This window comes from Pinus tabuliformis, chromosome 3_1, assembly GCF_031772625.1.
Source record: "Pinus tabuliformis cultivar Carrire ecotype Pingquan chromosome 3_1, CPIR1, whole genome shotgun sequence".
NCBI classification, from domain to species: Eukaryota; Viridiplantae; Streptophyta; class Pinopsida; order Pinales; family Pinaceae; genus Pinus; species Pinus tabuliformis.
In genome coordinates, this window is record NC_142301.1 from 681,692,990 (window position 1) to 681,981,347 (window position 288,358).

Below are 288,358 nucleotides of genomic sequence, written 5' to 3' on the forward strand. Positions count from 1 at the left end.
TAATACAGCTCCTCGGCGACAATAACTATATGTGCTCTTATATGTGCTCTTATGTGTGTTCTTGTAAAGCATTTCACCCCTCTCCACCTCTCGGACTTCATGCTTTAGGGGGCATCTGTTACACAGTAATTTGTCACCATCCCTGTTACTCCTCTTGTCGTACCTTGGAGGACTCATTCCGGGAGTTATAAGAAGTGACAAAGTCTAAAAACACTTGCATTATGTCCCCCTGAGTATGTACTCCATGTTCCCTAAAGACACCTTCTGCAGATCATCCCTAAAAAGTGCTCTTTTTCCATTGGCGCAAGTCCACAGTATCCTACCCGCGCCAATGATGGAGATCCTCAAAAGAGGGCGCGACCATTGGCGCTCTGTCTTAGAGCAACAGTCGCGCCAACCAAATTTAGTCGTGCTTTTTGCCTTAATGCACGTCCGACTGTTGTTTCCTTCATTACATGGAGCTTTTCTAAGGATAAAAAATCAGTCTTTTGTCGAGCTTTATCCATCTTTATGGCTTTTGCTAATCCGCAAAAGGTGTCCCGGTTCATCGCATCCTCCTCCCTTCTCCATCTATATAAGCTTGTCATTATGCATTGGACAAGCTAGTGTTGGTGTTAGTGTTAGTGCTAGTGATTTGGTGATTGAGTGATAGTAGTGATGATTATTGGTCATGGAGTGTTAGATGTTGAGTTCTTGGAGGAATGCTAGTGAGTGCTAGAGAGGTTATGCTGCCGGAGAGGAGATGCATGTCAAGACACATATAGTTATTCGCCCAGCCAGGAGAAGGGTCGACGTCAGAACCATGGTTGTAACTTTTCCTGTTTATTAATTGATGAGCGACTGCTATTATAGTTCCAATCTCATTATCTATCATGGTGATATGTTGATTTATTTCCTTTCTGACTGAAATATAGTTGTGCCTTGGTAGTTTTTATGTTGGTATCTGTCTCTTCCTTTGCATGTGCAGGTGTTCGTTTATGATCTGTTGGAGCAAGGGAGCGAGGATATCAACTCTGCTTCAATCATAGCGTTGGACTCCAGGTTAGTCTTCTTGATTCACCTTTGATGCATAACTAGGAACTTGCGTAGCAGCGTGGTTTGTTTGTGGCTAGTTCTGTGATAGGCTAGTGGGATCGCCTCTGTCCGCAGAGGGGATTTACCTTACCAACAATGGGTGCAACATGTTGCAACTCGGTGAGGTGCAACATTGTGCAACTCAGTGAGGTGCAACATGATGATGAGATGCAGCACAATGATAAGTGAAGGAGTCACCTTGGAGAATCAGTTGAAGCAGCATGTTTTCAACTGATCTCATGTATCATCTTCTTAGAGATGATCTATGATCTTATCTAGATAAGTCAAAGTGTTGACTTCTGTTATAAATGTACTCTCTCTCTCTCTCTGCTGAACTATTGAAGAACATATAAGAAGAATTGATCAATGGTTTCCCCACATTGGGGTTTGTCCCTGGCTAGCACCACATCTTGTGTCCTCTTGTCTTGGCTTGTCTTCTGTGATTTATGTTTATGTTCTATCTGCAGTTTACTTTAATGCTGATTTGATTGCTAATCTCGAAAAGATATTGAGCTAACTATGAAAATTGAAATAAATTTCTCTAAGCATAGAACATGCCTAAGATTAACATGGTATCAGAGGTTAGGTGAAGACAAAGCCCAAGCAAGAGTGAAAGAGCAATCACCGAAGACAGTTGGGAAAGGACAAAAGGATCAATGGATTCCTCATCCCTCTTCAAATTCACCAAGGGTGAAGTCGAAGCAGAGTACATTATCAAAATGGCACAGTGGAAGCCTCTGATGGCCTACCTAAAGATCACTTCATTGGGAAGCCCATATCTAAGGGTGGAAGGAAAGGCAGATGCCTTGGTTGTAATAAGTCTTGCCATTATGTGAAGGAGTGTCCGAATGGTAGGGACACATCTCTTGATCAAGATAACAATCATTTCAGGGACATCTTCAATGATCGAAGGAATGACAGGTAATGCAGGTCATCAAGGAAACCACTGACTCTTCAAAGAAAGCAAGGAACCCCAGGTATGAAGAATCAAATTTTGTTTCTGATAAGATAAAGAAGCGTTATCTTGTATTGGCCCTCTCCTTCAGATTCTGTGGGAATCTGGCTTATTGATTGTAGTGCTTCAAGGCACTTCATCGGATAGAAGGGTGCTCTCTCTAATTTGATAGAGATGGAAACAATCGTGGGATTATACTTGGAGCCAATGCCACCTATCTTGGAAAGGGTGTAGGGAATGTTACCCCTCAATTGAATGAGGGTAACTCGATTCATTTACAAGAATCTCTTTATGTACCTGATCGCAAGAAGAACCTAGTGTCCATTTCGACAATGGAAGTCAAAGGTTTCAAGGTGGCATTCATCGATGGAAAGGTACGTGTTTGAAAATAGAATTTTCAAAGATGATTTTACTCATGGGTTCAGGGTTGAAAATTTGTATCAAGTTGCAAGATGGTCCATTGGGGACCATGTCAGTCGACACATCTCATCTATAGCACCGGAGGTCTACTTATTATGGGGCCCTACCCAATGTGAGTCAAATGGTGACAGGGATGCCTGAATTCAAGAAGAGAATGAAGGTACATGTCTGAGATGTACCGAAGGAAAATCTTACAAGGGGACCATTCCCCTCATGTAGCACGTCCACAGATTTGGAACAACCTGAGGGGTTTGAGATTCATGATCGAGAATCTCATGTATGCAGATGGAAGAAAGCCCTCTATGGTTTGAAGCAAAACACCCCGGGCGTAGTATGAGATGATTGATAGCTGTCTGATGAAGCTAAGATTCACTAGGAGTGAAGCCGATCCAAACCATTGCTTGAAGGTTGTGGATGATAGACCTCTCATACCGGTACATTGTAAGGATGACCTATTTCTGACAGGTGTAGACCCTCTCATTTGCAGAAGTAAGAGGGAGTTGGATTCTGAATGTGAAATGGTAAACTGCAAGCCCGTGACTACCTCGAGGATCTTAACTTTTAGAAGTTATATGGTAGTGATGCCGGACCAGATTTGGGAAATGCCTCTGAGTTCCTCATTCCTATTGATGTTCTTGGTGAACTTTCATCCAGATATATGTTTTGTAGTTAGCAAGGTGAGTTCATATTTGGTTGAGCCTCACTGGATTGATGCCAAGAATCACTTGAGATGTCTTCAGGGCACAATCTCTCATGGATTGAGATACATCGCTGGAAATGTGAAGTCGCATGATTATTCAAACGCTGACTGGGCAGGCAGTGTGGAGGATCGCAAGAGCACTTCTGAGTGTTGGTTCTCTTTGGGTTTTGCTCAATATCCTGGATGAGCAGGAAGCAGAAGATGGTTGCTTTGAGCACCATTGAGACTGAATACATAGCTACGAGTATGACCTCGTGTGAAGCTGCCTGGTTGCAAGAGCTCTTTAGTGAATTGTTTGTACACATGATGTATACCATCGTGATCTTCTGTGTCAACCAAGGGGGGATTCGATTGTTGAGGAATCTCGTATTCTATGATTGCTCCAATATATAGACATCAAATACTACCTTATCTGGGATATGGTATGTCGATGAGCGAGGAAGCTCTATCGCATTGAGACTACTGATGTACAGGTTGCAGACATTATGTCAAAGCCCTCGGGAAAGGTCAAATCTGTGACTTTCCCGAACGACTTGGAGTCGTTGAGAAACCTTCTTATGAGGGTCCTGCATGTTGCATGCATTGAGCTTTGGGAGCTCTTGGGGACTTGGGGTACTTACTAGAGCAACACGCGACCATAGGGCGACTCACCCTCCCTTAATGGTGCGTTGTATACAGGGTGAATGGCTCAACCTTCCCCTGTGATACCATGTGGTGACTTAGGGACAGGATGAGTGGTTCTCCTATCGAGGCATCCTACCCATGCAGTCAGGTACCCATGGGAAGTAGCTCTCATCTGGCCAATGAGCAGGGAAATGGGGTTAGGGACCATATTAGTACTATCAATGGATGCATCATTGTATCTACCGTACTCCCTATGCTAGGATGACCATTGATCTGGGATCAATGATACTGATCTGGGATCAATATGAGTGGTTTGAGACACTCTCTTGTGATATTGATCTGGGATCAATGAAACTGACTTCGGGTCAGTAAGAGTGGTATGACACACTCTCTTCATATGGAACTGACTTCGGGTCAGTAGAGAATGGTATGAGACATTCTCGATCAATTCTTCTTCTTCATGGTTCAATAAAGCAGAACAGAGCAGCGCAGAGCTTAACAGAACAGAGCAGAGAAAATCTCAACAAAGCAGAGCAATGCAGGGCACTGATGGTAGAGATAGTATAGTCGGACATATGGATCAGCGGATGGAGTTCTCCCTAGTTGAGAGGGAGTGTTAAAATTGGCAACTAGGGCCAAACTCCATGTGGGTCATCTTATTTATAGCAGCTGTTTTTTTTCTTGGATCCCTCTCATCGAGAGGTGTAAGATTGATCTAAAGATCATCAGATTCCGATAAGTATTCATGGAGTTATGAATTTATTTGTGTTATAAGACAATTCGTCAAGGTCGGCCAACAACCAAATAAACCCCACATGTGTTCAACGTTTTAGTATAAAAGGAGATGACTTGAGAGCCATTCTACACACACTTCTATCTTGATTTCTCTCCACTTGTCTTGGGTTTTAGTGGAAGAGAAATCTAGGAGTGGAAGCCCTAGATGTTGGAGGAAAAGAGGTTGCCCTAGCCGCAACAAAGAAGACAGGCCAGCGTAGCTATGGAAGGGTTCTATACGCTACCTAAAGGAGTCTAGTCGCAGTCCATGGATGGAGAAATATCACGTTGGAGGAGGCCAAGATAGCGAGGAAGGCAGGGACCGTTTTAAGGGCTACAACAAGGCAAGCAGCCAGGCCGAGTAGAATAGGAGCTATGCGCTGCTGTGGGCATCATTTTGCGGAGGCAGCAACTACAAGATTGTTGTTGTACTTGGTCACAGGCCTAAGCACACAACTGTGATTGCGTTGGGGGTGTTAATCCCTGATGCACATCCTAAGGAGGCAACATTGTTAGGGAAGAAGCTTGCCAAGGTGGCTCGTAGTCCTTAAGGGGTTGTTTATGGACTGATAGTTGGGTGTGTAAGGGCTGCCAGATGCCCTAACCAATCACCATATAAGAAGTAGTGAAGGCAGCACTGGAACAATAATGTTGTGGACAACAGTGCTAGTAAATGGGACAACTAGGCAATGGAGCTTAGTGGAGCCAAGATGCATGGGAAAACAAGGTGACATAGTGCTGCAAAGATGCATGGGAGAACAAGGTGACATAGTGCTACAAAGATGCATGGGACAACTGGGCTACATAGTGCTGCTAAGATGCATGGGACAACAAGGCTACATGGTGTTGCAAAGACACATGGGACAACAACAAGCATGTACAACATGGTGCAACATGGAAAGCATGGATAACATGGATAACAGTGGCAAGCATGGTGCTGCTAGCACATGAGACATGTTGCATGAGAACATGGTTCAACAATGACACATGGGACCACAATACAACACAAGGTGCAACAGTATGATGCATCGACATGAGGTCCAACGTTATGATGATGGGTGCAGCATGGTGCAACATGATGAAAAGATGCAGCACAATGATAGGTGAAGGAGTTACCTTGGAGAATCAGTTGAAGCAGCATGTCTTCAACTGATCTCATGTGTCATCTTCTTAGAGATGATCTATGCTCTTATCTAAATAAGTCAAAGTGTTGACTTCTGTTATAAATGTACTATCTCTCTCTCTCTCTGTGTTGAACTATTGAAGAACATATAACAAGATTTGATCAAGGGTTTCCCCACATTAGGGTTTGTCCCTGGCTAGCGCCACATCTTGTGTCCTCTTGTCTTGGCTTGTCTTCTGCGATTTATGTTTATGTTCTATCTGCAATTTACTTTAATGTTAATGTGATTGCTAATCTGGAAAAGATCTTGAGCTAACTGTGAAAATTGAAATAAATTGCTCTAAGCATAGAACACACCTAAAATTAACAATTCTTGAGGAAGGGAGTGTTGCGAGACAAAGGACACTAGCAATAGTAAGTTGATTGAGGGCTCGAAGGTATACCTGCACAACAACAAACACAAATAATTTCGATTTTTGGGTGTGTTACGTTGGGTTATATTGTTTGGGTTTATTCCAGTTTTAGGTTTGTATGTAGTTAGGGTGTTAGCGCATAATCTTTCTAGGTTTCATATATTTTCATAGCATTTTTTTTTTTATTTTTATTTATTTTATATAAACTTCCATTTTGGTAGTCAGGTCCGACGGAAGTATCTGAACCATAGAATTCACCTAACGGGTGGCATTTTTCATATAGTATTAGGACCCATCCTCAAGCCGAAGGAGTTAACCCAAACTAGAATACTTTCAAAAATGAAGCACCTTCTTCCTAATGCCTCCTTATTTCTCGTGGCTGAAATCAAGTCCAAGGTGGGGGAAATCCACTACCACGCGGGTATCAAAAGAACTAATCCCCCTGGCCCAAAGGCACTTTATTAGAAACTGCATGGAGCCTTCCCTAAATTGAAAGAGGGACAACTCTACCAGATATCCAGATACCTGGAATGGACTCGGCACCGCAGCTGGATGGTGTACAAATACCCACCATACCTAACCAGGGAAGGAGAGGGAGAGGGCAAAATTCCCCACAAAGGGTGAGATTGAGAGGGTAAAGCTCCACGGCGGGGCAGAAAGGCAGTCCTTTTTATTTTTGGTTTTGGTTATTTTATTTTTGACTTTGATTTTATTGAATCATTAAAAAAAAAAAAAAAAAAAAAAACTTGTAAAAAATCAAAAAATTTAAAACATTAAAATAATTCTTAAATTCTTAAATTTTTTGGTGACTTGAGAATTAAAATTGAAATGAATCAAGGGGTTTTCGCTTAAACGTTAAATTTTTTTAATGTGGCCTGTGGCCCATCAAAAATTTTGATTTTTTTTAACCCTTCGATTAATTTAAATTGCTAAGGAATAATTAAAAAAAATTGACCTAAAGTTCCTTAGTGTCATTTGGTCATTAAGTGCAATTTTTTATGATTTTCCTATGGTCAAGGTGCGATAATTTTTTTTAATCATATTTGGTTTTTGAAGAAAATTTATTAAATCTAGATCTGGGCAGTCAGCGAAAATCATTTAAAATCTAGAATATTTTGCGTGATCTAGTGTTGGGCATTTATATGGATTATCGTCACTTTCTGTCACATATTTAAAATCGTTCTGGGTAACTTGGTTTATTGATGGTTAATTCAAATATCGAAGGCACTGGTCTATAATTGTTTCTATCTTGTGGTCGTGTTTGGTTTACGTTGGCGTTTAATCTATCAATCTATTTTAATCGTCTAGATTCATCAAGTTGTCCATCTTTAAAATCTCCTAGAGCCCGTGATCCACAGGCTTTCTCATCCATTTACCTAGGGACTACCCCCCTTGACTTGTCTAGGAGAGAGTCTAAACAGAGTAAGGATTTTAGAGTGACAACGCTTACTCTGAGCGTTGTCGCACTGCCTAGACACTTTGCGCAACAACATTTTTGGCGCCGCTGCCGGGGACCGATTTATTGGGCTTTGGCTTTACGACATTCATCATTCATCATTCATCTTTCTATCATTCATTTGAGTCTGCAATGACAACATTTTTGGCGCCGTTGCCGGGGATAGAGTTTTTCTGTCCTTGGTCCTCACGACATTCATCTTTCATCATTTCAATTATCTCATCTTTTCTGCCATTCATTAGCCTGTCAAACGACCAACATTTCCTGGCGTCATTTGATCTTTTCATCACCCTATCTTTCGTCATCTCGTTAATCATTTCATCTGCACCTTTAGCACCTATGCATCTCAGTTCGTTTCTTGTTTGGGTGGCGACTCCATTCATTTATTTTTTCTCAGACAGGAAGCCCTCCCTTATATCCGATTGTTTGTTGCCTTTTGGATCCTAGAGTTAGATTCATGTTCAAGTGGAAACTCCACTTCTTTCATTCCTACAAGAATTTTTATTCGAAGCTCTCTTCTTGTAGATCTCTTGATTTTCTTGAGCAGAGGTCTCTCTCTATCATCCATTTGGTCCCTCATTATTCATCATGGATTATTCGTTTAGCCCGTGTCATTTTTCTGATGTTCTCCATGATATTCCGGAAGTGGCCATTCACAAATTGTCTTTGTTCTCGGGTGGTGATTCAGACGTTGTTAGAAAGCATTTATGCAGGTTTACTCATATAATGCTCATATATTGTAATTCTCCCCAGTATGATCATGAAGATGTCAAAATGCATCTATTTTCCTTTTCTTTAGAGGATGATGCTTTGAATTGGTTTAATAATTGTCCTGAAGATTCTTTCGCTTCTTTACAAGACATCGTCAATGCTTTTAAAGATAGATATGGTGCCCCTGAAATTATGCAACAGAATGAAAGTGATTTTGTGAAGGATTCAACTGTCGATGAAAGATTTCAAGACAATTCTCCATATCAAAATGTGCCATCCACCTGTACCGTTGTAGATCAAATCCATGATAGTGGAAAAGCGAGAACAAGTTATCAAATCAATGTCGACAATGAAAGGGAAAATCATAAGAAAATTATAGAAGAACTAATGCGGCTGGTAAAAAATATGGAGCTTAATCAAGAAAAAATTGTAACTGATTACGTCAAGGATATGAGAACTTTATACACCCACCTGGAAAAGCGAGATAAGGAGATGGAAACCATGAAAGCTAATCATGACAAGGAAATTAATTCTATGCAAAACAAGTTATTAACTATGGATATAGAAATGACCATCATGACATTCGATTATAATAATCAGTTGGCTACCATGCAAGCAAATCATAAGAAAGAGATAAACCATATGCAAAATTGTTTCATGGGCATGAAAACAAAGAATGACAAAGCAATAAAAGATATGGAAGCTAGTTAGATATGTCTTCAGAATAAGTTGTTGAGCATGGAGGAAGACCATGCTAAGGAAGTCAATGGTATGAAGGTTGAACACTCTAGCTAGATGGATGCCATAACAATACAGGTAAATTTCAACAGTGGTCAGAGGATGAAAGAAACAAGGATATGTCGACAGATCAGAAGCCTCCTTATCTGCTGCAACAAGCTCCATCTTATTATGAGGAGATCATTTGTTCCATTGAAAAGTGGTTAATTGAAGATGACCTGGATAAAATTGAAAATGATAAAAATCAGATGCAAAATGAAGAAAGACATGTCACGCATATCTTACATCATCTGAGAGTTTTGAAGCGGAATGTTGCACGTCATCAGCGATACAGCCTGCCACAAAGAAAAGACACAAGAGAAAGAGAATGAAAAAGCAATTTGATGCATCAGATGGTCGTAAGCAGCTTGATTTTTGGATAGGAAAAAATCCTACTGTATGCAGGATTAGACATGGCACATCCGAGAAACAGTGGACAGATTTGCCTGAAAGCAGGCAAATGCTCAGTATGCGCTATATTGAACGCATATGATGCCATGGGGCATCTTTGTATTGTATTTCTAACCTTATGCCTTGTTATTTCAGTGTTTCATTTTGTAGTTAGATTTGGTTTTTCATGTTGTTAGACTAGTTAATAAATGAAGAGCTTATATCTTTCATGTGCTTAACATTATATGATGATTTTTAGATGGACGCTACTTATGTTTTGTTGCGTGTTGCTTGGATGTAGATTCTGGATTCTCACATTCCTCTAGTGCAACAACGTGTCCCCAAGTAGAGCCAGATGTTGACCACTACGTGTCAATGACCCATAGCAGTATACTCCCTTATTTGCAAAAGGGATAGCGCTTGATTGACGTGTTCCTGCCATCTAGCTATCATTGTCAGCCTGAGGACCATCTTATAATGAAAACCTAGTCTGCATGTGTATAATGTAAATAATCTCAGCAAATCCGTGTCGTGTATGTAATCAGCTAGGTAAACCTAGTTTTCTGGTAATGATCTACATTTTGGGAGGTTTTTTGTCTCACCGATCCATTCTCGAATGGTCGACAAAGTTTTCCTTCAGCCTACCCCAAAGCCGGAATGGATTTTGTCACTGGAATCTTAGGGGAGTCCTAGTGTTCTAGATCGAGTTTATGTAAAAGTGATTTGGGAATAATCCTAACTATTTGGTTAAGTTATTTTATTATAAATTGCTTGATCTGCTAGATTATATTTGTGTCGCAGAACTAGGTAGTCTGTGAGGGTCTTTTGCAAATGGGTTTCCCCCTTGAGATGTAAAAATGTGAAAATCATTATGTAAATTGTCTCGAGGGTTAGAAAAATAATTTATCCCCTCATAGGTCCTAGGTCCTAGGTAAATTTAAATTTTCCAGAGGTAAAATTTGTGGATCCTTTAAAAAATTAAATCTTAACAGGTCCAGGGACTAAGGTTAATTGATTATTTTGCTAAATTTTATGCCATGGGTCCCTGGGGTTAATTCAAAGTCAAAATTTTGAAGAAATAAATGCAAAATTTTAATTTTTGAATTTATTAAAATGTATTTAATTGAAAATTTTGAAATTTCCTCAACATTTAAAATTTTGACGGATGAGATTAAAAGAAAGTTTGATCCTCAGGTCGAGATCACTTTGACAAGGATCACTCAAACTAGTCATTGGAGGATTTATTTTTAAATAGGAGGTCATTTGTTAGTCAGTGTCATCTGATCTTTTGATCGTGTACTAAACAAAAAACTCTCTTGTAATCTTTTTATGAGCAATAAAGAAAGACTTTGGGATTAATTTCTATTGGTGTTATTTTTCATGGAAATGTTGTAAGATGTATTATTTTCATGCATATATTTATTTTTGGCCATTGATATAGCTTTCTGAAGAGCGATTTGAGTACATGTATCTTGCTCAGTCACTGGGGTTTGAATGATAATTTAAGTTTTGAATATAATAGCAAGTATCTCTATTAGATCTAAATTTTATTATTGGTTTCTCGTTCTATGTTAACGGCTGAATTGAGTTTTGCAGAAAAATCCTTGATTATTAGATCATCGGGCGTTCGCGGAAGTTCTCAACTGAACCAGCCAACCCCTGATTCGTGTTTTTTGAAGAGCCCAGTTTAAATTTGATCCCGGGCTTATCATAAGATATTATTTTTATGGGTGATGCATGAAGGGTTTTGAGCTTAGTACCTCCTCTAAAATTCAAAAAAAATTAATTTTTCTGTGCTAAATCGTTAGATCTAGCCGCTGAAAGACACGAATCATCAGATCTGGAAGCGGAGTCGGACTCACACTCCCTAGATCTGATAGATCTGCCATTTTTGTACATAGATCTATAATTAATTTTGGTTTTCTGACTTTGGTTTTCAAGGTTTTAGTGTTTTTGGGTCATTGTGTATATCGTTTGGGTGTTTTTTGTTGTATTACAGCTGTAGATCTAAAGCTAAAAGTTGTGCAGAGTCCAGATCTAGGCCCTGGAGGGTTAGATCTAGATCTCTGGAGGTCCATCAACATCATTTTTATAGGGAATTAATTTAGTTTTCAGATCTGGAATTTCAGTGAGGGTTTCAGGGTCAAATCTGAAGCAGATGGATTTGATATTTTAATTAAATCTGGAAAAAAATTTAGGGTTTCATTATTAAAGCAGGAGAATTCAACACTTTAAGTGAGATTCCCGGGTTTTGGGCTATCATTTTTGCAGATTTATTCGCTGCCTGTTTCAAGGTTTGTTGTGCAGATTCGAAATTAACAACAAATAAAAGAGCAAATTAAGTTAAAAGGAAAGAAACAACAAGTACAGAAAAATAAAAATTAAACCAACCAACCAAAAAAAAAAGGCCTCTCAGCCATACCCAAACCCTCCTTCCGCTCTTCAAACCTGCACCTGCAGCCACAATCTTCCCCATCTGGCCTGTGGTTTCCTCATCTGGAACCCTTTCTCCAGCTGCGTATTCCCTCCACTGATCCTGGCTCCCTACGCTGCTTTCTCCATAGCCCCAAAATCCGTAGCACGCAGTCCTCTTGCCGCCCATTTCTCCCTCGCAGTCCCTTCTTCCCTACATCCAAACCCTCTCCCTAATCCGCGGCTTTGATTGCTGCGTATTACCTCACGCAACCCTCTCCACCTACATGCTGCCAGTGTATTCTTCCGACCCTCACTGCTCCTCGCTGCCTTCTCTGTCCATACCTGCAACTCTCTCTCTTTCCTCGCTGTGTATATCCTTCAACCTGCAAAAGCTAAACCCTCCATTGCTGCCATTCATCGCAAAGCCTGCCCTCGGTCTTCCTTTCTGCCGTCGAAGTATACCTACACAACAACAAACACAAATCATTTCGATTTTTGGGTGTGTTACGTTGGGTTATATTGTTTGGGTTTATTTCAGTTTTAGGTTTGTATGTAGTTAGGGTGTTAGCGCATAATCTTTCTAGGTTTCATATATTTTGATAGCATTTCTTTTATTTTTATTTGTTTTTTATAAGGTTCCATTTTGGTCTCCTTTTTATTTTTGGTTTTGGTTATTTTATTTTTGACTTTGATTTTATTAAATCATAAAAATTCAAAAAAAAAAAAAAACATAAATTTCTTTAAAAAATCTAAAAATTTAAAACATTAAAAAATTTCTAAAACTCTTAAATTTTTTGGTGACTTGAGAATTAAAATTGAAACGAATTAAGGGGTTTTCGCTTAAACGTTAAATTTTTTTAATGTGGCCTATGGCCCATTAAAAATTTTGATTTTTTTTAACCCTTCGATTAATTTAAATTCCTAAGGAATAATTAAAAAAAATTTAACCTAAAGTTCCTTAGTGTCATTTGGTCATTAATTGCAATTTTTTATGATTTTCTTATGGTCAAGGTGCGATAAACATTTTTAATCATGTTTGGCTTTTGAAGAAAATTTATTAAATCTAGATCTGGGCAGTCAGCGAAAATCATTTAAAATCTAGAATATTTTGTGTGATCCAATGTTGGGCATTTATATGAATTATCATCACTTTTCGTCACATATTGAAAATCATTTTGGGTAACTTGTTTTATTGATGGTTAATTCAAATATCGAAGGCACTGGTCTATAATTGTTTCTATCTTGTGGTCGTGTTTGGTTTACGTTAGCATTTAATCTATCAATCTATTTTAATCGTCTAAATTCATCAAGTTGTCCATCTTTAAAATCTCCTAGAGCCCGTTATCCATAGGCTTTCTCATCAATTTACCTAGGGACTACCTCCCTTGAATTGTCTAGGAGAGAGTTTAAATTGAGTAAGGATTTAAGAGTGACAACTCTTACTCTGAGCATTGTCGCGTTGCCTAGACACTTTGCGCGACAACAATCCCCAACACTTTGTTGCGGTTAGCAAGATCCAGATGGTGTTACAATCATGAATCACCAGTAAGATCTATTTTTCGTTCCTCACTCTGCAGGTATGTTTTTTATGCTAACGTTATTGTTGAAAATTCTATGCTAGTCAATTGAAGATTTGTATTGATAGCATGGCTTGATGCAATTAGTTTTGTATATTTTAATTTTGGGTCGTTACATTCAAAGGCACTTGATGCCAATTGAGAATAATGCTTCTTTGGTGAAAGATGGATGCTCCAACCGAGGAGGTCCCTAATCTCCACGCTAGAGGAACAAGTAGAAACTTATGATCTTGCAAAAAAGTTAGTACACATTGGTGCAACTTGCATAATGAGAGTGAAAATTCTTGAATCTAACACATTAGAAATCCCTACTACATTTTATGGTTTACTATCTCCTACTTGTTCTTTGTATTAACAAGTTATTTAAATGCATAAATATCGAAGTGAACACAAATACAACCTTCACAAATATACAGATCAACAACTAAAATAAACCGAGACAACACAAGGGACACTATTATTTTTGAACAATCATCCTTGGAAAAACCCAATGCGAGAAAATCGGTGCAGCATATAGAGGGTTTTATTATTAAGCAGGTTCTGAATACAACTAGAGTGCCAGAAATGGCTCACCCTTCAGAGAATATCCTTGGTAGCAATACCTCTATCCGGAGACAGATATTCCGACAAATCATCAACCGGATGAACAATCCTACAGTGACTATGGTTGTTCCTTGTGCTAGACAGCGAAAGCTGCCCCACACACTCCTCGATAACTGTGTCACCCTCTTCAGAACTGTGCCACCCTCTCCCGACTAATCTACTCTTAGTCTGTCCCACAGACTTCCTCAGCGCAGCCTATGAAGCTCTCTGTGTCAACCTCTATGGCCTTTGTGTCAACTTCTTTGGTCCTCTGCGTCAACCTTCCTAGGCTCTACGCTGCCTCTCTGATATGTGTTCCTCGGCCTCCTGATGAGTTGCCCCTCACTACAACTGATCACTTGTTCGATTTCCTCAGCAAACCTCGCCCCAAAAAATCGAACTAACTGATCTCTCTTGGTATCTTGGTGTATCTCCAACTGACCCTCAAGCCTCCTCTTATACTTTTCTTGTTGACAATTCAACGACCGAGATTAAGTCCCTAATCAACGGCTAAGATTAGAACTGGCTTGATCCTCGTCACTTAGAACTTTCTCACCCATTTTATATTAATACACATTAATATTTTTATTTTCCTAAGTTTAGACTTAGGAACCCATTAAAAATATTAATTATTTTAATATCTCTTCATCCGGGTGGAATTTCTCCAAACGATTTCTGGGTCTTGGAGATCTCATGTGCCTTAGCCTCTCCACCAAATTTCATGGCTAGAGCACATCTGATGCTACCAAAAATCAACACTCCCTCTTAGCAAGGAATGTGCTCTAGTAATGCTTCACCATAGAAACATCACACTAATCTTCTGCATCGGTACCTGTGCCGATGCTTGGCCTACTGCCCTGCATCCACTACATTGTTGCTTCCATATTGCTGCCCATGACACTGCCACTGCTACATCTGTATTGCAGCTCCCTCTCAACATGTTGCATCATGCATCCCATAACACTGCCATTGTTAATTATTGCACTACACCTCAGTTACCGAGAAGTAAGTAACTGACTTCACCCAAACACTGACATCCTAGTCAGTCTGGAAGCCTCGTGATGTTGAAGCTACCTCTGCTGCTATCCTGTGCTCTCTCTATTGCCACTGCGCTGCTGCAACCTCTTCTGTGCCTCTCACACTGCTGTAACCTCCACTGCGCTGCTACAGACTTCTGCACTCTAGCACTGCCTTGCCGCTCCATCACACTTTGCTCCACCCAACACCTGTTATCATGCTACTATTGTTAAGGGCTCCCGTAGTTGTATTTGATCCAAGAGTTTGGGCACCTCAAGGATCTTGCCCCTGCATGTAGTCCTCTAGACTACAACTCGATGTCACCCCACCTCTTCTCTAAAGTTGCATGAGCACTCATGGCACAATCGTCATCAGTCTCGACATCCTTCTCCGCCTTTGCTGGAGCTACTTTTGAGTCAGAAGCTTCTCTCTTACCTTTCTTTCTGGGGTACTGAGATGCATAATGTCCCAGCTCCCCACAGTTGAAGCACTTGACCTTGGAGATGTCCTTCTTCCTCTTCCCTTGTTGTCCCATAGATGCTAGAGATGCATCCTCCCCCTCTTTCTTGAATCAAACTACCTTACCACTACTCCCCGCCTTGGTCAACCCCCTGATCTCTTCCTGTCGAAGAGCTGCCCACATCTCTTCCCAACTACGAAGAGTCGCTCTGCCCAAAATGTTTTGGAAAAACGTCTCCCAATCCTCAGAGACTGCATTCAGAGTAGCCCTAACCATAAACTCTAGATCCGATGTAGACCCCACAGAAGTAAGCTGGTCGCGAATTCCTTGCAACCTGAGGAGGAAGTGATCTATCTCCTCTCCTTTCTGCATCTGATATGACCTTAGCTGATTTTCCAATAACATCTTCCGCTGCACAGAAGAGCCCTAGTATAAGGTGGTCAACGCCTCCCACATCTCCCTTGCTGTGTTCTTCTCAACAATATGTGGTATGACATGATCTTTGACCCCGTCTAGGATCATGCATTTCGCCTTAGCCTCGGCCTCCTCATACTTCTCATTAGCATTCGGCTAGGACAACTATGGTTTTCAAGGCATAGTCCTTGATGCGATGTTTATCCAAGATTGCCAGGATCCTGGCCTTTCAGATGACAAAATTGGAAGCCCCATCTAATGTGTCCTGATCCCTCAATCCGTTCACTGTCATCTCTGCTCTTCTTCTAGACTCCCTCTAAGTCTAGACTTTCCCTCTTGGAAATCTGCCAATTGTCGAATCACTCCTCTCCAATCCCCCTTTGTTGCTGCAACTCAGAACTGGATTTCTTGGCTAGAAATCCGTCGAGGTAGTGCTTCCCTCTACCTTGGTTCCGTCTCCTTAGACACTGTTCTACACAGACATAAACAACGTTCCACCAGCTCCTCCAATCACAATCTGCACAACTCTTTTAGCCCCGACAACTGAAGAATCTAAGCCCTTTTGGCTCTACGCAATCACAGTGAGAGCTGGATCAGCTCCTCCTGGCCTCAGCGTCAATCCTTCCTGGCTGAGAAAGATGACTGGGCACTACGTAGGCTTGATCTGCCCCCCCTTCTGCCTCTGCACTGGCTCTCCTCCTGGCTCAGAATGCGAACGCTAACGCAGGCTCTGCGTGAGCCTTTGCGTCACCCTCTTAGTACTGCGTCACTCCTCCTCTTGCCTCTTCAGCTCTGGAACAACGCTGTCTCTTGGGACAACTACTTCTCTGCTGCAAATCCTCAGATTTCTTCTGCTAGTGTCTTCAGTCCTCCTTGATCTGCAATTTCTTTGATACCATGTGAAAATTCTTGAATCTAACACATCAAAAACCCTTACTGCTTTTTCTGGTGTACTATCTCCTACTTGTTATTTGCATTAACAAGTTATTTAAATGCATAAATATCAAAGTAAACACAAATGCAGCCTTCACAAATATACATATCAACAACTGAAATAAACTGAGACAACACAAGGGACACCGTTATATTTGGACACTCGTCCCTGAAAAAACCCAATGTGGGAAAACCAGAGTAGCATATAGAGGGTTTTATTATTAAGCAGATTCTAAATACAACTAGGGTGCCAGAAATGGCTCACCCTTCAAAGAATATCCTTGGCAACAATACCTCTATCCTGTTAGGATATTCCGACACATAAGAAATAGTTAAGTACAACTTGGTCTAGTATAGAGTTAGGTAAAGTGTGTTTTTTTACTATGTACATTTTGTAACTTACAATTCGACGGTCACGATATGTAGTGATCCGACGGTTCATTCTCTCGGTATTACCGACACTTGATCGGTGGCTTAACACCTGATTGGTCCATGATCTCTATTTAAAGAGCATGGAGGGTCATTTGTAGGTTAACCGTTCATGAGAGAAGCTTATGTAAATTTTCATTCTTTTATTAATAAATTGCCTGAAGTTGCCGCGTTGGCTCAGGCCGCGGACTGTTTCCCTCTTTGAGGGTTTTAACCACATCAAAAGTACTGGTGTATTGATCTGCGATCTGTTTGTGAGCGATGTCCATTGGTGTTCTGTCTGAGGAACTTACCCTGTAAATTCCTACATGGTATCAGAGCTATTTGAGGGCCGCGTCCGTTGGTGATCCAAATCTGAAGCTGGTAGAACTGCATCCGACTACCGTTTCCTAGATCTACTGTTTCTGACTGCTTTTGGGCCGAGAGGACTGCTCTGTTGTGTTGAGAGCATCTGTTCCAGTGAGGAACCCCTTTCGTTTCACACGAAAAGGTTTCTGGTAGCCCTATCTGCGTCATTTTTAAGATCTAGAGGTATACAGTGTTTATTTGCAGTTTACAGTTACTTTCTCTCTGTTTATTTTGGTTTTCGGTTTATTTAGCTTTTTTTTATTACTGGATCTATACCTTTCATTTCTGCGTATGCTCTTTGCCCTGCGACTCTGTGCGATCTGGGCAAATCAGAAACAGAAAGGAAGGATTTTTCTCATGCTTATGCTCTTTTCCGTTGCGCCTTAGTGTGATCTCGGAAAATTAGAAACATTGAGGAAAATATTTAGTTTTTGGCTAAAGCTAACTTCGAGCCGCAAGGTTCGTTTTTGAAAATATTTAGTTTCCGACTAAAGCTAACTTCGAGCCGTAAGGTTCATTTTTTTTTGTATGTCCATGTTGGATTTTGCGTTTTTTGTTTTGTAGGGAAAAAAGAGCTTTCTCAAAGCAAGCACGCAACCCAAAGCATCAACCCCCCCTCTCTCTCTCTCAAACTTTTTGTATAACTCACTTGGTGCAAAGCTAATTTATGAGAGTAGAGGTCTTGGGTTTAAGTCTCCATTTTGTGGGGGCGGATTTTTCATTTCCGCACATTCCCGCACTTCGTCGGCGACTTCATCAAATTTTCTTCAAAAAGCCATAACTTCTTCATCCGGAAGCCGTTTTCAGAACCGTTTTTTTTTAACAGCCTAATTTTTCGAGATCTTTCCATTGCAACACTTAGTTTCAGCATCTATAGCTTAAGTTTTTTTTTAAATGGAAAGTCCATGCCAAGTTATTCTTGACAACACCAACTACTTCCAATGGTGGTCCTACATTGTGGATTTACTTAAAAGTAAAGGTCTTTACAGAATAGCCACAGGCCAAGAGACCAAACCGAAAGATGAATACAAGGCAGCTAAATGGGAAAATAGGGAAGACCAAGCACGTGGGTTGATAGGGATGTCTATTTCTCCAGATTTTAGATTCCATATTGTAGAACTTGATACTCCTGATGAAGCAATGAAACAGATTACTAAAGTCTTTGGAATTAAAAATGAACTTAAAGCCCATCAACTTGAAAATGAATTGCTTACATTGGACCCCAATAATTTTTCTTGCATTGAAGATTTTTTGTCCAAGTTCAAGACCCTTAGACTTCTCTTGGAAGGTGTTAAGGTTAAGAAAGAAGATAGTAGCCTTATCTACTCCATTCTTACTAAGTTGGGACCAACCTATTCTGTGTTTGTTTCCACCTTCCATTCTACAAGAGAAGCCTTCATTTCTCAAGGACAAACCTACAAGTCCCCTTCCTTTGATTCCTTTTGTGATTCTTTAATAAGAGAACAAGAAAAACTCTTACACCTTGGTCTTCTTCATCTTGGAAACTCTTCTAAGAAAGCGTTAGCCGCCCAGCAGCAACCAAATCCAAAGAATCCTAAGAAGTATCCTAAAAAGAATGGTCCTAAACCAAACAAGGGTCCTAAGCAATTTCAGCCTCAAAACGAAAAATCATTTCAACAAAATGATAAGACAAATAAAAACAAAGGGAAGAAGACTGATAGACATTGCAACTTTTGTAATCGAGATGGCCACTTAGAATCCAAATGCTTTAAGAAGATGGAAGCCTTGGAAGCAGCAATGAAGAAGCATAACATCCATTTGGAGCACTCTTCAACTTCAACTTCATCTTCAGGAATGACACTTTCTGCATGTGGTTGTCAAGCATCTCGGTCTGGCTATGCACTAAATGTATCTTTTTCTTCTCATTCTCATGAGTGGCTCATTGATTCTGGAGCTTCTTATCACATGGCCAAAAACAAAGCCATGTTTTCTTCTTTAAATGATTGTAACACCAAAAATATATATGTTGGTGATGATAGATCTCTTAGTGTTGTAGGGACTGGAACTGTTCATATAGACAATGGTCAGTTTAATGATGTATTATGTGTTCCAACCTTATCCTGCAACCTTCTATCTGTATATCAGATAACCCATTCAGGTGAAGGTAAAATCGTTGAATTTTCACCTCACGATGTTGTAATTAAGGACCTAAGAGATCCTAGACAGATTTTAGCTACTGGCATTGCTGATGATTCTACAAGGTTGTATAAGTTTCACAACTTTGGGTCATCAAATCTTCCCTCAGTATTTGTTGCTCATAATGATGAAGTGAGCAAACTTTGGCATGAGCGATTTGGTCACTTAAACTATCGCTCTCTTCAGAATCTATGTAAAGAAAATATGGTGACAGGTCTTCCAATGGTATCTTGCAAAGATGGTGTTTGTTCCGGATGTGTACTCGGAAAACATCATCGGGACAGTTTTGAAAAACGTGCCTCTTGGCACGCCTCAGCCCTTTTACAGCTCGTGCATAGTGATTTATGTGGTCCACTTCCAGTTGCTTCATTCTCTGGCTACAAGTATTTCTTAACTTTCATTGATGATTTCTCCAGACGCACTTGGGTATACTTCTTAAAACTCAAGAGTGAAGTATTTAACATGTTCTTGGCCTTTAAGGCCTTTGTTGAAAAACAATCTGGACATCAAATTCTTAAGCTAAGATCTGATAATGGCGAAGAATATGTTAAAAACATATTCATCAACTTTTGCACTGAGAATGGAATTCAAATGCAACATACTGTTCCATATACTCCACAACAAAATGGTGTAGCTGAAAGGAAGAATCGTACCTTAAAGGAAATGGCTAATTGTATGCTTCAATCTAAAGGACTTAGTCTTAATTATTGGGCAGAAGCAATTAACTGTGCAAATTACATAATAAATCGCACTCCTACTAAGGTTTTAAAGAATATCACTCCAGAATAAGCATGGAGCTCAGTCAAACCAGATGTAAGTGACTTTCGTGTTTTTGGAAGTGAAGCATGGGCCCATATTCCAGATGAGAAACATAAAGCTTTAGAACCTAAGAGTGAAAAATGTATTTTTGTTGGATATTCTGAAGATGTCAAAGGATATAGACTTATTCCACTTAAGTCCAAAAAAGTTATCATTAGAAGAGATGTAAAGTTTGCTGAAAATATATCGGCCTGCGAGCCTAGTTCGGCGGATGTGCCACCTCTCCCTATCTCTTCTACTTTTGAAAATATTTCTTCTTCAGATGATGAAAGCGAGGATGAAAATCCCCCCCCACCTTCTCAAGATCCTCCTTCAGCTCCTCAGCTTCCAAAATGGGTCCATGCTACTCGGGATGCAGCAGGTGATCTTGTCGGTGATCCTACAGATCAGCGACGTACACGTTCTCAGTTCGAGAGAACCTCTTCTTTACTGGTTCAAGCTTCAGTGAATTATGATCCTGACACCTTTGCAGAAGCTTCAGGCCATCCAGATTGAGAAGTAGTTATGAATGAAGAATATCATTCATTATTGGCAAATGATACATGGGATCTTGTTCCTGTACCAAAGGGACGAAAACTTGTTAGATGCAAATGGGTTTACAGAACCAAGTATGGACCAGATGGGAAAGTTGACAAACATAAAGTTCGTCTTGTTGCTAAGGGTTTTTCACAAGTTGAAGGCATTGACTACACTGAAACCTTCTCCCCTGTTGCCAAAATGAACTCTATCCGCCTTGTTCTTTCCCTTGCTGCTTCTTTCAAATGGGAAGTCCATCAGATGGATGTTAAATCCGCCTTCTTGCATGGGGACTTGCATGAAGAAATCTATATGGAACAACCTATTGGCTTTATACAAACAGACTCCAGCCTTGTATGTCGGCTTAAGAAATCCCTTTATGGTCTCAAGCAAGCTCCTCGAGCTTGGTATGCCAAAATGGATAACTTTCTTTTAGAATCTGGCTTCTCTAGGTGTCATTCTGACAATACTGTCTACACCAAGAAAGTGGGCAAGTCTCTTATCATTCTTGTTCTTTATGTTGATGATCTTATCTTGACTGGTAGTGATCCCAACCTTATAAACCATGTGAAGTCTAGCCTTAAAAGGAAGTTTGAAATGACAGACTTAGGACACTTACATTATTTTCTCGGTCTTCAAGTCTTGCAATCCAAGGAAGGTATTTCCCTTTCTCAATCCAAGTATGCCTGTGATATTCTACGCCATTTTCACATGGAAGACTGTAAGCCAGCCCCTTCTCCCTTTCAGTCTGGAGTCAAACTTTCAGTCACTTGTACTTCTCCTGAAGTTGATGCTACCTTATACCGTCAACTTGTAGAAAACTTTTGTATCTAACCCATACTCGTCCTGACCTTTCCTTTGCTGTTGGCCTTGTTGCTCGGTTTATGCAAAACCCATGTGAAAGTCATTGGAAAGCAGCGAAAAGAATACTTCGTTATGTTCGAGGTACAGTTCAGTTTGGGATTCATTACAGTGCCGAAGCATCTCCTCTATTGGTTGGTTTCACTGATTCCGATTGGGCTAGTGACCCTGATGATCGTAAGTCTACTGCAGGTTATGTGTTCACTCTTGGTTCAGGACCTATTACATGGGCTTGCAAGAAACAAGGTGCCATTTCTCTTTCTTCAGCAGAAGCAGAGTATCGCAGTGCCGTAGAAGCTAGTAAGGAAGCCTTGTGGCTTCATCAGATCCTGTCAGAGTTTGGCTTTCAGCAGCAGCATCCGACTACACTTTGGTGTGATAATCAAAGTGCCATTCAACTATGCAAAGATCCAGTCCAACATCAGCGCAGCAAACACATTGAACTGCACATGCACTTCATCAGAAAGCTCATTCATGACCATGTTTTTGAAGTGCAATATTGTACAACAGATGATCAAGTTGCAGACATCTTTACAAAGGCTCTCACAGAGGCAAAGTTCACTAAACTTCGATTTATGGTTGGAGTTCAGGAAGTTGTCACTAAGGGGGGATAGGCTCTAGTGCCTCCTTCCTTCTCCTATTGTGTCATATTTGTAAATCCTTCAATCCTATCCCAAGTTGTTCTTAAGGGGGGATGTTAGGATATTCCGACACATAGGAAATAGTTAAGTACAACTTGGTCTAGTATAGAGTTAGGTAAAGTGTGTTTTTTTACTATGTACATTTTGTAACTTACAACCCGACGATCACTATATGTAGTGATCCGACAGTTCATTCTCTCCTCGGTATTACCGACACTTGATCGGTGGCTTAACACCCGATTGGTCCATGATCTCTATTTAAAGAGCATGGAGGGTCATTTGTAGGTTAACCGTTCATGAGAGAATCTTATGTAAATTTTCATTCTTTTATTAATAAATTGCCGAAGTGGCCGCGTTGGCTCAGGCCGTGGACTGTTTCCCTCTTTGAGGGTTTTAACCACGTCAAAAGTACTGGTGCATTGATCTGCGATCTGTTTGTGAGCGGTGTCCTTTGGTGTTCTGTCTAAGGAACTTACCCTGTAAATTCCTACATATCCGGAGACAGATATTCTGACAAATCAACAGCCAGATGAACAATCCTATAGTGTCTGCGACTGTTCCTTGTGCTAGACAACAAAAGCTGCTCCACGCACTCCTCTGGAACTACGTCACCCTCTCTTGGCGAATCAATTTGCCCCACATACTTCCTCAGCGCAGCCTCTGAATCCCTTTGCGTCAACTGCTTCAGCCTCTATGGCCTCTACGTCAGCTTCTTTGGCCCTCTGCGTCCTCTGCATCCTCTACGCTGGCCTCCTTAGCCTCTGCGTCAACCCTTGTTGCATCTGTGTCAACCTTCCTAGGCTCTACGCTGCCTCTTCTGACACTCTGTTGCCTCTTTGATATGTATTCTTCAGCGTCCTGCCGAGCTGCCCCTAACTGCAACTGATCACTTGTTCGATTTCCTCAGCAAACCTTGCCCCAGAAAATTGAACTAACTGATCTCTCTTGGTATCTTGGTGTATCTCCAACTGACCCTCAAGCCTCCTCTTATATTTTTCCTATTGACGATTCAACAACCAAGATTAAGTCTCTAATCAACGACTAAGATTAGAATTGGCTTGATCCTCGTCACTTAGAACTTTCTCACCCATTTTATATTAATACATATTAATATTTTTATTTTCCTAAGTTTAGACTTAGGAACCCATTAAAAATATTAATTATTTTAATATCTCTTCATCAGGGTGGAATTTCTCCAAATGATTTCTGGTTCTTGGAGTTCTCATGTGCCTTGGCCTCTCCACCAAATTTCATGGCTATAGCACATCTGATGCTACCAAAAATCAACAACAAGGAGCAAACATGCTATTCAACCGAGAAATATATGTAATATTCAATCCAAGAATGTAAACTAACAAGAAGATGACAAGCAATTGCTAATCTTCTCCTTTGGACAACAATGTCCATATTAAGGCCTAAGCTACAAACTTAAAGCAATGAAATGAAAACACAAGGCTATCTCATGAAGAGCTGAGAAAACTGCGCCATTTACAAGATCCTGAGCCTCCAAAGTCTTCTTTTATTATAAAAAATAGAACAATTACAAAACAACACTTCCCCAAGCTCTCAAGCTTCAATACTAGCTTGTTCAAGAGAGGGAGCTTCAATTTATAGAGAATGTAAGGAGATTGTTGGGCATTGGATAATTCAACACTCCCCATGTGTTTCACGACATGTGCTTAACCGCCTCTCGAGGATCTGTTAACTCTGGCGATGCGTTCATTTACTAACACCTATGGGTTTTAGTGTAACGATAATCGTGATTCCAACAAGTGGTATTAGAGACAAAGGTCTCGAGTTCGAAAAACCCCCGACTCATGTTTGCGGGGAGATTGTTGAGCATTGGATAATCCAACACTCCTCGTGTGTTTTACAACATGTACTTAACTGCCTCTTGAGGATCTGTTAACTCTGGTGATGCACTTGTTTACTAACACCCACGGGTTTTGGTGCGACAACAATCGTGATTCCAACAAAGATCTCAAGAATTTGATGATCCCAATGAAGAGAGATGAGCTCACAAGTGGCATGATGACAATCCCAAGGCATCTTGAGCTCTCCAAGCATGGCAGCGTATCTCATGAAGGGGCAGCCAAGTGTGCCATGCATACAACTCAAGTGGGCAACGTAGGCTCCTCAAGGAAATGTGTGGGACGAGAGTGGGAGTAGTCTAGAAGTGACTGCCTCTTAAACTTGTAGTTCTCCCACTTAAACGCAGCTTCATTTATGACCCCAACTCGGCCCTCTTTCAATGGGCCAACTCAGCCCTAAACCAAGGAGACAACTTGCACTAATTAGCACATAACTCAGTCCCTCTATGGCAGCCAATTCGACTTGCCACTTGGCATTATACTTGTTGTTCAACTCCTTATGTGTTTAATCACTTCTCTTAAGTGATTGAGAGAGTGAGTTGACTAAAAGCATGTTCCCCACAGGTTCTCAATTTATTTAATCCTGAATTTTTCTTATCTTTTTCTCACTTTTATGAGTAAAAGTGAATTTTCATGGGGAAAAATTAATATTTTCCACCCCAAAGTGGGCACTAGGGCAATGTTGGTGCTCTAAGCATGAAAATCAGGTACTCACGTGCCATATGAACCTTCCTAGCACCACTTTTTTATTTGTTAGATACAATTTAATTAAAAATTCCGACTTCGTGGGAAATTTTTAATTTATTAAAATTTCCTAGAAAAACCTAATGCAATTCTATGACACTGTGGATAATGCCTAGCATGGTAATATACATTGACCCTAGACTTAGAAAACGCACTCAAGGCCTAGTTACTAATCACACTCTAGCTTTGGAGGATGTGAGTGAAAAAACTCAATTAATTATTTCTCATTGAAAAGTGGAAAATAATTAATTAAGTGAAAAAAACACTAGTGACATTCTTAGTAACTAGGTCCCAAGGGTCTAAGTCTGTTACATAAGTTCATCATGCTAGTGACATTGTTTACAATTCCCCCACGGGAGTGTGGAATTTGCATAGAGAGAGAAGATGGAAGAAAAAAGAAGAGAGAGAGAAAAGGGGCAAAATCTGTCTGGCTGGACTTATGAATTTCAAAAAAATTCTCTGGCGTCTTGTCCATTGGGCAATGGGGTCTCCATTCCCTGCTAGGTACATCTGAGCAGCTAACACTGCCACTACGAGATTAGGATCATCACCGTTCACTACTTTTGGTAATACATTATTGGAGATTAGGAAATTACAAGAAGCCCACATTATATATATGATTTCGTTATAAGTTAACATTGTTTATATATATATATAACTTCTATTTTCTAGAGAGGCTATATTGACAATATATATACTTGAATTTAATGGTGAACTTTATCAAAGGGTTTTGCCTAGTTTATTTTCTCATGAGTTTCATTGTTGTTGAATTTGAACATGAACATGGACCAGGTGACTATCGATAGCACCACATCAAAGACAAAAGCGATGGTCAAATAGTCAACATAAGTATTTATTTCTCCATTTTTAGCTGCATATTCCATCATGTCCAACTGGGAATGCCTATTGGCAGCATCAGGGACCTGTCTACCCTCCTGCCAAGTTGTTCTTCCTACTCATGGATGTCTTTAGAATTTCTGGGGTCATTGAGAACCATCGACCCATATTTCTAGCGAAAAACAATGCACCCCCAATCAGATATCTGGTCCTGCTATTTCATTTCTTCAGTCATGGCTTCATGCAACTGCTGGCCAGCTACCAAAGGGAATATGAATGAGGTCCAACAAGAAGTTAAAGTTTGTCACAGAAAAATTGCTGAACTATAGGCAGGGATGGAGGAAAAGGCATCAAATGCCTTCCTCACAAAAGACAGCATTGCAAATTGTGTGTTGGCCTTCAATTCCAGCAAATATCTGAGAAATGAGATCATAGTTTATTAAAATAATCTACATGCCAAAGACAAGGAAAACAAGGAGCCTTTGGTGATTTGACTCGCGTGGATAGAATCTGAGGGGATTTGGGAAACATCTGGAACAAACTAGAGGAGTTGGCCCAGTTTATCCAGAGACAAACTGCCAAGGATATCTCCTTTGCTACTAATTGGAAGGTGTTGTAGATGGAACTACAAGGAGCCATGCAAATCAATCTGGATGAATCATCTGCCTTTGGGTAATTAATATGTTTGAACTTTGCATACACCAGTTTTTCACGAGGTCAATTCATTCTGCAATACTCTTGGAGGTGGTTTAGTAGAAAGTCGAAAATAATGTTGTTCCTCACTGTATGCTGTTTCATTCAGTCCAGCTAGATGAAATAAATAATTCTATCAGAAAGAGATGGATCCTTGTCATACAAGTATAGTCGCAGCATTTTCATCAAACAAAAATTTAACCGTTTCTATCAGATGAAAAGATACAGTATGAATCCAGATGCCTACGTATCTGTAATCTCTCACTAAATTCTCCTCCAAGCTCATAGGCTTCCTATGTCTTTATTCAAACTATTATCATTTACAAAATATTTACAGCCCCATACAATTTTTTATTCTAATTGTCTGTTACAGCAGTTAATAAAAAATAATAGCATCACAGTCAACAGTTAGCATACATGATACACTCAATCCCAGTTACATAGATGTCCATAATTATTTATGGACAGCAAAAGAAACCCAAAGAATATAAAGATAGACTACAATTTGGATCCTTTCAGAGGGCTGTTAATATTATTATAGAATTCTGCAAAATTTATTTTGAATGGTGTCAAATTAGTACAATCCAAAGAAAAAATTGAGAATGACATCATTTAAAACACGTAAAACATCCTCCAGGAGCAAGTGTTCATACTCTTCTAAATGTCAATACAGCCATCCAACTACAACATGGGAACAAGCTTCACTAACCATCTGTTGCATATTTGTCCTTGGTCCTTTTCCAAGCACAAGCAACCGGACTTCTTAAGCATTAAAGCACCTAGAGACCAAAAAAATTGCAGTGCCTCATGCTATGTATTGTTAAAACTTAAAAGTCTTCATTTACATTGCCTAGCAACAAAACTTCAAAATCTCTGGCTGAATTGTTAGTAAGTTAATCATGCTGATGTGGATGTCACATCATCTGCACACGGAATGTCCACTGTTGGCATAGCAAGCGTCTTCTTCACATTCTCAGGCTTTGGTGATCTGTTTCGGTGGAGAGCATTCAATTCTTCCATGGGAATATTGAACTGCATCATCGGTACACATACAGATTATTGCAAAGAAAATTCCAATGCTACAGAGTCCAATATATCTTGTACAATAACTACTGTAACCTAAGTTCAGATCTACCCTTAGATTTGTACTACCTAAAATCTCCACAACGTGAGCATAAAATAAAATTGAATCAGCTGCCCTGCATTTATAGCACCTAGAGACAAAAAAAAATCTACTATAACCTAAGTCCATATCTTGTATAAAATCTACTGTAACCTAAGTTCATATCTACCCTCATATTTTGTGCTCCCTAATATGCATCTCCACAACGGGGGCATTTAATAAAATTGGATCAACTCCAATTTTGAGACTTCGTTGAACATATTCATATACTAGCTTTGCAGTCAAATGAAGATTGGAAATTTAAACTTCATATAAAGTCCACAATCAAGATAAAAAGGAAGAAATTTTAAGTCCCTTAGATCTGTAAAACAGCCAAATGGGATTCCCAAGTATATTATTAGTATGATTATGGAGTGCACAAGGCATATACAATTTCGACCTTGGATCATAACATCATAATAAAATAGGCTGATTCGTTAGCTGTAAGTATAGGAAGTGAGATGGAAAATATGATACCGGTTGTAATCCAACAGAATATGATCACGAGAGAGCATGAGTAGGAAAAGTGCAAGAATCAAAAGAAATTCCAAACATGAAACACTGAACTGCAATATCATTTTTTCAATCTTTACATATTTGCAAATTTGAAATCTATGCTTTTAAAGAGGTTTAAACTTAAATTTCATTCTATTGGCATCATCACAATTTCTGAGCATGGTGAATATATCATTAAAAAAGAACTATTTTCAAAAGCACTAGATGCTATCCACTTTCATGAAAGACTCAACTGGACCAATGAAAGAGACTATCTGATTCTCATGTATTCAAAATAGACAATTTAGAAGGCCTAATTATGATCTTCTGTTTATCATAATAATTGGAAAACGAGGAGAATCATTCAGCATTTGTGCAAGGCTGGCATTTATCAGGGGCTCCCCTCCAAAGTCAGGTTGGCAAAGAGTGGGCTACATAACGGTCTTTGTCCAGTTTGCCAATGCTCCAAGACAGTGAAGAACATCTTCTGGGAGTGTCAGTTTGCAAAGAGTGGCTGGAAGTACATCCAAGATCCATTTCCCTTCAGTGAAGGATCCATTGGAAGGAAACCCCATTGGTTAATTCCTCTTTCATTGGGATTTGGTGTTGCCTGAGGATCTCTGCTCTGTATACCCTCTGAAAGCTCAGTTGAAGATCGGTTTTTGATAATGAGATCAGTTCTTTGACTGCTTCTGTACCATCTGGCAGGATAAAGTACATATGCAGTTGTTGGCCAAAGGTCCTTTGCTGATTAAGGATGTGAAGTCTCTAGATGAAGTAGCTTATTCTCATTTTATTTCTGCTTTAGTAGCATTGAGGAAGAGGATATAACGTCCATTATATATACCCTTTCACTTTTGATTTACTGAAGTAAATAATTTTCTGTAATAGGATGTATTTTTCAAAAAGAAGAAAAAAAGATACCACTTAAATTATTTCCAGTGCATGTATGTAATGAGAGTAACTCCATGAATTTCTACTGGATGAAACAAAACTAGTATAAGAAATATCATGTAAAGATAATATGCTATGCATGGGAGATTAAGAATAATGCATATTCTATGGTTTTTACAGCTTACAAACACAAAGTATTCAATTGATTGTTATTTTCATTTTAATCAATCTCATCAATTTACCCTAAAATTTGCCTTCTGAAAGAAAATTAGTCAATCATCTGTCTCTGCACTAACCTTATAAGCACAGCCTGTGATGCATGCATTGTAACATTCCTGTTAGCAAAGGAAAATCAGATAATGGATCAGTGACTGCAATAGGAAGTTGAAGATGTAAGTCTATCTTAACTTTAAATTGCACAGATATAAGCAGAAACCAAAAGAATTACCAAACAAAAAAAACACTGTAAAGAAAGAAATAAAAGGGACATAGAGGAAAAATAAAAGGGGGTAGTTTGGGGCTGTCCTCATAGGTGATGGCCGACCATACCCAACAATACATTTTAAGAAACCAATTCATTTTAGAAAAAAGGCTCATTCAAACCCCGGGAATAGGAAAAATCAAACATGAAATCGATACCATTAATGTACTTCTGCGAGTAGACATTTAGTATTTATTACTTTCACATTGATCAATGATAACGGCTCACCTTATTTGTGTTGTTTTCTCTTGGGCTTGAGACCATCCCTGGGATAAATTATTAACCATTTCAACCAAAAGATGCACACCAAATATGGGTTTTCATTCAAGCAAAATTCTGTTAGGAAGGTACCAGTGTCATTATTTGCCCGTTAATGGGGAATGCTTGTAAAACTATTACTGAATTAAGATAAGTCTTGTTTCTCATCACTGGCACTGCCAGGTAATGACATGAAAAGATGGGCACTGAATATCAAGATTATACAATTGTTCTCTGGACTAAAAAAATTGAGATATTTTGAATATTTTTATTTCCCTTTGTGCAATAGATTGATATATGCATGTGTATAGATCATAGTTTTAAAAAACGGAACCGGTGACCAGACTGGTCCACCAATCAAACTAGGTTTCAAACCGGAACCGGTCAGATCTCAATGAACCTATCTTTAAAAATATACATGAAATAATTAGTTTTTAATGAAAAAAAAAATATTTTTAAGATTTAAAACCATGAGCCCAAACCAATGGAGATAAAATATGCAGAGTTTGCTCATCTATATACTAGGTAAAGGTGAATATATCAAATTGGCACCAAGTGCAATAAATATAAGAAACAGAATCAATGAGGCTCTAAATGGCCTCTAGAGTCAAAAAACAATGTTATAAGCTATGGGGTCACTGGCCTACTACAAGTCTACATATCAGTGATAAGCGTGATCACTCCTCATCGTGATCAAGCTCATCACCACTACTAGACAAGATCATCAACATGAGCTACATAAATCATCTGGCTGAGTGTTTGAAGACACCTAAAACGCCTCTGCAACCTTAGCAGTAGTGGTAGTAGTAGCAGCTGAAATAGACATCAAAACTACAAATCACTGATCAACATGATCACTCATGATCATCATTGATTCAATGCAACTAAAAATGGGATTATCAGCAAGAGATACATAAACATCATCTCGCTCAAAGTCTTCAGACTTGGAATTCTCAACCTTATAATATGATAGAAATTGATAAAGTTTAACATTCCTAACAAGTGATTTTGGTTTGAGTGAAGGGTTCATCTCCTCAACCTTATAATGTGGTAGAAAAAGCTTAGCATCCCTAACCAATTATTTTCCTTTGAGTGAAGGGTACATTCTTGATAAGGCCATGGTAGAGGAGTTCAACAATCAATACCACCAACATCAACAAAGTTCAAAAATCAATGCCACCAACATCAAGGTTCTTAAAGGGCTTCATGCTCTTGATCAAATGCCAATCTCATACCCTCATGCATGATAAAATCAAATGGAAACATTGCAAACCCCCAAACCATGAAATCCTGAAAACCATTAAGTCTACTGAATTTTGAGTGAACTCTAAAATTCTAGTTTGTCCATATGAAATCCAATGAGGTCAAAAGTTAAAACCACTCTCAAACAGCCTGAGTCATTTCATGGTAATGTTAAAAATTTAAGTAAATAGATGAAAATGAAAAATAAAGGAAATGTCACTTTTACTTGCCATTACCATTGATTGCTATTGTTGCTAGGGTTGATATGTGTGAGGCAAATGAGAAGGGAGGCATCTTTTTCTTGGAGCGGTTGTTTTTGGAGGGAAACAACCCCAAATTTCCCTCAAAACAACATCAAAACTCACAAAACTGCATTCTGTGGGGTCCGTAGCTGGCCTAGCAATAAACCGACCGGTTTATGGGAAAACCGACCGGTTCTTTCATAAACCAGCCAGTTTATAGCCGGTCAGACCAAAAAACTAGTGCGTCACTCAGAAAACCGGGTTTTTCAACCGATTTGATGGCCAGGGCTAATGAACCGGCCAGTTTGACCGGTTTTCCGTTCAGACCAACCGATTTTGAAAACTATGGTATAGATAGATAGACAGATAGGGAATAGAAGCCATACCTTCTACCAGCATAACAACTTTCTGAAGAACTGTAACAAACACTACAAACTTCATAAGTTGGTGAACTCTCATACCCATGCAACCTTGATAGCATTTCAGCTTCTCTTGTAAAAATATAATTTTTGGCCCAGCACTGCTACTTGCTAAAGAGGAATTAATTCAAAATTAATGTTAGGTTGCTCTTGCCCATGCAATCTTGCTGTTCAGTGTTTTATTGAGCTATTGTGGCCTCATATCGTTTTGCTTGATGGTATTTCATGCACTCTCCAGCTAGCAAATTTGCTTTCAACATTCTAGGAAGTTCAGAATCTGTCTCGCCCTCTTCACATCACAAGATATACCAACATACCATTGGTTGTTCGATAAATCCCCATGTACATTGAACATGTACCTCCTCAAACAATGGTTCCCCTTTGTTGTCTAGACTCTATACCCACACACATTCAGATTACAAAGGATCCAAGTTGTTGATTATCTCCTAAAGAAATTTAAACAGTAGGATGCAACAAGCTACTCGAAACATCTTCATATGTGGAGTGCCCAATTTTATATGACTTCCCCATCTTCAGCTATTTTGAATTTCCAGCTGTCATGATGTAATATTCCCAATTTTTGTGCATGCAAAAATAACTAAGGAGTTTTGACAATTTTTGGCGATATTAAATAAATAAAAAAAGAGAATATTGTTTTGTGGGAGGAAGGCAGAAAAATATTAGTTTATGGAGAATGGCGGCAAAATAATATTTTAATGGAGAATGGAAGAAAATCATTATTTTATTGGAGAATGGCGGCAAAATAATATTTTATTGAGAAAGGAGGCAAATGATTATTTTATTCAATATGACAGCAAAAAGTCTCCTAGTGGAAAATGGGCCCCACCAATAAAGTAATGGGGGAAAAGGAGAATCTAGAAACTAGAAGGAGGCTCCATGGAGAATTATAAATAGAAGAGAGACTCAATTGCAAATCATTCTATTCTATCTATCTCATTGACAATTGAAAGGAGCTCAAGCGAGTTCAAAGGTTTCAAGCGAAACTCAAGCTAATTTCAGTGTACTTTGAGTTGCCACCCTAGTTAGCTATTTGGGGAAGATTAACTCAGATCTCCCATTAGAGCTTATTGGTTTGGTTGATTGAATCTTCTCTTCAGATTTGATGAGAATTTTATTTTCTTTGTGATTCACTTGCAAGGTTATTCATTTATCCATCTAGACGTCGAGTTGATTAGTCTTCTCCAAAGAGGTCAAATACCCTTCTCCAAGCAGGCCGAAGTCTGAGTTAAATTCACCCATCACCAAGGTCGATTTTGCCTAGTGCCAAGAGAACGAGTTGAGCCAAGAGCAAAGCATATGATTTCTGAGGCTGAGTGGAAATTTAGTTATTAAGAGACTGAGTTATCTGGTCTTTTTCTCAGCCGAATTCAACTTCAAACCAGGTCAAGTTTCCCAACCCACGAGCTGGGTATCTATGTCACTCCAAGGTTGCGTGTGATACACGTAAAGAAGGGGTCGAGTTCTGGTAATAGTGGGTCAAGCTTGTCATTTGCTGAGTGCTGGGTGTGGTGTCTCCTTGTGGGGACCAATTTTCAGTCTTTTAAGAGCATAATACCTTCTATTGCTGGTCGTGAGCATTGTGGGACGTTATCCCTGATTTCTGTGATCGAGTTGACTCAAGAAGTGCGTGTTAAAGGGGCCTATGCATCAGTTGGGAAAGTTACATAAACCTTATGACTGTTGAACGTATTCTGAAGTGTATTGTATGGCTGTAGTAGAGGATAAAGGCAGGTGAACGTTGGTCCATATACCTGTAGAATGCAGTGGTGATGCAACATCAAAAGCTAGAATGTGCAAAAGGTTCCTTCATTCTTGTCATCCACTATGTATTTTCATATTAAATTAGAAAAAGGTTGTTCATGCGTATATTCCTTGCTCATATCAGCATTGCGTATGTTCCTAAAATCATTACAAATCTGTTAATTCAAATCTGAAGCATGATCTTGGTCTATATGGCTCACTGTATACGTTCATTTGGAATTCAAACCTTGAAAAGCACACCTACAGCCATGTGCCTTTAAACTGTTGACCAAAGGTGCCACTGAAAGCTCAGTTTGAACTCAGAATTTGAGGGAAGGAATTGGAGACATCCCAAGGAGGGTATCTCACAGTTGGAGGTTTTATGTACAGCCATTATATCAGTTAGAGAAATCTGAAATATATCTCTTGGTATGCTCCTAGTAGTGGTTTACATAATTGGTGGTTGTCATATGAATGCCATATTGTTGATTTGAGACACTTCCCTGAGTATTCATTTGGCATCACATGTCTATTTAAAAATAAAATAGAAACCAGAAATGTACTGACAGCAGTATACCTACAATATGTTTGACAAAGATCTCTAATTGAAGAAACATATTAAACTCAGAAAAATCCGTATTCATTTTGGATTTTCCCAGAGGGAATATTACAGTGGTATCAGACCCACATTCTTGGCCAGCTGTGGGACTTAAAATGTTTCCAAGACAAGAAGAATTTGCTCAGAAATTTGAAGACTATAACAGACCTTTCTTGAAGGTGACAAAACTCATGGAAGCATTGGTATCATCAGAGATGGCAAAGAGAGAAAAAAATTACAAACCTAAAACTCAAGACCCTGAAGAAGGAGATGAAACAAGCCCTAGGATAACCCTACAAACATCATTAGAACCATTACATGAAGCTGCAAAAATTGAAGAAGGGCAAGGAACAAGGGACTCTGACCAGTAGAGTGGGAAGGAGATAGAAGGGGCCATGGTTGGCAAGGTAACATACGGGGCGCTTATTGACTCACATGATCATAGGGAGTATTATAGCTCAGATCTATACCATGAGGATTATAAGCTTCCACCTTTGGAGAGCCCTCCCATGGCTCAAGAGATAGAGATAGTTGAGGCGAGTTAGTATTCATCTTTTGGGCCAGCCATCGATGAGGTACAAGTGGGAACCAAAACATCTGGCATGGGCCCTGTTACCCACCATTTTGTGGGTGATATCCCCAGGAGAATTGTTTTCTCTATGATGAGTCTCAACTGGCAGCCAGCAGCCCCTTGATGCCTCCTGCTAGCTCCTTGTGCCATTTCTCTGCCACCTGAACCAGCCATGTGGTCCCTCACCCCCCTGTATTGATCTTATATTTCAAGGTGGGCCTCCTAAATCTAAAGGTATGTCTTGTCATTTGATAATTGAGTATTGGGTTTATTTATCATGGATACTTTTGGGTATGGATTGATGGGGGGATTTGGCGGAAAGAGTGGGCTTAGTTTGTACTCTTGTCTCCTTGATCTCTTTTGGTTGTTACCCTTGAATCTTAGTCCCGTGCAATCTCCTTTATTGACCATTTGGTTCTAGGGTGGTACTACTTGGGAAACCCCGACTTTGGGTGCATGGTCCCGCTCCTTTACGCACATACATTACTCCCTTCCCATTCATTATATCCCATTCATCATTTCTCCCACCTGGGCCCACATTCTGGGTCCGCATAGAGCTAGCCTCTCTATCCCCTTGCCCCCACCTTGGGCTAGGCCTAGAATGATGCCCCAGAGGTTGAATCAACTAAAAAAAGAAGAAAAAACATACTTGGCCACATTTAACAAGAAATTGTACCACAAAATGCAAAAGATGGCCGAGACAAAATAATTAGCACGTGGGCAAAAGCCAATACATGAGCTCTACCCAAATCCATGGCCATCACCCCGGTTCCATAGGCCCTCGATGAGCTTCCTTTATCAATCAGGAACCCATGATTGTCCCAATCCCTGGAGGGAAATGCACTGCCCTACCTTGAAGGGGGTAATCATTGCTATATTTTATACATCATGCTCTTGTCCTTTGAGCCCCGAGCAATTAATTAAGGAAAATTCATAAAAGGCAAAAGACATATATAGAAGGGTGGAAAAATCAAGGCTGGGGCACCTCATGTACCACGACTGCTCGCTCCTATACATTACATACCCAGGTGTGGGCTTTCCCTTATCTAGCTACCCCTATGCCCCATTATGTGGCCCAGGACTGGCCCTCCCATTCCCTATTCCATCTCACTTATTTGTCACTTGCCCCCCCCCCCATTAGAGGGATGTACCTTGGACATACAATCCCCTCTAAGGGTTGAAACCACCTAATAAGGTACTTGGCTAACCCCGTTTGGAGCTTGGAGACATTAGCACATGTCAAAGCCCACTACGGAAGCGCATGCCATTATGAAGTATCCATGTTGTTATCCATGATTTGTAAGTTTTTTACACGATTATTTTAATGACTGGTTGTACTGGAAGCCTAGGGGACGCATTGGATCTTATGCAGGATTACAGGTGTTTTCTATTTGGGTTTGGTTTCCCTATATGGGAACCTAACCCCAGAGGACTACATTGGCACATGTAGGGTGTGCATAGAGAGCCATTAGCCTCCACGGCAACAGACAATACTCCACAAATATTCATGGGTACTCAGAGATTACTAGCGATCCACTTTTGGGATGATGATGATATGCTTGGTACATTATGCCCAACAGGCCCCCACAAGAGCCCCACACTCTTGACAGGTGTCCCAGGACTTGTACAATGTCATGGCAACATTCATTCCACCACTTGGACCCTTGTAGAGGATCTCCGATTCATATGGAGACCCATGGGGTCATCTATGTGCCCTCATACCCAATGGGAGCACCACAGGTCTACTACTTGGAGAACAAGGGGCCACCCCCTTGTCCATCATATTTCGAGGAATTTATTCCTCAATATGGCACTTCAGGATATTATTGAGCCTTTAGAGGGCCCTACGACATGCACATATTATTATTTGGCCCCTTGTGAGGCTTATTTTTACACTTATGAGCTAGTTTGGTGGGCTTGTCACCAATAGGGGTTTTATTTGCACATTATTTTATCATTAGGGGCTAATGTAGGCCCATAGGCTAATTCGAACTCCTTAGGAGGCTATATATTGATGTTAGATACATTCATTTGTATCATCACTTGATCACTTGACTTGGGATCTCTCTAATCATAGAAAATTTTCGCACTTTTTCCTTGGTGGATATTTTTGGAGATGGATGAATTTTGATGTATGGATTTGGGCTATTTGCCTTGTCTTGGAGCTTTATTGAGCAAACGAAATGCTGGTTGGATATAATCTATAACGTTGTAAATAAATTTTGATTCTATTATTCTTGTTGTTGCATACTGCTAAAATTAGGGCTAGTTGCTGCATTATCAAAATGTGGAATTGAGCATGTTTTAGCTAATTTAATGTATGGGCCAATGTTATATGAATGAAATGTCCTAGAGATTTATTTATCTCGAGAATCTTGCATCATTTTCTTTGAAGTATAAATGCTTGAAGGTCACTTTTCTTTTCTTTCTCTCAACATTGGACGAAGTTGACTTTCTGGGCCTCCTTGATCAAGAAACCAAGTTCTTACTCATCATTATCCTTGACTCCATATCCCCAAGTGAACTAGGCACTGATCCCTCAAAACGGGTGATCATTTCAACCCTCTTTTAACCATTTCCCCCTTTTCCCCAGTCTAGCCCCATTAGGTCACCTGCGGCATCAATTTCCCGGGAATTGACCCAAGGAAAAAATTTGATCTCCTATAGGCTACTGCGTTGGTGGGTCCCCTCCCTCTCCTCCAAATTTGAGGAAATTCTAACAATGGAATCTCCTAGAATCTCAAGCCCTAGCTTTAGGATCGAATTGTGCCTAGGCATTCCCAAGGGTAGACCTCAATAGGATCAATTCAACCTTTTGAAGAAAGTATTCTTGTTTGGTCCTTTCCCCTCACCTTGTCTAAGATAGGAACATCATTGGTTGCTACATTCCATCCCCTAACATGGACTAGGTCCACTTGGCCCCATGTGGTCCCACTTCTCAATAAAGACTATTTGTCAAGGACCATTTGGGAATCCAATTTTCCCAAGGATCATAGGGATTGAGAAACTTGTTCATAAGCCTGTCCTTTCTCCCTCAACCCTCCAATCCTCACCCCTTATCCCTGGTGGACCAAATCCCTTGCTTAAAGAGCAAGCAAGCTTCGTTCTTCACTCCATCCTTGGGAAAGGGTTTCCAGGGTCACTTCTCACCTATCCATTGACATATACTTTACAAGTGAATCCCTAAACTACCGGGACTCCTCCCATAGGTGAAAATCCATAAAGAGCAAGGAGACTTAGATGTGGTGATAGTGGGCTCAGCCTCCACCGTTACCCTTAACCTCACAGTTTCCCTCTTAGAAACCCCTTTAGGTCCCCTGCTGGTTTGAGTGGTAACATGCCCAAGTCTGCCAGATGAGAGGCAATAGAGGAGATTTGAGCACATAGAGGGACATGAGCTTGATGAGGATGTTATGCATGATGAGCTACCTACAAAGGGGCAGCTAGTGACTCATGCTGAGCCCATGGTGGATGAGGATGGGCAGTCATCTTTTGGGCCAGCCATCATTAGGGAGCACATGCTGAGAATTCAACACATTTCACTTCAGAAGCATGATGACAGGGCCTACAACATTATTAGCCCACACTTATGCAATAGACTGAGAGAGGAATTAATCTAGACAAACTATAGGGGATGACCAGGTGAGCGTATGCGAGCGACTTGAGCTGAGTATGGCACAACACTAGCATGGAGGGCTTGTTCCATACACAAGAGCTTGTACATTTGATTCCTCCTTTGGGATTGGATGGCGAGAGGTATTGAGTTGGTACTTGTGGAGCCGGCTAGGAGGTTGGATACAACCATCGCAACAGTTTAGCAGATGTCGTGGATTACCAAAGGGGCTAGAGGGCCAGACTATTGTTGAGATCCGGGTGGGATTCCCCGTCACATCATGGGCTTTGTTAGTGATGGTGTTAGCAGGGTAGTGGATCTAAAGACTGAATGCACCCACGCTTTCGGGTACTCATCAGATGCCCAAGCAACACTAGTGACAGGATGGATTGATAGGAGAGTGCGCAGACACCATTAGTTGACTTGGCATGTTGGTCAGGCATGGGGTCATAGGATGACCAACATACTCTGGCAAATGTTGATCATAGGAGGTGGCATTGGCAAGCCACCAGATAGAGCGTTGTATGGGAATGAGGATTTTTCGCAGATATGTGGGGCGCAAAGGTCACCTAGCTGCAACACCTTAATGACACTGCCACTGGCACTTAGGGAGGTGTGTCTTTCAGATCTCTCCAGGAGGTTCAGGAGGGGAGATCCACTCATCCGAGGTTATGGAGGTGTGGTAGTGGAGATGGAGATACTAACAGGATGTAGGCGGATACCCACTGACTTAGTTTTAGACCATGGCACCCATGGGTGTATAGGTATATGTAGTGATGCACAACGGTATACAAAGGAGCACGACGGTGCATGGTGATGCGCAGTCGTGTGCGGGGTTGCGCTGCATACTACGGGAGTGTTATCTAGGTTTGGACTCTGGAGAGTGTATTGGACACAGAGCTAGCTGTGAGCGTCTGTACGAGTTCTTGGAAATACTTGTTGGAGCCCACACATCTATCACTCTTCGATACCACGCATAGGTGCAGAGGAGTTGGATCTTGTCTCTTGATGCTTGCCTCATGAGCAATAGGGCACGAGAGGTCCATCTGAGACAGTTAAATGGAGCACAAGGCATTGAGCGGTAGACTCCCCTGCTGATGCATGTAGTCGAGATGAGAGGCGACTGTAGGAGACATGATAACAAATGTCACTGTGTAGTATGGCAAGCTTGGGGTAGTTTAGCATGCATCAAATCTATTCATGATATATGGAGTAGGTATATGGATAGCATGCAGGGACCAGAGACGAGGCACAGGTGGATTCCAATCGCAGTCAGAACTCATCCACTGCAGATCTGGCTATGGGATATAGGGATTCAATTGGCTGGTAGGACGCTCCATCCCGTGATGAGTAGGATCATTGCAAAGGGTGATCTAGTTCACCTTGGGTTTGACACATGGGGGATCGCTGAGACCCCCATTCTATGGTGAGGCAAATTTGTCCTATTGTCACTCGGGACCGAGATTGACAGTGGATGGGTAGACATTGACATTGTGGAGATCCCTGGGCAGGATGAGCTTGGCCTTCACATATTTTTTGCCATCAAGATCCAAGAGAGGAGGATATTGTTTGTGCACAATGGGCATTATGTCATAGTTAGAGTGGCGCAACACCAACATGGTGGCACCCTTCTGAGTCTGGCATGGGATCTGGGCATCACAGGATGTGACAGTTCAACTACCCTCAAGGGTGAGCGGGTTTCTACAGGGGAAGATCATGCAAATCTTCCATCAAACTTTAGTGATCTGTTGATGACTTGGGGGACTTCACTAGTATGGAAGGATGTCCAACAGGAGGAGATCAGGGGGAACACATGCAGACGAGGGTTCATCTGCACAGGGATTGGACTGCATCTTCAAGAGTCTACTCTTGAAGTGCACGAGATTGTTCACTCGGGAGGGCAACTTCACAAGGGTGTACTCAGGATTTTACATTGTCAAGGTGCTCTACTTATGCAAAGGGATTTTGGCGACTTTATCTTATGGGACAAGTGGAGCAAAGGAGGCTTCAAATGGGTCAGGATGGTTTGGGACCTTGGTGTCACGAGATTTATTCATGTGGGGATGGTGCCACAACGAGAAGTAGTGCAATGGTTCATTTGGGACCCTGGCATTAGGCTAGTGTGTGTAGTGGTAGCATAAGATGATATTGCTTGAGGACAAGCTATTTTTGGCAAGGAGGACTGTAATATTCCCAATTTTTGTGCATGCAAAAATAACTAAGGAGTTTTGACCATTTTTGGCGATATTATATATATATATAAATATATATATATATATATATATATATATATATTATTTTGTGGGAGAAAGGCATAAAAATATTATTTTATAGAGAATGGCAGCAAAATAATATTTTAATGGAGAATGGAGGAAAAATATTATTTTATGGAGAATGGAAGCAAAATAATATTTTAATGGAGAATGGAGGAAAAATATTATTTTATGGAAAATGGTGGCAAAATAATATTTTAATGGAGAATGGAGGAAAATCATTATTTTATTGGAGAATGGCGGCAAAATAATATTTTATTGAGAAAGGAGGCAAATGATTATTTTATTCAAAATGGCGGCAAAAAAGTATCCTAGAGGAAAAAGGACCCCACCAATAAAATAATGGGGAAAAAGGAGAATCTACAAGCTAAAAGGAGGCTCCATGGAAAATTATAAATAGAAGGGAGACTCAATTGCAAATCATTCTATTCTATCTATCTCATTGACAATTGAAAGGAGCTCAAGAGAGTTCAAGGGTTTCAAGTGAAACTCAAGCTAATTTTGGTGGACTTCGAGTGCCACCATAGTTAGCTATTTGGGGAAGATTAACTCAGATCTCCCATTAGAAATTATTGTTTTTGTCAATGTTACTTGGGAGCGGGAGCGGGAGCGGGGAGCGGGAGCGGGAGCGACCATTTTCAGAAGCTCCCGGTTTGGGAGCGAATCGGGGAGCGATTTTTTAAAAATATATATATATTTTATATTTTTTAATTTTTGATACATATATGTCAACAAAAACATGTAGAATGATGAAAGAGACATAAAAAACATAAAAAAACATAAATTGATCATTGAACCATATCACATCAATCATCTAGAAATTATAATCGTCATCAACCATGTCCATGAGTCTTATAAATCATGATTCATCAAATTCAATATTAAAGTTTCAACTTCAAGCTTTCAGAATTGAAAATTCAATAACATTTATCATCATTGATCACCAAAGTAACAAGTTGTACTTGTAAGCCAAGTTTAACCATTACAAGAAGTAATATCAAAGATATTTCTAAGTCCTAACTTCTAACTGTTAACATGATATGAAATGTTAAAAATTTATAAAATGAAACATGAATAATGAGATGAAATGAAACAACTTTAGTCTTTCACAAAGCATCATATTCATAATTCACAATCATTACCAATGAGTTATAATTGCCAAGGCCCAACTTCAAACTTCAAATTTTCATTGTCACAGTGATATAATGTTTACAAAAAATATCATAATGTCATAATGATATGAAAGAGTCAAGAGTCAAGAGTCAAGGACTCAAAACTCAACAATTATGAAAACTAAAGTCTAATAGAAACTAAAAAAGACAAATAAACTGTAAATCTACAAGTGGCCCTTGCCACGAGAGTCTCCAGGAGTATAAGCAGGTCGTGGTGGTCTTCTAGGAGTCTCCCGCACAGACCAACGACCAGAACTAGAGCCTCCACGCGAGGGTGTCGATGGAGGTGGCGACAGCAATGGAACAAGACTCGGGCCCCGAGAACTGCTACTAGATGGTGGAGGTGGAGGTGGCATGGCTGCTGCAGCTGCTTCATTTTCATCCCGTACAAGCTCCTCTTCTAGTTCTTCAATATGTACAATGCCATCCTCCAAATTGTCGTCCTCAGGGTGATTGTCCCAAATTTTATATGTGGGATCTTCATTAGCCCGATCACAGTAATGGCTCAACAACCTCAAGTTGTAGTGCACATAAACCAAGCTTTCTGCTCGGTTTTCGTTGAGTCTGTTTCTTTTCACATTATGTATATAACTGTAGGTGCTCCAACACCTCTCTACAGAAGAAGAATTTACAACCTGTGAAAGAACTTTTTTTGCCAATTTTGGCAAAAGTCCGTGGCCGCCATATGTTTCCCACCATGTGAGAGAATCAAATTTATCTTTGTCGTCCATTGCATGGAAGTTACCATACAAACCACTGCCACTGAAGTATCTGCCTATTTCAAGGCGCACAGCTGCACATTCCTCCCTGTCAGGCACCAACTTTTCTAATGCTTCCAGATATCCTCTAGTTACCTCTTGATCTAAATGGGGTTTGGTCCTAACACCACCCCCTGCTGCAGGTTTGCCCAACCAAGATTCTGAGTAGTATTTTGGCGTAAGGATATACGCCAAGCAATGTAGTGGAAGGTTAAGCCTATTCCACCGTTCACACACACAATCATGAATCAGTTTGTACAAGTTGGGATCTTTATTATGAACAATGTCTTTTATTTCCCCCAACATGGTATCCATTTGCTCATACACCTCGCCAATCACTGGTTTGTCTGTATCTGCAAACCGAATCATGTTATAAATTGGCTTGGTGAAATCCAATACCTGTCTCACAGTTGTCCAAAACTGCCCATCAAGAGCGGCCTCCTCCACCGTTTCAAAACCTGCCATGTCAGCTACATTTGTAGCCCTTTCCTTTAACACCTGCCAATGTGGACTTGATACCATGCTAGCTAATGCCTCTCTTACCTTCAAAAGGCGCCTGAAGGTGAGGTAATAGCTACCAAATCTAGTCCTCGCAATCTTCAGCAACTCCAATCTCGAGTGATTGCGGAAAAGGCCATGGGTATTGCTATGATTTGTAATAAATTTTATCAGTTTTTTTCCTTTCTTGTACAAATCACCAATCCATTGGTATTGTTCATTTTTGTTTTTGACAATATCATGCAACAGAAGGTTCAATGTGTGAACCAAACATCCAGACCAAAATATGTTCGGGTATTTATCCTCAATAATTGCTCCCGCTGCCTTACAATTAGGAGCATTATCAGTGATGACTTGGATGACATTGTATGGGCCAATATGCTCAATTGTTTCAAGCAATGCTTCTGCAATGTTGATAGCGGTCTTGAACTTGTCTGAGTAATCATGTGCAGCTAGAAAGATGGGACCACTTCGGGACACAGCAAGAACACTTATCAATGGCTTGCCTTTTACATTTGTCCATCCATCAGATACAATGGACACCCCATTGTCAGTCCAAGAACTTGTCATTTTATTCAAAGAATGTGATATTTTTGCTTTTTCATTATCAAGGCCAACAGTTCTTGCCTTGTCATACCCAGGGCTCTTGTATCCTTTAGGGGCATCATTCATGGCAGAAACCATTTCGTGCCAATAAGGCGAGCGTAGAACATTGAATGGTATCCCACATGCATAGAGGAACCTGTAAACTTTTGAATCCACATCATTCCTACACCCCTCATCAAGGAAATCTGATATGGTTCTACGCCTTAAAGATGATGACCCTGTGCCTCCATGTCCATATCCACTGCCTTGGGAGGATGCTGAAGGAGTTCTTTGTGATGGTGAGATTGGTTCAAAGAAACCCCTTGATCTTTTTGTTCTGTATTGGGCGTCCTCCTCTTCCTTTATGTATTTGGCTCTATCTGCTGTTGACACCGCTGCACAAGTTTTGATTCCTATTTGTTTCTCTCCATCCCATGGCCTTTTCCCGCAGAGGTGTCTTCTAGCACGGGTGTATGAGCCTGTGTAATCAGTGTTGCAATGGGGGCAATGAAATTTAGTGGTTCCACCCCCTCTCCCTGTTTCAGCCCTGTGAACATATTTCCACAATGGAGTTTGGTCTTGTTTAGTTTTTTGAGGGTCATGTTCACCCTCCTCCACCTCCTCCTCACTGGGGTTTTCACCCATTTGACTTCCTCCGGCTTCTTCATCCACCTCTTCAGTTTCAGGCCCCCCTCCGTTTCCTACTCTCCACCACCATAATAACCATAAAGGGGACCAGGAAGAGGAAAATGCCAATAAATATCCCCAGGTCCATGGTGTTTGATGTTTGTAGGGTTTGAGTCTTGAATCTGCAAATTAATTTAGTTTATTGGGATTAATTCATTTAATTTATTAATTTAATTTAAATACATGATCTTTAAACTCAAATAGCTAAATTAAACTAACCAAATTAACTACCTAACCAGCTAAACTAACTAAATGATTAAGTTACTTACCTCTGCAGGCTTGCTCCTCGCTCCTTGGCACTTGCTCCTCGCTCCTCAGCTCTGGCTCCTTGCTCCTCAGCTCTTGCTCCTTGCTCCTTTGCTCTTGCTCCAGCTCTCAATCTCTTGCTCAATGAAGTTGAAATGAAATTTTTTTGGCCCATTGGGCTTATAAAATAAAAAAAAAATTCTAAAATTTTGGAAATTTCGGGTCCGGCGGATTTTTTTTCCGCCGAACCGCTCCCGGCCCGTCTGAAATCGCTCCCGGAGCGTTTTTTAATGCCCGGGAGCGATCAGGGAGCGATCGCTCCCGGGCATTAAAAAACGCTCCGGGAGCGATCGCTCCCTGAATCGCTCCCTAACAGACCAGGGAGCGTAAATTTTTTTACGGGAGCGATTTTGGGAGCGCGCTCCCGACCCGCTCCCGAGCCGCTCCCGCCCGGAGCGTGCTTCGGGAGCGGGTTCGAAGGGGGGGGGTGCTCCCCCGCAACACTGGTTTTTGTTGATTGAATCTTCTCTTCAGATTTGACAAGAATTTTATTTTCTTTGTGATTCACTTGCAAGGTTATTCATTTCTCCATCTAGATTCTGAGTTGATTAGTCTTCTCCAAAGAGGTCGAATACCTTTCTCCAAGCAGGCCGAAGTCTGAGTTAAATTCACCCATCAGCAAGGTCGATTTTTCCTAGTGCCAAGGGAACAAGTTGAGCCAAGAGAAAAGTATATGATTGCTGAGGCTGAGTGGAGATTTAGTTATTAAGAGACTGAGTTATCTGGTCTTTTTCTCAGCCGAATTCACCTTCAAAACAGGTCAAGTTTCCCAACCCACGAGCTGGGTATCTCTGTCACTCCAAGGCTGCGTGTGATACATGTAAAGAAGGGGTCGAGTTCTGGTAATAGTGGGTCAAGCTTGTCAATTGCTGAGTGCTGTGTGTGGTGTCTCCTTGTGGGGACCAATTTTCAGTCTTTTAAGGGCATAATACCTTCTATTGCTGGTCGTGAGCATTGTGGGACATTATCTCTGATTTCTGTGATCGAGTTGACTCAAGAAGTGCATGTTAAAGGGGCCTTTGAATCAGTTGGGAAAGTTACATAAGCCTCATGACTGTTGAATGTATTTCTGGAGTGTATTGTATGGCTGTAGTAGAGGATAAAGGCAGGTGAGCGTTGGTCCATATACCTGTAGATTGCAGTGCTGATGTAACATCAAAGGCTTAATATTATACTGAAGAATTCCTTGCTGGAATGTGCACCAGGTTCCTTCATTCTTGTCATCCACTATGTATTTTCATATTAAATTAGAAAAAGGTTGTTCATGCTTATATTCCTTGCTCATATCAGCATTGTGTATGTTCCTAGAATCATTACAAATCTGTTAATTCAAATCTGAAGCATGATCTTGATCTATATTGCTCACTTTATATGTTCATTTGGAATTCAAACCTTGAAAAGCACACCTACAGCCATGTGCCTTTAAACTGTTGACCAAAGGTGCCACTGAAAGCTCAGTTTGAACTCAGAATTTGAGGGAAGTAATTGGAGAGTTATCTCACAGTTGGAGGTTTTATGTACAGCCATTATATCAGTTAGAGAAATCTGAAATATATCCCTTGGTATGCTCTTAGTAGTGGTTTACATAATTGGTGGTTGTCATATGAGAACCATATTGTTGATTTGAGACACTTCCCTGAGTATTCATTTTGGCACCACATGTCTATTTAAAAATAAAATAAAAACCAGAAATGTACCAACAGCAGTATACCTACAATATGTTTGACAAAGATCTCAATTGAAGAAGCATATTAAACTCAGAAAAATCCGTATTCATTTTGGATATTTCCCAAAGGGAATTACACATGATTGCCAAAATGCAGACATATTATTTGTTTAAATTGATAAGGCAAAACTAGGTTCAAGTCTTGTATAATTGCAACAAATGCTCTCACACACACATATGGAATCTGTGGTGCAAAAAACTCTAAAGCTGAGGTAACGAGGGAATGGGTGCAGGATAATGGTCCAACCAGGTGCAGGTGCTGATTAGGGGTATGCACAACAGGGAACCCAAATTTTGGAATCACGTGAGGCAGTATACATATTTTCAAATAGTACGCAAAACTCAAAAATTGGCTATAAATGGCAACATACTACAATAAAATATAGTCAATCATCATTGAAGTTTTCACATTTAACAAAATAACAATGAACCAATGATTTGATAAATGTAATCCAATAGATGGATATTCATCATCCTGAGTTGCTGCACCCAGCAACAGTAATGTGGAAGTTGCAAAACTGTATGGCAGCATCTGTTTGGAGGCGTTGGGGTAGGGGGGTGAGGGGGAAGGGGTGTGTGATGATTCTGCAGCAGTGTCAAGCAAACCCTCAATCAGTATGAAGTTATGGACTACATTATTGTAACAGGCAGATACAGTAAGGCAAAACAGAACTTTGAATATATAAAGTTTAACTTTACTAAGGGAGCAGCAAAAATTAATCTGGACATGAATCCAGAAAATGACACTCAGCAGCAAGCAGACTGTAGAGCAATTTTTTACAGCACAGAACAGTATGCGAGACAAGACCTTGACAGCCAACAGGCATATTTTTTCTATCCCTTTCTCCAAGATTTGACACCTGTGGTGCATAAGTTTCCAAGCAGGGGAAATGCATGCTAACTATGTGCCATTCAAATGATTGAAAATGCACCCAGGGAGCAAACTGCCCAAATAGATGAGCTTTAGGTGTGGGTCACAGCACCCAGTTTGCATCCACTGCAGGTGCAAGTGATCCAGGTGGATATTGGTGGCCACCCGCCTATTCCACTTGGACCCCCACCGTTTCTTTTCAGTTTCCTTGATTGTAGTACAAATTACTAATTTTAGCAATTTTTTTGGGTCCTAAACTTCCGGAGCCGTTTTGAGGGCCTAAAAGACCCTTTTTTTGGGGAAAACAGGGAGATCGGAAAAATTTCAAACCAATTTACCAATTTGCTTTCGGCCTTCTGTTAGAAATTTTCGAAACAAGGTATTATGATAGTCAAACAGAGATCGTATGCCAAAGTTACGACACCGGGAAGTTGACGTTCCAACTAACCCCAACAGGGCCCACAAGCTTTTGGCGCTTCATCTCCTAGGGTTAGGTTTTTGGATGTTTAGGGTTTCCCATTGTTTCAAAATGATAAAAAAACCACCAAGTCTCATTCTAACACAGTTTAGAGATATGTAGCCGCCACATCTCTTCTTAGACATAAGCTACCATCGCCCATGTTGGTTTATTTCCATTCTACTTGTAAGCATCTTTCAACGCTTTGATATTAAAGAAATGAAAATTTATTTCTGCTGCATTTGTGTTTATGTTTATATCTGTATTTTGTTGCGTTCCTGCATAAGTTGGGATCATTGGTATCAAAGTTCTTTGATTTTTCTCTGTTTTTCTTTGCATGTCCCCAATGAGGTCAAGGTATAAGGAGTTAGGGCTCGAACTGGTTGAACCTTTGCAAAGCCAACCTCACAAACCTCGATGGCCTCCCATGGCAAAGAAAAGAAAGATGAGGGAGCAGGAGATCCTTTTAAAATATTGCTTGAGAAAGCCCTCACGCGACAAAAGAACGCGATGATGGATAACTTTGCCCAGATCCTTCGGCGACTACCCACAAGCGACGCATCTTTATCCAGCTGCCACTATGGAGATGACACTCTTTTTAAGGTACAAGTCAACTTTGACATTCCCATGTTTGAAGGCTAGATAAATATAGATGGCGTAGAAGATTGTTAAATCTGTTGGAAGGATATTTTTCGGTTCATGACTTTTCCAATCAGGAAAAGATTACTTTTGCACTCCTCAAAGTCGCCCCCCATGTCAAGGACTGGTGGGAAACCTACTGTGAAGAAAAGGACAAGAGGGAACTCTAACCGTTTTCAGCCTCACCCACTTGGAATTCTTTCTGAGACGCCATCAAGGAACAATATTACCCTGTCAGGAGCTAAGATTATTATATAAAGTGGACCACGCTGCGGCAGGGAAGGGACCAAGATGTGTCGAAGTTCACAAATATTTTTTCATACCCTTCACACGAAATTCGGTATCAAGGATTCTGAGCGACATTTGGTACTCAAGTATCGCGACTGTTTACACAAGTATATCCAAGGAAAAATGGAATTCCTGGACATCTCCTCGCTTGACGCCACCTATCGATACACTGTCAAGATCAAGCAAAAATTTAAATAGAAGAAGCGAGACTTTGGATTTGCGAATCTGAAGCAAGGGAAAGGCACCCCCAAACCACAGAACAAAGGACAGAGCCAAGGCAGGGTGACCTAGGACAACCCAAGACAACCCACTGAAGCCACAAACAAAGAACAACACCATGAAAAAAGGACATAGGGAAATGGTGTGAGTTCCATAAGAGCCCCACTCATAACACAAGTGAGTGTCGAGTCAAGTAATCACTGGTGGTCGTGCTAAAGACTTCTGAATCAGATGCATGTTCTAACTTTGCATCGGAAACCAACAAGGGGAATGACAAAGGGAAGCAGATTATTGATGTAGAGCCCAGTGCCAGCGTTGCCACCACCAAGATCTAGAAGATTGAGCCTAAAGATCCAGAGGAGGGGGAATGACTCTTCCACTCATAGATGTGGGTGAAGGGTTCTCCATTGCAATTCATTGTCGACAGCAGAAGCCAAAATAACCTCATTTCGGCAGAGGTCGTGAAGCAGTTGGGCCTATCGACCACACCACACCTGTAGCCGTACACCATCGGGTGGCTTCACGAAGGACGAGATCTTCGCTTCAGCCAGCAGTGTGGCCTTCCCTATAGCATCAAGCCCTTCAAAGATGAGGTAGTGTGTGATGTTGCTCCTCTTGAAGTTTGTGATGTATTATTAGACCAACCATACTTGTGGAGGCGTCACATTGTGTATGAATCTAGGCCTCGCACTGTTATTATTTCTTTGGGACATCTTCACCTCACCCACAGGGGTACCCCTGCACTGTCAGGTCAAGCACTCCATCGATCTAACCCAGGGCGCGCCGCTACCCAACAGACCGATCTATCGACGCTCTGTTCTAGAGAACGATGAAATTAAGAGGCAGATTCAAAAGTTGTCGCAGAAAGGGCACATCAGGCCAAATTCATCACCTTGTGGGAGTCCAATTGTGTTGGTACAGAAGAAAGATAGCACCTAGAGACTCTGCATTGACTATCAGGCGCTGAATAAGATCACTGTCTGGAATAGGTATCCAATCCCACGGATTGATGACCTTCTGCACTAGCTCAAGGGGGCCAAATATTTCAACAAGATTGACTTAAGTCTAATTATCACCAGGTACCAATTAAACCCTCCGATGTGTGGAGATTCAACAACTACTAATCATAGGTGACTCTGACCTGGTTATTTCACAAATAAGAGGAACTTTCAACACCAAGCATCAAAGACTCATACCATATAGGGAAAGGATCGTTCACATGATAAAGGGTTTCAAAGAAGTTTCCTTTCGGGTTGTTGACCGATGCCTAAACTATCTAGTTGTTACCCTGGCTGTGGCAACATCTACCTCTTCTATAATTGAAAATGATACATTAAAGCTAGGAACATGTGTGGTCGACACCATCTACAAACCTTCGATAACTTCCTTCAAAATCATGAAGAACCCCTCAAAAGAACAAAAGACATAATCAACGAGCAACACTTTGATAGGGATGATCATAGCATAACCAAGATTGATAGTCATGATTCACCTGACATAGTGGACCTAAACCTAGGATTTGAGACTTCTACTCAAATAATTAAGAATGGAAAGGGTTTGTCTAAAGAAGAAAGGGATGAACTCGAAAAATTGCTAAGAGAAGAAAGGATGTGTTTGCTTGGTCTTACGTTGATCTAAAAGCCTATAGCCCCGAGATTATTCAACATACCATCCCTCTCAAGGAAGGAGCAAAACCTGTTAGGCAAAAGTTAAGGCAAATGAACCCCAAGCTTGCCCCCTTGGTTAAGGAAGAACTCCAGAAAATGGTTGATGCTGGAATTATTGCTCCTATACGGCATTCATCCTGGATTTCCAACCTTGTGATCACTTGCAAAAAGACTGGCAACATTAGAATGTGCATTGATTTCAAGGATCTTAACCAAGGGTGCCTAAAGGATAATTACTAGTTTCCCAACATGGAAAATCTATTGCAAAGGATAATCAGGTCACAGACGATGTCATTTTTGGATGGGTTTTCTGGATACAATAAAATCATTGTAAAAGAGGAAGATCGTTTGAAAACCGCCTTCACCACATCATGGGAAACTTACATGTACCTTAGGATATTTTTTGGTTTACTCAATGTCGGGTTTGTTATCACCCCAAGAAACTCACCTAGGTTGTATATCAGTGATGCTCGTGAACATTACAAATTCAACAAAATGTTGGATAAATGGTGGATGAATGAAACAAATGCTGCATATTCAAGCCAGATAACCACTTCTACTATGTTTAACCCCAGACATGGGTGAACACCCCCAGACTACAAGGCTTTTAACCACCAATTACTTACAGTTTGAGGAATAGGTGATGATGGAGAAAACTGACCACACCAGCAGATGCACAAGACCCTGTGATGGCCGGTTGCAACCAGTTAAAAGGTCTGTAAATTCTATTTCCTAATGCACAGACAGGATGACAGCTCTCTGGCATTAAAACAATAGAAACCTGCATACACATTCAATAATACTAACTAGATTCTAACACAGAGGTGGGATGACAACCCCTCTAATGCTAAACATCAACCGCACATGAATAAATGTAAAATAGGCACAGCCTGGAACAAGAAGAAGTGGAAAGTGAGCAATTAACAGCAAAAGAAGTTTGTATTAGTTGGAAATGAAGACCAGATGCTGCAGGCTACAAAGTAGTTATAGTCTCCAGAAGTTGAACCTTACAGCAAGGTAACTCTCATCTAACACTCATCAACTGATTACAATGTTTTTCTAGATATATATAGAGGTTGGTTACAAAATATCTCTGCTAACTATGCGTGGAGGGATCATAATGGATCACCAACCGCATTTACAATTATAGATATGATCTTTAATACATTCAGCTGACTGCAATGGACAAAATTGGCCTTTTTGATATTCTGATGTCCTTCTCTGGCAGCTGGACTAAATTATGGATGTAATTCCATGCCCAATAAATGCTTTCCACTGCTCGAGGTCGTCCTTTTTACTTCTCAGCCATGTTGTTGACTTACCACAGTAGGTGAAATATTAACTGTGCAGGTACCAGGTAACTGATGGCTTGCTTCCTCCTTCGCGGGTTTGAGATATTCAAATGAAATGAGATTTCATGGCGGGAGAAATCGGGAAGAACAAGCGGAATGAATAACAACCGTCGGATCGCAGAGATCAACGGCTGTGATCAACTGACCGTGGCTATTGGGAGGACATGCGGGTGAAAGGATTCGGGCCGTCGGATCATGGGCGGGAATGATCGGACGGCAATCGCACAAAGAAGATGCATGATCGCTAACGGGCGAGAGGACGGTTTTGGGAGGCGGGCAGTATTCCCCGCACCGCCTTCCGGGGCTAGGCGGTTTTCGTATAGCGGAACGCGATCCATCCAACAGGCGCCGCGTGGCAGGCTAATACAGCTGCCCCCGCGGGTTAACAAGGGAGAAGCGTCCACCGTCGGTCTGGCGATGTACGGTCAGACGGAGGGGAAGATGTGCAGGGTTTAATGATCTGGCTGGCGACATGGAAACCGTTAGATCAGATGCGATCAACGGCGGAGATTAAAACATGACAGAGGGCTATCTTGGCGCGAGTTCATGTGTTAAGCGCCCGGAAGTTAGAGCAAAGGGGGTATGCAGAGTTTACACAGATTTATAGGGAAACTCGGCAGAAAACAGAGGTAGCAGGAATTAAACAAAAATGAGTTTAACCAGAGATTGAGGAGTAGAACAGGGATAACGAGGGTTATGAGAAACAAAGAAGAATGAAGGAGGAGGAGGAAATGAACTGCAGCAAGCTCCCTCGGCACAAACCAACCACAATTCAACCCTTTAAGCAGCGAAAACAATAGTAAAGCTAACAGGGTCTACTTTTCAAAGGGCCATAGATTTCGTTTTCAAGGACCTCATTGGGAAAATCATGGAGATATACCAAGATGATCTAACCGTTGCTTCCAAAGAAAGAAAAGACCATTGCAAACATTTGAGGAAGGTATTTGAGAAATGTAGACAATACAACATATCCCTCAATCCCAAAAAAATTTTGTCTTTGGTGTCGACAAAAGTAAATTGCTTGGGCATGTGGTGTCTAAAGGCGGGATCAACATCGACCCTGAACGAATCCAAGTAATCAAAGGTATTCCTCCCCTAAACGACCAAGGTGCCCTTAGATCTTTCTTCAACATAATCAATTTCGTAAGACGATTCATACCCAATTTCGCTGAGATCGTAAAACCCATGAATGACCTCTTAAAGAAAGGCACTCCTTACATATGGGACCATACGAAGAATAGTGTTTTTGAAAAAACTAAAGAAAGAATTGCCTCTGCCCTTGTCCTATCCAACCCTGATTATACCAAGGACTTCATCATTTATTCATTCACCTCTAAATATACTATTGTTGGCATACTCATGCAAAAGGATAGCGAAGGCATGATGATGGATGGATATTGGCTATGGTCCTTAACCACTTTTCCCAACTCATTGGCCAAATGAGAGGTACTTCCCAAGAGTTCCAAACTGCAAGGGTAGGATGTATCTTGGGGCATTCGTATGAAAAGGTGAACCACTCATCCTGCTCATATGTCATAGGAGAAGGTGAACCACTCATCCTATGGATATGCCATCAACCATGAGGGAAGGTGAACCACTCACCCTATACTCAATCATTTGGGGTATATACTCCACAGGGGAAGGTGAACCACTCACCTTGTGCTCATATCACTGTTTTAAAAACCGTTTTCAAAAACCGGTTACCGGTCAAACCGGCCGGTTAGCAAGCTGGCCGGTCCGAACCGGCCAAAAAACCCGGTTTGGAAGGCCGTTTCTCCAATTTTTGGCCCTTACCGGTGAAAACCGGCCGGTTCCGTCCTAAACCGGCCGGTTTTAGGCATGCCCACCATAACTTGAGAAAAGCGGATTTCTGACTGGTTTTGCATCAACTTAAACAGCTCATAGTACCTGTGATCTTCATCACTGTGCAAGGTATTTAAGTATATGAGAAATGGACGGAGCCCTAGCTATATGCCTACAACCAATATGTCTGAATTGAAGAAGTTTGAAGCCCTTGAAACCTTCAAACTATAGCAATTTTCATCAATGACACAAGGACCGGCAAGAGATCTGAAGAACATTTTTCCCTATATCGGCTGCTGGGAGCATCAAACTACCTGTGGAAGAATTAAAGTTAAATTACAATAACTTTGGTATATTGATGGATGTGCCTCTGTTGACTAAGTAATGCATGATTAAATGCTCAGAGATTACCTGTAGTAGTAGTATGTGGAAAAACCTGTTTATTAGAACGATACATCTACCCATAAGCACTATACATGTAATTCATAGTACTGAAGGTTGTACCAGAGTTGAAATATGCACTAATCTTTATGCTTTGATGAATGTATAACAGTGATGACATGCCTTTGAATGACACTGAGACCATAAGGAAAAGGACTTTATAAGTTTATAACAGTGAAACAAATGTGGCTACCAGTGTTTTGTGTGTTGAAAGTCTGACTGAAGATGACTGTTTTAGAAATTGTGCTTCAGGCAGTAAATGGACTAATGCACAAACTTGTGCCATATTTGTGTATCTGTACTTGTGCCTCATTGCTTATGTATTTTGTCGATAATATGTATTGCACTCGGTGCCATTTTGATATATTCACCTTTACATGGTATATAAATGAGCAATCTTTGCATATTTTGTCTCTATTGGCTTGGAATCATGGTTTTAAATCTTAAAAATAGTTTTTTTCATTAAAAAATAATTATTTAATGTATTTTTCTAAAACCGGTTCGTTTAGACCAAACCAGTCCCGGTTAGACCAGTTCCGGTCGGTAAACCAGTTCATTAGGTGGACCGGTCCGATCACCGGTTCCGGTTTTAAAAACATTGGCTCATATAGCTCCAAGAAGTACCCCAGGCCCCCCAAGAGCTCCCAGAGCTCAATGTCCAACTCAAGCAGGACCCTCATGGGAGGGTCTTTCCATGACTTCAAGTTTCTCTTGGAAGGCTAAGAACTTGGCCTTCCCTTCATGATGTTGCCAACAACCTATTCATCGATCCTGATGTGTTGGAGCCTTATTGCTCCTCGTTGTATCATATCCCAGATAAAGTGGTACCCGATATCATATGGTTGGAGTGATCGTGGAAAACAAGATCCTACGAAAGGTGAATCCCACTTTGATTGTCGCAGTAGATAACAATGGCATCCATCACATGATCAAATAGCTCACTGAAGAGCTTCCTCAACCAAATAGCTTCACAACATGCCATACTAGTTGCAATATATTCAACCTCGACGGTGCTTAGAGCAACTGATTTTCGCTTCCTACTCATCCAAGAAATTAAAGCAGATCCCAAAGAGAAGCAACATCCAGACGTGCTTTTTCTGTCCACCACACTGCCATCCTAGTCAGCATCAGAATATCCATGTAGCCTCAAATTCCCAGCAGTATATCTCATTCCATAGTTGATAGTGCCACAAAGATATCTTAAGAGATTCTTTGCAGCAACCCCATGTATGTGATGAAGCTCAACCATGAATTGACTCAAAATATTTACAACAAAGCATATGTCTATTCAGGAGTTTACCAAGAACATCAAGCCCCCCACAAGTTGTCTATATTCAGAAGGATTTGCTAATTCAAGACCAACAACACTTTCGCAAAGCTTCTTGAAATTTAGTTCCATCGAAGTAGACACAGACTTGCATTCCACCATCCCACATCTTTCTAACAGCTTCACAATGTATTTCCCTTGAGAAAGGAAAATCTCGCCTGGATTTTGCCAGACCTCCAAGCCTAGGAAGTAATGCATTAGTCCTAGGTCCTTCATCTCGAATTCGGAAGTCAACCCCCTCTTGCATTGATAAATGAGAGGGTTTGCACCAATCAGAAATAGATCATCGACATACAAGACCAAAATAAGTGGCATGTCCTTTTCAACCTTGAAGTATAGGTTTGGATCAGCATAGCTCCTTGTAAATCCTAGCTTCATAAGATAGCTATCAATCCTCTCATACCAAGCCTTAGGGGCTTGCTTTAACCCATAGAGGGCTTTCTTCAATCTGCATACATGCATTCTACGATCTTGTACTTCAAACGCTTGAGGTTGTTCCAAGTAGACTTCCTCCTTAAGTGAGCCATGCAAGAAAGCAGTCTTGACGTCCATTTGATGTAGGTTCCATCCTTGATTGGCAACAAGAGCAATTATGGATCAGATAGTGGTATATCGAGCAACTGGTGCAAATATTTCATCATAGTCCACTCCTTCCTTTTGAGAGAAACCACGAGCTACAAACCTTGCCTTATATTTTCAGCACTTCCATCAACTCCATGTTTAATTTTGTAAATCCATTTTGAAGTGACCACGAACTTATCCTTGGGTCTAGGCACCACTTCCCAAACATCATTCTTCATGATCGATTCATATTCCTCAGACATAGCATCTTTCCATACCTGGTGCTTCACGGCTTCTTCAAAAGTGCAAGGTTTAGTTTGAATGATAATACTCATGGCAGCCAAGTACCCTTGATACCTGTTGGGCTTCTTACTTTCCCGAAATGTTCCTCTTGGAGCGGCATGTTTTTTAGCACCTTCAAATGTATTCTTGAGCCATAGTGGTATTTTCCTTGAGGTAGAGGGATCACAAGGAGGTGGATCAAGAGGATCCATCGGGCCATCAACATCAAGCATAGGCTCATCCACCAGAGGTTCTTTTTTTCAGCAGCATCATCATCCTTTCGTGAAATGGGGAGATCTTTGGTTTTCTCAAGGGCAATGTCTTCATCAAAGGTAACATCTCTACTTTCCTCTATATCTCTTTGACCAAGTACACAAATTCTATATGCCTTTGAACTTCCACTGTATCCAACGAGTACACCTTTCTTCCCAAAAGCTTCCAACTTGTTCCTTTTCTCTTTAGGCACATGAAAATATACAAGATAGCCAAAGATTCTAAAATGAGAAACATCAAGTTTCTTACCAATGAAAACTTCTTCGGGTGTCTTAAAATCCAAGGCTTGATGAGGCTCCCATTTTGAACACATACATCAGCGTTAGAAGCTTCTCCCCAAACGGATTTTGGTAGACCTTGATCATAGATCATGGCACAAGTGACTTCCATAATAGTTCGATTTTTTCGTTCAGCAACACTATTTTGCTCTCGAGTATATGGAACAGTTGTCTCCCTCTTAATGTTAGCCTCTCTCCAAAAGTCATTGGATTCATATTCAGTTCCATTGTCAGTCCTCAATGTCTTGATCTTCTTTCCTATTTGATTCTCCACCAACGCTTTGAAAGAACAAAACCACTTGAATACTTCATCCTTCCTTTTTAAGAAATAAATCCATGTTTTGCATGAGAAGTCATCTACAAAAATTTCATAGTATGTGTATCCTCCTAATGAAGTTACGGGCAATGCACCAGACAGGTTAGAATAGATCAGTTGAAGAATATCATTAGTCTTGCTTTCACTAGAAGGGAATGGTCAATTTGTATGTTTCCTAGCTGCACAACCTTGACAGACTCCTTCATAGTTCATACGAAACTCGGGTATCCTTGTGACCATCTTCCTTACCCCAAGTAAGGCTTTGTAATGTAAGTGAGCAAATATTCAGTGTCATAGCTCACATTGAATAGAGGTATCACTTGCTAATGCTCCCAAAAGACTTCCACCAACTTGATAAAGACCATCAACCCTAAATCCAAGAGTAAAAACATCTTTGAAGTTTCTATTCCATACACGTACCTTTCCATCAATGAAAGCTACCTTGAAGCCTTTGTCTTCCATCGCAAAAATAAACACCAAGTTCTTCTTCAAATCGGGCACATACAAGACTACCTAAAGATGTATGGTTTGACCATAGTTCAAATGAAGAGTGGCAGTTCCTATCCCTTTCACGGGGTTGGTGGCATTGTCTCCAAGAATTATCTTTAGATTAGTTTTCTTCTCAACTAAATTTGAGAGGACCTCCTTATCTAGTGAAATGCCTTGAGGCTCCACTATCAATTAACCAATGATCCAAATTTGCTGACACCTAATCTTTGGGATTAGGCAATCCATGTAAAATAGTAAATAGAAAATAAGGAGAATAGGAATATGAAGAGACACTGGGAGATGAAGCCCAAGAGTCTCTCCCTCCATGTATATATCTATGATTACTCTTAATGCAAAAACACAATTCATTTGAGGAGTTACCTCCTGGCCTGACATGGTATCAGAGCCAACTCCCAAAATTAGTTGTTGTGTTGTAACTCCTGTCATTGGTTGCCATTATTCTTTGTCCTTTGCCCCTCTCCTTTGACAAAAAATATGTCCTGCATTTCCTGCCATGCATAACCATGGTGTCCCAAATCTCTACGTGGAATAGAGGAAGGATTGAAATCTGTGGAGGATTGAACGCTAGTGCGATGACTGGTATGTCTATGAATGGTAGATGTTGGTGTTATATGTAATAAAAAAAAATATTTCTGAGGATTGATCGAATGGCATTGGTATTGTCTGTGACTGGTAAAGCATAATTTTTTGTATTGTAACACATTGTTGTTACTATGCACTCATTCTCAGTTGTGAACTTCGATTTCTGCTTGGGTTTTGAATAGTGACGAGGTGTATCTCTCTTCATGGCCTCACCCTCAGCCCCTCCTTCCGGCCCCTCAGCCCCTCCTTCCGGCCCCTCAGCCCCTCCACCTTCTAGCCCACCCACCTTCGAAACCACACAGTTAATACAACTCTACTCTGTCATATATACCACCCTTTGTGGCTCTGTCAGACACCTCTACTCTGTCATATATACCACCCTTCGTGCTTAATACCACTATTCTGAGCTAGATGGGCACTGTTCTAATACCACCGTTCTGAATTATACACCTCTGCTCCTGCACCTCTACTCCGACACATATAAACAATGTTCTTATATAACTCCAATCATATATATAACTCCCTTCCTCTAATGGTATAACCTCTGTCACAGTCATACAGTGTTTTAAAAACCGTTTTGAAAAACCGGTTACCGGTCAAACCGGCCGGTTAGCAAGCTGGCCAATCCGAACCGACCAAAAAACCTGGTCAGACCTTGCATTTCGCCGTTTTTGGGGCCCTAACCGGTGAAAACCGGCCGGTTTAGGACGGAACCGGCCAGTTTGTATCAAATCGGCCGGTTTTTGGCATGCCCACCGATTCATGCAAAAAGGCGTTGGTGGTTTGTGGTTTAGGGGTTTTGGGGGGGAGGTAAAGGTATTTTCCCTCCAAAAACACCCTTTCCAAGCTATAAGAGACCCCTCTCACTCTCATTTGTCTCACACAACTAATTTGGAGTGTTTGTGAGTGTTTGTGAGTTTGTTTGTGAGCTTGGAGAGTGTGGAGTTTTTGCTGAAGTAGTCATCTTGGAGTTGGAGTTGGAGCTATTTTGGAGATAGTGTGTAGCTGTCAGTGGAGTTGCCATCTTCAAGAGGAGGCTAAGGGAGCTAGTTTGCATTTCCAGGTAAGGATTTGCACTTGATAATTCCTCATTTGATTTTGTTGTCCATGAATTTTTTTTTTTATGTGTTATAAACTTCTCATTTCTATGATCTATCATGTATGCTATAAACTCTCTAGCTCTATGCTATCAAATTTTGTAGCTTGAGCCTTGCATGTGCATTTGTTTTCCTACATTTATCTTTGGTTTTCCATTTTGCTTAGCTGCAATTTTTTTTTTAAATGGCAGATTTCTTTGCAAATTGTTATTCTTTCAAGTAAACATGGCTCCAAAAGGAAAGGACAGTGCATGGGCTCATTGTGATGTAATTGATGGAAAAATGATATGCAAATTATGCCATAAATATATTGGAGGTGGGGGTATTCTTAGGTTGAAACAACACTTGGCTGGGATAAGAGGCCAAGTAAAGCCATGCGATGCACCAAATGCACTGTTAGGTCCTATTAGGGCAGAATACATTTCCAAGCTTGAAAAATTTTACGAGGATAAGGCTAGGGAGAAGGCCATCCAAGATGACATTGCAAGGAAGAGGGAATTATTTGAAGCCATGAAAGAGAGTGGGTATGATGATTATGAGATTCAAGACTCCACTTCTATCCTTCCACCAATGACCCCTTTCACTATGTTCATCCTTCTATTGGCCAACCATCAAAAGGAACAAAGAGAACAAACATCCAAAGTTATTTCTCATCTTCTGCCAACATTGCCTCTTCTAATCCCACTTCCTCCCAGCGAAGTTCTCAACCCACTTCGGATCAACATTGGAAAAGACAATGCAAAGAAACTTCTCACCAATACATTGCTAGATGGTGGTATGATTCAGATATCCCATTTAATGCTGCTCGCTCACCTTATTACCAAGCTATGTGGGACTCCATTATAGCTGCAGGAAAGGGCTTCAAAGGCCCTAGTATGCATGACTTGAGGGGAGCTCTTTTGCAAAAAGAGATATCTTCCATTGATGAGTATTTGGTTGATTTTAAAGATTCATGGCTCAAAACAGGTTGTTTCCATTATGTCAGATGGATGGTCCGATGGAAAGAACCGCACTATCATTAATTTCCTTGTTTCTTGCCCTCAAGGAACCATGTTTTTGAAATCAGTTGATGCATCTGATAAGGTAAAGGATGCAATCCTTCTATTTGAGCTTTTGGATAACGTTATTCAGGAAGTTGGGGAGCAGCATGTTGTGCAGGTCATCACTGATAATGCCTCAAACTATGTTCTTGCTGGAAAGATGGTTGAGGCCAAATATAAGACCATATTTTGGACTCCACGTGCTGCACATTGCATAGACCTCATGCTTGAGGATATAGGCAAAGTGGAGTGGGTAAAAAACACTGTAGAGCATGCCAAGTGCATTACAAAATACATTTACAACCACTCATGGGTATTGAACCTAATGAGGAAACACACTGGAGGCAAAGAGCTTGTTAGGCATGCAATTACGAGATTTGCAACTCACTTCCTCACGTTGCAATGTCTCAATGGTCAACATAAAAACTTGCAGAAAATGTTTTCCTCTGATGAATGGTCTGAATCTCGGTGGGCTCGTAGATCAGATGGAAAAGACACCAAAAAGAAAGTGTTAGACACTTATTTTTGGAAAAGGTCTGTAGAGCTTGTGAAAATTACCGAGCCCCTTGTTAAGGTGCTAAAGTTGGTGGATGGGGAAAGATTGGCCATGGGCTACATTTATGAAGCTATGGATCAGGCAAAGGAGCAGATACGGGCAGCTTACAAGGACAGGTTAGCTAAATATGGCCGTATATGGGAGATCATTGATAACAGATGGAACAATCAACTCCATCGTCCTATACATGTAGCTGGGTATTTTTTGAACCCAAGGTATCACTATAAAAATCGGCTAGGAGATCAGCATGATGGGGAGGTCAGAGCTGGATTGATTGATTGCTTGGAGCGCATGGTCCCTAGCCATGTAGACCAGTTGGAAATACATAGACAGCTTACTATTTTCAATATGGCAAGTGGTACTTTTGGCAAAAACTTGGCAAAGATGGCAAGAGATGTGGACCAACCAGGTAAGCAATTCCAATTTCCATTTTGTTTTTCATTTCAAGTTAAAATTGTTTACGTTCTTCAATCTTTACAATTCAAATTATAAACTAAGTTACTAATTAATGTCTTTTTCTTTGCAGCACATTGGTGGGAGTCATTTGGTGGCCAGTGTCCTCAATTGCAAAGGTTTGCAATTAGAGTCCTCAGTCAAACTTGCAGTGCTTCAGGTTGTGAGCGCAATTGGTTTGTTTTTGAGCGCATACACACGAAGAAGAGAAACCGTTTGGAACAAAAACGGTTAAATGATCTTGTTTTTGTGCAATACAACCTTCGACTGAGGAGGAACCAAATGATGAGCAAATCACCTGATCTAGATCCCATTGTGTTGGACGATATTGATCCAACATCAGAATGGGTGGAGGAGATTGAAGATCCTGTGTTTGAGGCTGATTTTGATATCGACATGGCTTTAGCGGGGGATGAGGCAGATGATGTGGCGGCATCAAAACCAGGATCAGTAGCGGCATCAAGGAAAGGCAAGGAACCAATGGAAGGCACTAGTCGTGCAGGTCGACAAACTCGTGCTTCCATTAGGTCCACTTCTATTGTCATTGGTGGCATTGATACTGAGGTTGCAGATCAGGCTGAGGCATCCTCAGACTCTGAACCAGATGATGTCTATGTAGCTCCTGATGATGATCCTGTGTCTAGTAGTGGTGATGGACTTGATGATTGATCATGTGTATACTGTACACTTGTAGTAGGCCAATGGCCTCATAGCTTGCAGCATTGTTTTTGGACTTTACAGGCCATTTAGAGCCTCATTTCTTATGTATTCTGCTATTTTGTCGATGATATGTATTGTACTCGGTGCCATTTTGATATATTCACCTTTACATGGTATATAAATGAGCAAACTTTGCATATTTTGTCTCTATTGGCTTGGAATCATGGTTTTACATCTTAAAAATAGTTTTGTTTCATTAAAAATTAATTATTTAATGTATTTTTTTAAAACCGGTTCGTTTAGACCAAACCAGTCCTGGTTAGACCGGTTCCGATCGGTAAACCGGTTCATTAGGTGGACCGGTCCGGTCACCAGTTCCGGTTTTAAAAACATTGCAATCATATATCCTCCCACTGGTTACCACTGCGCTCCCATACCACCGTTTCTCAAACAGTTGCCATACCACCGTTAACCCTGCAGTATATTATAACTCCAACAATTAATACCTTCCATATAACCCCGCGGTATATTATAACTCCGACAGTTAATACCCTTCCCATATACTACCTCTTCCCCATATACACCCTCCCCCATATAACCCTTCCCAAAATAATACCTTTGTTATATATATAAACCATAATTGTATTTTTTTTTACAAAATTACCATTAGAAGTGCATATTTTTTGCCAGCAGAAGTGCAATTTTTTACACAGTACACATATTTTTAATGCATTCATTGATATCAATTGTTGGAGTAGTTCTCTCTGGAAAAAAGAACTATCCTGAATGGTCAAGGAAGATAAAACACACTCTCATTTTCAATGAGTTGTGGAAAGGAGTTTGGGCAAGAGAAGGGGATAGTGAACCTGCAAAGCCCACCTCAAATAAGGAGATTGTCATTTGGGAAAATAAGAACAACAAAGCCTATGCCTTGATTGCAGCATCTGTAAATGAAGAGGTGAGTCGCCATATTTCACCATTTTCAAATGCTTTTGAAGTCTTACAGAAGTTAAAGGAATTATATGACTCACACTCTGAACTTGAAGTTGTCCAATTGATGATTAAATTGTTTAGTCTTGAATTGAAAAATGATGACCTTACTTTAGCATCAGAAGTAAGATCCATTATGCATGATATAAAAACCACTGGTGTTGAAATAAACATTCCTCTCATAGCTTATGTCAAGGCACTATATCCCACTTATTCAAATTATCTTGAGTCATTGCAAGCAAGTGGAAACCTCAAGGAGATTACCTTTGACTCCCTTGAGAAGAAGTTTGTTGAGAGAGAGAAGGCTTTTGGGAAGAAGACAACTCCTCAGTCTTCTGAAGAAGTTGTGTCTTGCACATAGAGAGAAGAATCCTGCACAAGATTCTTCTAGAGGAAGAGGTGGCTGAAGAGGAAGAGGAAGAAGGAATTTTAGAGGCAGGGGGGGCAGACAATTCCAAGGAGAAAAGTATGATCTTCATTGCATACGTTGCAATAGAGATGGACATGATGCATCCACATGTAAGTTGCCTTGGGACAGAATTGAGCAGGAAAGAAATGAAGCCAAAGGTAAAACCAATGACAAAGGGAAAGGTAAAGCACCCGAATCCGCTCACTATGTTGTGGCACATTGCAATATTGGAGTAACTGAAGACTTATTTAATGCTTCACTTGCTTCTTGGAAAAATGATTAGTTGCTTCATTCAGGGGCAACCTGCCACATGACTTTTAGAAGATATTTTTTGAAGAAATTACTAACAATGTTGATGGAGTAGTATACTTTGCAAACAAGTCAAAACTCAAGCCATCAGGGTTTAGCACAATCAGGCTCAAATTGCCTAGTCTTCCAGAATTTCTTCTGCATGATGTTCTATATCTCCCATAGCTGAGGAGAAACTTGTTGTCTTTGGTCCACATCCGCCAGCAAGGACACTCCATTCATATGTTTGATGGCAAGGTTGAGGTCAGAAAAGCATCAGATCACTCACTTGTCATGACGGGGATAGAAGAAGAAAGACTTCTGAAGCTGCAAGGAACCTCTGCTCATGCACAAAACTTCTCATACAGTTCTCATTATGATGAAGGTACATTTCCATCAAGTCTTTTATGGCATGCTAGATTTGGACACTTGAATTATGACAGCCTTCATATGTTGAAGAAAAGTGGTGTTACTGGTTTGCCTACAATTCCTAGGAAACTTAAGTAATGTGATGCTTGTATCTTAGGAAAGCACAACAAACAATATTTTCATGATTCACATTCCAGAGCACATAGAAAACTTGAACTTATTCATTCAGACTTATGTGGCCCAATGCATGTTCCTTCTGCAAATGGAAATAAATATATGATGACATTTATTGATGACTACACCAGAATGTGTTGGGTTTATTTATTGAAGAACAAATCTGATGTTTTTCAAACATTCAAGAACTTTCATGCATGGATTGAAAATGATTCAAAATCTCATAGTGGCTCTATTCGCACTGATAATGGAAAAGAATACACTTCAAATGAATTTGAAAACTATCTTCGTCAGCATGGGATCAAACATCAAGCAACTGTGCCTTATAATCCACAACAAAACGGAGTAGCTGAAAGAATGAACAAGGCAATCTTAAATATGGTACGTTCCATGATGTTTTTCAAGAATGTTAAATTGATGTTTTGCGCTGATGCAATTCTATGTGTTGTGTATGTAAAGAAAAGGTGTCCATCTAATGTTATTATAAACAAGACTCCGTATGAAATGTGGTATGGCCACATTCCTTCAGTAAAGCATCTCAACGTCTTTGGTTCCACCTATTATGCCTTCATACCTAAGGAACAAATAAACAAATTTGGTGCAAGGAGTCGTAAGTGTACCTTTTTGGGGTATTCAAATACCTCCAAAGCATACCATCTCTATGATGAAGTTAATAAGAAGTTTGTAATATCTAGAGATGTGATATTTCTTGAATCTTCCAAGGCTCACAATGTTGTTGAGCGGCAACTTGATCGCTTGGATAGATTCGGACATGCAATCTTTTCAAGAATTTGATAATGAGATTCCACATCTTGAAGGGGGATTCCTATACTAGATCAATCTGTGAAATCTTCTTTTGAAGCACTTTCTCCCCCCATGAAGCTCCAACCATTGATCCAGATGACATGAGTGATGTGATTGACAGAATTGGGAGACTAAATCTTGACTCAACGCCAACTCAGTGAACTAAGCAACTTGGGCCATCTCAGAAAGGTCCTCCAAAATGGCTAACAAAAACACTTGAAAGTGTTCATCATGATGAGGTTGGAAAGACAAGAACAAGAAGTTCAACCAGGCAAAATGGAGGTGATGTAGATGATTATGATTCACCTGTTGATATGGATGTTTCTTATGATTGTGAACTGAATTTGTCTACAGATTTTGAACCAATTTCCTTCAAAGAAGCCACTTCTCATGATGAATGGAAAGAAGAGATGCAAAAAGAGTATGATGCCTTGATAAAGAATGGCACTTAGAAGTTGGTTGATCCTCCATTGGGAACCAAACCAATACGCTGCAATTGGGTCTACAAGAACAAGTATAAAGCTGATGGCTCACCTGTTGATATGGATGTTTCTTATGATTGTGAACTGAATTTGTCTACAAATTTTCAACCAACTTCCTTCAAAGAAGCCGCTTCTCATGATGAATGGAAAGAAGCGATACAAAAAGAGTATGATGCCTTGATAAAAAATGGCACTTAGAAGCTGGTTGATCCTCCATTGGGAACCAAACCAATACGCTACAATTGGGTCTACAAGAACAAGTATAAAGCTGATGGCTCACTTGACAAGCACAAAGCCAGGCTTGTTGCAAAAGGTTTTGCATAGAAGGAAGGGGTCGACTAAGACGAGACTTTTCCCCCACAGAAAAATGGGCTACCATCCGGACATTCTTTGACTTGGCAGCTCAGAACGGTTGGAAAGTCCATCAAATGGATATAAAAACTGTTTTCTTGAATGGAGATCTGAAACAGAATGCTTTTATGTCCCAACAAAAGGCTTTGTTGTGAAGGGTCAGGAACATAAAGTATTCAAGCTTGTAAAATCCTTGTATGGCCTCAAGCAAGCACCACGAGCCTGGCATGAGAAGTTAACTAAGCATCTTTTGAAACTCAACTTCAAACATTATGATCTTGATGATTCAACTTTGTTTGTCAAGAAAGTTGGCAACACAGTTGTATATCTTGTGGTGTATGTAGATGATCTTTTGATGACAGGGAACAATGAGAGCTACATTGCATCCATAAAGAAGGAATTGAGGAAAGGCTTTGAAATGAATGACTTGGGCTATGTTCACTACTATATTGGTATTGAACTAACTCAACATCCGAAGTTTATATTCCTCTATGAGAAGAAGTACATTGGAGATCTGTTGAACAGGTCTGGCATGGTTGAGTGCAATCCTTTGACGACTCCAATGGAACAAAACTTAAAGCTCACATCCATTGAAGGAAAAATAATTTGAGGATGCAACAAAGTATAGACAGCTCGTAGGAAGTCTCAACTACCTGACTACTACCAGACCAGGTATTACATTTGTTGTTGGAATCCTCTTCAGGTTTATGCAAAAGCCTTGTGAGGGACATTTGTCTGCTGCAAAAAGAGTTCTAAAGTACTTGAAGTGAACTCAAGACTTTGGACTTAAGTATACATAGGTGGGCGACTTCAGCTTGATTGGGTACTTTGATTCAGTCTTCGATGGAGATAAAGAAACTGGGGTATCTACTTCAAGTTATGCTATAAGTCTTGGATCAAGAGTTGTCTCCTGGAGGTCACACAAACAATCAGTTCCAACAAATTCCAAAACTGAGGCAGAATATGTGGCAACAGCTGAAGCAACAAAGGAAATTGTACAACTCAGGAAAATTCTGGAAGATTTGCAGAAGAAACAAATGCATTCAACTCCTCTCATGATTGACAACACTTCTGCAATAAAGTTGGCCAAGAACCCAAAGTTCCATGATCGACGAAGCACATCAATACAAAATACCATTTCATTCGACTTCATGTTGAGGCCAAGGCAATCCATCTACGCCATTGTTCCACAAATGAGCATATTGCAAACATCTTCACCAAAGCGCATGGAAGAGAAAAGTTCAAAAGATTCAAAATGATGCTTGGACTCACTAGCATCCCTTCAAAATAGGGGGGGAATGTTGACACCTAATCTTTGGGATTAGGCAATCCATGTAAAATAGTGTAAATAGAAAATAAGGAGAATAGAAATATGAAGAGACACTGGGAGATGAAGCCCAAGAGTCTCTCCCTCCATGTATATATCTATGATTAGTCTTAATGCAAAAACACAATTCATTTGAGAAGTTACCTCCTAGCTTGACAAAAGTATCCAGAGGAGAAACAGTAGATAGAGCAGAGACACGATAGAACTCATCTTATTTTTCTACAACATTATTTGCATCATACCTGGAATTTCTTGTCCTCTTGGGAGGTCGATTATTTTCTTCTCGAGCAGTGGGAGCATTCCTCTTTACTTTATTGTTATACATGTTTCTTTGATTGTTATTGCTTTTGTAATTGTTGTTGTTGTTATTGTCATCCCTTGGAGGATTTTTCTTGTGAGGACACTCTCTAGAATAGTGGTTGAACCTGTTGCAATTGTAGCATCTTCCTTTGAATCCCTTCTTTGATCCTTGAGCCTATCTCCTTGAATTAGATGGACCAACATCATTCCTCCTTTTAGCATGTGCAGAGAAAGCAATATGATAATTTCCATTGTAGGAATTATCTCTCTCCATCATCCTTGTTTCCTCTTTGAGTGCATCTATCCAGAAGCTCATCAAAACCAGGTATCCTGTCATTATTGAGAACGGTGGTGACAAATGTATACCATGGTCTTGAAAGACTTCCAAGAGCAATGAGAGTGAGTTCCCTGTCAGTAGTAACTTCTCCAATAAATAGAAGGTCATTCTTGACTTGAGTTATTCTCATAAAACAGGATTGGATAGACTCCCCTTTATCCATCCTGATATCCTATAGTTTGTTCTTGAGAAAGAGGATTTGATTTGCATTGTTCACTTTGAACATCCCAACCAACTTATCATACATCTCTTTAGAAGTTCCCAAATCAAAAAATATAAGCAACCAAATAATTTTAAACGGAGTCAATCAAAATTTTCTTAGCTTTGACCTCACCTTTTCTATATTTTGTTCTAGCAACAACAGGTGCATTTGAAGGAGACTCCACACTTTCCCTTGCATATAGTCTAATACTTCATGCTCCTCCAAGGTCAAGTCCAAGTTCATCTTCCATGCATGATAATCAGACTTGTCATTGAGCTTATCCTCAGTCTTGAAATATGTAATAGCCATGGAAACTAGTCCTTGTCAACAAATATCTTGGTGATTGTTTTTTCTCTTGCTTGGGCTTGTCCTCACCTAGGATCTGATCCCATGTTAATTTTAAATAACAATGGTATGTTCTATTCTTGCAACAATTACTTCAATGTCCTTTTATTAGCCCAATGTCAAGTCCACTTTAATTTCCAATAACAATCACACAAACCATTAATTGACATTGAATGTAATTGTAGATAGAACATAAACAATAAATTTAGAATCCAAGTCAAGACAAGAGAACACCAATATTTGGCTCAAGCAAGGGAAAAACCCCAAGATAGGGAAAACCGTTAATTAATCCTTCTTATTATGAAATATCAAATGTTCAACAGAGACAGAATGTCCAATAGAATACAACGATGAAAGTCAAAGTCAATTGACATGATTTTTGCAGTTTACCTAAACCAATGTAAATTTGATCAGCCTGATGAAGGACTGCAATTCTGAAAAGTCAACAATGGTCAACTAGCCCTAACCCATAAACAATCAATAGTCAATGTAGCAGTCAAATTTGCCCTCTTGAGCTCGGTCAACCTTAGTCAAACTCGACCTTGGCGGTCAAACAACAGCAAAAACAGTCAGCAAATCAACGGTTGAACCCAGTGAAATCATGTAGTCAACCTGTGGTAAAAATAGTCTTGCAACTTTGTGGTCAACCCTAGTCTTGCCTCGATTTTTGTGCCAGATAATGTGGTCTGCTTGGACAGACCTATCCCTAATCAAAACGCAATCAAACAAACCCTCTAAAGTCCAAAAGTCAATGCTAGTCAAAGTCTCCTCATAGCAGAAAGTCAATGCATGTCAAATCAGCCCAAGAAACTTCGCACGTGTGGATGAGTAGTTGCCTCAGATGTACGAACCAATCATATGAGGAGAGAGAATGTTGTGTGGGTGAATGTATCAAATGAGGATGGTGGTCTCCTTTATTTATATGCATTGGAGGGGGTCAATTTGTCCAATTTGACACCAAGCCAACCTTGACCAATTGTGCTCTTATGGGCTTGACATTAAAAACATATTTCTTGTCCAATTTTAGTGCTTCCAGGGTCAATTTTGGTCCTCTCAAAAAGAGGAATATTATCCAATAATCATCTTAGGTCAATGAGCTACCCAAAGTGGAATTTGGCCCTATTTGCACATTTTAACAAAATCTCTCCAACAACTTCACAACATATTTCCCTTATGAAAGGAAAATCTCACTGGGCCTTTGCCACACCTCAAGACCTAGAAAGCAGTGCATGAGTCCAAGGTCCTTCATCTCAAATTCAGAGGCTAGCTCCCTCTTACACTCGATCATTAGAGGCTCACTACCTGTCAAGAATAGATCATCAACATATAAAACCAAAATCAAAGGCATATCTTGGACCACCTTGAAGTAGAGGTTGGGATCAAAGTTTCTTCTTGTGAATCCAAGCTTCACCAAGTAGATGTCAATACAAGCATGTCATGCTCTAGGGACTTGCTTCAGGCCATATAATGCCTTCTTTGTTGAAGAATCTAGGGCATAAAGAAATTAGCTTGATTCTTCATTACATGATAACAATTTGTGAAGTGTTTAAACAATTTATCATAGTTAGATGTTCCATTCATTATTAGTGCATTTGATTACTTCATCAAACTGCTACCAAAAACAACAAAGACAAGAACACAAATGATTTGGCTTTCTGCCAGGGCCAAAACCTCTCCCTCTTGGAGAGGAAAACCCATGCGTAAATTCTTCTTATAGAGATTCCATTGACGAATACCAAGACCATGGCCCTTGACACAATCTACCTCTCCAAGACCAAGACATCAATCCTCTTCGTGTCACTGCTGAGATCATTATCTTTGCAGCACTTACTACTGCTGCAATTTCACAGAGATCATCCTTGCTGCTCCTTCATTGACATCATCATTGATGTGCCATCATTGAGGCCACCATCATTGTGATCTCTATCACTTCTGCTACAACATTAACTTCATCACTACAACAATACCATGATCTTCACCACTGCTGCAATATCATGATCTTCACAACTGCAGTTAATGTTGTTACTTTGTCACTGCTCCTTGACAATCCTAGGTTGCAGTGATGACCGAGATAATAGTGTCGAGAGTGTATGTTTCTCTATCTGAGATCCCTTATCTTAACTGAGATCTAACACCTACAGGTATGCCGATAGTAAATACATGTATCTATATACTGCCTCCTCATTCATCAAGATCTTTACATGTGATATGCTTTTTGTGACAAATCCGTATACTAAGCTGAGAATGTAATTCTTGTCACTCTTGATCACTGTTCTCATTATGTCGAGACTGCATCATTACTTGGAGATACATCATAGCTATCCCATGTGCCTCGGCTGCCACCGAGATCTGATGCAAAGACTGTTTCTTGATATGCCGAGATCATGACTGCACCTATACCCCAAACAAGGTGCAGTCAAACCCTCCTTTTGTTGTGACTTCTTGACACACTAGTCTAGAGCTCCTTAACCCTACTGCGATTCCATGCCTTGACTGCGGCTTCTCTTTTATGCCTACGGCTCCATCTCACTGCGGCTACCTATTCTATGTCTTTGATTGTAGCTCCTCATCTATGCCTGTGGCTCCATCTCATTGCGGCTACCTCTCACTGTGGCTACCTTATGACTGCGGCTTCATCTCCTCAAGAATGCGGCTCTATCTCATGCGAGTTCTACCTTTTGAGCTGACCCTTCGTGGGTATTTATAGTGATGAGGGTTCTATATGTGAGCCGACATAACTTCATGAACCGATGTGTCTTTATACCAAGTCGACATAACTTGTATTTATGTATTTAATTCATATTTTGGGCCGACATTAACTTCCTTTGATGTTTTTGCTTGCAACCTTCTTGAGCTTGTTCTTGAGGCATTGATCTTGGTCTTGGAGGGCTGCTACACTTGTTGAAGACTTGTATACATTTACATGGACTCATGACATGATTCTTTGACATAGAAATAAATCCTAAAGACATCAAGAAGAAGTCTTTTACCTAGAGACACTTCTTGCTCATGAAACCCATGTAGCAAGATTACAAAAATAATTTATTTCCTTTTATTACATCAAATACAAAGATCATGTCATTATGAAGACTGAACCTAGTTACACTTTCTTCAACACTCCCTCTTAACTAGGGAGGTATTCATAATGGTACTTGGTCATTCTCAATCTGAAGAATTTCTCATAAGAAGAATCGGATTTGCAATCCATCTGTTATAGCATCATTTCAACCAACATTGTTTCCATTTAGCAAGGCCTTGACTAACAACTCTATCTCTCACTTAGATCAAAGCACACAATGTTGGCGAGACCAATGACTGATAGACACGCATCATCATTGTCTCTCTTAAGGTCATACCCACCCGGGTGTTCTCCGAGTATGCCCTACTAGGACTATTCTCATCTTGGGTTCCCAACCCTCAAGAATATTGGTCCTCTTGCCCACTCTTGTCTTGGATTCCATACCACATCCTCAAAGAGTGCCGGATGCTAGATGATTACACAATCCTCCATTCTATCTTCCAAACTGAAGACAAGAATGTCGTGCCTAACTCTCCCTCTCAACCAGGGACGAGTTCCAAGTTTCTCTTTGCTCAGAAACTTGCTCGAGTTCCTTTGCTCATAGGAACTTCCCAGAGCTCCCTCTTACAGAGCTAGTTAAATGACAATTCAAGACTTTGATATCATCAATTTCTTCATATGTAGGGTTCAGCCATCCACCACTTTCCTCCGTCATGTTATTCCTTCTTTTCCGGAAAGTATCCTCCTTGGCTTTATATCTAGGGCTTCCTTCATAAACTCATCTGTCTTCACTTTCCTACAACAGTGATTCCTCTGGATCACAAGGTACATAGTTGTGACATCCTTCACAACTCTCCTTTCCTTGATCCTGCACACATACCCAGACTTTTCCAAGAGGTCAGACACCAAAAACAAATCACATATTACCTTTTGGTGATGGCTCTCTTTCAGTGACATCTTCTTGTAGGTATCAATCATCCCACACACATGTTGGCACATCTCCCAATGATATCTGTTGTCAAGGGTCCTCATCTTTTTGGACTTCTATCAAAGTCTTCACATCATTCCGACAGGTTTCCTGGTCAAGTCTTCCTGATCCTCTGGATGTTGACTGCCTTCATCATGGTTGCATGCTTCATGATCTCTTCCATCCTATTTTCATTCCTAGGAGCTTTCATAGTTCTTCAATGGTCATCAATTTCCTCATACATATTATGTTGATTTCATCTAGTCTGACTTATGCCCTTCTACATCCTTTCAGAGCAGGAGATCTTTTTCTTCTTGATCATGCTTGATCCATTTTATTTGCAACCATAGAACATGACATCACAATATCAAATACAAATACAATTATAATCATACATACCTTATTTTTCTTTAGGTATCTTTCAGCAGCTTCCTTGACTGAACGGTTCTTCAATCCCTTGATCTGCTTCATTCTTCATGTCATTGAACCACCATTTCATGAGATCCAAGAGTTGGAATTTCTGCTAAAACAATTACTGCCTCCCCAGACTCGGAGATCCTTCACTGAGATCTCTATCAGAGATCCTTCAAGATCTAGTAATCCCCATTTGGCAAATATTTCCTTTGACCTAGATGAATTCTTCCTTTCCTTCAATGTGCAACAAGATTCCCAAGAGCTATGTTCTTCATGATTTCAGACGAGCTCTTGCTTCCATAATGCATTTTACTATGATCATATCTACAAGGACTTCTAATAGCATACTTTTGAGAGGGACACTATCTCATTCATAATGGAGATCTCTTACTCCCTCTTTCCCTAATCCTTTCTTCAACTTCTTCCATCCTTCCGGCGATATGAGTTCCTCTTCCATAGTACTATTTTATCAACCTTCCCTTTACTTATCTGCACTTATATATGACCTATCACTTTGCCTTTCTCTATCTAACATAGAGACCATAGACTGTTGATCAAGGTAACCTTCTTGTTCATGGACATCTGTTACCTTGCTTATCAATTTCAATGATGATTATTTTCTCACCATTTCTCCTAGATCTAGTAACTGAGATCTCATGAAGATTTTTCTTCATTCTTCTTTACTGCATTTCCAATAGTATATCCTTCTTATGTCTCCTTTCTTACTTCTCAGGAGTTCTCATGAATTCAAAGGAGACCTTGACTTCTCTAAGGATTATGACAATCCTTCTCACTCCATGCAAGAACCTTTGACGACCCATATAGCATATAGATCTTCTTGCAATGAAGCCATTTCAAAAATAATTAATGAAAAATACTTACTTGAGAAGTGAAGATAAAATCTTCACCTTGATCATGTTGGCAGTAGATGGAATAGGTGTGTTGATGCTTCCTTCAGTTGAGATCATTGATAGGCAAACTGCCTTTCTTCCCTTTGAGTCATCTTCATCAGCATACTGCTGATATAATTGGGTAGTATGCAACATCGACTTGTAGGTGAGTCATCCAAAAACCCTTGTTGTTGTAGATTGTAAACTGCTTCCTAGGGTTTCACAATGTAGGTTTCAATTTGAGATTCTCCGAGCTGCCTTGATCTTAGGCAATTAGATAATGATTACTTGAGACAAAGTCTCTTGTTGATATAGACAGTAACCCTTGTTACTCCTGTTTAGGCTGATCCTTTGATCTAGAGTTTAGATCTTGATGTTCTTGCTTTGATGCTCTTCTTTAAAACTTGATCCCTGCATGTCTCTTTTCTACCCTTTTTCCTTGACTGCTGAACCAATCGCTCTGATACCATGTTGAAGAATCTAGGGCATAAAGAAATTAGCTTGATTCTTCATTACATGATAACAATTTGTCCTAATGATGAACCACACTTGTTGGTTCGAAACGCGTCGACCAAAAAAATTCTCTCATGTGATTTCTACCGAAAGACTTTGTTTAATTCATTATGGATCACAGAAGCTTGAATACAGAAATTTGTGAAGTGTTTAAACAATTTATCATAGTTATATGTTCCATTCATTATTAGTGTATTTGATTACTTCATCAAACTGCTACCAAAAACAACAGAGACAAGAACACAAATGATTTGGCTTTTTGCCAAGGCCAAATCTCTCCCTTTTGGAGAGGAAAACCCATGTGTAATTATTTTTTATAGAGATTCCATTGACGAATACCAAGACCATGGCCCTTGACACAATCTACCTCTCCAAGACCAAGACATCAATCCTCTTCGTGTCACTGCTGAGATCATTATCTTTGTTGCACTTACTACTGCTACAATTTCACAGAGATCATCCTTGCTGCTCCTTCATTGACATCATCATTGATGTACCATCATTGAGGTCACCATCATTGTGATCTCTATCACTTCTGCTACAACATTAACTTCATCACTACAACAATACCATGATCTTCACCACTGCTGCAATATCATGATCTTCACCACTGCAGTCAATGTTGTTACTTTGTCACTGCTCCTTAACAATCCTAGACTGCACTTATGATCGAGATAACAGTGTCGAGAGTGTATGCTTCTCTATCCGAGATCCCTTATCTTAACTGAGATCTAACACCTAGAGGTATGTCAAGAGTATATACATGTATCTATATACTGCCTCCTCATTCATTGAGATCTTTACATGTGATATGCTTGTTGTGACAGATCCGTATACTAGGCTGAGAATGTAATTCCTGTCACTCTTGATCACTGTTCTCATTATGTCGAGATTGCATTATTACTTGGAGATACATCACAGCTATCCCATGTGCCTTGGCTGCCACCAAGATCTGATGCAAGGATTGTTTCTTGATATGCCGAGATCATGACTGCACCTATACCCCAAACGAGGTGCAATCAACCCTCCTTTTGCTGCGGCTTCTTAACACACAAGTCTATGGCTCCTTAACCCTACTGCGGTTCCATGCCTTGACTGCGGCTTCTCTTCTATGCATGCGGCTCCATCTCACTGCGGCTACCTCTTCTATGTCTTTGACTGTAGCTCCTCGTCTATGCCTACAGCTCCATCTCACTGCAGCTACCTCTCACTGTGGCTACCTTATGTCTGCGGCTTCATCTCCTCAAGACTGCGACTCTATCTCATGCGAGTTCTTGCTTTTGAGCTAACCCTTCGTGGGCATTTATAGTGATGAGGGTTATATATGTGAGCTGACATAACTTCATGAACCGATGTGTCTTTATACCAAGCCGACATAACTTGTATTTAATTCATATTTTGGGCCGACATGAACTTCCTTTGATGTTTTCGCTTGCAAACTTCTTGAGCTTGTTCTTGAGGCATTGATCTTGGTCTTGGGGGGTTGCTATACTTGTTGAAGACTTGTATACATTTACATGGACTCATGACATGATTCTTTGACATAGAAATAAATCCTAAAGACATCAAGAAGAAGTCTTTTACCTAGAGACACTTCTTGCTCATGAAACCCATGTAGCAAGATTACAAAAATAATTTATTTCCTTTTATTACATCAAATACAAAGATCATGTCATTATGAAGACCGAACCTAGTTACACTTTCTTCAACATTCTTCAACCTGCAAACATGTGTCTTTCCGTCCTTTACTTCAAGTCCCTGTGGCTGCTCAACATAAATTTCTTCTTATAACATGCCATGAAGGAATGTCGTCTTCACATCCATCTGGGGAAGGATCCATCCTTCACTTGCAACAAGGGCAACTATTGAACGAATGGTGGTATATCGGGCCATAGCAGCAAAGATATCATCATAATCTTCTCCCTCTTTCTGGGAGAATCTTCTTGCCACGAACCTCGCCCTATATTTCTCAATGCTTCCATCAACTCCATGTTTAATCTTGAATAGCCATTTTGAGGCCACCCTTGATTTCCCCTTTGGTCTCGAAATGGCATCCCATACATCCATTTTTATAATTTATTCATATTCTTCGGCCACGGCATCCTTCCAGACTTGTTCTTTCATAGCTTCTTCAAAGGTAGGAGGCTCAGCTTGAATCATATTACTCATTGCTACAACATATCCTTGGTACCTTCCACGGGCAGCAACATGTCTTTCAACATCTTGTAATGTGTCACGAAGCCAAAATGGCCTCTTCCTGGCAGGGGGATCACATGGAGGAGGATCCAAGGGGTCCATGGGCTCCATGGGATCATCAACAAAGTCTCTCTCAGATTATGGCACAAAAGGACCTTCTAGAATATCCATATCAACATTTTTCTTCTCAGGAGGTGGAGGTGGAGGCAGAGGAAGGTCCCTTGCTTTTCCAAGGGCAATATCTTCATCGAATGTTACATTCCTATTAATTTCAACCTTCCTTTGACCAGGAATATATATTCTAAAAGCTTTAGAATATTCACAATACCCAACAAACATACCTTTTCTTCCAATGGCTTCTAGCTTGTTCCTTTTGTCTTTCGACAGATGCAAATATATGGGGCAGCCAAATATCCTGAGAAGACCAAGTTAAGGCTTCACACCTGTGAATACTTTTTTTGGAGTCTTCTTGTCCAATGCTTGATGATGAACCCTGATTTGAACATATACTGTTGTATTTGTTGTTTCTCCCAAAGGAACTTCAGCAACTTTTGGTCACGGAGCATAGCGCAGGCATCTTCCACAATAGACTTGTTCTTTCTCTCAGCCACTCCATTTTGTTCAGGATTATAGGGCACAATAGTCTCCTTCTTGATACCTTCCTTCTTGCAAAAGTCTATGAACTCATTTGAAATGTACTCTCCATCATTGTCAAACCTGAAGACCTTAATTTTCTTCCCTGTTTGATTTTCGATCAAAGCCTTGAAGTCCTTGAACATATCAAAGGCCTCATCCTTATGCTTCAAGTAATATATCCATGTCTTCCTTGAGAAATCATCGATGAAGGTTATGTAGTAGAGATGGCCACCAAGAGAATGTACGGGCATTGGTCCACATATGTCAGAATGAATGAGTTGGAGGATGTCATTAGTCTTATTCTTGCTAGAGGGGAATGGTCCCCTTGTCTTCTTCCCACTAGCACATCCTGGACATACTCCATCATGTTGGGCTTGAACATCAGGGATCCCAGAGACCAATTTCCTCAATTTCGGAAGAGCTTCATAACATAGATGTGCCAATCTTCGGTGCCATAGCTCGTTTTGATGATTAGTGTTGTGGATCATTGCTAGAAGAGATCTTCCAATGACTCTATAGAGTCCTTCTACTCTAGATCCCAATGTAAAAGGCATCTTTCATTCGGGATTCCCTCGGCCAAGTGAGGGCTTTTCCTTTGATGACGGCTACTCTCATTCCTTTGTCTTCCAAGGCAGACATAGATACCAAGTTCTTCTTTAGTTCCAAAACATACATCACTTCATGAAGAATAACGGATTTTCTAGAGTTCAAATCAAATTTCACGCATCCAAAGCCCTTTATAAGATATTCAGTATCCAAGAGTAATCTTCAAACTTGTCTCCCTCTCATCCAGATTTGAGGGGACCTCCTTATATCCGGAGAAATGTTGAGAGGCCCTGTTACCGCTCAAACTAGCAGGGGTCCTATAGGGAAACTACTAGGTCAATGGTAACAATGGAGCGACAGCCCACTGTCACCTCAGCGAAGGCTCCCTGCTCTTTACAAACTTTCACCGATGGGAGGAGACTTGATATGGTAAGGATCACAAAGATGAATGGATCAATGATAGGGTGAAAGGTGAACCTAGAAGCCTATTCACAAGAGAGATCAAATGTATGGCTTGCTTGGAAATCAAGATGAAGGGCTCTCTAAGAAGGGCTTAGGGGAATTCCAAGGGCTAGGGTTTTGAGTATATGACTTATCAAGGAGATTCCTAGCCCCTAAAATCCTTGTGGAAACTTGGATTCCAAGTGGTCTTTGTGGATTGATCTTAAAAATGTTATGAGACCACACAGGACCAAGTGGACCCAAAATTAGGTCAAGGGGATGGAATTGATCAACCAAGGGTGTGCTTGACCTAATTGAGGGGCAGAAAGGGATTAAAGGAGAAATTTTCTTTGAATTTAATGCAATAATCCCAGTGAGGTCACTAGCCAAGGGAAACCTAGGGCAAGAAATGGTCTTCGAGCTAGGGCTTGCAATATCTCAAGATCCCATCGTCGGATTTGCTTCAAATTTGGAGGGCCTCTAGAGAAAACTCCAGCACAGTTGTGGACCAAAAATCAAAGTATTTGGATAGCTAGATTGAGAGATAAGTGATGCCCTAAGTGACCTATGTAGGCTGGGCCTAGAAAGAAAGGGAGAAGGTGAGAAAAACATGATTTAAGGTGATTACCTATGGAAGACCAGTGCCTCCTCCTTTGGGAGAAATGGATTCAAGAAGACTCCAATGATTAGGATGGTTTCCTTCAATCAAGGAGGCATCTAGAACAATTTCGTCCTCCAAAAAAAATAGCGAAAATCACTTAAGAGAGAATGATCAATCCTAGTGATGATGAGAGAATGATCAACTCATCGTTTATTTATACAATGCCTAATGAATTCAATTTAGCTAATTTTGGCCTTGTTACCACTCAAACTAGCAGGGGGCCTAAAAGGGACTCCTAAAAGGACAACTACTGAATCAAGGGCAACAATGGAGACTTAGGCCACTGTCACCTCGGTTAGGACTCCCTACTCTTTACAGACTTTTATCGATGGGAGGAGACTCGGTATATAGAAACTCACTTGTGAAGGATGAATCAACAAATGGATGTGAAGTGACCTTAATGAGCCTCCTATTTTAGTGTGGGCTTCCCTCTTACTAGCTACCCTAGTACCCTAGCATGCGGCCTAGGGCTGCCCTTTTTCATTCCCTACTCCATTCATCTCTTTATCACATGCCAACACCTTTTAAAGGATGTACCTTGGACGCACCCTTGTTCCTATAGGCCCTAGAATAGCGAAATCCCAACAACAATGTATGTGACAAAAATAGAGCAAAGAATAGCATTAAAATTGCACTTACATGTATTAGAGTATATCCAACCATCAAAAATTTGCCAAACAAGAAGCTCCAAGACGAGAAAATGATCCAAACATCAAAATTCATTCCATGCTCCAAAATTTCATCCACCATGAAGGATAGCGAAGTCCTCTAAAGAGATACAAGTCCAACCAAGTGATGATGCTAAAATAAATTCACATCACTTGTATTTATACACTTCTAATGAGTTTGATTTAGCTAATTAGGCCTACATTAGCCCCTACAATAAAATAATGTGCAAAATAACTAACTTTTGGTGACAAGCCCACCAATCTAGCTCATAAACAAAAAAATAAGCCTCTCAAGAAGTCGAATAATGAATAGTGCATGTCGTTGGGCCTTGGAGGAGGCTTAATGGAGTCCATATGTGCCATAATGTGTAGTTGAACTCCCAAAAGTAGTGGACAAGGGGTTGGCCCCTTGTAATAACCTGTGGTGCTCCAAATGACATGTGGGGGCACACAAGTGTTCTCATGGGTCTCCAAACAAATCAAAGATGTCTGTAGATCGCCTGCAAAGGCTAGGATGATGGTGTAGGTGACGCCACATCATCGTGCAAGTCCTAGATCATCTGCCAAGTGTATGGTGCAACTCTAGGGCCAACTAGGCATGATGGATCAGATGCATCTTCCTCGTCCAATAAGTGAGCCACGAGCAATCTCTGAATGGTTGTGGGGATCCATGGAGTGTTGTCTGCTGCTGTGAAGGCCCATGGATCTCTACACACACCCTACATGTGCCAATGTATCCCTTTGGGGTCAAGCCCTCGTATAGGGATATACCAAACGCAAACGGAAACTACCTACAATCCTGCATAAGATCCAGTGCGTCCCCGTGACTTCCAACACACCAAGTCATTAAAAAAATCAAGTAAAAGAGTATATACACCATGGATAACAAGTGAGCACTTCATAATGGCATGTCCTTCCATAATGGGCTATGGCATGTGCTAATGTCTCCCAACTCCAAATTGGGTTAACCAGACATCCTATTAGGCGGTTTCTACCTCTAAAGGGGGTGGTATATCTGTGGTACATCCTTCAAAAGCTGGTGGCATGTGGCATAATGATGGAATGGAGTCGGGAATGAAAGGGGGCAACCTGCATCACATGCCATGGTACAAGGGTATCCAATAAAAGAGAAGCCCACAGTTGGGTAAATAATGTGTAGAAGGGAGCAATCATGGTGCAAGAGTTACCCCGGCCTTGATTTTTCCACCCTTCTTCATATGCCTTTTTCCTTTTTATGATTTTCTTTGGTTAACTACTCGAGGCTCTAGGTAATGAGAGAATGATGCATAAAGTATAGCAGTGGATACCTCCTTATAAGGTGGGGTAGTTCATCGCCCACCTGGGGTTGGGACAATAATGGGTTCCTGAATGATAAAGGAGGCTCATGAAAGGCCATGTAGGAACCAGGGTGATGGCCATGGAATGGGGTAGAGCTCATGTCATGGCTTTTGCCCATGTGCTAAATGCTTTTGTTCCGGCCATCTTTTGCATTTTGTGGTACAATTTCCTGTTGAATGTGGCCAATTATGATTTTTCTTTTTCTTTTTCTTTTAGCTGCATCAACCTCCGGGCATCATTCTAGGCCCGACCCAAGATGTGGGGCAAGGGGAGGGGTGGCTGACCCTATGTGGACCCAGTGGAGGAATGTGGACCCAGGTGGGAGGAGAGATGATTGGAGGTGTAATGAGCAGAAGGTGAGTAATATATGCAAATTGGGGAGCGAAACCAGGCAACCAAAATTAGGGTTTCCCATGTAGTACCATCCCTAAAACCAATAGGTCAGTAAAAGAGATCCCACAGGACTAGGGTGCAAGGTTAACATGCCAAAAGAGACCTAAGGGACAAGACCATAGACCTAGACCATTCTTTCCACCGAATCCCCCCATTAATCTATGCCCAAAGTTCCCATGATAAATAAACTAGAATACTCAATTACCAAATAACAAGGCATACCTTTAGGTTTGGGAAACCCACCTTCAAACACATGATCATGATAGACAAGTGAGGGACCACATGGCTAGCTCAGGTGGCAAAGGAATGGCACATCGAGCAAGTGGGTGGCTGCGAGGGGCTATTGGCTACCGGTTGAGGACAGGCATCATACTGGATATGTCTGAGTGAACCAACTACAATATATCGGAGGTCTTGCTTTGGCTTGAGGGGAATGGTCCCCTTTTGAGCTTCCCTTCGTCTCATCCTGGACATACACCTTCTTCCTCTAATCTGAACTCAGGCATCCCGGTTACCATTTTTCTTACATCGAGTAGAGCTTTATAATGAAGGTGAGCAAACTTCCGATGCCATAGTTCGGACTGAAGAGATGTGTCACAAGACATGACACCCAGCAAACTTCCACCGACCTGATATAATAGATCAACTCGAAACCCAAGAGTAAAAGCATCTTTAAAGTTCTTTTTTAATACACGTACCTTGCCATCCCTGAAGGCCACCTTGTAGCCTTTGTCTTCCATTGCCGAAATGGACACCAGGTTCTTTTTGAGATCAGGTACATATAATACATCTTATAAGTGGATGGTATTACCCTAATTCAATTGAAGAGTGACATTTCCTATGCCTTTCACGGGATATTTTGAATTATCTCCAAGAACAATTTCCAGGTTGGTTTCCTTCTCTATCAGACTATAGAGAGCTTCTTTGTAACCAGTGAAGTGCCTTGAAGCACCACTATCAATAAGCCAATTTCCCAACGAGTCCAGGGGAGCAGTAGTAGATAGAGTTGTTGGTAGATAATATTCATCTTGCTTATTGTTAACAGTGCTAGATTCATACCTGGAATTTCTTGCCTTCTTGAATGGTTGTCCTCTTCCTTGATTTCCGACACTTCTTTTACCTCTGCCATTTGACCTACCATTCCTTTGATTGCCTTGAGAGGGATTTTGATCATCGTCCCGGTGTGTGTCCCTTTTATCAGGGCACTCCCTTGCATAGTGACCTGTTTTATTGCAATTGTAACATCGTCCTTTTCTTCCACCCTTTGGTCCAACCTTTCCTTTGAATTTAGCCCCGAAATTGTTTCTTCTTTTAGTATGAGAAGAAAAGGCAGAGGGATGACCTTTAAGTATGGGCATTTCTTGCTCTTCCATCCTCGTTTCTTCTTGAATGCAGCTGGCCATTAATTCCTCAAATCCAGGAATTACGTTATTGTTGAGAAGAGTATCCTGAATATATACCATTCAGATGGCAGTCCTCCAAGAGTTGTGAGTGTCATTTCCCTGTCAGGAATTACTTCCCCAATAGATAGGAGATCGTTCTTGATCTCGGTGATCCTTAAGAAATATGCTTGCATACTCTCATCTTTGCCCTTCTTAATTTCCTTCAGCTTATTTCTAAGAAACAAGACTTGATTTGCATCATTAACTTTAAATAAACTCACCAATCTATCATAGATTTCCTTGGAGGTGTTCAGCTCGGAAACATAGGCCACCAAGCGCTTGTCGATAGAGTCCCGGATGATCTTCCTTGCTTTGACTTCTCCCTTGGTCCATTTGTTCCTAGCAGCGGTAGATGCATTTGATGGAGGCTCAACAATCCCACCTCTCTCACATGGTCCAACACTTCATGTTCTTCTAATGTTAGATCGAGAGACATTTTCCATCCGTGATAGTCAGACTTCTCACGGAGTTTGTCTTCAACAGGGAAGTGTGTTGAGGACCCCATGATTTCTTTTTATGATAGCCTTGCCAACCTTCTCTTCGGTGATTGCTCTTGCTCTTGCTCTTGCTTGGGCTTTGTCTTCACCTCAGCTCCGATACCATGTTAAATTATGGTATTTTCTATGCTTAGAGCAGTTTACTTATTTTTCTTTTTATTAACCACAGATTAGCAATCACATATACATTAAGTAAAGTGCAGATAGAATATTAAATGATCAACAGAAAACAAGCCAAGACAAGAGACACAAGATGTGGCGGCTAACCAGGGACAAACCTCAATGGGGGGAAACCCTTTGATCAAATATTCCTTTATCTTCAATAGTTCAACAGAGAGAAATAGTACAAAATTTGAATTCTGTAATTTTATATCAGCAGCAGCAAACCCTAGATCAGCAAAGTCAAACTTGGTCAAACTAGCTGAAATTGACCTCTAAAATACTTGGTCAATTTCTAGTCAACTTGTCCTCAAACAGCCTGAAGAAATAGCCCCAAAAGTGCAGTCAATTTGCAGATTTCTGAAGTCAACTTACAGCGCTAAACTAGGGCAGTCAACACTGGTCAAACCAGAGGTCAGATCACCTCGATTTTCGTGCCAAAAATTGCGGCCTGCATAGGAGGCAACCACACCCAATCTGCACTTCTAAAAGGTCAACATTGGTCAAAGAGATGACCTGCTGCCCTAGCATCCTTCTTTCTGAGTCTTCTGTGCCCTAAGATGTCTTCCTTTCAGCCACACGTGTGAGAGAGAGAGGCTCCTTTTATGCGTAGGAGAGAGAGAGAGAAGATGAGTGAATTGAATTGTCCAAATGAGGAGAATGCTTCTTGTATTTATATGCAAACGTTGAGGTTGAATAAACATGATTGTTGGGCTTCTGAGCCTACATAAGTTTGTTGGCCGACCTTGACAATTTGTCCATAATCAGAATAAATTCATATCTTCATAAATACTTATCGGAATCGGATGATCTTTAGATTAATCCTACACCTCTCAAAGAGAGGAATCTAGAAAAAATATCGAAAGCCATAAATAAGGTGATCCACATGGAGTTTGGCCCTAGTTGCCAATTTTAACAATCACACTCTCTAAGACCTAGAGTAGTCATCCTACAAACTTAAAACAGACTTCAAGAAATGGATCAGTCAATGAAATCAAATCAACAACCTACCACAAGTTACGAAACATCCCTCTCCAACATAAGTCATACTCCAATCTCTAAAACAACTAGGGCATTGCACCCTCATCCCTACACAAGTCTTGGTGCCAAACTATGGCATAGATCACTCCAATTTCGAGAGTCTTCAAGGCATCAAGCCCATTGAGATCCTTTGATGCTTCATTCCTAACACAGATATGAAGAATCTAAGATGCATAGCTTCAATACCATGTTCCAAATTTACCCACATGATACACAGATCTGCTAAAACAGAAAGACTAAAATATCAATGAAAGCTTCAGATCTGCATAAACAACAATACTGATTAGAAAAAACTTATAAGTGCAAACACTACATGTCAAGAAATGAGATCAACCCTGCAATCTTTTGGAATCATAATCTTTATCTTCTCGTCCACACAAGAAAAATACAATATTGTCCACAAGGGACTGCAATAGCTTCTCACAAGTGTTAGGCACACTCTCACAATCTACTCATGTAAGAATGAAAAACCTAACCAGTGTGCATCCCCTTACCTAGTCAAATATGACAAGAGGGAAAAGTGGTTACAAAACCACTTGCTAGTAATAGCCTCAAAGGTGGCACCACACATCCCAAGGAATATCTCCTAATGAAGCACACTGTTGATGCATAAAATAGCTCTTACACATTCTTTCATGAAAGGATTCTATCATAACTATGTAAGAATAATATATCGAAAAGCTATCATAATTGTGTAAAGTGAATCTATTGCAACTATCATAAATGTAAGGAATCTTTCATGGGGGCATAAGGGAATCTCTCCCATGTGACACACTAGTGTCATAAGGAATCCCCTCTAACACTCATGTGCCTACCTTCAATAGTGTGCCATCTTCCCTTAATAACAACTTGGAGCAACCAAAAAGTGACACACCCATGCTGCAAGGAATCCCCTCAAACACTCATGTGCCCTCCTTCAGTAGTGTTCCATCTTCCCTAGATAACAACTTAAGCGACCACAACGTAACAAAAGTCACAAGGTTGTCCTTACGAAGATGTTGTAAGTAGTCCTTTAAAGATCCTAATTATAATTAGGATAAACAATTATGTCCTCAACAACTGTAGGTCTTGTGAGGGGAGCTCACAAGGCAAGAGCTAGACCAAGTGACAACACTATGAGGAGTGGCCCATTGTCACCACAGCCACAACCTCCTGCTCTTTAGTGGATTCTCACCACAAGGGAGGCTTCAACATGTAGGTCACCTAATGGATATATTAAGGCTTGGAGGTGACAAGGATAGGCTTAGAATAGGTACTCGACTTAAAGAGAAGGCTCAAACTAGCTCAGACAACGCAAAGCATGCCCTCTAAAAGGCCTATTTAAGGCACAAGTGACATAGGGTTTTAGAGTAGACAAGGTCAACAAGCTTACTTAGGTATACAAAGGCCAAGAAAAGGCTTGAATAGATTAATATGATCAATTTCAGGAGCAACAAGCCCCAAGTTGAAGCCTAGGGCTAGATTAGGGTTGGCCTGGAGCAAAAAGTGCCTAGAGCTTATGATGTTAGCCCTAAAATGGAAGAATTATCCACGGGAAAGAGATGATTTTGAGGCAACGTTCTAGCAACCACATGTCGAATCCTTCCACAAGCCAATGCATGCACCCTAGTTGAATTTTAGCCCTTACCCTAGCCTAGCGACTTTCCCTAAAGGGGGGGGGGGGAATTAGAAAAAGGAGAGAGAAATTTAATTTATGGGTGATTTATGGTGTGATCAACAATGTGGAAAAGGCCCGTGCTTGACCTTCGTTGATGGAGTCTAGAGAAATTTACTTATGAGAACGCTAAACCCTAGAATGGAGTAAGGGAATATGAAAACCCTAGTTTCATACCTTAGCTATCATTTTATGAGGGAACAAAGTCATTGAAGAGAGCTTAACATGAAGAATCACTCAAGGGACTGTCACACAAATCTTAAAAGGGTAATGCACACAATATCATTGCCAAGGTTTCACAGAAAAATTTGCAGTAAAAACTAGCACATAGAAACCCTAACAATATCCATTCCATGCAATAGCCATAAAGATATTCAAATACATGGAATACTTACAATAAAAAAGCATGACCAATCCTTTACTATTCCAAAATGACATCTCCAAAGCAAGAGAAAAGCTCCATCAGCAAATAATCCACAAGATACACGTCAACTTCATCTAGGTCGAAATCCTCTGATGAGGCCGAATTGATCCATAAGTGATAATGAAAATGAAAATGAGGTGACCTCTATTTATATGAGCTCTACCTCAATTAATTTTAACCCAAGGACGCCTCTACAAGAAGTTTGACATAAGATAAACTTGAGTTACAAGCCAACCCACTAGCTAAATGACAAATTAGACCATAAATTCCCACACATGTGAGTCGTAGCCTCTCATAATGCTAACGTCGTGCCCTTTTAAGGCGACAAATACCATGCCAAGCTGTGTTGAGGTGTGAAAGGGTGTAAAAGTGCTTAGATCATCCAAAATTTGAGGAAATGCCCTCAAATCCACCTTAAATCCTCCTCATGGATGTGGTCTCCATGAGTCTCTAACTATCCAAATAAGGCCTCATCTCTCCAACATTAAGGCTTCTCCAAGTGCAACAAGCCCTCCCTAGTCTCTCAATGGGAGACCATCCTCATCAAGGCTCTAAATCAACTCCTGTCCATCAAGTTGTGTCAAGGCCATCCTAGGGGCACAGTAGATCCAGTGTTGTCATCATGAAGAATCCTCTATGTTAGGTCAAAGTAGACCAATGTCCTGGATGCTGAGGGTGCTCTGGGACATGCAACATTTGTTCAAGCAATTAGGAGGCCCAACTTCCTCAACGTTGTATCTATTAAATCATCTATCTCTCTGAAGAGGCCTAGGTACCTCTAGAATGAGTGCCCTCAAGGCTTGGATTGTTGTGGACCACCTAACAAACACAACATGAACTCAAGTGAAAGAAACCATCCATCAAAGACCAAGATCATATATGCATCTAAGCAGACCAAACTTGAATGTTAGGGGCATATTAATACTTTAAACAAGGATCACCTTCTGATATCTAACTAGACCAAGTCCCGTAAAGGTGTTGCCTACCTTGATAGAGGTGGTTAGTGGTCAACCCTATTAGGTGTTTCCAACCCTCAAGGGGACATGACGATTCTAAGATCAACCGCTCAATCAATAGGTGTTCGTGTAAATATGTGACTACGAAAGTGAAAGGTTTCATGGCCAAGTGCCATGGTCAAAGGGAACAATTGATGGGGTGTCCACATCTCGAGTGTATGAATGTTAAGGAGGGAGCAATCATGGAGGCATGAGTTACCCTGCTCAACTTGATTTTTCCACCCCTCATGTGCACCTTTTACTTCTTCTTGATAATGCTTTGTATTACTAAATATAGCTCAAGGGTTAGAGCTTGCTCTTTATGATGTAGCACTCTTATTACCGCCTAAGATGATTTAGCTCATCACTCATCAATGTTGGGACATGCAAGGGTTCCTATCGATGTAAAGGAGAATCATGTGCTTGGGAACTGGGTGATGGCCAAACGAGGAGGGTAGAGCTCATGTTAGGTTGTTCCCAAGCACTAACTTATGTCCTACCCATCTTTTCTATGTTGATTTTCTTCTTTTTGTTTTCTAGTGGCCATGTTATGCTTTTCCATTCTTTTAGTTGCAGCAACCTCCATGGAAACGATTTCCGGCCCCACTCAAGGAGTGTGGACATATGGGTTGCAAATCCCAAAAAACCAATGACAAGTTAGACCGGAAGAATGGATGTGGTATATGGGACTTGTAATGTATGATGGAAAGTGTTAAGTATGGTATAGGGGATAATGAACATGATATCTCAATCATGGCTTTCCAAGTAGTGTCTCTCCAATAACCCTAAGGGCTCAAGGGAGGTCCCACTATGTTGAATAATCGAGGGCAATTAGGTGTAGTGTGATTCTTCTTGACTTGATAACAATTTTTGAAGTACTTTTACAATTATCTTAGTTTGATCTTCTTCTTATTATTAGTGTGTGTTTCATCAAACTGCTACCAAAAACATAAAGACAAGAAAACAGATGTTGGCTCTCTGTCAGGGCCAAAACCTCTCTCTCTTAGAGAGGAAAACCCTTCGGTAAGTTTCTCTTATTGAAGCTTCTTATTGATCACTACCAAACCCTAGACCCTTGACTAGGATGTCCTCCAAGCACAAGACAAGTCCTTCCTCTTTTCTACACTTGGTTCCCCGGCACATAGACTTCCTCCTTCCGGCACTTTTGCTCCCCAACACTTCGTCCTCCTCCTTAGTTTCTTGTCTATAGATAGACCTTCCTTGAGTGAGCCTTCTAGATGAGATGTTTCCTCTTTCTATCCTTTGCTCAAGTAGACTTCTTCTTTTGTTTACCAAACGAGATCCTTCTTGAGGTATGGGTGTATGACTGTAATGTTGTTCTGCTGCCCTAGTTTTCCCATGTGTGGAGGGTACCCTTAGTGAATTAGGGTCCTTTCACCTTCGCTAGAGAGAGAGACTTCTTCGCTTGACTTGGGAGGCCTTGTAGGCCTAATATCTAGCCCAAACACTAACGAATCTTGCACTGAAATGCTATTGCTGTTATATCCACAATCTGTCCTCCTTCTCTTTGCACGTGTGATTGTTTCTAGCCCTAGAAACAGTCCTCTACCTTTGCTAAGCTTCCTCCTTCCTTCGCAGCACTTTTGGGGACCCTTTAGACTTGCTTCTCCTTCCTTTTCTCGACTTATCTCTTTGCTGATTTCAGATCTTGTTGAATTTATGAGGGAGTGGACAGCCTCTATATATAGAGGACTATCCCTCCTCTAGGCCGACATTAGGCCGACATTTTGTCTTTAGGCTGACTTGACCATATCTTCATTATTTTCATCATTTTGCTTCTTTTGGAGGACGTTACTGCATGGAGAGGACTTGCACTTGTCTTGGAGGTATTCCTTTGACCTTATACATAGTGTAACATGCCCTCTAAGGGTCTTATATAAATACATTGAACTTTTGACTTCCTAAAAGCACTTAACCATGTGCTTGACCTACTTCAATGAACAAGAAACTCATTGACAAAAATAATATTTCTTTTCTTAATAAATACAAATATCAAAAGTACATTTATGAAGACCGAACCTAGTTACACTTTCTTCAACATACTAGACTAGGGCTAAAGATTAACTCGCCTAGTAAGTTGAGAGAACAAAATTACAGTCAAAATCAGTCAATCTCCCAAATCACCCCTTTATCCATACTAAATGCCCAAAACGAACCAGTATAAGCACCCGATTGCAAAATGATAAAATTACCTTTTGAATGCCAGATGGTGAGAGGCACATGGTTGATGCAAATGGTGAAGGCACATGGCATATCATCGTCGAATAGTGGCTGTCAGGGGTTGTTGACTAGCTGGCTGTCAATTATAGGAGAAAAGTTTTCTCCTATGGGGTTACCCACTTTGGTGGGTAACATGTATAAAGAGGCCACCCATTCTTAATTGGGTTTTCATAACGGCTAGAAAAAATTGTTGTGAATTGTGCAGCATAGATCCATTCTATCAAGTATATCTATGTAAGTAAATTATTGAGTTGAATAAGGGCTTATTAGTTTTTGTAGCATTGGAGGTGTTCTAGTCTCAAAAAATTGTGGAGAGGCTAAAAGTTAAAACACAGGAGTTCTCCATAACCCAGAAATTGTTTCTAGAAATTTCACCTATAAGTGTCTCAATTAGATTATTAGCTTATTTTTAAATATTTCCTAAGTCTAAACTTAAGAAAAGTGGTTAATTAATCAGTGTTAATTGAGAAAGGTGAGAATTATCTAGAAACTCACATGGATTGACTAGGAAAAAATCTTAGCCATCGATTAAGATTTAATCTTAGTCGTTGGAGTCCCGACAAAAGATTAAAAGAAGAAGCCGATGGGTAGATGGAGAACATACACACAGAGATCGATTTCCTTGGAAAGTTCGATTTTTCCAGAGAGTAGTTGTTGTCAGAAGAGTTTGAGCTTTAGAAGGGAAGTAGAGACAGAGAAGGGCAAGGACAATGAGTCTGGAGAAAAGTTTTTCTAGATCCGAAGAGTCAGCAGCAAGAGAGTCGTATTTCTCAGTGGAGCTGCGTAGAGGCAACGTAGAAGGCTTCAAAGGGAGATCGATTTTGCTGAAGGAGAGATAAATTCAGTTGTTGTTGGTCCGAAAATTCTCCAGGAGGCCAAGAAAATTTCTCCCAGAGGCAGAGTCAACCAAGACGTCATTTTTCCTTGCAGTTTCGGGCTTAGCGAGTTGGGGTCTACGCAAGCACTGCACAAAAGCTCACGCAGAGGCTATACGACTAGCCATATTTGCCAGTTGTCGGAGCAGGATCGAGCGTGGTGTTAAAGTATTTACCTCACAGATATTTTGGTTGGATTATTTTGTTGTTTAGATTGCCAGTTGGGCATCCATAGATTGTACTCAGAATTTCGCTGCTGCATAATAATAAAAACCCTCTGCCGCTGCACCAATTTTCCCAATATGGGGTTTTCAAGGGACTTTTGTCGAAAAATAAGTGTCAAACTTTGTGTGTGCTAGCATATTTCTCAGTTTCCAGCGCTATTATTTTCTGCAATTTTATTTGTGAAGGTTGCAGTGTGATTTATTCAATATTTGTCGTAGCAAATAAATTGTTAAATTAATTAACAATTAGAAGAATTAATTCCAGTTGTTGCAATAGGATTTCAGACTTGAAATTTTCACATGGTATTAGAGCGTGATTGATCAGACAGGGAAGCTCAGAAGCGGAGGCAGAAATTCGTTGTTCAGAGGGAGCAGTAGGACAAGTTTCTGGATGTTACGCAGAGCCTAAGCCAGGGAGATCAAATTGCTTAAGGAAGTTTGATTTTCCAGTGTGGATTGGTATAGAAATTCAACTAGGCAGTTGAGTGATTCCAGCAGGTAGAGGAAGCTGTAGCAGCTCAAATTTTTTTCACTGAGCAGATTCCTTGTTTGGGCGCAAAGGGTTTTGCAGCAGTTTGCAGAAGGAGAATCAGCGTCATGTGGAAGAGAAAAGCACACACAAAGCGAAAATTTCTCTCAGGGTATCTCGACTTTTAGAGACCTAATTTTTCCATTTGCAGATTGGCAATAGTTTTGAGCAAATCTTCTCACTCTAGAGACGGTGCAAATAGCAGATCCAACAACTGAGCAGAGGGAAAGAAGGATATTTTCGACTAGATTTAGAGATGGCCACAGTTGGGCTTAGAGATCTAGATAGGTTGGAGGGAACTTCCAACTATGTCATCTGGAATGCTAGGATGTCTTTCCTTCTAGATGAATATGGCCTGAAAGCCTATGTGGGCAATGTGGTAGCAGTACCCCGGGATGTTGATCAGCTCAAGGAGTACAAGAAGGAGATGGCTAAGGAGAAAAATGATCTTGGATGGAGTCCGAGATCATTTAGTCTCACATGTGGCAGACAAAGGTATGGCCAAGGAAATGTGGGATGGCCTCTCCGAGCTATATCAAAGTACTTCTTAGCAAATGAAGATGTTCCTACATGAGAAGCTGAGGAGCATCAAGATGCAAAAGTGCGAAAGCATAGACATCTTCCTCACCAGGATTCAGAAAGTCTGAGATAAGCTTGCAACCGTAGGGGAAGTACCCCAACCCATATAGCTTGTACGGTTGGCACTGAATAATGTCTCAGAGGAATGGCAAGTGTTTGTCAATGTATATTAGGCAGAGACACATTGCCTAAATGGGACGGGATGTGGTCTAACCTACAACAAGAGGAGTTGAGGCAGGCTTTAGTAAATAGTACCATCAGTAGGAGCAGCTGCAAGGGCGTGAAGGGTGAGGAGGAGGAGAATGTCACCCTTGCATCAAAGGGTCCCAGTCAGGGACAAGGGGAGAAGAAGAAGAAAAAGAACATATCTAAGGTCAAATGCTTTAGGTGTGGCGAGCTTGGCCACTACAATACGCAGTGTCCTCTCAGAAAGAAGGACAAGCAGGACCAGGCGGCAACATCCACAGAGATAGATAAGTTGTCCTCCAGACTAGAGGAAGACTTCGCTATGTTTGTAGCTATACCTCCAGAGAGAGAGGTGGGGCGATCTAGAGCTATAGTCCTAGAGCAGTGCATACATGGGCAGGGTCCATTGAGGTGTCCTTCTCATGGATCATTACGTTGCTACAGGGGCCCATATTATTCAGTAGCATGATGGATCAGTGTCAGTGATGCACTCAGATTACCCGAGTGACAGTTGCAGGCTAGTGGCAATCAGGTGTTAAGGAGTGCAGAGCAGTGTTGACAACAGAGAAGAATGCTCAGTAGCAGAGTCAGTAGCAGCGCAGATTCCTTAGTGGACAGTGCAGTGGCTAGTAGCAGTCAGGACTCAGAAGACAAAAGGAGCAGATGCTTCTCAGTTGCATGTGAAAATTTCTGAATCTACACATCAAAAATCCTACTGCAATCACTAGTTTATCATCTCCTACTTGTTTTTACATTCAACAAGTTACTTAATTATTTAAACACTGATGAAAAACACTACTGCAGACTACACTGACATACAGATCATAAATTGAAATAGATACGAGACAAACACACAAGGGGCACCATTATTTTTGGACAACACGTCCCTGGAAAAACCCAATGCGATAAAACCGGTGTAGCATATAGAGGGTTTGTATTATTAAGCAAGTAGAATCTGAGTACAACAGGTTGCCTCTCACACCGGCTAACCTTTCAGAGAAATATCGACAGCAAGAAATACATACGAGGGTTTACCTCGTTCTCTAAGTCACAATTGATCCACTGAATGTCTAACTCCGGCAAGCACTGCGAAAATCCTAGCACAATCTGCTTTGAGTGGGCCAGCGTTTTGCCTCCAAGAGACTACGTCACTTCTCTGCTGGATCGATTTGCTCTTAGGAGCTTCGACTTCAATCCTCCTGGCTCAGAATATCAAACTCCTAGCAAAATCTCGAACTTCCGACGATTATCTCGCACTGCCACAGCAAGAACCCTCTTGGCCTGCGTCAACTCTGCATAAGCGCCTTCCTAGGCTGCATAGGCCTCTGCGCTGCCTCTCTGCCCGGTACTCATTGGCTCAGAACTCCCTTCCGATCCAACTCTCTGCTACTGCCCCTCTCACTGCAACTCAGATCACTTATTCGATTTTCTCAGCAAACCACGCCCTAGAAAAATCGAACTGACTGATCAATATGGTGTATCTCCAACTGACCCTCAAGCCTCCTCTTATACTTTTCCTGTTGATGAATCAACGGTCGAGATTAAGTCCCTAATCAACGGCTAAGATTAAAACAGACTTGATCCTAGTCACTTAGAAGTTTCTCAACCATATTCTTATTAACACCAATTAATATTTTTATTTTCCTAAATTTAGACTTAGGAACCCATTAAAAATATTAATTATTTTAATAACTCCTCATCCGGGTGGAATTTCTCCAAACGATTTCTGGGTCTTGGAGATCTCATGTGTTCTAGTCCCCTCAAAATTTCGGAGTTAGAGCACATCCGATGCTACCCAAAATCAACACTCCCTCTTAGCGAGGAATGTGCTCTAGCAATACTTCTCAATAGAAGTATTACACTAATCCACTGCATCGATCCTCTGTGTTGCTAATGCTTGGCCTGCTGCCCTTCATCCACTGCACTGCTGCATCCTGTACTGCTGCCCATGACTCTGCCACTGTCACTGCTACATCTGTACTGCAGCTCCCTCTCAAAATGTTGCATCATGTTGCCCATAGCACTGCCACTGCTAACTGTTGCACTGCAACTCAGTTATTGAGAAGTAAGTAACTGAAACCTCACCCAAAAACTGACATGCTGGTTAGTATGGATACCTCGTGATGCTGAAGCCACCTTTGCTGCTAATATGTGCTGACTCTCTGCTGCAATATGCATTGTGCCTCTCGCACTGCTACAACATCCACTGCGTTGCTTCAGACTTTGGCACTCTAGCTCTGCCATTGTTGCTCCATCACACCTTGCTCCAACCGACACCCGTCATTTTGCTACTGTCGTTAAGGGCTCACGTAGCCATATGTGATCCAAGAGTTTGGGCACCTCAAAGATCCTGCCCCTTTGTGTAGTCCTCCCGACTACAGCTCTATGTCACCCCACCTCTTCTCCAGAGGTGCATGAGAACTCATGGCACAATCCTCATCATCATCCTCCTTGTCAACCTTCGCTAGAGCAACCTTCGAGTCAGAAGCCTCTTCCTTGCCCTTCTTCTGGGGCGGAGTGGAAAAATGTCCTAGTTCACCACACCTGAAGCATTTGACCTTGGTTATATCCTTTTTCTTCCTTTTCTATTGCCCATGTTGTCCCAATGATGCGAGAGTTGCATCCTCCTCCTCCTTCTTGACCTGGGCTCCTTTGCCGCTACTTCCTGCCTTGGTCAGCCTCCTGATCTCTTCCTGTCGAAGAGATGCCCACATTCCCTCGCAAATAGGGAGAGAAGCTCTGCCCAAGATACTCTGGACAAATGTCTCCCAGTCTTCGGTGACTGCATTTAGGGCAGTGCTGACCATGAACTCAAGATCTAGTGTAGACCCCACGGAAGTCAACTGGTCTCAAATCCCTTGCAACCTGAGAAGGAAGGGATCAATCTCTTCTCCCTTTTGCATCTGGTACTATCTCAATTGATTCTCCAATAACATCTTTCGTTGAACGGAAGTCCCCTAGTACAAGGCGGTCAACGTTTCCCACATCTCCCTTGCAGTGTTCTTCTCAGCAATCTATGGGACCACATGACCTTTGAGTTTGACCCCGTCTAGAAGCATGCATTTAGCCTTTGCCTAGGCCTCCTCGTACTTCTACAGTGGATCAGCATCGACCGGAACAACAACCACCTTCAAGGCATAGTCCTTGATGCGATTCTTGTCTAGCACTGCCAGGATCCTAGCCTTCCAGATGACAAAATTGGATGCTCCATCCAATCTGTCTTGATCCCTCAGTCCATTTACATCCATCTATGCTCAATAAATATAGGATTGGTTCTCTTCTCCCTCTCCTGTTGTTAATCCAGCAAGACTTGGATCTGGATTTCTTCGGCGTTAGAAACCCTCTAAGGAACAAGCTCCTCTAGAGTCCCTTTGAGTCCTGATTTCCTTCACGGAAATCCTCCAGCCAAATGTCGAATCACTCCTCTACAATCCTCCTTTGTTGCTGCAACCCGAATCTAGATTTCTTTGGCTATAAATATGTCAAGGCAGTGACTCCCTCTACCTCGGCTCTGTCTCCTTAGACACTGTTCTATGCCAACAGCAACAGCATCCCACTAGCTCCTCAAATTCGATCTGCATTGCTCCCTTTATCCCAGCAACTGGAGAATCTGAAATCCTTGGGCTCTGTGTAGTCACTGCGTGAGCTAGATTAGCTCCTCCTGGCCTCTGCGTCACTCCTTCCAGGCTCAGAAAGATGACATGGCTCTGCATGAACCCGATCTACCCCTCTCTGCTTCTTCGCTGGTCCAGAAAGTTGACACAATCACTGTGTGGGCACCTCCTAGCTACTGCGTCACCCTCTCTTAGCTCAGAGTACTAACACAGACACTGTGTGAGCCTCTTCTACACTGTGTCACTCTCCCTTCTGCGTTTCTCGCTCTAGAACAACATTGTCACTCGAGGCAGTTGCCTCTTTGCAACAGATTTGCTGAATCATCCGGTTGATGGCATCAGTGTCTTATGACTTGCAATGCTTTGATACCATGTGAAAATTTATGAATCTACACATCAGAAATCCTACTACAATCACTGGTTTATCATCTCCTACTTGTTTTTACATTCAACAAGTTATTTAATTATTTAACACTGATGAAAAACACTACTGCAGACTACACTGACATACAGATCATAAACTGAAATAGATACGAGACAAACACACAAGGGACACCGTTATTTTTGGACAACACGTCCCCGGAAAAACCCAATGAGGGAACACTGGTGCAGCATATAGAGGGTTCATATTATTAAGCAAGCAGAATCCGAGTACAATAGGTTGCCTCTCACACCGGCTAACCTTTCAGAGAAAAATCGACAACAAGAAATACATTCGAGAGTTTACCTCGTTCTCTAAGTCACAACTAATCCACTAAATGGCTGACTCCGACAAGCACTGCGAAAATCCCAGCACAATTTGCTTTGTGTGGGCCAGCGTCTTGCCTCTGGGAGACTGTGTCACTTCTCTGTTGGATCAATTTTCTCTCAGGAGCTTCGACTTCAGCCCTCCCGGCTCAGAACATCAAACTCCCAGCAAAATCTCGAACTTCCAACGATTATCTCGCACTGCCACTGCAAGAACCCTCTTGGCCTGCGTCAGCTCTGCGTGAGCCCCTTCTTGGGCTGCGTAGGCCTCTGCGCTACCTCTCTGATGCTACTGTTGCCTCTCTGCCTGGTACTCGTTGGCTTGGAACTCCCTTCCGATCCAACTCTCTGCTACTACCCCTCTCACTGCAACTCAAATCACCTATTTGATTTTCTCAGCAAACCACGCCCCAAAAAAATCGAACTAATTGATCAATATGGTGTATCTCCAACTGACCCTCAAGCCTGTTCTTATACTTTTCCCATTGATGAATCAACAGCAGAGATTAAGTCCCTAATCAACGGCTAAGATTAAAACAAACTTGATCATCGTCACTTAGAAGTTTCTCACCCATATTCTTATTAACAACCATTAATATTTTTATTTTCCTAAGTTTAGGTTTAGGATCCCATTAAAAATTTAATTATTTTAATAACTCCTCATCCGAGTGGAATTTCTCCAAACAACTTCTGGGTCTTGGAGATCTCATGTATTCTAGCCCCTCCACAAAATTTCGAAGCTAGAGCACATCCAATGCTACCCAAAATCAACATTGCAGTTGCAGCAACAACAAATGAGAGGGAGTTGTAGTGCAGATGTAGAGTTGGCAGCGGTATAACAGTGTCAGCAGCAGCATGGATGCAACATCAGAGTTGCGCAGTGGTTGGTGGGTAGTGGCAGGCAGTCACAGTACCCAGACATCAGCAACGCGACAGAGGGTGATATAGAGACAGGGGGTTGTAGCAGTGGTGCAGCACTAGAACACTTTCCTTGCTAAGATGGAGTGTTAGTTTTTGTAGCATCAGAAGTGTTCTAGTCTCGAAACTTTGTGGAGAGGCTAAAACATAAGAGTTCTCCATAACCCATAAATCGTTTCTAGAAATTCCACCTAGAAGTGTCTCAATTAGATGATTAGCCTATTTTTAAATATTTCTTAAGTCTAAACTTAGGAAAAGTGGCTAATTAATCAGTATTAATTGAGAAAGTTGAGACTTCTTTAGAAACCCACACAGATCGACAAAAGATTATAAGAAGAAGTCAATGGGTAGATGGAGAACATATACACAGAGATCGATTTCCTTATAGAGTTTGATTTTTCCAGATAGCAGTTGTTGCCAGAAGAGTTCGAGCTTCAAAAGGGAAGCAGAGACAGAGACGGGCAAGGACGGTGAGTCTTGAGGAAAAATTTTCCAGATCCGGAGAGTCAGCAGTAGGAGGGTCGTATTTCTCAATGGAGTTGCGCAAAGGCAACACATAAGGCTTCAGAGGGAGATCGATTTTGCTGAAGGAGAGAGAAATTACGCTGTTGTTGTTCCGAAAATTCTCCAGGAGGCCAAGCGAATTTCTCCCAAAGGCAGAGTCAGCGAGGACATCATTTTTCGTTGAAGTTCCGGACTTAGCGAGTTGGGGTCTGCGCAAGCACCGCGCAGAAGCTCACGCAGAGGCTATACGACTGGCCAGATTTGTCAGTTGTCGGAGCAGGATCAAGCATGGTGTTGAGGTATTTGCCTCACAAATATTTCGGCCAGATTATTTTGTTGTTTGGATTGCCACTTGGGCATCCATAGATTGTACTCAGAATTTCACTATTGCATAATAATAAAAACCCTCAGCTGCTGCACCTGTTTTCTCAAGTTGGCTTTTTCCAAGGACTTTTGTCCAAAAATAAGTGACAAATTTTTTGTGTGTGTTAGCATATTTCTCAATTTCCAGTGCTATTATTTTCCGAAGTTTTATTTGTGAAGGTTGCAGTGTGATTTATTCGATATTTTGCCATAGTAAATAAATTGTTAAATTAATTAACAATTAGAAGAATTAATTCCAGTCGCTGCAATAAGATTTCAGACTTGAAATTTTCACAAGGCTTAATGTCATTTCTGTTTTCGTGAATTTTCGTATGATTGTTCTCTCTTCAGTTTATTTCACATCACACATATCCTTTCACTTACTCATTTAATTGTCATTATAAACCAACCACCTGGTGTGAAATCCCTCTTCAACAGCAACCAATCAAATTTAATGAGTTCAAGTAAAACAGAAGGCCACTTAGCAATTCATGTATGATGTCTAAAGTAAAATCAAGCAAAATGAAAACCATCTTAGCTAAAGGCTGATCATTGCCTAGTTTATCCATATTATAACTAATGGATCCATTATTAAATATATTTTTCAGAGTAAAATAAATTCAAAGAACAATCTTCAATTAGGAAAAATCTCGAAAGAAAAAAATAGTTGAAAGATAATGTACCACAGAGTTATCATCCTGCCCTGGAGAACGATCAATATAAGCACTCCATGGATGGTCCTTTATAACAGGATCCTTGTAGCAGATTTCATTGCAATCTTCTACACCTGGTGACACAATGTAAGAGTGAAGATAATTCATAACAAACCCACTGCAACCAAAACAGACCATGATTACCCCGCATAGAAGTAACTGAGAATATTCAAAGGTTAAGTTCCATTTTCTGAACATTACAATTAGTACTTGGCAGCTAAACCATATTTATCATGACTATACCAAGAATATATGACTAGAATCTAAATAAGGCATGTACATTACATTGACCTGAAGCATAATTATGGATATTTTGCAATGTTAGAAACAGCAATAGTTTATGATTCACACTCACTCTAGACTAGTCAAATGAAAATTGCAGCATTGCACTGGTCACACCAAATTGCTGACGATGTCTAGACTCTAGCTATGGAGACTTTGTAACTGTTGGTCTCATTCCATTTAAATTGTCTCTCTACACATACATCAATGATTTTTAACAAGAAGACTTACATTTCACATTGAACATTGAACATTACATTGTTCTGGTTATAAATATTGCAGAAATTGATACAATGTCACATATCACACCTAAATCTTACTAGATAACTTGTACCATACTTGTCTACCATCTGTTCCCTAGGCATATAGATGTCTAGAATATATCACAAATGAAGATTCTCTTGATTGCTCTTTTTCCTTTGCTATTAGCAATTGACATAGAACAGAAATGCAATTCTAAAATAAAAATACCCTGCATAAGGTAGCAGGCAAGTAATCTAATTTGCATGGAAACGGATCAGCTGTGAAAAAAGTAACAAGAAAATATCGTGATAAGAGCAACATTATCAGAACTGGACCGGTCATCAAACCAGTCAACCCAAAACCTGGTACCGGGCAAAAAAAATGAAAAAAAAAGGTCAACCAAAAAACATATAAATATACAAATTTTGAAAAAAAAACCATATATATTCATGTGCATCCATATGAATCCAAACCATTATACACAAATATGCCAAGTTTATCACATATATAGCAAGTAAAGGTGCATATAATGAAAATAGCATTGCGTGCAATCCATCTCTGAACCAAAATACATCAACAAAGAGGCTCTAGATGGCCTCTAGAGTCCAAACAAATCATGCTACAACAAATACCTATATATTATCAAAATCATTGCCTATATTGGGATTCTCATCATCAATATCACTCTCTAAGAATGAAAATAAGATAGAAAATCCTTAACATGTCAAATCGAGATTTTGTTTGAGTGATGGATTGTTGAAATTGGCAACCAGGGCCAAACTCCATGTGGGTCATCTTATTTATGGCAGCTGATATTTTTCTTGGATCCCTCTCATCGAGAGGTGTAGGATTGATCTAAAGATCATCCAATTCCAATAAGTATTCATGGAGTTATGAATTTATTTGTGTTATAAGACAATTCGTCAAGGTCGGCCAGCAACCAAATAACCCACACATGTGCTCAACGTTTTAGTATAAAAGGAGATGACTTGAGAGTCATTTCACACACACTTCTCTCTTGATTTATCTCCACTTGTCTTGGGTTTTAGTGTGAGAGAAATCTAGGAGGAAGCATCCCTAAGACGCAAGAGGAAAGGAGGCTTAACAATCAGCCCTATCCGCAATCCTAGCCCTAGCTTCTACGCATTACCTAGCCGCAGTCAAGAAGAAGAAATATGTTGCCCTAATCTAGAGGATGCAGTCATGAAGAGAAGCCCTAACGTTATCAAGAAGGAGCCCTAATCTATACGTTGGTCTCTACGTAGTCAAGAAGGAGGCCTATAGCCTTATAAACTGTTCCCTAAAAAGACACAGTCAAGGAGGATAATAACATGTCCTAGCCGCAACATTAGGAGGTTGCCCTAGACAACGTGGAAGGGTTGTATGGACAACGTATCTCTGAGGTAAGTTTAAGGGCTAATAGCAGTTAGTTTAAGGCCTGTTTCAGGGTAAAGGAGGGTCGAGTTCCCTTGTTGGAAGAGCCACAATCATAGGACTGATTTTAGGGCACTTTGGAGGAGTGCAAATCCATGGAAGGGCAGTTGCAACCCTACACAGTCTTGTTGTAGGGTGTCGCAGTAATTACAGGCAGGTCGAGGCTGTTAAAGAGGGCTAGACTGCCCTGAACCGCAGTAAGAAGGGTCAGCCTCCTAACAAAGGGCAACCACACTCCTCAACAACAGAATTGAAGGTTGGATATGGGACTGTAATGATGCCCTAACTAGGCCTACGTGGCAGCATAGGAGTGGACCTTGAACAGTGAGTTGTATTATGCAGCCGATGGTATTTTGGCAATGAGGATGCTAATGGATGAGGGTCCTAGGGCATGGTACAACAATGTTCAATGGGACAGCACAATGATGGGACTGCAATGACATTGTACAGCAGTGCTAGTAAATGGGACAGTTGGGCTACATGGTGCTGCTAAGACACATGGGACAGCAGCAAGGTATGGCAAAGCTATTGGGACAGCAACAAGGTATAGCAAGCTGTAATGGGACAGTAGCAAAATAATGGGACAGCAAGCAAACATGGAATGGCCATGTCACTAACAGTAGGATAGGAGTATGCCACATAGGACAGCAGTGGCTAGCATGGTGCAACAATGGCACATGGGACAGTGTCAGGCCAGGCAGTAACTCCATTAGGCAGAAAAACTGATTCTTATTATTCCATCAGGTATGTCTTTGTTACATACAATAGGGTGTGACTGTTCAGTTCATCTCCTGATGACTGTTCACATTCCTAATTTAATTATTTACATAAATTCACCCAATCATGAGGATTAGGTGTCAACATTCCCCCCCTTAATTTGAAGGGATGTTGGTGAGTCCAAGCATCATTCTGAATCTTTCAAGCTTTTCTCTTCCAAGCGCTTTGGTGAAGATGTCTGCAATTTGCTCATTTGTGGAACAATGACGGAGATGGATTGTTTTGGCCTCAACATCATGTCATATCAGATGATATTTAGTATTGATGTGCTTTGTTCGATCATGGAACTTTGGATTCTTGGCCAACTTTATTGCAGAGGTGTTGTCAATCATGAGTGGAGTTGATTGTACTTGTTTTACCTGCAAATCTTCAAGAATTTTCCTGAGCCACACAATTTCTTTTGTTGCTTCAGCTGTTGCCACGTATTCTGCTTCTATTGTGGAATCTGCTGGAACTAATTGTTTGCGTGATCTCCAGGAGACAGCTCCTGATCCAAGACTCATAGCATATCCTAAAGTAGATACCCCAGTTTCTTTGTCTCCATCTGAAGTCTGAATCAGAGTATCCGATCAAGCTAAAGTCATCCACCTATGTGTACTTGATTCCAAAGTCTTGAGTTCCCTTCAAGTACTTTAGAACTCTTTTTGCAGCAGACCAATGTCCCTCACAAGGCTTTTGCATAAACCTGGAGAGGATTCCAACAGCAAATGAAATGTCTGGTCTGGTAGTTGTTAGGTAGTTGAGACTTCCTACAAGCTGTCTATACTTTGTTGCATCCTCAAAATCCTTTCCTTCAATAGATGTCAGCTTTAAGTTTTGTTCCATTGGAGTAGTAAGAGGATTGCACTCTGTCATGCCAAACCTGTTCAACAAATCTCCAATGTATTTCTTTTGAGAAAGAAATATGGACTTTGGATGTTGGGTTACTTCAATGCCAAGATAGTAATGAACATAGCCCAAATCAGTCATTTCAAAACTTTTCCCCAATTCCTTCTTTACGGATGCAATGTAGCTTTCATTGTTCCTTGTCATTAAAAGATCATCTACATATACCACAAGATATACAACTATTTTTCCAACTTTCTTGACAAATAAAGTTGCATCATCAAGTTCAAAATGATTGAAATTGAGTTTCAGAAGATGCTCAGTTAGTTTTTCATACCAGGCTCGCGGTGCTTGTTTGAGGCCATACAAGGACTTCACAAGTTTGCATACTTTATGTTCATTTCCTTTCACAGCAAATCCTTCAGGCTGGGACATAAAAACATTCTCTTTTAGATCTCCATTCAAGAAAGCAGTTTTTACATCCATTTGATGGACTTTCCAACCGTTCTGAGCTGCTAGTGCAAAGAGTGTCCGGATGGTGGCCCATTTTGCTGTGGGGGCAAAAGTCTCCTCATAATCGACCCCTTCCTTCTGTGCAAAACCTTTTGCCACAAGCCTAGCTTTGTGCTTGTCAAGTGAGCCATCAGCTTTATACTTGTTCTTGTAGACCCACTTGCAACCAATTGGTTTGGTTCCAAATGGAGGATCAACCAGCTTCCAAGTGTCGTTCTTTATGAGGGCATCATACTCCTTTTGCATCGCTTCTTTCCATTCATCATGAGAGGCAGCTTCTTTCAATGAAGTTGGTTCAAAATCTGTAGACAAGTTCAATTCACAATCATAAGAAACATCCATATCAACAGGTGAATTAGAGTCATCTACATCACCTCCATTTTGTCGGTTTGAATTTCTGGTTCCTGCTTTTCCAATTTCATCAGGATGAACACTTTCAAGTGTCTTTGTCAGCCACTTTGGGGGACCTTTCTGAGATGGTCCAGGCTGCTCTGTTGATTGAGTTGGGACTGAATCAAGATTGAGTCTCCCAATTCTATCAATTACATCACTTAAAGCATCATCCGTTGTTGGAGTTTCATGCGGGGAGAGTGTTCTTCAGAAGAAGATTCCACATGTTGATCTAGTATAGGAATCCCCCCTTCAAGATGTGGAATCTGATTATCGAATTCTTGAAATGATTTTGTTTTTGCGAATCTATCCAAGCGATCAAGTTGCCGCTCAACAACATTGTCAGTTTTGGATGATTCAAGAAAAATTACATCTCTAGATACAACAAACTTTTTATTTACTTCATCATAGAGGCGGTATGCTTTGGAGGTGTTTGAATACCCCAGGAAGATACACCTACGACTTCTAGCACCAAGTTTGTTTCTATGTACCTTTGGTATCAAAGCATAACAGGTGGAACCAAAGACCCTGAGATGTTTTACCGAAGGAACATGTCCATACCACAATTCAAGGAGTCTTGTTTCTTATAGCATTAGATGGACATCTATTCTTTATATATGCAACACATAGAACAGCATCAGCCCAAAACATTATCTTTACATTTTTGAAGAAAAGCATGGATCGTACCATATTCAAGATTGTTCTATTCATTCTTTCAGCTACACCATTCTGTTGGGGTTTATAAGGCACAGTTGTTTGATGTTTGATCCCATGTTGGCGAAGATAGTTTTCAAATTCATTTGATGTGTATTCTTTTCCATTATCAGTGCGAATAGACCCAATATGAGATTGTGCATCATTTTCAATCCATTTATGAAAATTCTTGAATGTTTGAAAAGCATCAGATTTGTTCTTCAATAAATAAACCCAACACATTTTGGTGTAGTCACCAATAAACGTCATGATATATTTATTTCCATTTGTAGAAGAAACAGGCATTGGACCACATAAATCTGAATGAATGAGTTCAAGTTTCCTATGTGCTCTTGAATGTGAATCATGAAAAGACTGTTTGCTATGCTTTCATAGAATGCAAGCATCACATTGCTTAAGTTTTCTAGGAATTGTAGGCAAACCAGCAACACCATTTTTCTTCAATAAGCGGAGACTGTCATAGTTCAAATGTCCAAATCTAGCATGCCATAATAAACTTGATGGAAGTGTACCTTCTTCATGATGAGAATTGTATGAGAAATGTTGTGCATGAGCAGATGTTCCTTGCAGTTTGAGAAGCCTTTCTTCTTCTATTCCCCTCATGACAAGTGAGTGGTCAGATGCTTTTCTTACCTCAAGCTTGCCATCAAACATATGAATGGAGTGACCTTGCTGGCGGATGTGGACCAAGGACAGCAAGTTTCTCTTGAGTTATGGGAGATATAGAACATGATCCAGAAGAAAGTCTAGAAGACCAGGCAGTTTAAGCCTGATTGTGCCAAGCCCTGATGGCTTGATTTTTTATTGATCTGCAAAGTATACTGCTCCATCAACATTGTCAGTGAAATCTTCAAAAAAATCTTTTCTATGAGTCATGTGGCAGGTTGCTCCTGAATCAAGCAACCAATCATTTTTCCATGAAGCAAGTGAAGCATTAAACAAATCTTCATTTACTCCAATGTTACATTGTGCCTCAACATAGTGAGCGGATTCAGGTGCTTTACCTTTGTCTGTATCATCAGTTTTACCTTTCTGTTGGTTTCTTTTCTGCTGAATTTTGTCCCATGGTAGCTTGCATGTAGAGGCATCATGTGATCCATTTCTTTTGCAGCGAATGCAGTGCAAATATGCCTTTTCTCCTTGAGAATGTCTGCCCCCCTGCCTCTGAAATATCTTCCTCTTCCTCTTCGTCCACCTCTTCCTCTTGTAGAATCTTGAGCAGGATGCTTTTCTTTATGAGCAAGGCACACAGTCTCTTCAGAAGATTCAGGGGTTGTCTTCTTTCCAAAAGCTTTCTCTCCTTCAGCAAACTTTTTCACAAGAGTCAAAGGTTATATCTTTGAGATTTCCATTTGCTTGCAATGACTCAAGATAATTGGAGTAAGTAGGATAAAGTGCCTTGAGAAAAGCAATAAGAGGAATATCCAATTCAACCTTAGTGGATTTTATATCATGCATTATAGACTTTACTTCAGATGCAAGAGCAAGAGGATCATTATTTTGCAGTTCAAGAGTGAAGAGTTTAATCATGAGTTGAACGACTTCAAGTGCAGAATGTGAGTCATAGAGTTCTTTCAGCTTTTGTAAAGCTTCAAAGGCAGTTGAATATGACGAAATATGGCGACTCACCTCTTCATTTACAGATGTTGTGATTAATGCATAAGCTTTGCTGTTCTTGTTTTCCCAAATGACGAGCTCTTTGTCTGAGGTAGGCTGTACTGGGTCATTGTCTCCTTCTCCGACACACACTCCTTTCCACAACTCATTGAAGATGAGGGTGTGTTTTATCATCCGGGACCATTCAAGATAGTTCTCCTTGCCAATGAGAACTATTCCTACCATGGATATGATTGAATGCATTCTGTAAAAAAAACTTTTGCTAATAGAATAGAATACTTCTGCCAATATACAGTAAAAATGTACTCAAAAGGGCATTCTCAAAGGGTATTATTGTCCACTAAAACTTCTAACATAAGGTTTTCATGTACCAATTGAATCACTGCCATCACAACTTCAATACACAGAAAGAAAATGACTTTCAAAATGTACACGGCTACCAATAAAAACATTCAAATTTTCAATGCATACGCAGTATACGACCTCTTTAAAAGGGCTCAACGCATCATGGACGTTCTGCTTCCACCAAATATTCTGCTACAAATTTGTTGTCATCATTCAAATGTATGCTTTCAACTATTTGAAAGGATATTAGGCCACGTCAGGCCAGCGTTTAATTATTTGAAAGGATATACCATGTCCAGCGTTCAAATATTACAACAGTGTTCAATTATATGAAAGAATATTAGAACAGTCCGAAACAAGTCTGCTTGTTGTTCATGTAACCCATGCATCCATGTGTATGGTAGTGGCCAAGCCAAGGGATGTCTGCATGGGGCAAGGGAAGGGCGAGGCTCCTCAAACTGCCTTCCTCTAGTGATGGTCTCCAGTTATGGTGGTAGTCTCCTCTGACTGGAACAGAACTCTCTGCGGTCCTTCTCCAGATTCAATCACTCAAGTTTACAACCTTCAATTGATAATCCATAAAAAAATCAACGTAGAGGGAAATCCAGCACCGAAAATGACTATGCAAACTAGAGACTAATGGTGCGATGATGGCGTGATTTGCAACTTAATGGTGCGCTAGCAATGAAATGGGCACAGGAAAAACCATCATAGCAGATTGAGAGCCTTGATAAAGAAATATGAAGAAACACACATTAGAAAAATATGAAACGCATGTCCGGATGGAAACCACTGAAACGCACCAGTGAAAAGACTAACCAATGCAGGTTGGAAAATAACGCACACTGACAGACAGGCGGGGGCGTAACAGAGTAAGGGCGGCTAGATTTCAATAGACAGCGTTCAATGGAATGAACAGCATTGAAGGGTATACACAGCGTTCAAATGTCAGACCATTCACAAAAATTTTAACGTACAGCGCTTCTTTCAGGACAGTATGGACAGCGCTGGACAGGACAGTATGGACAGCACTGGATAGGACAGCGCTTCAGAAGAGCAGGGCGCAGGTTTTATAAATGGAATTTGGCAAAACATCAAACATTCATGGACAGACACCTTCTAGCTGACAGAGAGCCAGGTAAAAGGAATATGGCAGACAGACAGAGGAGTTACAAGGAGCATGAGAGCTAAAAATGGAGTTGGCTCTGATACCATGTCAGGCCAGGCAGTAACTCCATTAGGCAGAAAAACTAATTCTTATTATTCCATCAGGTATGTCTTTGTTATATACAATAGGGTGTGACTGTTCAGTTCATCTCCTGATGACTGTTCACATTCCTAATTTAATTATTTACATAAATTCACCCAATCATGAGGATTAGGTGTCAACAGACAGCAGTGCAGCATAAGGTCCAGCATTGTGATGATGGGTGAAGCATGGTGCAGCACAGTGAGGCGCAGCATGATGACGAGATGCAACACAATGATAGGTGAAGGAGCCACCTTGGAGAATCAGTTGAAGCAGCATGTTTTCAATTGATCTCATGTATCATCTTCTTAGAGATGATCTATGCTCTTATCTAAATAATTCAAAGTGTTGACTTCTGTTGTAAATGTATTATCTCTCTCTCTCTCTCTCTGTTGAACTATTGAAGAACATATAAGAAGAATTGATCAAGGGTTTCTCCACATTAGGGTTTGTCACTAGATAGCACCACATCTTGTGTCCTCTTGTCTTGGCTTGTCTTCTACGATTGATGTTTATGTTCTATCTGCAATTTACTTTAATGCTGATGTGATTGCTAATCTGGAAAAGATATTGAGCTAACTGTGAAAATTGAAATAAATTGCTCTAAGCATAGAACATACCTAAAATTAACATAGGTACATTTTTACTAGGGTCATGACAAAGGAGTTCAACAATCAATGCTATGAACATTGAAGTACATAAAGGGCTTGCGCTCTTCATTAATTGCTAGTTCCAAACCTAAGTTGCATGAACCATGTTACCCACCACATGTGGGTAGTGTATATAGGAGAAAATTTTTCTCCTATATGGTTCCCAGCCGACAATCAGCCGCCCCTTGCAACCACCACATAGCTTGATGTGCCATTATCTCCGTCACCTGAGCCATCCATGTGGTCCCTAGCCCACTCGTTGTGATTGTATGTTTGAAGGTGGGCCTCCCGACCCCAAAGGTATGGTTTTTCATTGGTATAGTTGACCAATTTTCATTACTTGTCATGAGCACTTTGGGGCATGGAATGGTGGGGGGATTCGGCAGAAAGAGTGGGTTAGGTTTCTACTCTTGCCTCCACCACCCGATTTCGTGGTTAGCCTTGTATCCTAGTCCAGTGGGATCTCCTTTACTAGCCACTAGCCTTAGGGTTGGCACTAGGAAAATCCCAACTTTGGTTGTGTGGTCCCGCTTCCCGACACCACAATCATCACCCCTTTCCACTCATTTTAGCCCTATTCATATATTTTCCCATATGGGTCCACATGTGTCCACTGGATCCAAATAGGGTTAGCCTCCCCCTCCCCTTGTCCACACCTTGGGTCACGCCTGGAACGATGCCTGGAGGTTGATGCAGCTAAAAAGAAAAAAAGAAAAAAAAAGCATAATTTGGCCACTTTCAACAAGAAATGTACCACAACATACAAAAGATGGTCGTGACAAACATATTTAACATGTGGGCAAAAGCCAAACATGAGCTCTACCCATTATCCATGGCCATCACCCTGGTTCCTATGGGCTCTAGATGAGCCCCCTCCATCATTAAGGAACCCATGATTGTCCAAACCCCTGGTGGGCAATGAACTGCCCCACCTTAAGGGGGTATTCATTGCCATATACTACACATCATGCTCTCATCCCCTAGAGCCTCGAGCAATTATGAAGAAAAATCAATCAGAGGCAAAAGGCATATGAAGAAGGGTTGAAAAAACAAAGGTTAGGGTAACTCATATACCACGATTTGCTCTCTCCTACACTCACATACCCATGTATGGGCTTCCCTTACTATAGCTACCCTTGTACCATGACATGGGCTCTAGACGAATCCCCTGAACCCCACTCTGTTCCATTGTTATATCATTTGCCACCTACCACTTGAGGGATGTAACATGGACATGTCACCCCCTTTAAAGGTTGAAACTGCCTAATAGGATCCTTGATTAGCCCCTTATTGAGCTTGGAGATATCTATACATGCCAAAGCCCACTATGGAAAGACGTGCCACCATGAAGTGCTGTTGAGGTAAATTAATTACCTATCATTTAATTGTCAACCCGAAGGTTTCGTAAAACTTGCGAAGCGTGAGTGCACTGTATATGCTAGAAATTAACTTTCAATTTAGATCAACCTAACTACGAAAGCAAATAATAACAAACCAAATTCACCTATTCTAATTCAACAATCAACTCAAAAGAAATTATAGTACAGCACGCGAAAATGAAATTACATGAAATGAAAGAAAAAACAATCATTCTTAACCTCTCACACAGGAAAAGATATGAAAGAAAATAAAAACAATTGCTCTTAACTTCTAGATAGGAAAGAAAATAAAAACAATCGCTCTTAACCTCTAGGTAGAAAGCAAATAAAAACAATCACTCTTAACCTCTCACACAGGAAAAGATATGAAAGAAAATAAAAACAATTGCTCTTAACTTCTAGATAGAAAGCAAATAAAAACAATCGCTCTTAACCTCTAGGTAGAAAGCAAATAGAAACAATCACTCTTAACCTCTCACAAAGGAAAATATATGAAATAAATAAATCTTAATCTATGAAAACAATAAATCTTAATCTATGAAAAACAATAAATCTCACACATTGTAGGTGGCCAATCCAAAAGCATGAGAGATGGAAAGTTGAGAGGCTCCAAATGCAAGCATAACCAAATCAAAGTGAACATCACTCATGAGCATGGTGCCAAATCCAAATTCTATATTCAAAACATGAGCATTTCCCCAACTTTACACATGCCTTTGAAAGGAGGAGGCTCTCCTATTTATACAAAAACATAAGAAGCTACCTCATTAATGGAGGTCCATTATTCTCTCCCTAGATCCCTAGAAAATCTCATAGAGTTACAACTCAAATAGGTAATGGTGAGACACATATCCTCTTTGATCTTTATCCATATCTTGAAGGGAATTCGAATTTGAGCATTGGAGGACACATAAGGGTGCCTTGGAAGCTTCCAAATGACCTACACATGTCATGAAACTCAAGCCACTTTTAAGCATTAGCAAGTATATGTCATTTTTCTAAGTTTTAACCATTTAATTCACTTATAATACTAGAAATCATTAACTTTTGGAAAACACAAAGGTAACCAATATAATTATAAAAATGGAGGCTAATGAAAGGTTATATGGTCATGGAGTTGCAACATGTGAGTGAAATGGTGGCGATAAAGGTGAAAATGGATGATGTTTTGAATACATTTTGGAGGCTCTACAAGTGCCCCATTGATTCCATGATTGCTAAGCTCTTTTACTTGATTATTCTAATGATTTGTTGTATTGGAGAGCAAGGGGACGCATTGGATCTTATGTAGGATTGTAGGTGGGTCTCCAAATTGGGTTTGATCACCCTATATGGGGTCCTAGCCCTCCAGAGGGCCACATTGGCACTTGTAGGGTGAGCGTAGAGAGACATGGGCCTCCACCATAGCAGAGAGTACTTCATGGATCCCCAACACCACTCGTTGAACGCTCGTGTTCCACCTTTTGGATGAGGATGATGCACCTAGTTCACTATGCCCAGTCGGCTCCACGCATGCACCATACACTTGGCAAACGTTCCAAGGTCCAGAGGATGTCTCCTGCTGCAGAAGGAAGGCTTATGTCATTATTCTAGCCCTTGTAGATGGTCTACAGGCATTTTCAATCCACTTGTAGACCCATGAGAATGTCCTTGTTCCCCCACACCCACCTGGGAGCACCACAGGTTCTTGCTTGGAAAACAAGGGGCCAACCCCTTGTCCACTATGTTTGAAGTCCAGTTTTACATCATGGCACCCCTAGGACTTCATTAGGCCTCCTCAAAGGCCCAAAAACTTACTATAATGATCATTCTGCCCTCTTGAGAGGCGTTTTCTTGTTTTATTGAGCTATTTTGGTGGCTTTGTCACCAAAAGTATTGTTATTATGCACATTATTTTATTTTAGGGGCATTATTGGTCCAAATAGGCCATTCAAATCCCTTAGAGGATTGTATAAATTTTAGTGAGATGATTCATTTTCATCATCATCACTTGGATTGGATTAGTATCTCTTGAGAGATTTTCGCACTTTTTTCTAGGTAAACTTTTTGGAGCTTTCTTGCACTATGATGTTTGGATTTTCGCTAGTCTTTGGAGCTTCTTTCTAATGCAAAGTTGATGAATGGGTATACTCTTTGTCTTATGTAAGTCGAATTTTGATGTTATTCTTGTTATTTTACTGGTTTACTACATGTTATTGTTATAAATGCGAAATTCCTCTGGGAACCTTGAATAAGTGATTTAATGCATGTGTTATACTTGAAGAGTGGGTGAATATTCCTAGAGGCACCTCTTAAGGTTGAAAGACCTCGAAACTTCATCTCTTTGGCAAATTTGAAGTATGCATTCCTATTGACCTAATTGTTGCCCTTGGAGAGGCTAGCAAAGATCAATTAGGGCTCCTTAACACACGAAAATTCTCAATCTATGTGTATCTTGACTCCATGAAGCCCAAGCAATAAGGCATTGATCCTCGTATCCCTTTGGTGGTCAAATTTCCCTCTCTTTTCTTCACTTTTCCCAATTCTAGGCCTAACCCTAGAAAGTCTAAGGCATCACACGAAATCTTTTCTAACCATCCAAACACCTTGAAAATTGGTCCACAACTACGTTGAGGTCTTCTAAAGGGGTCCTCCAAATTTAAGCACAATCTGAAAATGGAATCTCAAGATAGCGCAAGCCCTAGCTTAAGGATCATTTCTCTCCCTAGGCTAATTTTGGGTTAGCGTCCTCACTTGGATCATTCATCATTGCATTCAAATTTCAAAAGAAAATTAGTTCTTTGATCCTATTTTCTTCCCTAATTAGGTCAAGCAGCGCTTTGGTCGACCAACTCCATACCCTTGACCTAGCTTGGGGCCACCTAGGTTCACTGTGATCCCGCAACTTTATAACTCAAATTCCACAAGGACTACATAGAATCCATTTCTCCATAAGGATCCTTAAGTCTAGGAAGCCCTTTGTCAAGGCATATCCTCCAACCCTAGGCCAAGATATCCTCGTAGCCCTTCTTAGAGATCCCATCACCTTGCTTCTCGAGCAAGTTACTTAATTGAGTCTCTCTTGTGAATAGGCTTTAGGAATCACTCCTTATCCAATCATTGATTCATTTATCATTGTGATTGCTCTTATATCAAGTCTCCTCATCATTGGTATCACCATATAAGCATTAAAATAAGATAGAAAAAGCTTAAGATGTCAAATCCATATTTTGTTGGAGTGATGGGTACACTTTTACTAGAGTCATGATAGAGGAGTTCAATAATCAATGCCACTAACAGCAAGGTACATAGAGGGCTCAGTGCTAGTGATTAAATGCTAGTTCCATACCCTCATACATGACAAAATCCAATGTAAACATTGCAATCCTAAGATCCTGCACAGGGAGGTCGAGAATCCCTGGATCCGTGAAAGATGAGGCAAAGTGGTGGATCCATACTTGCAAGAAAAGGATCGTAGGCTGAGGAAACGGATCCTGCACTAGGTAGACGAATCCGACGGATTTTAAGTAAAATTGCAAAGCGATTTAGAATTTTAAGTTTTAGGTTTTCAACCTTGGTTAATCCAATGAAGTGTGATCTCTCTTCTTACATTATTCCACAACTTTGTTGGCACCCTGCTTCAGACAGCGATAGAGCAACAGCCTAGGCGAGGAACATTCCAAAAGTTTGTCGACAGTGGACACATTGCTTCGAACAATGACAAAGCAACAACAACATTCACAATTTTGTAGGGACTCGGCACCCTGCTTCAGAAAGCGGCAGAGCAACCACCGCAGAAAGGAGCATGACTCAGAAAGTGGGCGAAAGCAACATGTACTTATCTATTCTAACTTCCTAAGACCTGTTATAACTTATGTCCTGTCTATTTTGATATTTGCGTTGAATAACTCCTAATACCTAATTCCTATTACAGTGATAAATTATAAATCCTACTCCCTGAATTTTGTGGATTTTTCCTTATAAACTAAGATTTTAAACATAAATCTTAGTTACAATTATAAATTAAATGTGAAAATTCCGAAAACTAGAATCCTATTGCAGCGACTGGAAATTATTCTCCTAACTGTTAATTTAATTTAACAATTTATTTACTGTTTGCTACAACAAACACTGAATAAATCACACTGCAACCTACACAAATAAAATTGTGGAAGAATAAACGCTGGAAGAAATGCTAGCACACACACATAAAATAACCCAGTTAGTTTTGGACAAAAGTCCCCAGAAAAAACCAACTTGGAAAAATCGGTGCTACAACTGAGGATTTTATTATTAAGCAGCAATGAAATAATCTGAGTAAAATTGGATGCCGAAACTGGTAATCCTACAGAGAAATACTAGCAAAAATCTGGAAAGGAATTTTCCTCACCCCACAAGCAATCCTCCGGCACAACTTGCCTTCAGAATTTCAGCCCTCTAAGCCTCTGCGCTACTCTGCATAGTTGGTTGGACGTCTAGCCTCGCACTGGACTTTGATGAAGTCGTTCTACCTTCTGCTGACCAGAAAGATACTTCTCCGACACTCTGGGACTGAAACCATCAATCTCTCCCAGTAAATCGACTTTGCCTCTAGAGGTTACTGCGTTGCCCTAGCGTCAACCTCTTTGTGGCTCTCTTGCCTCTTTGCAAATGCACTCACCAAATCTGAAAACCTTCCTCCGACTTCACTATCTCTGCCCCTCTCTCATTGCTTCGATCTCTGGCTCTCCAGCAACTGTTGTTGCTCTTTGGAAATTGATTTGCCAAGAAAATTAAACTACTAAAGTGTATTCTTCATTACCACATCAACCTCCTCTTATAATCCTCTCTTGGAGCACCAATGGCTAAGATTATAACATAATCGATGGCTAGGATCATCTTGGATTCGATTCGTGTGAGTTTCTAGATCATTCATGACTTGACTTAATTAATACTGATTAATTAAAAATATTCCCTAAGTTTAGACTTCAGAAATAAACTGGTTAATAATCTAATTAAGTCATATCTAGGCGGAATTTCCAGAAACGATTTCTGGGTTTTGGAGATCTCATGTATTCTAGCATCTCCACAAAATTTCAACGCTGAAACACATCCAATGCTACATAAACTAACATTAAACTTATGTTTAAAATTGTATAAATTTTATATAAGTCCTATTACAGTTATAAATTATAATTTGTAAAGCCTACTCCCTAAATTTTGTGGAATTCTCCTTATAAACTAAGATTTTAAACATAAATCTTAGTTATATGATTTCAAACATAAATCTTGGTTATATGATTTTTAACATAAATCTTAGTTATAGTTATAAATTAAACTAAGATTTTGTGGAATTCTCCTACTCCCTTAAGTTTTTGACATTTTGTCCATCAACGATTGTAACCATGACGTCCTTGTTGAGATGCATAAAGAGGTTTAGATGTTTCAAATTTCAATACACTGATGTCTATACAGTTATAAGCGCTGTTGGAATCTACTAGTATTGTGATGTCAATATATTAGGTTGACTTGTTGTACCCTAATCTCTTTCATGAATTGTGGTCTATAACTTTAAATTTTTGGGTGGATTTTTTAATTGATGTTTTATTATTCCGTACGTTACCAAAGTCATTGGGTTTTAAGTTTTAATTTTTATGTATTTTAATTTTTAATTTTGTGTATTGATAATAAATTATAATTTGAATTTTATATGCAGACACACACTATAGCCTACAAGGCTACAACCTATAGAAATGGAACCATCACGACAAAGTGAAGGGGAAAACATCAAAACAGACCCAAAATCTCTTTTATGGTAGTATGTGGAGATTATTGGAAAAAACCCTAGAGGTAGTTAATATAAATGGAAGTACAATGAATGCCAAGATATCAAAAATGGCTCATATACTAGAGTGAAGGCCCATTTGACTGGACAAACTAACATAGAGGTGCAAGTATGCACTGGGCCAAAAGACGCAAATGGCAAACTTGGCCAAGGTTTGAATCCTGAAAAAATGAAATTCTATGCATCTTTGCAAGATGTTGCTAATAGGAAGTTTGACAAGGGAAAACACCCTGTGCAAAGCTCTACAACTAGGCCTCCATTGCCATCTACGCTTGTTGCCACAACTAATAAAAGCCCACTCTAGGCCCTCTTGAAGCAACTTTCAAAAACCAAGGTAGAGACACAGTCGATGAACATGTAGCTCATTGCATGTATGCAAATGGACTAGCATTCAATTTGGTGTGTTCTCCTTGTTGGCAACAAATGATTAAGGCAGTTAATGAAGCGCCAAAAGGGTACAAGAGCCCTAGATATGAAAAGGTTTGCACTACTTTGTTGGCATCACAGAGACAATCTGTGGATAGACAGCTACAGTCAATCTGGGATAAAAGCAGAATATATGAATAGAAGCAGAATTCATAATGTATGAAATGAGTCATGACTCCAATTGCAATAAAGCTATATGTTTCATATTATTGTTAAAATTTGGCAGCTCAGGGATGAATTTCTCCTAGAAGAAATCATATCTTTCAGTTTTGTTTGAACCACCTATAATAAAATCTCATTTCTGAATTCTAATATGACTTTCCAAAAATACTAAGTCACATCTCAATTTGGAAGTGACTTTCCAAAAATAGAAAGTCGTGTCTAATTGATCTCGACATATAGAATCCACTTTCAAATCAAATCAATCATGATTATACAAGTCAGGGATTAATATTTTTATTTCTACTAGGATTATTATTATTATTATTATTATTATTATTATATTATTTAAAATCTAAAGTTATTCAACTTTAATGGATTAATAAAAACGTCTTCTCTCATGGAATAAATAAATTAAATTGAGAATCTCTTACTTGACAAATCGACCCTCTCTCTTGGAATAAAATAGTAACTCCACACTTAAGAGAATGTAACTCTCCTGGAAAAGTGTATCCAAGAGGAGGTCAGAATGATCTCCAGGGGGAGAATTTCACATCATGAAGGAGAACCTATTGCATTTTCAACCTATGACAAGAAAGAAAGGTAATAAAAAGAAATCTGCTTTCAAATCAAATAAAGGGAATCTAAACATGTCAAAAGTTAGATGCTTTAACTGTCAAAAGCATGGTCACTTTGCTCATGACTGTAAAGAAAGAAGAAGAGCACCTAGATTCAAAAACAAATCTAATTATAGAAAAGACACTTTTGGGTTGACTTTGACCCTTAATGGAGGTCGAATTAATCTGCTTTTGACCGAGCTTCAAAGGAGGTGACTTGCTGTTGATTTGACCAGTGTTGACTTTCTGGTTAGGGATGAAGTTTGACTACAATTGACTGCAGAATTTGATAGGGTTGATTTGACTTTGTAGTGGGCTAATCTATTTGACTTTTGTACTCTCTCCCTTTATTGAATAATAATAATAATAAATTGATCAAAGGGTTTTCCCCACATTGGGGTTTTTCCCTGGCATCCGCCAAAACTGGTGTCCTCTTGTCTTGGCTTGTCTTCTACATATGTTTTTATGTTCTATTTGCATTTACTGTCAATGTGATTAATGGTTAATGTGATTGCCACTGAAAATTATTGGAAATTGTCATTGGGTTACAAAAGGAACATTGAAGTAAATTGTGCTAAGCATAGAACATATCATTGTTATCAAAAATTAACACCCTCATTCTTACGAACCAGCATGTGCCTTCATTCCTACAAGGGAACAAACCACCTTCACAACTACAAGGTCACACACTCTTTACCTTATTCCATACTTGTTGGAAGAATTTTCCAAGAAAGTATTTTCCCTATGATGTCTATCAACCAAGCTTATGCTTGGAAGTTAATTGAGTTAAAATGCAAACTATGCTAAAAAATCTTAAGTGTAATGCAAGTTTTCCCAAGAGATATTTGTTATGCTTCAAAATAATAAAAATGAGATAATGCTCAAAGTAAATTGCAAATGTAACTTCAATTGGAAAAGGAAATTAGCTTGAAGGTGAATTAAAGTGATGCAAGTGTATTGATGCTTTGCAAAAGGAAATTGCCTCAAGTAAATGAAAGTGCTCACAATGATACAACTTGAAAAATTTCTCTCAAACTTGTACAAGACATATAAACATAAGCTTCATAAATAAATGGAATTGTAAATTGCTCCAAGTAAATGCCACAAACCATAAACTTATAGCAATTGAAAATGAGATGAAGCTAAAAAAAATGAAATGCTTGCTTGTAAAGTATGCTTGGAAAATAAGTGAGCAAAATAACAAATGAGCCTATAGTGAGGCAATTGTATCCCAAAGAAAGCAAATTGTTAAGCAACTAAATTAAACTTGCCACATAACTCCAAATACTTGCATGTAAGAAATGAGTTGCTCTAAAACAAAATATCAACTTGTACTTCAAAGCGAAAATGAAAAACAAAGCATCAAGTGAAACTTGTAGCAAAATTTAACTTAGAAATTGAAATGTCATGGTGAGGTTGTGTTAATTTTAAAGCAATCAAAATGAGCTAAAACAGAAAGTTAGAAAAGATGCAAAATTAATCCACCCACACAAAATCCTCCTTTTAAAAGAGGAGAAAGGATGCATTGGGTAAAACCCAAACTCCCACAAGAAAAAGAGATCTTTTATTATGATATTACAATGGAGTTAAAGCTTCTTAGAGGGCTGCCTACAAGATGAAAGGAAATAGTACAAGATTTGGAACTAGAAATAGCTATAATATCCCTCCAACAATAGCAACCTCAAAGGTCAATGAAGATTTGCTAAATTCTGAAAATTACAATCTCCACAAAGGCCCACAGCCTATTCTTATTTGCAACTCCTTCTAGTGTCCACAACCTCCTTGAAATAAACCTTGGATGTCTGAGAGGCCCTACAAGAAAACTAGTTATAGTTCAATATTCTTTTCTCAAGGCATTTGTGTCAAAACTCCAACTATGGGCTGCAAAACTAAGACAAAATTAGTGTAAAAGAGCATGTAAGTATGATACAAAATAATATACAAAACCAAATCAAGTGATGGGAGTGAACCCCATCACTTGCCTAGTTTGGGAAATGCTCTTAAATAGCTAAATATATCAAAGAAAACATAATTTTTCAAAGAGATTTAAATTATGAAGTATTTGTTTGTATACAAGTTGTCAAAAAAAATCACTTCATAAGATAAACTATGGAATTCAAAGAACCAATGAGAGCTCCTTGGAGAATGTGTCAAGAGTGGGTTGGTCTCTCCAAAGACTTCCCCTCACGCTTGATATTTGATCCAACAAGATTTTCCTCTACAAAACTTCAATCAAACATTAGTCCTATATAGATTTAGCAAATAAGCAATGATAAGAAAACTCTAGAAATTTATTAGAAAATAACTAAAGATTTTTACACCTAGAGCATACTCCTAAATCAATTGCTAATGCAAAATAGCTTTACATTAACAAATCTACAAGAGCATATGGAAATAAAATAAACCAAAGCATGAGCAAAGAAAATTATACCAATAGTGAGTCAATCATCATACTCCAATGAAACAATAACTCGTGAATGAACCCCAAAGTCTTTTATTGCAATTGAGAAAAAATGTACATAAGAGCAGAACTTTCCCAAGCACAATAGCTCGTAAACAATGGATACATAGTGAGAGCCCATAGCTCTATTATATAGAAGTTTGGGAACCAATCCCAAGGTAAATGGTGACAAACCCAATGTCTTTCCATGCAAATTCGAATTTCCCAAGTGGCCATTCGATTTCCTCTAGAGAGGCCCACACAATCCTTGATGAGGGAGCTCAAATTAGATGAGAGGACATGTGGGATAGTGAAGTGGAGTGGTAGGAGACCACTATCCATCTCACTCAAGTGAACTCTAATCCAATCTCAAGTCAACTCATGATATCTCCTTCAAGCTCGAGTTAACTTCCTCAAATCGTGGATCTTGTAACTGGAACTTCTTGTCTTCTCCACAAAAAAATTGATTTGTTTGATTTGTGGCTTATGTGGAGTTCACATCACTTGGTAACTCAACTTTGATATTTAGATGAATTTCCACTTCATTTCCACATCTTTTGAGCATGTGTGGATATTTATTTTTCTCCATTTATTTAATTGTTGGGCTAATTTATTGCCACATTTTCCACAAAGCTTAGGAAAAATAGGTTTTGAAGCTTTAGAATTTATTTTTTACCCCTCGAAGTGTGTCATTGTAGAAAGTTGAGAGTGAGAGGTGTAATTTTGAGCACACGTACCCCATACAACTTCTCTAGACATCACTTATTACATTTTACATTCAGATTTTATTCAAATTTCCACCCTGCGGGAAATTTAAAAAAAAAAAAATTAAATGACTCATAAACCTAATCAAATTCCACAAAATTTTATGAGTGATCTAGTATGGTAATATACAATGACTCTAAACACTAGAACTCACCCAAAGCCTCGCTTTCAAGCCGTACTCTGGCTTTGTAGTTATGCTTGGAAGAAAAAACTCAATTAATTATTAGCCAAGTATAAAAAACCCCCAGAGTAAACTCACTTGATGACACGATCCCAAGTTACCTAGGCCTGTTATATGACTCAATTTCATCATACTAGCATCACTTTACATCATCCCCGCAAGGTTTGCAAAATCTAAGTACAACAGAAGAAGATGAGAAGAAGTAGAGTTGAAAAACTCTGGTGATATGATGACCTCTGATGGTACATGAAGTCTCTGATACATCTTTGGGCATGGTGTCTTCAAAAAATCTTTGGGTATACTCCAATGGTCAACATTTGGCACCACATGGGGATACATGCTAGATAGGAAGTGATAGTATGCAAGAACCTGGAATCTGCATCCAGCAACAAAAGACATATATCAGTAGTGTCAGTTCAAAATATCATCATATAAAATCAAGTACATAAATGAAGAAATGGAAATTTATTCTAAGAGCATAAATGACAATTTATTCATGAAATGAAACTACTTAACAAAAATGACAAAATATAAAGTTAGAAATACAATACAGAGATGCCCCATGGCATTAGATGTCTTCGATGAAATCCATCTTAAGAACCTGTCTACTCACAAGCAAATCCATAGGTTCCTTCTTTGATGTGCCCTGTCTAATTCTAACTATCTTGGGACTTTGACTTGCCCCAATATTAACCTATTTGTGGCCATCAAATATACCAAGCCTCTTCCTTTTCCCTTTTCAACTATTGATTTGTTGAGGCTTGATCCTGCTCAAAATGGTGATTCATTTTTTGTCTTTCTTCTTTTTTCGTTTTTTTCTTCTTGGTTAGTTATGATGGTGATGATGACGCAATCACTGTCAATCCTATTGCCTTGTCCTAAGAATTCTCTGATGGAAGATTCGAAGTACACAAGCTTTTTGTGTTATGCCTAAATTCTTCATTCTGATTCTGCTTTGTTAGGAGGGGGGAGTTTGTCAACACTGCATCACTTCCTGGCTTGTATGACCCAGAGATAATCTCATTGTTGGGTTTCCTTGGATCCTCTACATGATATCTTCACTCTAATTCTCGATCAAGCCTGACAAAGGTATTATCGGGCATGGGGATGGTGGCATATGATAAGTCCATTTAAAGGCTACCAACTAAATCTGATGCCCATTTTCTTAATAGGAGCATTTCCCATGCATCAGGCACATCTATTACAACAATATCCATTGTCATTATTTTGTTTGGGTATGCAGCTAGGAAACCCTGTAAATCTTTAATTATCCCACACACTTCAATTCTTTTTGAATCCATTACATTTTGTGATAGGACCTAGATACCCTTAAGTTCAGTTGCCCCATAACTTTCTTAGTCATGACATTTGATGAAGCCCCTGAATCTAGCATGCAGTTGTGTAAAATACGATCATTCAATATCAAAGAAATAAAAAATGGTCGACAATCTTCATTCCCCACATAACAGTTCATACTTTTCAATACAATTTCTTCATCTTCTTGTTCATTATTAGGCTTTTCTTCCCTTTGAGTAACTTCAATGGCACTTAGTAACTTTGCCCTTTGAGATGGTATCTTTAAAAGCTGTCACTGGGATAGAAACCTTTGCATTATTCACCCAATTGCCCAAGTCAAAATTTAATTCTGAAGGAGGAGAAAAATTTCTATTATTATTCTGGTTTTGGATATCCTTTCTCTGATAAGTCATCCCTTTGTGTTTTGCCATAGCAAGAGTTTGTCCAGATGTAGGGTTTTCCCCAAAAACCTTAGTGACTTTGTCAAAATTTGCAATCATATTGTCAACCCCAAGATTATTAGGCCTATGGTCAATCTCTCGATTTCTTTCAATGGTGTATACTTGATCTTCCATGGAGAACATATTGATTTGACCACTTGTTCCTACACGTTCATCTCCTAACATGTTACCTTCCATAATTCTCTTTACATATGGGCATGTGGCCTCTTCATGAAGCTCATTACATGGCCTACAAAAAGGGGTAACTTGATCTACCATGTTGGTGGATTCTAATGGATTTGGAGGCCTATAATCTTGTGGAGGGCCCTTATTCTTTTGCCATCTACCATTTGGTGATCTTTCCATGGCCACCAACCTATTTTGCATGGCTTGCATTTCTTAAGTGTGATTTGCTTCCATGTTCTTGATTAATTGGGTTAACTTCTTGATGGGTTCCTTATCAACTTCCTTTGCTTCAGTTTTCCCTTTATGTTCATGGGATTTAGATGGCCCTCTATTAAAACCTGGAATTTCAAACTTTCCTAATTCATGCCCTAGCCTTTTCCCTCTTCAAGGCTTCAGTTTGAGCTGCACCCAAATTTGTAGGCTCTTTTCTTCTTAACTCATAGGCAGTGTCAACACAAAAAGCATCCAAATATGAGCACAAAAGAAACTCGTTAGGAGGCTTAATAGTAGCAAGCATGCTTTTCACCAAATCATTAAATCTTTTATTAAATTCCTCCATCGTTTCATTCTCATTCTTCTTCATATTGCTAATAGCATTGATCCAATGTCTATTCTCTTTCTTCTCTCCAAATTTTCTCATAAAAGCATTGATGATAGCTTCTAAGGAGTCATTAGAGTTAGCGGGTTGCTCAATGAACCAATCAGGAGCATCCTCTTCTAAAGAGAGAACAAAAAGTCTCATCTTTTCATCCTCATGGTTAGCAATGTTACACCACTTGAAAATGCAAACATTGAATTCTTAACATGTGATGTAGCACCAATGGCATTGTTACCTTGAAAGGAAGGCAAATTTTCGATAGCCTTGTCAAGGATATCGTGAGGATAGCCATTAATGTTAGTAAAATTACAAGGAGAAAAAAGATCATTCATGGTGTTTGGCTCTACTTGTTCTTGAAAGAGCAAATGGATATCAGAAATATCCTCTTGTCCAAGATTAGCAAGAAGTCTACCATGAGAGAATTTGTTTAACCTCTCTCTAAAAATCCTTTCAGGCTCAAGAGTGGGGCTAACTAGACTGATTGGATGCCTCCTATTATAAACTCTTGCATAATTTGAACTAAGTGGAGTCGCCACTTGAGTAAAAATCTAATACTAAAAGTCCAAAATGCCAAAACCAAAAAGTTAGTCGATTTTCCAGGTACAAGAGGAACTATCTCTCTGTTTAAGCTCTCTCCTAAGCAAGCTAAGGGGGGTGTTCCTTAAATGGAAAGTTAAGTTAAAAGGTGTTGTGAAGTTTCTAGGAGATGTCAAGGTTAATTTGGATTACTTGAGATTATGAGCAGATATAATGAGCAATATTAAATGAAACGTACTTAAATAACCATCAACACATAAATAAAAGATGAGCATATAAAACCAGTGCCTTCAATATTGCTTCAAAATAAATAATGTTTGCTCTAGAAATGAAATGTTTCAAAGTGAAACACAAGTAACCCTGTCAATCAAATAGGTGTTAGAAAAAAAATGATATCACCAGCAAGATTTAAAATTGCTCTCAAAGAATGCTTTCAAAATATAACCATTCACAATTCTAAAGCATGTAAAAAAGCAATCTAAAATAACTTGCAAATGAAACAAGCTAAAACTTCACTTGCAAAAAGAAAGATATGGTACTTGCCTAATGAGATATTACAAGATAATTCATTCAAGGCATTTTCATCATGACAAGCATAATAAATAAATTGCAAGTAAAATAGCTTGAAAAGTAAAGTGAATTAATATAAAATGCACTAACTAAGGTTAGATGGAATTATTTTGGTTATTTTAAACTAAATGCCTACTCTATGTGAGAGATCTTCCTCTTGAACTCTTGTCCAAGGGAAAAAATTGGGGTGACTATAAGAAAGAGGGGTTGAGGACACGATGGTGTCGTTAATGATACCCTTCCCCTCAGTCTTACGAGCCAGCGTGTGCCTTCATTCCTACAAGGGGACAAGCCACCTTCATAATTGTAGGGTCACACACTCTTTACCTTACTTCATACCAGTTGGAAGAATTTTCCAAGAAAGTCTTTTCCCTATGATGTCTATCAAACAAGCTTATGCTTGGAGGTTAATTGAGTTAAAATGCAAACTATGCTAAAAAATACTAAATGTAATGCAAGTAAGTTTTCCCAAGAGATATTTGCAATGCTTCAAAATAATGGAAATGAGATAATGCTCAAAGTAAATTGCAAATGTAACTTCAATTGGAAAAGGAAATTAGCTTGAAGGTGAATTAAAGTGATGCAAGTGAGTGTATTGATGCTTTGCAAAAGGAAATTGTCTCAAGTAAATGAAAGTGCTCATAATAATACAACTTGAAAAATTTCTCTCAAACTTGTACAAGACATTTAAACATAAGTTTCATAAATAAATGGAATTGTAAATTGCTCCAAATAAATGCCACAAACCATAAACTTACAGCAATTGAAAATGAGATGAAGCTAAAAAAAATGAAATGTTTGCTTGAAAAATGAGTGAACAAAACAACAAATGAGTCTATAGTAAGGCAATTATATCCCAAAGAAAGCAAATTGATAAGCAACTAAATTAAACTTGCCACATAACTCCAAATACTTGCATGTAAGAAATGAGTTGCTCTAAAACAAAATATCAACTTGTACTTCAAAGCAAGAATGAAATGCAAAGCATCAAGTGAAACTTGTAGCAAAACTTAACTTAGAAATTGAAATGTGATGGTGAGGTTGTGTTAATTTTAAAACAATCAAAATGAGCTAGAACGAAAAGTTAGAAAAAATGCATAATTAATCCACCCACACAAAATCCTCCTTCTAAAAGAGGAGAAATGATGCTTTGGGTAAAACCCAAGCTCCCACAAAAAAAGAGATCTTTTACTATGATACTACAATCTTTGTTTTAAGACCCGGCCAATCGACTCTGAAACGGACGAGTCAATCTGGGTCAGATGGTGGCCGGGTCGAAATGGCAAGTGAACTGGACCAACTGACCAAGTTGTTACCAAGCCGGCCGAGTTGGCTACCGACTCGGCTGGCTCGATAACAACCCGGTCGACTCGGTAAGAGTGGCCAATGAACTCATTTCAGCAGCATTTTTTTAAATTGATTTTGGGGACCCCAAAGCCCACTGTAATGTGCCTTTGGGTTCTTTGGGGTCCATTCCCCTCTCTTAAACCCTATAAAACCCACCCAACCCCTCTCATTTCCTCACAGCCATCTCATTGCATTTGAGTGAGAATTTGAGTGAGAGTTTGTGAGGAGTTGTGGAGTTTGTTTTTGGAGCAGCAGTAAGGAGCCTTGGGCAAGCATTGTAGCAGGAGTGAGGAGCTTCTTGGGCAGCCAATGAAGCAGCATTGAGGAGTTGGTTTGTTGGAGCAACTTTGAGGAGGCAGTTTGTGCCTAGAGGTATTTTTTTTCACTTCTAAAAATTTGTTTTTGCTTATCTATTTTTTTGTGCAAATCTAGAAATTGAAAAGAGTGTTTTTGTGAAAGAAATGAATTGAAGCAATGCTATTTTTTTTGTTTTCATTTTCAGATTTTTTCCTTTGATTTCCAAGTGAAAAAATGGCACTTAAAGTGAAAGATGCTGCTTGGGCATATGCTGAAATGGTTGATAGTGAAATGCATTGGAAATTTTGCCATAGAAAAATTAAGGAAGGTCCTGGGGGCATTAAGAGGCTGAAACAACACTTGGCAGGGATTAGAGGCCAAATTACTCCATGTGAATCACCAGAAATTGGGGAGATTAGGAAGGATTTGTTAAATAACTTTGAGAAGTTTAAAGAAGAAAAGGCTAGGCAAAAAGAATTAGAGGCTGAAATTGGAAGGAAGAGGAGTATACAACAAATGATGGCTAGCAACCCCCATTTTTGATTTTGAGGGTTCTTCTATCCCTTGTATTGATGCATCCAACCCCTTCCGATATGTTCCTCCCTCTTTGGAGTCTATTCAAGAAAAGGGTAAGGGTAAAATGAAAAAGAAGAGTGATATGAATATCAAAAGTTATTTCACTGTCACACCCTCCTCTCCATCAGATGCACATGGTCCTCAAGCTAGTAGAACTTTGCAGCCCACTTTAGATGACCATTGGAAGAAAGAATTGAGGGAGACTGCTTGTGAATACATATGTAGATGGTCGTATGATGTTGATATCCCCTTCAATGCTTCCTGTTCACCATATTATGAGCCTATGTTTGATGCCATACATGCTGCTGGAAAAGGCTTCAAAGGCCCTACTATGCATGAGATAAGGGAGCATCGTTTGTAGAAAGAAATTGCCTCCATTAATGAGTATTTGAAAGATTTCAAGGACTCATGGGCAAGAACAGGATATACCATCATGTTAGATGGATGGACTAACCAAAGGAACCATACCATCATAAACTTTCTTATCTTCTGCCCACAGGGAACCATGTTTCTAAAATCAGTTGATGCATCTGATAGGGTGAAAGATGGACAATTGTTGTTTCAGCTATTGGATGAGGTTGTTGAGGAGGTGGGGGTGGCTAATGTTGTTCAAGTCATCACAAATAATGCGTCTAACTATGTTTTCGCTGGTAAATTGTTAGAGGAAAACCACAAAACCATATTTTGGACCCCATGTGCTGCACATTGCATAGACCTCATGCTTGAGGATATTGGCAAATTAGATTGGGTCAAAAACACTGTAGATCATGCCAAAAGCATAACAAAATTTATCTACAATCATTCATGGATTTTGAGCCTTATGAGGAGACACACAGGGGGCAGGGATATTATTAGGCCTGCCATCACTAGATTTGCTACTCATTTTTTGACATTGCAATCTATGCTTTCACAACATAGAAACTTGCAAAAGATATTTTCCAATGATGAATGGAATCAAAGCCAGTGGTCTCACAAACAGGATGGCAAAGAATTGAAAAAGAAAGTTAATGAAGAAATATTTTGGAGAAAGGCAGCAGAGATTGTGAAGGTTGTTGAGCCACTGGTTAAGGTGTTGCGGTTGGTGGATGGGGAAAGATTGGCTATGGGCTTCATTTATGAGGCTATGGATCAAGCAAAGGAGCAAATAAAGAGGGCATACAAGGATAAAGTGGCTAAGTATGGGCCCATTTGGGCAATCATTGATGAAAGATGGAACAATCAACTCCATCGCCCTATACATGCAGCTGGGTATTTTTTGAACCCACGGTATCATTATAAAGCTCTGGTGGCAGGAGCTTTGAAGGGGGAGGTTAGAGATGGATTGATTGACTGCATTGATCGCATGATCCCATTGGAGTGTGATCAGCTGGAGATACACCGACAGGTCACAACCTTCAGCAAAGCCACAGGTACCTTTGGGAAGAACCTAGCAAAGATTGCAAGGGAAGCAGATGAGCCAGGTAAACAAAAATTTCAATTTTCAAATTCTTAATACTTATTTTGTTAAATCATTTATAATTTGAAAGTTGGATATAATTTGTAATTTTGTTGAGCTAACTCATTACACTCCTATGTTTTTTGCAGCACAATGGTGGGAGGCTTTTGGTAGCCATTGTCCTCAATTGCGGAAGTTTGTAATTCGTATTTTGAGTCAAACTTGTAGTGCTACTAAGTGTGAGCACAATTGGTCTGTCTTTGAGAGGATTCCCACGAAGAAGAGAAACCGTTTGGATCAAAAATGGTTAAATGATCTAGTCTATGTCCAATACAACCTTCGGCTCAGATGCAACCAATTTCTAAACAAAAGACCTGATTCAGATCCCATTGTGTTGGAAGACATTGGTCCAACATCAGCTTGGGTAGTGGAGAGTTATCCAGCAGAGTTTGATTCTGATAAGGATCTTGATTTGGATTTACAAGTGGAGGCATCACTTGAACATAATGTTCAGTTGAATGCAGATCCACTTGTACCAGCGTTAGGGCCAGCCCCAAGTCCTCCAGTTGCAGGCGCTTCCTCTGCTTAGCCACGATGGAAGCGCATATCTCGTCTATCTCAGCAGCCACCAGCTGCACAGCCTGCTAGTGCTACCACTTCTACAATTGCAGTTGGAGATGATGATGAGGAGGAGCCATGGGCTTCCCTGACTGACTTTGATTCAGAGGTTGAGCCAGAGGATGTTGGCTCCTCTAGCAGTAGCCAGTAGTACTGGTCACAGTTTACTTTTGTTGTAGAGGCCATTTCTAGCATCCTTGGTTATGTGTTTTTGTTTTGATCTCTATATCATCATCATGTATGTATTGGACAGTGCATTCGGTACCATTTTGATATAATGGATATATTCATGAGCCTACTTTGATCATATGTTGTCTTCTCTCTATATTCTAATGCTGTGTGTTTGGAAACATGAATGAAAAACTTTAAAATTATGTTTTTTAATAAATAAATAAATATTTAATGTATTTTTTACAACGACCGAGTCATCGAAATCGAGTCAGTCGAGTCCATACGTAGTCGGAGTTGGAGTCGGAGTCAATGCTCGACAAAGTTGGAGTCGGAGTCGGAGTTTTAAAACATTTATTACAATGGAGTTAAAGTCTCTTAGAGAGCTGCCCAAAAGATGAAGGAAAATAGTAGAAGGTTTGGAGCTAGAAATAGCTATAATATCCCTCCAACAATAGCAATTTCAAGGGCCAACGAAGACTTGCTAAAATCCGAAAATTACAATTTCCACAAATGCCCACAACCTATCCTTATTTGCAGCTCCTTCTAATGTCCACGGCCTCCTTGAAATAAATCTTGGATGCTTGAGAGGTCCTACAAGAAAACTAGTTAGAATTCAATAGTATTTCCTCAAAGCACTTATGTCAAAACTCCAACTATGGGTTGTTAAACTAAGACAAAATTAGTGTAAAAGAGCATGTCAGTATAATACAAAATAATATACAAAACCAAATCAGGTAATAGGACTGAACCCCATCACTTGCTTAGTTTGGGAAATGCTCTTAAATAGCTAAATATATCAATGAAAGCACAATTTTTTAAAGAGATTTAAATTATGAAGTATTTGCGTGTATACAAGCTATGTCAAAGAAAATCTCTGCACTAAAATCACTTTGTAAGATAAACTATGGAATTCAAAGAGCCAATGAAAGCTCCTTGGAGAAAGTGTAAAGAGTGGGTTCGTCTCTCCAAAGACTTCCCCTCGCGCTTGATATTTGATCCAACAAGAATTTTTTTTACAAAACTTCAATCAAATATTAGTCCCATATAGTTTAGCAAATAAGCAATGACAAGAAAAATCTAGAAATTTATTGGAAAATAACTAGAGATTTTCACACCTAGTGCATACTCCTAAATCAATTGCTAATGCAAAATACCTTTACATTAACAAATCTACAAAAGCATATGGAAATAAATTAAATCAAAGCATGAGCAAAAGAAATTATACCAATAGTGAGTCAATCATCATACTCCAATAGAACAATAACTCATGAATGAACCCCAAAGTCTTTTATTGCAATTGAGAACAGGTGTATATAAGAGCAGAGCTTTCCCAAGCACAATAACTCATAAACAATGGATACATAGTGAGAGCCCATGGCTCTATTATATAGAAGTTTGGGAGAAAATCCCAAGGCAAATGGTGACAATCCTAATGCCTCTACATGCAAATTCGAATTTCCCAAGTGGCCATTCGATTTCCTCTAGAGAGGCCCACACAATCCTTGATGAGGGAGCTTGAATTATATGAGAGGACATGTGGGAGAGTGAAGGGTGTTGAAGAATTAAGGGCACTGGTGTTTGTTAGGATTCTTCACTGCTTGATAACAATTTGTGAAGCACTTTTACAATTATCTTAGCTTGATCTTCTTCTTATTATTAGTGTGTGTGTTTCATCAAACTGCTACCAAAAACATAAAGACAAGAACACAAATGTTGGCTCTCTGCCAGGGCCAAAACCTCTCTCTCTTAGAGAGGAAAACCCTTTGGTAAGTTTCTCTTATTGAAGCTTCTTATTGATCATTGCCAAACCCTAGACCCTTGACTAGGATGTCCTCCAAGCACAAGTCAAGTCCTCTCCTCTTTTCTGCACTTTGTTCCCCGGCACATAGACTTCCTCCTTCCAGCACTTTGCTCCCCAGCACTTCGTCCTCCTTCTTTGTTTCTTGTCTAGAGATAGACCTTCCTTGAGTGAGCCTTCTAGATGAGATGTTCCTCTTCTATCCTTTGCTCAAGTAGACTTCTTCAAACGAGATCCTTCTTGAGATATGGGTGTATCACTGTACTGTTGTTTTGCTGCCCTAGTTTTCTCACGTGTGGAGGGTACCCTTAGTGAATTAGGCTCCTTTCACCTTCGCTAGAGAGAGAGACTTCTTCGATTGACTTGGGAGGCCTTGTAGACCTCATATCTAGCCCAAACACCAATGAATATTGCACTGAAAGGTTACGGCTGTTATATCCGCAATTTGTCATCCTCCTCGCACGTGTGACTGTTTCTAGCCCTAGAAATAGTGCCCAACACTTCAATTTTCTTCCTCCTTTCTTTGCTTGTCTTGGAGACCCTTAGACTTGCCTTTTCCCTTCACTTTCTCGACTTCCACCTTCGTTGATTTCAGAGCTTGCGTTATATGCTTTATGAGGGAGTGGACAACCTCTATATATAGAGGATTGTCCCTCCTCTAGGCCGACTTGACCATATCTTCACTATTTTCTTCGTTTTGCTTCATTTGGATGACATTGCTGCATGGAGAGGACTTGGACTTTGCTTGGAGGTATTCCTTTGACCTTTATACTATTTTATACATAGTGTAACATGCCCTCAAAGGGTCTTACATAAATACATTGACTCTTGACTTCCTAGAAGCACTTTAAACATGTGCTTGACCTAATTCAATGAGCAAGAAACTCATTGACAAATATCATAAAAACAATTTCTCTTTTCTTGAATAAATACAAAATTCAAACTTATATTTATGAAAACCGAACCTAGTTACACTTCCTTCAACAAAGTGGAGTGGTAGGAGACCACTCTCCACCTCACTTAAGTGAACTCTAATCCAATCTCAAGTCAACTCATGATATCTCTTTGATGCTCGAGTTAACTTCCTCAAATAGTGGATCTTGTCACTGGAACTTGTTGTCTTCTCCACACAAAAAATTGATTTACTTGATTTGTGGCTTATGTGGAGTCCACATCACTTGGTAACTCAACTTTGACCTTTAGATGAATTTCCACCTCATTTCCACATCATTTGAGCATGTGTGGATATTTATTTTTCTCCATTTATTTAATTGTTGGGCTAATTTATTGCCACATTTTCCACAAAACTTAGGAAAAATGGGTTTTAAGGGTCTAGAACTTATTTTTTACCTTTCATGTCATAGTAGAAATTTAAGGGTAAGAAGTGTAATTTTGAGCACACATACCCCATTCAACTTCTCTAGACATCGCTTATTACCATTTACATTCAGATTTTATTCAAATTTCGTCGTGCGGGAAATTTTAAAAAATTCCATGTTGCACGGGTTTCTGAACCCAAGGGTGGGGTTCTCAAACCTGTCCCAAGTTCTCGTCCCCACGTTCTGAGTGCTGGAACGAGTACCTCTGAGAAGAACCCGGTTCTTCTTAAAAGAACTCGAGACTTCAAAATCATAAACCGAGTTCTTTTGATACATCGGGAAGGATTGCAAAATGTCGATGTAGATGTAATATTCCCAACTCAAATATACTCAATTTTCTCCTAAAATTTCTAAGTTTTTAATTGAGTTTCAATTAGTCTTAATTGAGGTATTTTATCAAATAATTGAAGGACAACTGTTGTAGATGTTGGTTTAAATTTTCTCTCAAGTGACATGGACAGGGGTCATTGCAGCAATGGGAAAATGCTTCAAATAACTAGACAACTTATTTATAAACTCAAAATTAGACTTTCATCGTTGCTACAACTTAAAATGATGAAAATTTATGAGCATAAACAACCATGCAATTAACTAGACACCAATAGATATAGTGAAGGTCAAAACGGTGGAACCTGGTAGCATTACAGTAGTATATAAATAGAATATCAGCCTTTAAATAATAGATCTTCAGCCATTAAAATCAGTCTTCTACAGCAGAGATGGATCAGCAATAAACATAGCTTGTTCTCTGAAAAAGTTGATATTGTTTAAGAGCAAATTTCCCAAATTTTACAATGCCATTGCGAAGGACACACCTGGAACATGCTCCATCTGATAAGAACTTAAACTTGTTGATTGTCAGAGCTTCTGCAATTAACTTGATTTCTTGAGTAGGCAAGCTGCTACAGGATTTGGCAAAAATCTTGAAATCTGGACAGTGAATAAGGATACATAAATTGGGCTCTATTATCTCTTGAAAGAGGATATTTGATCAGCCTTTAACCTCTGAAATCAATACGGTTAAATCATAAATATTTTAGTTTTCTTGTTTAAAGTTGAAAAATATACAAATTCATATATATTATAATTTATAAAATATAATATTTTTATATTATATATATAAATTATAATATACCCCCGACGAACCCACGCAACCCGTTTCAAGAAATGACATACCCGTACCCATCCCCGTCCTCGTACCCGTCCCTGAACCCACATTTCCTGGCAACGTAGAAAAAATTTAAAAACGACCCCTAAACCTAATCAAATTCTACGAAATTTTACGAGTGATATAGTATGGTAATGTACAATGACTCTAAACACTGGGACTCACCCAAGGCCTCACCTTCAAGCTATACTCCGACTTTGGGGTTATGCTTGGAGGAAAAAACACAATTAATTATTAAGCCCCATAAAGATATAATAATTAACCAAGTGAAAAAAACCTCCCAGAGTAAACTCACTTGATGATGACAAGGTCTCAAGTTACCTAAGCATGTTACATGACTCAACTTCATCATACTAGCATCACTTTACATCATCCTCGCAGGGTTTGTGGAATCTGAGTATAACAAAATAAGATGAGAAGAAAAAGTAGAGTTGAAAAACTCTAGTGATAGAATGATCTTTGATGGTACATTGTTAATTTTAGGTATGTTCTATGCTAGAGCAATTTATTTAAATTTTCACAGTTAGCAATCACATCAACATTACAATAAACTGCAGATAGAACATAAATATAAAATCGCAGAAGACAAGCCAAGACAAGAGGACACAAGATATGGCGCGAGCCAGGGACAAACCCCACAATGTGTGGGGAAACCCTTGATCAATTCTTCTTTTATTTTCAAAGTTCAGCAGAGAAAGAGAGAGAGAGTACATTTACAACAGAAGTCAACACTTTGACTTGTCTAGATCTGAGCATAGATCATCTTCTATAACAATGAGATCAGTTGAAGACATTCTGCTTCAACTGATCCTCCAAGGTGACTCCTTCACCTATCATCATCCTACATCAGGTTCTCAAGCTGCACCACTGCATACTGCATCATGCTGCACTAATCATGATTATCATGCTGCCCATGTCCATGATCATCATTCAACTTCATGCTGCCCATACTAATGTGCATCATCATCATGCAGCTGCCTTAACATATGGCATTCTATCATTGTTGTTCATTGTGATAGGGCAGCTACAGGTATTATCACATCGTCCTCACCACAACTCCTAGGTTAGGTTATGATGGTATCTCGGAGACATCCGAGATGGTTAACCAACATGACCTTGCTGCTGCCTTAATTCAAACTTGATTGCGGCCAGATTACTCTTTCTGCCCATGAATATAGTATAGCCATTTCCAACATCTGTGTATGACCTACGTATCATGTATCATGGCTTGCGTATTGTCTCTGCGTATATACTTCCTGCATGACTATATCATACGTGAATGTTGTGCATATATACGTAATTACCTGTGTGACTGTATCATGGTTGTGCGTATATACTTCCTGCGTGACTGAATCATATGTGAATGTTGTGCATATATATGTAATTACTTGCGTGACTGTATCATGAATGTTGTGCGTATATGACTATCATACGTGAATGTTGTGCGTATATACATAATTACCTCTTCATAATTGCTGCTTGATGACTGTGGCACCCTAGACTGCGTATGAGTCTTCATGACCAGCGTATAGGGTTTCATCATATTACTGTGGCTACCCTTTAACGCGTTTGGTCGCACAGAGAAAACTCCTCACCTTTTGCTCTCTCTACACACCCAGGTCATAACCCTAACCAAAATAAAAGAACTCGACGGCATGTAGATTCGACACTTTTCTTTACACGACTGCAGACAAAAAAATCCACGTCCAAGATTCATGACGTGAGTTCCGAACGTGCCTTGACAAAGTTGCGGCTCCATATTACAACAGATACTTTTTATCGCAGCTTCTCCTATGCTTGACTACGGGTCTTCTTGACTGCAGCTCTTCTCCTCCATGCAAAGATCTTTATTGCTGTGTATAAATATCTCTATACCTTGCGTATAAGTTATCACATGAACAGTGTGCTAGATTCTTCATTGGCTGAGAGTAAATAAGTCTTCATGACTGCGTTGGATCAGCTATAGGGCATCATACTTGGCCCAACGTACTCTTTAGTGTCTCTCCTTCTCCAAAAACCCAAGACGTGGAGATGAGGAGATCACTCAAGAATTGTATCTCAAATGACATCAAATCTTCTTCAATTTATACTAGAACGAGGATGATGAATAGACACGTCAGTTGGGCTTTTAGAGCCTACATAAGGGCTGGTCGGCTTGATAATAATTACATAAACAAAATAAATTCATATCTCCATAAATACTTATCGGAATTGGATGATCTTTGGATCAATCCTACACCTCTCGACGAGAGGGATCCAATAAAAATATCAGCTACCATAAATAAACCGACCCACATGGAATTTGGCGCTAGTTGCCAATTTAACATACATGAAGTCTCTGCTACATCATTGGGCATGGAGTCTTCAAAAAATCTTTGGGTATACTCCAGTGGTCAACACGCTGCACATGGAGAACACCAAATGGTGGGGTGTTCTTCCCCCAAAATTTTTCCAATTGCAACATAGTTAGAAGAATTATCTGTGATCACTTGTACAATATTTTCAACCCCTACTTCAATAACTACTTCATCCAAAAGACGAAATAGTGATTGTGCATCCTTCACCTGATCATATGCATCAATAGATTTGAGAAACATAATGCCTTTTGGACAAATAACTAAGAAATTTAATATGGTGCGAGATCTACCACCAATCCATCCATCAGACATAATTGTGCATCCTGTTTTGGTCCATGATTGTCTGAACTCTATAAGGTGCTCTTCTATTCTTTGGACCTCATTTTGTAAAAATGGCCCCCTGATATCTTGAAAGCTAGGGTCTTTGAAGCCTGCTCCACATGAAGCTATAGCATCAATCATGGGTTGATAATATGCAAAATTAACATCATTAAAAGCTATGTCTGCATCATACCACCATTTAGCAATGCATTCATATGCAGCCTCCTGCTCTATCTTCTTCCATTTAGCATCAAGGGTGGGTTGAGGACTAGGGGTGGTGTGGGGTACAAAAAAAAAGTCAATCCCTTTACGAGTTGTTGTCCTCTTCAAGTTCAAAGCACTTGAACTAGGGCCAGGCGTAAACTCTCCAACTTTAGTAGGAAAACTAAAGAAATCTTCAAAACTGGGCATATATTCTTCAAAATCAAGGTTACTAAAAACAGCATCATCCTTTTGACTTTCGTCTGTATATTTTTTAATTCTCATGTTTTTCCCCTTTTTTTTGTTGTAGGCTTCAATTAGACTTAGCATCTCTGCTTTAAGATCGTCAAAAACATTGTCACAAGGTTTTACTTGCCCTCTCCAATGTGCTAAGTGTTCTTTAATTCTAGGGATGGGGTCACCCTTAACTTTATTCTCACAATAGTTGTAGATTTTTATCCCTTGTTCATTTAAATGGCAATGAATCCAAGTTGGGTCATTCTTGTTTTAGGGGACCATGACAACTTCTATAGAAAGAAATGAAAATATGCATAGGAAAAAAGCCTTCAAGAGATCTCGCGAGATGACAACAAATAGAGTGAGCCAACGGAAGCTCCATTGGTCTAGCAGCAGGAGCAGCCAGTGGAACCGACGATAGGATAGTCACAGGGATTTAGTACAGTTACTAGTACAACACATCTTCAGGTGCAGGAGACCTCGTGAGCTCTCAACAGACAAAGCCGCGGAGGCAGGATGAGGAGTTGGTTGAGCCTCCCACCACTAGTGGCCGAACCAACAAGGAAGGTGATCGGCTCTCTAGGAAGGGCTAAGAGGACACTCGAGCCTAGGTTTGGGGGATATCTCTTGATAATAAGTCTCCTAGGCCTAAGGATCCTTGTGAAGGAATGGATTCCATGTAATCCTTGTGAAATTTGAGTTATAAAGTTATGGGACCACAAAAACCCAAGTGGACCCAAGATAGGTGAAGGGTATGAAGTTGATCACCAATTGAGGGACTTGACCTGACTAGGGAGGAGAATAGGATTAAAGGACTAATTTTCTTTGAAATACAAATGCAATGACCCAAGTGAGGACACTAACCCAAAATCAACCTAGGGAAAGAAATGGTCTTACTACTAGGGCTTGCTATATCTCAGGATTCCACTGTCGGAATTGCTTAAAACTTGGAGGACCTCTAAAGCAGACCTTAGCACAGTTGTGAACCAAATATCAAGGATTTTGAATGCCTAGAATGAATTTCACTTGATGCCCTAGGTGACCCTCTAGGGTTAGGCCTAGGATTTGGAAAAGTGAAGAAAGGAGAGGTAAATTTGACCACCAAAGGGATACGAGGATCAGTGCCTTATTGCTTGGGCTTAATGGAGTCAAGATACACATAGATCGAGATTATACATAGATCGAGATTTTTCGTAAGGAGCCCTAATTGATCTTTGTTGACCTCTCCAAGGGCGGCAACTAGGTCAATAGGGATTTATACTTCAAATTTGCGAAGGAGAGTTTCGTGGTTTTCAACCTCTAGGAACATTCACCCAATCCCTCAAAGACCAACACATGCTTTTAATCACTTCTTCAAGGTCCCAGAAGAATTTTGCATTATATTAACCCGTACAAGAACAATGATAACAAAGTACATGCATTTGACAAGTAAGATAACAAGAATAGCATGAAAACTTAGACCCACATGAGAGAGAGAGTATATCCATTTGTCAACTTTGCATTAGAAAGAAGCTCCAAAGACAATAGTGAAAATCCATACATCAAAGTGCATCAAGAAAGCTCCAAAAAGTTCATCCCAGCAAATAGTGCAAAAATCTCTCAAGAGATACTAATCCAATCCAAGTGATCACGAGAGAAATGAATCACCTCTCATCAATTTATACCATCTCTAATGAGTTCAATTTGCCTATTTGGCCTAATTAAGCCCCAAATAATAAAATAATGTGCAATAATAACATCCCTTGGTGACAAGCCCACAAAAATAGCTCAATAACATAAAAATAAGTCTCTCAAGGGGGAAGAATAATCAACATAATGAGTCGTTGAGCCATTGAGAAGGCCTAATGAAGTCCAAAGTGTGCCATGGTGAGAGAATGGACTCCAAACATAGTGGACAAGGGGTTGGCCCCTTGATTTCCAAGCAAGTCACTATGGTGCTCCCAAGTGGGTGTGGGGGCACAAGGACATCCTCATGGGTCTCCAAGTGGATCGATAATGCCTGTAAACCATCTGTAAGGGCCAAGATGATGACATAAGCCCTCCCTTTGTCTCTTGCAGTGAGACACATCCTCATCTGGACCTTGGAACATTTGTCAAGTGTATGGTGCAAGTGTGGAGCCAATTGGGCATGGTGAACCAGGTGCATCATCCTCATCCAAAAGGTGGAACACGAGAAATCATTGAATGGTGCTAGGGATCCATGAAATGTTGTCTGCTATGGTGGAGGCCCATGGCTCTCTACGCTCGCCCTACAAGTGCCAACGTGGCCCTCTCAATGTTACTTGGGAGCGGGAGCGGGAGCGGAAGCGGGAGCGGGGAGCGGGAGCGGAAGCGGGAGCGGAAACGGGAGCAGGAGCGACCATTTTCAGAAGCTCCCGGTTTGGGAGCGAATCGGGGAGCGATTTTTTAAAAATATATATATTTTTTATATTTTTTAATTTTTGATACATATATGTCAACAAAAACATGTAGAATGATGAAATAGACATAAAAAACATAAATTGATCATTGAACCATATCACATCAATCATCTAGAAATTATAATCGTCATCAACCATGTCCATGAGTCTTATAAATCATGATTCATCAAATTCAATATTAAAGTTTCAACTTCAAGCTTTCAGAATTGAAAATTCAATAACATTTATCATCATTGATCACCAAAGTAACAAGTTGTACTTGTAAGCCAAGTTTAACCATTACAAGAAGTAATATCGAAGATATTTCTAAGTCCTAACTTCTAACTGTTAACATGATATGAAATGTTAAAAATTTATAAAATGAAACATGAATAATGAGATGAAATGAAACAACTTTAGTCTTTCACAAAGCATCATATTCATAATTCACAATCATTACCAATGAGTTATAATTGCCAAGGCCCAACTTCAAACTTCAAATTTTCATTGTCACAGTGATATAATGTTTACAAAAAATATCATAATGTCATAATGATATGAAAGATTCAAGAGTCAAGAGTCAAGGACTCAAAACTCAACAGTTATGAAAACTAAAGTCTAATAGAAACTAAAAAAGACAAGTAAACTGTAAATCTACAAGTGGCCCTTGCCACGAGAGTCTCCAGGAGTATAAGCAGGTCGTGGTGGTCTTCTAGGAGTCTCTCTCACAGACCGACGACCAGAACTAGAGCCTCCACGCGAGGGTGTCGATGGAGGTGGCGACAGCAATGGAACAAGACTCGGGCCCCGAGAACTGCTACTGGATGGTGGAGGTGGAGGTGGCATGGCTGCTGCAGCTGCTTCATTTTCATCCCGTACAAGCTCCTCTTCTAGTTCTTCAATATGTACAATGCCATCCTCCAAACTGTCGTCCTCAGGGTGATTGTCCCAAATTTTATATGTGGGATCTTCATTAGCCCGATCACAGCAATGGCTCAACAACCTCAAGTTGTAGTGCACATAAACCAAGCTTTCTGTTCGGTTTTCGTTGAGTCTGTTTCTTTTCACATTATGTATATAACTGTAGGTGCTCCAACACCTCTTTGCAGAAGAAGAATTTACAACCTGTGAAAGAACGTTTTTTGCCAATTTTGGCAAAAGTCCGTGGCCGCCATATGTTTCCCACCATGTGAGAGAATCAAATTTATCTTTGTCGTCCATTGCATGGAAGTTACCATACAAACCACTGCCACTGAAGTATCTGCCTATTTCAAGGCGCACAGCTGCACATTCCTCCCTGTCAGGCACCAACTTTTCTAATGCTTCCAGATATCCTCTAGTTACCTCTTGATCTAAATGGGGTTTGGTCCTAACACCACCCCCTTCTGCAGGTTTGCCCAACCAAGATTCTGAGTAGTATTTTGGCGTAAGGATATACGCCAAGCAATGTAGTGGAAGGTTAAGCCTATTCCACCGTTCACACACACAATCATGAATCAGTTTGTACAAGTTGGGATCTTTATTATGAACAATGTCTTTTATTTCCCCCAACATGGTATCCATTTGCTCATACACCTCGCCAATCACTGGTTTGTCTGTATCTGCAAACCGAATCATGTTATAAATTGGCTTGGTGAAATCCAATACCTGTCTCACAGTTGTCCAAAACTGCCCATCAAGAGCGGCCTCCTCCACCGTTTCAAAACCTGCCATGTCAGCGACATTTGTAGCCCTTTCCTTTAACACCTGCCAATGTGGACTTGATACCATGCTAGCTAATGCCTCTCTTACCTTCAAAAGGCGCCTAAAGGTGAGGTAATAGCTACCAAATCTAGTCCTCGCAATCTTCAGCAACTCCAATCTCGAGTGACTGCGGAAAAGGCCATGGGTATTGCTATGATTTGTAATAAATTTTATCATTTTTTTTCCTTTCTTGTACAAATCACCAATCCATTGGTATTGTTCATTTTTGTTTTTGACAATATCATGCAACAGAAGATTCAATATGTGAACCAAACATCCAGACCAAAATATGTTCGGGTATTTATCCTCAATAATTGCTCCCGCTGCCTTACAATTAGGAGCATTATCAGTGATGACTTGGATGACATTGTATGGGCCAATACGCTCAATTGTTTCAAGCAATGCTTCTGCAATGTTGATAGCGGTCTTGAACTTGTCTGAGTAATCATGTGCAGCTAGAAAGATGGGACCACTTCGGGACACAGCAAGAACACTTATCAATGGCTTGCCTTTTACATTTGTCCATCCATCAGATACAATGGACACCCCATTGTCAGTCCAAGAACTTGTCATTTTATTCAAAGAATGTGATATTTTTGCTTTTTCATGATCAAGGCCAACAGTTCTTGCCTTGTCATACCCAGGGCTCTTGTATCCTTTAGGGGCATCATTTATGGCAGAAACCATTTCGTGCCAATAAGGTGAGCGTAGAACATTGAATGGTATCCCACATGCATAGAGGAACCTGTAAACTTTTGAATCCACATCATTCCTACACCCCTCATCAAGGAAATCTGATATGGTTCTACGCCTTAAAGATGATGACCCTGTGCCTCCATGTCCATATCCACTGCCTTGGGAGGATGCTGAAGGAGTTCTTTGTGATGGTGAGATTGGTTCAAAGAAACCCCTTGATCTTTTTGTTCTGTATTGGGCGTCCTCCTCTTCCTTTATGTATTTTGCTCTATCTGCTGTTGACACCGCTGCACAAGTTTTGATTCCTATTTGTTTCTCTCCATCCCATGGCCTTTTCCCGCAGAGGTGTCTTCTAGCACGGGTGTATGAGCCTGTGTAATCAGTGTTGCAATGGGGGCAATGAACTTTAGTGGTTCCACCCCCTCTCCCTGTTTCAGCCCTGTGAACATATTTCCACAATGGAGTTTGGTCTTGTTTAGTTTTTTGAGGGTCATGTTCACCCTCCTCCACCTCCTCCTCACTGGGGTTTTCACCCATTTGACTTCCTCCGGCTTCTTCATCCACCTCTTCAGTTTCAGGCCCCCTCCGTTTCCTACTCTCCACCACCATAATAACCATAAAAGGGACCAGGAAGAGGAAAATGCCAATAAATATCCCCAGGTCCATGGTTTTTGATGTTTGTAGGGTTTGAGTCTTGAATCTGCAAATTAATTTTGTTTATTGGGATTAATTCATTTAATTTATTAATTTAATTTAAATACATGATCTTTAAACTCAAACAGCTAAATTAAACTAACCAAATTAACTACCTAACCAGCTAAACTAACTAAATGATTAAGTTACTTACCTCTGCAGGCTTGCTCCTCGCTCCTTGGCACTTGCTCCTCGCTCCTCAGCTCTGGCTCCTTGCTCCTCAGCTCTTGCTCCTTGCTCCTTTGCTCTTGCTCCAGCTCTCAATCTCTTGCTCAATGAAGTTGAAATGAAATTTTTTTGGCCCATTGAGCTTATAAAATAAAAAAAAAAATTCTAAAATTTTTGGAAATTTCGGGTCCGGTGGATTTTTTTTCCGCCGAACCGCTCCCGGCCCGTCTGAAATCGCTCCCGGAGCGTTTTTTAATGCCCGAGAGCGATCAGGGAGCGATCGCTCCCCGATCGCTCCCGGGCATTAAAAAACGCTCCGGGAGCGCGGGAGCGATCGCTCCCTGAATCGCTCCCTAACAGACCAAAGAGCGTAAATTTTTTTACGGGAGCGATTTTGGGAGCGCGCTCCCGAGCCGCTCCCGCCCGGAGCGCGCTTCGGGAGCGGGTTCGAAGGGGGGGGGGGGCGCTCCCCCGCAACACTGGGCCCTCTGGAGGGCTTGGACCTCGTATAGGGAGACCAAACCCTAAATGGAGACCCACCTGCAATCTTGCATAAGGTCCAACGTGTCCCCCTAGCCTTCCAATACAACAAGTCATTAGAATAATAAAGTAAAAGAACTTACAAATCATGGAATCAATGGGGCACTTCATGGTGGCATGCCCTTAAATAGTGGGCTTTGGCCTGTACAAGTGTCTCCAAGCTCAATAAGGGGGTTAACCAAGTACTTTATTAGGTGGTTCCAACCTTTAAAGGGTGTGACATGTCTGTGGTACATCTATCAGTTGGTAGTTGGTATGTGACATAGTGATGGAACAGAGTGGGGATCAGGGGAATGCTCCAGGCCACATGTCATGGTACAAGGGTAGTTATGATGAGGGAGGCCCACGCCTAGGTATATGAGTGTTGGAGGGAGAAAATTGTGGTACATGATTTACTCGGCCTTTGTTTTTCAACCCTTCATATGCCTTTGGCCTTTGATTGATTTTTCTTCATAACTACTTGGGGCCCCAGGAGATGAGAGCATGATATATAAAATATAGCAGTAGATACCCCCTTTTAAGGTGGGGCATTTCATTTCCCACCAAAGGTTGGGAAATCATGGATTCCTTAATGTTGAGGGAGCTCATCTAGGGCCCATAGGAACCAGGGTGATGGCCATAAATAAGAGGTAAAGCTCATGTTGCCTTTTGCCCACGTGCTAAATTTGTATGTCCCATCCATCTTTTGCATTTTGTGGAACATTTCCTGTTGAGAGCGGCCAAATTATGCTTTTTCATTTCTTTTTAGTTGCATCAACCTCTGAGGCATCGTTCCAGGCCTAACCCAAGGTGTGGACGATGAGAGGGGGAGGTTAACCCTATGTGGACCCATTGGACCCATGTGGACTCAGATGGGAAAAATGATGAATGGGGTTAGAATGAGCAGAAGACAGTGATGTATATGGTGTCGGGAAAAGGGACCACGCAACCAAAATTAGAATTTCCCATGTAGTGCCAACCCTAAAGCTAATGGCTAGTAAAGGAGATCCCACGGGACTAGAATACAAGGGCAACCACCATATCAAGCAGAGGAGACAAGAGCACAGACCTAACCCACTCTTTTCGTCGAATCCCCCCACCAATCCATGCCTAAAAGTGTCCATGATAAGTAAGGAAAATTACTCAACTATACCAATGAAAATCCATACCTTCGAAATTGAAAGGCTCGCCTTCAAACATACCATCATAACAGATGGGTGAGGGACCACATGGTTGTCTCAGGTGGTGGAGATAATGGCACATTGAGTTATCTGGTTGCTGAAAGGGGTTGTTGCCTGTCGGTTGAGGACCATCTAGGAGAAAAAAATTCTCATATGCATACTACCCACAGGTAGTGGGTAACAGGTACCTTGCAAGAAATGAGAGATCAAAGCAAAGTCTTCCTTCTCCAATCTCATGGAGAGATCATCTATTTCGGCAAAAGTGGCGACACCTGCGACCTACTTCCCTTTCTTCTTCTCGTCATCTCCCTTCTTCTTCTTCATCAGACACTTCGTCGAAAAATGACCCATCTCGCCATAGTTGAAACAATTGATCTTACTAAAGTCATTCTTTTGCTTGCGCTTCATTCTTGCTGCAAGTGCCACGTCATCAACTGAAGCCTTCTTGTTAGGATGAAGATCCTCGTCTCGCAACTCTTCCTGAATGAAGTCATCCCGCAATCTATTCTAGTCTGGCAACTTGTCCCTGGAAACTTCACTTATATTTCTATGCTTCTCATGTGGCTCCAATGCATTGTCTTGAGGGCAACTCTTTACCCTAGCCGACCTCTCCTATGTTAGAGCAAACCCACCAGTCATACAAATAAATTCATAACTTCATTTCTACTTGACATCTCTTGGTGTTTAAGGTGTCCCCTTGCTCCTCTAAGGGTCCCCTACATCCTCCAAGTGTCAAATCAATCAAACTCCTTGTGGATGTGATTACACCCACTAGCTTGGGTGCAAAGCCCACACCTTGGGTTCTAAGCCCACAAAGCCACTTGCGGTGCTCCTTCCTCCAGAACCTTGAACCCTAAGGCTTGGGGTACCTCCCAAGCTACCGATCTCAACAATTATAAGGTTCTTATGCTTGTTTTTCATTTGGGCATTTGGCATGAATTATTGGGTGACATGGAAGACGGAACAGTTTGACTGCAGTATTGTTCCATCACCTTAAATGGGGAATTAATATTCAATCCTAGTCCAATGGGACCTCCCTTAATGGCCTATGGCTTTAGGAAGGGCGCTACTTGGGAAAACTTGATTGAGATAGTGTGGTCCCATTTTCCCATTCCATATTTATCACTTCCCTCCGTACATTACGAGCCCTATACTCCATCTCCCATCTCTAGGTCCACATGACCATGGGTCCACTGGGTCATAGCACACCCCCTCCCCTTGTCCACATATATGGGTCAGGCCTGGAAACTTTGCCCCAGGAGGTTGATGTAGCTAAAAGAAAAATAAAAAGCATATCATGGCCACAAGCAAGAAACAAAAGAAAGAAAATCATAAAATGCAAAAGATGGTCGAGACATTAATATTAGCACGTGGGCAAAAGCCAAGCATGAGCTCTACCCCTTATCATTAAGGCCATCAACCAATTCCTTAGACCAATGTCATCTTATCACATCATTATAAAGGAACCCTTACATGCCCTAATCCCTAGTGAGCGATGAATTGCCCCACCTTTGTGGGGGTAACCACTACTACACATCATTTAAAGCATGCTCTCATTTCCTAGATATTCGAGCAGTAATACAAAGAAAAATCAAGAAAAGGAAAAAGGCAATAAGAGGGGCGGAAAAACAAAGGCCCAGGTAACTCATGCATCCATGATTGCTCCCTCCTCACGTCTCTATGCCCAAAATGTGGATTTCCTCATTATATCTACCCTTTTGACCATGGCATTTCACCCTAAGACCCCTTTATTCCCCTTTCATTCCATCATTATTCACAATACACCCATCGATTGAAGGATGTAACAGGGACAGGTCTTTCCCCTTAGGGGTTGGGAACACCTAATAGGATCGTCTAATAGCCACTCCTAACTAGGGAGGTAACTCTATTAAAAAGCCCCAAATTTGGAAAGAAAGCCCCGTATGAAGTGTCAATTTGCCCTTGATGTAACACCCCCTCCCAGGTCTACCCAAAGTAACCATGCCAACCAGGGTAAACATAAGGAGAGATGCTACTATGACCACATTCGACCTCCTATGTCACCTTAAGGAAGTGGAATCAACGAAACATCACATACAGTCATCCAACATCATCAACAGAACCCTCAGGAAACAAGCCAGCCACTCAGATAGCCTGTCACTGGGTCCCACTACTATTATGCAGCTCTTAGGCCATAGTCGCTCACATGCTATGGGCAAGGGAGCAACCAGAAACCCAAAGTCGCTCTCACAGGCCTGCCTGCCAACGACTGGAGACCAAAATTGCTAGTTTTGTGCCAGCAACCCCGGGATTTAAGCCACTTTTCTAGCCCAGAATCCTTGCCTTTGCCCAGAACTTGTTGTGACTTCCAGAATTCATTAAAAACATGATAACAATGCTAATCAATAAAAAATCACCCTCGAGACTAGGCCTAAGCATCCCCAACCGGGACTGACATTCTGTCAAACAGTTGGCATCAATGCAACCTACAGATCTAAGATACAAGACAAAGCATAAACGATTGAAACAACTTATGAAACATAGCCAAAAGGATCACCTCCTTCTCCATTGAATTACTACATCATCAATTAGGTCTTGCATCTATCCATTTATCAGTTACAAGTCAATATATGAAATAACCATGACATAAACCAATCATTCAACCATGCTTATAACCAGCATAAATCCATATAAATATCAAAGATATGACAACCATTAAATCCACATATAAATCAGTTCAAAAGTAAGAGAACTTAGCTTTTATTAATCATAGTCAAATCCGACCAAGTTCGAGACTTCCACATACCACCCGACCATAGACATGCTTGAACCAAATCTCTCTTTCAGCGAGTCACCCTCTTGCCACATTCCAAGCATGAATGTGGGATCTCATAGAACAACCAATCCAAGAACAACCAAGGGAATCCAGAGGTTAAACCACCTCCACCCTCCTAAAACCGTGATCATGTTGATTTTTGGTAGCATCGAATGTGATCTAGCCTTGAAATTTGGAGGAGAGGCTAAGGCACGTGAGATCTCCAAGACCAAGAAATCGTTTTGAGAAATTCCACTCGGATGAGGAGTTATTAAAATAATTAATATTTTTAATGGGTTCCTAAGTCTAAACTTAGGAAAATAAAAATATTAATAGGTATTAATAAAGATAAGGGTAACAAGCTTCTAAGAGACGAGGATCAAGTCTATTTTAATCGTAGTCGTTGATTAGGGAATTAATCTCGGCCGTTGATTCGTCAATAGGAAAAGTATAAGAGAAGACTTGAGGATCATTTGGAGACACATCGACAGTTACTCAATATCTCAAGGAAAATCGATTCTCAAGTAGAGGAGATCGATTTCAGAGGGAGAGTTGTAGGGTGAAGGACGAGGAGGGCATCAACAGTAGGCAGTGACAAGGGAGGAGGTGACGCAGGGACAGTGGGAGACAGCATAGAGAGAGACACAGTCCAGAGGAGAGACGCAGAGCCTACGAATGCTAACGCGGAGCCACTCAGAGCCACGCTCGGCCACGCAGAGTGACGCATGGGTGACACAGAAGTGGGAGCAGGGTCTCCAAAGTGTCAGAAGGTTTCAAAGGGAAAGTCTCAAGTGTTTTCTTTTAGTTTCTCTGTAAAACCATTCCTTGTAAAAGCAATTGTTGTTGAAGATTAATAAAGCCCTCATCTGCTGCATCAGTTTTCCCACATTGGGCTTTTCCGAGGACAATTGTCCAAAAATAACTATGTTGATGTGATTGGTTCTTGTGCATGTATTTTTCTCTGGGTAATTGTGTGATAACTGCAGTAGAATTTATTTTAATATTTACTGAAGGGATTTTGTAAATAACTTATTGTGAATAATAAGTAGGTGAAATAAATCAGTTGTTGTAGTAGTAGAATTTTAGTTTAGAAATTTTCATACATCACACCAAAACCGGTGCTCCAATCACAACCGAACAAAACTTGGAATGCCATCTGAAATCCATCACTATCCTTAAGGAATTTTTCGTCTCCTTGTCTCTCAGGCTTTACCGCAATCCAAACCCAGATCACTAGGCCCTAAACCAAGACTGCTCCCTCAGGCTTTACCGTGTATCCCACCAAAACCGGTCAAGGGATTCCTAGGCCTTTGGGAATGAACCTTGAGACCACCTCTACCCCAGATTTTGAAATCCATCTGGCAATTCCAAAGCTCAAAAACCGAAATAACATCCCAACATACCATGGCATCCAGAAAAAGGCTAGGCTAGGCTGAAATCCACTGTCATAACCTAGCAAAACCATGCCACCGACAGCAAGAGAACCATACACCAACATGCAAAGCCATGCATGTCCAAACTAGCTAGGAAATCACACATGCAAAAGGTTACCTGCAAGTATTCTTACTGAAGTTGTTGGATCCTTGCTTGCTTTTCCTTCCTTTCCATGCTTTCCCTTTCCTTTTCTCCAAACTAGAGCGCTCCAAGAAGACTTTAAGAGACCAAGAGTGAGAGAGAGAGAGAGAGAGAATAATGAGAGAGCTCCAAACTTGAATTGACAAAAGGTTACCAACTGATCATCAGAAGCCTTTTTATGAATGAGGCCTCTATTTTCTTCATTTTCCATTATTTTCCTTCAATTTCCTCCTCACATGCAACTTGTGACCTTTCACCTTGCTTTTCTCCTAGTTTCCTTTATTTTCATAAATAAATGTGCCAAAAATGCATTTTTCCTTTGAATGCCTTTGCCTTAGCCTTTGTCAATTTTCCTTAGTCAAAACAAACATCCAGTGATGCCCACTAGGATATCTTTGCCCAACATTCAGCTTGGAATAAGTATCCCTTAACCGTGGTCTTATTTTGTTTTTATTAACTTTTATTACATGAACTTTTCACTAGAGCTATTACAAAACCCTCCCCCTTGGGGAACACTGTCCTCGATGTTAAACCACACCAAGACCTCAGCAAAACTGCTGAAAAGAAAACATTCTACCTATGGAGCTTTATAACTTAGCTCGTTGCAGTACTTAGTATTTACAATGAAGGATCTGCTCAAAAAGCAAAACATCATGACAACATAACAAGATAATAACCATACCGCTTATTAGAGCTTTATAACTTAACTCATGTCGGTATTTACATCCATATACATATACATATACAAATATCAAAACATCAGCAAAACATATGCCAAACATAAACCAACATCAAACCAAAACTGCTTTGCCTCAACCGGCAAACAATGAGGGATATAGGGCAGGCATTTGATCTGCCATCTCCTATGTAGCTTCTTCAGGCCCAAAGTGCTTCCACTACACTTTAACTTGCTCTATGGCTCTATCACTGAGCATGAGATGCTTCTGTTGCAATATGCACTGAGGCTCTGACTGGGACTCTCCTTCTTGCTCCACCTACAATACAGATGTTATACAGTAAAATGACCACCTCATCAGCTCAGAGGGGAAAGACATGATGACTGAAGCAATGACCAAGTTCACAAGCCTTGTTTCCAAGCTAACGCTGCCTATACACTAACAACCTGCTTTATAAAGCTTCTCAACATGCCTAAGGGTGCGTTAGTGACCTAACTCTACTTGTTACCTCGGGAACAGCGTTAGTAAACCCTAATGAGGATCTAAGGGTCAGAGGAGCGGATTGACTAAAAAATATCCCTATATTCTCTCCTAAATCAACTCAAAAAAGCAAGGAAACATCAAAGTTCGACCTATTTGGGGGATTACTAATCCTAATGGAGTATGCGAATGGGAAAGAGCTCAAAATAATGGCAACATCATTGCTTTTACCTAAGGAACTCATGGAAAGACTTGGCAACCCTAACCTCACATGCTACATAAGCAAAGCCAGGGCTACTGTGAAAAAGGGTCAGATCATTTGAAAGGATAGCTTACTTGATTGTCAAGCAGAGTCTCAGACTTAAGCATAAGAAGTTGGTAAGAAGGGAGAGAGAGAGAGGAGCTGGAGGGGTAAGGGAAGGCTGATGCAACCGATGGTTGTAATCACTCTTTCGACATTAATATAGAACTGCAGTTGTACTGTCCACTCCGTGATGTTGGTACTATAATTCATTTATATGTTTATTCAATGTCTTTTAGCATGAGTGGCTTAGTTATGTGCAACTAGATGTCTTTTGTATGTTTATGCATTGATTATCAAGGTTTTATGTTGTGATTACGCTTGTCTTTTCTATGTGTAGGACTTGATCTGGAGCCAGCTCAGGGGACTTCCGCCTAGCTGCATTGCGCTCTCCAGTAACTCCACACGAAGGCTCGAGGTAATGAATCCGTCTTACTTTGATAGTTAGTTGTTGAACATGGACATGCATGTATCTTTGTGACAGCTGCAGATAATCTTACAGTCTGCCAAGGCTCCCGGGAAGACCCTTGAGGATTTCTTCCTCCATACAATCCTCCGATCACGAATCTGTTGGGCCCACTCTTGGTTCCCGTTGCATCTGTACCTCCTTTGTCTTCAGTTGGAACACTTCCACCCATCCTGTCGACGACTAACAGGTCGTGGGATTTTTTGGACACTTTTGGTCCCCCACCACTTCCCCAGTCGACAGTCAATACCACACCTTTGATGGCAAACCCTGCTATCCCATTTGTCCCAGGTTCAAACCCTATGGTGACACCCTCCACGAGTGGAACCCAGTCTATTCCGAGTTTCGCCCCTTTAGTGTCAAACCCTGTACCTTCGACAAGTGCTACATATAGCGCTCCTTATAACGCTCAATATAGCACAATTAGCACGGGTCCCTTCAACCAACAATATGGTTGGCATCCATTGTATAGTTCTAACCCCCAAATTCAAGTATCTGGGGGCACTCCCAATATGCATATACCGGCCGGGAGCGTAACAGTTCCCCCTCCATTTTCAGGCATGCATGGTCAGTCACTGATTGATATGAACCAGTGTTGCACACATCGCGATCGGGATTTAATCGGCGCCGGGAAAAAGGCGGAAAAAATCGTTAAAATCGGGAAAAAATCGGAAAAAAGCGGGAAAAAATCGTTTGGCACAAAAATATTCATTTTTTTTCATTTTTTTTCAATTTTTTTACTATCTAAACCATCTACAACATAAAATAAATACATTGACACATAAATATGATAAAAAAACTAATATATAAGATGTTTAATATCATTTCTAGCGCTAAAATCACACATAACATTGAATCATGTCCTGAATAGTAAGTCCCAACTCAGCCTCAAAATATCAACAAAAAATATGATAATGTATCTCATCATGTCATAATGTCATATACAATAAAATGAAAGTCTAATCCTATTGATTTCCTCTGCCCCTCTTGCGAGAAAATGCCACAGCTTTCCCTTTCCCTCTAGATGTAGATGCTGGTGCCCGTGCAGGTGGAAATGGCAGTGGAGTCTGATGTGATCTAGACGTTGAAGAACTAGAAGTAGGAGCTATAGGAGGTAGACCACGTCCTCTACTGGTGGCAGGGGTAGCCCGGGCAGGTGGTGTCACCTGGAAACATTACAATCTCCCAATCCTGAAATCCTGAAAAACTGATAAGTCTGCTGGATTTTAAATGAAATCTAAAATTCTACTTTCTCCATATGAAATCCAATGAGGCTGGAACCACTCTCAAACATCCTGAGTCATTTCATGGTAATGTTAAAAATTTAAGTAAAAGGATGAAAATGAAGATTAAGGAGAATGTCACTTTTACTTTAAGAATTTAACATTACCATGAATAGCATATCCATACTAGGGCCTAGACTTGATCATTAAGCTACCCCACTCAAAAATTATTTGTTTCTTTCAAAAAACATTGCATGAAAAAACCCAAAAAAAGTTATAAAACTATGCTGTCCTGATCCCCCACGATTTTTTCGTTAAAAATCGCGCTTTTTTTGAAAAAATCGCGATTTTTTGAAAAAAGCGCGATTTTTTCAGTAAAAATCGGCAAAAAAAAAAGTAGGCGATTTTTTCGTATAAAAATCGCGATTTGATCGGCAAGATGAAAAAATCGCGATTTTCCGATAAAATCGCGATTTTATCGCGATTTTAACAACACTGATATGAACACTCCTTATGCTATTCAAGGACTTATGGTTAGTTCTCTGGCGAGCGGGAATCCTCGTGGAGGTCCCAATCAATCCATGGGGGCACCCTACTCACAATCTCAAATGAGTCAAGGGGGCACTGCTTATCCTAGGGGCACTTCTATCCCCCAGCCTAACAATCCCTATGGAAATCCACATTACAATACCATACCCCAAGGCACCTACTATACCATGCAACCTGTGTATAATATTGGGAACAACACGATGGGAGGACTGCAAGGATCCTCAAGTCATATGTCATCGCCTTGGTCCGATTCGGGGGCATCACACACTCTGCCTTTCTTGGCAACACTTGATATCCCCAACTTGTACAAACTTATAAATGACCCCATCTATCATAACTTACTCTGGCCGCCAATCCCGCATAAAATACTGACAGACATCCCTAAGTTCGAAGGGAAACAAGGGAAGGATCCGGGTACACATGTCACCACCTATCATCTATGGTGTGTTTCTAACTCCATGGTGGAAGATAGTATCTGGTTACGTCTTTTTCCCCGCACCCTCACTGGCAATGCAGCTAAGTGGTACATTGAGTTACCACGCGCGTCAGTCAATACCTTTGACGCTCTAGCGATGGAATTCTTAAAGCACTTCCAACTACCCATCCGCTATGAAACTGGGACAGAACTCCTCACTTCATTACGTCAAGATACCGCCACCCACATCTCTGATCATATACATGAATGGAGACGTAGGTGGAGGTTAGTCAAAGCTCCCCTCCCAGACTATCTCTTAGCAGATTGGTTCTGCAAGTCTCTACTCCCCCAAATCGCTAAGGATGTCGCCTTAGGTGGTGCGGTCACAGAAGACCAATCCATTTGTCATGCCCAGCACTTAGATCTGATATATTCGCATTCTGGCACTCTATACGACATAATTCCCAATGCCCCTCGCAACTCCAATGCTCTCGCTACTCAACAACCCGGAGTGCACACTGATGGGATTATCGGCGCAACCTCCGGGACTGCTATAAAACAACTCAGCCATCACATTGCCCAGATGTCAATGGACCCCTCTACCAAATCGACTGCTCTTCCTACCACCGCGATCAACTCTATGCAATCTACACAAAAACCCAATGATAAGAACAAGAAGAATAAGAACAAGACCGCTTCTTCTGAAGAGCAGTCAACAAAGCAGCAAAACCCAAAGAAGAAGGCAGATGCGCCCCCTGACGATGGAAAGGATAAACCCGCCACATTCCCTTGCAAAATCTATGCCGAAGACCACATGACCTATCGCTGCCCACGTCTTCAGGAGTGCCCAAAACTACAGTATTGTAGAAGATTTGGCGCAAGCGCCGTCGGCTATGTCAGCACTCGAAGTATTACAAACCTGTCCAGCACAAAGGAAAGCTTTGCTTTCGGCTATTGGTGGTATCGACCCTCAAGATTCCATGCTTGCAATTTTCGACATGGAAAAATGTAAACCTCCCCTTTCATACCAGCTTGCATTTCAGGTGCAAATATCTTCGAAAGGGCGAGGAATACATAGAACTGTCATCGACGAAGGTGCTTCAACCTGCGTCATGTCGGCAACCCTCTGGATTCCATGCTTGCCATTTTCGACATGGAAAAATGTAAACCTCCCCTTTCACACCAGCTTGCATTTCAGGTGCAAATATCTTCGAAAGGGCGAGGAATACATAGAACTGTCATTGACGAAGGTGCTTCAACCTGCGTCATGTCGGCTTCATGTTGGCTCGCTTTGGGTTCTCCAACCCTATCCCCATCATCGAATTCCCTTAAAGCTTTCGACGGCCACACTTTCATCCCAAAAGGTTACCTAGCTAGCTACCCCATCACCTTGAATGGGAAAACGGTAACAATGGACATCGAAGTCGTAGATAGAAAGCTCAACTATAATCTATTGTTGGGTCGCAGTTGGACTTATGCCATGACTGCCATTGTGTCTACTGTCTTTCGCATCATCCTATTTCCATTGGATGGAAAGATAGTCACAGTGGACTAGTTGTCCTTTTTCACCCCTGATTATTCCCCGTTACCCAGCAGCTCTGTACCCTTAGTGGGTGGTGTACCTAACTCTTACGTCAGTATTGGTACTGGTCTATTGAAGGGCTCTTCCCTGATGGGTTGTTTCCCTCTTCCGTCGCCCACAGTTCCACAGACGGTCAATATGGTTTCATCTATTCCTCACGAATCGATCGATCCTTGGATCCTATCGGCCCCTTCAGACATTGACACTTACGGAGAACAAATGTTGTTGTCACCAGCTGAATTGGCCTACCAGGCCATTCAATCTGCATCTGAGTCTCCGGTCACTTTGGTCACGGCCAACGATACCACTGCCCCTCCCATAACTGCTCCTTTCGATCCCCTCAATCAAGTCCTACCTACGGATGAAGCTATTAGAGAGATCATGAGTTTAGAAGAGCGACCTTGGGAGGACTCGCACCATCGTGTTTCGATATCTAATTCAGACATGATGCCTCTTCAAATCTTGTCATCTGACGCACCTAAAATCGTTTCCTCACCATATACGACTATCCAAACTTTGGATTCGGAAGGAAACATGGGCAATCTTTCAAAGACATTGCTCATCGATATTTCAGTCAAGACAGGCATCGTGGAAAACATACAGATTGGAGCCAATCACAATCCTGAGGAAATTGCGAGCTTCACCTACCCTTTTAAGGACTTCCGCGATGTTTTCCCTTGGTCTTATGAGGAAATGCATGGCATAGACCCTTCTATTGTCAAGCATGAGATCAAGAAGTGTCGAGCATTCTTTTTATGGTATTTTTCTTGCTCGTTAATCCAAAAAAACCTCAAGTCTCCTTCTTCAGGCTCGTTAAACTACCACGAAGAAGGTTGAGCATTCTTTTTATGGTATTTTTCTTGCTCGTTAATCTGAAAAACCTCGAGTCTCCTTTGGGCTCGTTAAACTACTACAAAGAAGATATGAGTGCTTTCTTTTATGGGATGTTTTCTCGCTCTAAAACTGAAAAATCCCCGAGTTTTTCATCGTTGGGCTCGTTAAACACATACGATGATGGTCCGAGCAACTCTTTTTCCCTCTTTTTCTAGCTCACTAAACTGAAAAAGATCGATTGAGCATTCTTTTTTGGGACTTTTTTCTCGCTCACAAAACTGAAAAAACCCCGGCATTCCTTCTTTAGACTTGTTAAACACTTCTGAAGAAGCTCCGAGCAATATTTTTAGGAACTTTTCTCGCTCGTTAAATCGAAAAAACCCGAAGTTTTCATCATTGGGCTCGTTAAACACCTACAACAACGGTCTGAGCAACTCTTTTTCGCTCTTTTTCTAGCTCATTAAACTGAAAAAGATCATTTGAGCATTCTTTTTAGGCGCTTTTTTCTTGCTCATAAAACTGAAAAAATCCCAAGTTTTTTCTTTAGGCTCGTTAAAAACTTATGAATATGATCCAAGCATTCTTTTAGGTACTTTTCTCACTCGTTAAACTGAAAAATCCTGAGTTTTTGTCGTCGGGCTCGTTAAAAATTTACAGCAACAATATGAACACTTGCTTTTATGGGACCATTTCTCGCTCTTGAATCAAAAAATCCCCGAGTTTTTCCCTTCTTCGGGATCATTAAATCTACAAAGAAGGAATGAGCAGTTATTTTACCTCTTTTTCCTTGCTCACTAAACTAAAAAAGATACTTTGAGTTTTCTTCATTTGACTCGTTAAAATTCGATGAAGGTATTGTGTTTGTCGTCGCGTGACTCATTAAAAATTCACGACGAATATCGAGTTTAGTCCGTCTCCTTGTACTCGTAACAAAATGAGGTCAACATCTATTGAGCATAGGTTTCTCTTTATCTGGACTCAGTAGATTAACTCCCGAAAAAGTAAACGATCCAGGTATACTATTAAACCTTTGTCGCACCTGATTAACAACTATGACAAAGGGACCACCATGCAATCGTTCTTTATGATCTTTTCAGACTCCCTAAATATGAAAAGACCACCAAGTTATCTCATCTGGACCCATTAAATTACACAGATGTGAAGTAGAGTCGCTCTTTTTACGATCCTTTTCAGACTCTTAAAACATGAAAAGGTCGACAAGTTTCCCTGTCTGGACTCATTAAACTAATCAGATAGGGCATAGAGTCGCTCTTTTTGCGGTCATTTTCAGACTCTTAAAATATGAAAAGATTGATGAGTTTACCCGTCTCGACTCGCTAAACTAATCAGATGGGGAAAGTGGACAATACAACTGTGTTCAGTATTTTAAAGCGTGTTTTGGCAGCAGTCCTTCCCTTGAACATGGCACTCCCTCAGATAAACCTTCCTTGTGACGGCCTCTCAATATGAATCTTACCATCCTATGAGTTTAGCCTATATACCCCGATGTTCTGGCATCTCTGTATCTTAAAACTCTTTGGTGTTCATGAGTCTAGTGTTGCATGGTTAAAACTGTGTCGTGCCTTATATTGTTCAAGGGAAAACCTTTTTTCTTCTATTTCCTCCATCAAACCATCAAGCTTATTCTTTCATCATGCCCTCTGTCGTTTTGACCCAATGCTCAAAGATTCCTTAATAAAAAAATCATTCTTGTCCCGTTTTGTGTCGATTGATGTAGGACACATTATTGCCTACCTTTCGACAGGTCTCTTCCTATCGACTTCAACACTCTATCTAGGAAGACGATCCAAAAACACTTCAGTGCCTCGGTACTTGCAGACATCAGTGGCAGGTTACCTTGTGTTTGGTCAAGGGTTCTCATTATTGGCTCCTGGTTAAATGATTCTACGAGTGTTCGACGACAAAAACATTTTTCACACTCGCTAGATTGTACTGTGCATCTTGGAGACCATCACCATTATTGGTGGCCTTCCTCGCGTCTGTTAACGGTCTCCATTATTGATTGGTAATCAGATGATTTCGTGCATGTTCGACATCAACGCATATATTCACATGTCGCGATCTATGTTGTTCGATGAAGCGAAAATCAAGACCTTGGGTAGAGGCTTGCATCACTCAGCCTTGTTTCCTCTCCCAAGTTGCGTATATTTTTTTTTGGAGACAACTCATCAGAATGATCCTATTATGACACCGGTTCCGCATTGTGCTTATCGGCGGCCAGCATCGTCATATCTCTTTTATGAAAAAATCACTCTGACATAGCTATTGAGCGTGGGAATGCCCGACTCAGGACATGATTTTAGTTGTTTTATATATATGTGTTGTATCAGGATTCATGTACCGCCCGAAGCTCTGATCCTCTCTCTTTTTTTGTCAAGAAGGAACAGAACAGTTAAGTATAAAGTATTTCGGCCATCGTCGCAGCCTCTGATCTCACACTTTAGGGGGCATCTGTTATACAGTAAAATGACCTCCTCATCAGCTCAAAGGGGAAAGACATGATGACTGAAGCAATGACCAAGTTCACAAGCCTTGTTTCCAAGCTAACGTTGCCTATACACTAACAACCTGCTTTATAAAGCTTCTCAGCAAGCCTAAGGGTGCGTTAGTGACCTAAGTAACTCTACTTGTTACCTCGAGAACAGCTTTAGTAAACCCTAATGAGGATCTAAGGGTCAAAGGAGTGAATTGACTAAGAAATATCCCTATATTCTCTCCTAAATCAACTCGAGTAAGCAAGGAAACATCAAAGTTCGACCTATTTGGGGGATTACTAATCCTAATGGAGTATGCAAATGGGAAAGAGCTCAAAAGAATGGAAACATCATTGCTTTTACCTAAGGAAACTCATGGAGAAACTTGGCAACCCTAACCTCACATGCTACATAAGCAGAGCTAGGGCTATTGTGAAAAAGGGTCAGATCATTTGAAAGGATAGCTTACTTGATTGTTGAGCAGAGTCTCAGACTTAAGCATAAGAAGTTGGTAAGAAGGGAGAGAGAGAGAGGAGTTGGAGGGGTAAGGGAAGGCTGATGCAACCGATGGTTGTAATCACTCTTTCGACATTAATATAGAACTGCAGTTGTACTGTCCACTCCGTGATGTTGGTACTATAATTCATTTATATGTTTATTCAATGTCTTTTAGCATGAGTGGCTTAGTTATGTGCAACTAGATGTCTTTTGTATGTTTATGCATTGATTATCAAGGTTTTATGTTGTGATTACGCTTGTCTTTTCTATGTGCAGGACTTGATCTGGAGCCAGCTCAGGGGACTTCCGCCTAGCTGCATTGCGCTCTCCAGCAACTCCACACGAAGGCTCGAGGTAATGAATCTGTCTTGCTTTGATAGTTAGTTGTTGAACATGGACATGCATGTATCTTTGTGACAACTGCAGATAATCTTACAATCTGCCAAGGGTCCCGGGAAGACCCTTGAGGGTTTCTTCATCTTCCATACACCGGGTTTTAATCCCTATAGCAACAGACCAATCAATAATATGATTAACATCCTTTATGTACTTCCTAAGCAATGAAATATGGAAAACATCATGGATTTTCACTGTTGGAGGCAGGCAAGTCACCTGCAATACAGACCAATCAATAACATGATCAACATCCTTTATGTACTTCTTAAGCAATGAAATATGGAAAACATCATGGACTTTCATTGTTGGAGGCAGTGCAAGTCACCTGCAATACAGATCAATCAATAACATGATCAACATCCTTTATGTACTTCTTAAGCAATGAAATATGGAAAACATCATGGACTTTCATTGTTGGAGGCAGTGCAAGTCGATATGCCACTGGTCCAATCCTCTCAAGGATCTCAAAAGGCCCACAATATCGTGGTGCCAACTTGGCACATGAACCAATCCTCAAAGAGATTTTCTTGGGCTTGATGCGCAAATACACATGCTCCCCAACCTGAAACTCTTTGAACACCCTGTGTTGATCTACATAACTCTTTTGTCTATCCTATGCTACCTTTAGATTCTTCTTTATAACCTGCATTTCCTGCTCCATGTTCGTCAACATATCCAGTCCAATAAGTACCCTGTTCACTAGATCACTCCAACTAATGGGAGTGTTACAACTCCGTCCATACAATGCCTTGAAAGGACTCATCCTCAAGGATTCCTGATAACCATTATTGTATGCAAACTCAACCAATGGAAGATACTCCTCCCATTTCCTCTGTTGGTGCATCACGTACATCCTCAGCATATCTTCCAAGATCCTGTTGACCCTCTCTATCTGACCATCTGTCTGTGGATGATAAGTTGTACTGAAGGCCAATTTTGTACCCAAGCCTGCAAATAGCTCCTTCCAAAACTTGGAAGTGAACTTTGCATCCCTGTCTAACACAATCTTCTTTGGAACACCATGTAGTCTCACTATCTCTCTGATGAACACCTATGCTACCTCATTGGCTGAATATGTAGTCTTCACCGGAATGAAGTGAGCTACCTTGCTCAACCTGTCAACCACGACCATAATAGAATCATGTTGCCTCACTGTCCTCGGAAGACCTGTGATGAAATCCATGGAAATGACCTCCCATTTCCATTTCGGAATCGCAATAGGTTGTAGTAGACCACCTGGATGCTTGCATTTTGTCTTTACCTACTGACAGTCTAAACATCTAGCTGCGAACTCTGCCACTTCCTTCTTCAAATTCGGCCAATAGTAAAACTTCTTCACCGTCGTCAATGTCTTCTGATATCTTGGATGACCCAAATATGGTTTCACATGAAACTCCCTTAAGATAAGATTCTTGAGCTCACTACAATTCGGCACATAGATCCTGTCTCGCAACCTCACCAAGCCATATGTCATGAGACAATAGTCCGCATCTTGATCCCCTATACCTATACTTGCACCTAAACCTGTACATGCGCCTGTACTCTGTTGTAACCTGTGCATGATCTCCATATATTTGTCATCCCACTGTCTTGCCTGCAAGATCCTATCCCATAACTCTGTCCCATAGAAACTTATAGCTACTCTATGATTTACCTGAACCTTCTTGCTAAGAGCATTTGCAACCCAGTTCTCCTTCCCTTTGATGTATCTAATCTCGAAGTCAAACTCACTAAGGGTAGCCAACCATCTAGCTTGCCTGGCATTTAGATTTGGTTGGTCAAACAAATATATCAACCCATTGTGATCACTCATCAATGTAAACCTCTTGCCCAGAAGATAATGTCTCCACATTTTCAATGCATGTATAATCGTTGCTACCTCAAGATCATGTGTTGGATAGTTTTGCTCATGCTCATTCAATTTTCATGACTCATAGCACACTACATGTCCTTCTTGCATGAGAACTCCGCCAAATCCCCTCTTGCAAGCATCTGTACATACTACACACTACAAACTCTTTGTCTGGATCCGCAATCTTTAGCACTGGTGCATGTGTCAACAGCTGCTTAAGCTGCTCAAAACTATCTTCACATTTCGTCGTCCATTCAAACTTCTTACCTTTCCGCTGCAATGATGTGATAGGATATGCAATGCGTGAGAAGTTCCTGATGAACCTCCTGTAGTAACCTACCAATCCCATGAATGATCTCACCTCATCTACATTCTTAGGAGCTGCCCATTCCATGATGGCCCTTATCTTTTCTAGATCTACTGTTATGCCTTCCTTGGAGACAACATGTCCCAAGTAGTGTACCTCAGTCTGAAAGAAGTTGCACTTGCTAAGCTTAGCATACAACTAATGCTCTCTTAGCAATCTCAACACTGCTGCTAAATGTTCGGCATGTTCTTCCTCATTCTTAGAATATACCAGTATGTCATCAATGAATACAATAACAAACTTGTCCAAATAAGGACGCAACACACTATTCATCAAACACATGAATGTAGCTAGAGCATTAGTCAAACCGAATGGAACAACAACAAACTCATAATGCCCAACCTGGCCCTAAATGCAGTCTTGAAGATTACCTCTTCCTTGATGCATACTTGATGGTATTCCGATCTCAAGTCGAGCTTAGAGAACATTGTTTCTCCCTTCAACTGATCAAACAAATCATCAATCCTCAGCAATGGGTACCTGTTCTTGATCGTTACCTTGTTTAGCTGCTTGTAATCAATGCACAATCTGAGAGTACCATCTTTCTTCTTTACGAACAACATTGGTGCACCCCAAGGTGATACACTGGGTCTTATCTATCCTTTGTCCAACAATTCCTTTAGTTGCAACTTCAACTCTACCAACTCAGGTGTGCTCATCCTGTAAGGTGCTTTCGATGCTGGAGCTACCCCTAGCACCAACTCAATAGAAAAGTCTACCTCCCTGTGAGGTGCCAACTCTGTAATGTCCTCAGGGAATACATCCTAAAACTGCTGCAAAATTGGGTACCTGCTTAACACCTCTGCATCCTCAACCTCCTTACCCTTGTCACTGGAAATGTGTACTGCAAACATCACACAACCTTTTCTGCAACTACGCTTAGCCTGCATAGTAGTAACCATCCTTACTGATGTAGGCTTCTTCTTTCCCTACAAAGTCCTCTTTTCCCAACTATCATCCACACACTCAATGGCCTTGTCGAAGCAATCACCTTTGGTTCTGTGAAAGGTATAACCAATCCATACCCAAAAGCATACTATACGATCCCAATGGCAATACATTCAAATGCGTTGTTATAGGCATACCATTTAACTCAAATACACAAGCTCTTACCCAATGGTGAACTCGCTTCTTTGTACCTGTAGCCAACTGTACCAACCAAGATTTTGCATGCAATTCTTTTCTCAAACCACACTTATCCACCAAGTCAGGATTAATATAACTATAGTTAGATCCAGGATCAATCAAAATAGAAACAACTTGATCACAAAGCTTATTGTCCATCTCAATGATCGATGCCTGATGATCCGCCTACCTATTGTCCACAGCTGCATAAATCCGAGGAATGCTATGACCAACATCACCAACTATATGCGCCTCTTGAGCACTGTAGATCTAGGGTCTACCACCACTCTGATACTGTGGACAATCCCTCTTACGATGATCCTTACCACATATCCAACACTGCAATGGTTCCCTACCACCGCCTCTAGCCTGCTGCTCTCCATGTCCCTTCTCAGTTGTATTGAATCTCTTGTAAGGAACTGCATTATCTTTCTCACTTGCATCTTGAGGTCTTCCTCGCTTTGGTGGCCATTTTCCTTTAGCTTTTTCGTTTCTCTTCAAGTCATGTTTCGGCTCAACTTTGTGCTTCGACTGCTCATAACAATGCTTCAACTTTCAGATGGCCTCCTCCAACGATCTAGGCTCATCGAACTCAATCCGGTCTTTGTATGCAACTGGCAATCCACTGATGAATCTCTAAACCTTGGCCTTCTCCTCTCTGAGGTAAGGCACATATCTCAACAACTCCAAAAATCTACTAGTATACTCCTCATCTGTCATAGAACCCATCCGCAACTCATAAAACTCCTTAGCTCTGTCATCATAATACCTCTCAAACAAGCACTTCTTCTTGAAGAGCCTTTCAAACGCATGCCAAGTCAAATCATCCTCATGTATGTCCTTGACATTCTTCACGTCTTCCCACCAAATATCCGTTTTACCTTTGAGACTGAAAAGGGTTATCCTTACCTTCATGTTTTCTGAGTAGTCATGCAATCAGAAGAATTTCCTCATGCCAAGCAACCAAGCCTCTGCATCTTGCGATTTCTTCATCTCTCCATCAAAAGTAGGTGAGTTTTCCTTCTTGAACTCATCTGGCAAGTATCCTCTATCATTCCTCCTATAAGGATGATGACAATGACAGTCATGATGCCTATCAGAGCCAGAACTGGAATAGTACCTGTGTCAATCACCTCTCCTATCCGGAGTGTCCAACAACCTACCATCTCTGATCGTGTCAAATCTATCCGACCTGTGTCTACTAAGAGACCTACTGCCATATGCCCCATTAGTTCTGTCCTCATGTCCATGGTTGATCCGAAGTGGTCCCTATCGCTGCAAATCTAACAAACTTTAAAGTAGTATCACATTCACCTCTGCTTGTTTCTCTTGTGCCTGCATGATTTTGTCATTGTCTACTTTGCAACTCCTTATTTCTTCCTTCAGGATTCTCAATGTGTCTGCCAAGTCAGAAGAGTGCCCCACACCACGCTGCCCATCTGATTCATAGGGAGATTCTATGTAGTCTACCACCTTGCTAGCCATTTGATCTCTTTCCTACAAGGCATACTATGTCAGCTAAACCAAATCACCATAAATCAACGTACCTTAGCATAACTCGGGGAGGATACCTTGTTTGCAAGATCATCAAATCAGCGTGATGCATGTACAACATAACCATAATAACATATAGACATATATCAATAAGTGCATCAACGCATAACCATCATACTAACTAGGGTCTAGTCATCAATGCAAGGCCATATCAACAATGCATGCTATGACCTCATGCATGACAACAACCATTACTCCAGTATACACATTGCCTCATGCAACTATCCACTTGCATAAGTAATGCCTAATCAACTACACATACGCATAATCGCATGTAGTCGAGCATACGCAATCAATTCTTGTAATCAACCTACAAGACTGATGCATGTAATCAAATAACCAAGAATGCAATCCAGCGTACAAGGATGTAATCAAGCTGCATATAATTGTATAACTAGTCATATACTCATGACAATGCATTCCATAAAATCGACATCAAGTTCATCATGATAACCTTACCACTACCATGATCAATTTGATGCAGTGCAACAAGCACATGGAATGCAAGTGTAAGAGCCACACACGCAACTGACATGCACACATGACCAACACATTCACCCATATTTGTAGCACCAGATGTGACCCAAAGAGGGCACAACCATGCTCTAATACCAATCTGTAGCCCCTGCTCCCAGGTCTACCCAAAATAACCATGCCAACCGGGGTAAACATGAGAGATGCTACTATGATCAAATTCGACCTCCTATGCCTCCTTAAGGAAGTGGAATCGACGAAACATCACATACAGTCATCCAACATCATCAACAGAACCCTCAAGAGACAAGTCAGTCACTCAAACAGCCTGTCCCTGGGTCCCACTGCTATTCTGCAGCTCTTAGGCCATAGTCGCTCTAATGCTATGGGCAAGGGAGCAACCATAAACCCAAAGTTGCTTTCACAGGCCTGCCTACCAGTGACTGTAGACCAAAATTGTTAGTTTTGTGCCACCGACCCTGGGATTTAAGCCACTTTTCTAGCCCAGAATCCTGGCCTCTGCACAGAACTTGTTGTGACTTCCAAAATTCATTAAAAACATGATAGCGATGTTGAACAATCAAAAATCAACCTCGGGACTAGGCCTGAGCATCCCCAACTGGGATTGACATTCTATCAAACACTTGGCATCAATGCAACCTACAGGTCTAGGATACAAGATGGAGAATAAACAACTGAAACAACTTATGAAACATAACTAGAAGGATCACCTCCTTCTCCATTGAACTACTACATCATCAATTAGGTCTTGCATCCATCCATGTAATAGTTACAAGCAAATATATGAAATAACCATGACATAAACCAATTATTCAACCATGCTTATAACCAACATAAAACCATATAAATATCATAGATATGACAGCCATTAAATCCACATATAAATCAGTGCAAAAGTAAGAGAACTTAGCTTTTATTAATCATAGTCAAATCCGACTAGGTTCGGGACTTCCACGTACCACCCGACCATAGACATGGCTAAACCAAATCTCTCTTTCAGCCAGTCACCCCCATGCCATATTTTAAGCATGAATGTGGGATCTCATAGAACAACCAAGGGAATCCAGAGCTTAAACCACCCCACCCTCCTCAAACCGTGATCACACCAAAACTAGTGCTCCAATCACAACCGAACAGAACTTGGAATGCCATCCGGAATCCATCACTATCCTTGAGGAATTTTTTGTCTCCTTGTCTCTCAAGCTTTACCGCAATCCAAACCCAGATCACTAGGCCCTAAACCGAGACTGCTCCCTCAGGCTTTACTGTGTATCCCACCAAAATCAGTAAAGGGATTCTTAGGCCTTTGGGAATGAACTTTGATACCACCTCCGCCCCGGATTCTGAAATCCATCCGGCAATTCCAAAGCTCAAAAACCGAAATAACATCCCAACATACCATGGCATCCGGAAAAAGGCTAGGCTAGGTTGAAATCCACTGTCATAACCCGACAAAACCATGCCACCGACAGCAAGAGAACCATACACCAACATGCAAAGCCATGCATGTCCAAACCAGCTAGGAAATCACACATGCAAAAGGTTACCTGCAAGTATTCCTGCTGAAGTTGCTTGATCCTGCTTTCCTTTCCTTGATCCTTGCTTGTTTTTCCTTTCCTTTCCTTGCTTTCCCTTTCCTTTTCTCCAAACTAGAGTGCTCCAAGAAAACTTTAAGTGACCAAGAGCGAGAGAGAGAGAGAGAGAGAATATTGAGAGAGCTCCAAACTCGAATTGATAAAAAATTGCCAACTGATCATCAGAAGCCTTTTTATGAATGAGGCCTCTATTTTCTTCATTTTCCATTATTTTCCTTCAATTTCCTCCTCACATTCAACCTGTGACCTTTCACCTTACTTTTCTCCTAATTTCCTTTATTTTCATAAATAAATGTGCCAAAATGCCTTTGCCAATTTTCCTTAGCCAAAACACACATCTAGTGATGCCCACTAGGATATCTTTGCCCAACATTCAGCTTGGAATAAGTGTCCCTTAACCGTGATCTTATTTTGCCTTTATTAACTTTTATTACATGACCTTTTCACCAGGGCTATTACACTTGACCAGCAAGTTCGTTCCACTTAAATACACTAATGGTTATTGTACCTCATGGTGAAGATGCAACATTAGACATTATGTGTTATTAGCAGGTGGTTTTCATCATGGGTTAGCCAACTTAACTAGGGCCCAACTCCACTAGACAAGCATATGACACCCTAGATGTGAAGCATTGAGAGCAATGGGACTCTTACCACTTGCAAAGCATCATTCTATTCCATGGGCACCTACAACAACCCCAGTAGTTTGCACTTTACCCCACATTATTCATGAGATGATGCACTTAGACTAACGTGCCCCAGCTGGATTAGTAATGATCACATGGTTTGGCAATTAAACCAAAGCCTAGATCAAGTTTGTCTCACCCCTTGAGACATGGGAGGGTTAGCACCATTCACAAAGCCCTCAATGTTGGAGCAGAATTAGGCTATTTTATCACCAGGAGACTCATGAGACCCATTTTGTGCCCCAAACACAAACTGGGGTCCACACAATGATTTGTATGGAGATCTAGCGGCCAACACTTAGAACATGATTTTTTTAGCGCTAAGCATGCATGATGTCAGCATCTTGGCCCTCTTGTGGGTGATCTATTATGATTTTACATTGGCTATGGGGTCAACTTGTGACCTCACTTAGTATTTGCCCATTATTTTATGACTTGAGAGGCTTTTATGCTAAAATAGGCCTTAGTTAGTCACATACATATTTGAGATCACTCGTTTGTGATCAATCATCAACAAATTTATGAAATTCGGACCTCTCAAAAAATTCGCACTTGCTTCTTGTGGGTGATTTTGGAGATACCTGGATGCATTTTGATGTATGGAAGTTGATTTTGACATTCTTTGGAGTTATTTCTTCATCTAATGGAAGGATATATTGCATGTTATCTTGTAAGTGGAATTTATTTGTTGAATATCTTTTTCTTGAATGTTTAATGCATGGAACTATTCGTTTTAGATCAAAATTTTCTGCCCTAAATTGTTGAATATCAGTTTATTAAAGAAATTCTTGATGAATGGTGTATGCAGTACTCATTATAACATGTAATGGATGTTCCTAGTGGAGTACTTCTTGTTATTCTCCATCAAGATCCATTATTCCATTAAGTAGGTAATTGTTGAAATTTTGATAGCTAGGGCATTAAATTTCGACCTTCTTAGAAGGGAATTTGGCTTATCTAGCACATCCTTGACTCCATAACCCCATAGGACAAGGCATTAGTCCAATCATTTGGTGATCAACCTTGAATTTTCTCCATAATTTTCTCTTCTCAAATTCGGTCCTTTTAAGGCTAGGGCAAAAATCTAGGGCTTGGAGCAAAATTTTAGGGAGGAGAATTTTTGGTGATTTGAGAGCCTAAACATCAAGGGATAGGTCTAGGCTACTTAACCTATCATATTGGTGGGCGTTAGATTTCATCCATAAACTATCTTGCACTAGGTGTTGCTCTAAGAGGGAAACCCTAGTTTCTTTTCCTCTCAACTTGAGGACTTCCTTGAGGGTTTCATGAGCCTTGGATTAGTTGAATATCATTATAAGAAACCCTTTCCTTCAGGCCTCGAGTTTGTGAATACCTATCACCATCGAAAATCTCAAAACCCTAGGTCTTGAGCCTTCTTTTCCAGGGCTTTTCTTTGAGAGCATTTTGTTTCTTTGAAGCCTTGTACCTTCATTGTGCCTCTCTTTAAATAAGCTTTAGTAAAGTCACTTTGTACCTTATCATTAGCATATCCATTTTAAGGGATTCTCCCTTTACCAAGACTCCTCCCATCAGTGAAAATCTGTAAAGAGCAGAGGGGTTTGGCTGGAGGTGACATGGGCCTCTACCACCCCATTGGTAGCACTTTATCTAGCTTTCGTCTTGTAGGGTTTCCCTCTGCAAGGCCTGCTAGATTTTGTGGTAACAATCCCCATCATCAACCTGCATCATCAGTCCGCAGTTTAATCTCTCTACCACTTGTGCATCTTTATTGTAGACACATTGTTGGTCTATTATGTTGGTTTGTAGCTAAAATGGCAATTAGACTCTAATTTTATTTTCCTTTTTCTCATGGCCTCTCCTAAAATTGTGACCAACCATGATCAATGGGGGGAGCACCATGCCACTCATCTTGTTGTAAAATGATGCAATCTCCCCATCTCAAAAGCTTTTCTATAAGTTGTTATGAAACACAAATACAATCTATAGTTGATTAAAACTATACTTTAAAAAACTAACAAGGCACTCATTTGTATATAATCTCATAACTCCCTTTTTAGGAAAGAAAAAACCAACAACTTTCTATTAGATAAAAAGATGTTTACATAAATCATGCATATAGTATATGTGCCAAATATTCGCATAAAACATATGACTGAATATTCAGTATCATACAGAGAAACCTAAGAAACAACAAGCCCATGGGCACCAAAAACTATGTAAAAAGACAAGATAACAAAGCACGCAGGTCCGTCAAAAAACCCCGTAGGGAACACCAGATATAGCTTGACAGCAAGCAACCACTCATTACAATGTCAATGTCGAAATTTACTCTGACCATCAATAAACAAACCAAAAGATACTCTAACTTGAAAGGAAAACATCAACGCCAGGAGATACTTTGACTAGCAAAAACCTTGGAAATGCTCCAACAAGCCCATTGCAAGTTGCAACCAAGCAGATTAAGAAGTTATCAACCCTAGACCTCTCTGGCCTAGTCACCCTGTTGTGTGATAGCTCCTTCTATGTCAGCAACAGTGATAGCCTGGCGCCATTTTTTGACTTGAACATCTCTGGCGACGAAAACCCCAGGAAAACTCGTTTAAGAAGATCCAGGCTTAGTCACAATGTAACCGCGTGGGTCCAAATCCAACTACCCCTCTAGAAACATTGTGGCCAGATCATGCCCAATGGCGTAGAACAGCCTGGACACTTCCAACAGCGACTCCTCATTGTACACTGTGTACCGCATATTGAGCCCACTAAGAAAACCCCTCTCGTACCCAAAAGCTTTGAGGACCTTTGTTTACCATATGACCCCAATCTTGGGGTTTACCAGCACCCTCTTCTACATAATCTTGTTGGCCCAGGACGCATCCCACCTATGAATGAAGCAAACTTTGTTGTCAAAGTTAGGTAAGAAGTTTGCCTCCTCGATGGCCAAGGCTTCACCCCGAATTATTGCCAATGGCCGATTGCAGAATATTGAGGCAGCACTGTCATGGACGGCACAAGCAGAGATGCCCATGTTCCAAAACACAAAAACACCCTGGCCGACATCCAGAAAATCCAAATGCATGGCCATCGCCCCCATGGCAATGATGATAGAATCAGCATCCACCAACTTGTTGTTCATGTAAACCTAATAGGCCTCACCGACAAATCCATGCGCACCACTGCCTCCGTGAAAACTCACATCCTGAAACGAAGACTTTTCTCTTTGAACTCCGCCAAAAATCTTTTAACATTCTGGCACTCGAGCGTCGCCAACCACCAGAGCTCCGCCACGCAAGCCCCCTCCCGAGGGTAGCATCGACAACCTCCTCCATGCAGTTGATACCGCCAATGAAAATGGCCTTCCCTTTCAAAGAAACCATGTAGCAGGAATCCCTATCGTAGAACCACAACCATAGTTTAAAAACCGGAACCGATGACCGGACTAGTCCACCTAATAAACCAGGTTTGAAACCGGAACCGGTCAAACCAAGATTGGTCAGATCTCAATGAACCGGCCTCTAAAAAAATACACAAAATAATTAGTTTTTAATAAAAAAAACTATTTTTAAGATTTAAAACCATGATTCCAAACCAATAGAGACAAAATATGCAAGGTTTGTTCATCTATATACCATGTAAAGGTGAATATATCAAAATGGCACCAAGTGCAAGAGTCCGAAAACAATGCTCTAAGCTATGGGGCCACTGACCTACTACAAGTCTACATATCAGTGATCAACAACATGATCACTCCTCATCATGATCAAACTCAACACCACTACTAGATAAGGGATCATCAACATGAACTACATAAATAATATGGCTCAGAGTTTGAGGACTCCTAAAACTCCTCTACAACTTTAGTAGCAGTAGTAGTAGTAGCAGTAAAAATAGACATCAAAACTACAAATCACTAATCAACATAGTCACGCATGAAATTCATCATTGCTTCAAGGCTACTAAAAATGGGATCATCAACAAGAGATACATAAACTCATCTAGCTCAACGTATTCAGACTTGGATTGCTCAACCTTATAACATGATAGAAATTGAAAAAGTTTAACATGCCTAACCAATGATTTTGGTTTGAGTGAAGGGTTCATCTCCTCAACCTTATAATGTGGTAGAAAAAGATTAGCATGCCTAACCAGTGGTTTTCCTTTGAGTGAAGGGTACATTCTTGTTAAGGCCATGGTAGAGGAGTTCAACAATCAATACCACCAACATCAACAAAGTTCAACAATCAATGCCACCAACATCAAGTTTCTTAAAGGGCTTCATGCTCTTGATCAAATGCCAATCTCATACCCTCACGCATGATAGAATCAAATGGAAACATTACAAACCCCCAAACCATGAAATCCTGAAAACCATTAAGTCTATTGAATTTTGAGTGAAATCTAAAATTCTAGTTTCTCCATATGAAATCCAATGAGGTCGAAACCACTCTCAAACATCCTGAGTCATTTCATGGTAATGTTAAAAATTTAAGTAAAAAGATGAAAATGGAAAATAAAGGAAATGTCTCCTTTACTTTAAGAATTTAACATTACCATTAATTGCCAACATGCTAGGGTTGAGATGTGTCAGGAAAATGAGAGGGTAGGTAGGCTTTCCTTGGAGGAGTTGTTTTTGGAGGAAAAAAACCCAAATTTCCCTCAAAACAACTTCAAAACTCACAAAACTGCATTATGTGGGGTCCATAGCTAGCCTAGCAATAAACCGGTCAATTTATGATGGAATCGGTCAATTTCGTCATAAACTGGTTGGTTTGGTCCAGTTTCCAAATGAACCGACCGGTTTGACCAGTTTTCGGTTCATGTCAGCCGGTTTTTAAAACTATGACCGCAACAGAGAACCACCCACACGCCGCTCAGTCCCCATCACTCCCGTATGGGGGTGGTTGATGCATTTGAAACTCTTTTTGAAGACGGCTGCTCCAAACCCTAACCCACGACCTCTGACACTTTCCTCAGCGATTCTGTTTTTTCTTTGTTCACTCACAACTCCACCTTGGCTTTTATAGCATAGACTTTCCACAAGTGATGAGGAGTATATGTTAAATAGATCCTGAATTCTGTAGAGTACAATTATGGCTAATTCAAAATGGTAAATGGGCATGATTTCAGGAGAGTATAATCTTATAACTCCTTGTAAGTGCTACATGAATCCATAAAACATTTAACAAATTTAAAAATTAGTAAGTTCAATATGATTTCATCATTAAGTCAAACTTCAATAAACAATGACACATTACCCTTTATTAGTTCAAAACTATTTACAGAAGATAACAGTATCTTCGGCAATGTTATCGTCGTCTAGCCCACAACTTGGGTCGCGTGGAAGAAACCTTCAATCCACTGGATGTGGCCTTGGAGGCAAGTCTCAAGTCGAGTTTATTGTCACTCTATCTCGACTCCTCTATCTAAGCTAACTCCTAGTGAAGCCAAGGGGGGTAGTCCCTAAAAAATAACTAAGGTTGATTAAGCTATAGCAAAATAAGAAATTATTCTAGGAGTTAATTTGATTACACAAAAGCACATTAACCAACAACATATAATTTATATGATTGACAAGCAAATAATCAAATGACAAATTTAAATAACAAGATAGACCAATGCCAAAAGTAAATGCTTGTGTTGTTGAAAAAGGAACTAGGGCAAATGTAATCGTGGCCCAATGAAGTATGTTGTCGAATGTTTTGGAGAAATGCTCTTGGTAATTTTTATTATGGTTGAGTTCACTTGGAATTATTAAAGTGAGTGCAAAATGGAGAGGCAGATATGTTGATCTGCATGTGATTGCAAGAAAAGTAAATTAATCTATGGTTTGCTTCCTTTGTGGCTTTTATCCTTCGAATGAAAACAAATGAGTCACTTGGAGATCCAACGGGAAGAAACTTAGTTTCATGGCATTCCCCTAATTTCACAAGTCAACAACAAGTGTTTCCAAACTCACAATAAAAGTTGAAATGTTTTCCTAATTAAACTATCCAACGCAACAAGTTCCTCTCTAAATCATGCCAAAGGTCAAGCTTTCACTTGCAATGGCCAAGAGCATAACAAGAACTTGGAGGGGAAATTGTTCTTTATTTGCAAAAAAGAAATCTATCTAAAAAATTGAAATCTAATCTACAACTTGAATGAAATCTAAACTAAGAAAATGAATGTTTTGCGGTGCTTGGTTTTTTTTTTAAGAAAATGAATATATATATATATATATATATATATACCAAATTAGAGCAAAATTAAACAAGCAAACCATGAAATGAGACAAAACACAAATCCCCTCGGAGTAGGGGGGATGGGATGCCTAGGGGACTCCCACTAGCTCCCTCAAGGTTACAATGTTTGCTTAGGAAGGTTTGCAGCCCTTTGAAATAAAGGGAAAGGTTTGTTGCCCCTTTTTCAACAAAAGGGAAGAATATGGGTGCTTTTCGAGGTCCTAAATATTCCAAATCATCAAAATTTGGGTAGCAATTCCCCTTCTCTATTCAATAAACCTACAAAATCAGCAAGCTATTAATGGTAAAAGATGCCCCAAATGACTTTGGGAACATCCAAAAGGTTATTCTAAAATCCAAGTGAAAATTTATTGAAAAGCTAGTCTAAACAAGCAAGAAAGAGCTAACTAAAACTAGCTTTTCTTGATTGTCTTTTATCTGTTGTTTATGCAATAAATAAATGGCACTCAGATCTGCCAAATAAATCAATTGATAGCTTAAAATAAAGTGACCAAAAAGATTTAAAAAACAAAAACAAAAAAAAACTCTTAAAGCAAGAGAAGAAGAGAGCTTGTAAATGGAATCCTTGGGCAATGGAGTATTTGTTGGAGCACGGTGGGATTTTGCTTCTTATAGTTTGAAGTTCGTGAAGCATCTAACCAAAGTGATCCACATCTTCAAATCGAGGTGCTTGTAAAGATTAAAAAATCTTGCCAAGAAACTCTGTTAAATATAGGTGCTTCCTACATAAGAAACCTGGAAAATATGCCAATCACCAAGAAGTACATATAATCTTCGATTTCTAAATGCAAGAAAACAAATAGATTTCACCACAATCAAATTGAGAAATCTACTCCTACTGGGTAACAATACCCCTTCAAAGGCCTATAAACAAAGCTTGAAAGCAAATTAAAACAAAGCAAGGTTACCTCATGCATTAAAATCAAGCATCCACACAAAGTTTGTACACCATTATTTGCCTCCAAAGCCTTTTTATTTCAATGATGAGTACAATACAAATGCAAGCAAGGCTCTCTTCCAATCCACCACTAACTCTCTTTGAAATGGAGAAGAGTGCTTTGTTTTATAGACCAAGAGAGAGGAGTTTCCAAATAAACTCTTCAATCATAAAAAAAGAAAACTCTTTCACTTAGAAAACGAGGAAACTCTTCCACTTTAAAAAAATGAAACTTCTTAACTAGAAAAAGTAGGAAACTCTTTAACTAAAAAAAGAGGAAACTCTTCAACTAGAAAAAGAGGAAACTTTTTTACTAAAAAAAAGAAGAAACTTTTTTAATAAATAAAAAGTTAATTTATTCACTTTTTTGAGTGAATAATTAATTTTCATGAGGAAAAATAAATATTTTATCCCAAAAAGGGGGTACTAAAGTAAAGTGGATACTCTGAGTTAGAAAGCAAGTGCCCCCAATGCATATGACACCTCCTAGTACCACTTTATAATGATTACATAAATTTTACAGGGAAATTTTTTGTTTCCCGAAAATTTTTAATTATAAAAAATTAAAAATAAATAAATCCTAGAAAAATATAACACAACTCCATAAGACTCTGGATAATGAGTAGCATGGTAATACACATTGACTCTAGACTTAGACAACACCACTAAGGCCTAGCCATTAGGACGTACTCCAGCTTCAGAAGTATGAGTGAAAAAACTTGGAAAATTATCAATCGCTAAAAAGCAAAAAATATAATTAACCAAGCAAAAAAACACTCTAGAGTAACTTCCCCAATAACTAAGTCCCAGGGAGCTAAGTCTTTTACATAAGTTCATCATTACAATTCCCCCATGGGAGTACCAAATTTGCATAGAGAAGGAAACCAGAAGAAAGGGAAAAATTATTTTGCGAGGCTTCTGAACCAGTGTTGTGGGGGAGCACCCCCCCCCCCCCCGGAACCCACTCCCAAAGCGCGCTCCGCTCGGGAGCGGATCAAGAGCGACCTCTAGAACGTGCTCTTGAAATTCGCTCTTGCACTCCCTTAAAAAAAATCCATTCCTTGTTTTTTCGGGAGTGAACTAAGGAGTGGTCAGGGAGCGTTCGCTCCTGTTCGCTCCCAGCGGGCGAAAAAGGCAGGCTGCGCGGCAGGCAAGGGAGGGAGGGGAGGGCAGGGGCCTAAAGAAATAAAAGGCCCTCCACCCCTCCAATTATTCACCATTTTCATATTGAGAGAGCAAGAGAGGGCCTTTGGAATTTGAGCTTGAGTTGAGGAGGGAGATTGAGAGGATTGCTTGGGATCTTGAGGATCTTGCAAAGGAGAATGGAGCTTGGAATTGAAGGCCAGAGAGGTAGGATCGAGACTCTAATCTAGCATTTGTGTTTTGTATATGTTCATTATTAAATGAAAATTATCTCTTCTCTCTTTCCCATTCCCATTCCTCCATTTTATTGCAAGAAAGAAACTATAACTCCACCAAAGTTCAAAGAATCAAAACTTCAAACATCATGGCTATATGGCTTGGCATTCCCTTCATGTTGGTTCCTTTTTTTTGTTATTATGGTGTTGGAGAGTAAAAGGAGGAGGGTTGATCATGATGAAGAGGATGAAGAAGTGGGTAGTGGTGGATTTGAAAACCCTGGAGAGGAGGAGTACCTTGGTGAGGAGGAAGAAGAGAGTGGAGATGATGAGGGCACAAAAATGAAAGCAAACCAAACCCCACTGTGGAAATATGTTTCTAGACCTAAAGGAGGGAAAGGGAGTGGAACCACTAAATTTACATGCCTCCATTGCAAAAACACTTACACAAGTTCATACACCCGTGCCAAAAAGCACCTTTGTGGGAAAATGCCATGGGATGGAAATAAACAAGTAGGAATCAAAATTTGTGTAAGTGTGTCAGCACAACAAAAAGCCAAATACATAAGGGAAGAGGAGAAAGGCCAATACAGATCTAAAAGATCTAAGGGTGACTTTGAACATGATAGCCCACAATCGCATAAACAAAGAACTCCACTAGCATCCTCCCATGGCAGTGGATATGGAGGAATAGGAACAAAGATCCCATTAAAGCATAGAACCATATAAGATTTCCTTGCCGAAGGTTGTAGGAATGATGTGGATTGCATGTGAGATGCCATTCAATGTTTTTCACTCACCTTGTTGGCATGAAATGGTTTTCGCCATTAATGATGCCCCAAAGGATACAAGAGCCCTGGGTATGACAAGAGAACCGTGGGAGTTGATCATGAAAAAAGCAAAAATTTCACATGCTTTGGGTTAAATGACAAGTTCTTGGAATGAGCATGGGGTATCAATTGTATCTGATGGAGGGACAAATGTAAAAGGCAAGCCATTGATAAGTGTTCTTGTTGTGTCTAGTAGTGGTGCAGTCTTCCTTTCAGCATATGATTACTTAGAAAAGTTCAAGACCGCCATCAACATTGCAGAACCATTACTTCAAACAATTGAACGTATTGGGCCATACAATGTCATCCAAGTCATCACTGATAATGCTTCTAATTGTAAGGCAGCGGGAGAAATTATTGAGGATAGATACCCCAACATATTTTGGTTTGGGTGTTTGGTTCACACAATGAACCTTTTGATGCATGATATTATTAAGAACAAACACCCTCAATACAAATGGATTGGTGATTTGTACAAGAGAGGCAAAAGAATGATAAAATTTATTACCAATCATAGCAATACCCATGGGCTTTTTCACAATCACTCAAGTTTGGAGTTGTTGAAGATTGCGAAGACTAGATTTGCTAGCTATTACCTCACCTTCAGGCGCCTTTTGAAGGTAAGAGAGTCATTGGCTAGCATGGTATCAAGTCAACACTGGCAGGTATTAAAGGACAGGGCTTCAACCACAGTGGGCAAGCAAGGTTTTGAACAGGTGGGAAGTTTTGCAATTCACCAAGCCCATTTATAACATGATTCGTTTTGCAGATACAAATGCACCAGTGATTGGGGAGGTGTATGAGCAGATGGATAACATGTTGGGGCAAATAAAAGATATTGTTCAGGAAAAAGATCCCAACTTGTATGATATTATTCACAATTTTGTGTGTGCACGGTGGGATAAACTTAATGTTCCACTACATGCCTTGGCGTATATCCTTATGCCAAAATACTACTCTCCATCTTGGTTGGGAAAACCTGCACCTAGGGGTGGGGTTAGGGCCAAACCCCATACAGATCCAGAGGTACAAAATGGATATATGAAAGCATTAGACAAGTTGGTCCCTAATAGGGAGGAGTGTGCTAATCTGCGTCTTGAATTAGGTAGATACTTCACTAGCACTGGAGTGTTTGGTTCTTTGCATGCAATGAAAGATAGGGACAAATTTGATGCTATCACATGGTGGGACGCATATGGTGGCTAGGAACTTTTGCCAAAATTGGAAAAAAAAATGCTCTCACAGGTTGTAAATACTTCTTCTGCAGAGAGGTGTTGGAGCACCTATAGCTTCATCCATAACGTGAGAAGAAACAGACTCAATGAAAACCGGGCAGAAAGTTCGGTTTATGTGCACTATAACTTAAGGTTGTTGAGTCATTTGTTGAAATTTGGTACCGGAGGACAGGTGGTTCCCTTAGGCTTTGATCTTTGGCCTAGGGAAAAGTGTCCAAAAGAATTTAATTTTTCTCCTAAAGTAACTTTATAATTTTTATCAAGTTAAATCTAATTTAAAAGTGACTTTAAGTGATAAAGTTACTAAGTCTAATTTTAAAGTGACTTTTATAAAGTCAATGAAAAATTAGAAAGGAAAAGTGACTTTGGAAATAAATGACTAAGTGGGTCTTTATTAAAGTGGGGTGAATTAAAAAATAGAAAGTGAAATTTAAATAAGCATTTAATCTCAGCCATTGATCTAAATCTATTTCAGCCATTGGATTTAGGGATCACCCAAAAGTCACTTAGGGTTGGGTTAAGGGAGGAAAAGGAGGAAAAGATCATTAATTCTTTCATGGGCAGATTGAGAGAAGGAGAGCAAGAGAGCAAGGGAGATTTCTGGACAGCTGAAAGCATAGTTTCAGCAGCTGAAAGCGGAGTTACAGCAAAGCGGAGTTTCAGCAAAGCGGAGTTTCAGCAGCTGAAAGCGGAGTTTCAGCGGCCAAAAGCGGTGTAACAGCAGCAGCCGCGGTGTAACAGCAACAGCCGTGGTGTAACAGCAACACCCGCGGTGTAACAACAACAGCAGCGGTGTATCAGCAGCTGTGAGCGGTGTAACAGCAACGGTGTTTCAGCAAGGCTGAGATAAGTTGTAAAAGTCTGTTTGTTGATTTTTTGCTGAACATTTATCCTACTGTAAAAAGGCATTTTCCAGAAATAAAGAAGAGCTCTCAAACTGGTTTTCCCCAAGAGTTGTAGGGGGTTTTTCCAGGGTCACATTGACCAAAAATCTCAGTGTTTAAATGTGTTTTAATGGTTGTTTATTACTGCTGATTTTTATTTCTGCAATTTTCAGCATTCTGTAAAATTTCCAGAATTTGTGTTTTCAGCAAATTTATTTTTTCCAGCTTGTTAAATGTATGGTTATGGGAAAGGGCATTTAACTATATGGGAGAAATAAGGAGAAACTGAAAACCGGGGTGGGAAATGAGAAATTTCTACATGGTATCGGAGCTTGAGTGCTGAAGGGCAGTTTGGGACAGCAAAAGGAAAAATTACAGTTGCTGATTTTTCACTCAGAAAATTCCAGCAAGCTGATTTTTCATAAACAGCAGTTTTATCTTTACCACAGCAGTGTTATTTTTCAGTTTTAGGACAACAGGATGTCATTGGGATTGAGGGTGGAGGATAGGTTGGATGGGCATACAAATTACAGCGTTTGGAATGAGAGAATGCAGAGTATATTTGAGGAGGCAAAAGTCTGGGATATCATGGTGCATACAGCACAGCACCCTGTTGTTGTGCCTGCTGATGCTACTCAGTTGGCTGCTTATAATAAAAAGAACAACAAGGGTAAGAGGTTGATTCTAGACGGAATCAAAGACCATTGCATTCCTCATGTGAGGGGAAAGAGCAATGCCCATGAGATGTGGACAGCATTGTCCAATCTCTACTAGAGTACCAATGAGAACCGAAAAATGGTCCTGAAGGAGAAGCTGAAGAACATTAAGATGGGTAATGATAGTGCAGCTGGATATCTCACAAAGATTACCAATGTGAGAGATGAGTTGGCAGCGATTGGAGAGGCCATTCCACCCACTGAGTTGGTGCGGATTGCAGTGAATGGCCTCCCCCGTTCATGGTTGAACTTTGCTGATGGGGTTTGAACTTTGTGCACGTGAGACCCTTCCCACATGGGAGAGGTTTTGGGATGATTGCATTCAGACAGAGATCAGGAAAGGTCAGCTTGGGGCAGCCAAGCCAGTTGAGCAGGATGAGGACGTAGCACTGGTGGCAGGAGGCAAGAAAGGCAAAGGGAAGAAGCAGGCTTCCACAAGCGGTGGTGGGGGCAAAGGCAAAGGTAAAGGTAAACAGGGGAACACACAGAAGGACTATTCCAAGGTGAAGTGTTGGAATTGTCAGAAGATGGGACACTATGCAGTTGTGTGTCCGAAGAAGAAGAAGAAGAAGGGGAAGAACCAGGACGTGGCAGCTTCAGCAGAGATTGAGGACTTTGCAGGTCGTTTTGACCGGGAGTTTGCGTTCACTACATGTGAGTCCTCTAGTGCAGGATCACCTGCCACACAGGTTCAGAGGGAGCATGCTTTTCCCTCGATTAGCGGAGCATCTTCAGGTATCTGGTATGTGGACAGTGGGGCTTCACGTCATATGACAGGAGTCCGTGAGTACTTCTCAGAGCTTTCAGAGAGTGGCACTGATATTGAGGTAGTACTCGGTGATGACAGAGTTGTTAGAGCAGTCGGGGTGGGGACAGTGACATTTCAGAGGGAGTCCAAACCTCCCTTGAAGGTGTCAGAGGTTCTTTATGTGCCAGGGATGAGGAAGAACCTCACATCCGTCTCAACTTTGGAGGACAGAGGATATGAGGTACTGTTCAGGGGAGGACAGGTGTTGATGTATCCCAGGGGCACTCCAGCTGATTCAGCTAGAGTGATAGGTGTACGCCATGCAAAGGTGTACAAGTTTGCATTCCAGCCCCTTTTGGCATTGAGCAGTAGTACCGACAGCAGAGCTAGCAGTTCTGAGCTGTGTGAGATTTGGCACCGCAGGATGGGACATATGTATCATGGAGCCTTGAGGACCTTGCGGGAGATCACTATAGGTGTGCCAGATTTCAGTACTGATCACTTTGATACTTGCAGAGGTTGTGCTATGGGCAAGTTTGCCAAATCCCCTTTTCCCAGCAGTGACAGCAGAGCGACTGGGATACTTGATTTGATTCATTTTGATGTGAGCGGTCGAATGTCTCATGTTTCCTTGAGTGGATATGAGTACTATGTTTTATTCATTGATGATCACTCCAGGAGGACCTGGATTTATTTCTTGAAGACCAAGAGTGAGGTCTTCAAGCGGTTTCAGGAGTTTAGAGCTCTTGTGGAGACATAGACAGGTCGGAAGATCAAGTCCCTGAGGTCGGACAATGGAGGAGAGTACACCCTTGGAGAGTTTGTTGATTATTGTGCGGAGGCAGGCATTAGGAGGGAGTTCACTGTTCCCTACAACCCCCAGCAGAACGGGGTTGCGGAGAGGAAGAACAGATCCATCATAGGGGCTGCCAAAGCCATGTTACATGATCAAGGGTTGCCATTGTTTTTGTGGGCAGAGGCCTGCAACACAGCTGTTTACTTGCAGAACAGGATTCCGCATCGTGCCTTGGGGCACATGACTACGGAGGAGGCTTTCTCTGGGAAGAAGCCTGATCTTGGTCATCTTCATATCTTTGGATGCATTGCATAGTCCTATATACCCAAGGAGAAGAGGACCAAACTAGAGCCCACCGCAGAGAAGGGTATCTTTGTGGGCTACAGTGAGACCTCAAAGGCCTTTCGGATTTACATCCCTGCACAGAAAAGAGTTGTTGTCAGACGGGATGTGAAGTTCGAGGAGGACAGGGCCTTTAGGAGGTCACGGGAGTTAGAGTATCTGGATCAGCCAGACCCTCAGCAACAGTTGAGTCAATCGCAGGGATCCAGTGGGCAGGGATCAGGAGGATCCGGAGGTACATCTATGAGGATGTCAGGTCCATCAGTGAGCAGTGGCTCCGCGAGCCAGAGGGGTGGTGCTCCGGGCAGCATGCAGAGCAGTTCACTAGGGAGTCCACTGATGGACAGTTCACACGGTACCTCAGCTTCTACAGGTTCAGGTGCAGGCAGGAGGACAGCAGACAGACAGTCAGGAGTTTAGGCTACTGATGGTGATGAGGAGGAGGAGTTTCATTCTCCTATGGGAGAAGCATGCTCAGGGAAGAGGAAGCCCAAGTGGCTTCAGGACACCTTGAGAGATGCCACATCTGTTGCTGAGCCGAAGAGGTCGGTCAGAGAGAGTAGACCACCTGAGAGGTTTTGTAGTTATATGGCGATGGTTACCAGCATCCTTGACTCTGAGCCTTCTAGCTATGAGGAGGCAGCTAGCCAGCAGGTCTGGAGAGAGGCCATGCAGGAGGAGTATTCTTCTATCATGAAGAATGATGTTTGGGAGGTGGTGCCGAGGCCTGAGGGCAAATCCGTGGTTACTTCCAGATGGCTTTACAAGGTAAAGCATGCTGCAGATGGCAACATTGAGAAATTCAAAGCAAGGTTTGTGGCTAGAGGGTTCTCCCAGGTAGAGGGAATTGATTATGAGGAGACCTTCGCTCCCGTGGCTCGATATACTTCGATACGCTCCATTATATCGATAGCAGCAGAGATGGGTTGGAAGATCCACCAGATGGATGTGAAGACCGCATTTCTCAATGGCTTCATACAGGAGGAGGTGTACATTGAGCAGCCACAGGGCTTTGAGGTGCATGGGAAGGAGTCCCATGTGTGCAGACTGAAGAAGGCCCTTTATGGCCTGAAGCAAGCTCTCAGAGCTTGGTACTCCAGGATAGATACATATTTGCAGGGGATGGGTTTCACAAAGAGTGAGGCAGATCCGAACCTTTACTTTATTGTGATTGGTGAGGAGCCTCTCATTCTGGTGCTGTATGTGGATGACTTGGTCATTACAGGTGCAGAGAGACTCATAGAGCACTGCAAGAGAGATCTTGCGGCGGAGTTTGAGATGAAGGACATCGGCTTGATGCATTACTTTTTGGGTTTGGAGGTGTGGCAGGAGGAGGGGCATTTCTTCCTGGGGCAGGGGAAGTATATTGTGGACATCCTTAGCAGATTCCACATGGAGGATTGTAGACCCATGTCGACACCGATGATCACCAACTGGAAGAAGCTTCATGCTTCAGATTCTGAGTTGGTGGATCCCACATTGTACAGGCAGCTGATTGGTTCCTTGATGTATTTGGTCAACACTAGACCAAATATCTGTTTTGTAGTCAACACGATGAGTCAGTTTATGTGTGAGCCTAGGAAGGTTCACTGGGTGGCTGCAAAACACATTTTGCGGTACTTGCAGGGGACAGTGGATTATGGTCTGGACTACAGGCAAGGAGATGGAGTGAGATTGGCAGGATACACTGATTCTGATTGGGCAGGTTGTGCTTCTGATAGGAAGAGCACTTCAGGGTGTTGTTTTGGGTTGGGTTCAGCCAATGTTGCACGAAGCGGGAGCGAAGCGGAAGCGCGGAGCGCGGAAGCGTCATTTTCCAAAAATCTAGGAAGCGAAGCGTCCGCGGAAGCGTCTGCTATATATATATATTTTTTTATATTTTTTTGCATTTATACTCAAAACAAACATCCCAAATACCAAATTAATTGTAGAAGACATGAAAACATGCATATTTTTGCATAAATCAAGATAGATATGGCATCCATGATTCCATTGTAGTTACTAGTATGTACAACAATCATCTATATTCTAGCTATTACAAACATACATCAAATTTTTAAGCATATTATAAAACATAAAACATTTAAGCATATTATAAAACATAAAACATAGAGCATATTATGATTTATCTAGCAAGTGAGCAACTGTCAACATTTGTCATGTCCAAAATTCAAATAATAATGTTTACAAAATATGTCACTTGGTCACCGCCAAGCCAAAAAGGTTCAAAATTCAAATTCACAAGTCTACAAGTCTAATGAGTAATCTATGACAAAAAGTAGTAGATTGTGAATATATCTACTAATCTCTCCTCCTTCCACCACGAATAGAACGTGATGGCGGGCCTCCACGTGGTGGCAATGAAGAAGATGGTCCCTGTGTAAGTCGTGGCACTGAAACTGATGAAGAAGAACCCCCTGCTGTTGGTGTTGAACCATGGAACCATGGAACCAAGGGACCAGATGGGGGTGGGGGTGGTGGCATATCAACACGGTCATCATCATCCTAGAATCGCTCAAAAAATTCATGCAAAAAAAAAAAACACTAGTTAACAAAAAAATTAAAAACATGAATTAGAGAAATGCTTTATAAGGGAAAATTGGAAAATTCATACCACAATGGACATACCTGGATAAGAGCATCCTCTAATTGCTCTAGTCGCAACACTCCATCCTCCAAATTGGGCTCCTCTAGATTCTTGTCCCAAATCAACAAGTCTTTATTAGACTTTGCATCTTCACAGTAATGGGACAACAATCGCAAGTTGTAATGAACATAAACCAAGCTCTCTGCCCGGTCTAAATTCAACCTGTTCCTTTTAACACTGTGGATGAAAGAATAAGAGCTCCAACACCTCTCTGCAGAAGAAGTGTTTACCACCTGTGATAGCACCCGCAATGCCAAACTCTGTAGAAGTGGAGTACCCCCTCCATGCATGTTCCACCACTCAAGAGCAGAAAAAGTCTCTCGATCTTGAATTGCATGCATGCTCCCAAATGGACCAGTGTTAAGCGTATAGTTGCTCACCTGTCTCCGTACCAATGCAGCCTCCTCCTCATCAGGGATTAATCTACTCAATGCAGCCATATATTTTTCGTGAACCTCTCTATCTTGGTGTGGTTTTTTCCTGCTTCCCCCCCCCCAGGTGCTGGTGTTGAAAGCCATGATGGATGATAGTATTTAGGTGTCAAAACATATGCTAATGCATGCAATGGAATATTTAGCATTTCCCATCGGTTTTGCACCTCTACACGAATATAATTGTACAAGGTGGTATCTCTAGGCTCAACAATGTCTTTAATCTGCCCCAACATGCTATCCATTTGCTCATACACCTCCCCAATTACTGGTCGATCTGAATCTGCAAACTTGATCATGTAATAAATTGGTTTGGTGAATTGCAAAACATATTTAACCTGTGACCAAAAGTAACTGTCAAGAACAGTGTCCTTGACTGCATTAGCACCATCTGTGTCAGTGTTAATTTCATCCCATGTTTCAGCACACACCAGATTAGTTAAAGCTTGTCTCACCCTCACTAGCCGCCTAAAGGTGAGGTAATAACTAGCAAATCTTGTCTTTGCAATTTTAAGCAATTGCAACTTGGAGTAAGTGCCATAGAAGTAGTTTACCCTTGTATGCCCTGCGATGAATTTAATGCGCTGCTTCCCTTCCCTGTAAACCTCAGCAATCCACCCACAATCTTTGTGTTTCACAATATCATGCATCAAAAGGTTCAATGTGTGAACCAGGCACCCAGACCAAAAGATGTGTGGATGAGTACGCTCAATAATTTTTCCTGCTGCCTTACAATTTGTTGCATTATCTGTGATCACTTGAACCACATTATTCGGACCAACATCTTTGATTGATTTCAATAGGAGATCTGCAATGTTTTGTGCAGTTGCACTGATGGAGGAGGAGTCATGACATGCAATAAATACTGCACCACTAGAAGAAACACCAAGAACATTTATCAAATGTTGGTTTCTAATATTTGTCCACCCATCTGATACAATGGATACCCCAGAATCCACCCACTCATGTGTAAAACGTGTCAAAGCTCTTTGAACCTTAGCTTTTTCTCTTTCTAATAACACTGTTCTAGCTTTCTCATAGTTGGGGGCCTTGTATCCTTTTGGGGCTTCATTGATGGCCTTTACCATGTCATGCCAATAGGGAGAGCGAAGCACATTGAATGGTACACCGCAAGCACAAAGAAAACGGACTATCTTTCCATCCACATCATCCCTCCCAGCAACATTAAGGAAATCCCCTATTGTTCTTCTACCTCCAGAGGTTGCAGAAGTACCATGAGGAGATGGGCAACTACCAAATTTAGAGGTTGCACTTGATTCAGAATGAGTTTTTTGTTTCTTGTTTTTTTGTTGTGCAGCCATCTCTATTTGGATGTATTTTCTTCTTTCTTCAGTTGAAATGTTTGGGCAAATTTGTACCCCCACAGAACCCTTTTTTTCATCACTGTCCAGCACCCCACAAAGATGCCTCCTCAGACGGGTATATGAACCACAATATGGTTTTCCTCCATGACAACCTTGAGGGCACACAAATTTGTAAGATCCACCACCCTTTCCCCCATCAAGTTTGGTCACATAGTTCCACAAGGGTGTTGATGTACCTTTCCCATCTTGTGCTTCAATGTCCCCTTCAAGTTCATCCCCTTCCTCTTCAAACCCTTCCTCCTCATCATACATTGGGTCACTACTATTAGGACCAAGTTCATCCCCTTCCTCTTCCCTTCTATTCCTCACCCTTGCCATCATTAAAACCAAGAGTGGAATGATACATAGAAGCCAAAAGAACACCATCTTGGAATATGGATATAGGTGGTGGACAACCTGTAAATAAAGGAGCAAGTAGAAACAATGGGAAAGAGTAGGAGAGGGAGGAGAAAAATACAAATTTTTTTTTCAAAAAAACAAGGGAGTTTGGGGTTTGAACTTACCTCTTTAGCTCTTGTAGATGAAGTCCTCCAAGCTCTTGCTCCAAGCTCCTCCTCCTTCTCCTAGCTCCTCCTTCTTCACTCCTCCAAGCTCTCCTCTCTTCTCCTCTCCTTTCCTCTCTTCTCTTCTCCTCTCCTCTCTTCTCTTCTCCAACTCTCATAAACTCAAAGTGAGAAAATGAGAAATGAATGGGAGCTTTATGCTTTTCATTCCTCACCCTAAACTCACCCTAACCCACCCCCTCATTGCTAAGTTAAGTTAACTTTAAAAAAAAAATTAAAAAAAATGAAGTTTTTTTCCTTGGGCCCGCGCGGTTTTTTCGGAAGCGCTCGTGAAGCGTACGCTTCCGGGCCCGAAGCGTACGCTTCCGGGCCCGAAGCGTGGCGCTTCCGGAGGCCCGAAGCGCCCTCCGAAGCGCGCTTCGGGGCCCACGCTTCTCAAAAACCAGGAATCGCTCAAAAAATTAGGAATCGCGCTTCGGGAATTTTGGAATCGCGCTTCCTTTGGCGCTTCCGGAACGCTTCCGTACGGGACGCGATTCCGGCCTAGGATCCGGGGGGGGGGGGGCACTTCCTGCAACACTGGCCGTTCAGCAGTAATGTCATGGTTCAGCCGGAAGCAGCAGTCAGTAGCACTGAGTTCAGCGAAAGCAGAGTATATGGCAACCAGTCTAGCTAGTTGTGAGGCCATCTGGCTTCGCAAGATGTTGTTTGGCTTATTTGGTCAGTCGTTGAGACCTTCAGTGATTTACTATGACAATCAGAGTTGCATTAAACTCACGGAGAATCCAGTATTTCATGACAGGTCAAAGCATATCGGGATCAGATATCATTTCATCAGAGACTATGTTCAGAAGGGAGCTGTGAAGCTTGAGTATATTTCCACTGATGAGCAGGTTGCAGATATTCTTACCAAAGCCTTACCACAGGGCAAGCATGTCTACTTCAGAGACAAGATGGGTGTGGTGAGGAACACCTTCCTCAGTAAGAGGGAGTGTTGAAATTTGGTACCAGAGGACAGGTGGTTCCCTTAGGCTTTGATCTTTGGCCTAGGGAAAAGTGTCCAAATTAATTTTTCTCCTAAAGTAACTTTATAATTTTTATAAAGTTAAATCCAATGTTCCACCAAGACTCCGGTGCGGGGAGACGCGGGTGCGGAGAGACGCACAGGGGGACGTGTGGGAGTACACTCAAATTTTAGGGAAATTTCGGGGGTGCAGGGAGTCGTCGAGGTGTATATATATATATATATATATATATATAATTCAAGTTCATATTCATTGTTCACTGTTCAATAATGAAAGCATAAAAATATTAAATAGACAATTGAAATTTGAATCATTGATCCATCCTCCTCATTCATTTTGATACATACATCATTCATATGACATACTCAAATGACAAGTCTCATTATTGAATTAATTATTATTCATACATACCATGAGATTTGAAAAACAAAAATAAAAATCAATAATAAAATATTCAAATACATTGATCGATATCATTCATCATTCAATGGTTCATCATTCTACAATCTACATTGATTTAAAAACTAAATTCATCATCCATCGTTCTAGAATCTAAATTGAAAGCAAAACATACTAGTATATTTTCAAAGTTTGAACACTAAATCTATATAACTCAAAGTTTCAAAGTTCAAACTCAAAAATAGTTAAGAGTGAAATGGAAATGACTTTGGGTTGAAATGAAATGAGCTTTTAACTTTAAGGTTTAGGCTTTTAAGTTTTAGTTATTTAGTTTTAGTTTTAATTTTTTTTTTAGACTTTTAAGTTTTAGTTATTTAGTTTAAAAAAAATAAAATTTAAGGGTTTTGAGTTTTGAATTTTTGATTTTGAATTTTGAATTTTTAAGTCTTATTAGACAAATTTAAAGGGGGACGCCCAGGCGCACCCTTTTTGGGGAGTCTAGACTCCCATACTGAAGGGGGACGCCCAGAAGCACCCTTTTTGGGGAGTCTTGGGGAGTCTAGACTCCCACACTGGGGAAACGCACCCCCTTGCGTCTCCCCAAGACTCCCCAAAAAGGGTGCGTGGGGAAACGCACCCCCAAGAGACTCCCCGTCCCAGGTGCGTGGGGTGCGAGGGGTGCGCGCACCCAACCCTGGGGGACGCGTCCCCGTGGAACACTGGTTAAATCTAATTTAAAAGTGACTTTAAGTGATAAAGTTACTAAGTCTAATTTTAAAGTGACTTTTATAAAGTCAATGAAAAATTAGAAAGGAAAAGTGACTTTGGAAATAAATGACTAAGTGGGTCTTTATTAAAGTGGGGTGAATTAAAAAATAGAAAGTGAGATTTAAATGAGCATTTAATCTCAGCCATTGATCTAAATCTATTTCAGCCATTGGATTTAGGGATCACCCAAAAGTCACTTAGGGTTGGGTTAAGGGAGGAAAAGGAGGAAAAGATCAATAATTCTTTCATGAGCAGATTGAGAGAAGGAGAGCAAGAGAGCAAGGGAGATTTCTGGACAGCTGAAAGCAGAGTTTCAGCAGCTGAAAGCGGAGTTACAGCAAAGCAGAGTTTCAGCAGCTGAAAGCGGAGTTTCAGCAAAGCGGAGTTTCAGCAGCTGAAAGCGGAGTTTCAGCAGCCGAAAGCGGTGTATCAGCAACAGCCGCGGTGTAACAGCAACAGCCGCGGTGTAACAGCAACAGCAGCGGTGTATCAGCAGCTGTGAGCGGTGTAACAGCAACGGTGTTTCAGCAAGGCTGAGATAAGTTGTAAAAGTCTGTTTGTTGATTTTTTGCTGAACATTTCTCCTACTGTAAAAAGGCATTTTCCAGAAATAAAGAAGAGCTCTCAAACTGGTTTTCCCCAAGAGTTGTAGGGGGTTTTTCCAGGGTCACATTGACCAAAAATCTCAGTGTTTAAATGTGTTTTAATGGCTGTTTATTACTGCTGATTTTTATTTCTGCAATTTCCAGCATTCTGTAAAATTTCCAGAATTTGTGTTTTCAGCAAATTTATTTTTTCCAGCTTGTTAAATGTATGGTTATGGGAAAGGGCATTTAACTATATGGGAGAAATAAGGAGAAACTGAAAACCGGGGTGGGAAATGAGAAATTTCTACATCATTATTATGATCGGGCTTGTGAGGATACATCATATACAACTTGGGACAAAAACCCAGAGGAAGATAATTTGGAGGATGGCGCTCTACATCTAGAAGAATTGGAAACATAACTTTTGAAAGATGATTATGAAGCAACAACAGCCATGCCACCCCAAGCATCCAGTAGTAGTGCTCGAGTTCCAACATCTTTGCCTTTGCTGCTACAACCTCCATCTACATTCTCATGTGGAGGGCTTGAGCCTTCTAGTTTTGGGCATGCAACTATGAGGGAGGAGACTTCTAGAAGACCACCACGACCTTCTCAGAAATTAGAAATTTCTCGTGGCAGCAAGAGGAAGCAGTAGATAATAGATTTATTTGTCTTTACTAGTTTCTAGTAGTTTTAACTTTTCATAACTGTTGACCCTTTCATATTTATTATGATATTTTTTGTAAACAATATATGACAATTTAAGTTTGAACTTTGAATTTTGAAGTTGGAAATTATAACCCATTGGTAATGAATTATGAATATGTTAATTTTAGGTATGTTCTATGCTTAGAGCAATTTATTTCAATTTTCATAGCTAGCTCAATATCTTTTTCAGATCAGCAATCACATTAGCATAATAGTAAATTGCAGATAGAACATAAACATAAATCGCAGCAGACAAGCCAAGACAAGAGGACACAAGATGTGGCGCTAGCCAAGGACAAACCCCAATGTGGGGAACCCTTGATCAATTCTTCTTATATGTTCTTCAATAGTTCAGCAGAGAGAGAGAGAGAGAGTACATATACAACATAAGTCAACACTTTGACTTATCTAAATAAGAGCATAGATCATCTCTAAGTAGATGATACATGAGGTAGTTGAACTCAGATGAAGACATGTTGCTTCAACTGATTCTCCCAGGTGACCCCATCACCATGCTGCACAAATCATTGTGTTGCTCCTCATCATCATGTTGCCATGCTGCACCCATCACTATGTTGCATCTCATCATGCTTCAGTGATCATGATTGTACCCATCACTGTACTGCATCATGTACTTGTTGTCCCATGTGCCATTGCTACACCATGTTGTCACACTGCTTGTCCCAATGTTTAGCACTGATGTACCTTGTTGTCACACATGTTGTCCCAATGTTTAGCACTATTGTACCTTGCTATCACACATGTTGTCCCAATGTTTAGCACTATTGTACCTTGCTGTCACACATGTTGTCCCAATGTTCACACATGTTGTCCCAATGTTTAGCACTGTTGTACCTTGTTGTCACACATGGTGTCCCAATGTTCAGCACATGTTGTCCCAATGTTTAGCACTGTTGTACCTATGATTTCTTGTTGTCCCATTAACCTACAGCAACCCAACAATCATGCCCAAAACATACCTTGAACATGGCTACCTCCTCATGCTACTGTTCTGGGCATATGGCAACCCCTAACACTTCCATGTTGGCCTACTTAGGAGTGGCTAGGCCTGTGGCCTACCACAGACCTTTGTTGCACACACACCAAGCACCTAAAATGCATGCTACAGCTCACTGTTCTAGGGTCCTTTGACTGCTGCAATTCGAGACTGATTAGGGTACTCAAACATAGTCCCTAACAACCCTTCAATCTGCCCAGAAGTGCCCTCCTTTACTGCGGCTGCCCTTCTAGGAGGGGAGGAGACCCTACGCTGCAATTTTTGGGCAGTCTAGCCCTCACCAACAACTTCGGCCTTCCTCCTTTTGCTGCGGCCAAACAGTCCCTGAATTCTTCGTTGGTCTTGCCTCTCTTGCTACGGCCCAAAACAAACTTCTTCTCCTTTCCAATGAGTTGCTCTCCAAGGTATGCGTTGCACTTGATTGGACTGCGGCTAGGGCATCCTTAGGACTGCGGCTAGGGCTTCCTTAGGACTGCGGCTAGGGCTTCCTTAGGACTGTGGTTAGGGCTTCTTTAGGATTGTGGTTGGGGCTTCTTTAGGTCAGCGTTAGGGCAACATAGAGGCTCCTTCCATGGCTTCATTGGCTTGTCTTCTTTGCTGCGGCTAGGGCAGCCTCCTTTCCTCCAACGTCTTAGAGCTACTTCCTCCTAGATTTCTCTCACACTAAAACCCAAGACAAGTGGAGAGAAATCAAGAGAGAAGTGTGTGTGAAATGACTCTCAAGTCATCTCCTTTTATACTAAAACGTTGAGCACATGTGGGGTTTATTTGGTTGCTGGCCGACCTTGACAAATTGTCTTATAACACAAATAAATTCATAACTCCATGAATACTTATCGGAATCGGATGATCTTTAGATCAATCCTACACCTCTCGATGAGAGGGATCTAAGAAAAATATCAGCTGCCATAAATAAGATGACCCACATGGAGTTTGGCCCTAGTTGCCAATTTTAACACTCCCTCTCAACTAGGGAGAGCTCCATCGTTGATCCATCTGTCCGACTGTACTATCTCTGCCATCAATGCTCTACTCTGCTCTGCTCTGCTGAACCATGAAAAAGAAGAATTGATCGAGAATGTCTCATACCATTCTCTACTGACCCGAAGTCATTTCCATATGAAGAGAGTGTGTCATACCACTCTTACTGATCCCAAATCAATTCCAAGAGAGTGAGTCATATCACTCTTACTGACCCGAAGTCAGTTCCAATTGATCCTAGATCAATATCAAAAGAGAGTGTCTCAAACCACTCATACTGATCCCAGATCAATGGAGGTCATCCTGGCATAGGGAGTACGGTAGATACAACGATGCGTCCATCGATAGTACTACTATGGTCCCTAACCCCATTTCCTTGCTCATTGGCCAAATGAGAGGTACTTCCCATGAGTCCCAGATTGCATGGGTAGGATGCCTCGACAGGAGAACCACTCATCCTGTCCCTAAGTCGCCACGAGGTATCACAGGGGAAGGTTGAGCCATTCACCCTGTACACAGCGCACCATTAGGGGAGGGTGAGTCGCCCTATGGTCACTTGTTGCTCCAAGAAGTACCCCAAGCCCCCCGGAACTCCCAGAGCTCAATGCATGCATCATGCAAGACCCTCATAAGAGGGCCTTTCAACGACTCCAAGTTGTTCGGGAAAGTCACAAATTTGACCTTTCCCTGAGGATTTGACAGAATGCCTGTGACCTGTACATTAATCTCAATGCGATGGAGCCTCCTCACTCATCGACGTACCATATCCCAGATAAGGTAGTATCTGATGTCTATATGTTGGAGCAATCATAGAATACGGGATTCCTCAACAATCGAATCCCCTCCTGGTTGAGATAGAAGATCACGGTGGTATCCATCATGTGTATAAACAGCTCACTGAAGAGCTTCCACAACCAGCCAGCTTCACACGATATCATACTCGTAGCTATGCATTTGGTCTCAGCCATGATCAAAGCAACCGTCTTCTGCTTCCTGCTCATCCAGGATATCGAGCAGAACCCAAAGAGAATCAACACTCAAAAGTGCTCTTGAGATCCCCCACACTGCCTGCTCAGTCAGCATTCGAATAATCATGCAACTTCATATTTCCGGCAGTGTATCTCAATCCACGAGAAATTGTGCCCCGAAGATATCTGAGAAGATTCTTGGCACTAATCCAGAGAGGCTCAATCATATATGAGCTCATCATGCTAACTGCAAAACATATGTCCTGACGGAAGTTCACCAAGAACATCAACGCAAATGAGTTTTATGAAACTCAGAGGTATTTCCCAAATCTGGTCCGACATTACTACCACATAACTTCTAAAAGTTAAGCTCCATCAAGGTAGTCACAGGCTTGTAGTTCACCATTCCAAATCTGGAATCTAACTCCCTCTTCCTTTTGCAAATGAGAGGGTCTGCACCTGTCAGAAAGAGGTCGTCCTCATGGGGTGCCAGTATGAGAGGTCTATCATCCACAACCTTCAAGCAATGGTTTGGATCGGCTTCACTCCTAGTGAATCTTAGTTTCATTAGACAACTATCAATCCTCTCATATTAAGCCCGGGGTGTTTTGCTTCAAGCCATAGAGGGCTTTCTTCCACCTGCATACATGAGATTCCCGATCATGAATCTCAAACCCCCCGGGTTGTTCTAAACCTGTGGACCTACTACATGAGGGGAATGGTTCCCTTGTAAGATTTTCCTTTGGTACATCTCAAACATGTACCTTCATGCTCTTTATGAATTTAGGCATCCCAGTCACCATCTAACTCACATTGGGTAGGGTCCTATAATAAGTAGACCTCTGGTGCTATAGATGAGATATGTCAATTGACATGATCCCTAATGGACCATCCTGCAACTTGATACAAATTGCCAACCTTGAACCCATGAGTAAAAGCATCTTTGAAAATTCTATTTTCAAACACGTACCTTTCCATCGATGAATGCCACCCTGTAACCTTTGACTTCTATGCCAAAATGGACACCAGGTTCTTCTTGCGGTCAGGTACATAAAAGAGATTCTTGTAAATGAATCGAGTTACCCTCATTCACTTGAGGGGTAACATTCCCTACACCCTTTCTGGCATAGGTGGCATTGACTCCAAGTATAATCCCACGATTGTTTCCATCTCTACCAAATTAGAGAGAGTACCCTTCTATCCGATGAAGTGCCTTGAAACACTACAATCAATAAGCTAGATTCCCAAAGAGTCTGAAGGAGAGGGCCAATACAAGATAACGCTTCTTTATCTTATCAGAAACAACAATTGATTCTTCATACCTGGGGTTCCTTGCTTTCTTTGAAGAGTCGGTCGTTTCCTTGATGATCTGCATTACCTATCATTCCTCTGATCATTGAAGATATCCCTAGAATGATTGTTATCATCATCAAGTGATGTGTCCCTACCTTGGACACTCCTTCGCATAATGGCCGAACTTATTACAAACAAGGCATCTGCCTTTCCTTCTACCTTAGATCAAGACTTCCCATTGAAGTGATCTTTAGATAGGCCATCAGAAGCTTCCGCTGCGTCATTCTGATAATATTCTCTGCTTCGACTTCACCCTTGGTGAATTTGAAGAGGGATGAGGGATCCATTTATCCTTTTGTCCTTTCCCAACTGTCTTCGGTGATTGCTCTTTCACTCTTGCTTGGGCTTTGTCTTCGCCTCAACTCTGATACCATGTTAATTTTAGGTATGTTCTATGCTTAGAGCAATTTATTTCAATTTTGACAGTTGGCTCAATATCTTTTCCAGATTAGCAATCACATTAGCATAATAGTAAATTGCAAATAGAACATAAACATAAATCGCAAAAGACAAGCCAAGACAAGAGGACACAAGATGTGGCGCTAGCCAGAGACAAACCCCAATGTGGGGAAACCCTTGATCAATTCTTCTTATATGTTCTTCAATAGTTCAGCAAAGAGAGAGAGATAGTACATATACAACAGAAATCAAAACTTTGACTTATTTAAATAAGAGCATAGATCATCTCTAAGTAGATGATACATGAGGTAGCTGAACTCAATTGAAGACATGTTGCTTCAACTGATTCTCCCAGGTGACTCCATCAACATGTTGCACCAATCATTGTGTTGCTCCTCATCATCACGTTGCACTCCACTGTCTTGCACCATGCTGCACCCATCACTATGTTGCATCTCATCATGCTTCACTAATCATCATTGTACTGCATCATGCACTTGCTGTCCCATGTGCCATTGTTGCACCATGTTGTCACACTGCTTGTCCCAATGTTTAGCGTTGTTGTACCTTGATGTCACACATGTTGTCCCAATGTTTAGCACTGTTGTACTTGTACCTTGTTGTCACACATGTTGTCCCAATGTTCACACATGCTGTCCCAATGTTTAGCACTGTTGTACCTTGTTGTCACACATGCTGTCCCAATGTTCACACATGTTGTCCCAATGTTTAGCACTGTTGTACCTTGCTATCACACATGTTGTCCCAATGTTCAGCACATGTTGTACCAATGTTTAGCACTGTTGTACCTATGATTTCTTGTTGTCCCATTAACCTACAGCAACCCAACAATCATGCCCAAAACATACCTTGAACATGGCTGCCTCCTCATGCTGTTGTTCTAGGCATATGGCAGCCCCTAACACTTCCATGCTGGCATGTTTAGGAGTGGGTAGGCCTGTGGCCTACCACAAACCTTTGCTGCACAAACACCAAGCACCTAAAATGTATGCTACAGCTCACAGTTCTAGTGTCCTTTGACTACTGCAATTCGGGACTGATTAGGGTACTCAAACATAATCCCTAACAACCCTTCAATTTGCCCAAAAGTGCCCTCCTTTACTGCAGTTGCCCTTCTAGGAGGGGAGGAGACCCTACGCTGCAGTTTTTGGGCAGTCTAGCCCTCACCAACAACTTCGGCCTTCCTCCTTTTGCTGCAGCCAAACAGTCCCTGAATTCTTCGTTGATCTTGCCTCTCTTGCTGTAGCCCAAAACAAACTTCTTCTCATTTCCAACGGGCTGCTCTCCAAGGTATGTGTTGCACTTGATTGGATTGCATCTAGGGCATCCTTAGGACTGCGGCTAGGGCTTCCTTGGGACTGCGGCTAGGGCTTCCTTAGAGCTGCGGCTACGGCTTCCTTAGGACTGCGGTTAGGGCTTCTTTAGGACTGCAGTTAGGGCTTCTTTAGGGCAGCGTAGAGGTTCCTTCCATGGCTTCGTTGGCCTGTCTTCTTTGTTGCAGGCTGTAGCTAGGGCAGCCTCCTTTCCTCCAACGTCTTAGGGCTACTTCCTCCTAGATTTCTCTCACACTAAAACCCAAGACAAGTGGAGAGAAATCAAGAGAGAAGTGTGTGTGAAATGACTCTCAAGTCATCTCCTTTTATACTAAAACGTTGAGCACATGTGTGGTTTATTTGGTTGCTAGCCAACCTTGACAAATTGTCTTATAACACAAATAAATTCATAACTCCATAAATACTTATCAGAATCGAATGATCTTTAGATCAATCCTACACCTCTCGGTGAGAGGGATCCAAGAAAAATATCATATGCCATAAATAAGATGACCCACATGGGGTTTGGCCCTAGTTGCCAATTTTAACAGAATATGATGCTTTGTGAAAGTTGAAAGTTGAGACATTTCATTTCATGTTAGATATTTTTTGTTGTAATGGTTAAAATTACAATTTTAGTGATCAATGATGATAAATGTTATATATTGAATTTTGAAAGCTTGAAACTTTAAGATTGATGAATCATTGGACTCGATATGTTGTATGTTACTAACTTGTGGACGTGGCTGATGAAGATTATAACTTCTAGATGATTGATGTTATATGGTTCAATCCATGTTTTTATGCTTTTTATATCCAATTCATTATTCTACATGCTTTTGTTGACATATATACATCAACATATATAAATATATATATTATATAAAGATTTGCTCCCGAACAGGGAGCTTTTGAAAATGTCGCCCCCTGCTCCCGCTCCCAAGTAACCTTGTTCTGAACTTGAAATTTGAACAAGTGTCTTGTTCAACCTTGGTGGCTCACTGCAAGTCCTGCCTGGTACATTTGGGGAAGTAACAAGCACTAAACCAATATTTTAGATAAGCACAAGCAGCAGATCAAAAAGCACAAAAGTGGTCATTTCTCTTGCTTGTGATGTCTGTTAACACAAATATTATTTTCTACGAAGATTTGTACATATGTACAGAAAATTTCCATAGACCAATAAAACAAAATTATTTAGTGTGACAATAGCTTATTTTCTTCTTGAAACCAGAAGAAGTTGTTTAATATGAATACAAAATAAGCCTGAAGCAATGGTTCTCCCATTTTGGACTGAAGATGACTCAAACCAACAGCCTCGCCTTTGTAAAATACCAAAACGGTTAAAATATGACACGATGCCAACCATATAAGTCTAAGATATATCTAGTACCAGCAGCAGGAAAACAATTGGAAGAGTGTAGCAAAAACCATGCTAAATCTCATCACACAGTTAGTACTACTGGAAGAAAACCTTCATTACATTAACATTTACTTTACACTTTAGGAGAATTAAACTGATTGTCATAATCAACTATTGCATTCGAATTTCGTATTAGCTTCTGCATTTGAGATTGAAACTTGGATTATTCCATAGAAAGAGTCATTTGATCGGAAAACAAGACTGAAAAAGTAAACCTCACATTCTTTCCAGGAATCCCCATTTGCTTCACATCCCTTTTTGCAGAACACCCTCCCTGCACAAAGCAATCAATGTCTTTTATGAATTATCATGAAGAATTCGAATATTCAAGTCCATCTAAGACACAGAGTTGCTTATTAGACATCAAAATGTATATACGATTGACCTGTTATATTAGTCAATTTAGGTCAACAAGTCTCCCACACAAATTGATTGCTATGTAGCGAATTGGCCATCTTATTTCCTGAATTTGAACTAATGAATGCTATAACCTATGCTTTCTGCAAAACATTTGATTTTGTTGAGTTTAAAACTGGTGAGCAGTGAGCACAAAGTACAAATTTTCACATTCACATTCCTAAAATGTTCAGGGCCATTTTCAGCAGTAGAAAATTGTGGAAACGTTTATGTGAGAATGAAATTTTCTCATCAATTCATTTGAATTAAGAAGCACGTCACTGCAAGACCATGTTCTAGGCTAACCAGTGCAGACTTGCAAGGTGTTTGAAACTAAAATCCAAATTTCAGAAGCAGCAGCCATCCCATGACTATTTTTAAACATCAAGAATTGACTAGCTTCATTAGAGACTCTTGCTATATACCAAGGAGTTTGTGACCTTGGTAATTAATGGTGATATTAAATTCTTAGAGTACTTAAATTTTAACATTAGCATTAATTGTTTCAGAATGTTTGAGAGTGGCTCCAACCTCATTAGACTTAATGTGGAGAGAGTAGGATTTCATATCTCATTCAAAATCCACTAGATGTTAACAGTTTTAGGGATTTTAGAATTTGCAAGATTATTGTGTTTCTACTGGATTGCACAAGGATGACTCTGCGTGGGATGAATTGTTATTGCTCAGATTTTGTCATTACTATTTTTGTTTTTATAATTTTGGAGAAGGGGACCCTATTGCTACAGACCTCGACATTCCCCATGTGTGTCTCCCTACTCTCACGCTCCCCCATCCCAAGAACTTGGTGGAACATTGGTTTGATTACTACTGGTATAAAAAAGCAACCAGTTAATATGGACGTTACAAACTTCTTCAGAGTTTGTCAGTGGCAATGACATTTGATGTATTCGTAAGATAAAGAAAACTCAATCCAGTTGCTGAAGGTAGCCAAGAAGCATTTTCATTGCCCTTGGCAAGGGAAAACGCGAAAAAAGTTTGTGAGCACCAGGTAAGGTCCTCGGCTCAAGAAAAATTACTTTATACACAAACCCGTAATCATTCCACAAAATGCATATAAGTTGCGTCTGCCAGTAACTTGTACAAAGTTTTCAGGCTTGAAGTGGAAAGAATTCTTATATTGCTAGCTAAAAGCATTTCCTTTTCTGTTGAACAAGACACCATAAAATAAAATAACGACACCCCAGAAATTCATTTTTTATGAATTTGGCCAAACTGGGCATTTATGAATCCTTTTCAGTTCTTTTCACAAGTTATATGTGTAAGAAAACGTCCTTTAGAAACCTGTCAGGTTTATAGGCCGTCTTATTTTTTAGATTCAAAATCTACAGGTAAATATAATGAGAATTTAATCGAAGATTGATTAACAATACCCTATTTTTAAGTTTTTTTTCTGTTATCGAACAGTTTATTTATCACATCAGAAATTTCCTAACTCGTTTCTATTTTCATGGGTTAAAAATACTTGGGAGAATTATAACCATCAATATTTGTGTATTTGCTTCTAATGGATTGTGTATTTGTTTCTGATGGATTTATGGGATAAGCATTTTAAGGGAAAGTGTTTTTTTTCACTGAATATTCTTGCCAACACAAGCAAGTGGCAATTGATCTATATGAGATATTCAAATGGTAAGAAACTTCTCCCCTCGTTACAGGAGTCACCCTTTGAGGCCAGAAGTGGTGAGCATCTAGATTATAATCCACCAAGTTCACGGACTTGCACCTGACCTTACCCCTTTTTCGTAAACACGGATAAAAACACAAGCTCAAGCATGTCATTGGAGAAATTTGAACCCCGGTGGAGGCAATAATAACGACTGTTTACATTGACCCAGCAAACCATCGTTGACAGTAGAATGTGTTTTTCATCCTCTATGGAGTGAGTTTTATAAATTTCGCAGGTTATTTTCCAAAGGGTTTTGAATTATGTTCATTGCCTTGGAAAGAAGGTTTTGGGTTATATTCACTATAAACGTCGCGCGAATTTATCCTGGTTTTTCGCAACATTGCTTTCCTTTTTTGGACCATAATTATTATTTTTCACTGTCACATTAGAGATGAAAACCTGCAATGTCATAATGCCTACAGATAATACCTTCCAATATCTTTACAATGCATTCAAAATATTCCAAGGACTTGAACACCGACCTCAAAAAATTTCCACGAACAGCACACACTCAGATTCAACGGAGAAAGGTTATGGGCATTTCGAGCATGTACAGCTACGTCTGTCATAGGATTGCTAAATTTGATCATATTTAAATCCCACATTTTAAAGTCACAAGGCATCAGCCACTTCCCACATATTAATGTTCTTCCATAATATTACGAAAAAGAACCAAAAATATCAAATAAGTGCATTAACGGCTGCTAAACACAAGCCACCGTTATCGTACGAAGGATTAGTGGAATTTAATTTATCAGAATGGGAAGGAGAAAACAAGAATCAAATGCCGATAAAATTTGAAAAATGCGATTTCTGAGGAAGATTGATTATACATGGAATTTGAGTAAGAGCGGCGTATTTATGCGTGCAGCTGTTCCCGCAGGGCGACGTCCATTGCTGTGGAATCATCATGATCTTCTTCTTATCAGGGGGAGGGAAATTCTGCTGAAAATTCCCCCCACTCCTCACAGATTAAATCAGACACAAAAACAGGAATCGAAGATTCAATAAAGAGATACAGACCCAAAATACATGGAGAATTGGCACTTTAAAACAGTACACAGGGTAGATGGAAAGACAGATCAAACCTGTCCCCCTGTCTTAACTAAAAGTAAGATAACCATTTTGGCAGTGTTTTATGGTACAAAAGTGATGTGGACAATAAGTTATGTCCAACACTTTTCCCAACTGTCAGTAGAATTGTTTATATTACAGCCATTTTCATTTTTTTAAAATGGGTGTGGGATGGGGGTTCAATTTGTTCGAGAGGGGTTAAAGGGCCAAATGTTTTACTTTGGGAATTTGTATTTGTATTTTTGTGTTTTTTATCTCATATTGTAAAAGTTATTCTTGAATTAATGAAATATAATATCAATGGTTAATAGTTTAACATTAAATTGGAATATGTTAAATTACACAGATAGATAAAATAACTGGTTGAATGTATTTTATTTATAAGGATATATATATTTTATGACCCTTGGTTTTCATATTCGAAGTGGTCTTTTGGACTCCAATGATTGTTCATATTCCACACTATAACCTTTGGTGGATTAGATGTCCAACATTCCCTTTTTAATCAGAGGGGGTATATATGAGTCCAATAAAAGAGTTGAAATGCAAAAACTACATGGATGCAATTGGCTAATTGTGCTCTCTAAAATGATGGTATATGGTGGGAGAACTTGAGGTCTCAACCAGTGGTGGTTGACTACCAACAATAGAACATTTGGTGTGGTTCTTAGAACGATTTTGAATCTAGCTAGAAGTTGAAGTCTTCTACTAGTGGAAGTGTTATTTAATGCATTGACAAAAGGGTGACCATTGAGGTCTCAACCTAGAACGCTTGATGTAGTTCTTGGAACAATTCTGAATCTGGCTAGAAGTGGAAGTCTTCTGCTAGTGGAAGTGCTCCTTGATGCCTGGAAAAAGGGAGACCATTTAGGTCTCAACCAGTGGTGGTTTTAAGGAAGGACACCAACCAAAATGCATGCTCATGGGGCATGTCTTTATCATTGGCTACAACTTTGAATATGGATATGGTTTACTCTGGCTCTAGGCTTAGGTAGCAAGTTCAGGCTATGGCTCAAGCTCGCTTGATGTATCTTTGAAGTTTTTAGATCACCATCAATTCCCCACCTATCAGATATAAGGAGAGAAGATGAAGAAATCTCAATTGCAAGACGTGCCAATATTTGTGAACAAATTTTGTGGTATGACCGAGATATCTTCTTGGCTATTGAAGCCCATTGCCAATAAGTGATCCATCCAAGGTGAATCTTTGTTCTTGCATGAGACTTGTTTTCTAAAGCATTTGTTTGAATGATGAGTATTTTTATGACAGTGCTCACACGGGTGAAGATCAAAACAATGATATTTCACATGGTCAACTCTGTCATAATGTTGGTATTTGACAATTTGTGGTTGTTATGGAAGAGAAGCGAGATCTAGAAGAGGTGAAGATGAACTCTCATGAAGAAACCCAACACTTTGAAACTAACGGGGCTTGGAGTAATCTGAATTATGGAAGGAAACATTATTGTCATATCTAAGATCGGTCTTATTCTTGTTGTTGATAAGCTCTTCCCAAGGTCTAATGATCGGCATGGGAAGTGCATACTCAACTTCTGCATTTTCATTTGAAATTGCTCCTAAAATGGGCACTTAATGTGAATCAACCTCATTCTCACTGATTTGATTAGTTTTTGGTTGCTAACTTGAACTCAAATATAGAATTATTCTAAACAAAAAATAATGGTTGTGATTCGAGTTGCAACTCAACAAAAAATATAGTTTTTTCCATTGTAACTCAACTTGTTGTGGTTGTGATTCGAGTTGCAAAAAATAATATTTTCTTGTGCATTTTGCAAACAACTCTAAATATTAGTGAGAAACTCTTATTGATTTTTACCATATCATGAACAATGGAATGTATTAAATTATTTAATATGTAACAACCCCGAGTTGATTTTCCATGTAAATAAATTAAACCAAGGTCATGGGACATATAAAGCTGAATGGAGAGGAAAACAATATAGTGGGCATCACTCATGGTTTATTAATGGCTATGGAAATTGGCATTATCATTGGCAAATCCAAAAGGCAACGAATGGAAAAATTAAAATAAATAAAGGAAATAGGAGAAAGGGAAGATGAAGAGACAAGAATGTGTAGGCAAAGGAAAATGAAGGAAGCTGTAGGAAAAAGGAAACAAAAAGAGAGGGAGAACATTCAATGTCTCTCTTAGTCATTCTTGGCACTCTTTGCTACTCTTACTCACTCTTACACTCTTGGAGCATTCTAGCATTCACTTGGACAGGAGCAAGCAAGCTATCAAAGGAATTCGTGGGCAGCGAAGGAGAAGGCTGGAAAAGCAGCTACAACAGGAGAACATTGCAGGTAACAGGTTGCATGTGTGATTTCCTTGTTGAGATTTGAATGCATGGTACATGCATTTGGTTATTTGGTTACTTGTTGTCATTGGCATGGGATTTTCCTGGATTGACAATGGTTTCAACCTTGCCTTTTCCTTTCCTGGATAGCCATGATGTAGTGGGTTCCCTGTTTTGATTAAGCTTTGGATGTCCGATAGACTTTGGATCCTGGTTGAGGTGATCTCAGAAAAATTCCCAAGGGTCGAGGGTGGAGATGGTGTGCCTGTCGGTGTGGTGAAGAAAATTGGAAGGCATCCAAGCTTGTTTTGGTATTAGTGATTTATGGACCGACTGAGGTGAAATCATTGTGGTTGAGGGTAGAGGTGGTTTAGCCTCTAGATTCCCTGGTTGGTTTTGTTTTGGTTTATCCCATGTGATCCCACATTCATGCTTGGAATATGGCACAAGGGTGATTGGCTGAAAGAAATATTTGGTTCAACCCAATCTATGGTCGAGTGGTACGTGGAAGTCCTTGACTTGGTTGGCTTATGCATATGCTATTATGTGTTATTTCTTATTGAGATCAATGAGCACATGTATTGGTTATTGTGTTGATTTTATGATTGGTTTGTCTTGAATTCATTTTGGTTAAATGAAGGTTATAAACATGGTATATTCGTGTTGTATAATGGGCTCTTATTATGGATCTTTCTTATGGCTTGATAAGTTATTGAATGGTTATGTGAATGCATGGGCTAACTAGTGTTTGATGCAGCTAGCTTGAGAGGGCATTAAGCCTTCTTGATGATTCTCTGATGAAGCTAAGGAAATAGTGAACAGATATGTATTTATGACCTACAGATACTATGTACACAAAGTGTTTGTATTAATAATAATTTGGACTTCCAACTTCCTGTATTGTAAATTTAGCATATGATATTCGTTTGGTTATCATAATACCTTGTTTCAAAGATCTCCTCGAGGAGACCAAAATAGGATGCATGAAACCGATTTTGGTACTTTTACAATCTTTTTGTTTTCCCTGAAAAATGTCATTTAGGCCCTCAAAACGACCTTGGAAGTTTAGAACACAAAAAACCTGCAAAAATATAAAGTTGTGTTAAATATAAGGAAATGAAACTGAAAATAAATAGTGTTGCGTTAAGTTACGATGATAACAATGTAATCATGTTCATTGGGTGTTTGCAGACAGTTCTAGACATGTGGGCCCCATCTTCATAAGTGCATCTTGGAAATCGGGTCGCACATAGTAGCTCTCATCTCATGTTTACCCTGGTGAGCAGGTTAAAGTGAGTAAATGTGGGGTGGGGTGTTACAAGATGGTATTAGAGTGAGGTTGCAGCACTGGACCCTTTGGGTGAATGTAGATTGTTATGCATGTATGCCAGTTGTATATATGTTTATCATGCATGCATGTTAGCTAATTATTGTTATGGTTATGATATCCATGTATGAGTTGATATGCTTGCAATGTTATATCATGCTAATATGTATTGGTCTGTGCAGATGCAATAGCCTCCCCTAAGATACATTGAGGTATGGTTTTGATTATGTTTTTACTTAGCTAACAATGGCATATTGCAGAAATAGAAGGCCGAGAGATGAAGAGCATAATAGTTTAGTACAGTTCACGTGATTCTCCATTCAGGCCTAAAGTGAAATCAATGGAATGGGAGAAGTTAGATGAGCAGCAAGGAGAGGAATATTCTCCTGATATAGTAGATACATTGAGTCTAAGGGCAAAGATTATAAGTCGTAAAGTAGATAATAACAAGTTGATTAAGGCATAGGAAAGACTTTCAAAATCTCAAGAAAATCAAGTTGAAATCAATGCAGTTATCCTTTAGAGCCTTTCAAATTTGCAAAAGCACGGATAGCTGGGGATTGGTCATGCAGATAGGAAGGAGGAAAAGACTAACGGGGTGGATGGAAGCAGGTTTCAAAAAATGCATAGGATGGACCATGATGACACAATAAAAGTTGGTATGTCCTTAAGTACATGTGGATTCTATTATAGCTCTTCTTCCATAAGACATCATCGCCATCACCGCCAACATCATAAGACGAGAGAGTATTTAACATTGGAGTTCAATAAATCCAAGCCTACTACTTTTGATGGGGAAATGAATAAATTAGAAGATGCACAAGCATGGCTATTTGGGATGAAGAAAATTTTCAGACTTCGTGATTACTTAGAGAATATGAAAGCCAAGATAGCTACCTTCAGTCTTAAGGGAAAAACAAATATTTGGTGGGAAGATGTTAAGCATGTCAGAGGCATAAGAGAAGAGAAGTTGATTTGGGATAAGTTTGAAAGACTATTCAAGAAGAAGTACTCGTTTGACAGGCATTATGATGGAAAGACCAAGGAATTCTATGAGTTCATGATGGGTTCCATGACAAATGAAGAGTACACAACAAAATTTCTAGAGTTGTTGAGATATGTGCCCTATCTCAAGGATGAGAAAGAGAACATCCAAAGGTTCATCAGCAAATTGCCATTAACATTCAAAGACCATCTTGAGTTTGATGAGCCTCGGTCATTGGAGGAAGCCATCATAAAGTTGAATCATTGTCATGAGCAGTCAAAGCACAAACCTAAGTTCAAGCTTGATTAGGAAGACAACGAGAAAACTAAAGGAAAATTTCTGAACAAGCGAGGAATATCTCAGGATGTAGGTGACAAGAAAAATGTGGTACATCATAAGAAGTTCAATGCAGTTGAGAGAGGACATGGGTCTCTGCCTGAGGAGCAACAGAATAGAGGCGATGGCATAAAACCTTTTAAATGTTGGACCTATGGCGGAGACCTTTGCAGGAGGGATTTTCCATCGCACTAGGGTGGTAGGCCTTAGATTTATAGTGCTTAGGAGGCACAAACAATTGGGGATGTAGGTTAGAGTATTCCTCGGATCTACGTTGTAGTGGATAATGGGTAGACAAATCATCAAGCATCCATTATCAAGATGGAAGGTAAGCTTTATGATCAAGTTGTTTCTATTTTGATTGATCCTGGATCAAATTATAGCTATATTAGACCTAGTATATCAATGTCGGTTGAATAAGGAAGTGCATGCAAAATCTTGGTTGGTGCAGTTGGCTACAAGGACTAAGAGAAGAGTTCAATATTGGGTGGGATCTTATGCATTTGAGCTTAATGGTATGCCTACATAAGCACATCTAAATGTGCTTCCTTTGGGTTCATATAACATGTCTTTGGGCATGGATTAATTTTTCATTCACAGGACCAAGGTGGATTGCTATGAGAAGGCCATTAAGTGCCTGGATGATGATGGAGAAAAGAGAGTCTTGCATAGAAAGAAGAAGCCTATATCAGTGAGAATGGTTACAGTCATGCAAGATAAGCGCAACAATAGGAAAGGATGTTAATTGTTTGCAATACATGTTTCCAGTGACAAAGGGAAGGAAGATGAGGATGATGAAGTCCCGAGGAAGTATCCTGCCTCGCAGTAGTTTCAAGATGTGTTTCCTGTAGAGATTTCAGAGTTTCCGCCTCATAGGGAGGTGGATTTCTCTATTGAGTTGATGACTAGAGCAACATTAGCATCTAGGTAACCATAGAGGATGAGTACTTCATAGTTGGTGGAACTGAAGGTGAAACTTTAAGAAATGCTTGATAAGAGATACATAAGACCAAGTGTATATCCTTGGGGAGCACCAATGTTTTTTTTAAGGAAGAAGGATGGTACTCTCTGAATGTGAATTGATTACAAGCAATTGAATAAGGTGACTATCAAGAACATGTATCCATTGTCGTGGATTAATGATTTGTTTGATCAACTGAAGGGAGAAACAATACTTTTGAAGATGTAGAAATTTGATATAAATTGCAACTGCTCAAGAAATCAAACTGAAATTAGGAGACACAAATTCTACTCTACTAATTTGCAGAATGAATATCACAATTTAGAACAACATGCATAGACATGCAATAAGCAAAACCACAAGTACACAGTGATTTCTAGTTGAACCCAACTGGGAAAAACCCCTCAAGCCTCTTTGCATTATTAACTTGAATAAAGAAACTATTATAATTGCATGCTCCAATTCTAAGCACCACCTTCAAAAGAAAAATTGTTCTCTTTGCTAAATGAGAACCTTTGGCCAACACTTAACCAATTTCTGCCTCCTCCAACCTCCTATTTCCTTGCACAATTCTGAGCTAATTCGAGCTCCTAAACAATAGGGAAATCCCTGTTTCCTTGCATAATTCCCAAGGAATTGATCTCTTGACTGCATCCAAAAACTATACACTCGACTAATATAAAATTAATGTTACGCTAGCCTTTGTTTCCTCCACTCCAGCTAAGCAATTTGAATTACATGCATGTCTAGGCCATTTTCAGTTGATTGATCAATTAACTGACATATCTCTGAGTCATAGTGTTGTCTCACTGCTCAACTAACCTTCAACTGACTCTATTAATTGTTAGAGGTCAGTGAACTGAGTACAACTAAAAATGATTGAACTAGATTGCTAAAATTTAGCAATCAACACATGCATGAATGAACTCCAAACGCACTAACTCAAATTTGTTGATCTAACTGAGTGACAAGATCCATGTCACACTAGTTAATTACCTCCGAGTTGTCTTGCTAATGTGGAATTTCGATTTACTCATTTTGACTAAGGCTAAAGTCAAATTGAGCCTTTCTTGCTACACTTTCTTACAATCCCTCTTCACCCCTATCATGCACCCGTGGAATCTGAATTTACCTCTTAACAATGCTTTTGTTAAGATGTCAACATCTTGCTCCTTAGTTGGAATGTATTATAACAACATAATTCTCCTCTACACACAGTCCCGCAAATGATGATACCAAATATCAATGTGCTTGGACCTGTCATGAAATATCAGATTCTTAGAGAGCTTAATGCAACTTTGATTATCACAATATATCACTATCGGATCCATCTCCTGACTAAAAATACCCACAATTATTTTCCTCATCCATATGGCCTCGTAGGATGCTTTACTTGCAACCATGTATTCAACCTCTACTAAGTTGAGCACCATAGACCTCTGCTTCCTATTGTACCAGGAAATAGTTGTGGACCCAACACTAAAGATAGCACCTGAAGTACTTTTCCTATCTGATGGACTCCCTACCCAATCTGCATTGGTGAAGCCTTGGAGCTTCACTCCCTCTATCCTCCTGTACCATAATCCATACTCAGTAGTGCCTCTGAGGTACCATAACACATGCTTTGTCACCTTCCAATACAACTTGGTAAGCCTCGGCATATCTTGACTAAGTTGGTTTACTACATAGCATATGTCAGGTCTTGTGTTCACAAGATACATCAAAGACCCCATGAGCTGCCTGTAAATGGTAGCATCAACCTCTTAACCTGAAGTGGCATTATCTTTCCTCTAGTTTGTAGGTAGAGGTGTGTCCATAGGATCATAATTCTCCATGTTAAATCTCTGAAGTATTTCATAGGCATACTTCCCCTGACACACAAACAATTCACCATCACCTTACCATACTTCCAGCCTAACGAAGTAATGCATTAAGGCCATGTCTTTCATCTCAAATTTCCTTGCAAGATCCTCTTTGCAAGAGCGGATCAGCTCCTCATCACCTGTCAATATTAATTCATCAAAATATAAAACAAGAATAAGCACCTTACCATCTACCACAATGTGATAGAGGTTCGCATCTGCTTCACTTTTGGTGAAGCCCATTCCACTGAGATAATTGTCGATCCAAGTGTACCATGCTCAAGGCACGTGTTTGAGACCATAGAATGATCTCTTGAGTTTGTACACATGTGACTCTTGATAATATGTCTCAAATCCTTCTGGTTGCTCTATGTAAATTTCCTCCTCAACAACACCATTGAAAAAGGTAGTCTTCACATCCATCTGGTGGATCTTCCACTCCATCTGCATAGCTAATGCAAGAATTGATTTGATGGAGGAATACCTTGCCATAGGGGCAAATGTTTCCTCATAGTCAACTCCCTCTACCTAAGAAAATCCTTTGGCAACAAATCTAGCCTTGTACTTCTTGATGTTCCCATCAGCTGCATGCTTCACTTTGCAGATCCATCTGGAACCAACCACTGATTTTCCTTTTGGTCTCGGCACCACTTCCCATTCATTATTCTTCATGTTGGATTCATATTATTCCACCATGGCATCAACCCAAATAGGTTGATAAAATACTTCCTCAAATGAAGAAGGCTTTGACTCAATGAGCTTTGTAATGAGATCCATGTAACCAGTGTACCTCTCAAGCGACTTCCTCTATCTGTGTACTAATGTAGGGGCTCCCACATTATTCCTAGCATCCTTCAATAATCTATTAGCTTTTTTGGTTCTATTTCTCCCTTCTATGGATGTTTCTGGTTGAGTGGGTGTCTCCACTCATCCTCCTCTTTTCTCCTCAATTTGTGGCTACTCCACAACTTCCTGAAACTCATCCTGAGGCTCCTCCTTTGGAGCTAGAAGCTCCTTCTCTAGTGGGATACTCAGCTCTCGTTCTAGAGAACATCTCATAGCCTTCTCCTCATCAAACTTGACATCTCTGCTTACCATTGTCATCCTCAGTGAAGGTAAATATGCCTGATAATTATGTGGAGTTTAGGTGTATCCTAAAAAAACTCCTAACTCTACTGTAGGCTCAAGTTCCTTCCTCAAATCCTTGGAGACATGACAACAAACTGAAGATCCAAAAATTATGAAATGAGGCACATCAAGCTTTCTCCCAGAGAAAGCTTCCTCCGGTTTGATTGTTGGCTTGGTTTGGGCTAACCCAGGTTCAATCTATACTGCACACCAACAAAACCCTCAATCACTGGCCCTTTTGGCAATGACTTGCAAGCAGATCGCAGTCTCACCCGAAGTGACTATGGGAGGATGTAAAACCAAGTTTCTGCAGCCTTGAAGGATTAGGAGATGTGGTATTATTATGTTATCTTATTCTTAGCATTTATAAATCACTTTGCCGCATTAGATTAATCACTTAAACATGCCATATAAAATCATAAACCATCACTATGATGAAGTAAAATGCAACTGTAATAACTACTACTCTACAACAAGTAATACATCAAAACACCAAATTAACGTGGTTCACCCCAGTGCAGGGATATGTCCACAAGAATTGTTGCTTAATATAATGAATCTTTGAAAACCAAATAGTTCTTGGCCTGCGCACTAAGTTGCAGGCTGTCTGTGCACTCAGCTACAGAGCCTTGCCTTCTCTATCAAATTATAGATCACAATAATTTTCCCATAACACTGATCTGGATCAATTCGATTCTTCTCTTATTATTTTACCCTATATATATTATTACATTGTAGGGTTACATCATCAAAATACCGTGGACTCCCTAAAACAAGCAATTATGGTCCCAAAACCAGTTACAAAATCTCACGCTTATACAAAAAGGAGGGGCTTCGACCCACCCCGAAGCCCTTACAACACCACGCGGTATATTCAAAATGCTCCACTACGCGGTCCACTTCACGCTCCGCCCCACAAAATGTGGAGTCTTTTCCAAATATAGGCCAAGTTAGCTTGCACCGAATAGGCCCCCAACACTCACATGTGACTCGTCTCGAGTCACTTAACTGATTTGCCTCTGATCTTCACTACAATGATGTTGTAGGCATTGTTGAAATACTACAGAATGTTTGTGATCTGTTTCTCTTCATTCTTCACTTCCTCCAGTAGTGCTTCTATCGCAGGTTCTGGAGTCTTCTGCATCACTGCTTTCTCTCTCTCTCTCTCTCAACTCTTGAAGCTTCTCATCCACTGCCTGGGACACTTGGAGAGCCTCCTCTTGCAATGGTTGAGTTCTCTCTGTCAGATCCTGCTCTTCCTTCCTTTGCTCCTCTATCTTCTTTTGGAGGGCATTTCCCTCATTGACCTTTGTAAGCTTCTGTGAGATTGGTAAGGTTCTCACAGTTGCCTGAATCTCCTCCAGTTGTTGTTGCTTCTGTTGAATATCCTCTTGTAGCTTCAACACATTTGGATCTTCCTGCAGTGAAGTCCAAATCTGTAAGCTCTCATCTAATAACTTCCCACAATCTACCACTTTTGTGAAGATGTCGGCCATTGCAACCTTCAAGTCAACCTCCCTCTGCTCTCGCACTTCCTGTGGTGTGGTTGGTTGTAGCTTCATTTGTAGCTCATTGATCTTCATCTCATATGTAAATTATATGTCTGCGATCTTATCCTTGTATCCTTTTACTACAAGGTCGAGCTTCACGACCTTGTCCTCCATTGGTTCCTCTTCTCAGACATCAATGTCCAAAATCTCGCAGCATGTTGCTTTGACCACCTCCTTCAGCTTCTGCTGTTGCTGTACTACTTGATCCCTCTCCTGGATCACCTGGACGAGATTTTGCTACAACAAAACTCGCTCTCTCTCTACCTGAATTTTTAATTGTGAAGTGTGATGTTCACGCAGCTTCAACTCATTTATGATCTCTAGTTGTAGCTTGTGTAATCTCTGAAGTCGTATTGTTGCCATGTTCAAGTTCACATAGCTCCACTCTTTGGCCTGTTGTTGTACCTCGAGAGAGTCAAACTACAGGGCTCTGGTAGGTATCGGTGTTATCCGCGCTGCAAGTGTAGGTTCTATTGGTCTTTCCTCTCCAAGCTTTTCTTATGCTTGCACTGGCTATCTGACCATTTGTGCCAATATCTTCAGTTCTACAATGCGCTCTTCGACACCTGTTAGAAGTGTGGCGTAGCAATCTTCTAATTTGTTCCATGATTTTGACGTTGCTTCCTGAATTCTATCCCCAATCTGGTCCAAGTCCCCATCAGTGATGACCATTGGCATTATGTCCTTTGTTTTATCTGCCTTCCACTTCTTTTTGCTTCTTGTGGCAACTTTGACGTGTGCCTTCCTCTTCTCTGCAATAGCTTGGTATGTCTCTATCTTTTTAGACTCTTTGTTATGCTCATCACCTTTAGGAGGATCCTGGTGACCCTCGTCGCATTGCTCCTCTTGTTCTAATTCTTGCTCATCCTTATCCTTCTCACTCGCTTCCATATGTTGCGTCGTGTCATTCTCTGTGGAGTATCCTCTGTCTTTGCCTCCAACGCAGTGATCCACTCTGCGGGCCACTGTTGTATTTGTGCTAGCAGATCATCTTTTGTCACTAAATATGGCAGGAGATCATGTCTTCTTTGTGTCCCTGCGAGCCTATATGTAAATTCTATGGAAGTCGACCTTAAACTTCGTGACAAAGTTATACTACTTGTATAGTCTCGGTGAAAGGTGAGGGTGTTGGTTCACTAACATGTGTAAGTCCATATGATATAGAATGAAAAACATTTGGTTATCTTGTGCTTGCATTGGTTTAGTGGTATATCACAACGAGGCATATCGTGCGGCTTCACAAACATCCGAGGCTATTGGAGGGAACTATGAATCTTCTGACTCTCTCCATGCAAGCATCCCAATTATCAAAATTAACCATGCATAGTGAAACAAAGTACCTTTCTCCTGAGCCTCGCAACAACCGTCCATAAACTCTTATAAAAGATATGCAACCCAGTTGTATTGAACCCCATTAGCGCATTGCAGAAACTAATGAAACTATTAGTGCAGGGACTTAATTAGCACAACACTTATCATTTTCCAGCCAATATATGTGATGCAAAGTGATCTCCCTAGTCATTAATCGATTTGATATCATAACCTCGCTTCCCTTTTGTTAGTCCAAACTTCTTCTTCATGTTTTCTGCTATGGCTATGTCCTAATCTTTCCCAACAAACTCCTCTACAGGGTTCAGCCCTTGATAAGGCAATCTTGTGATTCTCCATATTATTATTGGGTCAATAGGGATCCTCTTCCCCATCTACAAACATGCATAGTGCACCAGCAGGAGCAGTTGTCTCACACAACCTATGCTTCCTGGACTTTTGTCGAAGTGTGACACATTCAACATATTCATCAAGCCCGACTGTGCCAATCCAGCCACCCACTGTTGCAGTTCTAACCTTGTCACACCACTCTCAGGGTAGTGTACTTGATTTAAGTATTTGTCTGGTATGAACTACAAATATTTCTTTATGTCATTGAAATCATAGTCCACGAACTTCAGCTGCGGAATCTTCCCAAGGCGTTCTCCAGTAAATCACACTGACTTCGACAATAAATTTGTGAAGGTGCATACTTCACGTCCTTCGACTCTTTCACTAGTTTTGCATCTACTTTTCTTGGTGGAATATATGGTGGGAGAGGCGACGAAAACATTGTGCCATCTATTTCCATTTGCACTTGCTCTGCTTCTTCTTCATTATCTCTCACTTGTTTGGTATCTTTTTGAGGCTCAATAGGTCTCTTTCTTGTTTATTCCTCATTCTCTGCTCTCTGGTCATTTTCTTTCGTGGAGATATCTGTTGCGTGCATGATGATGTTGTTGTGGGTGGTGATGTTGTTGCGGGCATATCAACTAATGTTGCTTCCATTACTTCAGCTAAGCGCTTCTCACTAAATATACAGATAAATTCTTTAGGCGTCATGGCATCTATGTGAAAATTTATGCAACTTTCTTTGCAATAGAAATATTCAAACTCTAAGGACAACAAGTGCTAAATCTGGGCAGGACATGACTTTTTATAACAAAGCTGAATTTCTAACCCCATCATTAGCTCAGATTGTGTTCATTATTTGCATATATATCACTAGATCCGATTAATTTATCCTCATAAATGCATCTTTCCACGTATTTCAATGACAACTTTCCTTTTTAACAGTCATATTTTTCTGGCGAACTTCAACGCATCCCATATTGTAGCGAGCAACCCCTCTTATGTCGAGACTCCTATGAACTTCGACATAATCTAGAATGTAGCTAAGTAACTTCCTATGTCGAAGCTCTCTCTGCAGCGTAGTTTATAGTCCAGTGCCCTTTCAATTGTAGGTGGCATTAAGACTTTTCTTCTTTCTTTAGAGCGAAGTTGTAGGGGCAGGGTTGTCCTTGTACAACTTCAACCTGTTGCCATTTACTCTTCCTTGAACCAATTCTCCATTTAACTTTTCTAATTGAACTACACCTCCATCAGTAATATCCTTGATAATGTATGGGCCTAATCAATGCATCTTGAATTTTCCTTGAAATTTTACAAACTTACTGTCATAAAGGAGAGCAAGGTCTCCTACCTGGAACTTCTTTTGCTTAATATGTCTATCGTGCCAAGCCTTTTCTCTTACTTTCTGTACCTACTGATGGAATCATGTTATAAATCTATCTTCCTCCAAAGCAAGCAACTGCGACATTCTTTCCTCCACTATATTAGGGTCTACCATATCTGTAAAGGTTGCAATCCTCAAGCGAGGCATAATGTACTCCATGGGCATCACAACTTCTTTCCCATAAACTAACCTGAAGGGTGTTTGACATGTCAACTTTCTAGATGTGGTCCTATAATCCCATAATACTGCTGAAATTCTACGGTCCTAGTCATCTCTATTCACATTGCATACCTTAGTAAGTTCATTTTCCAAATCCTATTAAATGCTTTTTTTGTTCCATTGGCTTGAGGATGATAATGGGTACTCTTCTGATGATAAACTTGGAACTCCTCAGTCAATGCTTCAATAGTCTTATTTAGGAAGCGTGAACCTTGGACACTCATCAAAATCTTTGGACATCCAAATCTAGATAATATGTACACAAAAATAAGCTTCGCAGCAGTCCCTACGCTGTAGTCCCTTACTGGTTGTGCTTCGGCCCATCTTTTCAAGTAATCAGTCATTGTAATTATGTACCTTGCACCAATCCTCTTTCCAGGTGGGTTGATGGGTCCAACAAAATCAATGACCCACTTATCAAAGGCCTGCAATGTAACTTATGGTACCAATGGCATCTCATCTCTTCTAGAAGGCTTCCCTATTCTTTGACACACATCACATGCTCGAAAATACTCCTTCACATCTTTATGTAGTGTAGGCCACCATAATCCTGCTCTCAAAATATTTTGCACAATAGCTTTTCCTGCATAGTGTCCACCAGCTACGCCCCCATGAGCCTCTGCTAGAATCATTTGTCTTTCATGTTTAGGAACATATCTGCGCAGTATCTCATCTGGTCCCATATTATATAATTGTCCTGCTATTAATGAAAAGTCAACTGCCTTAACCACTAATTCTTTCTTTTGTTGCATAGTATACTCTGAAGGAGCCATTCCCGTGGTCAAAAACTAAATTATATCTACAAAATGGTCATCTGCAACTCTGATTGCAAATAATATGCATCAGGGAGATTATCCTCTATGCTGGTTAGTTCTTCCCCTATTTCTAGTCTTGACAGATGGTCAAGTCCTGCATTCAGTCTCCCTGGTTTAACAATGATCTCAAAGTCATATTCCTGGAATAACAGTAACCATTTGCAAATATTTCCTCCTAAGACATGCTTATTAACCAAATACTTCAGTGCAGAATGATCTATAAACATTTTAAAGTGTGACCCCAACAAATAGTGTCTAAACTTCTACAAAGCATATACCATGGCCAATCCTTCCCTTTCTGTAGTGGTGTAATTCTTTTCTACTTTAGATAACTTTCTACTTGCAAAAGCTATAGGATGATCAATCTCTCCTGCACCAGGTTGTGCCAGTACCACTCCCAAAGCTATACAAGAGGCATCCACATGGACATGGAATTCCTTATTCCAATTAGGGAACACTAATATAGGTGCAGCTACCATTTTTTCTTTCAATATGTCGAGGCTCTTCTGACATTCTTCATTCCACTGAAAAGTTACATCCTTCTTCAACAATTTCTCCATAGGCGCAGTGATCTGAGCATACCCCTTGATGAATTTCTTGTAATACCTAGTATGTCCCAACGTAGTGCGAAGCTGTCTTATTGTCTTAGGTGGAGGCAAGTTCACAATGATAGCAATCTTAGCAGGGTCCACCATTAGTCCTTGCTTACAGAAAATATGTCCCAACAATATGCCGAAAGGTACACAAAATATGCACTTCTTTAGGTTCAAAGAGATTTGATATTGTCTACATGTGTCGAGCATAAGTCTTAAACTTCCAACATGTTTTCTCAACAATCCAAATATTGTCCAATCATCAAAATATACCTCTAAAAACTTGTGGATGTATTCCTTAAAAGCTGCAACCACCACCCTAGAAAATATAGCAGGGGAATTTTTTAATCCAAAAGGCATTACTGTGTATTGATATGAGCCCCATTCTGTAGCAAATGTGGTCTTATGCCGATCTTCAGGTGCAATCCTAATATGATGATAACCTGAGAATCCATCTGTAAATGAGTAAGCTTCCTAGCCTCCTACATTGTCTAGCACTTCATCTATGAAAGGGGTAGGGAAGGGATCATGTAAACATGCATCATTCAACTTTCTCAGATCAAAGCATATCCTAATCTCTCATTTAGTCTTCTTCTCTTGCACCACCATAGGACTCACCCATTCTAATTCTTCTATAGGTTCAATAATTTATGCTGCTATCATCTTATCAAGTTCTACTTTCACTTTCTCCTTATACTTCGGGTTCATCCTGGAAGGTCTTTGTTTGATTGGCTTCACATTAGGCTTAAAGGGAATCTTCATGACTCCTAGATCTCCTATTATACCCTTCATCTCTGAAAACTTTGTGGGAAATAGTTTTTGATATTCATGAAGTAACTTTGTAATTTTACTGACTGTCTCCTCATCCCAGTAGTCTCCTATTGTTGCAAAATTAGGTTCCTTCTATAATCTTATGTTCACCTTCTTGGTCTTTAGTGGATTCGTTATGTTTGGTATTTCTAGCTCAGGTCCAGATACTTTGTGGTATCCTTCTGACTCTGCTATGTCGATATTGCGAGGACCTTCTTCTTCATCTATAGTAAGGTTATAACACTCTAGTGCATTTTCTATCTACGCAGCCCAATCAGGTTGTTGCCATGTCAGTGGGGTTACATTCTCAAAGATCATCTTCTTGACTCTATGAAGGACCCAATATATGTATGGGAAATCATCCTCAAAGTTGAATGTTAATATGAAGCCATAAACCATGTCTACCTAGTTCATGGTACTATGTCAAAGATCTGTTTCTAGGTACCAGTTCTTAGGGATTGTCTCTAATGTATGAATGAATCCATGTACCCATTCTTGTTGTGGAATCTCCTTCCATGTTGTAGTGCATAGCTGGATATGCTTCCTAGGATTGATCTCACCATCATAATTTATCTCCATCTCTGTATCTATCTGTCGAAACCTTATCCCCACCAATCTTCGACATTCCTACCAACCTTCTATATAATTCTTGTGTGAATTCCACCATCTAATAGGGGTAGCTTTCAGGGCTATATCTAAGGCTGACAATCATTTATTTTTTGGAACTTGTTCTTCATAATCATTAAGAAAAGTATTTACATCACCTAAGCCATCATAAGAAGGTAGGTTACATACCTTAGATATCATACAATGAATTGATTTGGTAATTCTTGCACAACGCCTTGTGGATACTTCATGCAGCCTATTCTACCAGTTCTCCAACTCTTCTTCTGAGTCTAAGGTACAAGAACTATCACGCTCCCAACTCAACTTTCCTTCTATAGTAGGGTTAACACAATCTTGTTCCTTCGCTGTCATTTGATAGATATTGTCTATGTCAGTTATGCAATATTCTTCTTTGACTGATTTTGTATATCTTACTCCTTTTGATGGATCCAAGGGAACGATTACTGTCATATTGTTTCCTTCAAATATCATCTGTCTCTTCTTAAGATTAATGATGGCCATATTGTCAAATGCCCAGCCAATTCCAAGCAATGTTGGATAAGGGTTAATGTCATCGATGATCTCTATTACTTCAAAATTAGAAGTAGTGTGAACTCCTTCAATATCCACTGTGACACCTAGTAGTCTTCCCAGAGGGAAGATCTTTTGTTGATTTTCCATCCTTAACTAAATAGGTGACCACTGTAGCTTCGACTTACCCATTAATTCCCATGTCTGCTTCGTCAAGACATTAGCATCAGATCCCAGATCCAGAATAATTTGATCCATCTCATACTCTCCTATATGCACATTAAGCCTCATTTCTCTTTCGGTTCTCTTTTGTTGATGCAAATTATTGACTATGTGCATCTCACTTCATGGTGTTTCTTTGGATGCACAGGAATATATCAACTCCTAAAGCCCTTCTACAACCTTTTCATCTCTTAATAATTTCATACAAGTCTGCAAAAAAGACTTTAAAATACCTACTTGATTTGCCAAATCATGGTCTTGTCTTGGAGCTCGGTCATGTGTCGAAGTTGATGACACATCACAATTACTTTTCTGATCGGGCTTTGGTTGTGCATTAGAGGTCGAAGCTCCAACATCCATAAAAATTCGCTTTGCTTCCATAAATACTTTTTTTTCTTTATGAATATAAAAAATAGGGACTTTCTCAACAGTCTTTCTGACCCATGCACTTTCATGTTCTTTATTTTCATCTGCTTTATCACTACCAATTGCAGCTCCACTTCTAGTGACAACACTAATTCGAGGTTTGTCGGTCCTCCTTTCAGCAGTCATCAAATGAATATTTTGTGTCGGCTACTGATTCCTTTTTTATTGCATATTTTCCATAAGTACAAGAAATTCTTCAATTACATTGTCAAAGGATTCATAATACTTACATGTCGCTGTGGGGTTCTGACATTCTCTCGCAAAATTACCTGGCTGACCGTAGTTATAGAAAATGGTCTTTCCACATCCTCGACCAGCTCCACCACCTCAACCTCTTCCTTTGTAACCTCCTCGACCACCACATTGTCCATTGTCCTCATGTCCATGCTCTTCTGCTTGCATTCTATAAGCGTCAGCATTGCGCTCCATCATTAGTTCGTAAGCCCGACAATTATTCTCATCGTGTCCTACTGATTTACAAAATTTGCAATATAGATTCCTCAGAGTTTGTACATATTTCTATAACAAGTAATAGTCTTTTGAACGATGTTGGCCTCTAGTCTTACATATTTCGCACCACAAGATGGATCTTGTATTCAAGGGATTCGGTGCCCCACCAACCATGTAATTTCTGAAGATAGGGCATTGTTCTTTAGAATGGCCCTCCGATCTGCACTTCGTACACCATACTTCTTCTCTAACTTCTTTGCTTTTCTTGATGTCTTGTATTTGTAGGGTTAGGTTCGCCAGCTGATTCTAAATCTGTTGCATGCCTGCATTAGTATCTCCTATAGGCGAAGCTTCCAATTTCATCACAATCTGTAGAGCTTTGGCTTGACTTTCTATCTTTTGTTGCATCAATGGAAATCTGATATGTGGTAGCAGCGCAACTATAAACCATTCTTGATGTTGTTGCGGAGTTATGTCGAAGCTTAATTGATCCAATAACACCTTAAATCTCTGATCAAACTCCCAAACAGAATCAATAGGTTTTTATTTGATTTCTTTCAACTTGGTCATGCACTGCGACTCAGACTTTGACTTCTTAAACTCTTTTATCAGTGATGTTTTAATATCTGCAAATTGTTTTTTATAATTATTTGAATACTTCGTATACCATGTCAATGCTCTATCTCGGAACATCGTAACAAGTTGCACTTTCTTTATATTCTCATTGTTGATCTGCTTTGCTGTCCAAACAACTTCGCATAAAAACCAAAACTGTTATGGATCCTCTAATCAAGTTCATTTGAAAACAGGTAGCTTAATATCATCATCCATACTTCTTCTTGGAGGGGGAGGGGGAGGGGGATGGATAAGGGGAGGGGGATGGGGGGTAGGGGGAGGCGAAAATCTCAAAACACCCTAGCTATTACTGGATTATGGCTTCTGCGAACTCTCAGGCTGGGAGGATGAATACTGTGAAGTTACCTAGGGGTTATTAGGGTGCCTTTCTTATCTTTCACTTTCATATCCACTCAAGAGAGGACTATAATCAATCTCTACAAAGTTCTTTGAGTCTTCTCCATGAGATATATTTCTCGTATCTACTCTATATCTCTTTCCATTTCACGTTACTCCAATCTCTTGATCATATTTATTCTCTTCTTCCAAACATAAATAAACTAGTAATCTAACTGCATCCGTAAAACTCCCTTTTCACACAGAAGCATCTTAATCCAAAGTTTCAGAGATTTTAAATACTTACCTTGCGATCCTTTGAAGAATCGTCATTCCGCTTTGTTGTAGGACACGATTGAGTCTATGACGAACTCAATAATGAATCCTCCCAAGATGTTATCAATCCAGAAATCGACAACCCTTGAAATCCTATTGTCAATGCTCTTGAGTCGTTGTATCAGTTCAGGAGTCCACACCATAGGTTCTTCACCTTTAAAACAGTTCTTCCTTTTGGTCAACCTCGATATCCACTCGTACAGCTCGACAGGAAATGAAGCGAAGAAAATCTTGTATTGATCTGTAAAAATATACTTTTGTAACCAAGCTTCGGATGTCAGACGAGGGTTTCTGTTTTCTTGATCTGCAAATTCTCACTCTTTCAGGTCTATCCAGTCTTGAATCTCCTTCTTCGACAGGTACCACATCCACATATCCTTCAAACAGATCCTGGTCCCGGCAACAGAACCATTTGTTGGCTTGGTTTGGGTTGACCCAGGTTCAATCTATACTGCGCACCAACAAAACCCTCAATCACTGGCCCTTTCGACAATGACCTGCAAGCAGATCGCAGTCTCACCTGAAGTGATTATGGGAGGATGCAGAACCATGTTTCTGCAGCCTTGAAGGATTAGGAGATGTGGTATTATTATGTTATCTTATTCTTAACAATTATAAATCACTTCACCACATTAGATTAATCACTTAAACATGCCATATAAAACCATAAACCATCACTATGTTGAAGTAAAATGCAACTGTAATAACTGCTACTCTACAACAGATAAAACATCAAAGCACCAAATTAACGTGGTTCACCCCAGTGTAGGGCTACGTCCACAAGAACTGTTTCTTAATATAATGAATCTTTGAAAACCAAACAGTTCTTGGCATGTGCACTAAGCTACAGGTTGTCTGCGCACTCAACTGCAAACTCATGTCTTTGTGCACTCAACTGTAGAGCCTCACCTTCTCTACCAAATTACAGATCACAATAATTTTCCCATAACACTGATCTGGATCAATTCGATTCTTCTCTTCTTATTATTTTACCCTATATATACTATTACATTGTAGGGTTACATCATCAAAATACCATGGTCCAAATACCATGGACTCCCTAAAACAAGCAACTATGGTCCCAAAACCATTGATCCCTTACAAAATTGCACGCTTTTACAAAAAGGAGGGGCTTTGACCCACCTCGAAGCCCTTACGACACTGCGCAGTATATTCAAAATGCTCCATTGCGCGGTCCAGTTCGCGCTCTGCCCCACAAAATGCCGAGTCTTTCCCAAAATCTTGGGAAATTGGGATGCACCCAACAATGATAATACGAAGTATTCTACGAGGACTTCGGTTCTGCAAGTAAATTGTTATGTTACATGTTCATGCCCATAGATGCAATGGCATCCCCTGAGAGCTCCTGTTCTCCCTCTCATATACCCCATTCTATTGTGGGTTATGGGGTGCTATTAATTCTCTTCAAATACCTTCTTTGGCACATAAATCCTTGAAGGCATTTGAAACAAATTCACCTCCATTGTCGCTCTTGAGAGCCTTCACCTTCTTCCCAGTCTCCTTCTCAACTAATGCCTTAAATTCTACAAATTTGGAAAACACTTCATCATTTTTCCTCATGAAGAAAATCCAACATTTTCTAGAGAAATCATCAATAAAAATTACATAGTACTTATGTTTTGTTGTGGAGGTTGTAGAGAAGGGTCTAAAAACATCAAAGTGGACTCGTTCCAAAATTTCATATGCTCTGCTATCTCAGCTATTGAAGGTGGATTTGACATATTTCCATAATGTGCAACCCTTACAGACATCCTGTTGGTTAATGGAGCCTTTAGGGAGACCGGTGGTAAGTTGCTGCATGATTTTAAGGAACCATGGTGTAGATGACCCAATCTCTTGTGCCAAAGTTCTCCAACATCTCGACTCTGCACATTTTTTTCCTTGTTGCTCATTGCAACGCAATCTCCCACCTAAAGTTTGCATAGGTTCTTCACTTTAACTCCAATTTTCTTCACTTTCCTGGTAGTTATGTGTCTTAGAAAGGCTTTTCCTTTACTGAAAATAACATCATAGCCTCTATCCTCCAATGATGCTCAAAGATTAGGGTCTTCTTCAACACGGGTATAAACATAACATCTTTGAGGCAAAGAGGGGAGGCTTTCTCCCTCTCAAAGGTGACAATATCAATTCTTGTAGCATTGTACCTCCTCTCATCCCCCACTTCAATATGCATATGGAAATCCTTCTCCTCCAGGCTACTGAAAATTTCATTGCACCCTGTCACATGGAACGAGGCACCGAAATCAAGGTACCACACTCTCCCCATAATAATGTTGACCATGCATGTTATTAGGGTGAAGTCTAATTCGAATTATGAATCCAGTGCTTCACCTCATACTCCTCTTGAAGGCTTCTTGTTAGACTTCTTGTGCAGACATTTTGTTGCATAGTGCCATATTCGTGGTAGTGGAAACATTTTATCTTGATCAAGTATTTCTTCTTGCTATTATTTTAGATGGGTTCAAGTTTGATTTGTGTCTTCTTTCCTTTTTCCTTATTCCCCTTCCCAACCAAGGCAAAATTATCTTCATCCTCTGCTCTAGATGATACTCCATCTCTGGTATTTCTCCTGATCCCTTCTTGAACCAAATCAGACCACAACCTTTCCGAATTTGGTAAATTTTCCCTTTGATTCACAGAGTCCTATTAGTTGTGCCATGATTTAGGAAGGCGTAGAATAGCTAGGCTCACCAGATCACCTTTCGCAATATTCTCCCCAACCCCTCCAAGCTCATCTCGAACTTGAGTGAACACGGAGAGATGTTGTGGAATGGTGTTACATGGAATTTGCATCTACAGATAAACACATTTTTCCAAGGTGGGTGACTACACCTAGAACAACAAAAAGAAAGTAGTTTAACCTTTTCTTATATAAGATAGATGAGATGGAAGAACTTACTTGTAGTCTTTCGCTTCCTAGATCTCTTTTGAATTGCTCTCGTCGTTCCCACTTGAATTAAAACCGCTCAAAAGGTACCTGCATCAAGAGAAATAGAAACAAGAAACAATCAAAGCATACATAATCTATCTACTATAAAACAATGGAATCGAAGACATTGAAACACATAATCATCACATATATGAACAATCATATGAGAAAAGGAATAATCTCTTTATTAATGTAGAAGGAAGAGTATCACCCAATACAGTTCGATCCTGTGCCACTCCTCCAGCTTCAGTCCAACCCTCGCCACATCAAAAGCACAACATTCCAATAGCATAACATTGCTTAACATAAACTCAATTCTCAAACCAACAAAATTTCCTTACAAACTTCAGATTCTAGCCCCTTGATCACTATGATGAGTGCTCAATTTATAGGAAATGGAGGTGGTTTTGTCATAAATGAGGGTATTGAATGGCCTTCCAAACTTGGAGTTAGTTTCCATGGAGCAAGGGATGAGAGGATAGGAGGTTAATGGTCCTTAGCCTATCTAATTTCGAGCTCATGGGAGGGGATAAGAGATGGGAACCTTCTGGAATCATCTAGAATGAAGGAATATTCCCATAACCCTATGCAAATTTTGCTCAATCTCGCCTGGTGCAGGCTAAAGAGGGCCTAAGTGCACTGCAGTGCATGCCACAGTGGGCTTGCCTGCTCTGCAGTGCACTGTCTCAAGGCTTGGGCTGTGCTGGTGTCCCAAGGAGGAATTTCAGGAAGGCTTCAGGCTAGGAAACTTTCATAGAGGGAAGCATTCAATAAGTTGACTTGTCTAGGGCTTGTAACAACTGAATTAGGGTTTGATGAGCCATAATACTACTGACCTGGATGTCAGGAGTGATGTGCCCAAATAGACCTGTAACAGTTGCCCCCTAAAGCATGAAGTCGAAAATGATAATGTCGAGTGATATGCTTTACGATGTGACGGAGGGGAACTGAAGCGGATGGTGACGTGCATCAATTACAATACATAACACCATGATATTTTGGATTTTTCATGAATTTCTGAGGGAAGGCATACCCATATTCAATATATAAACTTTCATTACATGTACATAGATAGTCATCTACAGATATAGACCCATGATGGGATGACCATCAGTGTAAAGCCATCGTACAGATGATTTAGTACTCTCCTGAAATCGCAGCCCGGATGGATGAAACTAGATCCAGAGTCTTCTATCTCATCCAATCGTTCGCTCAAGTACGAGTCTAACCATGTGAATATGTGATCTAAAGTCGAACATGGGAAGACACCATCTGATTACTAGCCAATGATGTAAGCTGTTAACAGACGCGAGAGAGATCACCAATAATGATAATGATTCTCAAGGTACTGTAGTACATTCTACATGGTGTGAATAAATGTTTTGATGTTGAACACCATACAAAGTCTTTCGGTCGAAGGCCAGTGATGTCAACCTATCGCCGGAAGCGAGAAACTTGCCATTGATGTATGCAAGCCTCAAGGTACTAGAAGGGTGTTTCTAAGTCAACTTCTTGGATAATGTGCTGATGTCGACAAGAAGCGACTCGTCGCAGGAGGGCCTTGATGTATCCCACATCAACGACACGAAATGAGTGTAATGATTTTGGAGACGGAATGTAACTGACGACACAAGGTTCAGGAATGGCGGTCATGAAAATGAAGGTTTATGAGTATTGCAAAGGATGAGTTTTACTAAGTGACTTCTCTTGAACATGTTGGCGACAATGAATGAATTGGCAGCATTGACCCAAAACCAAAGTGATGGATGGTGTGATAGACCATAGGTATGATAACCATCAAGAATATAACCCAAGCCAAATAGTCACAGAGATGAAGTGAAAGTGTCATGTTCAAGAGCGACTTGCTACCATAAAGTGATTTATCCCTTTTCCCATTTTCCCCAGTCATTATTGACCAGTACCTCTTTATTTTTTAACAAGCTTGAGGAGGAGAACATATGCTTGTAGTATAATTCCACCCTTCGGGTGAATCCATCACTATGTTATGTTTTAACGATCCTAGTGAAGATGAAACTCGGTCTTGTCATGATGGACAAGTTTGTCGCTATTTCTTGTTTTAACGAGTTTAATGACAATGAGAACTTGGTCCTTTTCATGTTTAGAGAGTTTGAAAAGGGACAAAAAGAAAACTACACAATTTCTTTTTTTTGTAAACTTCTCTCTCAAGTCCAAAAAAGCGTAAAATAATACAAGAGAGAGCCTATTGACCATGTTCGATCAACGTATTCCTTTTTCATAAATAATCTATCTTAGTCCAGGAAAGGGTTAAACTTCTACTGAGTAGATGTTGTTTCCAATCCGTTAACGAGCTGAAAAGGACAAGCGCTCGACAATCTTTTCATATTTCGAGAGTCTGAAATGAGCTTCAAGAGGACTCCGCTTAGAGAAACGAGTGGTGTCTAGGATAGCAACTGGTTCCAGTGATGTTGGAACTTCTTAAAATATGTTGATTTATGTGAAGAGGATGGCTAATAAGACCACTCATTGCAACTGTTCCTCAAAAAGGGTAAACAACCAAGTGAAAGCGTATGATCGGCCAAGTAGATAGTGACAATGGAAGGAGAAAAACCAAGGCTCATCTAACGGAAGAGGCTAATAGAATGGAAATCACGAGTGTTAAAATGGAGATGGGTTCATTTTTACACAAGCTTGAACCATAGGGAACTATGCTTGGATTCAGTTTCATGTTTACACAAGCTTGAAAAAAAAACTATGCTTGGATTCAGTTTACATGCCCCCAACATGATGACTCGATTCTAGGTGCATGCCCTCCAAGCTTCATCGCATTCACCTAAGTAGACTACTTGCAACTATGAGGTGGATGGAATGAAGGTTCATATACGAGATCAAGTGAAAGACTCAACTGGGATTTTACGAGATCTAATCAAAGACTCGAATTGGAACTTTGCTCCAGGGGACCTTGTTTCATTTTTTAATGAGCTTGACACAAGACAAGGAACTCTACTAAGATTCCTTGTTTCATTTTTTAATGAGCTTGACACAAGACAAGGAACTATGCTCTGATTCCTTGTTTCATTTTTTAATGAGCTTGACACAAGACAAGGAACTATGCTCTGGGAATTGTTTCATTTTTTTAATGAGGTTGACACAGTAAAAGAATTATCCTCATATTCCTTGTTTCATTTTTTAACGAGCTTGACATAAGACAAGGAACTATGCTCATATTCCTTGTTTCATTTTTTAACGAGCTTGACACAAGACAAGGAACTATGCTCACACCCTTTGTTTCATTTTTTAACGAGGTTGACACAAGACCAGGAACTATCCTCATTTTCCTTGTTTCATTTTTTAACGAGGATGTCACAAGACCGGGAACTATCCTCATGATTCCTTGATGACGACCCATAAGAGTTCATGACTTCCAAGAGGTTCTCTTAAGATTGGAGAACAATGCTCTGGAAGAGATCCGTAAAAGAATCCATTAAAGAGATCTAGTTCCAATGCCCCCAGTACATAATGCACAACATCACGGAATTGATAGTTAGTTGATGTAGGCATGTAATGGAATGCCACATAATTGACATGTGGCGGGGAAGATACCATTGGGACAAAAGGACCATTTAGGGAAGATGGTTGACTGGAAGCCATATTTGGACCGGGAAATGAAAGCTGGTCAATGGTGACAATTCTGCCTTCATGTGGGAAACACATCACTCGAAAGAGTGTTGAAACAATAGCTCCCATGTCATAAACATAGTCGCGCCCAAGAAGTAAATTGTAATCTAAAGGGCTTGGGACTACCATCACATTGAGATAAACAATTTTTCCTCCCAAAGTAATAGGAAACTGAGGAAGGATCCCTAATGGTTGACTGGTTCCTTTGTTAAAAGCCAACAGATTCTGGGTAATATGCACAAGTGGAGGTGAACGGAGCACCTACCAAGCAATGGAGGAAAGGATACTCACAGATGCGCCTTCATATATAATAGTGCCAGATACACTCATATTATAAACCCGTACTATGATTTGGAAAGGAACATAAGAAGGAAGATGGAATCCTGCCCGTCGATTCTAATCAAAGGAAGTGACTAGACTACTTGGAGGGGGTACCGTAAGAACGGGAGAATTACCCCCTTGAGTTACGAGAACAGGAGGATTTTCCTCCTGTCTTGATGGAACAGGAGGGTTGCTTCCAAGCTCATTGGAATCTGAAGAAATGAAAAAAACCTGAGTGGTATCATATCCACTCTCTACGGGAAAGGTAGGTGAAATCGGGTCAATTGTTTCCTCGACTTGTGATTGGTCGGGTATAGACTAATGGGATTCACATTCAGAGAGAGTGGGTTTGACTGACGCTTGATTTGGGTTAGTCACTTCATCAACTAGTGAAGGATTAAGGAAGAGTCTCCTGTAACCAGATGGAAGTCGCTGCAGAGAAGCACAACGATTATCCAACACTTTTTGGGCTTCATCCAGATAGGGATACAGGTGAATGGGGTGATTCCTTCACATAACCTACAAGGAAACTTAACTTTACCCTTCTTTCCTGAAGTTTACTACCACTAGTTGATGGTGTGTCACCAGCATGATCTCCAGAAGTTGATGACATAGGATGATGTGAACGAGTACACCATTCTTCTAAGATCTGAGGAATACTAGAACAGTTTCGAAGAAGATGGTCTCCCGTACAAAGTTTGCAAGGATATCGAAGTTTGTGAGGCTTATCAAATAGTTTCTCATCAGAAGTTTCATTCGAAGCAATGGTTGCTTGGTTGCCCCCCTAGTGAATTTTCTTCTTCTTCTTCTTCTTCCCTTTTTTCTTCTTCTTATCCACTTGGTTACTAGTGTCAATACTTTCACCAGGAGAAGAGGAAGAAGGGGAGGAAGAAACAACCGACGAAGAAGGTAAAGGGTTAACTTTAGGATCAACTGGAGGTTGATTTTGTCTAGTTGTAGGAATATTTAGTTGTGGGGCCAAGGAGGTTGAGAACAACCATACTGGCAAGCCGATGGTAAGTCCTGGAAGGGACAATGTAGCCATATAAGGAGCACTAATATTTCCGAGAGGAGTGTTAGCCTACTATTGCAATAGGTTTCATATTTCATGATTGACTGTGTTACATACCAAATATGTCATCTTTTCATGCTGCAAGATTCCATATTTCCAAGAAGTTCCATTTTGAAGAATCATACCATTTTTGAAGAGTATTACAGATAAGGGAAAGCCAAACAGCTTAATCTTGATTTCCTTTTAAATTACTTGTTTTAGAAAATAGAGAATGAATATCTGTCCAAACAGCTTAAACTTGGTAGATCAGTAGCTAGGTAGAGAAATAAAGGAGCCCAACTGCTTAATCTGGGCCCTTGAAAGATATAAGGGTACATTTAGATAGGAGGGCAGTCAAAAGAAAAGAAGATAATCAGGGTCTGCAAGTCCAAGTGCACCCAAACCAAAAAGAAGAAAAAATGTTAGGTAAGTAGGCTGGGTAAGTAGTTTTTGAGGTTGTAGAATGAATAAGTGTGATCAATTTTGTATTTCAAAGTGTTATTTTACTTCAAATCACAAGTGCAAGGCAATTCTCCCTTGGAGCAACTCAAGCGAGGCATGACTAACTCCCCCTTCTTCTTATTCCCCAAATCACTCACTGACATCCCCTTGAGGACCTTGGGATCTGCCCAACCAGTCCTATTACCACTTCATTTTTTGTAAAATACTAAGTCAAGCTTTGACTTTCTTCAGTGAAAAGAAGCCACATTTCTTGTGTAAAAATCATTTCTCCACAGTTCATTCACTTCCTATGTTTTAAAAGTTTCAGTTCACAAACTTAGCCTCTCCCCTACACTTCACCTCACAACTTCATATTAACTTCTAACATTATTATATAAATCCCTATATATCTTCCCTTCTCCTTACTAAAAAGCACTAAATAGCTCCCCTATGTACATATCCCCTCCCTCTGGTTGGAAGATAACCTTGACTATGCTTGGGAATCGCTAAGTTTGCCTGAAACTTAGCCAGAACCCTCAGCTTGCCTCTCAAACCATCTTCTAAAAATGCATTAGGACTCATTCCTATGCATAAAATTCCCCTCCAAATGTATAAAATCCATCTTTGGCTGTGTTTTACCTTTCCCAAGGCATAAACCTTTTTTGGCCATAGACCCTTTTTCAAAACACATAAAACCCTTCTCAAGTGCCTTTGAGCTCCTCCGAAGCGTGCAATTCCTTTTTAGGTTATCGGACCCCTTCCGAGGCCTCAAAAACCCGTATTTCCCAAAGTTTTGACCCCCCGCACATAAATATTAATTTAATATTTGGGCAGGCCCCCGCATATAAACTTGCCGCCAGCTCCGCACTCCGTCAGCCCTCCGATCCACCCGCCCAGATCCAACGGCTCTCGGCGATTTCGGACCCGCCCTGATGATCGACGGTTATCCTACGATAGCCTGGCGGTTTTGCTGTCGTACAGAAGACAGGTGTTCGCCTTTTATTGCGTCGGATCCCCTCTGACAATTACCGCTCTCGTACAGAAGGCGGTCTGATGAAACCACAAACCACCTTCTGTCTCTCCGCCCTTGACATCATCGCCACGATAGCACTACGTCACCCCCGCATCAACTCGCCACTGCGTCCTGTGCCACGTTGTCACCCTGCCGTACTGCCACGTCACTGCCGTACCGGGACCCACTGCTAACGTCATGCTGATTTCATCACCAAAAAAGGCGCGATGGGCGAAATCGCAGTGAAGGATGCCCAGAATGAAAAACTGAGGCAGTTTTTGATGCGCGATTAGCACATCGCTAAGAAAAAATGATCAAAATGGAAAGCTGCCTGTGGCTAGGCTACCAGCAGGCCCGAAAATGCGCAGTTTGACAGGATTTCTTCATGAAGGTTCAGAAAAGGGGCGATTTGACAAATTCAAGAGTATCAGAGGAAAGACGAAGCCCAGATTAAATTAAAAGAGTATCAGTGAAGCGGCAAAGAGTATCAGATCGGCAATACCAAAGCAGGTGAACATTAAAGACCCCCAAAGCAAAGTCAAAGAAAACGGTGAAGCCATCTAAGGCTCCTAGATCACAGTTAATACACATCAAAACCACTCGAGAGCAGGGGATCAAAGCCCAATGCACAGTTATGGCTAAATGAACAGCACAGAGCCAAAAGGACACCATATTAACCCATTTTGATACCGCTGCCTCCAGCGCAGCTCAAAGATATTTTCCTGCATTAAATTTAGAACAAAATCAGGTTAAAGACCTCAAAACCACTCGAGAGCAGGGGATCAAAGCTCAATGCACAGTTATGGCAAAATGAACAGCACAGAGCCAAAAGGACACCATATTAACTCATTTTGATACCGTTGCCTCCAGCGCAGCTCAAAAATATTTTCCTGCATTAAATTTAGGACAAAAATTAGGTTAAAGAAGTTATTTCCCTCAGACCTGTTTAAGGTCTGCTGTAATAGATATTTTAGATATTTTCCCTATATAAACCACCCTAATTCATTGTTGAAAGGGTTGGTTGGTTGATATTCCTCATGCTGGACTTGCGCTATATTTTTTAGAAGCTCTGTAATCAAAGACTGCTGGAATGCTTTGGATGAAGAAATGATTGTTGTGTTATTAATGGTTAAAGAGTGACTGTGGAATTCCTGTGCTACTACATGGCTCAATAAGTTTTTTTACCTCCGTTTACAGTTTTATTATGTTTATGCACAATTGTGTTACCATCTAAATAGCAAGAAAAAAGAATAGCTTAAAGTTTTGCTTGACTGCACCTTATGCTCAGTTCTTGTTATTTCTATATGTTTTCCTCAGAAACGGTTATGAATATGCATACTTAAATGATGATGTTTACCCTATTTATTTCATATATGACTGTTTTTTAGGAATTCTTTACTGCTCCTAGACAAACTTTCATCCACCTTCCCTCTATGTTAGCTAATGAAAGATTCTTAGTTGCCTTTCATTTCTGACCTTCATTTCATTTCATCTTTATTCCAACCTGATATTGTTCTATGTGTAGCTATCCTGCTCTATATTCCTCTTGTGACCAAGAAAACGCAACAACAAGCCCTAATCCATGACTCCATGCCCAATGGTTTGAACTTCTCACACTATGCATCCCAACTCTGCTTGAAAACATCTCCTTCCCACCAAAATCAAAACAAAACCCTTGTACACCATAACTAGCCTAAAATCAACCCAAAACAAAGTTAAATCATAAAGAGAGAGCCCTCTCTGACTGCAGGTAGGCTAGGACCTGCAGCCCAAAGATTGGTTTGTGGTTACCTCGGCCGTATCCCTTAAGGAGCCAAGGGACAACCTGAGTGATAACATCATTGGCCACTCCACTGGGGAAAATCCTCAGATAATTTCACAAATCAAGTTGGAAAGCTCCGCTGGGAACTTATTCAGAAAATTCCAAAAAACAAGTTAGAAGCTGGCTCCCAAGAAGAAAACACATAATACTAGGTTAAACCCAGACCCAAATCCACCAACTATTTTTGAAAATCCCAATTTAATATCTAGAAACCTTAGCAAGCAAAAACAAGGAGAGCTTGCTAATTCTAGTCCTGAAACAGTTCAGCCAAGCTGTTTTCCAACCCCTGTTAAAGTTTTTTTTCATTCAACCCCTACTTCCCCTTGTTCATCATCCACCCCTCCAAGCACCTTTTCCACACCTCCATTCACTGCGCATACTACCACTACCACCACTGTTATTACAACTCTTCCAGCTGTTCCAATCGTTCCACTTATCCTTGTAAATATGGCTAACAGATATGCACCTTTACAATTACCTACAAATCCAGGGGCTATGCCTCAGGACTATCAAACTAAAATCACATACTTCGATGCTACTGGTTCTGGCACAGCCTTGCAGCATACCAAGAAAATGCAGGACTTTTTTGAGAGTTATGAAATAGATGATGATAGTGTAAGAATGAAGATTTTTGTCCAAAGTTTAACAAGAGATGTCAAGCCTTGGTTTAGAGCACTTACTGCAAATTCCATAGCTGACCCAGAGGCTCTTTACCAAGCATTTCTTAACAGATGGGAAAAGAAGAAGGACCCTCTGCACATATTATCCGAGTATGACACTATCAAAAGAGGCCCTCAAGAAGCTGTCTTAGACTATTGTGCCAGATTTAACAATGTTTATAACGCTATTCCACAAAACCTTAGACCTCCACCTGATCTTGCTTTATACAAATTCCTTGATGGATTTGATTCAGACATGGATTATCAGTTAAGGGAAAGAGCCCCTCAAACCTTAGCAGATATGTAGAATGTAGCTGTTAGTGTGGAGGCAAATCTGATTGCCAAGCGAAATAGAGCAAGAGTTGAGAGAAGAACCACTTTCAAAGATGAACCTTCAGCCTTTGAGCAAAAATTGGACACAATCATCAAAGTTATGGACACCTTTGAAAATAGAATGGGAGCTCTTGAAAGAAAAGCCACATGGGAAGGACAAAAAAAAATCCTATCAGAAATCCAAACTTAAAAAAAAAATCAGAACCCAAACGTTGGAAGGGCAAGTCCTGATCATGATATAAGACCTCCCTTTCATGAAAACTATGCCGAAGCATCCACATCTAATGAGCAGATAGAGGACACTCACATAAACTTGATGGGCTTGAAAAGTGAACAACAAGTACTTTTAACCCAAGAAGACCAAGATAACCATGATATAAATCAATTTCAGACCAAGTCTGGAGAGTCATTCGACTTCAAACAAGGCTATGATTCGGCTGTCTACGAAGTCCATAAATAATACAAATTGAGAACAAGAACCATTTGATGTGTCTGATCCCATCAAACCAAAGGATGCCAAGCTAGCTAAGAAAGTAAAGGACAAGACCGCTATCACATAACGTGCTGACAAAACAGACCCAAAATTAAAAGAAGTGACCATAGAGGATGTATCTGAAATGCAGCCCTCTAAAAACCAGCCTTTTGTATCATTTCCCTCAAAGGACAATGTAAATAGCACCCCTCAAAGCCTTCCCAAAATAGAACAATCTCAAGAAATTACTGATAACCAAGAGAAGATCACTGAAGATACAATGGAAAAGGTAAAATTCGCCAGTCACAATACTAAAACACAGTCTGAAAAACCTTTTGATTTAGAAGCAGAAATTGGTAAATTAAAGATATCTATTCCTCTCTCTGAGCTTGCCAAACATGATGTGTACAGACATCAAATCAAAAGATCACTACAAATACCAGAGAACAGGGATGATGTTAATGTCTTAGATAATCAACCTGAATTACTTTTTGGTCCTGAGGTCAACGATAAATTAGGACATGGAGCTGTTCCACCCTTTTATGTCAGTTTGCACATTCACGATAAAGTGTTGCACAATGCTATGTTTGATTCAGGTGCTTCACACAATTTAATGCCCAAAGCTGTAATGGAGAAACTAAACCTTGATGTCACTAGACCCTACAAAGACTTATTCTCATTTGATTCTAGTCAGGTCGAGTGTTTAGGCTTAATCAACGACCTTTGTGTGTCTTTAGTCCAATTTCCCAATAAAACGATCCTAATGGACGTGGTGGTTGCTGACATTCCACCAAAGTATGGCATGCTCTTATCAAGATCTTGGGGAGCAAAACTCCAAGGATCTCTCCAACTAGACCTCTCCTACGCCACTATTTCATAATTTGGGCAACCAAAGAGACTGTATAGAGAAGCACTGATGAAGTATGTGGTAAGTAGTGAGGAAAAACCCCAAAACTTTCCCATTTACTCAATCCATTCTGATATGGATTCCTTTATACTGTTCAATGATGATAGCTGCCCTCCAACTGATGAGAAGCCTTTTCCTTTAGAACAAGAAACATGCATCAATCAAGAATCGGTTGCCCATACCCATGAAACTGTTAAAACAATTAGCACAACCAGCATACAAGAAGAACCACATGAAGCACAAAACCAAGGTCCACCCAATTCTAAAATGACTGAAACTCTTAATACTAACCACAAGCAAGAAATCACATGGTATTTAAAGTTTGATGGTTCTGTTAATAAGCTAGGAGCAGGGGCAGGAATATGGATTCACAATACACATAATAGCCATGCAGAGGGTCACGCTTACAGACTAAACTTCAAATGCACCAACAACATGGCAGAGTAAGAAGCTCTCTTTTTAGGCCTTAAACTGCTCAAATCTCTAGGAGTTGCAAAAGTGTCCATTCTAGGTGACTCTGATTTGATCATTCAACAGATGAAAGGTAACTTTGTTACTAATGACAATAGGCTGAGAGCTTATAGGTCTGCTGCCACACAAATACTCAATTCCTTCATCGAGTCCAAGCTTGCTAAAATTTCTAGAAACCATAACATGCATGCTCATAGTCTAGCTACTTTTGCTAGCACTTGCAACCTGCCCTTTGAGCCCAATTACCACTTTACTGCTGAGATAAAGCACAGGCCTGCTGTCCCTAACAATATCAAAGATTGGCAATTGTTTGAGGATGATGCTCAAATCAACAATTTTCTTACCTTACAGCAAGAATTCTCAAGCTTAAACATTGATGAAGATGCCATGAATGACCCACAACAACAAATGAGCCAAAATGAGCAAACTATAACAGCTGGAGCAACAAATCAAATGCTGCACCCAACTATTTTTGAGGAGAAAAATATGCAAGAGCTGAAACAAATACATTCAGAAGAAATGGTTGAAGCAGAGGCCGAAGTAATTGATTTAAAAGACAATTTTCTACCTGCTGGCCTCACTCCATTAGAAGACATATTTGATTCAAACGATGTCCCCAAAAAGACAAAGATGCAGCCCTTAAACACTGCTGTGGAAGACTGTAATATTGGGACAGCAGAGAAGCCCAAAATGATTAAATTGTCCAAGTCTTTGCCTCCCGATCAAAAACCAAAATATGTTGATTTATTTAAAGAGTTTCAAGATGTATTTGCCTGGAGTTATGAGGACCTTAAGTCCTATGACACCTCTGTTATTCAACATACCATTCCCTTAAAGCCAAATCAAAAGCCCTTCAAACAGAAACTAAGGAGAATCAATCCTGTGCTCCTCCCTTTGATTGATAAAGAAGTGAAAAGAATGTTTGAGGCTGGTATTATAGCACCCATTAGATTTTCAGAATGGGTATCCAATCTTGTTCCCACAAGGAAGAAAACAGGGGAGATTAGACTATGTGTGGACTTAAGAAATCTGAACCAAGTCTCCCTTAAAGATCACTACCCTCTGCCAAAAATGGACCACATTCTACAAAGAGTAGTGGGGTCATCAAGAATTTCTTTGCTAGACGGCTTCTTAGGTTTTAATCAAATACTTGTTCACCCGAATGACCAAGACAAGACAAGCTTTACAACACCGTGGGGAACATTTAAGTATGCGAAGATGCCTTTCAGACTAAAGAATGCAGGTGCTACCTTTCAAAGGGCCATGGACATTGCATTTGCCAAGGAAATCCATGATTTCCTAGTGGTTTACCTGGATGACCTTACTCCTTTCTCAAAATCTGATCAAGAGCACCTAAAACATTTGAGACAAGTGTTCCTAACCTGTAGGAAATATGGCATTTCCTTGAACCCCAAGAAATCTATCTTCGGCCTAGAAGAAGGCAAATTGCTAGGCCATATCATCTCAAAAGATGGGATTAGAATTGATCCTAAAAGAATTCAAGCCATCTTGCAAATCCCTTATCCAAGAAACATCAAAGAATTGCAAGCATTCCTGGGAAAAATCAATTTCCTAAGGAGATTTATTCCAAACTTGGCCGAGCTGATACGAATGCTAAATAAAATGTTAAAGAAAGATTCCAAGGTAAAATGGACTTTAGAGGCCAAGCAAGCCTTTGAGGGCATAAAATCTACCTTAACACAAGCTCTAGTCCTCACAAGTCCTCAATTTGATAAAGATTTCATCATTTTTTCATTTGCATCCGAACACACCATTGCTGTTGTCCTTTTGCAGAAAGATGATCAGGGAAATGAAAAGCCAATTTCATTTTTCAGCCGAGCCCTTAGAGATGCACCCTTGAAGTATCAAATCATGGAGAAGCAAGCATATGCCCTTGTTAAAGCAATCAAAGATTTTAGAATTTATAGTTTATATTCACATGTGATTGCTTATGTACCAAATGATGTTGTAAAAGACATATTAACTCAAGAGGGCATAGAAGGCAAAAGGGGCAAATGGATTGCCAATATCCTTGAGTATGGCATTGAGATAAAACCCACCAAGCTGATAAAGGGACAAGGTTTAGCCAAACTGATGTCCGAAACCAATTTTCAAGCCTTAGACATTAATCAACTGGACAATGAACAGGAGCTGGCGACTCCACAGATCAGTCAAGTTTTTTTGCAATCCCCATGGTATGCTGATATATGTTTTATATTGTTAAACCTGTGTGCTCCTCTAGGGTTGTCCAGAACCAAAAAGAGATTTTTAAAGATGAAAGCATCAAAGTTTTATGTCTTAGATAGTGCCCTGTTTTGGAAAAATCATGAAGGAATATTGCTGAATTGTCTAACTATGAATGAAACTGACAGTGTCATGAAAGAATTCCATGCAGGGGACTGTGGAGGGCACTTATATTGGAAGTCCACTATTGATAAAATACTAAGGGCTGGTTTCTATTGGCCCTCTTTGTTTGTTGATGTAAGAAAGTTTGTTGTTTCATGCCACAAATGCCAAATCTTTGAAGGCAAAAGAAAGCTTTTGCCCTTGCCCCTTAAGCCCATTTCAACCGAGAAGCCTTTCCAACAATGGGGTCTTGACTTCATTGGAGAAATCCATCCGTCCTCTTCTGGCCAGCATAAGTGGATTCTAACAGCCACAAATTACTTTACCAAGTGGATTGAAGCCATCCCATGTAAGCAAGCCAATGACTCCACCATTATCCAATTCCTTGAAACCAACATTTTGTCCAGATTTAGTTGTCCTGAGAAGATCATTACAGATAACACTGCTGCCTTCAAATCCAAGAAAATGATCAGTTTTTGCCACAAATTCCACATTACCTTAGGCCACTCCACAACCTATTACCCTCAAGGGAATGGCTTGGCTGAATCATCCAACAAAAGTCTGATTAACATCATTAAGAAAGTCTTGTAGGAGAACAAGAAGAATTGGCACAAAAAGCTTGTAAATGCCCTATGGGCAGACAGGTTGTCAACCAAGAGGTCCGTAGGGATGAGCCCATATGAATTAGTCTATGGCATGGAGGCCAAGTTCCCCTCTTCTTTGGGAATCCCTGTAATCAAATTGCTGCAAGAAATGCTGGCAGAGCCAAATGATATCCAAAGAAGAATAAACCAAACCATCCATTTGCAGCAAACAAGAGAGCAAGTGTACGATAGAGCTCAAATTTTACAAGAGAAGCTCAAGAAAATGTTTGACAAAAGAACCAAGGCTGAAGACTTCTACATAGGCAACAAAGTCTTAAGATGGGATTCAAGAAGAGAGGACAAAGGAAAGCATGGCAAGTTTGATTTCCTGTGGAAAGGCCCCTTTATTATTTTTGCTGTTCAAGGTAACAATTCATATTTTCTGAAGAAATTGGATGGCATCATAACTGAAGAAGGCCCTGTCAATGGCCGAATGCTAAAGCACTATCATGATCCCATTTGGTGAAGGTAGCATAGTTCTGTATACTATCTGTACACTAATATTAGTATTTTCAGCACTTTTTCTTATAACAGGCCAATAAGAGGGAACAATGCAGCAAATTTTGAAGGAAAGATCAAAGAAAGTTCTATTTCAGATCTCTGTTTTTTAAATAATTACAAAGAAGTGCTCAAGTGGATTTCAATATGATTACAAGCACCCAAAGGGCAAGAAGCGGAGCTGGAATTTTTCTGCAATTCAGCTCAAAAGAATACTGCATATCAGCTTATGAGAATTCAGTCAAAGGCATTAACAAGAAGGAAATTTTCAGCTCACAACAACAAGTGAAGATCAAGGCATTCTGACCTGCTGTTCTTGTCTTTTCATCCTGAAAAACCATCCCCAAGTGGAGCCACTGTTAGCCTCCTATTGCAATAGGTTTCATATTTCATGATTGATTGTTTTACATACCAAATATGTCATCTTTTCATGCTGCAAGATTCCATATTTCCAAGAAGTTCCATTTTGAAGAATCATACCATTTTTGAAGAGTCTTACAGATAAGGGAAAGCCAAACAACTTAATCTTGACTTCCTTAGGTTTAAATTACTTGTTTTAGAAAATAGAGAATGAATATCTGTCCAAACATCTTAAACTTGGCAGATCAGTAGCTAGGTAGAGAAATAAAGGAGCCCAACTGCTTAATCTGGGCCCTTGGAAGATATAAGGGTACATTTAGATAGGAGGGCAGTCAAAAGAAAAGAAGATAATCAGGGTCTGCAAGTCTAAGTGCACCCAAACCAAAAAGAAGAAAAAATGTTAGGTAAGTAGGCTGGGTAAGTAGTTTTTGAGGTTGCAGAATGAATAAGTGTGATCAATTTTGTATTTCAAAGTGTTATTTTACTTCAGATCACAAGTGCAAGGCAATTCTCCCTTGGAGCAACTCAAGCGAGGCATGAATAACTCCCCCTTCTTCTTATTCCCAAAATCACTCACTAACATCCCTTGAGGACCTTGGGATCTGCCCAACCAGTCCTGTTACCACTTCATTTTTTGTAAAATACTAAGTCAAGCTTTGACTTTCTTCAGTGAAAAGAAGCCACATTTCTTGTGTAAAAATCATTTCTCCACAGTTCATTCACTTCCTATGTTTTAAAAGTTTCAGTTCATAAACTTAGCCTCTTCCCTACACTTCACCTCACAACTTCATATTAACTTCTAACATTATTATATAAATCCCTATCTATTTTCCCTTCTCCTTACTAAAAAGCACTAAATAGCTCCCCTATGTACATATCCCCTCCCTCTGGTTGGAAGATAACCTTGACTATGCTTGGGAATCGCTAAGTTTGCCTGAAACTTAGCCAGAACCCTCAGCTTGCCTCTCAAACCATCTTTTAAAAATGCATTAGGACTCATTCCTATGCATAAAATTCTCCTCCAAATGTATAAAATCCATCTTTGGCCGTGTTTTACCTTTCCCAAGGCATAAACCTTTTTTGGCCATAAACCCTTTTTCAAAACACATAAAACCCTTCTCAAGTGCCTTTGAGCTCCTCTGAAGCGTGCAATTCCTTTTTAGGTTATCGGACCCCTTCCGAGGCCTCAAAAACCCGTATTTCCCAAAGTTTTGACCCCCCCGCACATAAATATTAATTTAATATTCGGGCGGGCCCCCGCATATAAACCTGCCGCCAGCTCCGCACTCCGTCAGCCCTCCGATCCACCCGCCCAGATCCAATGGCTCTCGGCGATTTCGGACCCGCCATGATGATCGACGGTTATCCTCTGATAGCCTGGCGGTTTTGCCGTCGTACAGAAGACAGGTGTCCGCCTTTTATTGCGTCGGAGCCCCTCTGACAATTACCGCTCTCGTACAGAAGGTAGTCCGATGAAACCACAAACCGCCTTCTGTCTCTTCGCCCATGATGTCATCGCCACGACAGCACTACGTCACCCCCGCATCAACTCGCCACTGCGTCCTGTGCCACGTCGTCACCCTGCCGTACTGCCACGTCACCCTGCCATGTCACCGCCGTACTGGGACCCACTGCTGACGTCATCACCGAAAAAATGCGCGAAGGGCGAAATCGCAGCGAAGGATGCCCAGAATGAAACACTGAGGCAATTTTTGATGCGTGATTAGCGCTTAGCGCCAATCGCGCATTGCTAAGAAAAAATGATCAAAATGGAAAGCTTCCTGTGGCTAGGCTACCATCAGGCCCGAAGATGCGTAGTTTGACAGGATTTCTTCATGAAGGTTCAGAAAAGGGGCGATTTGACAAATTCAAGAGTATCAGAGGAAAGACGAAGCCCAGATTAAATTGCAAGAGTATCAGTGAAGCGAAAAAGAGTATCAGATCGACAATACCAAAGCAGGTGAACATTAAAGACCCCCAAAACAAAGTCAAAGAAAACGGTGAAGACATCTAAGGCTCTCAGATCACAGTTAATACACATCAAAACCACTCGAGAGTAGGGGATCAAAGCCCAATGCACAGTTATGGCTAAATGAACAGCACAGAGCCAAAATGACACCATATTAACTCATTTTGATACCGCTGCCTCCAGCGCAGCTCAAAGATATTTTCCTACATTAAATTCAGAACAAAATTAGGTTAAAGACCTCAAAACCACTCGAGAGCAGGGGATCAAAGCCCAATGCACAATTATGGCTAAATGAACAACACAGAGCTAAAAGGACACCATATTAACTCATTTTGATACCGCTGCCTCCAGCGCAGCTCAAAGATATTTTCCTGCATTAAATTCAGGACAAAAATTAGGTGAAAGAAGTTATTTCCCTTAGACCTGTTTAAGGTATGCTGTAATAGATATTTTCCCTATATAAACCACCCTAATTCATTGTTGAAAGGGTTGGTTGGTTGATATTCCTCATGCTGGACTTGCGCTGTATTTTTGAGAAGCTCTGTAATCAAAGATTGCTGGAATGCTTTGGATGAAGAAATGACTGTTGTGTTATTAATGGTTAAAGAGTGACTGTGGAATTCCTGTGCTACTACATGGCTCAATAAGTTTTTCTACCTCTGTTTACAGTTTTATTATGTTTATGCACAATTGTGTTACCATCTAAATAGCAAGAAAAAAGAATAGCTTAAAGTTTTGCTTGACTGCACCTTATGCTCAGTTCTTGTTATTTCTATATGTTTTCCTCAGAAATGGTTATGAATATGCATACTTAAATCATCATGTTTACCCTGTTTCTTTCATATATGACTGTTTTTTAAGAATTCTTTACTGCTCCTAGACAAACTTTCATCCACCTTCCCTCTATGTTAGCTAATGAAATATTCTTAGTTGCCTTTCATTTCTGACCTTCATTTCATTTCATCTTTATTCCAGCCTGATATTGTTCTATGTGTAGCTATCCTGCTCTATATTCCTCTTGTGACCAAGAAAATGCAAAAGCAAGCCCTAATCCATGACTCCATGCCCAATGGTTTGAACTTCTCACACTATGCATCCCAACTCTGCTTGAAAACATCTCCTTCCCACCAAAATCAAAACAAAACCCTTGTACACCATAACTAGCTTAAAATCAACCCAAAACAAAGTTAAATCATAAAGAGAGAGCCCTCTCTGACTGCAGGTAGGCTAGGACCTGCAGCCCAAAGATTGGCTTGTGGTTACCTCGGCCGTATCCCTTAAGGAGCCAAGGGACAACCTGAGTGATAACAAGGAGGAAAAGGACTAGCATTCCCAGCAAAAGGAATTCCTTGATCAGTGGACTCTGGAGTTGTTGCCATATGTATCAACCTAAGATCAACTAAGGAGTGACGTGGAGGATGTTATCCATGGTCAATTAATTTTAGTTTAATCAAAAAATAACATAACAAAACAAAAGAGGGATAATCTAGGCAAAAGGATTACCAAGTAACTGTGAACTGCAATATACTGCCTCAGTAAACCAAGGACTTAACATACGTGCAGGCAATCTCCCCGAATGTTGTGTTCAGTGTATCACAATGTACAAGGCGGCCAAATCGGTTACCTAAGGATGGATATCAACCTAATGTAGTCCTCCCATATATACCCGAAAGTACGTGGAGGCCCAATCCGTGTTAGCGTTATCTAATGCGAAACCGCACAATGAGAGCATTCCTTTATACTTTTCGTACTATAACACCGCCCTATATACCCGAAGGTATGTGGATGAGCTACGATATACTTACGTATGTGGAATGAGGTATCACACTCGGAATGTATCACAGACAATTAACGACAGCTGTTATGTTTTACGACGCCGAAACACATCTCTAGCCTAGAACCTCTAAATGTTATTCGTTAGGTGACAATGATCCATTAGGTTAATTGAGATAACTTTTAAGTTAATCTTGATTAAGAGTTTGTCTTTCAGGTTCACTGTGTGATGTCTTTGAAATTCCTAGAATGAAACTATGATGAGAAACATTCTTTTCATTTAATTTGAACAATGAAAACCTTAACTACAAGGGATAGAGCAATCATAATGTTTAATCAAAGAGCAAAGAGCACATCTAATGCAATTTCCCTATACTATTCCTATAAGCACACACAAACCTCTAATTGCATAATGCAAGTTTTTCTTTTCAATTCCCTTAATGTTGAGATGAACAAAAGGAAATAAATACACATACAATCAATCAATATTTTTGCAAGAAACGAATACTTTATGACAGTTCCTTTTCGAAAGAAATGAAGACTTTACGACACTTCCTTTTCAGAAAAGATTAATCGACTATAAGCTAACTTTGACAATGAATTGATAATGATAAAGAAATAATTTAAGAAACACTAAATAATCAAGGCCAAAGTAGGGCTAGGAGGAGAAATACAACTTGATTTCAGAACCACAAGAATCATTGATCTTTCAGCAAACAACAAGAGAAGCAACTTTGGAAAAATTAGACCAAAGGTGGGTTTTTTAGCCTAAAAGGAATCAACACAGGCCAGAGAGGGAGACAGTGCACTGCAATGCACTGTCTCTAAGGCAGGGGCTACTCTGCAATGCATTGTGTCAAGACCAACACTGCGTTGGTGCTAGAGAGTTAATTCAAGAGACATTCAAGCACAATTTTTGACTAAAAACACTTCAAAAAGATTGAAATAAGATCAATAAAGCCAAGCAAAGTATACGAGGGTGTGATATGATGAGGGTAAGCCACCAAGAATAACATTCGTTCCCCAGTGGAGTCGCCAATTTGTTACATGGAATTTGCATCTACGGATAAACGCATTTTCCCTAGGTGGGTGACTACACCTAGAACAACAGAAAGAAACTAGTTTAACATTTTGTTATAGAAGATAGATGAGATGGAAGCAATTACTTGTAGTCTTTCGCTTCCTAGATCTCTTTTGAATCGCTCTCGTTGCTCCCACTTGAACTAAATCTGCTCAAAAGGTACCTGCATCAAGAGAAACAGAAACAAGAAACGATCAAAGCATACATAATCTATCTACTATAAAACAATGGAATCGAAGACATTGAAACACATAATCATCACATATATGAACAATCATATGAGAAAAGGAATAAGCTCTTTATTAAAGTAGAAGGAAGAGTATCACCTAATACAGTTTGATTCTGTGCCACTCCTTCAGCTTCAGTCCAACCCTGGCCACATCAAAAGCACAACACTCCAGTAACATAACATTGCTTAACAAATTCAATTCTCAAACCAACAAAATTTCCTTACAAACTTCAAGTTCTAGCCCCTTGATCACTATGACGAGTGCTCAATTTATAGGAAATGGAGGTGGTTTTATCATAAATGAGGGTATTGAATGACCTTCCAAGCTTGGAGTTTGTTTCCATGGAGAAAGGGATGAGAGGATAGGAGGTTAATGGATCCTTAGCTTATCCAATTTTGAGCTCATAGGAGGGGATAAGAGATGGGAACCTTCTAGAATCTTCTAGAATGAAGGAATATTCCCAGAACCCTATGCAAATTTCACTCAATCTCGTCCAACACAGGTTAAAGAGGGCCTAAGTGCATTATAGTGTAGACGACAGTGGGCCTTCCTGCTCTGCAACACACTGTCTCAAGGCTTGAGCTGCACTAGTGTCCCAAGGAGGCATTTCAGGAAGGCTTCAGGCCAGGAAACTTTCATAGAAGGAAGCATTCAATGAGTTGACTTGTCTAGGGCATGTAACAACTGAATTAGGGTTTTATGAGCCCTAATAATACTGATCTGAATGTCGGGAGTGATGTGCCCAAATAGACATGTAACAAATGGTATCATTTTTCTACATCATAATGTTTTGATGTTTGTATTTTAGGGCCAATTTTCTATGGTCACTATTATTTTTGAATAGATCAGTCAATGTCTTACACATAAAAAATGGTGTTTCTTTGTCATGGAGATTTGAGACCACATGGTCTCTCACACCTTCCAGGAGAATTATCTTGGCCTTTGCAACATCCTTCTTCCATTGGGATAGTTGTTGTGCATTAGACAATTGGGGTTTCACAATGTCAGTTTTAACATATTCTAACACACCGTTATCATCAAGCACTACTTCCATTCGGTCCTTCTTGGCTATGAAATTTGTGCTACTCTCTATACCATACTCCAATTTCAGTCCATTAAAAGACATTCTCCTAAATATGAAGAAAAACTGCTACACTAAAGCTGAAAATTCAAAATTCCCGAGGAACAAATTCAAAATACTGGTTCTAATGTGATTTCAGGGCTCTGATACCATGTAGAAATTTGATAGAAATTGCAACTTCTCAAGAAATTGAACTGAAATAAGGAGACACAAATTCTACTCTACTAATCTACGAAATGAAAATCAGAATTTAGAACAACATGCATAAACATGAAACAAGAAAAACCACAAGCACACAACGATTTCTAGGGGAACCCAACTGGGGAAAACCCCTCAAGACTCTTTTCATTAATAAGTTGAATAGAGAAACTATTACAATTGCATGCTCCAGTTCTAAGCACCACCTGCAAAAGCAAAATTTCTCTATCTATTGAATGGGAACCTGTTGTGGCCACCAACAACCCCCCTCTTTGTTTAGTATTAGCAATAACACTAAGCAAATGGGGACCCTTAATAAAAAATTCAAAAAACATTTTATAAAACTTTTTGTATTCTACTCCTTGAAATTATGTTGCATCGCGTGGAGAAGATAAAACACCCCCTTATGAGCATAATAAAAATTGCGAAGAAGCGACGCGAAATTCATCGCATCGCACACATTAAGAAGCGCTCTTAAATGAAAATCGTAAGAAATCTCCAACGGTCGATGTGCAACGTCGCATATCGCAATATCGCATAAGCAGCACACAATGATTTAATGACTCATGCGATCTGCGATGCTGCGATCTTGCGATAAATGCGATCTGCGATAAACGCGATCTGCGATAATCCGATCTGAAATTTTTTTGCGATGACACGATGCTGCTATCGCCCATCGCAAATTTCCTCGGCTCAACATTCAAGAAAAGCTATCTATAAACCAAAATTAGGTGCACGCCTTAAAGGAAATTAATGAACATATGCCAAAGTGTCAGTGAAGGACAGTTTTGTGTTTTTCGAAGAGTCAGTTCACAATGGGTGTCATGATTTTACACATTCATAGAGGTTAGAGCTTTCGTATCAGTATTTATTATCATTACTCTTTTCCTTTGCGTGAACTGCAGGAATGAAAAACAGGAAACAATATGAAGCAATGAGCAGGAAACATCTAAGGAAAAGGGGAAAGCGTCAATGCTCGGAGAATAGAGAAGAGATGCCTTCATGAATGGTTGTCGCATGCAACAGAACCACATATTCCAGAGTATCACTCAATAGATGCTGAGGTCGATAGGTGATTCAACATTCAGGGTCAGAAAGCTCACAAAAGCAGCATGTTTACAAAAATTCCTGAAACTTCTACCCGGTAAAGGAAAAAGGCGCTAAAGAAGGAAAACTCACCAAAAAAGCCCGGATCAAAGAACAGAGGCAGTTTATCGCGCATCGAAAACTGAAAATTGTTCAGAAAGCAAAGTCCCTAACCTGCTTAGTCATTCGCAAGTCCGGAAACTGAAATAGCAAAAGCAGAAGCAGTTTGAGGGAAATTTGGGTTGTTGCCAAGTATATACGCAGTAAATTCGCCCAACCAGAAGATAATTCTCAAAAATATCTTCTAGTGTACTAAAAAGTGGTGCCAGCGCTTGCCATTTCTGTTTGCATAACTCAAACAAAAGCAGAAGGAAACCAGCCGACTCTCCCCAGGCAAATGTTGAATGCTCGCAACATTTAAGGAGAAAATGCAAAAATAGTTAGGAATTAGATTCAGTTTTTAGAAATAGTTTTGCTTTAGAAGAAGGGCGGTCATTTAAACCGTATCCTAAATTTATGTAATTAAGTTAATTAGTTAGCAGTATTTAAACCCTTCTCATGCATTTAGAGAAGGGTCCAGAAATTTGTCAAAAAACTTGTCCTCAAAACATGCACTTTTTCACCCTCGGAGGGGGTCTTTGATGAATGGATGGATCAAGGTTTATTAATGTTTGCATTTGATATCTGCTACTGATGTTGCACTTCTGTACTCTTAGTAGATGTTAGAGCAAGGAGAGATAAATCATTGTTGCTTGAAGCTTATGAGTAGGATCACTCATAAATGATACTTTTATCTCTTGACCATTTCTGCTTATATTCTTAAAGTGATATACAATTTTAGTTGTTTATATGTTATTGCATGAATGTGTGAGTTACCATTTGGCACTTTTGTACGGTGGAGCCATTTGTTTATGTCTGATATATGAATAACTTATTATGCGATATGCTGTTCATAACTGTTTTGCCTAACTTTTTATGCAAAGTAGTTCATCTTAATTGATTTCTATTCTTATGATAGCTGAATGATCTTTATTACCAATTATTGTTTGAAATCTCTTTAGATCACATAATAGAAGAAATACACCCCAGGTTAGCATAGATTAGATGTGTTGTTTTTCATTAGATTACAATAGCATAGATTTAGTTTAAAGGTTTGAATTAGATTAGCTTTAAGTATTCTTAGATTAGCAACATCCAACTCTGCACACACACACACCCTTAGATTGGGAAACTAGTCCCATTATCCCCAGTTCGATCCGCTATACCAAACGGATAAGGAGCTGCCAACCAAGGTCCGGACCGGGTGGGTATCCCCCTTGTTGTCGACCTGATTTTCGGGGCTTCAACATATCTGGCACTTGAATGACACCTAAATCAAAATCTAAATACCATTCTGAGAGTAAATCGCCCTCATCAACTCCCCCGACTTCCCCAGTACGTTTAAATCCAGAGTCAGAAGTCGCTCGAGTATTAACCGCTGCTACGCACCCTAATATTTCAGACCAATCTACCATTGAACCCCCTGAAGTTCAAACTCTGATTCACAAACTCCAGGGATTTTCCATTTCTACTCAGAGGTCTGATAAATCTCAAAGCAGCGTGACTTCGCAGTACAATCCTGCTCATCCCCTGACCAGATTAAAGAGTGAAAAATTTGGCATCCAGCCAACTGAATTGCCTCTCCCCACCAGGAAAAGAGCGAGGAAAACACCACAAGAGTCTGACAGTGAGACTCTTTCATCTACGTCGTCCATTTCAACTCCCTCACCACGAAGTCAGCCACCCACATCTTCATCCCAAACCATCATCCATCCGCTTACTGGAACTCCCACAACCCCTCTTCAATCACCTACGATCATAGTGTACTCATCCTCCCAGCCACAGGGATCATCTTCTGCACTTTCATTCACTAGCAACTCAACGATGCCCAGTCTCCATGGAATAATCCTGGGGCAGTCTTAATGCCTCCACCCTTGAGTCAAATACCGACCCATCCTGAGAAATGGCTACCCAAATTCAGTCTAGAAGCAGGCATGCTAGCTGAAGAACACATAAACAATTTTATGCTTTCTGTCAATCTCAACGGAGTTACTAACGAAGATGCTGTTGTTCGGCTTTTTCCCTATACAATGCAAGGAACAACCGGGTCATGGTACTTTTCATTACCCTCCGGGTCTATCACAAGTTGGGACATTTTCCAAAGTCAATTCCTTACCAATTTTGGTGATGACAGATCAACGGCAACGTTAATCAATGACCTATCCAATCTTAAAGCCGAGGCTAGAGAACCCATCAAAGATTTCAATTTACGGTTCAATAAGATCCTCAACAAAATTCCCACTGCTTCCCAACCCAGCGAAGAAGTATGATGTGAATGGTATATTACGGCCTTACCATCAAACTTAGCAATCTTCGTGGATAGGGCAAATAAAACAACCTTAGTTGAAAACTTGACAGAGGCGATAACAGTAGAGAAACGCGTAATAGCCCTAGAAAAGAGATCTGCGGTAGAGGAACGCAAGTATAAAAAAGTCACCTTCAAGGAAGAATCCAAGAAGAAACAAACGAAAGACCCTTTCGATTTGGAAGGATTGAAAAAAGTATTAAAGACCATGTCCAATGAGATGATTGACATAAAAAAACAAGTAGCAGAAACTTCTTCGAAAAAGCCCTACAGAGCTTTTAAAAGAGGTCCTTCGATGGATGTGAAACCACCCAACGCTATTTCAAATGTCGAATCCGAAGAAGAGGAAGAAGAAGAGAATACCACTGAAGGGCAGACTGATGACGAAGAAGTTGTGGAATTACAAGGAATGTGGGATTTCATCCTCCCACAAGAAGAAGATCAAGAAGCATTTCCGGTTAGCACACGAAGCAAAAATCAACTTGATCCTCCCCAAACTACCCCTAAGCAGAAGAGCACAAGCTCTACAGCAAAAGATAAAGTCGCAACAAAAAAAACGACCACTAAAGCGACTCAACCTAGCCCGGTCCAATCAGATCAAACAACTCCATCAAAAACACTAATAGTGTCGGATGAAATGGAATACAACATTATTGACGACATGAAAAAGACTAGGGCTAATATTACCCTTTACGAATTGAGCAAATTGAAACATCAACAGAAGATAATGATGAAAGAATTACATGCCGTGCCTATTACATCTTTGCCTACAGCTGTAGCTTCCCACAACATGGGAAAACCTCCAACCAACACGATTAATAAGATTGATCCTAATGACATCGCCTTGATTGGAGGAAGATCAAGGTCTCACACTCCCCCTTTCCTTCTCACTTATGAAATTTTCAATAAAAATGTGCACAATTGTTTGGTAGATTCTGGTGCTTCAACGAATATTTTACCCAGATCAATATGTGCCAAGTTAAATGTTCAACCACAAAAATCCGCAGTGCGCATAGTTCAGCTTGATCGATCTCAAGTCGAAGTGATTGGTGAACTTAATCAAGTAACCATAAGATTGTCATCCAACCCAAAGGTATGTCAGGTTATTGACATTCTAGTGGCTGATATCCCAGAATTCTATGGCTTGATTCTTAGCAGGGATTGGTTCGAAAAACTCCATGGATACTTTTCAACCGACTGGTCACACATGTGGTTACCCTATAATGGTAAACCGAATCAAATAAAGGTTGAACGAGAGTTACACCAGAAGTACATAGTAATGGAATTGGAGGGAGAAAATGAAGCAGTAGCGTATAACAGCAGTATCATAGGCAATTACTCGGTAGATTCTTTTCTCGGCAATTTCAATGCCCATACATCACCTTACTTAGAAAATTCAGTGTTGTCCCAAGTCGAAATTTTTTCCCAAACTGATAATTCAAAGTGTGTTAATTTTGTAGATAAACCTGTAAATACATCTTTGTTTTGGAAATTATATTTTGATGGCTCTAAATCTAACAAAGGAGCAGGAGCAGGATGCGTTCTGATTAGTCCAGAAGGAAATAAGACCATGCTTACGTGCAGACTTGAATTCGATTGCACAAACAATACAGCAGAATATGAGGCCTTGGTGCAAGGCCTATACAAAGCAATCATGTTGAACGTCAAGTATCTTCAAGTCTTCGGAGACTCTGAGATTGTTGTCAAACAGGTACGTAACACTATTCATTGCCTATCAAGTCATTTAAAACACTATCAATCTTTGGTGCAAGATCTGACTGAGCATTTCATAGCATTCAATATTTCTTCAATCCCGAGACTCCAAAACGCAAGCGCAAACCTTTTGGCTAACGTAGCCTCTAGGCTTATTCCCTCCGAAGAGTTTAGTCCAGATAGATTCTCAATAGAATTAATCTTTAGACCATCCATCCCTGACAACATTACAAATTGGAGAGTATTCAACGACGATCCTGATATTGTAAATTTCCTCACTTCCGAAGGATCCTACTCCAATCAGATAATTGACGAAGACCATCACGATCGACTAATACAACAAAATGGCATTGATAATGCTATACCTAAATCGGTGGTTAAGTTAGAAGACCTATACGATTTAAAAAATCGGTTTAAAAGGTCTACCAATTCAAAGCTCTACAGTTCAACTCTGAACTACGAATTAGTAAACCTAGGAACCGACGATAAACCACAAAACATTAATCTAGGCATCGGCTTAGCCCCTGAAGAAAAACTAGCGTATATTCGTCTTTTGAGACAATACAAAAATGTCTTTGCCTAGAATTACGATGAGCTAAAGGCGTACGACACTTCTATCATTCAACACACTATTCCTATGATTGACAACGAAAAACCTGTCTAACAGAAACTGAGAAAGATCCACCCCAATTTAGAAAATCAGATAAAAACTGAGCTAAATAAGTTGTTAAAAGCCAGAATAATTTTCCCCGTCAGAAATTCCAAATGGGTCTCCAATATGGTACCCGTTAGAAAGAAAAACGGAGATATTAGAATCTGCATTGATTTTCGGAATCTCAACAAAGCCTGTCTAAAAGACAATTTTCCTCTCCCACCTATGGAGCAGATATTACAGGCAGTAGCAGGTTCAGAACTGATGTCTTTCTTGGATGGATTTTCAGGATATAATCAAGTGTTGGTACATCCTGATGATCAGTTGAAAACCACCTTCAGAACTAAATGGGGCACATACGCATATCGGAAGATGCCATTTGGTTTGATCAATGCCGGTGCTACATTTCAGAGAGCCATGGACATCGCATTCAAGGGTTTAGTCAATAAATCCGAGTAATTTATTTGGATGATATAACAGTGTGCTCCAAGAAACGAAGCGACCATCTCAGAGACTTAAAACAGATCTTTCAACGATGTTTAAGGTATGAGATTTCACTTAACCCAAAGAAATCTTTTTTCGCACTAAGTGAAGGGAAACTTCTAGGATTCATAGTGTCAAAATCTAGTATTCACATCGAGCCTAACAGAATCAAAGAAATTTCTAAAATATCCCTACCTCATAATAAAAAAGCCATGCAATCTTTCCTTGGTCAAATCAATTTTGTAAAGAGATTTGTCCCAGATTTTTCACGAATTGTGTCTCCTTTACAAGCCATGATTAAAAAAATTCAAATTTCAAATGGGGTCAAGATGAACATGAAGCATTCAACCTGATTAAACAAGCTATCATTAATGCTCCATCTTTGGCAACCCCGAATTTTTCAGAATCTTTTATCTTATACACATTTGCCTCAGAGAAATCATATGCTGCGATTCTAACTCAAGCAAATCAAGAAAAAGCAGAAGCTCCAATCGCATTTTTTAGATCGAATTTACAAGGTGCTGAACTCAACTATTCAGACGTGGAGAAACAGGCATATGCTGTTTTCAAAGCGGTCAAATATTTCAGACCTTTCTTACTTAAAACCCATACTAAGGTCATAGTACCATTTCCAGCGATAAGAAATCTTCTAGTACAGAAGGATGTGGGTGAGAAAAGAGCAAATTGGATCACTTCTTTATAGGAATACGACCTTGAGATCAAGCCAGCAAACATTGTAAGAGGTCAAGGCTTCTGCAAAATGTTGGCCGGAGCATCTCAGATTTCTGAAAATTCATCTGAACAGGTACAACTGTATGAGGTAAGCATAAACGATGCAGAATCATTATATGCTGACATCATTTATTACCTTAGGAACGGATATGCTCCATCACACCTAGATCACACTAAGAAAAGAGCTCTGAGATTGAAAGATAAACAATATCAGCTCATAAATGATGTTCTTTTTAGAAAGAATTATGATTATGTTCTTCTTAGATGTCTTGAGAAAACTGAAGCTAAAAAGTTTTGCAGGAACTCCACAACGGACCAGCAGGCGGACACTATGCTGGAGATGCTACTACACATAAGATCTTACGTGCAGGATATTACTGGCCTTCGCTGTTCAAAGATTCACACTGTTACGTAAGGAAATGTCAAGTCTGCCAAACAACTGCTGGAAGACAAAAGAAGTCGTCCCTGCCACTACAGCCGGTAAACATCGAGCAACCATTCAGTCAGTGGGGCTTGGACATAATAGGTGAGATCGTTCCTCACTCTTCTAAGCAGCATAGATACATCCTCACGGCAACAGATTATTTTACTAAATGGGTAGAAGCAGTTCCTCTCAAGACAGCTAATTCTAAAAATATTATTGAATTCATAGATCAATTTATAATCACTAGGTTTGGATTGCCAACGGCTTTAATGTTTGATAATGCATCATAATTTTCTGGAAATGCAATGACTGAGTTTGCACTTAAAAGAGGGTTCAAGCTGAAATATTCGGCCAACTACTATCCGCAAGGTAATGGGTTAGCTGAGTCAACAAATAAAAACCTAATCAGGATTATTAAAAGAACAGTTGACCAGAACCAAGAGAATTGGCACAAAGCTTTGGTAAATGCTTTATGGGCAGATAGAATAACGAAGAAAGCTTCAATCGGCACTTCTCCCTTTAATTTAGTTTATGGGAAAGAAGTGGTTCTTCCAACTCACTTAGTCATCCCCTCTTTGTCTTTAGTACAATACATCGATGAAGTATCTACTTCCTCCATACAACTAAGACAAATGGAAATAATTAAATTAGAAGAACAACGAGAACAAGCTAAGAAAACCCATGCTCATCACCAAGCACTAATAAAATCTTCTTTCGATTCAAGCATAATGACCAGAAAAAGTTTTCAGATGGGAGATTTAGTTTTGAAATGGGATAAGGCTCATGAAGAAAAGGGCAAACATACGAAATTTCAAAAGATGTGGCTTGGTCCTTTTCATATTGTTGAAGTCATAGGTCCATCAACGTTTGTGTTGCAGGATTTAGCAAGTAGAAGGGATTCTTTGCCTGTTAATGGACAAATCCTTAAAATATATTTTCCATAGAAGATTATTCTTCTATTTTTGTAGAATAGTTTTTCTTTTCTTTTTCATAATAAAACCAGTTGTGAGTGATTACTACAGGTATTCGCGGAAAAGACACCAATTCTCTTTCAGATTTTGAGCTTTCGCTTGTATAAGTAGCAAAAATTTTTGAAAGTCTGATTTTTATTATTGACAGATACAGTTAAAAACTTTAGCCTAGAGATGATACTAGTTTCAACTTCAAAATTTGATGAAAGCAACCTTTAGCGAAGGAATTGTTTTATATCAGCACAATGAAAGGTATCAATAGCAAAATAAGGCTTCTCTGTAAGACTGCTGTTTTCAAACTCTATTATTATCGTCCAGAGCTTTCTTAAGGAAAAACAATGACTTCCTCCCCGCTAAAGAAAATCGCAGCATTCAGAGGAACAATCCGAGAAACACTATATCTCAAAGAATAAGAGGTCTCATCACGAGCTGGCTTATCATGATCACAGATATTATAACTTGCTGACTTTGCCAATACTGTCCACCAAAACAGGGCAATGACTCAAGATTGTTGCAATCAAAAGACAAGGGGTCTCATCACGAGCCAGCTTGTTCAGCAAAAGTATAAATCAAGTGAATGACTGTGTCATAATTTTGGCTACCAAACCAAGACATTGTTCTTTGAGAATAAAAAAGGAAAAAGTGTCGATGTGTATTTTTCTTCGAAGGTTGTAGATAGCCTTAAGCAGGATAAAGGATCATTGCTGGGTAATAGGTAACCCTGTCGAGGCTATGGACGCCTGCTGGCAGCAGAGGCTCTACCTACGACAAATGAGCATATTTTAAAGCCAGCACACAGAGAAGACTTTATTTTATCTTTAAAAATACCAAGTAGTGGCTGATATAAGTACAAGAACAAGCCTGAGGAAGCAAACAATTAGAATAGAAAGAGGTTGAAACAAAATATCATTGATAGGATAAGGCATAATGTACTCTATCTGTCCATAACAAAGCTTAGATTTATGAAAATTTTTCTGTTTTGAAAGTTTAGAAAAATTCAATATAAAAGCAGAGATAACTGGTTCTTCCAAGTGAATCGCCATTGTTGTGGCCACCAACAACCCCCCTCTTTGTTTAGTATTAGCAATAACACTAAGAAAATGGGGACCCTTAATAAAAAATTCAAAAAACATTTTATAAAATTTTTTGTATTCTACTCCTTGAAATTATGTCGCATCGCATGGAGAAGATAAAACACCCCCTTATGAGCATAATAAAAACTGCGAAGAAGCGATGCGAAATTCATCGCATCGCACACATTAAGAAGCGCTCTTAAATGAAAATCTTAAGAAATATCCGACGGCCGATGTGCGACGTTGCATATCGCAATATCGCATAAGCAACACACAATGATTTAATGACTCATGCGATCCGTGATGCTGCGATCTTGCGATATCTGCGATAATCCGATCTGAAATTTTTTTGCGATGACACATCTAGGTAATGCGATGACGCGATGCTGCTATCGCCCATCGCAAATTTCCTCGGCTCAACATTCAAGAAAAGCTGTCTATAAACCAAAATTAGGCGCGTGCCTTAAAGGAAATTAATGAACATATGCCAAAGTGTCAGTGAAGGACAGTTTTGTGTTTTTAGAAGAGTCAGTTCACGATGGGTGTCATGATTTTACACATTCATAGAGGTTAGAGCTTTCGTATCAGTATTTATTATCATTACTCTTTTCCTTTGCGTGAACTGCAGGAATGAAAAACAGGAAACAATATGAAGCAATGAGTAGGAAACATCTAAGGAAAACGGGAAAGCGTCAATGCTCGGAGAATAGAGAAGAGATGCCTTCATGAACGGATGTCGCATGCAACAGAACCACAGATTCCAGAGTATCACTCAACAGATGCTGAGGTCGATAGGTGATTCAACATTCAGGGTCAGAAATCTCACAAAAGCAGCATGTTTACAAAAATTCCTGAAACTTCTACCCGGTAAAGGAAAAAGGTGCTAAAGAAGGAAAACGCACCAAAAAAGCCTGGATCAAAGAACAGAGGCAGTTTTCGATGCGCGATTAGCGCCTAGCGCTAATCGCGCATCGAAAACTGCAAATTGTTCAGAAAGCAAAGTCCCTAACTTGCTTAGTCATTCGCAAGTCCGGAAACTGAAATAGCAAAAGCAGAAGCAGTTTGAGGGAAATTTGGGTTGTTGCCAAGTATATACGAAGTAAATTCGCCCAACCAGAAGATAATTCTCAAAAATATCTTCTAGTGTACTAAAAAGTGGTGCCAGCGCTTGCCATTTCTGTTTGCATAACTCAAACAAAAGCAGAAGGCAACCAGCCGACTCTCCCCAGGCAAATGTTGAATGCTCGCAACATTTAAGGAGAAAATGCATAAATAGTTAGGAATTAGATTCAGTTTTTAGAAATAGTTTTGCTTTAGAAGAAGGGCGATCATTTAAACCGTATCCTAAATTTATGTAATTAAGTTAATTAGTTAGCAGTATTTAAACCCTTCTCATGCATTTGGAGAAGGGTCCAGAAATTTGTCAAAAAACTTGTCCTCAGAACATGCACTTTTGCACCCTCGGAGGGGGTCTTTGATGAATGGATGGATCAAGGTTTATTAATTTTTGCATTTGATATCTGCTACTGATGTTGCACTTCTGTACTCTTAGTAGATGTTAGAGTAAGGAGAGATAAATCATTGTTGCTTGAAGCTTATGAGTAGGATCAGTCATAAATGGTACTTTTATATCTTGACCATTTCTGCTTATATTCTTAAAGTGATATACAGTTTTAGTTGTTTATATGTTATTGCATGAATGTGTGAGTTACCATTTGGCACTTTTTTACGGTGGAGCCATTTGTTTATGTCTGATATATGAATAACTTATTATGCGATATGCTGTTCATAACTGTTTTGCCTAACTTTTTATGAAAAGTAGTTCATCTTAATTGATTTCTATTCTTATGATAGCTGAATGATCTTTATTACTAGTTATTGTTTGAAATCTCTTTAGATCGCATAATAGAAGAAATACACCCCGGGTTAGCATAGATTAGATGTGCTGTTTTTCATTAGATTACAATAGCATATATTTAGTTTAAAAGTTTGAGTTAGATTAGCTTTAAGTATTCTTATATCAGCAACATCCAACTCTGCACACACACACACCCTTAGATTGGGAAACTGGTCCCATTATCCCCAGTCGGACCCGCTATACCAAATGGATAAGGAGCTGCCAACCAAGGTCCGGACCAGGTGGGTATCCCCCTTGTTGTCGACCCTATTTCGGGGCTTGAACAGAACCTCTGGCCAACACTTAGCCAAATTTTTCCTCCTCCAACCTCCTATTTCCTTGTGCAATTATGAGCTAATTCGAGCTCCTAAAAAATAGGGAAGTCCCTATTTCCTTGTACAATTCCCAAGGAATTGATCTCTTGACTACATGCAAAAACTATACACTCAACTAGTATACAATTAATGTTACACTAGCCTTTGTCTCCTCCACTCCAGCTAAGCAATTCAAATTCCATGCATGTCTAGGCTATTTTGGGTTGATTGATCAATTAACTGACATATCTCTGAGTTAGATTGTTGTCTCACTGCTCAACTGACCTTCAACTGACTCTATTAATTGTTAGAGGTCAGTTAACTGAGTACAACTGAAAATAAATGAGCTAGATTCCTAAAATTTAGTAATAAACACATGCATGACTGAACTTCGAGCCCACTTACTCGAATTTGTTGATCTAATTGAGTGACAAGAGCCATCTCACACTAGTTAATTGCCTCTAAGTTGTCGTGTAGATGTGGAATTTCGATTTATTCAATTTGACCAAGGATAAAGTGAAATTGAGCCTTTCTTGCTACACTTTATAACAAAATATTGATATAAGATTAAGATATCATAAAGTGCGCATCATAGAAGAAGACATTTATAAGACTGCATTTCATACAAGGTATGGGAAATATGAGTTCGTGGTGGTTCCTTTTGGTCTTACTAATGCTCCATCCGCCTTCATGTGTTTGATGAACAATGTGTTGCACCCTTACTTGGATAAGTTTGTGAGAGTCTTTTTTGATGATATGTTGGTATATTCAAAGAATGGGGAGGAGCATTTAGAGCACCTAGAAACAATGTTGAGATTGCTGAGAGAGCATAAGTTATATGCCAAGCTCAACAAGTGCAATTTCTTTTAGTCTCAGATTCATTACTTGGGACATGTTGTCTTTAAGGAAGGGATAACAATGGATCTGGAAAATGTTAAAGTATCATGAAGTGGCCAACTCCAAGGACTGTGGATGAAGTTAGGTCATTCATGGGACTAGAAAGTTATTACAGGCGGTTCATCAGTAACTTCTCCAAGATTGGCTATCCTATCACATCTTTGCAGAGCAAAGGAAAGAAGTTTGAATGGACTAATGAGTGTGTAACTAGCTTTTCTTAGTTAAATCATCTGCTTACCAATGCTCTAGTTTTGAAGATTGTGTATCTTGATAAGGAGTTTGTGGTTTGTACAGATGCATGTAAGGAAGGACTTAGTGGAGTCATGATGCATGAAGGGTAGGTTGTTTACTATGAATTAAATAAGTTGAATGAACATGAACAAAATTATGTGACTTGTGATCTTGAGTTAGCAACCATTATTCATGCATTAGAGATGTGGAGACATTATCTCCTTGGCAGGAGGTTCGTCTTGATGAGTGGTCACACTGGACTGAGGTACTTGTTTGGCCAACCCAATCTGAATTCAAGGCAAGGTCGATGGTTGGCTACTCTCAGTGAGTTTGATTTTGAGATTAGTTACATTAAAGGTAAAGAGAATCAGGTTGCAAATACTCTATGTAGGAGAGCGCACGTGAATCATATATCAACTGTGAGCTCTTATGGGACAGACTTGTAGGAGTGGATCTTACATGCAATGCAGCATGATGATAAGTACTAGAAACTAAAGTAGAGATTGTAACATCATAGTGAGAGCGATCAGTGTGAGGAGTATCACCTCATAGTGAATGACTTGGTCAAATTCAAGAGCAGGATTGTTACACAACATTTTGTCACTGTCCCTGTACTCCCCGTTCCTTGATCCTGGAAGACCTCTACAGTGAACCCGCATGCTTTGTCTTCATGAAGAAACTCCCATTATGTCCCTTTTCATGAGCAGATCACTTCCCTTTTGCACCATTTCCCCTGAAACTTCTATTTTGCCCAGTTTACAAGACCGGTGCTAATGACCTTTATCTCCCCCGCGCCGATGTGCAGAGATTAGCACTATTCCCCGCGCCGACCGGTGCGACTGAGATGTGTTCAAGTTGCATCGGTCCTATTATAGAAAGTTTTTTAAATTAGAACCGAAGCTTCCAGCTCTAGAAGCTCCGTAACGGAAGTCTGGTAAATAGTTTGGCCAGATGGGGTCGAGGATGACAGTTTGGGCTCCTTTCCCCTATAATGATGGAACTACCTCAAGGGATGAGTCCTTTTCCCATGAGAAGAGGATCCATCTCCAATCCATATTTCTTATATAAACCTCCCTTCTTCCTCAAGCACAAGTTAGTGAGAGTGTTGGCTGAGTGTGAGTATACTATTTTGATTAGACAAGCAAGCTATTACTAGTTGTAGCCATCTAGTTGTGTGAGGGAGAAGTGTGTTTGGTTTGGAGTGAAGCCTAAAGGGAAGAGCCTTTAAACTATTGTTGTTTGAAGCCATCATGGAGTGCTAGCAGAAGTGTGTGGGAACCCGGTCTTGTTAGAGGAAGACTGTGACGTCAAGATGAATGGTTGTAATCTCTCTTTGATATTAATATATGCAACTATCGATTGATTTCCTACATGTTTTGTAATATTACATATTCGTGTCTTAATGCTTCTTGACTCATTAAGTAGGTTGAATTGCAATTTGTCTATTATTATGTTTGTGTGTTGTTGTTGTTTACTTGTTTCAGGAGCTTGAAGAAGGAAGCGAGAGATTTCTGGAGTGAGCAAGTGAGGACATCATCAAGCAGGATAAGCAACCAAGAGGTAGGCCCTCTTGATTGATTCTAACCTAAGGAAATCTTCCATAGAATGTATCTGTTGTGGCTAGACCCATCATCGGACTAGAGGAATTCGTTTGTGTCCACAATTATAATTTTACTTCACCACAAATTGGTGACACCACTAGGGAGATCCCATCTTTTGTTTGTTTTGGATTTCATGATTTCGTGAGAACTTTGCTAGCTTCATGTTTTCCCTTTGCTTCTGTTTCTTTTCTCCTGCTTACTGACCTAAGTCTAAAAGTCATAGTAGCAGATCTGGTCCCTATTTTGATTGTTTTTTTTTTCCTTATTTGCTTCGGCCAACATGTTTAATCCACTAACAGTCACGCCGACCAGCGCAAATTGCTGAGGAACAGTCGCGTCGGCCAGCCTCTAGCACTTGTTGTCAGTCAGGCAGTCGCGCCGATGCCTGTAAGTGAAGATTAGGGCTTGACCCCAATCTTGGCCAGTGTGTTATGCTCTTGTGTTTTTAACCCCGTGAGACTTTTTGACTATTTTCTCCCTGATTAGGAAGCTACTTCTCATTTGGTTTTTCTTGCTTGTTGGCTTGTCATCTTGCTATTTGATTGATTGAGTCATTGAGTGGTTAGCGACACTAGGGCATCTAGTTAGTCGCCCATTCAACAGCTTGTGGACTCATCAAGTCTGAGTGTGGGTGTGTTTGCTCCTTGCATTTGTTTTTTGGTCCTTTTACGACTTTGACCTCTTTTTGCACAAGTTTGAAAAAGGTTTCGTTTACTAGCTTGAACGCCTTTTCCGGCATAGATTACTTTGTTGATCTTTTGTTTGGAAAAGTTGGTGTTTCATTGATCTGAATGAACTTCTCTTTTCATGTTTTCATCTGCTTGAAGAGCTCATACTCTAGAAAACTTTTTCTTTGAAAGATTATATGCAAAAAGTTTGTTTCGTTGTTTCATGAGAAAGTATGAAATTTTATCTTGTTGCATCATTATGATTTGCATCTCTTAAAAAATAGAATTGCATCAACATTTGGAAAAAGAAGAGATTTTTTTCATTTTGAAAGGACTGATAGATAAGTGCTTGTCAGGAAATTAGGAATTGGAATGCATTTTTCATTAGTTTATTTAAAAAAAGAAAAGTGAAGTAGTGAAAGATCATTTCGTTTTGAGTTGCTTGATTGGTTGCATTTGATTGACTAGTTTCTACCCTCTTTAATGTAGGCATTTCATCGAATTGAAAGGGTCTTGTCCCATTTAGTTGCATTTTAGGTTTTTCAAGTAGCATCATTAAGACCCGAAAGCTGAAACTTAACTCAAGATCAACTCTAAAATGAATTCAATTAACCTAATGCGCATTTGACATTAACGATCATATCTAGAAGGTTTAGGCTAGAGACGTGTTCCGGCGTCGTTAAACCTAGCAGTTGTCGTTAGCTTCGGCATTAGACAACGCTAACACAGATTTATGCTCCCTGTATCGTCGTGTATATAACGGGAGACCCCACTAGGCTGCAATCCTTTTATCCTTAGGAAGCTGAGTCAGCCACCTTGCGAACGTGATACACCGAACACAACATTTAGGGAGATTGCCTGCTTGTACTTCTTGGTCTGCCAGGTGGTATTCTGCAGTTCACAGCTACCTGGTAATCCTGTTTACCTAGATCATCCAGAGTAGTGATTTGATCTTTTTGACTCATTAAACTTAAAAGATCCTTCGAGCACTTGTCCTTTCGACCTCGTTTCTAATCGAAAGTGATAGAGTCATCTTTGTTTCTTTCTTTACTCTTAAAAAATGAAAGAACATCAATCTTTTATGCGTCTTAATAATTGATTGCCCACGATCCAAAACATCCTGTTAGTCTTTGACCAAATCGCGAGTTCCCTTAAAAGGACATTTTAAAGCCTTGAAGTTATTTGTTCTGTCGACTAAGACAAGGTCATCATGGCTGAACCATCTGGTTCACCCAATTCCTCTTCCTCTCCTCCGTCTGAAAGATTGTCTGAGGAGCCATTTCCTGAGTTATCAGAGTCACTTGAGGACCAAAATGTTGAACTCGCAATTGTTTTGAGTGTTCAACCTTTGTCGTCTTGTCCTTCGCTTACCTTCGATTCAGGGTCATCTACTAATCTTTGCCCAGAATCTCCGGATAACCCCGTTCGAACTCCAGAGAACTCGCTGGCCACTGACGGTCAGCTTAGACTAGTTATCTATCCTCCGAACCCTCTGTTTGACGTTGTTGAGATATCACCATAGCATCCTTATAGTCTGTACGACCAGCCAGGTGTTCCTTTGGAACTATCCCCTAGTACACATCTGACCATTTGTCATCGTTTGTTTTCAAACATGGAACCTGAAGGCGATGCTGCACTCACTTCTCCAAATGAGTCCGAAATTTCTACTCCACACACTATTGAGGGGGAAGAATTGCAATTGCAATTTCCTCCCGAGGGTTTCCCTTATTCAGAAGGTATTCCCACCAGCTTGCCACCCGACTATGTGTTTTTGGGGCACTTAGTTTCAAGCACACCTAGTGCCTCATCACTCTACTATAATGATGTTTGGGTGTCAGGCATCAGGCCTGCTTCAGGCCCGTTCGTTGTGAACACGACTTCCCAACCAGCTGTTACTTCAGTCCCGGTGCAACCCACCATCCCGAATACTCTTGTATCATTGATCCCAGTTACACGTCAGTCACAACCGGTGGTTTCAAAGATTGTCTCTGCTAGTTCTTTTGTCCCATTAGTCAGTGGCCAGATTGTGCCACTGCCTGGGGGCAGAACCTGAATGTCTCTATGGTGTCAAGTGCCACTAATGTGAGCGGGTCATGAGCTCACATGCTTGGTATAAACCAGCCCTCTTCTGGTATTATATATAACCTTGTTGACCCTACTGGATCAAGCAATGTCCAGTACCAACAAGTTTAGAATCCTAGTGGTCTGTTTGGATCGAGAACTGTTCTGTATCAGTAGCCCTATGGGGCTCAGGTCCAATACCAAAATCCTTATGTTCCATATGGTTCTCAAGGATTGGTTAATCAACCTTACACCCTCCAATTTGGGCGGTACATCCAGCTTGGTTACGGCCAGATTCAGTTCGATAATTTCCCGGGCACTGTTCAAGTACCCTTGCAACAACAAGGAAAACATTTACAACAACCAGGGCAACCTTTGTTACCGCAAGGGCAACCTTTGTTCCCGCAAGGGCAACCTTTGTTGCAGCAAGGTCTTTCCACACAACAACAAGGGCAGATTATTTTGCAGCAAAGTCTCCTGCAAAAATCGCAAGGCCAATCCTTCCAACAGTTGTAGCAGGCCTCACAACAGCAGATGAAATATGCTCCGCATAACTCTCAACCCATACCATCGCAGGGCCAACCTCTGCAATACAGGGACAAATTTTGCAACCGTAAGGTCAACCGTTGCAACATCAAAATCAACCAGGGCAACAACAACCCTTGTATACATATCGACAAGGTCAACCCTTACAGGGACAAGGTCAAGGTCAAGTCCTGCAGCAACAGGCATAGAATCCTCTTGTGCTAGGTCTACAGGTTCAAAATCCTGCTGGCCAAGGGCACTAGGTACACAATCCCTACGTCCAAGGGCAACAAGTGTATCAACCTTATGCCCAAGGATTACAGGTCCAGAACCCTCTTGTTCAGGGACAACAGGTTCAACAGCCCTATGTTCCAGGACAATAGGTCCCATATCCATATGTCCAAGGTCAATAGGCTCAACAACCTTTTAACCCATACGTTTCCTATCAGCAACCTATGCTTGGACAGTTTCAAGGTATTCAAGGTCAGAATCCTCCCTTTGGTCAAGGTAATCCGTAATGGGGGCAGCCTCAGATGCCATATGGCCAAAATCCCCCACTATGGGGCCAAAATCCTTACCAGCAGGGATGGGCTCCTCCCTATGGGCCCGCTTATCGACCTCCCATGCCTTTTAACACTCAATTACCTTTCTTGGCTACACTTGAGTTGCCAGATGTATCGCGCCTTACGAATGATCTGATCCTTCATTCACTGTACTGGCCTCCGGTGCCGTCCAAGATACCAAGTGATTTCCCAAAGTTCGATGGAAAATCTAAAGAAGATCCTCAGGCCCATGTGATGACATATCACCTCTGGTGCTCGTCGAACTCGTACGTGGATGATTCCATTCGTCTTCGTCTTTTCCAACGGACCCTCATGGGTGCTGCAGCAAAGTGGTACATCGAGCTACCTCGAAGTACTTACCATGACTTTAACTCGTTAGCCATGGCTTTCCTCACGCATTTTCAGCTACCAGTTTGTTATGAAACTGGCACCTATTTGCTCACATCGCTCAAGCAACACACTGCGACGCACATCTCTGATCATATCCATGAATGGAGACGTAGATGTCACCTGATCAAGTTTGAGATAGCTGATCAGTTGCTCACTAAATGGTTTACCAAATCATTCGTAGCCCCAATTGCTCGTGATATAACTATGGGTGGATGCGTCACTGAAGAGAAAGCCATTGCCTGTGCCTATTACTTGGATCTTGTCTACTCCAGTCTAGCACCTTATACGAGTTGTTACCCAATGCTCTGCGACCATCATCCGATCCTGCAGCATCAAAGTCACCAGCTGTTCCTCCCGTTGATGGAGTTATTGGTTCAATATCCCAGACCCCTGCTAAAACTTCTTCCAAACAGAAGTCGGTCTCGTATGCTGCTCCTAATAGTTCATCTCAAAACCCGTCAGGCCGTGGTAAAACCTCAGAGGTCCACATTGTCCAGTCTACCACAGTGGACAAATCCTTGAAAGGGAAAAAGAAAGGCAAAGGCAAAGCTAATGCCGATGCCCCGAAACAGGGTCCTCCCAAATCGTCTGTTGGCAAAGCTTCGCAACAGAAACCTAAGTATCCATGCCTCATTTGTGAGGAGGATCACTAGACTAAGGATTGTCAATGACGATTCGAAGTTAGTTGCCTACTCAAAGGGACCCCTGCGGTCCTTAAAGAGCCATTTTCGTCTCAACAGACTCAAATGGTAGACCAACCCCGATCTGGTTCCTCTAGATCTCAAGTGTTCATGATGAGCATGCCCGTTAATGTGGCTATTTGATCGAAAGATTATCAAACTCCAGCTTCGACAGCTGGGAAAGAAAAATAGGCTGCACCTTCTTCTTCTACCCCGAGTTCTGGCCCTCTACAAATCGAGCGGCCTAACCCTGATTCTGCTACGCGGCTACCCTCTCGAGGTGTGCTATGGAAATCGTCGTATAATTCCAACGCCCGAGCCACTTAGCACTACAATATTGTTGAAGATTTGGCTCAAGCACCATCAGCCATGTCGGCTCTCGAGGTACTCCAAAGCTGCCAATCACATCGGAAATCTTTGCTATCAGCAATCGGGGGCATCGATCCTGTTGTAACATGTATTTTTTGTTGCCTTTAATATTCATGTTTCATTCAAAAATCACTTGAAAATATCTTTAAAAAGATAAGGCAAGAGGGAGATGTAATAAATTGCATATTGGAATCAAAACACAAAAGAAACAAGTGTAAAAGAATTGGCCCATGTGATCAAGTTAAATCATATTATAAATGGTTTATGGAGCCATAACCAATATATATATATATGTTAGCGATGCGATTAAATCGCAATCACAAAGATGCAGCGGGAAATTATATTATTACCACAGGAATCACCGATCGCCGATTGCGATAAAGGCGTATCTTGAAAACTGTGCAAAGGCTTTGGAAAAGGCAGAAAAAGGTATGGTTATGCATTTTTATATGTATTTCTATTATAAAGGATTATAATAGAAATAAGCGCTGAACAGGCCAGACCCGAAGCGTATATATATTATGTTTTTAAATTTTCGGCGGGTCCGCAGTATAACAGAGCGCCTTATATATATAGGTTGGGTCCCGACGATTGTGATATGTGATAGGCTGGACCCGATGTTACATATGTATTATGTTTAATTATTCTGACGCATCCGTCCTATCATGGATTGTAAAGGTTTATATTAATATAACAATTGAAAGTGTCGATTGCAATAAGCGATGACAAAGCCAGACCTGAAACATATATATATTATATTGTAAAGACCCGGCGGGTCCGCCACACCATAGGGCTATAGATGTTGGTTCCATCGATAGCAATTGCGATGGCTGGAACCGAAAGCATATATATCGTGCTTTATAATTCTGGCGGGTCCGTAAAGCGCCGAATGGATATGTGATTAGTTCATTCACCAATTGCGATAGGAGATGGGATTTCAAACCCGATATTGGATATATATCATGTTTTATAACTTTGGCGGGTCTGCAGTCATGTAGTTTGTAAAGGATTGGGTTAATACACCACTGGAAAGGGCCGATTGCGATTTGCGATGGGAAGTCAATGGAGCGCTGAAAAGGCGGAACCAATGGGTATATGCAATAGATTTAATTCTTTTTGAGTTCCATGGTAAACCAAAGGTTTGCGTTAATTTCTTTGTATAAAGGGAAAATCAGTATTAGAGCTGAATCCAAAGAAGAAGGCAATTGGTGCGGTTTCCTTTGTATTTTGGCCAATCAAAATGCCCGATACATACGTAAGCCCAGATTTACGCACGACTAACACAGTTTATCATGACTAAAATGGATTAATCATTATTTAGGCATATACAGAGGAACTCAACAACATATTAACAGAGCAAGCCAACATTTATCATCCTCTTCTAAATTCAATTATGTTCCTGTTATTTCATGTTCTTTGAGGTGTCTTTTACCCTCTGTAAAATCCTGTCATAGTTTTTAATTCAGATAGTTAGGGAAACAATTTAGTAGTTTGACAGTTTCAGAGATCAACAACTGTTTCACAAATGTATAAAAGGAGGAAAATTTACAAAGAAGGGGTTCGAATTTTGGAGAACTCGGAGACTAGGCCACTGTATTCTTGATATAACTATTGATTAATGAAAGAATCAAAAGTTTCCATGAATTATTGGGTATAATTTGGTAACCGATCTGTCATGTGTCATCTTATGTTTTCTTCTTTCACGAGTAGTAATGAAGCTGCAGGTCTTTATTTGCTTATGTAGATAAAGTTAAAATTATTTAAAAGAGCGCTCCTATACTTGAAGTTTTCACCTTCCTTTCTAAGTTATAGATAATAGTTTCTATGTAAGGCAGCATATTATCTTTAACTTCTCCAAGGGTTGCAGATAGTAGTTAATGTGTCAAGCAGCATATTGTCTCTGATTCAGTTCTCATTTTCATAATTCTTCTAAGTGATGGATAGTAGGTTCTGTGTTAAGCAACATATTACCTTTAACTTCTCCTTCAAACGTTGTTCATTCATCATTTATACCTAGCAATAAATGGCATTATGAGATTTTCCGGTCACATACGTATTAAGAGTTAAAAACCAAGTCTCCCAGGTCCTTCATTTGAGAACACAACATATAATTAAGTGACAAATAAGTGATAGTAATTACAAACATTAATGTCTTAAGCACAATTTCTCTACAACTAGGAAATTGGTTTTTTAAGGTACAACATTAATTGGCGTTGTTTCCTAGGAGAGAAGACAAGAACATTTTCCCCTGGGTTTTCAATATTTTCCTCTAGTTTTTTGGTGAGGAGGGAATATTTGGTTGTTTTGAATAAGAGCACCTTTCCTTGGGTTTATTAAGTTTGAAGCTGATTCTTGAGAATGACAAGTTTTAGCAGTTGGTTGTACATTCACACCTGTGATTTTCACTTACAACATTGATTGGCGACTCTACTGTACTTTGAAGTTTTCTTTTCTGGGTTTTGATGGCTCTCCCTGCATTCTTAGTCCATAAATTTGATCCATTTGATTTTACTGGGATTACCGGCTATCCTCACGATATGCCTGCATTTTATGTCTAGAATGAGTATCTTCCAAAATTCAGTAGAAAGGAGTATGAAGATCTAGCTCAGCACCTCCAAGATTTTCATGAATGCATGGAGCAGCAGGGAATCATTCATGAAGATGTGAAGATGAAGTTGTTTTTGTTTTCTTTAGACCTAAAAGCTGGGGTTTGGTTCAGGTCTCTGCCTCGTTCAAGCATTTCATCTTTGAAAGATTTCCATTCAGTATTCAATTCTTATTGTAGAACTTATTATCCTCACAAGTTTCTTTTTGAAGGTTGTTGTGAATATTATGATGCTAAAGAAACTTTAAAGGCTCAAGATAATCTTGTTGATGAAACTAATGATTTTGTTGATAATATATCAAACATTCAGAGAGGTTAGACATATTAATCAGATTCAAACAAATGCATTTGAGATAGAAGCAAATCTAGTGGTTGTAGGAAAGGCACCAGAGACACAGCCTATCCAAGACAAGGGAAAGGCAAAGATGGAATCCTCTCAAAGTCAAACATTGGAGGATATGTGCAATATAATTAAAACTTTGTCAGATAAGTTGAATAAGTTAGAGTTAGAAAATAAGAATTCTCAGAGATCTACGTTATATGCAGTAGATGAAGATGAACTTGGTATCAAAGGAGAAGAGTATGAATATGATGAAACAGATGCCATTCATGATGAAAATAAAATTGATGAATATTGGAAACAACTCTCTAATTTCATGCAGGCTGAACTACATAAGAAATGTGACTTAAGATTGAAGAAGAGATCAAGAAGTTAAGAAAATAAAAGTGAGCAACAAGTTTCAACTTCCTCACCAAAGGCGACTCCACAAGAATCTCAGCTTGCAAAACAAGTGAATAAAGCAGATCAAGGGAGTATTCAGATGGAAGAAAGTTCAAACATGCATCAAGAATTTCTGCTCAGCAGTCGAGAAGAGGAAGAAACAATTAAGTTGCAAATAAATCCCCAGAGATCTTATTTTGATAAGTTTGATGATCCTCCTATTTATAACGAAAATGGTTTAAATGGGGAACAAGACGAAGCTCTTCAAGTTCATCAGTTAGGTGTTGAACATACAGGGAGAAATCAACAAGTGGGATATGTTGGACAACAATATATTGAGCCATCTATCATAGCAAAAGAGGCTATCTTATGTACAAAGAAAGCTGATAAAGAGATTGTATATCATTGCGTTGAAGAACATAATGATGCCCATGGATCAGAGGTAAACAATCTATTTGAAGTTGGCCATATGTCATATAGTAATGTGAAAAAATTTCTTTTTCTTCCTGAGGTTAAAATTACAAATTATTTTCAATCAAAACTTAGAGATGAAAAGTGGAGACATGAAAGTGACATAGATCATTTTCTTAAAGATGTTGCTGATTGTTCTGTTGAACATACTATCCCAACAAAAGGTTTAATCAAGCAAAAACCTTCATACATAGAGAATTTCTTTTTTGGAGCTGATCAAGAACATATTTTTTCTTATACTTTTGAAGATCCTGTGGCAGATTACATGGAGGAATTTATTAGCAGTCTACACATCCTACCTTGTGGATATATTCCTAACTTTTGTTGTGAGTTGCCCTTATGCATAATTTATTTTTTGTTCAGGATGAATTGTATTTTCAAGATTAACTGGCAGAATGGTTCTAGATTAGGCACTCATATGCTAACCTGGTACCACTATAAGATTGACTTCACTTGATGGAGATCAAGCATGTACATATGTAGGAACTTGTACATAAATAAGCTCAAATGTTGAGCATTTGGTTTCCAGTTGTATTTCTTCAGTTTAATCATTACTTGATGAATAAGGGTGACTTTCCCTGTTGGAAATTGGTTTGTAGAGGTGTCATACTTCAAGATTGTCAGGTTTAAGTTGTCAAATTTCAGGGTTATCGCAGTTTTGGACTCCATGCCCAACTAAGGCTACTGATCTACGATTCTCAATATTTCGCTATCAAAGCACAAGCATCTTATCACTGCAGATATTGGCGTGGGTTCACTGTACAAATTTTCACATAGTTAAGCTTGGCGAAGCAATATATGACTCCATGCCCGAGGTGAAGGCACTAATCTGTGGTTCTTAGTGCTTCTGTGGCAAAAGCACTATCCCCAGGTCGAGCCAGATGTTGTAACATGTATTTTTTTTTGCCTTTAATATTCATGTTTTATTAAAAATCACTTGAAAATATCTTTAAAAAGATAAGGCAAGAGGGAGGTATAATAAATTGCATATCGGAATCAAAACACAAAAGAAACAAGTGTAAAAGAATTAGCCCATGTGATCAAGTTAAATCATATTATAAATGGTTTATGGAGCCATAACCAATATATATATATATATATGTTAGTGATTCCATTAAATCGCAATCGCAAAGATGCAGTGGGCAGTTATATTATTACCACAGGAATCACCAATCGTCGATTGCGATAAAGGCGTATCTTGAAAACTGTGCAAAGGCTTTGGAAAAGGTAGAAAAAGGTATGGTTACGCATTTTTATATGTATTTCTATTATAAAGGATTATAATAGAAATAAGCGCTGAACAGGCCGGACCTGAAGCGTATATATATTATGTTTTAAAGTTTCGGAGGGTTTGCAATATAACAGAGGGCCTTATATATATATATATATATATATATATATATATATATATATATATATAGGTTGGGTTTTGTCGATTGCGATATGCGATAGGCCGGACTCGATGTTACATATGTATTATGTTTAATTCTTTCAGCGCATCCGTCCTATCATGGATTGTAAAGGTTTATATTAATACAACAATTGAAAGCGTTGATTGCAATAAGCGATGGTAAAGCTGGACCTGAAAAATATATATATATATATATATATATATATATATATATATATATATATAGATTGTAAAGTCCCGGCAAGTCCGCCACACCGCAGGGCTATAGATGTTGGTTCCGCCGATAGCAATTGCGATGGCGAGACCCGAAAGCATATATATCGTGCTTTATAATTCTGGTGGGTCCGTAAAGCACCGAATGCATATGTGATTAGTTCATTCGCCGATTGCGATATGCGATGGGATTTCGGACCCGATATTGTTATATATCACATTCTATAACTCCGGCGGGTCCACAGTCATGTAGTTTGTAAAGGATTGGGTTAATACACCACTGGAAAGGGTTGATTATGATTTGCGATGGGAAGTCAACGAAGCATTGAAAAGGCGGAACTGATGGGTTTATGCAACATATTTAATTCTTTTTGAGTTCCGCGGTAAACCAAAGGTTTGCGTTAATTTCATTGTATAAAGGGAAAATCAGTATTAGAGCCGAATCCGAAGAAGAAGGCAATTGGTACGGTTTCCTTTGTATTTTGGCCAATCAAAACGTTCGATACATACGTAAGCCCAAATTTACGCATGGCTAACACAGTTTATCACGACTAAAATGGATTAATCATTATTTAAGCATATACAAAGGAACTCAGCAGCGGATTAACAAAGCAAGCCAGTAGTTATCATCGTCTTCAAAATTCAGTTACGTTCCTATTATTTCATGTTCTTTGAGGTGTCTTTTACCCTCTGTAAAATCCTGTAATAGTTTTTAATTCAGATAGTTAGGGAAACAATTTAGTAATTTGACAGTTTTAGAGATCAGCAACTGTTTCACAATTGTATAAAAGGAGGAAAATTTACAAAGAAGGGGTTCAAATTTCGGAGAACTCGGAGACGAGGCCACTGTATTCCTGATATAGCTGTTGATTAAAGAAAGAATAAGAAGTTTCCATGAATTGTTGGGTATAATTTGGTAACCGCTCTGTCATGTGTCATCTTATGTTTTCTTCTTTCACGTATAGTAATGAAGCTGCAGGTCTTTATTTGCTTATGTAGATAAAGTTAAAATTCCTTAAAAGAATGCTCCTATACTTGAAGTTTTCACCTTCCTTTCTAAGTTATAGATAATAGTTTCTGTGTAAGGTCGCAGATAGTAGTTTTTGTGTCAAGCAACATATTGTCTCTGATTCAGTTCTCATTTTCATAATTCTTCTAAGTGATGGATAGTAGGTTCTGTGTTAAACAACATATTATCTTTAACTTCTCCTTCAAACTTTCTTCATTCATCATTTATACCTAGCAAAAAATGGCATTATGAGATTTTCCGATCACATATGTATTAAGAGTTAAAAACCAAGTCTCCCAGGTCCTTCATTTGAGAACACAACATATATTTAAGTGACAAATAAGTGACAGTAATTACAAACATTAATGTCTTAAGCACAATTTCTCTACAGCCAGGAAATTGGTTTCTTAAGGTACAACAGATCCCATTGATTCTAATTTGATCTATTTCGATCTGGAGAACCATGTTCCACGGCTCCCTCATCAAATTTTCTTTCTTATTCAGGTAATCATTAACGAGAAGACCATCCACTGCACTATCATCGATGAAGGTGCTTCCACCTGCATCATGTCAACTACATGTTGGAAGGCTATTGGTTCCCCTGCACTGAACCAGTCTCCGAACACTTTGGAAGCTTTCGATGGGCGTGATTCGTGACCCTTCGGTGTCTTACCTAACCTTGCCATCACCCTGGAAGGCAAGATAGTGCAAGTCAAAGTAGAGATTTTTGACGCCAATCTCAATTATAATCTTCTACTCAGTCGAAGTTGGACTCATGCCATGCATGCCATGGCCTCCTATTTGTTTCGTGTGATCTATTTTCCCCATCAAGGGAAGATTGTCACCGTCGATCAGCTGTCTTTCTTTGCCTCTTCCTCCTTGGATGGAAATGCTCCATACATTAAGGACTTTGGTGCTTCCTATGAGAGTGTGGGGGCAAGTCTCTTCAAAGATTATGCCTTAATGGGAATTTTACCACTCCCACCTCCTCATGTTGCCTCTGCCAACATGGTCTCGGTCAAATCTGATTCCTGGGTCATACTTGCACCAGATCTTGTTGATGCTTGGGGTGAGATTATGCCGCTTAGTCCCGTCGAAGTCAATTACGTGGAAATTGTTTCAAATTCAAACTCTGCATCCTCTGATTCTCATATGTCGAAGACCTCTCTCGATATGTATTCTCAATCCCCCTTGCTTGGCACTTTGGAAACATCCGATCCCTTAGCCAAGACCTTCCTCACTGATGAAGGTATCATGGAAATCATGTCTCTTAAGGAATCACCATGGATGGATACTCATCATCGATCCTCGTTCCTGCCTCGCCTGACGGTCATGTCTATTGGTGGCCTAGGTGCAGGTGTAATGGACAATTGTTCGAATCTAGAAACGATTTCTGCAAGTTTAGGTGGAACTTCTTCTTGGTTTTTCTTTGGAGTATCAGTCATCTACCTCCAAACTTGGCGAATTTGCTAAATTAGTAGAACCACTTAATTTAGTCGAAATATGACAACCTTTCAATTTCCACAGAATTAAAAAGGAGTTTAAATTTTGGTTAATTCCTTATCACGTCCGCCTTTCCCACAAATATTATCACGTTAATTTTCCGCCGTTGATCTTACCTTTCAATCCAATGGTTGTTGGTTCCCCCGATCAACAAAACTAATCGGTGATCCTCCACCGTTGATCAAAGCACATTTGATCCAACAGTTAACAATGATATCGGACGGGAATCTTGCGCAATGTTTACCCACCCGATAAAGTGGTTTTCTCTCTCCACCGAGTGCTACATGTCGGTCGATCAATGGAATCACTTGGAATTTCGAAAGATCACTTACCATTTTTTCTTCACCCGATAAATAGCTTCGCTGGTAAAACTGCCTTAATTCCTTGACTATCGCACAAGATTATTGGCACGTGATGACCGTTAGATCTATTGGATCTGTAGATTGGACAATTCGAGACTCCTTTGGGTTAACACAATTTTGTCAGGGTTTTCTGTTCTCTGTTCTGTCAAACTTAACACTTCCGCTACATTTGACTTGTCTCACCCTTGTTATCCAGTGTTTTTAGATCATAACCTTTTATTTCAAAACACGGAACACAAGAATTATCATATAATACAGACTTTACACATCTTAATTCAAAAGCCAACTGCAAATCAACAGAACTCAGAGATATTTCAGAGGGATGCAACACCTCCGGGATTGACCAATTATACACAAATACACATAGATACAATTCTGTAACTTAATCTTACACGACCTAATCAATCCAAATCAGTCAAAATCCCTTTACAATCATTCAGAACTTACATAAAATTTACTATTTCATTCTAACAATCAGATTCTTAACCCATGGATCGAATCTGCCTAATCTTAGACAATATCTAATCTTGTTGATATTCTCCTTAAGAATCTCAACTGAATCTAAACATCTTGAATTAATTATAAAATCACTCAATCCCTAAATCCTAACTCAAATCCTATCTAGAAAAATTTGTAAATTGACACTTAAAGAATCCCACTCCTTTTCTTGTAAACTTTTTTTGTATTTTTGGAATAAATTCGAAGCCTTTTGTCTTCAAGCCTCATGCTCCTGCATCAAACTTCCGAGGACAAAACTCTTCATGGGCCCTGTCCATGAGCTCTTCTACAGAACTGCCCAACTTCCGTAACATGGCATCTATCATCCAAGTATCTTCAGCAATTGGTTGATCCTTCCATTTGACGAAATACTGAAAATACTCATGTTCTCTTGTCTTCTTCAACAATTTCTTATCCAAAATCCTCTCCGGATTTAATTCTTTTGCTATAGGTAACTGTTTTACCCAATCAATCTCTTGTTCTTCTTGATCCTTTGCTGTGTCATCTGCATTTTCACTTTCATACCTATACAAATAAGCAACATTGAAAATTGGAGATATTCCAATATCAGGGGGTAATTCAATTTCATATGCATTTGCAGAAAATTTCCTCAAGACTCTACATGGTCCAATTTTCTTAAACTTTAGCTTGTTATACTCCCTTTTTGGAAATCTTTCCTTCCTCAGGTGTGCTAAAACCAAATCTCCAACTTCAAAATTAACTTCTCTCTTCTTCAAATCTGCTCTGCTCTTGTATTTTATGTTGTTGTCCTGTAATTGTTGTTTTACTTGTTCATGTATTGCTTGAGCTTCTGTAGCAAAATATTCTCCTTTAGCACTTCTCATTTCAACTTTTCCCAAGTCTCTCAATTCAGACACTCCCCTTGGGTGCATTCCATAAACTATACGGAATGGACTCTGCCCTGTACTCCTATTAGGAGAATCATTATAAGCATATTCTACCTATGCCAATACTTGATCCCACTGTTTTGGATGTTCACCTGCAAGACTTCTTAGAAGATTACCCAAGCTTCTGTTTACAACTTCAGTCTGTCCATCAGTCTGAGGATGATAAGCAGAACTGAAACTCAATTTAGTTCCAAGCTTCTTCCACAATGTCCTCCAGAAATGTCCAACAAATCTGGTGTCTCGGTCTGAAACAATGCTCTTAGGTAACCCATGTAATCTTACAATATCCTTAAAAAACATATTAGCAATATGAGTAGCATCACTGGTATATAACATGGAATAAAATGTGCCATTTTTGAAACGTTGTCAACTACTACATAAATTGAATCATGTCCCCTTTGAGTTTTTGGTAAACCCAAAATAAAGTCCATACTTACCATATCCCAAGGTCTTTCTGGAATAGGTAATGGAACATACAAACCTATGTTTTGGTTCCTTCCCTTTGCATACTGACAGGCTTTACAATTTTTCACATACTTTTCCACTTCAGCTCTCATCTTTGGCCAAAAGTAAAACCGGTTCAACTGCTCATAAGTCTTGTCTGCACCAAAATGTCCTCCTAGTCCACCACTATGTTTCTCCTTAATCAAATTTGCTCTCATAGAACAATTTGGTATGCACAGTTGGTTTCTTTTAAACAACAGTCCCTCTTGTAGGAAATAATCCAACCACTTACTTCTATCTAACAAAATAGGATTTCTACAAGCTTCAAATGCCTCTTTAAAATAGAGATCTTTCTCATATAACTCTTTAAGGAAATCAAAGCCCAACACTTGAAATTGACTTTCTTGAACTAAAATGCTTTTTCTACTTAAGGCATCTGCTACTTTGTTTGATTGACCAGTTATATGTTTTAACACAAAAGTAAAACTTTGAAGGTATTCTACCCATTTTTCATGCTTTTGGTTAAGCTTTGGTTATTTCATAATGTACTGTAATGCATGGTTATCTGAATACAATCTGAACTACTTGGACATCAAGTAATGTCTCCACTTCTTCAAAAATTGCACCATTGCATAAAACTCCTTGTCATAAGAGGAATATTTCTTCTTTGACTCATTCAACTTTTCACTAAAATAAGCTACATGCCTGTCCTCCTGACTCAAAATAGCTCCAATGGCTTCTCTGCTAGCATCACACTTCACTTGAAAAGGTTTATTAAAATCAGGAAAAATCAAAATAGGCTCCTCAGTAATCTTTCTCTTCAACAGCTGGAAGTTATTTTCTACTTCAACAGTCCATTTAAATGGTTGCCTGTCCTTCTTTATTGTGTTAATAATTGAAGCATTAATATTACTAAAACTCCTTATGAGTTTCCTGTAAAATCTAGCAAGACCGTGAAAACTTCTTACCTCAAAGACACTTCTTGGTGAAGGCCACTCTATGATTGCTTTTATCTTCTTTGGATCCATCTTTAATCCCTCAGCAGAAATAACAAAGCCCAAATATACCAACTCCTCCTTCATGATTGAACATTTCTTTAAATTTATTAGTAACTTTTCTTGTTGTAGTTTCTATAAGACATAATTCAGATGTTTCACATGTTCCTCTTTTGATCTGTTGTAAACTAATATATCATCTAGATATACTATTATGAATTTACCAATAAATTCTCTCAAAACTTCATTGAGTCTCATTAATGTACTAAGGGCATTCAACAACCCAAAAGGCAGTACCATCCATTCATACAATCCTTCATTGGTCTTAAAAGCAGTTTTCCACTCATCTCCCTCTCTAATTCTGATTTGATGATAACCACTTTTTAAATCTAACTTTGTAAAATGTCTAGATCCACTGAAACAATCCATCAAATCTTCGATTCTAGGTAAAGGAAATCTGTACCTGATTGTTATCTTATTGATTTCTCTTGAATCAATGCACATTCTCTAGCCTCCATCTTTCTTTGGGCTAAACACTGTTGGCACTGCACAAGGACTCAAACTCTCTCTAATTAGTTCCTTGTCTAATAGTTCCTGAACCTGTTTCCTGATATCTTCATTCTATGTGGGAGTCATCCTGTAAGCTTCTTTATTAGGTATATTTGCTCTCGGAATCAAATCTATGTGATGACTGATTTTTATAATGGGTGGTAACTCATCAGGAAAATCATCCACAATGATATCACAATAACTGTCCATATCTCTTGAATTTCCATTGGTAAATCAGAAACCTTTGTGGAAGTAATTATTACCTTGGTTTTGCAAACCAATGCAAAACTTACCTCATCTTCTTCCATCTGCTGCAAGTACTCCTTTCCACTCAGCAAAAGGGTCTTTGGATCAGGTTTCTTTGATGTACCCTCTTCTTCTATTAGCAACAATGTATGATTGACACCATCTTTGCTAAATTTGTATGTGTTCTTCTTTCCATCATGCATAGCTCCTCTGTCATACTGCCAAGGTCTACCCAACAATATATGACACACATCCATAGGCATCACATCACACAGAATTTTGTCTCTGTATTTACCCAACTGCAACTCCACTTCACATTGCTCATTCACTACCAACTGATATCCCTTTTGAAGCCATGACACCTTGTAAGGTGTTGGATGTTTCTTTGTTTTCAACTTCAACTTCTCCACCACTTCTGTGGAGACCAAATTATTTGTACTACCACTGTCTATTATCATCTGACAACACTTCCCTTGAACTTTACACACAGTCCTGAACAAGGTTTTCCTCTGTGTTGGTTCAACAATTTCCTTAGCTGGTTTTAACAAAATTTTATTGACTACCAAAGATTCCCCTTTCTCTGGTACATTCTCTTCTTCTATTACCTTTGTTGCTTCCTCTTCAATTTTTGCAACAATTGCATTCCTCTGATTCATTCCTATATTTTCTGGGCACTTGTTATAGACATTTTTGTGCCTTACAGCATGAAGCATGAAATGTCAATAATCTAAGGGATCCAAAGTCCCTAAACATGTTGTTCCTACCCCTAGAGGAACAAGGTCAGCAAACCACAGCACTGAATATCAGTTCTCCACCTGAAAACACTCAAAAACAAGCTAATTCTGGATCATGTCAACTGCTCCACTGAGCATCTGCGCTGAATGTCAACTGCTCCACTCTGTACCTGCGCTGAATGTCAACTGCAAAGAAGGCTACCTGCGCTGGGCGAGTTTGGCCAAGTGGCACAGTCATTCCTCAAGGTGTCAATGTCCAGGAAGCTTCCAAAATGACACTTGGATCAGAGAATTCGCCTAGTGATGAGTAAGAGGGTCTAGATCTCCAAGTGGAAGCAAGAACCTCCAAGTGGACTCAAGAACTGAAGAATAACTGAAGTGGGAGAGGACACTAGTCAGCTCCATGCCAAGCTCAAGCTGACTCATCCTTTCTCCAAAACTCCTATATATAGAGCTCTCTCATGAGGTCTAGGCAGAGGCTGGAATCTTGTGAATGTAAGGAAGTGCTGTTGGTTTGAGTATAGAACTATTGGGTGATTTGCTTGAAGGAGGTGAAGAGGAGATTTCTTTCTACTGGGAGGTGATGCTGGATTGGGCCTTTTATGGTTGTATCACTTCCTGAACTTTACTTCTTCCATTAATAAAGCATTTGAGGTTCTTCTATATGCATGTATCTCAATGATGTGTTGTTATACTGGTGTATTTGATTTATTCTAATCCTTGAATCAATTATGAATGTATGCTTCTTGTAGTTTCTCTCTCTTGTTATTTTGCAGGATCTTGGTGTAGCTGGGCCAGTGAAAGAGCAAGGAGCTGGGAGCAAGCAGCAAAGAGAGAAGATTGGATCAATCATTAGCGGAAGACATCGGTTAGTGGATCTCTTCCTCCTCTCTCTTACATCTCATAAAGAAGTAATCTCAAATAGCTTTGCTTTGATTGTTGCTGAGGTACTATCACCCTTAGAGTGGGATAGGGTCATTCCGTATTGGATACTTTTCCCAACAACAAATTGGTGACTCCGCTGGGGATCGTATCTTGTTGGTTGTTTGTGTTTTTGCTATTCATTTCATAAACACAGGGAGTACCGAATCGAACTGCATTTGGAGCTTTCAAATGCAAAGTAGAGGGCAGCTACTCTAGCTCAGTTTCTGGGCATGTTTATGATTTGAATAGCTGATTCACAAGGACTCTAAATAGCTCTTAGTGATAGCTTTTCATCCTCCTTTTCATCCCTTAGTGTGTACTTGATTGATAGCTTCTGATTTGGCCAAAAACTGTGAAAAATTGAGCAATCTGTGACCCGGAAACTGAGAAAAACAAAAGTTTGAATCTTCATTGCAGACACTGTGAAGGCAGTCTGCATTTCAGTGCACTTCCCGAAGGGGCTACCTGCGCTGAAGGTCAAACTGCCAGTGTACTACCTGCGCTGAACCAGTTTTTCCTAGTGCTACTGGGGTTCCCTCCTGTTTGTTGCCCTGTTTTCACTCTTGTTTTTGCAGCCTGTTATCAGTCAAAGTACCTATCTGAAACCAACTTTCCTTGCCACTATTCCGCCTTGGTTGTATAAAGAAACTGTGTTTGTTCTTTGTGTATTTCTTGTATCATTTGCAGTTTCCCATAACGAAAGCGAACTAGTCTTGCTGTGGCCTCTTAGATCTAGACCTGTGATAAAGTGTCGTTTTGATCTTAAGAGTTAGTTTGTTTGCTGTTCATAGCTGATTGAGCTTTTGCTTTTGTCATATGGTTTGAATTCATATATTTCTAGTGTCGAAACAAGTAAATCTTAAGGTGTCTTTTGATTTTGGACAAGCTTGTTTGCTTTCACTTGAAATTGAATCCAAAATTATACAACAGCTTTCTTTTTGTATTACATCAACATTAAGAAAGAGAAAAGAAATACCTGCATTTTGCATTTTGCATTTGATAAGTTTGCATGTTGATTTAGGGAAAAGTGAATTAGTGTATGCTCTTTGATCTGTGTGAAAAGATGATGTCTTTCTTTTCCCTCAGTAGTTAAGATTTTCATAAGTCGAAAAGATTGAAAAAGCTTGCTTCTCATCTTAGACTGCATTTAGGAATTTGTATCAAACATCTCGTGGTGAACCTTGAAAGGAAAACTTTAAAAAGATCAACTTAAAATATATTGAATGAACCTAACAACGCTTTGAAACATAACGCAAACACATAGAGGTCTAAGCTAGAGACGTGTTCCGGCGTCGTTAAACGTAGTGACTGTCGATCTCGAAGAAGGTGGGTGATTCCTCCTGAGAGTCGGTGGCACTAATACGGACTTGTGCTCCCACGTACCGTCGCGTATATATTGGGAGACCCCTATAGGCATATATCTTTTATCCATAGGAAACCGTGTCGGCCGCCCTACTGATCGTAATGCAGTGAACACAGCATTCACGAAGATCGACCACTCGTACCGTAAAACGTATTATGTGGTTTTGCGAAAGGTTTGGCACACCCTCTGCCTAGATCTCCAGAGTAGTTTCTTTTGGCCTTTTTCAAACTCTATAACTGAAAAAGTCCATCCGAGCATTTGTCACTTCGGGCTCGGTAAAACATCGAAGGAGACTAGAGTCATCTTTAGCTTTTTCTCGACTCTTAAAAAGTGAAAAAGAAAGTTGTGTCTAAAAGCGTCTAATAAAATTCATTCAATTCGGAAACACAAATTTCCCCTTTTAATATTTTGGTTGATCGAGTAATCCGCAATCGTGGAAGAAAGTCAATTGAAACCCCGTCGTTCGCGGAGGCTTACGAGTCAACCGTCTTTGTCTCCGGAATCGAAAACAGTATGGACAAAGCGAACTCGTTTAACCGGTTCAAAATCTCCTTTAAAAGTTAGAACCAGTGTTCCAACTACATCTGAGGTTCCGGTTACTCCAAACATTTCTGGAAACCCTGCCTCTATAGAAGAAGTTCAACAGCCACAGAAGGACAGTAATACTGATCCTCGTCTGGGGGCAAATACTTGTATAACTGAACTAGTTCCATCTGTAACCGGTCCAGAGAGTTTTGCTCCTCAAACAACTGTCGCTGTCGAAACAACCACTTCTTCGGCACCAGAAATATTTTACGGACCTGACGGTCTTCCTCTTCCACCGGGTTTGATTGCGATAGAGGAAATTGCAGAGAATCCGCAAGCAAGTACTCCAACTCATTTTGGAGTCGGGGTCACTCTATTTCCTTCATCAGAAGTTAATCCACCACAAGTGGAAGTTCCTGTAGAATCGCTAGGCAATCTATTGGATAGACTTAAAATGTCTGAACAACCGTCATCATCTAGGACTGTGTCAAATGACACAGCGACAACAGAAGCCCTTGCCGTCACTCCGAGAATGTTTGCCGGCATACCAGCTGTCCCAACTAGCTCACAACCGCTAGAAGGAGTCCACCAAGGGACTATTTCGACAGTATGGTTTGTTCTAGTTTGTTCATCCGGAGTAATACCCGGCAACTCTTACGTTGAAACTCGACAGATTGATCCTCATGGAGGTCAATTTGGGCCATCCAATCCTCAAGGACTAACAATCCCTCTGAGTTCCGGATTGCTACCGTATGGGGGGCAGTATGCCCTTTCATTACCTCCTCCGGGAGGATATCCATATGGCAGTTCTCAACAGTATTCAGGTTATACTGGAATTGCATCAAGTAGTTGGGTACCTATGCTACCTCAACAACCAAGGGTTGTATATTCTATGCAACAGTGTGTACCTGTGACGAACATCCCAACCACACCGGCTATCGTAACAGTGTCACAAGTTCAAGCGATACCTGTTACATGTCAACCTCAGATTTCTCAGGTTGTAATGCAACAGTCGCTTGACCATGGGTCACAACCACAATCGCCAACTGGTGGGGCGACACAGGTCCAAACGGGTACAATTACCCCACACCTTGGTCCAACGGTTAGCATAGCACAACAGAACATGGCTTCACAACCATGGCTTGTGCAATACCAACAACCGCAATTCCAACAAGTGTACCAAGGTTCTGAGCAGCAGATCTTTGCGAACAGTGGACAACCGTATATCCAAAACGGTCAAAACCAACCACTTTACGGTGGTCAAGTCCACCAACCGTATCAATCATACCAACATCAATTACATTATGCTGGTATGCAAAGGCCCACTGCTCAAGCGATTCCATCGTACCCTGGTTATGCTTCGCCTAACCTGAATCAACAGTTACCATTCGTGGCAACTTTAGAGTTACCTGACTTACACCGGTTAACCAACGATCCGATTGCTTATGCCCCTTGGTGGCCAACGACTCCTCATAAACTTCCATCTGACATTCCTAAATTCAATGGAAATCCAGGTGAAGACCCATCGAATCACGTGATGACTTTTCATCTGTGGTGTTCGTCGAACACCCTAAACGACGATTCAATAAGGCTTCGCCTTTTTCAGAGGACATTGATAGGTCCAGCGGCTAAATGGTATATTGAATTACCAAGAGCCTCTTTCGACAATTTTAGTTCCCTGGCCACGACTTTCTTGACCCATTTTCAATTACCGATAAGGTATGAAACGGGAACAGAAATATTAACCAACTTCAAGCAGACAACTGCCACCCATATATCTGATCATATACATGAGTGGCGTCGTCGTCGTAGGATGGTGAAAACATACGTTCCCGATCAGCTATTAGCTGAATGGTTTATAAAGTCGTTACTTCCTGCTATTACGGAAGATGTGGCCAAGGGGGGAGTCGTAACAGAGGAGGAAGTTATTGCTCGTGCACAGTATTTGGACTTAGTTTATACTCAGTCCGGCACGCTCTACGACAAAATACCTGACGCCCCTAGACCGGAATTTTCAATTCCTCCCCCTCCTAAATCAAATAGTGACTCTCATGCCGGTGATGGCGTGATTGGCACGGCAAACGCGAAATCGATAAAGGCTTCGTCAAAGAAAGCCCGTAAGAATTCGGATCAAAATGCAAAAGAAGAAATTCTTGCTTCGGAAGTAAATGCCGTATCAGAAGATAAAGGCAAAGAAACCAATCAACCAGGAAGCAAGAAGAAACAAAACAAAGGGAAGAAGAAGAAACAGGGTGAGTCATCCCCTAGAAAAAATTCTTCAAACCCTCCTGGGAAAGGGAAACAAAATTATCCATGTCTAATATGTGATGATAAGGATCATAACACAAAGAATTGCCCATTCAAAGCTGAGTTAAAGAGGTTCTTTAAAAGTTCCCAAACTTCAGCTGTGTTAACTGATCCATTTCCCAACCCAGGTCAAAATATGGTTGATAGTGGAAATGCTTCCCCGTCGCAAGTACTTATGTTGTCGGTTTCAAAACAGCAGAATGATGCTTTGATTTCGATAAGGAACAAAGATTATGGGAATCCTCAGCTGTCGAACGAAAAAGGTAAAGATCAACCAAGTAGTTTGACAACAACTTCGACAGAAGTTGTACCACCCATCATTCCTGAATTAACAATAAAACCGCCAAAGGGTGTAGTACACAAATCGACATTTAATCCTCGCGCCAGAGCAGCGCAGCATTATAACATAGTAGAAGATTTGGCACAATCGCCATCCGCTATGTCGACTCTTGAGGTACTACAAAATTGTCCATCCCAAAGGCAGGCGTTGTTATCAGCTATTGGTGGGGTTGACCCTAAGGATTCAAATCTTGTATCCTTTGATCACAAAGGATATGATCCTCAGTTACCAGCTCAACTAGCTTTCCTTATTCAAGTGAAAGCCCTCAACAAAACTGTTCACAGAACAATTATTGATGAGGGAGCAACAACATGTATTATGTCGATGAGCTGCTGGAAGACTTTAGGATCTCCAACCTTGTCTCAATCATCGACGACATTAAAAGCTTTCGACGGAAGGACTTATACCCCCTACGGTATCCTTAATAACTTAAAAGTTGAACTAGGAGGAAAAACAATAGAAATTGATGTTGAGGTCATTGATGGAAATCTTGACTATAACATCCTACTGGGTAGACCATGGATTTATGCCATGGCAGCTGTTGTGTTGACTTATTTTAGGAAGATCGCATTCCCGTTTGAAGGAGGGATTACGGTCGTCGACCAACAGAACTTCCTCCCTAATGGTTCACAAGTTACAGGAAGCATTCCCATGATCCATGAGAGCAACCATTCGCTTCAAGATATCGGAGTAGGATTATTGAAAGACCCCACATTGATGGGAACTTTCGCGCTACCACCTCCTATTTATATAGGAAATGTACCGTTTGTAGCAACCTGCAACATGATATCTTCCACGAAGGTCAACATGGATCGTACAATGGTTTTGCCCCCAAGTCCTTTAGAAATATTGTAGCAATCAATGTTTCAAGCATGGGAGGCGAGCCCAAATCAACGCTCGTCAAGCGTTTGGGTAGATAGGTCTAGAGAATATGGTACCTCATTAGATCCTTGGTCGAAAGTACATGGGACTGACGAAGGAATCTTACAATCAATGTTGATTGAGGGGGCACCATGGAATGATCACCACCATCGTTCCCTTCTTCCGAAGTTTGAAGAAGATACTCAAAGTGACCTTTATCACCCTTCAGTATTTGAATTCCTAACAAATACTGTAAATACGGTGGATTCCGAGCGAAACCTATCCAATATTGAAGAGACTATAGCCATAAATATCTCGACCAAAACAAATGTTGTAGAGAATATTTATGTCGGCAAAGGTTGTTCCCCTTCAGAACTGGAAATATATAACGCTCTGTTTCGCGAATTCAGAGATGTCTTTGCTTGGTCATATGATGAAATACCAGGCATTGAATCGAGTATCGTTGAACATGAAATTAAAATGTATCCTGATGTCAAACCAGTAAGACAACGGCTTCGGCAGGTGCACCCCAAGAAAGCCGCTGCCATTAAGGCGGAAGTTGAAAAACTCCTCCATGCTGGATTCATCTACCCGGTTCCTCTAACCGATTGGGTATCGAATATTGTCCCTGTTATGAAGAAACAAGGGACAATTAGAGTGTGTGTCGATTATAGGGATGTAAACCAAGCTTGTCCGAAGGACAACTACCCTACACCCTTCATCGACTAGATAATTGATGAATGCGCCGGATGTGAAATCTTTTCATTTATGGATGGATTTTGCGGGTATAATCAAATAAATATCCGCCCACAGGACCAGTCAAAGACTACATTTATTTGTTCGTGGGGCACATTCGCTTATCGAAAATTACCCTTTGGTTTAAAGAACGCAGGGGTGACGTTTCAGAGGGCAATGAATTATGCCTTCCATGACATCAAGAACATTGTTCAACCTTATCTTGACGACCTCCTGGCTCATTCGCGAAAGCGGACTGATCATCCACAGCATTTAAGAGCGATATTTCTACGTTGCCGACACTACAAGATAAGACTCAATCCACACAAATGTGTGTTTTGCGTCGGTTCTGGTCGTCTACTTGGCTTTGTAGTCTCTAAGGATGGGATTCGTCTCGACCCCTGCAAGGTTCAGGCAATCATTAATTTGCCTCCACCTTCAAATTTGCTTCAGATTCAGAAACTCCAAGGGAAAGCGAACTTTCTGAGGAGGTTCATTCCAAATTACGCAGAACTTGCTAAGGGTTATACTCGTCTTTTGAAAAAGGATGTACCTTTTGTCTGGGACCAGGTGGCGCAAGCTTCCTTTGATGCTCTGAAAGATTTTCTAGTAAAAGCATCATTAATGTACGCCCCGGACTATCAAAGAGATTTTAACCTGTATCTGGCTGCAGCGGATACGACCATTGCGATGGTTTTAGTTCAAGAAGTCGACGGAATTGAACATCCTATCTATTATTTAAGTAAAAACTTAAATGATACAGAAAGTAAATATTCTTATGTTGAAAAACTAGCGCTTGCGGCTGTTCAAGCGATTCAAAGGTTTCGACATTATGTCCTCTTTCAGAAAACTACCATCTTGTCAGATTGCAACCCCATGACTTATATACTGTCGCGACAGTTGCTGGGGGGCAAATATTCAAAATGGATAGCGATCCTTCAAGAGTTTGATTTGGAATTTGTAAAGTCCAAATCAAAGAAAGCTCTAGTTTTCGCAGAATTATTGTGCGATCTCCCATCGTCGTCCAACGATGAAACATCGGAAGAGTCAATCGTGGACGAAAGTTTGTTTCTGATATCTACGAGCGATGAGTGGTATGGAGATATCATAGTTTATCTCCAAACCCAAAAATTCAGGCCAAACACCTCTCACTCTGAACAAAAACGTATACGATACCAAGCAAAAGACTACATGATCGTCGGTAATACACTTTACCGTCGTGGTGTCGATACAGTTCTGAGGAGGTGCCTTACCCATGAGGAGGCCGAAAAAGCCCTGAACGAATGTCATTCAGGCGCGTGTGGGGGGCATCAATCTGGATTTGCAACAACACAAAAAATCTTACGAGCAGGATACTTCTGGCCAACCATGTTCAAAGATTGCATAACCGCAGTCAGGAGTTGCCATGCTTGTCAAATTTTTGATAGCAAAACCAGACGACCACCTGCACCCTTACAGCCAATAGTTGCTGTTGGGCCCTTCACCAAGTGGGGCATCGATTTCATGCAATGTAACCCCACCTCGACCGGGGGGCATGGGTATATTATAGTGGCTGTTGACTATTTTACCAAATGGGCCGAGGCGATGCCTACATTGGATAACACTGGTGAAACAGCTGCCCTTTTCTTTTTCAATCATGTAGTCACCAGGTTCGGCGTACCACAGGCTATAGTGACAGATCATGGGTCGCATTTTCGCAATCACATGATGGTCGAATTAGCTGCCAAGCTAGGGCTATCTCACGACAGCTCTACCTCGTATTATCCGCAAGCCAACGGACAAGTTGAGGCAATCAACAAGGTCCTGAAGCATATGTTGCAAAGGATGATCGGGGTTCATAAAAGAAGGTGGCACCTAATCCTGTACTTAGCTTTGTGGGCTTACTGAACGTCGGTAAAGAACGCAACCGGGTTCACACCTTTTCAACTGGTGTATGGCCTGGAAGCAATCTTGCCAATCCAGTGTGAAATTTCGTCACTTAAACTCGCAATCGATCTCCTCCCCGAAACTTCAGAAGAAGAGGCTCGTTTCTTGGAATTAATCCAATTGGATGAAACCCGTCGTGATGCCACTTTGGCTAACGAAGCTCATAAGAAACGAGTCAAGGCTCAGTTCGACAAAAGTGTCAAACCCCGTGTCTTCTCAGAAGGTGATTTGGTCTTGCTTTATGACCAAGAATCCGATAAATTGGGAGCAGGTAAATTCAAGTCTTTGTGGATGGGCCCCTATATTGTTAAAAGGGTGTTAGCAAAAGGAGCCTAGGAGTTAATGGATTACGATGGAATTCCACTGGCGCAGCCCCGCAACGGGCTGTACCTCAAGCGTTACTATGCTTAAATAGTAACCTGCATGCTTTTGTTGTATTTTGTTTTCGCTAAAGTATTTGTTCTGGTCGAGTGATCCACCTTTTTCATTTGTTGCAGATGTCGAACCTTCTGGAGACATGTGTTGGATATGCCGACGGAGCGAGTCGTAGTTCGCGGAACCTATCTTCCGCAGCCTGGGCCATTTTTGATCTAAACAACGAGTTAGTAAGTCTCAGAGGTGTGTGTATTGGGCAATCAACGAATAACATCGCTGAGTATAGCGCGTTGATAGAACTACTCTCTGATGCCATCACACGTGGCATACGCCGACTAATTGTCAGGCTAGACTCACAGCTCGTAATACTACAACTCAATGGTATATACTCTGTTCGCAATCCAGCTATTTATCGCATGTTCCTAAGGGTTAAGATCTTGGAAAGACGATTTGATTCAATTCAATATCAACATATTTCCAGAAACTTAAACACATTAACCGACTCATTAGCAAACTATGTGTTAGATAGACATTTGCAACATTTATAAAAAGGACACATCATCAAAGATTGTACATATGGATCATATAACTCAAACAGAATAAAACTCGAAAATCAAAATATATATAAGCTGTTTATAGTTCATACATAATGTTCTGTAACCAAGACAAAATTGGTCATATGACCTAAAACTCAAAAAGATGCTAGGGGGCACCCTAGCCTAGTGGTGCTCATGATAGCACGTCACGGCCTGTGCAATCATGTGCAAGAGACGAGTCCATCGTCTAGGCACGCCAGTAGTGTGTCGCTGCAGCTGTAAAGGTAACTCATCAATCCTCACATCGGGAATGCCGAGAGTAAGGCTCTCAACCTGCTCCTGCACAGCTGTAAGAGTCTCAGTATCGTCAAGGTCGCGGAGAATAGCTCTCCTAGCAGGCTCCACTGCCGGGGCAGGAACTGGCGATCTTGGACGAACTGCTGGACGAATAGGACCAACATCTGCATGCACCCAAGAGTATGATTAAAAGTCTTGATAGAATAAAGCACATCAACATTATAAATAAGAACAGTAAACAATAATATGGTCAAAGATTTTACCGATAGCGCCCCACTGTTCGCCATCCGGTAACACCAAATCCGGATCACCTCGGAAATCCATACCCACATATGGATACTCGGAGAAGACCATCTCCTGGCGCTCGAACCACCTGAAGAAGGCCTCAGTAAAAGTAATCTGAGGTTGACCAGCATGCCTAGACATGTGATCAACCCACCTCTGCATGCGTGGCTCGGTCGGAGAAGGCAAGTCGAGTATGATGTACTGAGGCTGCATCAGTGGGATTTTCTCCAAGGCAAAGGCAGTTAGAATAGAACCAAATCCAAAGTTCTTCAGCTTCCCGTCCTTTACCTTGGTCAATTGACTTTTCATCTGAACAAGTACTGCATCACACCAGTTGAATACTTTCGGTTGGAGACACTCCAAGGCGTGCTGCATATAAGATCTGTTGGCAACATGTAGAGCTACGCTACCGGCCATCCTACCAATGGTATACAGAATGGACCTGAGAGACCTGTCAGTAATCTCACGAATAACAATCTTGCCGTCTCTGCTCGACTGAGAACCTTCCCTGCAATACTGGCGGACATAATCTCTGGTGGAATCGGTCCCCCGGGCCGTACCTGACAAGGAAATGGGGGCACCCCGTCTTGACAACCCAGTCAAGAAGTACATGTCCTCTATGGTCAAGGGGATGTACTTTCCCCTCATCTGGAATACTTGGTTAACAGGATCCCAAGCATCAAGCATATACTGCAGCAAAGTAATCTGTGCCCTCATGCTAGAGATACAGAAAAACTTCAGCAGGCCACAGTTCCGCAGCGCGTTCACCGTGACAGGGTCATGGAGGGCAATCATGTCCTCCTCTTCATGTTCTCGTTCTCGCCACGTAAGGGACATTTTGTTCAAAGTTCCCTGCAAAGCAAACAAGAGAAGGAGTAAGTTCCTGATTTTGATGAAAAACTGGCGAAAATTCATCAAAAAATGAGCTGAAACTCAATTTTTCTGAGCCCAGCGCAGGCAGAGAGTCTCCCACCTGCGCTGAGGGTCAGGCTGCCTTAAGGCAGCTTGACATTCAGCGCAGGTTTCGAATGGGGAACCTGCGCTGAAACTAGGGCGCCCTGGCAAAACCCCAGGGGCTCAGAAAGACTGAAAAACAGGCATGAAACTGGAAAAGAAAACCATGAAAAGAAAGAGCTAGGGTTTAGCTCCTACCTGGTCCAGACGGCGCCGAAAATCGTCCGCAGAATCTCCCAGAATCAACTGATGAAAATCAAGGGGGAAGAGGCACCTCCAGAGCTCCAACAAACCAAATGCAAATGAAATGGTAAATGAGAGGTAAAAACACCTTTTAAATAACTTTTTACATAGTTCAAAGTGAAATATTAGGGTTATAATCTCATTTTCATGCAAATATTATTCATTTCTAACAAAGTTTGTTGCAGCAATTGAAAATGCAGTACTATCCTTGAAAAGAGAAAAGCTAGTAATAGTAAAAAATCAAAATTTGACCATATAATCGAGCAATTTTACCGCGGAATTTATGCTCGTTAAAAAATAGAAAAGCGTGAGCAAGAGTTTCCTCCAGAGTTCAAGCTCATTAAAAAATGAACCTATCCCGGTAAATAACCACTGTGATCATAAATTTATTAGCCATAAAAGCCTTGGTCGTGTTTGCACCTGCCACCTCCATTCCATTTGGCCGATCGTTCACCCCCATATGATTGTTTACCTATTTTGAGGAACAGCCGCGAAGAGTGATTTCACCTAGCCATCCTTGTGACACTGCTGTGATTGGAAAATTCCAACCTGTACCTAGAATCTGCTGCTATCCCTGTTTATCACTCGTTCCTCAAAAGACGAGTCTTCTTTGAGCTCTTTTCAACTGACTCGTAAAATATGAAAAGTTTGCCGAGTTTTGACCTTCCAGCTCATTAAAGTGACCGGAAGAGCTATCCCTCCTCTAGATTTTAATCTTTTTGGACCTGACGGATTATTACACAAAAAGGTCGAGCGCTTGTTTTATTCGGCTCGTTAAAATTATCGAAAACTCATCCCTTCTGTATTGTTTTATACTTTTTCGGACTTAAGGGATTAGATGACGAAAAAGGAATTTTGGAGTTAACTTTCTGTACCTTTTCAAACTCTCTAAAAATGAAAAGGACCGAGTTTTCCTTGTCGTTAGACTCGTTAAAATGATTAAATAGCGACAAGCTTGTCTTTAGACGAGAACGAGTTTCCCTATCGCTAGGCTCGTTAAAACATAGCGATGGGCTTGCCCGAAGGGCAGGTTATAGAACAAGCATATGTTATCCTCCTCAAGCTTGACAAAAATAAAGAGGTACTGGTCAGAAATGACTGGGGAAAAATTGGGAGAACCTCAAAGCTTTAATGGTAGCAAGTCGCTCTTGAACATGACACTTTTCCTCCGTATCACATCGGGTTGGGTTGTTTCATTCACCGGTCTCATCACCATGGTCCTCGCCAAACCATCCACATGTGGGGTAATGCTACCGATCCATCGCATCAGTGTCGTTATATGTTCAAGAGATGTTGTTCAGAAAGAGTCAACCGTGTCCCATCCATTGCCATACATTATCCTTCATCCACCCATGATCGCCACCCTGAATCATATGTCACAGATTGCTTTCACCTCCACTAAAATCATTAGCTCCGTTCCGTGTCACTGATGTGGGATTCATTAAGGCCCTCCTTTGACGGATCGCTTCTTGTCGACTTCAGCTCATTATCCGAGAAGTTGATCTAGGAACACCCCCCTCAGTACTTTGAAGCTTGCATGCCTCAATGGCAAGTTTCTCACTTCCGGCGACAGGTATACATCAATGACCTTCGACCAGAAGATTTTGCGTGGTGTTCGACGCAAAGTCCTTTATTCACACCACGTGAATTGTACTGCAGTACCTTGAGGGTCATTATCATTATCGGTGATTCCTCTCGCGCTTGTTAACGGTTTACATCATTGACCGGTAATCAAGCGATGTCTTTCCATGTTCGACTTCAGCGCAATTCTCACATGGATCGAATTGTACTTAGAGTGAAGATCGAACGAGTTTGAAGACCCCGGATCTAGTTTCATCCATCCGGGCTGTGATATATATTTAGGAAACATAAAGACATTTGACATGTACATCATTGCAGCAGATGATCATCCTACTCAAAGGATGATAATTTCAGCAGAGAATTATCAGTCTACCATCAGACGATCGTCTGTTCTATGTACCAAAATGAATTTATAAAGCTGAGCATGGGAATGCCCGCCTCAGCTAGATCATGAAAGCAGAATGAAAAATAATGTATTGTATTGTATTTTATTACAGGTCACCTCTCAGCGATTGAATGAACTTCGGATCCTCCTGATAAAGCATTTCACCCGATAAACGACCTCATACTTTAGGGGGCAACTGTTATAGACATTTTTGTGCCTTACAACATGAAGCATGAAATGTCAATAATCTAAGGGATCCAAAGTCCCTAAACATGTTGTTCCTACCCCTAGAGGAACAAGGTCAGCAAACCACAACACTGAATATCAGTTCTCCACCTGAAAACACTCAAAAACAAGCTAATTCTGGATCATGTCAATTGCTCCACTGAGCATTTGCGCTGAATGTCAACTGCTCCACTCTGTACCTGCGCTGAATGTCAACTGCAAAGAAGGCTACCTGCGCTGGGCGAGTTTGGCCAAGTGGCACAGTCATTCCTCAAGGTGTCAATGCCCAGGAAGCTTCCAAAATGACACTTGGATCAGAGAATTCGCCTAGTGATGAGTAAGAGGGTCTAGATCTCCAAGTGGAAGCAAGAACCTCCAAGTGGACTCAAGAACTGAAGAATAACTGAAGTGGGAGAGGACACTAGTCAGCTCCATGCCAAGCTCAAGCTGACTCATCCTCTCTCCAAAACTCCTATATATAGAGCTCTCTCATGAGGTCTAGGCAGAGGCTGGAATCTTGTGAATGTAAGGAAGTGTTGTTGGTTTGAGTATAGAACTATTGGGTGATTTGCTTGAAGGAGGTGAAG

The 288,358-nt window shown here is 40.3% G+C and overlaps 1 protein-coding gene and 1 pseudogene across 1 annotated transcript; both read right to left on the bottom strand.

Moving 5' to 3' along the window:
• Positions 1 to 27,263: 27,263 nt before the first annotated feature.
• On the bottom strand, positions 27,264 to 197,813 carry LOC149188933 (defensin-like protein). The gene is made up of 5 exons (XM_089411731.1): positions 197,521 to 197,813; positions 194,825 to 194,878; positions 98,880 to 98,983; positions 29,579 to 29,617; positions 27,264 to 27,763 (listed from the first exon to the last, which is right to left on the bottom strand). Exons 1-5 carry the CDS (start codon positions 197,597 to 197,599, stop codon positions 27,629 to 27,631), a joined length of 411 nt encoding a protein of 136 aa, XP_089267857.1. The 5' UTR covers positions 197,600 to 197,813; the 3' UTR covers positions 27,264 to 27,628.
• On the bottom strand, positions 167,082 to 192,779 carry LOC149188934 (thioredoxin reductase 1, mitochondrial pseudogene; annotated as a pseudogene).
• Positions 197,814 to 288,358: the final 90,545 nt, after the last annotated feature.

Excerpts from the sequence above, each read along its gene's own strand:
- LOC149188933 (XM_089411731.1), bottom strand. The coding sequence starts at position 197,599 with ATGATGATTCCACAGCAATGGACGTCGCCCTGCGGGAACAGCTGCACG. Across the intron at positions 194,879-197,520 it reads CGCTCTTACTCAAATTCCAT|GGAGGGTGTTCTGCAAAAAG; the intron begins GTATAATCAATC and ends TGCTTTGTGCAG. Across the intron at positions 29,618-98,879 it reads GGCAGGATGATAACTCTGTG|GAATGTTACAATGCATGCAT; the intron begins GTACATTATCTT and ends CTTTGCTAACAG.